The 283,083-nt window shown below is 48.3% G+C and overlaps 10 protein-coding genes, 2 non-coding genes and 1 pseudogene across 22 annotated transcripts; 3 read left to right on the plus strand and 10 right to left on the minus strand.

Annotated features, from left to right (window-relative positions):
- Positions 1 to 502: 502 nt before the first annotated feature.
- On the minus strand, positions 503 to 576 carry Trnaa-cgc (transfer RNA alanine (anticodon CGC)). The gene has a single exon. It is a non-coding gene; the product is annotated as a tRNA-Ala (tRNA).
- Positions 577 to 10,185: 9,609 nt separating this feature from the next.
- Positions 10,186 to 14,231, minus strand: Prss22 (serine protease 22). The gene is made up of 6 exons (XM_026385305.2): positions 14,150 to 14,231; positions 13,209 to 13,238; positions 12,680 to 12,851; positions 12,190 to 12,467; positions 10,952 to 11,109; positions 10,186 to 10,422 (listed from the first exon to the last, which is right to left on the minus strand). The coding sequence occupies exons 1-6, from the start codon at positions 14,229 to 14,231 to the stop codon at positions 10,186 to 10,188; spliced, it is 957 nt and encodes a 318-aa protein (XP_026241090.2).
- Positions 14,232 to 37,334: 23,103 nt separating this feature from the next.
- Prss27 (serine protease 27) lies at positions 37,335 to 43,646 on the plus strand. Its single transcript, XM_026385304.2, has 6 exons — positions 37,335 to 37,383; positions 40,283 to 40,309; positions 41,225 to 41,387; positions 42,182 to 42,453; positions 42,882 to 43,051; positions 43,353 to 43,646. Exons 1-6 carry the CDS (start codon positions 37,335 to 37,337, stop codon positions 43,644 to 43,646), a joined length of 975 nt encoding a protein of 324 aa, XP_026241089.1.
- A 3,383-nt stretch (positions 43,647 to 47,029) lies between these two features.
- On the minus strand, positions 47,030 to 72,810 carry Kctd5 (potassium channel tetramerization domain containing 5). Its single transcript, XM_026385399.2, has 6 exons — positions 72,519 to 72,810; positions 60,051 to 60,159; positions 58,104 to 58,195; positions 56,307 to 56,402; positions 54,402 to 54,527; positions 47,030 to 48,752 (listed from the first exon to the last, which is right to left on the minus strand). Exons 1-6 carry the CDS (start codon positions 72,768 to 72,770, stop codon positions 48,723 to 48,725), a joined length of 705 nt encoding a protein of 234 aa, XP_026241184.1. The 5' UTR covers positions 72,771 to 72,810; the 3' UTR covers positions 47,030 to 48,722.
- A 208-nt stretch (positions 72,811 to 73,018) lies between these two features.
- Pdpk1 (3-phosphoinositide dependent protein kinase 1) lies at positions 73,019 to 144,683 on the minus strand. The gene is made up of 14 exons (XM_026385221.2): positions 144,551 to 144,683; positions 115,520 to 115,783; positions 111,070 to 111,112; positions 110,675 to 110,812; positions 104,595 to 104,739; positions 103,877 to 103,974; positions 99,701 to 99,776; positions 94,954 to 95,022; positions 94,600 to 94,696; positions 93,424 to 93,597; positions 89,253 to 89,470; positions 79,707 to 79,764; positions 78,808 to 78,960; positions 73,019 to 78,453 (listed from the first exon to the last, which is right to left on the minus strand). The coding sequence occupies exons 1-14, from the start codon at positions 144,572 to 144,574 to the stop codon at positions 78,337 to 78,339; spliced, it is 1,674 nt and encodes a 557-aa protein (XP_026241006.1). The 5' UTR covers positions 144,575 to 144,683; the 3' UTR covers positions 73,019 to 78,336.
- Positions 144,684 to 149,145: 4,462 nt separating this feature from the next.
- On the plus strand, positions 149,146 to 149,218 carry Trnaa-cgc (transfer RNA alanine (anticodon CGC)). Its single transcript has one exon. It is a non-coding gene; the product is annotated as a tRNA-Ala (tRNA).
- A 6,202-nt stretch (positions 149,219 to 155,420) lies between these two features.
- Positions 155,421 to 165,004, minus strand: Amdhd2 (amidohydrolase domain containing 2). Of its 4 annotated transcripts, none has more exons than XM_026385600.2 (13): positions 164,890 to 165,004; positions 164,656 to 164,792; positions 164,439 to 164,578; positions 164,115 to 164,209; positions 162,888 to 162,954; positions 159,325 to 159,379; positions 158,958 to 159,170; positions 158,801 to 158,889; positions 158,574 to 158,718; positions 158,333 to 158,440; positions 158,134 to 158,202; positions 157,079 to 157,180; positions 155,421 to 156,698 (listed from the first exon to the last, which is right to left on the minus strand). In XM_026385600.2, the coding sequence occupies exons 1-13, from the start codon at positions 164,970 to 164,972 to the stop codon at positions 156,610 to 156,612; spliced, it is 1,392 nt and encodes a 463-aa protein (XP_026241385.2). In that variant the 5' UTR covers positions 164,973 to 165,004; the 3' UTR covers positions 155,421 to 156,609. The 4 variants fall into 4 exon arrangements, with proteins under 4 accessions (XP_026241385.2, XP_026241383.2, XP_026241387.2 ...); XM_026385598.2 differs by having other exon boundaries at positions 164,091 to 164,209; XM_026385602.2 differs by lacking the exons at positions 162,888 to 162,954; positions 164,115 to 164,209.
- A 357-nt stretch (positions 165,005 to 165,361) lies between these two features.
- Positions 165,362 to 171,038, minus strand: Atp6v0c (ATPase H+ transporting V0 subunit c). Its single transcript, XM_026385467.2, has 3 exons — positions 170,612 to 171,038; positions 165,947 to 166,130; positions 165,362 to 165,862 (listed from the first exon to the last, which is right to left on the minus strand). Exons 1-3 carry the CDS (start codon positions 170,688 to 170,690, stop codon positions 165,658 to 165,660), a joined length of 468 nt encoding a protein of 155 aa, XP_026241252.1. The 5' UTR covers positions 170,691 to 171,038; the 3' UTR covers positions 165,362 to 165,657.
- Positions 171,039 to 185,200: 14,162 nt separating this feature from the next.
- Positions 185,201 to 209,826, minus strand: Tbc1d24 (TBC1 domain family member 24). 6 transcript variants are annotated; one of them, XM_026385550.2, is made up of 10 exons: positions 209,785 to 209,826; positions 193,681 to 193,790; positions 193,299 to 193,507; positions 191,194 to 192,274; positions 190,519 to 190,536; positions 189,899 to 190,057; positions 189,029 to 189,092; positions 188,569 to 188,664; positions 187,586 to 187,787; positions 185,201 to 186,317 (listed from the first exon to the last, which is right to left on the minus strand). In XM_026385550.2, the coding sequence occupies exons 4-10, from the start codon at positions 192,156 to 192,158 to the stop codon at positions 185,785 to 185,787; spliced, it is 2,037 nt and encodes a 678-aa protein (XP_026241335.1). In that variant the 5' UTR covers positions 192,159 to 192,274; positions 193,299 to 193,507; positions 193,681 to 193,790; positions 209,785 to 209,826; the 3' UTR covers positions 185,201 to 185,784. The 6 variants fall into 6 exon arrangements, with proteins under 6 accessions (XP_026241335.1, XP_026241333.1, XP_026241334.1 ...); XM_026385553.2 differs by lacking the exon at positions 193,299 to 193,507 and adding an exon at positions 187,066 to 187,236 and having other exon boundaries at positions 186,228 to 186,317; XM_026385548.2 differs by lacking the exon at positions 193,299 to 193,507.
- Positions 209,827 to 210,869: 1,043 nt separating this feature from the next.
- Positions 210,870 to 213,222, minus strand: Ntn3 (netrin 3). Its single transcript, XM_026385638.2, has 6 exons — positions 212,295 to 213,222; positions 212,035 to 212,223; positions 211,796 to 211,945; positions 211,647 to 211,697; positions 211,456 to 211,530; positions 210,870 to 211,210 (listed from the first exon to the last, which is right to left on the minus strand). The coding sequence occupies exons 1-6, from the start codon at positions 213,220 to 213,222 to the stop codon at positions 210,870 to 210,872; spliced, it is 1,734 nt and encodes a 577-aa protein (XP_026241423.1).
- Positions 213,223 to 218,941: 5,719 nt separating this feature from the next.
- On the minus strand, positions 218,942 to 223,846 carry Tedc2 (tubulin epsilon and delta complex 2). The gene is made up of 10 exons (XM_026385486.2): positions 223,783 to 223,846; positions 223,599 to 223,697; positions 223,340 to 223,410; positions 222,811 to 223,219; positions 222,238 to 222,291; positions 221,537 to 221,630; positions 221,279 to 221,390; positions 221,083 to 221,184; positions 220,258 to 220,448; positions 218,942 to 219,930 (listed from the first exon to the last, which is right to left on the minus strand). The coding sequence occupies exons 1-10, from the start codon at positions 223,806 to 223,808 to the stop codon at positions 219,784 to 219,786; spliced, it is 1,305 nt and encodes a 434-aa protein (XP_026241271.2). The 5' UTR covers positions 223,809 to 223,846; the 3' UTR covers positions 218,942 to 219,783.
- Positions 223,847 to 226,673: 2,827 nt separating this feature from the next.
- Ccnf (cyclin F) lies at positions 226,674 to 248,516 on the minus strand. 3 transcript variants are annotated; one of them, XM_077802692.1, is made up of 17 exons: positions 248,504 to 248,516; positions 247,088 to 247,242; positions 245,798 to 245,904; positions 244,528 to 244,595; positions 242,149 to 242,342; positions 241,711 to 241,764; positions 240,878 to 240,982; positions 240,495 to 240,572; positions 238,411 to 238,562; positions 235,881 to 236,045; positions 233,276 to 233,399; positions 232,928 to 233,108; positions 232,568 to 232,655; positions 229,614 to 229,713; positions 229,373 to 229,500; positions 227,746 to 227,915; positions 226,674 to 227,131 (listed from the first exon to the last, which is right to left on the minus strand). In XM_077802692.1, the coding sequence occupies exons 1-17, from the start codon at positions 248,514 to 248,516 to the stop codon at positions 226,674 to 226,676; spliced, it is 2,340 nt and encodes a 779-aa protein (XP_077658818.1). The 3 variants fall into 3 exon arrangements, with proteins under 3 accessions (XP_077658818.1, XP_026241347.2, XP_077658817.1); XM_026385562.2 differs by having other exon boundaries at positions 248,501 to 248,516; XM_077802691.1 differs by having other exon boundaries at positions 248,480 to 248,516.
- A 9,192-nt stretch (positions 248,517 to 257,708) lies between these two features.
- On the plus strand, positions 257,709 to 263,881 carry LOC113180562 (E3 ubiquitin-protein ligase ARIH2 pseudogene; annotated as a pseudogene).
- The last annotated feature ends 19,202 nt before the right edge of the window (positions 263,882 to 283,083 follow it).

The following is a 283,083-nucleotide window of genomic DNA, read 5'->3' on the forward strand; positions in this document are numbered from 1 at the left end:
TGGTATGTGGTGCTGAGGATCGAACCCGGGCCGCACGCATGCCAGGCGAGCGCGCTACCGCTTGAGCCACATCCCCAGCCCTCTCACTCTCTCTTTAAAAAAAAAAAAAAATGTAGACATCTCTGTGAAGCCCAGCTCAAGGCCAGAGGCCTGGTTTGCACATTTCTACAAACTACTATACTGTATAGTTTGTGAGAAACTAGGAAGGGGGTGTCCAGCTCCTGGAGAGCTGGTATCTTCCCAGCCAGTGGCCAAGTAAGATAGGGTGACGTGAAAATAGGAAGTTTATCTACACTGAACTCTTTTGCAGAGACTCTTTTGCTGTTAGTCCTAAAATCAGCCATGGTGAAGATTTCTGGAGAAGCTCAGTTAAGACTCTTCTGTGGAGAAAGGGGGTGCCACTTCAGAGGAATTCCAGGTAACAAATGAAGGACTGTTGTCATGTTGCACTCTAGTAAATTTCTTGCTCTTGGCAGTGCTTTTATTTTTATTTTTATTTTTTTTGTGGTGCTGGGGATTGAACCCAGGGCCTTGTGCATGCGAGGCAAGCACTCTACCAACTGAGCTACATCCCCAGCCCCCTTGGCAGTGCTTTTAATAACTGCTTTCCTTAACAGAAGACAATCAACCAGGAGATTCGGGGAGGCAGTTTGGAGAGGGGAACATATAAATGAAAAGTTAGTAGGATTGGGGGCATAGCTCAGTGATAGAATACTTGCCGGCAGAAAGGGAGAAAGGTATCAATTAACTTTGATAAACTTTATTTTGTAAGGGAAACTTGTGAGACTTTAAAGTGGACCAAAGAGTACTGGGAATCTTCAATATTTATCTGATATCTCACACACCCTTCCAGGTTTTCTGATTCTATAGGAATCCCTGTCTTTGACCTATTTTGTACTCTGTAAATTGCCGATAACTGACAGAAATGCAAATTATTCTTGTCCACAGACATGCAAATGAATTCTGTTTTTAGAATGTAGTGTATTTCCCTTCCTCTGTGTAAAGAAGCTACTTTTGCTTTTATTAAGCAAATTAATTTAAACTTTCCTGATGGTGTCTCTATTATGTATTCTGAATTCTCTGAGCCAGTGGTCATGTCTTTCCGGTTCCCTCACTGACTTAAGAAAAACATTGATATGCAAATCTGAGTGATGTCTTGAGCAAATTAGGGCCAGAGAGCAACTCTAAAGGAATCTGTCATCAAGGCTTTGTGAGTTCCCCATGAGATGGCCACAACAACTTCCTGGTATGTACAGTAAGCTGCTATCTCAAGACTATTTGTCCTGATGTGGACTCCAAGCCTGCACAAGAAAACAGCAGCAATTTCCTGGAACCCATGTCACCAGGGGATTTGAATGCTGTATGTACTCACTCATGCAAAACCCACAGCAACTGAGAGAACTGAATGCAAATCCACCAACAGGAGAAAACAAGAAATGGGAGTAAACCCAAATGGTAAATAGAACTTCAATAGAGGTAGGAGGTCAGTCATCGAAGTAGAGTTTGGTGAGGTTTGATGTCACTAGAATTGCTCTTCTGACTTAGAATAGTCCTAACAGGATGTGTTAACCCTAAGCAAACCCAAAGACCGAGGCCACAAGGTTTTGTGCTCTGGAAAACGGTAATTGGGCCTGTGAGGGAGAACTTGAGGACCTCTAACATGAAAGTAAAAGGGAATTATGATGAAAGCGACATTGAAAGAGCTTCTCAAAGTGGAGTCGGAGGACTGAGGCACCCTCTGCTGTGGCCTGGGTGTGAGCCTTGCTCCCCTCCACCCTTGGGCTGCAGGCATCTGGAGACCCAACTGGACAACTCCATTGTACCCATGAGACAGACACCCACAAGCAGCCAGGAGAAGGGTCTCGGAGAAGGCAAGGAGAAAGAGAGGATGGGGAAATCAAGTTTCTGACCCCAGCTGGTCCCTGCCACAAAACGGTTCTCGAGCAGGCCCTAGACTGGACAACCGCAAGGGGCACTTTCTCTTGTGCCAGCAGACTCTCACCACCCCCACCTCTTGTGCTAATAGAGCCGTATAAGTCACTTTCCTCTGGATTTGCTGAAGAAGACAGAACAAAGAGAGTTGATTGGCCCCCTTTCTGAATCCCATGTTTACATGTCATTCCACTATAATCACCTGCAGGGACAAATCAAGCCCATAAAAAACCCCTCCCTCGTCAGGAGCCCTGCTTTCTTTTTATTACTCTAATAAAGATTTTCACTTTGCTCTCACCTGTACCTGTGGATTTCATTCTTGGAACTCAAGATAAAGAACCCACCTGACAGGGCTGGGGATGTGGTTCAAGTGGTACTGCGCTCGCCTGGCACGCGCGGGGCACTGGGTTCGATCCTCAGCACCACATAAAAAATAAAATAAAGATGTTGTGTCCACTGATAATATTAAAAAGTTCTCTCTCTCTCTCTCTCTCTCTCTCTCTCTCTCTCAAAAAAAAAAAAAAAAAGAAGAAGAAGAAGAAGAAGAAGAATCTATCTGACATCCACACTCCCAGTTACACTTATGATGCAGGGACCTGAAGACTGCTTTGGTAAAGCACTGACTCTTCCCTTGGGCCTGCAGATGGTAACTAAGAGAGCTTGGCATCTCTGCCTTCATATCCCACCTGGCTCCTTTGACCAGATTCCTGCTCGACTCTGCACATAGACATATTGAGTGTCTGTCTAAACGCTGGCAATACAAGGCTGATTAGCCCTGAATTTACCAACCCTCTGTCCTCCCGCTGCAAGACTGAGGACACCATGATAAAGTAAGGAAGATATTTTCAAGATTCCAGGACACCAAGGCTTGCAGGCAGATCACCTGGTGATTGGAACCACTGTGGCCCCCAGGTGGGAGCAACCATCTCTCCATCACAGGCAGGACCTCCCTGATCTAGGCATGAGGCCATCATCAGCCAGACCACAGTGGAGCAAGACTCCTTGACTGTCCCCTCCTTGCTCCGGCTTCTGTCCTTCTCCTCTGTAACCCTGAGGCTCTCCTCAGTACAGGGCTTAGAACGCTGGTCCCTCTGTTTCTCCCCAGCTTGGCCACACTGAATGAATTCCTTTCTTGCTTCACCACCACTCATGTCTGTGAGTGGACTCTCTAGGTGGCTGGTGGCCAAATCTGGTCTTTGGGGACATCCAGATTCAGGCCCCTGGTAACACCCAAAAGCACCAGGTACATATTAAGAGGTTCCTGGGCTCCTGCTTTGCGGATGAGTCTGTCTGCTCATACATTCTTTCCTTTATCTTCCGTGGGTCCCTAGCCCCTGTTTCTTCTCAATATTCAATAGCCCAGATGAACTTCCTTCCTTCCTTGGAACATGATTCAGAGCTCTCTGAGTCCCTGTCCCCTAAAGGGCAATTCCTAAGACCCCAAGTCAAACCCCTTTTTCTTTAACAGTTTCTCTATTTGATTGACCGACAAGCCTCAGGTTCCACATGAAAGACAGCAGGCAGGACTGGCCATAAGCTAGATGAACAAGGGCATCACCAGGTCACTGGGATGGTCCGTTAGAGCACAGGGACCAGTGGTCATCAGCTTGATGCTGACCAGAGCAACACAACTACCTGAAGTAGTGATGGGAGTCTCCTATTCTCTAGAATGATGGAAACCTGGATACTTGGATAATTCACGGATGGAGTGGGAAGGTCTTAGGAAAGAATGGATTTCCCCTAATGAAAGATTCATCCAAGCCAGGCATGGTGGGATATGCCTGTGATCCCAGCAGCTTGAGAGGCTGAGGCAGGAGGATTGCGAGTTCAAACACAGCCTCAGCAATTTAGCAAGGCCATAAGCAACTCAGCAAGACCCTGTTTCTAAATAAAATATTAAAAAGGGCTGGGGATGTGGCTCAGTAGTTAAGTGTCCCTGGGTTCAATTCCTGGTACAAAAAAAAAAAGTTTAATCCAGTGATCAATTAGAAAAACCATAGACGTGCATCTAATTATCCATTAGATTGATGAGACATATCATAGTTATTACCATTAACTAGTGAAACGTTGAGTAACATTTGCTACTGTGCTCGGCCCTCTTCCCAGACAGTGACAGTACCAAGGTGAATAAGATAAAGGTCTGACCCCTAATAAACTCAGAATATTTTTTGCATGTTACATTGCAGAGTGTGGGGTTGCTTCTCCTTGTCCTTGCAGGGCTTCTGCTGTCACCACCCACGGATGGTACATGAAGTTACTAAGTTTTGACTTAGTAGATCAAAATTCTGCTGGATATGTGTCATTTTCTCACTATTCAAGTCAGATCATCATAAATCACAGACCATCTACTGTGGGGCAAAAACAGAAGTAAGGAGCCCAGTCTGGAGACCATTCCAGAAACCCAGGTGTTATGGTTTAGATGTGAGGTGTCCCTTAAAAGCTCACGTGTGAGACAACGCAAGAAGGTTTAGAGGTGAAATGATTGGGTTATGAGAGCTTAAACCCAATCAGTGTATTAATCCTTTGATATGGATTACCTGGGTGGTGACTGCAGGCCAGTGGGGTGTGGCTGGAGGAGCTTGGGTCCCTGGGGACGTGCCCCTGGGTTTGACGTCTTGTATCTCGCAGTGGAGTCTCTGTCTCTGCTTCCTGGTACCATGATTCCAGCTTCTTTCCTCCACCACACACTTCCACCATGATGTTCTGCCTCATTCCAGGCCCTGAGGAATGGGGTCGGCCATCTATGGACTGAGAACTCAGAAACTGTGAACACCAAAACAAATATTTCCTCTATAAAATTGTTCTTGTGGGTCTTTTGATCACAACAGCAAAAAAAAAAAAATGACTAAAATATCAGATAGGGAGGAGGGGGGCCAAGGAAGGGAGACATGGATAGATTTGGACACATTTTGAAAGCAAAATAAAAGCAACGAGATGTGCTGATGACTTCGGACTTAGAGAAAGAGAGATGTCCATCACGACCCCTCGTGGTGTGTGCGTGCGCATGCATGTGTCGTGGGTTACAGAGGTAAGTTTACATCCAGTAAAATTCTCCTTTGTAGTGTATAGTACTCTGAGTTTTGATAGAAGCCTCCAGTACTTAACACCATCACAGTCAAGATCTAGAGCCCGTTCTGTCACTATAACAAGTAACCCCTATAGCCAACAGATTATTTTTGTGTTTTGCTTTTAATTTTTATTTTACTTTATTTTATTTATGTGTTGGGGATTGAACCTAGAGACTGAACCATTGAGCCATATTCCCAGCCCTTTCAACATTGAGACAGGGTCTTGATAAGTTGCTGAGGCTAGCCTTGAACTTGCAATCTTCCTGCCTAAGCCTCCCAAGCTGCTGGGATTACAGGCTTGCACCACAGCACCCAGCTCAACTCTTCCAACACCTTAAAAAGGGCTGGGGATGTAGCTCAGTAGCACAGAGCTAGCATGCTCCAGCCCTGAGTTCAATCCCTAGGGCTGCCTATAAACAAATCAAGCCCCTTCCCTTTTGGGTTCTATCCTCCCACTCCTAGGCTCTGGGAACCACTGATCGGTGCTCCGCCCTGGTAGTTTTGGCTTCTCCATGCCCCGTGGAACTGTGTGGCGTCCTCAGCTTAGCAGAACCCATATGATATTCGTCATGAACCCATATCAGGTCGTCATGCGCAGTGTGCTCCTGTTTCCTCTGAGTGGAATTCTGAATGGGTTTACTGTGGTCTGATCAGCCACTCAGCAGCTGGAGGATGTGATGCTTCAAGGTTTGTTCATTGGGAATAGGCTGCTGTAAATATCTGCATATGGGTTTTTGGGTGAATGTGCTTTCTCTTCTCTTGAAGGAATTGTAGGCGTAGGACTGCTGCCCTATGTTAAACTCAAGGAAAGACCACCTGTGTCCAGGGGCTTCCCCACCTGTGTCCAGGGGCTTCCCCACCTGTGTCCAGGGGCTCCCCTCCCCACCAGCCGGAGCCCCTTGGCTCCTTTCCATCATCTCATGGGGCTGTGGCTTTGAGCCTGGGAAGGGAGGACTGTCTCTTTTGCTGGTGGCAGTCCTGAGATTCCCTCTGGATCACGTTAAGGATCAGCTTTGTATCATCTGCATGGAGGCCCTGAGCAGTGTTTGGACAGACTGGGAGACTGAGTGTGCTCCCTCCATGGCCACCTGCCCAGGGATGGTACCTGAAGCTATGAACCCAGACGGCCACTCCAGGGAATGAGTGTAAGTCCGAGACATGGGAGAGACGCAGCCATGCACTGATGGGGCCCACGGCTGGAGGCTGGGAAGCAGAGGAACAAGCAAAGTAGGTTTGTCCCAAGAAAACACTGCCCCCCCCCCCCCGTGTGGACTGAGACAGCCATGCCTCAAAGCTGATGCTTGCCCCACTGTCTGTGCATGGTGGCTTGCAGCTGCTCACAGGAAGTCGGACTCTACAATACTGCAAGTCCCACATCCTGGGCACAAGTGACCAAATGTGTGGCTTGGAGCCATGAAATGCCATTGCCTCCACCACCGTGTGAAACCCATGCAGTCCAGCCAGGACTAGCAGTGTCAGTCCAGGGAAACCTGGGGACATAGCACCCTTGGCAAGGACACTGGTGGGCTCATAAGAAGACCACCACCAGGTTACCAGTAAGACTCCTCTGGGTGCCATTCTTGGCAGCCACATTGACGTGCACCAGGACAGGAAGAAAAGACATGTTCTTTGAAAAATGTGGAATAAAACCTTGGGACACCTGGAACTGACTGTAGGATCTCAAAGCCTTCATCATTCAGGTAACTTATTTATTATTTGCGCAGATGAAATAAAATATACTGCATCTATGATAACAAGAAGAGCATTCTGGAAAAAAGTAAGAAAAAACACTTCTGCAAATCTAAAACTATTCTAAAATAGAGGGTTTGAGGCAGGTATGTCAATTATGAATGCATTTAGCTACAAGTAAAAGAAAGCCAATCAACAATGGCTTAAAGCAGACAAGAAACCTGATGGAAGCAGACTGTGGCTTCAGAATCTTTGTCCACCACCACTAACCTGTCAACTTGAGGTTTAAGCATTGAAACTGCATCCGAGGCTAAAGGAAGGAGGAAGGTGGGGAACATGTCCTTTTTATCAGGAGAATATAAAGCCTTCCTGTCGCCATCTATCCTAGCTAGTGATCTAATGCTGGTTTCACAAAGTCTGACCATTCCAATAACTCAAGAAAATGACAAAGAAAGCAGGCAACCACACAGAATTACCTTTTCAATAATCCAGAGAGGGCTCTGCGACCTTAAGAGTGCTTGGAAAGAGAGAGCCACTGTAATTCTTTATTCTTATATAGGGAACACACAAGAGGAGGTTCCATGGAACATTCTATCCTAAAAAGGGCAAAGGGGTGGGATTATAAAGGAAGAGGTGAGTGTAGCTCAACCCCCACGGGCGATGTCTACACCTGGAGCCACGCCTTGCTATCCCAAGTTACTCCCAAGACCTGGCACTATTGTGCCAGTCTGAAGGCAATAATTGGTCAGTGCCCCGGGTATCAGAACTTGAAGGTCTGCATCCAGGGCAGCTCTCTACACCTTCCTAAGAAACCACCCACGGCCCTGTGGCTACACGGGCAGATAGGCAGCTGTTGTAGTGAGCATTTAGCTATCCCGATCTCCAAGATGGAGGAAGCGAGAAGGGTTGGAATGGGTGTTGTCCTAGCCTGCCACTGGGGAGGTCGTGTGGTTAAACATGTGTTTAAACTTGTGTTTTTAAACCCTTGTTCTGGATACAGAGTGGAGAAGAGTTAGGAGGTCCCAGGCCTAGGGGGAAAGATGGGTGAGGAAGAGTAGTCAGACCTCACAGCCTGCAGCCAAGGCAGTCCCTACTATAATGACATTTGTCACCAAGGCCAGAAGTCCCCACCTGCCCTTGAGGAGGCCAGGAGAGCCCTGCAGGGCTGGGAGTAAAGACCAGTCCCACCCCTGCCCAGGAGCCCAGGGTGAGTGTATTGGCCCACCAGGGACCCACAGCCAACTGGACACGTGGAATTTCCTCTGGAGAAGACTGCCAGGCCCAAAGGTCTCTGTCTGCAACCCCAGAGGCAGGTGGTGTTGGTGGGCCAAGTGGGCCATGTTTGGGCCATGTTTCTCTGGGGCTAGGCTCCAGCCAAGGAGCACAGGGCTAGTATGCAATGTTGAGCCAGTACGACCAGCCACCCTGGGACAAGGTTGACCCTCTGAGCAGGTGTATATGCTGTGCTCTGGCAGAGTCCCCCATAGAAAGCTCCCTCAACAACAGGAGCTGCAGGAACTGGTCAGACCCTGCAGGGCCTAGGGCCACTCTTGGACAACCCCATGTTGAGAGAAGTCACGGGAAGTCCTGGTGCCCTTGGGAGCCAAGAGCTGCTCCAACTCCACACCCCAGCCTGCTCCTCAGGCCCTGAGCCCCCGAGAACCAGCAAGGAGGGCACACAAGTTCCCCTCAGGCTGAAGGGCCACCTGGAAGCTCACCTCCCAACCCAGAGAAATCCCCAACTTATCAGAGCATCCTGCCACCCAGTGGCAGGCAGCTCAGTGGGGCCTTCTGGACCCCACTGGGAGAAGTAGGTGTAGGGGGTGGAGAGGAGGCAGGCAGGCCTGGGAGAAACAGAGGCTCAGAGGGAGAGGGGAGAAGCAAGAGACACAGGAGGACAGAAGAGGATGCAGGGTGAGAGGACGAGAGCCAGGACAGAGCAGTAGAGGGGAGGGAATTAGAGAAGAGGGGCAATGAGGGAGGGTACGCAGGGCCTGGCAAAGGGGGCAGCAACAGCAGAGGGAGGCAGTCGGGGCAACAGAAGGTGGCCCAGAAGGGAGGCCGGAGGCTAGAGGGGAGGGTAAGGGGCAGGTATGGGCAAAGAACGCTCTAGGTCACCTAGGGGAGGGGCTGTGCCAGGACCAGCTCTGTGACCTGGAGCACCTGTGTCACCAGGCTGCTTCCCAGATGATGGAGGCCGATTCTGTTTGTTTGTTTAATGAAAACAACCCCACAGCACTTATTGTTTTTGATAATAACATAAAGGCAATCAAAACAATATGAACAAATATTTTAGAACTGTACTCTGGACAAAGGCCACACACACACCTGATACACCTGTCACACACCTGCACTGCCTCCTCAAAGACTTGTCACTCCTGGGTCATCCTGGATGGAAACACTCTGTATCATCGTCACAGCATGTTGGAGCTGGTTGCTTTCTGGGCTTGGTTTGGGGTGAATCTCTGGCACGCAACTACTAGGAGCTCACATGCTCCGGGAAACCTACCTGCAACCCCCTGGGGCATCATCACTTCACTGCATGGTCACCATTATAGGAACTGGCCCAAGGCAGGGAGTGGCACCTCTGTAGGGCTGAGAGAGAAGCCAGGCAGGGCCGCACAGCCTGGCTCACCATCAACCCCAGCCCTCTGCAGGGACAGGTGAGGTGATCCAGCCATGGTGCCCACAGAGCTTAGAGGCCAGCTTCCTCCTGTTTTGCTCCGTGCTTGGCAGGGAGGGTCTGTACAATCAGCAGTGAGTCACTGTAGGAGTTGGCTCCTGGCAGGGAGGAGCGGCCGGCCCATCCCTGTGCGTCCCAGGAGACCGAGCCCTGATGCTGGCTGACCTGGACACTGCTCCAAGCCCAGTCCTGGCAGCCAGGGGCTCCCTGAGCCCTGAGGTGGAGAGATGGGAGGGAAGTTGGCCTGGAGCGGGAGGGAACACGACTTCAGGTACGGAGGGTTTGTCACACAGGATGGTTCTGGAAATCCAGCCGGTGCAGACCAGAGCCCACCCTCACCTCCCCCAGCACAGCCAGGTCTTCCCGCCGCAACCTCCCACCTCCTTCCTCCGCTCCCGGTGAAAGGGCGATGGTCGAAGGTCAGGGGTCAGATGTTGAGCCCTAGTGGGAAACCAGGGGTCATCTTAAGCCCGGGGTGGCCAAGCCAAGTACAAATTCCACCGGCCTCCCCTCTTTTTAACCTCACCGGACCCTTGTTTCCCAGTGTCCTCATACAAGGCGAAAAACAGGAACTGGACAATAAATAATTTATTGAAACTGGAAGAATAAATATGTGGGCAGAGTTACAAACAACCGTAAAAACCATTAACAGTATATACAGAGGACGCCCGGGGGCGGAGCCTGGCGCGGTGGGCGTGGCTAGCCCTCCCGCGCCGTCCGCGAGCGCCCCCCAGAGGTAGATGGCTTATTTACAACGCAGGAAGCCGCCGGCGGCCGCGGGTCTCCAGACCCCACCCGACTTGTGCCAGCGCCCTAGGAGCGCCCAGCGGCTGGGAAATCCGCGCTCGGCTCCCTGCGGGCCCCGCTACCCGGCGAGCGCCCGCGGAACTGCACCCCTTGCACTACCCTCTCCACCCAGGAGCTGTGGGCAGGGAGACTGGTGTAGACGCCCGGCCGGTTGCGCTCCGCGCAGCCCTCGCCCCAGCTGATGATTCCCGCCAGCAGCCAGGAGCCGTCCACCTGGCACATCAGGGGGCCGCCAGAGTCGCCCTGTGGGGAGAAGAAAGGTTAGGGACCCACAAAGGGCAGGCGAGGGGCAGACCCAGGCGGGACACGCCTTCCAGACCCACTCGAAGGGAGAAGCACTGTGTGCAGCGCCTTCTAAAGCACAGATGGTGAGGGTCGGGGCGTCGTTATTTCTGTTTTGCAGGTGAGAAAACTGAGGATCAGAAGGAGGAAGTGAGTCGCCCCACGGGCAACGTGGGCGGCAGGAGAGGTGCCGAAAGAGGGCCTCAAGCCGGCCAAGCTCCGGGCCATTGCACACCCTGCCATCCTCCATGCCACCGCGGAGCTGGAGCTGGAGCTGGCCCTGGGGTCCCCCTCAGAAAGCAAGTTCCTAAGAGTGAGGGGGCCCAATTGTGTGCACAGTCCATGCATAGCCTGGCCAGGCTGAGCGGCTGCATAGGGTCTGGGGAGGGGGCCTAGGCAGAGGTGTGGGGCTGGAAGCGCACGGACACTGAATCCTGCCCTGGGTGGGCACTCGCCCCTCCTAGCCAGGGCCGCAGGGGTGGGCACTCACCAGACAGGCATCCCGCTCCCCTTCCAGGTAACCAGCGCACAGCATGTCCTCGGTGATTGCCTCCTGCCCCGCGCCGCGCCAGTACAGGCGGCTGCAGATGTCCGAATGAATGATGGGCACCTTCAGCTTCTGCAGGATCTGAGGGCGTGGCAGGGGCACTGGGGACAGGAGGATAGAGTCGGCCAGGTTCCACTCCCATTTGTCTCCTCAAGGGGCAGGTTCCCACTATTCCCTTCTCAAGGGCCCACAGATCAGCTCTACTGATGGGGATTCACCTCAGGGCCTCGAACATGCTACCACTGAGCTACATCCCCAGCCTTTTTTTGTATTTGGAGACAGGGTCTCACTGAGTTGCTTAGCCCCTCAATAAGTTGTTGAGGCTGGCTTTGAACTCATGATCCTCCTGCTTCTGCCCCAAGCTGCTGGGATTACAGGCATGCACCACTGCCCCCCAGTCAGATTCTTCATCTTTAATAAGTCCTCTGATGCTCACAGGGCAGCCCTGCTGGTTTCCGTCTCTGGCACTACTTGGTGCTGTGTGACTACTAGAGTAAGGCTCAGAGGTGCCCCATCCACGCTTACTGTCATCAGCCTCTCAGGGAGCCCCACACTCTGCCTAGAATTGGTTTACAGACCCATGGGGAGGCTGCAACCTCAGAGTTGGGGGAGTCCCCAAGTGCACGAGCTGATGTCATTTCTCCTCATTTTTCTGGACTCTGGTAGGGTCCCACTTTCCTCCCGCTTTGTCCTGGTGGTCTCTGTCTGTCTTCCAGCCCTCCCCACATCTCTCATCTCTCATTTCTGCCTGGGTTCCTTTTTCTTGGCCTGGGCTCTGTCTATCTGTCATCTGTCTTTCTCTTGCTTACCTCTGCCTCTTGCTCTAGTTCGTCTGCTTTGTGACTTTCTAAACCTGCAGACTTAGTGGAGACTGCATCTCCTCCTGGAATTTGCCTGCACTTGTGGCATGCTGCCACCAGGGTGTCTGCTCTGGCTTTGCAAGCTCAGGGTGGTTTTCATTTCACCCTGAATCCAGCCTGGCCCCCTACGCCCCCTTCCTGCCGTTTCTGTGTCAGTGAATCGCTTTTCTGATCTGGCTGTTGTCTTGAAACACAGCTCTTGTCTCTGTGATGCTGTGCCCTGGCCTCCACCCCTACTCCTCCTGGTAGTGTGTCTCTGAGTGCCTGCCACCCACTGTCCCCAATGCTCTGGGCCTCCCCATGGGTGGGGAGGAGCCACACCTCCTTCGTGGATGCTCCCCCAGCCTGCAATCCAGCAGTCGGTGTTCGGAGGGAAATGGACAGAAGAATCAGGTAGGCAGATGGGCAGGATTCGCTCAGAGAACTGGATGGAGTGTTCAAGGCGCACCAGGGCAATATCTGCACGGGTCCCATCCTTCCAGGAGTACCCAGGGTGGGGCAGCACCCAGGCGATACCCACATCCTGGGACCGAGGGCCAGGGTTCTCCAACTGCCAGGCCCCCAGCAGCACTGAGAACAGGGATGGCTTGTTCAGATTGCTGCAAAGAAAGGGGGGAGGGGATCAGCCAGGAAGGGTCCAGGAGGGGACGCCTGGGAAGAGGGCAGGGGTAGAAGGCCCCGAGAGGCATCTGGGCAGAAGGAGGGTTTCTATTGAAGGGCAGCAGATCAGACAGAAGCCTGGGGACAGGGTAGGATGGGGAGCCTTGGGTCTGAACCCAGCGTGGGTTCTGGATGAGCTGGCCATACATACCCCTTGAAACAGTGGGCTGCAGTGACCACCCAGCGGTTGGTGAGCAGGGAGCCTGCACAGTGGTGGGTGCCGTTCTTCTGGATGCTCACAACCCAGGGCCACTCAGCATCCACACTGTCCTGGCCACCCACGATTCGGTTCAGCTGTTGGGGCTTCCCGCAGTCTGGGGACACTGGTAAAGGAGGGTCGAGTTTTCCGCCATCTCTAGTTGTCTTCCCTGCCCACAGTCTGCCACCGCATCCTCGGCCTGTGCCAGCAAGCTGTGCCCTCCCCCTGCCCTCTGAGGCTACTTCTGCTACTTGCCTCCCTCCCGCCCACTCAGCTGTGCCCCTGGGCCCCTCTGTCCCCTTGGACTCTGCCCCTTTCCCCACTGCTCAGGCTCCTTCTCCTCCACCTCCCACTCTTGTCCCTGCCTGCCTTCTCCTCTAGCTCCGTCCCCCTCTTACCCCAGGCTGCCTTCTGACCTGCCCCACACAGACGGACACACAGACACCCATTCCTCCCCTTCAGCACGTCAGCTCACACTCACCAGGAATCTTGGTGGCATTGAGGGTGGTGGCTGAGGGTAAGAAAAGGAGGGAGTCAGGGCAGTGCCAGGGGAGCCCCCATCCTCTCGGGCAGGCTCATTCCCAGGGGCCCTCCAGCCCCCAAGGGGTACTTTCTGGGACTGGGGCAGAGCTCAGGCCCCACTGTACAGGGGTGGCCTCATCCTCCCTCCTGCTCTGTCCACTGCCAGGGAAGGAAGGGTAAGAGAGGAAAGGGAGGCTCAGGACTCAGAACCATGGGTGCCCAGGCTTCTTCCCTGAGCCCCACGGAGCCTGGATGGGCTGTCCTCAGGGCCCTCCCCTCTGACATCCTACCCCAGGAACATGAGGAGCTGACCCCAAATGTAAGCCACGGAGGAGTAATGGGGAGATGAGAAAGACAAGGGGAAGGAGATGAAGACGGTGAAGATGAAGAGGGGGAGATAATCACCCACAAGAGGGAAGCACACTGAGTGCCCGCCGCCCTGCACCTTCAGGTAATCCTCACAGCTGCTGAGGAAAGTGAGGTTCAGAGCAGTTACATAGATGCCAGAGCTGGGCAGAGAGGTGCATGCCTGTAATCCCAGCCACTTGGGAGGCTAAGGCAGGAGGCTTGCAAATGTGAGGCCAGCCTCAGCAACTTAGTGAGGCCCTAAGCAACTTCGAGAGATCCTGTCTCAAAATAAAAAAATAAAAAGGGCTGGGATGTGGCTCGGTGGTGAAGCATCCCTGGATTCAACCCCTGGTATCAAAAATGATGACATGTCAGAGAGAGGGAGGAGAGGGGAAGGGGTAGAAAGAGGAAGACAGGAGAGGAGGAACAAGAGAGAGAAAAGTAGGGGCCAGATTCCAGGCAAGTCTGGCAGGAAGCTGCTGAGTCCCAGGGAGGCAGGAGGGGAGCCTGGCACAGAGAGGAGGGGGAGGAGCAGCAGCCCTCGGGACTCACCTGTGGAAACCAGAAGCAACAGAGTGGTCAGGGTCCTGAGACAGCCCCCTCCCAGGGCTGGGGAAGGTCTGGAAACCTCCATGGCCAGTAGGGGTGGAGGCCCAGCCAGATGGTGGCGTCAAGGGACGTGAAGGCTGTGCTGGTTGGGACAGGCAGGGTGGGTGGCTGTAGTGTGTTGGGTCCCCTGCAGGTTGCCCAGGTTTTATCCTGGGAGGTGGAATGCTGTTGGACCAGTCCCCGTGGCTTAGTCTGTGGGTCACAGAGGAGGCGGTGCTGCGGGGAGGAAACAGCCGTTACCCGGGGCTGGGGGCTCTACCTCAGGCCTCGATGGGTGGGCTGGGGCCCAGGCTCCTAGATGTCAGTGATGAAGTCTGGAGGGGCAGGTGAAGGGACCTGGGCCCAGAGGTCCAGGCTGTGGTCTTGACATTGACTGTCCAGGTGAGGAAGTGTCCTCACAGCATTGAACATGGGTCCAGCATGGGGAAGGGCTGGGTCCAGCATGGCAAAAGTCTGGGTGCAGGGTGTTGGGGAGCCCCAGGGCATGGTGGCCTTGGCCTGGGCTGTCAAGGGGAGGGCCCAGCTCACTAACGGCTCCCGCCTCCAGGGGCCCCAGCTGCTGTGACTCAGCCCAGAGACCTGGTCCTACCCAGGGCTCTGGAATCCCGTTAGCCCACTTCCCGGAAAGCTGTGACTCAGGTCAGAGTGGCGGAACACAGTGGCCTCTTGGCTGCTGTCCGAGAGATCCCCGAGGCTGCCTTCCTGTTGTCCCTGCTGGAGGGGTTCAGCCCTGTCACTGGGTTGCCAGGAAGAACTCACTTCTCACCAGGACTCCCAGGAAGGGGAAGAGCCAGTGGCCACCTGGGGAAGCCCAAGAGGGAAGGACTGGGACTACTGGAGTCTGCTACCCCCATGTCCTGGGACCCCTGCAGGGTTCAAAAGGCTGTGGGGCTGGTCTGTGGGAAGCCCTGGTTGGGGTGGACTTGATCTACTTCTACCTGGTGGCAGCCACCTGGGACAAGATTGGGGCAGTGAATCCTCCCAATCAACACCCTGCACTTGTGACACCCTCTACCCCAAGCAGGGACAGATGTCCTGTCCTCCCCTAGAGAGATGAGTATGTCTCTATCCTTCCCTGCCCTTCAAGGTTGGGCCCTCGCCATGGCAGGAGAGAGGGATGGCACTGATGCCACCATGTCTCATGCACCGCGGGCAGCCTCATGCCACCTCGAATTCCTTCTCCATCCCCATCCTGCAGACAGAAACTGAGGCAGCCTGGGGAGTTGCGTGATCTGCCCCAGGTCCCAGCTGGTGGGTAAGTGGTGGAAACAGGCTGTTGGGACTGGACTTGGGGCCTGGGTCCCATGGGCAGAGTGTTATTATTATTGCACAGGGTCCTACGGCTGGGCAGGGGGATGTTGGGAGCCCAGAGGAGGTGCCTGGCCCGACTGTGGTCAGCAAAGCCTTCCCAGAAGAGAGGCTGCTGACACGGGAGCCTGCAGAACAGACATTATTGCCCCACAGAGCATGGGGACAGGGAGAGGACATCACTCTAAGAGAAGGGGAGATTGGACAGAGGTTCTGGAGAGCCTTGGCTGGTGAGGGAAGGCAAGATAACCCAGGTCAGAGAACCTGGGGCAAGCCAGGCTCCCTCAGAAGCTGCACAGCCTGCCCTGGTAGAGCCCCTGTGCTACCCACCTTCCCAGTCTCTTAGGGGTCAGGGTGGCAGCAAAACCCAGCTGGCACGGTGGGTCTGGTGGGGCCTGCCTGCAGGCATTGGGTAGCAAGAGGACGGTCACCCTGTTCTCTCCATGCTCACTGCATGTCAGGAGGGCCGAGGCAGTTCATGGCCGATCTGCAGACAGACATGGCGGAGAGAGGGCCCTGCCCTGGCCCACCAAAGAATTGCCTGGGACTGGGGCCACAGGAGCCCCTGGGGGTACATGACTCTGCCCCAGGATTCAGGGGTCACTATAGGAGAATGACCATGTGGAGTGGCAGAGGGGAGGCCGTTTCTCTGGGCACCCTCCCCAGCAGAACAGAAATGCTATGGGGGCACTTGCTTCCTCTCTGCCCTACCCTGGCCCCCTGGGCCCTGCACTCCTCCAGCTGCTCCCCCTGAAACAAGCTCACTTGACAGACATTTGGGCACCTGCTGTCTGCCAGGCCTTAGCCGGGCACCAGGACGGGGGATGGGAAGAAGACACAGGTGCTGCCACAGGAAGCTCACGTCTTCCCAGGTGGGAGGAGGCAATGAGTAATGAAGGGAGGTGTCTCAGGTGGGCACGGCCGTGGGACAGAGGGGCCCTGGAGCCACACTCTACACTGTGCTATGGCTCCCTGTGGGAGGGTGCTGGGGGAATGAGAGGCTCCTCAAGCTGGTCCCTGTGCACATTGGGTCTCACTGGGGTGTTCATTGAGTGAATAAATGAGCATGAAAGGTGTGACTCTAGGGGTATCTGGGCACTGATGGCTCTAGCCTCCTGCCTCTCCACCTCTTTTCCCCTTGACCCTCCCCATTTCTTCTCCATTCCAGTTCTTCCTGCCTTTCCAAAGACCTGGCTTACTGCCCTGGAGACCCCAAGGGCAGGACAAGCCCAAGTGTTGCTATCCTTGGGGTGGTCAGGAAGAGGCCCAAGGAGAAGGCCCTGTGGAAGCCAGAAGATGCTAATGAAGACTTCATGGCACACGTCCTGGGAAAGAGCCCCAGAGACCGGTTCCCGATTCCCAGGGTGTGGACAGCAGAGTCCCTGAAGGCCTGGGGGTGGGGACTCTGGCATGATTCAACCTCCATTCAACAAAATATTTACTGAGTGCCACCGTGTGCTAGACCCACGCAGGCATCCTGGCTGGGCATTGATTTGCCTGTGCAAGAGATGGATGAGCTGCCCACTCATGCCACCCACACCCCATGTCCCTACCAGTCTGGTCTCAGGGCCGCTGATCAGCTTGCACTGAGGTGTTGATGACTGATACAGCTGCAGGGACATTTACATGCTAGCACAGCTGGTGCTGGTGATGCACAGACCAGAGAGGTGACTCACCAGTGGAGGCGGTTCAGATGTATGCCTAGGAGTCAGGGGACACATTCTGAACAGGGGTATCTATTCATTATCCAACCAAAAGCAACCAGGCATCACCTACTCCTGCCAGAGATCTTGCTAAGCCCTGGGCAATAAGAAATCAGGGCAGTGTCCCTGCCTTCATTGAGTCAATCAACAAGCATTGCTGAGCACCTAATGCATACTGGACTCTAAGTGCTACAGACACCACAGTGAACAAACCCCCATGATGTGGATTTTGAATAAAATTGAGAATTTAAAAAGTATGTAAATTGGTCTGAGTTGTGGCTCAGTGGTAGAGTAGTTACCTAGCACATGTGAGGCATTGGGTTCAATTCTCAGCACCATATAAAATAATAAATAAATAAAGCTAGTTTTAAAAGTATGTAAATCATTTAGTCCTAATAGACAATAAGATCTATGGGGAAAACCAAAACAGAGAAAGGGATGTGGCAGGGTGGGGAGCCCCTAGGGGACTGGGAGTAAGTGGCAGGTGAGGTGTAGAGGGGAAAGCCAGCTGGAGGCTAAAGGCCTTTGACGTCCTGAGAGACCTGGGGCAACCACAGCTCTGAGCAGAGACTAAGATCCCTGCAGCTGGCAGCGGCAGAGCCCAGGATGAAGCCAGAATCGTCAGGCCCAGGAGAGGTGGTGCATGGGAAGGGGAGGGGAGTAGTGGGGGTCATGGCAGGGGTCAATTCTAGATCTTCTCTAGGGCCCTGTACATCTTTCCGTGGGCTTGAGGGCAGCAGCGCTTTTCCAAGGGCTTTGACCTGAGCCCTGGTCTGAGGTGCTGCCCAAGGAGGGGCCGCTGCCAGTCAGACAGGGTGGAGGTGGGATGGGAGAGACGCACCAGATCTCTTGGCCTGGGGTGGAGGCCATAGGTAGGGAAGTTCCAGGGAGAGGTCGGCTGGCGGGAACCCTGGAGTCCAGAGCATGCGGGGCGGGCAGTGCCTGGATCTGCTGAGGTGGACAGAAAGATGCTGTTTGCAGTTGGAGGCCAAAGAACCCCATGCTCCTCACCTGCCCATCCAGGCTTCAAGGACACATCCAACCCAATCAGGATGAGAACTGTGACAAGAGACAGGAACAGGTGACCCAGGAGTCTGACTGCAGGGAGTGTTCAGAGGACAGACAGCCACCCAGGCAGGGAGCCCCTGGCAGGGAGCTGGGCGCAGGGTGCAGGGATGGGGCACTCAGTTGAAGCCAGCAGCCCACAAAGGCCCTAGGAAGGAGGCTTTGCTCGATGATGGGAAGGGACTGAGGCTCAGAGCACATGGGCACTACAACATGCACCTTGAGAACATCATCCAAACGAAAGAAGCCAGTCACCAGATACAGTGATGCAGGCCTGTCATCTCAGCCACTCAAGAGGCTGAGGCAAGAGGCTGAAAGTTTAAGGCCAGCCTCAGCAACTTAGAGAGGCCCTGGGTCAAAATAAAAGATAAAAATGGCTGGGGATACAGCTTGGTGGTAGCACATTCAATCCCCAGTGCCCAAAACAAGTAAGTCAGACATACCCTGTGTGAGGCCCTGGAGAGTCAGACCTACGGAAAGGAGCATGGTGCATGCCAAGGGCCTGGGGAGAAGGGGTGGGGACACAGCTTCAGCCTGGGGTGATGAGAATGTCTGGAGTGGACGTGGTGATGGCTGCTCACTGCCACTGAGCTGTCACTTAAAGAGGTTCAAATGGTGAACCGGATGTTACATACATTTTACCACAACTGAAAAAGTGAAAGAATCTGGATTCCCAGTTTTCCCTGATACATTGGCACCTCTGGACCCCCTCCCCTGGGTCTCTGTTGCCCTTGACTGTGGTGGCGTCCCCACCCTCTCTGCTCTGTGACTCAGGCCACTGCCCTGGGTCCACACTGGCCCCCGGGGGTGCTGGGTTTTTGACCCTGCTTTTCGAGGCAGGGCGTGGGCAGGAGCAGACGCTCACCCTTCCTCGGGTCATTCTACTTCGATCCTTCCTCCAACCTGGGCCTCAGTTTACCTGTTTGTGAACAGGACTGGTCAGCACAACTGCGCTGCCATGCTTGGGTGAGGGGCTGATGATGTGCAGCTGAAAGCAGGCCCAGCAGGGGCTGGCTTGTCTGCACGCAGGGTGTCCTGGAGCAGGCGTGGTTTCCAGGAGCCTGGCCTGGGTGGCTCCAGAGACTCTGAATCACCCAGTGAGGTGACACTACTCACCAGCTGCCACCTTCCCCTGGGATGGCACTCCTCCCACCTAATCACACTCTGCAGTGTCTTGGGAAGCTGCATGTCACTCGGCTTCCCTGCCTCTTAGAGACTTGGATCCAGCTGGGCTCCAGCCCAGTCCTGGGTAGGGGTCCCATTCGGGGATGCTCCTGGATCTCACGCTGTCCCTTGCCTCCCCCAGGCCCCCCAAAGCCTTTCCAGTTCTGCTCCAAAGCTCTTATCCTCCTCGATTTCCATGAGAACCTGGGCCATGTCCTGGAGTCTGTGTGGCTCGGTGGCTCTCCAGAAGTCCCCAGAGAGGTGGGGGGGAGGCCTCATGTCACACAGCCGCGGTATCCTTTCCTTCACCCTCCCCACCTCCAATGCTGTACTGTGTGCTCTTGGTGTCCCCCCCCAGGTTCCTCTACAGGAAGTAGCCCCCCCTCAGGACAGTCTACCATCAAAATTCTGTGGAGTCAGGTTTTCCCCCGTCTTATAATGGCCTCGCTTTCTTTCCCAGCATTTCCTTCAGATGGAGGTTGAGCATCTCCCTCCCTGCCCAACCTTCCTTTCTCTCCACTCAAGGACCCCTCTGCAGAGCCCTCCCTCAACACCGACAGCTACCAGTCCACACTTTCTAAACGCAGGGCTCATCTGAAAGCTGGACCTCCAGGAGCCAGGTGATAATTCCTGACTCTGAATTATCAGATCTGCAGGTGACTTCTGTGACAAAGAAAGAGTGAGTTTGTGTGGCTCTCCGTTGTTCTTACCTCCACTACCCCATACAGTTCCCTCTCTTTTGCTTTTTTTTTTTTTTTTTTTTTTTTTTTTTGCAGAACTGGGGATAGAACCTAGGTGTCTATCACTGAGCTCCATCCCCAGCCCTTTTAATTCTTTATTTTGAAAACAGGGTCTCTCCAAGTTGTTGAAGATAGCCTCCAACTTGCAGTTCTCCTGCCTCAGCCTCCTGAGAGGCTGGGGTCACAGGCAGGTGCCCCAGTTCCCAGCTTGCTCCATCTCTTTTCTATGGCAGCTTCCCCCAGAGTTTCTCTTCTTTTCTTAGAGTGCTCTTCTAGGTTGTTTAAAATGTTCTCTTTCAGAAAAGTTGGCTGTACCCTGGATTTCTATAAAGTTAATCACCTTTCCATGTTATCTTTTGTTGTTCTCATGGGAAAACACCCATTGGCCTAGGCTGGCAATCTGGAGAAAAGGGTGGCCAGCCCTCCCGTAGAAACATCGTGTACCATCCATTCTGCCCCAGAACCCTCACCTGCAACCCAGCTTGGGTCTTTCTAGGGTTCCCCTTTCTAGGGGTACCATTTCTTGCTGGGAATCTCCTCCTAGTGGCTGGCTAACTTACTTGTTGAAGTGTGCTTGGAGACCCCTTTGCTTGTCTAATCCCCTTTAGAATGACATGTTTGCAAAACAGGATTTTAACACTGGCTTTACTGGCTAGTAAGAGCTGAGTTAAGTTTTCAAATATTTTGCAGATTGTGAGTTGTCAACACCACCCTAGCACCTTGACCTCAGTCATGTGGGACAGAAATCAGCAAAAGCTACACAAAAGGCTAAGCCCTACCGCCTGCCCCCCAAGCCCATTGTTAACCACACACCAGCTCAGCCCTGAGTCCTAACCAGCCATCTCCAGCATGTGCTGGCACTGGTCTATCAGCCAAGCACTCCTCTCTCCCTTCTACCTAAGATCTGAGAACCTCCCCTCCACATAACACTGAGAACTTCACCTGCAAGGAGCTAGCTTCCTTGGCCACCAGGAAGCAGAGTTTCCTCTAGGTTGGGAATGACAGGGGCAGAGCCAGGATGGCCTAAAGGGATCTTGGGGTAGCTGGGGAATTGGCCCAGAGGGAATGGGCTTGCAGGAGGCACTGCCTCATGGGTGCACTTGGCCAGCTTGAGCAGCAACTCATGCTCCTGGAGACTCATTCTGACTCAGAGGAAAGGGGGCAGGACCTTCAAGTTCTGAGATCAGAGGTCATGTCCCAGGGCTGTCTCCCCACTTCAGAGTGTCTGACATGTGCAAAGAAGTGGCTGACTACGCAGGGTTAGCCATGGCCGAGGGGTTGGTAGAGAGTGAGGGGCCCCAATCTAATTCCAGAGGTGAATTGTGTATAGAGCTGAGATCTGCAGGTCCCTGTCTTTGGGGATGCCGTGACCTAGCCCTTGGTGACCTGGGCTGCCACATCATGCCTCCCGAAGAGGAAGCTTGGAGAAACCAGCTCAGGCCACCCCCACAGGGTGGGGATTCACTTCCCACCACGTTCCTCCTCCCCCTCTTCCCTCCAGGGAAATGGGTGACTCTGCTAATTGCTGCTAATGAGCAGCTCTGGGCCAGAGTGTGGCTCGTTCCTCCAACCAGGAGCCGGTTCTGGGGTGGAGAGATGCAGGTGTGTGGGGAAGCTGTTTTGCAGTTGGGTCATTCACCCCTGTGTGCACAGGAGGGAGCACAGCCCCCACTTCTACTCCCACAGCTGTTCCTCAAGCCATGATCTGGGCACTGGGGACTTTAACTTTCAAGAGGTCTCTAAAATAGTGATCTAGAAAGTTCTCAACGCAGTCATTCTCTTGGACTTCCACGGCTCTCCCAATCGCTCAAGTCTTAGTGAGGGGTCATCCTTGATCCTCTCCTTCCCATCCACATTCATCCAACCACAACATGGTGTTTTGGGCTCTAAACAAGCTAGAGGATCAGGCACTTTTCTTTTTTAAAAAATATTTATTTTTTAGCTATAGTTGGACACATATATACCTTTATTTTATTTATTTTTATATGGTGCTGAGGATCAAACCCAGGGCCTCGCTCATGCTAGGTGAGTGCTCTACCACTGAGCCACAGCCCCAGTCCAGATCAGGCACTTTCAATGTGCACAGACCCATCAACAATTTCACACACGGCAGCCAGGTGGGAATGGTGGCACACACCTGTAATCCCAGCTCAGGAGGCTGAGGCAGGAGTATTGTGAGTCCAAGCCAGCCATAGCAATTTAGTGGTTCAATCCCCAGTACCAAAAAAAAAGGAAAAAGAAAAGAAAATATTTCCCACAGTGCAACAGGGTCCTGACTGCCTGCCTGTCCCCTTGCTCCCCTGCCCCTCCCCAACAGCACTGAAAGATGCTTAACAGTATAAATGAGATTCAGCACTTCTTAACTGAAAACTCACATCTCTCGCTGCTCTTGTGTAGCGTTCCTCACTAAAACACTCAGGGTCACTCCAGAGGAACTGGGCTGCACAAAATAACCACACAAGAGACAAAGATACCTTCATCTTTGGGGTCCTGTGATGGCTTTTCTGACCTTAAGGGTCTGCAGAAAAAGAGAGCACATGCTGAATCCTTTTATTGAGGAGAAGCCATTCAAATGAGGCAAAGGGTCAAGTTTCAGGGGGCTGAATCTAGCTTTGTGATGTCTGCTGTCAGCAGGTTGACTGACATCTAGGAAGGCCACACCCAAAGGCAGAGCAAGAGAAGGGGACACACAAAGGACGTTTCCATGGAACATCCTATCCCAAACAGAGCAAAAGGGTAATATCACAAAGGAACAGATGAGCGTCGCTGAATCCATGGGGCTACATGCCTACATCTGAAGACACATTCTGCTACTTTGAGGATCGGGGCAATATCCAAGTCACTAAAAAAGTGACCGACAGAGCTTCCCTGATCATGGGAAGTATGCGAATTCTTTCGGACTGGCTGCCCACACTCTTAGAAGGAGAGTCAAACTCAGCTGTATGTCCTTGGCACAAGGCAGGCTCTGAGCCATCTGCACTGTGGAGGGCTCTGCTTTCAAAATACCACTGCTCCCGGCTCATCCTCTGCAGCTACACTGGCCCTCTGTTTTCTCTAAGCCCCTTTCCACCCAAGGCCTTTGCCACACTGGGCCATCTCATCTATCTGGAAGGCTCTTGTTCAGAACTGGCAAAGTCTCCTCAGGACTTAAAGTGACATCCTTTCTTTCATTCTTTTACTTGTCCCTGTAGGGAAATTACTGAAATTACTCTACGAAATTACTGGAAATCCTCTCAGGAGGTTGCTGATCCTCCAGGGAAGCTGTGAGTGCTTTTCTCTGATGAGAGGTGTTAGACACAAACAAGGAGCACAGAGACACAAGTGAACTGCAAAAAACAGCAGAGCAAACAACTCTTGTTCACATAAATGAAAACTGTCCATAGTGGTGTTAAACCACGACACAAAGAAAAGACCACCGTCTCCAATTTTAAAACAAATTAAAGCAAGCTTGAAATTCTGACTGGCTGGGATGTCTCTCCCGAAATCCTTGGGTTAGAGGACAGTGCTCCAGCTCTCTAGAAACGCAATTTTATAGCACAAAAATTTGTAAAAAGGGGGGTGTCTTGAGAACTTACAGATAACAGGATTTTGAGAAGCATAACACAAAGGTAGGTAGTAGGTTAATGGTCTAAATGGTTCAGCACTTAGGGAGTAAATTTAGATCCTGACATAAGAATTTATGAAGTGCGGGCTGGAGTTGTGGCTCAGTGGTAGAGCACTTGCCTAGCATGTGTGAGGCACTGGGTTCGATTCTCAGCACCACATATAAATGAATGAAATAAAAAGGTCCATCAATATCTTAAAAAAAAAAAAGAATTTATGAAGTGCCATTAAGGTTTCAGAGAGGGTTGTTTGGTCAGAGAAAGCCAGGCATGGGTGAGTTCAAGGCACAGGCAGGGATTTCAAGCAAGTTGAAAATATCAAAATACAGCCAGGCCAAATAGAAATCCTAATATTTTACAGAAAACAGAAATGAATCTTTTATAACTTTTTATAAGATGGCTCCTGATCTTAGGAGGGAATTAATTAGGCTGGGTTTATCAGTGGGTGACATTAGTTTTGTATCTGTTGGCAAGTTCATCTGTCATCTGTGTCTGACAATAAGTAGGTACTGCTTGAGTCCCATTTTTTTTTTCAAACATGGTACTGAGGATAGAATCCAAGGGTGTTCTCCACTGAGCCATACCACCACTCTTTTTTTAATTTTGAGAGTGTCTTCCTGAGTTGCCAAGTCTGGCCTCAAACTTGTGATCCTTCTGTTTCAGCCTCCCAAGTAACTGAGATTACAGGTGTGTGCCACTGTACCCAGCTTAAGCCCTCCTCTGAAGATGCTGCAATACCTTAACTGGTTTTCTCATTAATTGATAAAGTCATAATTTTGCCTTTCTGGAAAAGAAATTGTCCTTTAACTGTAGCCTCTTCATTTATTTATTTATTTATTTATTTTGAAAGAGGCGGGGGAGGAGAGAGAGGGGATATCTTTTTTTGTAGATGGACACAACACAATGCCTTTATTTTATTATTTTTTAAGAGACAGAGAGAGAATTTTTTAATATTTATTTTTTGGCGGACACAACATCTTTGTTTGTATGTGGTGCTGAGATCGAACCCGGGTCCCACCCGTGCTAGGCAAATGCTCTACCACTGAGCCACAATCCCAGCCCCAACCTCTTCATTTATTATTAAAGGTTTTTTTTTGAGAGAGAATTTTAATATTTATTTTTTAGTTTTCGGCGGACACAACATCTTTGTTTTGTATGTGGTGCTAAGGATCGAACCCGGGCCACACGAATGACAGGCGAACACACTACTGCTTGAGCCACATCCCCAGTCCTATTATTAAAGTTTTTATAATGTGCTTTTTTATTGGACTGGCTTAGTAGACCATAGGCTTCATTAGGATTTTGTGTCTTAGGAAATATTGTGAACAATTTTGAAGTGGGCAAAGGAGGAGTTAGGTGTCCTTTCAAAGAAATACCAAGCATCATCTGGCAGATCCTTTGGTGTTATCTGATATATGGGGTCCTTTGTGCCTTTGTCTTTGACTGGGCTATTTTACAAACAGATTTTCCCCTCCATCTTGTAGTAAAGGTGATCCCAAACAAATATTTTGTTGCTCTTACTTCGAACCAATTTTGCATCCATTAATAAATTGATTTCAGCATTACCAGTTTCCCCTATGGGTGTTATATTTCTATAGATTATCTTTTAGACCAGTCTCAACATCTTACTAATTTCCTCACTCATCATTAATGAATTAATTGTTTTGTACTGAGGATTGAATCCAGGGGTACTTTACCACTGAGTCACATCCCTAGCCCTTTCTATATTTTAATTTAGAGACAGGGTCTGAGTTGCTCAGGGTCTTATTAAATTGCTGGAGCTGGCCTTGAACTTGTGGGAGACATACTAAGTCTGGTGGTCTATCTTCAGAAGAAAGTATTCAGTCTTAATTGGATCAAATTATAATATTTTAATTATAGCCCTTCTCTTTGCCAGCTCCAGTTTTAAAATTATCCAATCCTTGGGGCTGGGGTTGTGGCTCAGTGGTAGAGCACTTGCACAGCATGCGTAAGGCACTGGGTTCGATTCTCAGCACCACATACAAATAAATAAAATAAAGGTCCACCAATAACTAAAAAAATATTAAAAAAAAATTATCCAATCCTGTAGATTGGCTAATCAGGGTGAATGGCAGCGCTGAATTAGGTGTGTAAATAGGTGGACTGCCTGTCCAGGCAGCTTGACAGCCAGGTTCTCTAGCACACCTTCTGGTAGAAGTAAAAGTTTGCTTTGCCCACCCACTTTTGAATACATTTGATTTCTTGAAGCACCTAGGTATTTCTAACACTTGCAATCCTCTTGTCTCAAGACTCCTAAATTGCAGGGAATACAGGCAGAATTAAAATATTTGGCTCATGTTTATTTTTTTTATTATTTATTTTTTTTTTTTTTAAAGAGAGAGTGAGAGAGGAGAGAGAGAATTTTTAATACTTATTTTTTTTTTAGTTCTCGGCGGACACAACATCTTTGTTGGTATGTGGTGCTGAGGATCGAACCCGGGCCGCACGCATGCCAGGCGAGCGTGCTACCGCTTGAGCCACATCCCCAGCCCTCATGTTTATTTTATTCCTACTTGAAAGTAATACTTTTATCTTTTTGAAAACTATACTTTTAACAGCTTACTTTTATATCCTAGTTTCTGGCACATTATGGTTCCCTAATTGTGTTAATTCAATTAAACAGTTTATAAATTTTTACTTAATTAATAAAACAAGTTATAGATTATATATTTTTTCTTTTTGTGTTAAGATCACATTGTGAGTGGGCCTGGGATTGTGGCTCAGTGGTAGAGCACTTGCCTAGTATGTATGAGGCACTGGGTTCAATTCTCAGCACCATGTATAAATAAATAAATGGCTATTGACAACTAAAAAAAAATACTTAAAAAAAAGAGATCCCACTGCATTAGGCACCATGGAACACACTTGTAATCCCAGTGACTCAGGAGGTGAGGCAGGAGGATTCCAAATTTGAGGTCAATCTCTGCAATTTAGCAAGGCCCTAAGCAATTTAGTCTCAAAATAAAAAATAAAAAGGTCTGCGGGTGTAGCTCAGTGGTAAAATGCCCCTGCATTCAATCTCCAGCACCAAAAAAATAAAAAATCATATTGTTTCTTTTCTAAAATTTGCTTTTGAAATTTAACATATTTTGGCATATTCCCATGTCAACAAACTATTCATTCATAACATGATTGATTGTTAATGTTTATATAAAATTTCATCACATAATGTATCATATGTGATACTCAAACCCATTTACTCTGAAACTGGACATTCATTCCTTTTACTGTTGTATATAAAGCAACGAAACCATCTTCTTCCAAAATCTTTGAAAGCAGCTCTAATTACTTCCTCAAGTTAGATTCCTAGAAGGGAAACAGGTCAAAGGTTATGAATTTATTTGCAGCCTTTGATGACATCTATATCTATCTATCTATCTATCTACATCTAATTATGTAATTGAATTATGCTCAGGATTGGGTGATTTTTCTTCCTTCTTTTATCATAGAAAAAAATAGCAAGCATGCAAATATTTCTCCTTACATACTGGTGGAGTTTGAAGTTTCAGAGTTTCTTGCCCTTGAGGCAACATGAAGTAATTTTTCAGTTGCTAATTATGTGGTCTCAACATCTGGTGTGAAAAAGAAGAGAACTGGTTTAAGGATGAGAGGAAACAGGAAGTACCTCTGCCAGAAATGGTAAGGAGAAGGATTTCCCCAAGTGCAAAAGATAGGAGGTCTTGAAACCCTAGCAAAGTTCCACAAGAGGGCACAGTTCCAACTTTCCACTGGTATACATCAGACTTCACCTGTAGACACCAGACTTCACCTGTAGATGCCAGACTTCAGGTACCAGAGCCAGGAGTACTTAGAGAGGTACCCTGATCAGAATGGATCCCTCACTCATGCCTTATCTACATGGAGCTGTCTGCCAACGTACATTTGCCCCACTCCTGGTAGCCCCATGCTCCTCACCAAGCACAGCAGATTTTCAGTCATTGATCTAATGGGGCCTAAGAGTATTTCAACCATGAGTTGGTTAAAAGTTACTTCCCCAGCCCCCTAGATGCCCCTTACTGCCCAGTTATTTCAGTCCCTCCACTAGACTTCCCCCAAAACAGTAATTACAGTAATGCCAGTTGAGACGGATGGCTTCCAGGGTTGTTGTCATTGCTTTATGCCTATAAAGAACTGACTGCTAAATATTCAGCTGCGTGCAGGAACTGAGTTCCAGACTCCCTGGGTTGGGATAGTGGCTAACATCATCCTTATTTCTCTTGTTTCTTCCCATCTGACAACCCTCTGAGTCCTTTCAAAGTTGCTTCCTATGGATACATGTCTCTTGCAGGGTTTCTTGTCCCAGATCCAGTTTGCAGGGCTGAAACTACACCCAGGATCATTTGGGCTTCTGTTCAAACAACTGCTGACTGCTGTATTCAACACACCACCTCACTTCATCATAATCCTTGCTGTACATATGAAGACATGAGTTCATAGAGGGAGGAGTTGGCCCCAGTTCACATGATTGGTGCGCAGGAAGGCCAGGATTCAAACTTCATAGGGCCATATTAAAGATCTCAAAAAGCCTGAAGTGTTTTTAGTTTTACCAACACAAAGTTGCCTGTATTCTCCGCAGTTTAGGAGAAAACACAATGCACTTGTATGTTTTGTGTTGCAGTTGACTAGCAGACATAGCTGTTTGTAAGAAACTTAATAAACACCTAGTCATTCCCATTTGACAGCTCCTTTTCCTATTTGAGAGTAGTTTGGGGGACTCAGAACTTTTTGTAAGCCCTACTTTGCTGTAGTACCAAAAGACTACAAACAACATGCTCTCGTTGTATATCCAGCTCCTCCCCATCTCCCTTCAATACGATCCTCATTTTACACAAGAGAAACCATAATAGGATGCCTCTGGATGCAAATAACAGAGAACTCCAACTCACGCTGGTTGAAGCAAAATAATGACTGTATCGTCTGACTTTGTCATTCCAGGAAACACTTGTCCAGGAAGACAAAAACTGCAAATAAGCTTACTTACTAAGTTTTGGAAAATCCACCTAAACATACGACTTTCCAACAGGCAACAGCAAACAAAGCTCCAAGACTCTTCCAGGTCCTTTCCTCAATATGACCACCAATATTAAAGAACTAGTGACCAACAACTCTAAACTACTAGAGGTGTTTAATACTAAACTAACACCATCCTAACCCTAACTGGGACTTGTAACAAAGGACCAGACTCCCAGGCCTCAGTACCCCAATTTTGTTCTCCACACTTCCATTCTGAGACTTTTCCAGTAAAGTGCCATCTCTCGGGAGGAAAAAAAAAAATCATCTTTCTTATCGCTGGTTGTTTTGATGGCGTTTCCAGGGAGCCAGCATTTGACAAGGGTACAGACACAGTCAGCCAACAAGAAACAGAAATGGGCGGTCAGGGAAGAAGCAGTCTCCGAAGGCACAAGGCCCAGGGATCAAATACTCTGCCCGAGGTCACGCACAGAGTTGGAGGAAGATGGGGTGGAGAAGCCAGGCTTCCTCCTGCAAACCCCAGCTTTTCTCCCTCAGGCCAACTCCACCAGAAGCCTGGGGACCTTCCCCTACATCTCCCCTGGAGTTGCCGCCTCGGGGTGACTCAGGTGATCACTCCTGCCTCATTAATCCGGCTGGGCTCGGTATGGGGTAAAAACATAAACTAAATAACTTCAACCAATTCATGTATGGTCTTGCTCTGCTTCCCCAGCCAGCGGAAGTGCGATCCCTGCGCTAGGAATGCCGGGAAGGCTGGCCAACTTCCGGCCGCAGAGGCTGCCGGTTAGAGGCTGTTACCGCAGCCCGGGTGCGCCTGCGCGGGCTGGGGGTGAGCGCAGCCAGGAAACATCCGGTTCTGAACGCGGGTTGAGCTCGTGCGGACTGCTGACGCACGACGCCCTAGGACCCTACCCCGCGCGGCGCCAGGACTCTCCTAAAACCCAGGGAGAGGCCGGGCGGCTGGGTTCCGCGGTCTTCCCTCGGCCGCGGGCACGTCTGTCTCTCCAGCCTCAGCCTCGTCCTCCAGCTCTGGTGCCCATTGGGATAGGGAGGTGAGCGCCATCGGGAACCGAGTGACAGCGGTGCCTGAGCTGGTGCACGGAGGCGCTGGAGCTGATGGTTCATTTCTCAGGCATCTTGCAAGATGCATGTTCCAAACATTATTTGCCGGGACTGGAGATGTGATAGAGCGCTTGCCTAGCATGCACGAGGCCCCGGGTTCATCCCCAGCGCTACAAAAAAAATAAAAATAAAAAATAAAAATCCACACTTATATGTTGCCATTAAAAATTAAATTAGATAAACCTACAATTTAATAAGTTGCATTAAAAACAAAATATTCAAAGTTCATTACTAATTATTTTGCTACGTTTTACTACTAAGTTCTTGGAATTATTTATGTCTATTGTATCTGTACAGTAGGGGGTAACTTACAATGGTGTGCTACACCACATTTTTTTTCTAAACTATGAATTATTTATTTCTGAAACTTTAAAATTTTCAGATCTTGACTGACCCTGAGTAATTGCAAATACAGAAAACAAAATATGAGTAAGTGGGGACCTACTCTGCTGAATGCTCCCTCTCCCCCTCTTTCTCCCATTCCTTTAATGGCTTACTTGCTCTTCTTCCTTACCTACTGTCCACAAATGGCTTACTTGCCCTTCTTCCTTACCTTTGTCCACAAAGCTGCTACACCACATTTTCAGTGAGTATTGGTGGCTTGAAATCAACCATGATGGGAATATATACATCATGGAAGCTGGCAAACTCCAGAACTCAAGACTGACTGATTTCCTTCTTTCCTTCCACCCTTCCCCACCGACCCCTGCTTCCTCTTCTAGGAAGTCAGTTGCTAAATTTTCAGCTGCACACTACTGGAATCAGAGAATACAGGAGAACATGGCCAGAGCCTGTGGCCAGAGAAAGAATCTAGGCAATTTCCTTTTACTGAAGGCCCAGCACAGGTCTGACACATGGTGCTCAGTGTTTAGGGGAGGAAGGATATTACCTGCTAAACTGGGCTCCACCAATTTCCTTAAGAGCAGCTTGCTTAACTTTGATGCTGACTACAGCAACTGAAGTTTTTCTAATTGTCCTAATAGCCCTCATTGCACACAAGGCCTTGAGGGCTGCTAACTGAAGTTGCAAAGGTGAAAGTTGGTCAGCTAGGGAAGCACTTTGAGTTGGGTGATGTAATCCAAATTTGCTTTGGGATGAGAACCAGGCATCTGTAGGCTGTTTTGTGAAGACCTAGACCTGGACCAGTGCATACGGGTGTGGGACCTACATATGTGGGACCTGCGTAGTAGGAAAGGGGCGATAGAGGTGAGTGTGAGCCACAACACATGGACCTTGAGGCAAGAGACAGCAAATAGACAGTTACTATGAGTGTGATGAGTGCATTGGTTAAAATAAGGAGGTCTAAGGACTAAAGAGTGTCTCATTCTGCCAAGGAAGCTGCCACTTGACCCTACAGTCAGAGGGTAGCAGTCAAAAGAAGGATGACAGGACTTGGGGTACAGCTCAGTGGTAGAGCACCTGCTTAACACATACAAGGCCCTGGGTTCCATCCACAGGGGATGGCAAACACAGGTATGGTAGCATATGCCTGCAATCCTACCAGCTTGTAAGGCTGAGATGGGAGGTTCAAGGCCAGCCTGGGCAACTTAGTGAGAATTGTCTCAAAACTTTCAAAAAGGGCTGAGGATATAATTTGGTGGTACGCTGCCTTTGTGTCAATCCCCATTACAGGAAAAACAAAAACAAAGAACACAACAAGTGGAGACCCCAGGCTGAGAAGGCCTGGAAAGGCCCGGGTTTGTGGAGGCCCTGTAACAGAAAAGGCATGCAGACGCAGATGGGAGATGGAGCTGAAAGAGATAGCATTTCTCCTGGCCCAGGCTTAGCAATAATGGCCAGCTGTGGGGCAGAGTTCTTGACCAAGCAGGGGTCTGTTATTCTCCAAGCTTGACCTCCCTGTCTCTCCCAGCTTTTAGTTGTATCTCCCACTTTCCTCCCAATCCAGCCAGGAAGGGATACTGAGTCCAAAGATTACTGGCTCTACACCCAGCCCATGATGCTGTGTTTAAACACACGGTTCTGTCTCTCTGTGTCTTTCTTGCACACCCACACACATGCGTGCATGTACAGCACCAGGAAAATTTTGCCCAACTTCAGCATGTAGCTGGATGTCATGACTCAAATTCAATTCTCTGAGGTTTTTGTTTTTAACAATATGCCAGGCATGGTGGTGCACCTACAGTTCCAGTGTTAGATATACCAAGGTGCCCAAGAAATCAAACACCTGTGCTGGAAAGTAAGCAGTCAAGGCATTTACTTCTGACACAAGGGCATGCTACAGAACCTGGCTAGCAAGCACACCTGGGCGGCAGTCCCCTGGTTTATATACCTAACAGCACTGCCCTTCACCCTTATTGGCAGACTCAAAGGTACAATCTCTGCGATTGGCTAATTTTAAAATTAGGGCAGGCAAAAGGGAAGGGCTATAATTAAAATGGCTACAATTGGATCCAATTAAGGCTGAATTCTATATTCTGAAAGTGGACCACCAGACTTTGTATTTCTCATACCAGCTACTCAGGAAGCTGAAGCAGGGGGATCTCTCTCTTGAGCCAAGGAGTTCAAGGCCAGACTAGGCAATATAGTGAGAATTTGCCTAAAAAAAAAGGCTATGCCAAACCTGAAAAACGAAGCTGCCTCTGAAAATTTTTTAATCTTGATACATTTAGATGTTTCAGTCTTTATGTGTGTACTTTGTATTCCAGGATTATAAACATATCTTTTTTTTTTTTTTTTTAAGAGAGAGTGAGAGAGGAGAGAGAGAGAGAGAGAGAGAGAGAGAGAGAGAGAGAGAGAGAGAGAGAAATTTTTTAATATTTATTTTTTAGTTCTCGGCGGACACAACATCTTTGTTTATATGTGGTGCTGAGGATCGAACCCGGGCCGCACGCATGCCAGGCGAGCGTGCTACCGCCTGAGCCACATTCCCAGCCCCCACATATCTTTTCGATATTCCTATAGTTTTGGATTTTAAAAATAAGTTTTTGAATGACATGAAGATAAACTATTTTCCAATTTTATTTGCTAATTTTTTCAGTGATGTTTATTGAATCAATGGTCTTTTGATTTCCACTATTGAAATGGCATCGATGCAAAATACGTTCATGTATTCCCGTTAGTTTTGGTGGGGAAGCAGAACCCCCAGGAGTGATGTGGAGTCAGGCATTAAGCGTAGGGTTCACTTTTATGTGCAGCATATTGAGAGCAAGGGAGGCGGAGAGGGCACTGTGCCCAGGGACTTGCTGCTACGAGGGCTGATGGAGAAAATGTCAAGCCAGAGCAGGGAGAACCAGAACCAACTGGGACCACATCTGTGACTAAGCCCCTGACTGGATGCCTCATGTGACCTGCAGGCGGAGCTGACTCCCTTGGCCTCCAGCCTACACGAGGCCTGGCCAGGGACTCCAGCAGTGGAGAAGACCTGATGGGGGCTGGGAAGACCACCTCATCTGGAAAACAGTAAAGAAAGAAAAGAAAGGGTGGAAAAAGTTATTCCAGGCCAATAGTGGGAGCAAGTGGGCCAGTGACATTAATGTTGTGAACACAGAACTTCAGGTGGCTGAGGAACTTGGTTGCTTTTGCATCTTCCTGTGCTGTGTCCCCTTTGCCTTCCCTCTGGACTGCGGCTCTCTAGAGACTACTGTCTTCCTTGGGTGCACTTGCCTTTCTCCTGATTTGGATGCCCTGTGTCTTGGATCTCACGTCTTTCTCTGCTGATCTCGTTCTGATGGAGCACATCCTGCAGTGGCCTCATCAGGTTAAAGATGATGCTGTGTGTGTGTGTGGGGGGGATGCTGATGGCAGTAGCAGCAACCCCATCTCTGGAGTCTCAAGGCTGATGAGCAGCCGGCCTAAACTGGAGCACTATCCTCATACTATGGTAAGGGTTCCTTCACTGCTCTTCTCTGACCACTCTCTGTTTCCTACAGCCTACATCTTCTGCTTCCTTGATTTACTCCTCTGGGAGAACATCTTTTCTTTAGCGGCTTCCCAGGAGTAGGGTGTGTGGGGAAAGCTTTTGAGAGCTTTCATGATGCATGAAAATGTCTTTTTTTCTTGCACTCTTGCCTGGGAGCAAAGTGACACTGCATCTGACTGACCTAGCTCTTCCCTCCTTTCTTCTACCACACCCTTCCTGAGGCCATTATGGGTCAACCATGGGGCCAGAAGTCAGGCTCCCATTAACGTCCTGCCCTGGGATTGTCTGCAGGGAGTGGGAGAGCAAGAAGCTCTAATCTTTTAGCTGGAATTCCTTGGAGAGGAAACTCCAGCTGCAGTGCATCCTGGCTCTGGGAGCCCTCTCAGAACGCAGCAGGCAGGCTCCAGGGAGAGGCTGACTTCAGCACCACTCAATCCTGCAGTTCACCTTCAACTGGAACCCCTGCGGGGAGTCCAGGAACCCCCAACTGTGGGCATCTGTTGAGTTCCACCAGACCTGATCAAAAGAAATTCCCATGAGTTCAGGACAACTGGTCATGGCAGTACCTTGGGCAAGCCTTTTCTTTAAAATGTTGCTGTTATTAAGTTTTAAAATTTTTTCATTGTTATTACCCTTCCTACAAATCTTTATACCCCCCTTTTTCTAATTTCCTACAAATCACAAGCATTGTCCATATTTACCCTGAAAATGTCATTTTTATAAATTCTGTTCAGAGGATGTATTTGCTGTTGCCCTACAAGTTTTTGTTTTTGTTTGTTTTTCCAAATATAAATAAACTAGGCATGAATATCTTTGGTCAAAATGCCTTTTCTGTACTTAAGACTGGATGGACTTCCAGGGATGAAGAAGTCACACATCAAAGAAAATAACTCCTTTAACACAGAGGCACTGATTGACAAAAGGCCAGTTCCATGCCCACCTGCTGACCCACTTCCCCCTGGCCATAACTAATGTCATTCCTCCAACCTCCAACTCTGTGCTAACCCCTTACGGACAACTGGCAGCTCCTTCTGTGGCTTTGATTTGCATTTATTTAATTACTGAGGCTGGACATTTCTCAGCAAGTCCATTAGCCAAATTGGTTTCCTCCTGGTGACTCCTCTGGGTCCTTCACCCATTTCACCTTTTGCATCCAGTGTTTCCCTCCTCCTCCTCCTCCTCCTCCTCCTCTTCCTCTTCTCCTTCTCTTTTCTTCTTCTTCTTCCTGTACTGGGGGCTTATGCATGGCAAGCACTCTAAACCTTGAGCTATATCCCCAGCCCTTGTATTCAATGTTTCACTGAACAGTTTCTTTTATATAATATATATTAATATGTATTATATATGTGTGTGTATGTATATGTATGTATAAATAAAACTTGTTGATGGGCCTTTATTTACTTATATGTGGTGCTGAGAATTGAACCCAGTGCCTCACACATGCTAGGCAAGTACTCCACACTGAGCCACAACCCCAGCTCCCCCAGTTCCAATTTTTAGGAGAAATTTGAAATCATTCTGGATTCTTCTTCATTTGTTCGGTGGATGGTGTGCAGAAGACACCTAGCTTCTCGCTCACTGCAGCCCTGCCCTGCTGCCTGATATCAGTTTTGGGTTTCACAGGCCCACGAGTGAGCCAGCTGGTGTGTGTGCTGCAGGGGGAACCAGGGTGCTGGTTGTCTGATTGCAGACCCCTATTTTATTCCTCCGGAGTCCAGCCTTTCCCGGTGTCCTTGCTTTCTAATTGCATACAGACTTCTTTTGCAAGACTTCAGAGGAACTGGCTTTGGGGAACTGGCTGAAGTCTATGGCCAAACCATCCTGAATCGCCAGATCTCATTTAAAAGAGGAGGGGATGAAGAAAGGCATCCAAGAGAAAGCAGTTAGCCTCAAAGGGTCCCAAACTGTTTCTTTTTTTTTTCTTTTTTTAAATTATTTTTTAGTTTTCGGTGGACACAACATCTTTATTTTTTATTTTTTTTAAAGAGAGAGTGAGAGAGGGAGAGAATTTTTTAATATTTATTTTTTAGTTCTCGGCGGACACAACATCTTTTTGTTGGTATGTGGTGCTGAGGATCGAACCCGGGCCGCACGCATGCCAGGCGAGCGCGCTACCGCTTGAGCCACATCCCCAGCCCCACAACATCTTTATTGTTTATTTTATGTGGTGCTGAGGATCGAACCCAGCGCCCCGCGTACGCCAGGTGAGCGTTACCGCTTGGGACACATCTCCAGCCCTACTGTTTCTTGAGTGCCTGGAGAAGTGTGGTCACCCAGAGGTTTTGAAACACTTTCCAGTTGATAATTAGACCCTTTTCTCCAGTAAATGACGCCTGCCATCTCCTCCCCGCTGCAGGGCGTGTCTTTTGTTCACCTCTGTTCCCCATACCTAGAAGCGCTGGGCACCCAAAGTGTTGAATGAGTGAATAAACGAACGACTCTGGAGTCTTCCCTCTTCCTCCCTCCAGCTACCGGAGGCAGCCCCGCGTCTCACACACCGGACTCCAGGGACAGAGGAGGGTCGGAGGAAAGGCGTTCCGCGCCTCGGGACGACCCAGGGGTCGCGGGGGACAGGGAAACAATGGGCGGCCCCGGCGGCGGGACAGCTCCGTGCCTGGCGGCCACCAGGGGGCGGACCGGGCCGACGGCACCGCGACACGCCCACCGCCCGCGCGGGCCACCGAGGCAGGGCGGCGTCCCGGGCCCTCCCCGCACCTGGACGCCGACCCGCGGACGCGGAGGGCATGTCCGCCCCGGCCCCGACTCCTGCTCTGACGTCAGTCCAGTGTCCCAAATAACTTCCCCTCGGACGTCTTCCGCCGCGGCCGAGCGTCCTGGACCTGGCGGGCGCGCCCAAGGCAGGCGCGGGACAGCCACCCGGCCCGCCACCCGCCGCCTTCCCGGAATGGCTTCCGCCCCGCCCGCCCGGGCTCCATCGGGGCTGCGCGCCGGTGGGGCTCTGCGGCCCGTGGTCCCACTTCCCCCCGCGCTTCTTTGCTGCACAAGCGCCCGGCGCCTGACTCTTCAGTGCCCGTCCTCAGATCCCGCCTCCGTGAGAGCGTTAAGGCCGCCCTCTTGGAAGCTGGGCACGCAGAAGGTGCTCATGAATATTGAATGAACGAATGAATGAACCGAGGGTCTTATGGGGGAGCTGCCCCAACACAGATGAGGACTGTGATCAGTTGTGGGGGGGTCTGGGCCTGCTGGGGAGTGGCCGATCAGCTCATGGTGGGGGGACTCCAGGGCACAAGTCCCCAGGTCACATAAAAAAACAGGCACATCTTGGCACCAGCACCCGAGGGTGTGTGGGGTGAGGGGTCTGGCCTGCGGGGTTCAAGGGGTTCAGGACCAGGTCAGTGAGGAGCCAGGGTTCTGGGGCGCCTCCTTCTTGATGGAGCAGAGCTGGATGGGCTGGGCTGACAGGTTGGGTGGCATAGCAGGAACAACACTCACCTACAGCATAAAACCCCACTTCATGGAGCCCTGCACCTCGCTAGTGCCAGGAGCTCCTGCCACCTCTGACCCCCCACTCAGCTGGACCAGGCTGAGAACATGAGGCAGCCCCTACCCCCTGCACTGCTGCTGTTGCTGCTGTGGCTTGGTGAGTCCTGGGTCAGGTCAGATCTGTCTGCCCCTCCCACCCCCCAACCCCAGGAGCCCTCTGCCCTGCCTGGAGCTCCAACTGAGCCCCCTGCTCCCAAGGCCTGCCTAAAGCTACAGGATGGGCCTCCTCTTCCCCACCCAATGGTTGGGCCCCCAGGGCAGGTAGGAAGATTCCAGATGTTCCACCTGGGTGGGTATGAAGTGGGGAAGGCAAGATGGGGGCTGTGGGTGCAGATCTGAGAGGACCCCAAAGCTGCAGTCTGGCAAGGGCACCTCTCTACCTTCCTCAGGCACTCACAGTGTGCCAGGCACTGGGCATGGGCTCCCCTGCTTCCTCTCACAGTGGACTCTCCCCACTTCCCCAGAGAAAGACTTCATTTGTGCAGGAGTTGAAGTTAGGTCAGGTGGGCTCCAAATCCCTGGGCCATTGTCAACTAGGTTGGGGAAAAGGACTAAGCTGGAGTTGCCACCTGAGCCTGGAGCCCACGGAGGCTGATTGGGGGCTGAGCAGAGAGCTGGGGGATGAGGACAGGTTGCAGAGGGTCCCACCCTCATGCCCACAGAGGATCAGGCAGTGCATTGCCAATCCTAGGCTGTGGTCAGCAGGCTGGCTCCAGCCAGGGCCCCCATCTGCCAGGCCTCTCCCTGCAGGGCGGGCCGCTCTCTACCAGGGAAACTCTCCCACATTCTTGGGCCAGCTGGGCCAGCCCAGCAGCCACCATACTTCCCTGTCCTCAGATCACCTCCCAGGGCAGGCCAGGTCACTCAGACCATAGCCTAGCCAGGGCTTTAGGATTCCTGTCCCCAGGGGTAGGAGGGCACCAGGTGGACACCTCTACAGGGCTGTGCTAACCTCCCCCAGCCTCACTGGCTGGCCTCCCACTCCTGGCCTTAGGTAACAGCAGGATAACACCATTCTTTGAGAGTTCATTTCCTCAGAGGTGTGACGCTGTGGTTGCTCCAGCCTGTTGGGCAATCAAGGTCACTGCCAAAGTGGAAACAGCAGCCTGCAGTTTGGAGGCTGGGTCAAGGGGGTCCCTCCTAGTAGCTTAGGCCTCATCTGGTTCCACCAGCTACAGGAGCTTCAGAAGCCCTGGGCCTGGGGGCTGATCCGTGGCCATGCTGCTGGCCCAACAGGATGCCTGCCCTGAAGAGCTCAGCTCTCTGGGTCAGCAACTCCCACCACCATTCTGTCCCTCCACACATTCCCTGAGCTCAGGCCCCTAGGCATGGCTTTGTCTTGAGCTCCTAGGTCTGTGTGTAAGATGAGTTTCCAGGTGGGACAGAGAGCTTGGGAACCAGCAAGGCTTCTGAGACTGACAGTGCAAGGGAGGAGGGCTCCCAGAGGAGGCAGTGCTGGCGCCTCCATCTGGACTGGGGCCCACTGGGAGCAGCAGAGCTGCAGCAGGGAGGGTGGGTCTGATGGTGAGGAGGGCCTGTTGTGGGAACTCAGGCAGAGAACTGGGAGAGAAGAGGCTCTTCCAAGTTCCTGGAGGGAGAGAAAGGGTCATCCAGTATGTTCATGCCAATGTGGACAGAGGGTGGTTGGCTGGAGCAGCATTTGAAAAATGAATCCTCAGGCCTCAGGAAGGGCAGAGGGTTAGGTGCTGGAAATCTAATCATAAGATATTACACTAAGATGGAAGACAACCCTCCCTGGAGCATTCACACTTTAACTGTGAACACAAGTTACTCAGAGGACAGTCCAGGGCACCCTTCCTGTTTCCAACTGCCTATCTGGGTTGACACCACACTTGTCCCCCACTTCTGCTTGGCACCCCCACTTTGAGAAGTGAATAGTCCTACCCTGAGCCTTAGCTTCCTGTCACCTGGTCCACAGCTGCCCCTCCCTTCACCATCCAACCCTGCCCAGGGAAACTTGCCCTGCTGTGCACTGAGGACTGTGTGGAACGGGAGCCTGGCAGGAAAAATGAGGACCTCTGAAATCCTTAGGGTCCTTGGGCACCCCAGGCCATGCATGGCTCAGCAAGTCCCTGGGTTGGGTAAGGTTGACAAGAGCAGCCCCCACCTCTGGGTTCTTAAAGTGGCTGGGGTTTAGTGAACATGTGGAGCCCCACAGGGAGAGATGGCTCTCTTGGATCCAGCTCTGACATGCCTGCCCCAGGGACAGACAACTGGGAGGGTGGAGCTAAAAGGTCTCTCTCCAGGGGGCCTGGACCAGGACTGGGTTAAACACAGCAATGGGTGTGGGGGTGAGAGGCCTTGGGAAATGGAATTTCAGGCGTCGCCACCTCACCCAGAGTGGTGCTTGCTGTCTTCCACTTTTCTGTCAGTCCCTTGAAGCAAGGGTTCTTGGCCTGGGAGCAGGCTCAGCCCCTGGGAATCTGGAGTCTCAGGAGGCTGCCCCCTGTGGCTGCAGGGCTGGTATTCTATTCAAGAACACAGAGCATGAAGCAGACCTGGACAAGACTTGGAAACCAGGCTTTACAAAGCCCCAGGCTGCCCACATGCAGAGGTGGCTCGGGGCATCCTCACTCCCCAGCTCCTTGCGGCTCCAAGGGAAAGGCAGACCCCACGCACCAGGGCTGGAGTTTTCTATTCCCTAACCTCAAAGCTTCCAGACCTGGACAGAGATGGGCCATGGAGGGAGAGAATCCTGAAGGGACAAGAAAGGAGTCATCCTGCTCCAAGCAGGGGAAGTCGAGTCACAGGGTCACCACACTGGCCTCTCCTGGTTGGCCTGCCATGTGGCCAGTAGTTTGCTGCCCTTGCAGATAAGCTCTGCCCACAGGCCAGACCTGGAGCGGCTGAAGATTCCTGCTCTCTCCTTCTGGATCTCTATGGCTATCCTGAGGGGAGGGAGTGCAGGTGAGTGAAGGGAGGACAGACCTGGGCATAGGAAAAGTTGGCTGACAATCCCTTTTGTTCACTTTCAGGAACTCAGGGGGCCAAGGCTCTAAGAGGTAAGCAGGCGTGACTGAGAGCTGCAGGATGGGCCAGAACACCCACCCACCATTCACACACACACACACACACACACACACACACACACACCACCACCACCACCACCACCACCATCCCCCACATCACACGCAAGGAGCCGCAGAAGGAAGCTGGGTAGGGAGGCACATGCCTGTAATTCCAGCAACTCGGGAGGCTAAGGCAGGAGGATCCTAGGTCCAATGCAAGCCTTGGCAACTGAAAATAAAGAATGAAAAAGTAAAATGGCTAGAGATGTAACTCTGCAGTAGAGAGCCCCTGGGTTCAATCCTCACTACTAAATACATAAATAAATAAGAAAGACCCAGAGGAATGCGCAGGGCATCTGGCAGTGGCTTATCAGAACTGGAGCCCAGAAAGGAGTGAAGGAAGAAGGTCCACCACACACCCAGCAAGTCAAGACATGGTAGGAACAGCAGGCACGAAGCACTGCACAGGGTCAGGAAAAGGGCCAGCATAGACCTGAGGCTTGTCTCACTGCACCAAGCCTGTCCCTCAGGGCCACCTACCTGTGAAGGATAATCAATGCCTGGCTTCCATACTTCCATGAGCTGCATCAGGCCTTGGATAGCTCAACCCTCATGACCATTCAAGAACACAGAGCATGAAGCAGACCTGGACAAGACTTGGAAACCAGGTTTTACAAAGTCCCAGGGCAGGTTGTAGTGAGGGCCTGAGAATAATGGTGGGCAGGGCTGGGGGAATCTCCCTATATCAAACTCCAATCAATGCTCTGGGCTTCTGACTTCCCAAGGTCCCCGAGCAGGTCAGGGGCCAGGAAGACCAGGAATTGAGCAGAGCAGAAGTTGGTGTGTGGTACTGGGGCTGGAATCAGAGCCATGGAACCAGCCCCCAGGGAGCATCCCCTGTTCCCCCAGCCTGTGGGCACCCCAGGATGCTGAACCGGATGGTGGGCGGGCAGGATGCCATGGATGGCGAGTGGCCTTGGCAGGTCAGTATCCAGCGCAATGGGAGCCACTTCTGTGGAGGCAGCCTCATCACAGAACGGTGGGTCCTCACCGCAGCACACTGCTTCTCCAAGTGAGTGAGCCCCCACCTGCCCTGTCCCCCCAAATGACCAGAGTAAGCCAGTTCAGCACCAGGGACAGCGCTGGGCCACTGCAGGCCTGTGGGCTGCTGCCTTGCTGCCTGTCCAGCAATCCCCTCCCAGCTAGGAGTTTCCTTTAGGTCAAGCCAGACCTAACTCCCAGCTGCGATCCCTGACCCCAGCCCTTGCTCCCATCAGCTGGCTTTCCACCAAGGCCCTACGCACCTGGGGTCCTGACCCACCTCAATCCACCTCTCTCTGGTATCAGACAAGCCAGAGTTCTGAAGAGCATACCCTATCTTCTTCATCCTTCTATGGCCACCTATGTAGTACCTGGGTAGGGGGCCAGATCCCCACCCCACCCGGTCCCAGCCCCTGGGGCTTCCCAAGTGCCTCACCCCCACCTCACCAAAGCCCTATGGTTCTTCTGAAAGTCCATATCCTACACTCAGAAACTCAGCCTCAGAGACCACACAGCCTGCCCAAGGCACACAGGCAGGGCTGGGCCCTGCGTTACCTGGGGATTGTCATCTCCTTCAAACAACAGGCCTTTCAGTCCCCACCTTACAAATGAGGAAACTGAGTTAGAGAATTTGTTAAGTCACCTGGTACCAGGGACAGAACTTCAGCTTCTGTGCCCCCTCATTTGCTGGGCAGCTCTCTAGTGATGACACTTTGGGAGACAATGTGTAGAGATGTCAGGCAGTGTGGTGAGCCAGATGCCCTCCCCCAGTTCCCTGCTGCCTGGCAGGGAGGCTCACACCAGCTCTATGCTCTTTTCCACCAGCACCTCAGAAACATCTCTGTACCGAGTCCTGCTGGGGGCACGCCAGCTGCTGCAGCCAGGGCCACATGCCGTGTACGCCCACGTGAGGCGGGTGGAGAGCAACCCCCTGTACCAGGGCATGGCCTCCAGTGCTGATGTGGCCCTGGTGGAGCTAGAGGCACCCGTGGCCTTCACCAACTACATCCTCCCTGTGTGTGTGCCTGATCCCTCAGTTGTCTTTGAGAAGGACATGAACTGCTGGGTCACTGGCTGGGGCAGTCCCAGCGAGCAAGGTAAGGGGCAGAGCCAGGGGATAAAGGGGGATGTGTTGGAGAAGGTCCAGAACCAACAACCATTTTCTGTTGATATTGGTATGTATATGTGTGTGTGTGTGTGTGTGTGTGTGTGTGTGTGTGTGTGTGTGTGTATATATATATATATATATATATATATATATATATATATATATATATATCCTGTGCTGAAACAAATGGGGTGGGGCTAGGAATGGAGCAGCCACAGAGACAGGGACAGGAAGCCCAGTCTGGTGTGGGGAAGAAAGGAAGAGGAATGCAGTTTTACAAAGCCCTGTAGCAGAAAAGAAAGTCTAAACACAAAGGAAACTTGGGGAGGGACAGGCAGCTGTGGTTCTCAAGAACCCAGGACCACGAGGTTCTGGCTGGACTGCCCACTGACCACAGACTGCCATGACCCTCCCCAGACCGCCTGCCCAATCCGAGGATCCTTCAGAAGCTTGCAGTGCCCATTATTGACACGCCCAAGTGCAACCTGCTCTACAGCAAAGATGCTGAGTCTGGCTTCCAGCCCAGAACCATCCAGGATGACATGCTCTGTGCAGGCTTCGCAGAGGGCAAGAAGGATGCCTGTAAGGTAGGGGCAGTGTGGCGAGCTGGTGACTCAGCCCTGACCTGTACCCCGGCTAAGGTGGGCTGTGTGCCCATCATCCCTAGCCTGGGAGTGGTCCTAGGATCTGGGCGGGCCCAGGAAGCTGCATTTCTAACTCCCCCCACCAGGGGTGAACATGCCGTTGACTGGAACACCCTTGTCCACAGAGGTGGGACCAGCAGATGGGGGCGAGGCAGGAGGCTCCCGGGAAGGGACTAACAATAAGTGCAAGTTTACCCCCCGAGGCTGGCCCTGGGCTCTAATGGGGCTTATGTTTCCCTTGTAGGGTGATTCAGGGGGCCCCCTGGTGTGCCTTGTGGACCAGTCATGGGTGCAGGCTGGGGTGATCAGCTGGGGCGAGGGCTGTGCACGCCGGAACCGCCCAGGTGTCTACATCCGGGTCACTTCCCACCACAACTGGATCCAGGGGATCATCCCTGAGCTGCAGTTCCAGTCAGGGAGGGAGGGTGGCCAGCAGCGAGACACCCAAGGCCAGCAACGCCTTGGTCAGAACTCAGCACCCTGCCTGGCTGCCCACATGGTGCTGCTGGCCTTCCTGATGCTGCCTGCCTTCCTCTGAGCCCTCCCAGGCTGGGACCAGGTGAAGCCCCACCCAGGGTGTACATTTGTAAATAGGCTTCCATCCTCCCCTCCCTCAAACACCTGTCACTTTTATTTATATTCACTTCCAATAAAAATAGTGCCCCTCAGGTTGGGACCTTTGGGGGTCTGGGGCTGAGTTGGGGGGAAGATTTGGAGGGTTTGGTCCCTGGCAGGTGGAACCATGGGAGGCATACCAGGCTAGGATGCCACTGGGTCCCAGGACTGTTCTGTCCTGTGATGCTGTCCCAGACCTCCTCACAGGAGGCTGCTTTGCTGTCACCACGTGCCCCAGTTTCCCCACCTGAGTATCTGCCAAGAGCTGCCCCATGCTGGGAACATGGACAGCGACCAACACACGTAGAAAGTTGGGTTACAAGCCAGCCAGTGCCTCTGCAGGAACCCTGCCCAGGGTGGGGTGGGGGGCTGAGGAGGCAGGACCACACTGGGGAACTACAGCCTCCTTCCCCAGGCACCTTCCCCGCTCCACCGGAGGCTTCTCTAAGCAGTGTTAGCTGTTGCCTTGGGGAGTGCCCAGGCCCTGCACAGTCCAGCCCCACAGCTTCCTCCAGGGACATTCACCCCATGTCCTCCCTTTTCTACACTGGGGAGTCTGAAGCAGAGGGGTTGGACACACCCACGTATGTGCATTGATGGCCACACACAGCTGCCTGCCCCACGTGGTGCTAGCTGCAGGCACTGCTATCTGTGGAAGTGGCTGCTTGGCACAGGTGCTGTAGACCACAGGAGCATAGTAGGGACCACCACCAGGAGTCCCCTGGGCCACTTGGTGGCCTCTGTGGATAGATCATGTGCTGAGCTCCTGCTTCAGACCAGGGTGGGTGTCTGGTCCAGGAGGGGCTGCTCTTCTGTCCTATGAGGGGAGTAGTTGCCCTGGAGCCCAGGTTGGGGGGCAGTTCCTGAGATAGCTCAGGAATAAGCTCTGGGCATCCTGGCTGACAGGTGTTGGCTTGGGGCCCACCTTGAAGTGCGCCTGCAACCATTGTGGGTTTTAAGGAGCCTACCCTGGGGTGGGGTTATGGGAGACTGGAGGAGGTGCGGTGACATGTCCCACCTATACACCTGAAGCCTCTGTCCCAGCTTCCCCAGGACATGTGGCTGGGCTGGGCCAAGCCTAGGGAAGACACTACACAGGCAGACATCATGGAACACAAGAGACCCTGGAGCCCAGGGCTTGAAAAGGGAAATAGGTTTATTTTATGCAAGTCACAGCTCACACTAAGCTCAGTGTGTAAGGACGGAGGAGAAACACCCCAGGTTGCTGCAAGCTCTTCTGCATGCTGGGTGTGAGGGGGCTCAGATGGAATTTTCCACATAGCCACCAGGCAGTCTCCAGTGATCTGCCAGGTGGGTGGCACCAGGGCACCAGCTGCAGGGAGCAGCTGGCACAGCCAGGCAGAGGGCCAGGGAGGGAACCTTCCCCACTGGTGCTCAGAGCAGGTGACACTAGAGCATCCGCTGCCATAAACACAGTACCATCCATGAAGACACACATGTGCAGGCACCACGATCGGCCTGTGGAAACCCAGGAGAAAAAGTGCTGGGAGGGGACCCTTCTTGCCCCATCAACCTGGGGCCCAGGAACATGTGTGGGAGCAGAAGACCTGAGGGCCAAGTGGCCCTGCCCAATGCCACCATCCAACTTAGGTGCTCAGAATGTAGGACAGGTAGGGGTGTGGCAGAGGGAGAGCCCCAAAGCCAGGGATACCCCTGCTCCCAGTATCAACACTACTTTCCTCAGAAAGCTCAGTCTGTCCAAAGGGATCAAGGCGGTGCTGTTCCCACTCATGGATGGATGGTGCCAAGACTGAAGGGCTTTCACCCCCAGTGCCAGCACTGGGGGGATCAGCTCTCCATCTCCTGGGCTGGGCTCGGGCACCAGCCAACCAGAGGTGTGGCCCCTGCCCCCATGTGGTACCCTGGACAGTAAAGGCATGGCCTCTGCAGAATGCCCAGCAGCTGGGGACCTACTTGGGGGTCCAATAAAATAATATTTAAAAAACAAAAACAACAACAACAAAAAACTTGGAGGAGGACAGGTTTATTCTGGCTCAGTTTCAGAGGTTCCAGTAGGTGGTCACTTGGGTCTGTGGCAAGGTGGGATGTGGAGGGGAGGGTGTGGTGGAGCGGAGCTGCTGACCTCGTGGCAGCCCCAAGCCTCTTCTGTCCCCCACCTGCTTCCTGGAGCCACCAGGGCTGACAACCCTCACAATGCCGAGTGGTGCTCCAGGGACCCCCTCCATGGTGGGGGGCTGTGCCTACCACTGTATTTCAGATCTGGGACACCCCAGAGGTCCATGTGCTTGGCGCCCAGTGTTCAGAGGTGGGGATCTAGGGAAGTGACTGGATCATGAGGGGGCTGATCAATGGATTAATCCATTGATGGGCTCATAACTGAATGGACTGCAGGAGAGGTACTCATCACCAGCTCCTTCCTGGCTGCCACGAGGTCAGCAGGTCCACTCCACCATATCCTCCCCTCCACATCCTGCCTTGCCAAAGACCCAAGCCCACAGAGCCAGGCGACTACCTACTGGAACCTCAGAAACTAAGTCAGAATAAATAAACCTGTCCTCCTCCAAGTTTTTTTTTTTTTAATATTATTTTAGTTGATGATGGACCTTTATTTTATTCACTTGTTTATATGAGGTGCTGAGAATCGAACTCAGTGCCTTACACATGCTCAGCAAGCATTCTACCACTGAGCCACAACTCCAGCCCCTCCAAGTTGTTTTGTCTCGGTGACAAGAAAGCTCACACTGAGCAGGGTGGGGCTCCCTCCCTGCCCAGCTGACCCAGTAGACTGTAAAGCTGTCTCCTACTTAGTCTTCTGTTCAGAAGGAACACCTACCATGCTGAAGCCCCTCCCAAGTGCTCTTGGCCTTGCCCAGCTGAAGTGCCTCAGCACGTCCAGGTCCTGGCTGCCATCAGAAAGACCTCGAGCTACACCTGGACTCCTTTCCATGTGCCCCAGGCTGTATCCAGACACCTGAAAGCCTGAACTCTTGGCCCCACATGGGTGACCCCCACCCTCCATCCTAACTTGGATAAACACAACAGCCCCCAACAGAGCCCTGGGTTGGGTTAGACCACCAGTTGAAAGAGGAGCTGCACACCTGGAAACAGGAGGGACAAGGCAGGAATTCAGGTGGCAGAGAGTCTGATCAATAGCAGGGAGTCACACCTCTAGGGGACACTGGGGGTGGGGCCCTTGCTCAAGTGGGAGCTATATGTCTGAGAGGGCGGGGCCCTTGGGTGAGCAGTGTGGCGCTCCCGGCAGTAGCTTTGCATGCATTTGAAGACACTAGAGTTGCTGGGCTCATTCATAAATACACAATTTTATTTGCTATTTTCAGGGGAAACTTAGGCATTAAATGGTAAGCTGATAAAATACGGATACCTAAAAAAGTACAAAAGTATAAATATCCCCTTAGAATAAATTTTAGTGAATTAAGTCTTAATATTTTTAAATTAAAAAACAAAAACAAAACAACCCACAAGCCTATCTATTATGTCAATGTCAAAATCAAAAAATGCTAAGCACCCAGCAGTTCCCCAGGGCCAACACAGGGACACCTTCCCTTGGAGCTCTGCTGGGAGGACCGGGTCAGCCAGTGGCTAAATCTGCCCTATAGAAAGGTTTTTATAAATTGTTTAAGCTGAACCTTTAACAACATACAAGAGGCCTTATGAAAGGAGGATGTAAATCCTAGATGCTGGAGAACTTAGTTAATCAGGTTATTGGCAAAGAAGAAAAAAAAGAGGACCTAGGCAAGAAGTTTCTGGAAGCATTGACATTAGACAGTGTCAGAGCCTCTGACCTCACACAGGCAACTCCAATGGTCAGTCTGCACAGCTCTCCTGGCAAGCAGAGATCAAGAGGCAGAGCTTGCTCACTGGGGCCAGGCCCCCAGCCCCCACTGAAGAGTCTCAGAGCCTGCAGGGGGCAGCCTCTACAGCAACCCCAGCAGCCTCGATGGCACACTGGCTGGGTCATGTAGGTTGTGTCAAGTCTCAAATGCTCCAGGAGTATTAGAAAGAAGAACTGCATAGTTATACAGAGATAACAGAGCCGGAGAGGAAGAGACACATGATGCACTGTAAACATCCCGAATCTTCAACGTGACTCGGAGTGTCAGTTCCAGAAGCCAGGGGACAGGGCCTCCACCCAGCCTCCATCCCAGATGCGACAAAGGCACTGGTGGGCACCAGCTCCCTGATGAGTCCGCAGGTGGAACCCATGAGGCAAACCTTCTACCTCCCTTTAAACTATTTGACAGATCCATCTAAAACATAGCAACATTTTTAGGCATTTCTAAAGAGTATAAACATTGGGTAATCTATCCATACTTAAAAAAAGGGATACAAAGTTCTCTTGCCTGGAAAATACAAATCAAGAAGCCTTGACTGTGGAGGCTGGAATAAGAGCCTGGCTCTGAAGGAGGCGGTCCTCAGGGTAGGCGCCCAGAAAGTAGTGATGATGCGGAGGCCACCATTGTCAGGGGTCTTCGCCGAGGTTGAGAAACTGTCAACTGATCACACTGGAGGCAGAGCAGCTTCCCTGACCCAAGGATGATGTTCAGGTGCTCAAGCAATGACCACCAGGCATCTGGACCTGAGCCACAGTGCGCTGGACAATCCACATGGCTGCTGTCCCTTCCTCCTGGTGAGGCCTGAGCTGCTATCGCAGACTATGAATGTAGCACCAAGGGCCCTGCCCTTCAAATGGTCTTCAGGACTGCGCAGGCTAGTTGGGAGCACCCTGCCTCAGTCCCACGCAGCACTCGGAAAGAACAGAGCAGGCTCCCAGAGAGAGCCCACTTGGCCCCTGTGCCTCCTCCCTGTGGGGATGCCTGGCCTTAGACAGCTGGGCCGTCTCTCACCACCCACCTCTGAGGCAAAAAAGGATGCACACCCAGATCTCTAGAGAAATGATCAAAAGCAGGTTTCTTCTCACAGACGTACTTCCTGGACATGGCGGTTCACTGAATCTTGGGAAAAAGTATATCATTTCTTCGGCTGTCAGTACTGTATCTCACATCCTTGAGCCTCGTTCTTGCAAAATCTGAAAAATAACACATGCAGAGTGAGGACTCAAGCCTGACCAGTCCTGCTCTGCAGAGCAGAGCCACAGACCTGCAGTCCACCCCAGGCAATTGGCTCAAAGCCTGAGGACCCTGTACCACAGGCTAAGGTCTCAGCTGGCAGGCTTAGGGACCTTCAGTGTGGGGAGCCAGCTCCTCAAACTCTCCATTCCCCCCCCCAAATCAAATAGATCAGCCCCCAGACCCTTCCCCCCATGAAACAGCAGACCCATCACCACTCATGCAGCCCTGGCTCTCCTCTGAGACACCTGCCTGACCACAGAAAACCTTCAAGTATGGGTCATGCTGGGGAGATGCCCTCAGTGTCTTGACCCCACCTGCCCAGCACATCCCTCTGCTCCCTGGCAGCTATGCTCACACCACTGGCTCCATCTCAGAGCCTGACCTCAGGGGACCCTCCCCTTATGGCTTCTCTCACTGGCACAATCCAGTCCACTGTGCACCCAACTAAATAGGAGTGGGAGCTCCTGGAGGCCTGGGGACAGGCTAGGGCCCTGGCAAATGTTACTGAGTCAAGTCCTGGGCAGGGAAGAAGACCTCGTCTTGAGGCAGGGTGTGCTAGAGCTGGCCAATCCCACCAGGAGCCACTCAGCTGCTCCTGGCCACTGCTGCAAGTAAAGAGGCACTGCCAGAGCCCTAGCAGCAGAGAGCTGGCCCTTGGGAGGCTATCAAGGGCTTAAAAGAAGGCCAGGGTCTCTCGAGCTACTCCAGCCTGTCTGCCAGCACCCCAAACACCCTTGCCTGTCTCCACAGACAGCTCTGGGGGCCAACTGCTGCCAATGACTCCCACTCATGTCAGTACCTTGAGGGGCACTTCCTACAGGACTGGGGAGCAGCAATTCTCCTCAGGCCTAACAAAAGCAAGCCCCATGAAGTATGATTCCGAGTCTGCCAAGACTCGGGAGGTGACTCGAAGACAGTTCCACCCTCCTGCTAAGGGACCAAGCCCCAGCCACCACTAGCCCCAGTGCAGAGCTGGAGCCCAGTACACCCAAGAGAGGGTCTGCATTGGCAGAACTAGAGTGAGTGACTTCCCTGGGACAGTGTGACTCCCTTGAGGGGCCAGACCTGACAATCCCCAGGGCTTGTGACAGCATGCTGTCACCATTAGCCCTCCCAAGACCAGCTGACACCATCTGCCCGGAGAGAGTACAGTGTAAAAACTCCCAGGCATGCTTCCGGCAGGGCTGTCTTCCACAGGAGGTCCAAGTCCCAACAGAGACCCTGTGGTGTGCTTGAGGCTGCGCCCAAAGCAGTGCCACACTGATAGGTCTGGCCACTTACATAGCCTCACACTGGTATGTCCTGGGGCAGAGACCACCTCCTGTAGCCTAGATCTCCTAGAGATGGGGGCCACCAAAGCATGTTCTCTGATAGCACAGACTTGGGAGGTAACTGTCGGGTGGGGAGGGGACACTGAAAGAAGTCCCCCTCCCTCTAGGATGTTGGACCAGGCTCTGAGTCTCAAGCACCTTCAGATAATCCTCTCCTCTGCCCAACCTGGTGGTAGGTGTGGCTCCCCTGTGTTCCTGTGGACCCCACAATTCCCCAAGTCAGGCACCTATCATAGCTTAGCCCCATGGCAGGTACATCTGAGGTCCTGCTACCCACATGGCTGTTGAGCCCTACAATGGATGATGCTGACAGAGGCTGTGACACAACCCCGAGTCTCACTTCAGAGACTCAGAGCAAAAAAAGGAGAAGAGGAACAGATTACTACTTTTTATGTTAAATAACAATACTCTTAACTCAATATGGTGGCATACCCCTGCAGTCCCAGCTCCTTGGAAGAGTCTGAGGCAGGAGGATCACTTGAGCCCAGGAATTCAGGGCCAGCCTGGATAGCAAAGCAAAACTCCATCTTTGTGGGGGAAACACACACACACACACACAACTGAACCCACCCAGGGCCTGTACGTGGCAGGCAAGTACTCTATCAGACATCTCAAGCCCCCTTATTTTATTTTGAGACAGTCTCGCTAAGTTGCCTGGGCTGGCCTAGAACTTGATTCTCTGACCTTAGCCTCCTGAGTGGCTGGAGTTATAGGCATGCGCCACCAGGCCTGGTTTCTTTTATTTATTTAAGAAGGTTACCAGAAGATTTTAAAAGACCACATGGAGCTCATGACAAATTCTCTTAAAGGGCCAGATGATAAATACTTGAAGCTTTGAGCGTCAAGAGGCACTTATATAATCACCTAAAAGCACTATTCAAACAAAGAGTGAGCTCGAGGACTGTACACAGGCAGACCAGGTCCCTGGGCTGCAGTTTACAAGGCCTGCTCTAGATTTTTTTGGTTAGTTGTTCACCTTGAGAGGCTCAGCTGGCCAGGTATATTTCCTTATGTTCCCTTGTACACTGAGCTGCTCATGGGGTGGTGGTAAAGGCTCCTAGCCTGTAGGGCTGGGCCTACAAGATGAAGGCCTCCCAGGGGATGGGGGAGGAGCTGGCCTTGCTGCCCATCACCACCCATGTACTCTCCTGTGTGTAAGGGAGAGACCAGGCAACCCTGCTGAGTGATGCTATAGTTGGGTTCTAACAAAGGTCCAGCCTTGCAGACATGAAAGGTGAGACTGGGCTAAAGCAGAGACTGGAGGAGAAGCTGGATGCTATGGGCACTGCCCAACCTCAGGCAAATGGTAGAAGTTCAAACACAATTGCTGCCCTGTGGTGACATGACAGAAGCACTCCTAGCCTGAAAGGCTTGAGTATGAGCGAGAATCTGGGCTTTGGCCTCTGAGATCAGAGCCACCGACTCCTGTTCACCCAAGATCCTGGCCCATGACCAGCAGGAAGGCCACCCCTCAGGGGCTGGCAGGCTGGAGTGAGTGTTCCCTGCCGGGCCCTGGAGTGCTCCTGGGTCCATACCCACTGATGCCATGGTCTTTCCTGACACAAATGGCTTGGTAAGTGCCCCAATTCTTCTGCCCATGGTAACCATGGAGGGGTACTATGGCAGAGCAGTGCCCAGTGTCTGTATGCAGACCTTGGCTCCACCTGCAGCTCTACTGTGCATCTACAGGTACATCTATTGGAGGTTCTGTGCATCTACAGGTGCATCTATTGGAGGTTCTGCACAGGACAGGTGTGTGGGAGGGGCTGGGACAAGGGTCCAGTGGGGCCACAGGTTCAAGGACACTAGGTGCTGGGTCAATCTGAAGGGCTGCAGAGCTCACCATGACATTACACTTAATCTGAGTCACTGCTTTGGTACCCCGTCTCCTCGTCGTCACTCTGGTGCGGCAACGTGCAGCAAGGGAGAAGAAGACACGGGTGTCAGCCAAGTGCAAACCAGGCAAGGCAAGAGAGCTGTCCACTGGATCACCCTGAAGGAATCCCCAGGCTCAGAGTGCCACAGTTGCTTCCTGGAGGTGGACCCACCTGCAGCAGGTGCTCATCCTCTATGGTTGCTGGGCAGTTTGGCCCCGTGACCTCAGCTACCTGGAGGTGACTTTCAGGCCCACAGAACCTCCTGCTGGATAGGATGGCCTTTATCTGCCAGAGGCCAGGAACCACGCTGCTGCATGATGGAGGGTGGGGCCCTGGGTCTGAGACTAAGCCACATGCGCAGTTAACTGATCAATCTCAAAGGGAGGGGAAGGGTTCTCCTGGCCTCTGCCACATGTCACCTCCTGCAGCTGCATGCCTCTGTAACAAATGGTGACTACTCCTGAGACTAACCTGGAAAGTTCTCAAGCCTGAGTAGTTTGGGAACCTCCTGCACTTGTGGTTGGCAGTGGAAGCAAGGGTGCTCACATGGGGTCTGTCCCTCTTGTAGTGGGCCCAACTCCTCATACTGGCCATAGCCTTGATATCTCTCATTCTCATCATTCCCAGCCTGAAACAGAAAAGGCTGCCTAGCATTGCCAGGAGGGCACCAAATGCTCAAGGACCCTAAAAGGCAAGGCTCAGTATAAAGAGGGACACTAAAAGGCAAGCCACAAGGTGACTCGCTGCCCTCTGAAGTGTGGCCCTGTTCCATTCAGGCTGTGTGCAGGTGTCCCCAAACAACTCTCTTCCAGATCTGGCCCATGATTTTCCACTGCTCCCAGGGGGCCTGGGTTCTGCCCTACCCTCTGGGGAGCTACTGCTGCCCCCATTTTGAAGCTGCTGTAGCTGCTCTACTTCAGAGCCAGGTATTTTTGGAGACAGAAATAAGGTCCTGCTTTCAACAGCACTAGGACTTGGGTCATTCCTGGAGCTTCCTCACAACACATAATGTATCCTTCCTGCAAATGAAAAGCCACCAGAGGGAAATGAGCCCTGGTGAGCTTCGGATGAAAACTGCAAGTTCAGAAAGAAAAGCTTCTAAAAATAAAACCATCTATAAAAGAGTCCTACTGTTGCTCAGAGACAGAGAGGGGTGTCCCCCTAGGACAAGGCTGGGGTCTGGTGTAATAATGGTCATCATCTAGACCTTGGACACAATGGGAGCTCATCCCAAGCCTGGAACCAGGACCCTGGCTTCACCTCAACTGCTAAAGGACACTGTGGGCCTGTCTGGCTTACATGGTCTTACGTCTTGAGGTGGCAGTGGTGGCAAGGTCTGGCCTCCTGCAGGTGTAGGAGGTGCAAGGGAGGCCAGCATCAGACGCACCCACAGCACTGGGTGGGAATGCATGGCCTCCTGGAGACCCCTGGGCTGACTGAGTCTATCAGTTCCCAAGCCCTCACCCCAAAGAAGACCAGGGAAGATCCAAAGGGATAGCCCTGGATAGGTGGCTGCTGTCCATGGTAGACACTGCTGGCAGCCAGCCAGGGGACACTGGCCCAGAGTCAGATTGTCACAGAGCCCCTGGTTCAGTGTTCTCACTTAAAAGCCTCCCAGACTGGCCTCTTCCTGCACCCACACGATGCCCTCTTAGGCCCCTCATCAGGATCACGTGGGGGCCCCTGGAGCTGATGTAGAGCTCTCTGTCTACTGTTTGGCTCTCAGGCCAGGGGCCAAGCCAGCTCAGGCTGTGCTGGGTGCTTGCTGTAGGGGCAAGTACGCCTGTGTGCCCTAGAGCCCAGCTCTGAGAACATGCCTGGAGGATATGCCACTATGACTGGTCACTTGTGGGCAGGCCACAGGACTAATCTAAAACTAACAAGGCAGACAACTCTCTGTACTTTTACCCTAGCCGCCACCACATCCTGGAGGAGACAGAAGAGCGTGGACTGCTGCAGGGCAGACTCACAGGACTGTAGAACCTCCTTTACACACTAAACCCAACTCAGAGACCTGTGGCCATGGGTGAGGCCACTGCTGATGCTGAGAACCAACCCGCAGCTTAAAGGCCTAAACCCTCCCCCAACACTGGAGGTTGTCCCGGGAATGGAGGATTCCTGGATTCCACAAGAAACAACCAACAGTGGCGATCCTGAAACACAAAGAGTCCCTGACAGCAGGTCCAGTGGATGCTTCCAGAAGCAGCTCTGCACATGGGTTGAGAAAACAAGGATCAGTACTCATTCCAGGAGGGTCTACTGATAAGCCAGGCAGTCCTCATGAGGACTTCAAGCCATCAGGAAGAAAGCCTTTCAAAATTCAACCTTCAGAGTCTCCCACCAGGAGGGCTGGCAAGTCCACAGCTGCTAGGGCACCAGAATGTTCCTGCACACTCACCTTGGCCTTCTCGCTGGGCTCACTGGTTGTGCCATATGGGGTGTTGTGCAGCTCCTTGGAAACCACACAGAGGAACTCGGCCTGGTCTTCGTTCCCATAGTTGTAAGAGGAGCCGATGCTGACCAGCTGGAAGAGAGACACAGGCTGTGTGGAACATCTCAGGCTTTGGCCAAGAGGTTCTGGTGAACTGAAGGGAAATTCACCCAGAAACCCTTGCAGGAGCATGCACCTGCACCATGACATTATGCAACATGCTGGGACAGGATGCTGTTTCTGTTTCTGGGCCCACCGGAGATGCTGACTGGCTTCCCTGGAGAGAGGGTGCATGGAGTGAGACTAGTGGGAGACAGGGCCAGAGCTTGTACAAGTGCTGCACAACCTGTTTGTCCTTGCTGGCCACCACCTGGCCCTCTGCAAGACTGAGCTGGGGTGGGGTGGGGAAGGCAGAGGCCAGGCAGCTGAGAGCCTGGAAAGCTGAGCCTGTCTCTGAAAGTGGGACTCTAGAGAAGCTGTGGTTTGCCACATCTCAGTATGCATGGGTCTAACTGTGCCTGACCTGCTGGGCATACCCTTGGACATTTTAACTTGCCTAGAATACTCCAGGACATTCCATGCTATGTGGGGATGGGGCAGAGGACCAAACTGGCTGCTGCAGACATGCATAGGGGACTAAGTTACAACACTGCCAACAAATGTTTTTGTAATTTAAAACACAAAACTAATCAAAACAAAGATAGCAACGGTATAGTAAAGGCATTAACATAATATCTACTGAGCCAAAGAACAGCTGAAAGGCTGCCAGCAGTGGCACAGTCCATCTGGCAAGCCGTGACCAATGCAACAACAGGGACAAGATGGTGGGAGGTGGTGGGTCCTGCCAGGTGAGATAGACTGTAGGGATGCTGGCCTTGAGTCAGAAAGTTGGGAACCCCACAGAGGAGGACACAGAAACCCAGTCTTCCAGAGGTCCTAAGCAACTTGGTGACACTTCATCTCAAAATACAAAATAAAAAAGGGCTGTGGATGTTGCTCAGCAATTAAGCACCCCTGGTTCAATCCCTGGTACCATTAAAAAAAAAAAAAAAGGATCAAATAAGGACTCCAGATCCTGCCCCAGTGTTGCAACAGCTTGCCAACCCACAGTCCTCGCCCTGCTTTGGGGTAGCAGAGCATCCTTATCAGGTGCAGAGGAGTGCTGCAAGGTACTCAGCTCTAAATGAGGATGACCCAGCCCATGGATCCAGAGCTGGCAACGACAGCTTTCCAGCACCTAGCTCTGTAGGGCCAAGACATGTTCCTGCTTGAGTCTCTGGCATGATTCTTTTATTTCTTTAGAGTACTGGGAATTGAACCAGGACCTTATGCATGCTAGGCAAGTGCTCTACCCAGAGCTATATTCCAGCCCTTGTTTCTAAAATTAATCTGAGATAGGGTCTCACTAAATTGACAAGGATGGCCTTGAACTTGTGATCCTCCTGCCTCAGACTGAGTAGCTGGGATTACAGGCATGTGATGCTGTGCTGAGTTCTAGCATGATTCTGATGGGACCTGGGCGGGAAAGACTGGCAAACTTGACCCGATGGAACCCCCAGGAGGGCAGGGACAGCCTCTGCCTGTATGCTGCAGAGACAGCAAATGCACACCCATAGTCAGGATGTGCTAGGGAGGCCAGCTCCACACATGGAGGTGTGAGGGAGGTGGCAAAGAGTTCTTGACAGCTGCACCTTCCTCAACCTCCCACAGCCACTGTGTCAGGAAGGGTGGGGCATGGCCGAAGGCTCCAAGACTTGATGATATCACGGAATTCTGTCTCTGGAGACTTCTGAAGCAGAGGTCTCCTCACTGTACTTGTAATCAGATTTTAGCTGCAGTGTAGGCTACTGCAGCTAGCCAACAGCCTCTCACCTGCTCAAATTTCCAGCCATCGGACATGGTGGACACCATCTGTGTGAGCTCCTCCTCCTGACACTGCAACACACGATATACATGCTTCACAGGCACCTGCAAGGACAAGGGTTGCCGTGAGGCCAAGACAAGCCCATACCCAGCAACCCTGCCCATGTGCCCCTGCAGGAGAGAACTCCACAGGGATCCACAGGTCCTAGAGCCCAGAGCAACCCTGAATACATCCACACAGCCGCCCACAGCCTGAACAGCAGTGTGTGCCACTTCCTTGCTTGCCTCCAAAAATATTTCTACTTCTATATTCCAAAATAAAATGAGTCATGCTCCTCAAATCTTGAGAGCACCTGTAGCTAGATGTGAATACAAAAGAATGCCCACTTTGGCCACAGGCAGTCTCTGGATTGACCAGCTGGGAAAAGGGACTAACTGGAAGAGCCTGAGAGAGAGCCAGACACACACATGCAGGTCCTCTCCCAGTATTAACTGGCTTCCCATGCCCACATCTACCTCCTAATCCTCAACCAGCCCAAAAGGGATCCCTGTGCTGGGCTCCAGGCAGGCTTCTATCCTGGAGACTTGGGCCCACAGGACCCTGCTAGAAACAAAGACGAGCTAAGTCTGGGCTCCACCCTCCTGGAGCAGCTCTAGCAGAGGCCACAGCACAGGGAAGATGAGGGCCCAGGTGGCTGGCACTCAGGCAGTATCTCATATGCCAGTGACACGTGGCTGACAAAGTCACACAATGAACCTGCTGTTGCCCAAGTCTATTAGACAGCATATGATACTGGCTACCACTACTACTGGAGGGCCAGCTCCTGGGAGTGGGTCTTTCTCACCTCTGCCTCAAAAGTAGTTGCACTGTTGTGAGTGGGGCTGGGATGGAGGAGAAGAGGCAAACAGTACAAATGAAAGAACCAGGGAGCATCTGGGATACATTTCCTACTTGCTGGAAGAGGAATGTCTCCCTAGACCCAGTCCTGGCACCAAGTGGGCTCCCGCAGAAGAGGGAAAGCCAGAGGCAGGTTACATCCATGACCCTGGCCTGACCTGGCTGTTATTGTTCCTGGGTCCACTGGGTGTGCAGGAAGAAAGCAAGCAAGACCACCACAGTGGGAAAGCCCATCATGGGGTGGGGATATTGAGAGGGTTTAAGCATACTGGCCATAGTGCTGATATCACCCCACAGCATCTTTCTGGAGCAGAACCAGCTTGATGAGGGCTCAGCTGTTCTGAAGCACAGAGCTGGCATGGTGACAAGATCAGCTGGTACCTCCTTCACAGAAGGTGCTGGATACAACCCTCCTCCAGCAACACCAGCCTAATGGGTGAAAGACAGCTTCTGACTGTGGCCATGCACCATGGTCCCTAGGAGGATCCGCAGCAAGCATGCACACCATTCAGAGCCTGACCTCTCCTCTTTCCCAGGAAAACCCAGCATTCTCTGTGCCTGTGCAGACCCCTTGCCTTTATCCGGTGCCCCTCACAGTTTATCACTGTTTTTCCATTACACTGACCACTGGAGGCCTCCCTGTTTCCCCAGAACCCATTCGTTTCACTGGACCTTCCTCTCCTCCATTGTGTTCACCACATCCAACCTCTGTCTGTTGTCCCACTGGAGGAGGCTCCCTGAGGTGGGGCCAGGAAAGGCTGGATGGATCCTGTATGGGACACTGCAGGAGCTGAGCTGGAGGGTGAGGCTACTAGGCTCTGTTCCAAAGGCCTCATGTGAGAGGGCAGGTGAGCTGTGCCTACAGGCCAGGCCTCCAAAGCTTCCAGTGCATTAGTCACTTGTCTCACCTGTGATGTTTTGCTATCTCGTTCTCTAATTTTGTCCTTTACAAGTTTTATTAGTGAGGTGATGTTGTAAAATTCTGCTTCTTCCAACACTCCTGGAATAGAGGAAAATAACAGACTTTCACCAGACTGGACCAAACAAAAATAGTATTTCATACCTGCCTCTCTCCCCAGGCCCAGCCTGTCCTAAGTTGTCACAGACCTGCTGCTCATAGCACTCAGCAGAAGTGAGGGTTCAAAATGAGAGATGGGCCACATATGGTAACACATACATGTAATCCCAGTGACCCAGTGACTTGGGAGGCTGACACAGGAAGGCTATAAACTTGAGACCAGCCTTGGCAACTTAGCAAGATCATGTCTCAAAATAAAAATGAAAAGGGCTAGGGATGAGGCTCAGTGGCAAAGAGTCCCTGGGCTCAATCCCCAATACTAAAAAATAAAATAAAAGAGGAAGGGTGATGTTTATTAAACATTCCCTTGCAGCCTCCCTCCAGTGACATACAGGGGCGGAACAGCTGCCCTGGGCCCACAGATGCTGGGAGAATGACTGGCATTTTCCCTCTGCACCCTGGCCACTTGTTCTGAGCCCTAGTTCTTCCTGCTGGGAGCCTGCAGGTGTCACAGGTGCAGGCCATGGGGTGGTAAGCCACAGCTTCCTGTGTATCAGTCACTCACTCCTATCAACTCTCTTGAATAGGCTCCCCAATTCCACAAAGACCAGATGGCTGAGGGCTGCTCCTGGTTCCAGTGCTCTTTCCAAAGCCTGCCATCCACAGCGCGCCATACTCGGAGACACGAAACCTCCCAGTTAGCAGCAGATTCCCAGGGTCCCGTTTCAAGGATTCCTTGTGGGCATGGGTCACTACCTCATTTTTTCAGCCCAACTGCATGACAACTAGGAACAACACACAGCAATGTGGGAAGGACATGGGGCAGGTGAAGCACAGGGCAGCCTGAAGCCAGAGACACACACACACAGGAGGCTGTCCCAAGTAGTCAGTGTGTACATGTGAAAAAGCCTGGGCTGATGCAGACACTGCACATGGGCAGGAAGTATGTATCCTCTGGCCTCAGGGCACAGCAACCTGGGGCTTCTCAAGCTCAGGAGGAAGGAGAACACCAAGGTTCAGAGAAAAGAAATGGAGATGCAGCAGGGGTTAGAGAAATCAAGCAGTCTAGTCTAGACAGACTGCCACAGAATCTCCCTGGCCCTTCCTGAAAGAAACCCCTGGCTTTTCTGAGCCAACACCAGAGCATAGAGTCTACCCTAGGGCCTGGTGCTGGGCAGCCTGCAGATGGGCAAGTGTCCCACACTCTGATCAGGCAGGATGCAGTGGCCAGTAAGGTAGGCAGTACTCAGATGATAGTGTGGAATGTCACTACCTTGAGCTGTCCTTGGAAAGCAGGCAGAGGATCCTAAGACACTCCACAGGTGTGCTAGGGTGTCTATGACACATGGCTTCAGAAACATGATAGATAAAAACAGCTACACCCCCCCCCGCCCGCCCAACACACACACCAGATCCTTGAAAGAGCAGAGTAGCCTTGGCCACTTGGCCCACATCTCAGGCTCTTCTTCCACAGCAGTCCTGACAGGCCACTGGGTAGCCTCTCATTCTCAAGAGGCCTGTGAATGGCAGTGCAGCAGCCCCCAGGGCCACATCTGCAGAGAAATGTGGGGTTGCAGCTTGAGGTGTCTGGTTCTTCAATGGATTGACCAGCACCTTCACCAGGGGCTTGCCTTTGAAAATAAGGTCTCTGGGGGCTGGGGTTGTGGCTCAGTGGTAAAGTATTTGCTTAGCATGTGCGAGGCCCTGGGTTCGATCCTTAGCACCACTTAAAAATAAATAAATAAATAAAGGTATGGCATCCAACCACAACTAAAATAAATAAATAAATATTTTAAAAACAGAAAATAAGGTCTCTGTGCAAAAAAGGATAGCCTACCTTCCTCAGCGAGGTCTTTGTTAATGACCAGCTTCCCATGTCTCAAGTAGTTCAACACAGGTCCAAAGTACGTGGGATCTCTGTCAATTAAATAGGCACCAGTTTCATCCTATGAAACAGAAATGTCATCAGTCATGGATGAGAAACTAGTGGCTTCTGCAGTTAGAGTAAGACTTGAGTGCATCTGGTTGGCACACACTCACCCACCCAGCACCAGGCCTGTGTTCACAGTACCTCAAGGCTCTCCCAGGCCTCCTCTAAGCCGATATGTCTGGCTCCCAGCTAGAAGACAAGTTTCAGCTGTTTCCTGAGTTTGCTCCAGAGTGAGGTGATGTGGCTGCAAGTAATTTGGGATGCTGTGGCTGGCAGGGTCTGGTGCTACAGAGACACAGATGTCCTTGTGCCGATGAGGGTGGGCCTCTCCCAGGCATAGCCTGGCATCTGCTCTGGCAGATGCCCAGGGAGAACAGCAAAGTCAAGGCTCCACTGGGGTGAGGCCACAGTCCTGGCTTCCTGGCAGCTTTCCTAGCCCTTTCCTCACAGCTCCGGAGAATTCTGAGAAACCACGTGGCATGACCAATCACACAGTCTCCTTCATTGTCATAGGCAGGGCCTTCCTGAACAGAAGTCAAGGACTGGACTGGTCTGGATGGCAGTGGGGGCCTTCTGATTGCCAGCATGGAAGAAGGTAGCCTCTGATTGCTGATCTCTGATCCCATTGTCAAGAGCCTCCTTAGGTGAGCAGCACATCAACAGCCCACACAGGAAGCCCTATTTTCTGTTGAATGGTAGTCCCTGAGCTTTCCCAGAGACTGTGACCACTATGGGAGCCCTCACCTCACAGCCAGTGGTTTGCAGTCCATGGGAGCTCAGCTATGCACGACACAGCCCACTCACTCAGCAGGCACTCAAACTGACCTAGCTTCTCCAGGGGGCAGTGGGATTTCTGAGGCTGTGGTGGCCAGCCAAGTTCCCCTTGAGAGCTGATTCCTGTCACATGTATCAGCCTGGAGGTAGACACACCTCCCCAAGGCATGAAGTAGCACAGCTTCTGCATGACCTGTTACACCACATAGCCCTAGGGCCCCCAGAAGCAGGTGATACACAGATGCCCCAAGGATAGATCTGGAGGGGTGGGTAGTAAATTCCTGTCACCCCCACCCCAGACTCAGGCCCACAAATTGGCTGCAAGTAATTTGGGCTGCTGAGTCTGGCAGGGCCTTTTACTACAGAGACACAGGTGTCCTTGTGCTGATGAGGGTGGGCCTCTCCTAGGCATAGCCTGGCATCTGCTCTGACAGACGCCCAGGGAGGACATCAAAGTCCACAGCCAAATGCTGGGAAGAATGAGGACTCTACAAATCAATAGGATGGACTCAATTTCCCTCTTTAGAGGCTTCTGAGCTCCTGTGGGGCCTCTGCAGGTACAGGGCATGGACAGTGCTGTATGTGACCCTCAGTGGGAGCTGTTGGCCAGCTCCAGTCCCAGGGAACAGCATCAGTACCTCTGCAGAAGGAGATTGCTAAACCTCTAGGACACAGCATGCCCATAGGCACCAGAATCCCGAGAGGAGGTGGTGTCTTGGCTACAAAGCAATGTGCCATTAGGACCCTTTTTTCTTCATGAACATCAATTCCTATAGTTGGGCAGTAAAACCTGGTGATTTCAGGGTTCTCTCCCCGAAACCGACAGGCACAAAACTATAAAAACCTGTTTTTCTTAGACCAAAGGGATAAAGTTGAATTCTGTGGTTTAGATAAAATCAGAGAGCTCCTGGGGTGTGGGGGTGCTGGAACCCAGAAACCACTTGCTCCAATCAACTCTTTTCTCTCCCTGTGGGCCTGCCATTTCACCCCACAGCAGCATCCTAACCCCATACAGACCTCCTGACTCCATGCTTGACTCCTACCTAAGGCTATACCAGCTGGACTGACCAGGCTTCCCCACCCTGTGGCCCTGGCCTTTATTTCTAGAAGTTACCCCAGGGACCATCCCCCTCCCAGCCTGGTCCTCCAGCTGCGCTCCCAAGGACCAGGGAGACCAGAGTCTAGAAGCAGTCCTGCCCGCCTGCTGAGGACAGCCACCATTTCCCAGTGCCAACCATGTGGCATGTGCATATCACCAAACTCAGGACTTAGGAAGCTACCAAGAAGGAAAGGTCCAAGACTGGGGCACTGTGAGGCACTGAGATTGATCCTCAGCACCACATAAAAATAAACAAATAAAATCATGGTGTCAATCTACAATTACAAAAAAAAAAAAAAAAAGGTCAGAAGGGGGATTGGGCTCATCTCTGCCTGGACACCCTCCTACAGGGCCTCCCTTATAATGCCAGCTATGATGTGAGTCAGACCGTGGGTTCAATGCCACACTACCCCAAACCTCAGTTTTTTTCTTAAGTAGAACAGGAACAAGAGCAGTTCATTGGCCTCATGGGCAGCTCAGAGTACCAGGAAGCTGGGGATGGCCCTGGCCTGTGTGCCACAACTGCCAACAGATGTCACACATGCTGCAGAGCCTGGGCTGTAAGACTTCCTGGCAAGGACAAGCTGGGCACCCCTCTGGGTACTGGGACTGGCAGAGGAGAAAGAGGAAGTTTTCTGAGCACCACAAGCCACACAACTGCAGCCCAGACCTCCTAAGCCTGGAAGGCAAGGGCATGAGAGAAGGAGAAGGGACTGTGGGTGAGCAACAGAGGAAAACATGGCAGCAGGATGTTGTGGTGGGCCACAGGGAACTGGTCCAACTGGCACTGGTGCTTGGCTCTGAAACCCCAGAGAAGGGGAGATGAGCCTCAGCTGCATTTGAGCCCTGGCAGGCCTTCCAGATTCAGCCTTACTGGGGCTGGCTTGTCACCACACATGCCCATCAGGAGACAGCTTTTTCCTCTTGGCATTGGGGAGCACTCACCACTGAGCTACATCTCTAGCACTTTTTAGAGACAGGGTCTTGCTAAGTTGCCCTGGCTGACCTTGAACTTGGAAGACCTCCTGTCTCTGCCTTCTGAGTGACTAGGATCACAGGTATGGCCACCGTACCTGCCAAGAGACAGCTTTCTGGTGGACACTTTCAAGGAACTCCTGCCCTAGGTCTGACCTCTCAGCCTGGAGCACTCCTGGCTCAGGGCAGAGACAGGACACATCCAAGTAATGGACATGGGGCTTTTCAAGGCAAGTCTGCCAACTGGGCTGACGGCACCTTCTCAAGGTGCTCATCCATCCCCAAGGCTGCAGACTTCACAAGTGGTAGGGCAGGGAAATCGAGACCCAATTAGCCTTCCTATGGCTTTAGCCACAGCCTCTTCTTCCAGCCCACACCCTGTGTTCTCATGCTGAAGGCCTGTGTGCCTATGCAGCAAGTAAAAGGGCAAGCTAAGATCTATGTGCAGACCCCACTTGCACTAAGCTAAGAAGCAACTTTAAAGCAGCAGCCTCCTGGTGACTTCAGAAAAACAAAATCAAAGGAACCCAAGACATCTGCTTTAACCTTGCTGCAACCAAGACTGGAAGACAGGAAGAGCATGAGGACCCTGAGCACACTGACCAACACAGGCCTGTGATACCTGTGGGCCCCAGGCTACTTGGCCTAGGGAGATGCCAGCAGCACATCAGGCAGAGCTGCCAAGGACATAGGGAGAAGCCAGGCTCAACAAGGGCCCCCATGCAAAGAGCCCATACACTATCAGCAGAGGGCCACAAGCAGGCACAGAATGTGGCAGTGGGCAGCAGGAGACTGGGCAGCAGAGCTTGTAGAGAGTGAAACAGCCCAGGGCCAAGTTCACATCTAGACTCCCTTGCCAGGTCTCAGCTGCCCCATTGGTTAAATAAGACATTTAGCCAAGATAACCCTTAAGCTTTTTCTGGCTTCAGCTGTGTTCTAGTCTGACTCCCTTTCCTCTAACAGGTGGGCATTTGGCTCTGTCTTGGGGTATGTGTATGACAAATTATAAGAGAAAGAAAGCCACATATCTGGTCACTGAGATGAATGAGTGGGAACTAAAACCCAGAAGTGAGGTGCACCTGGCCAGGCTGGTCCTTTTGAGGCCCTGCCTATATACATCTTTATACAAGAAGGGGTCAGTTAAAGCTGAGGCCCAGATACAAGGGAATGAGTGTACCTCAGGTGAACCTCCACTAGCTTATGACTTGTCTCAAAAATTCATATGAATTTTACACTTAAATCCTTATTCTTGGGGCTGGGGTTGTGACTCACCGGTAGAGTGCTTGCCTAGCACGTGTGAGGCCCTGGGTTCGATCCTCAGCACCACATAAAAATAAATAAATAAAAATATATTTTTTAAAATCCCTATTCTTTTTTGACTATAAGATATGTTTTCCTAAAACTCAAAAAGTCATCAGAGGCAGTTGGCCAAATTCACCAAATGAAAGCCAGCCGAGAGGACCCATGGAGATAGTGCCTCTGAGGCATAAACCCTGGTGCCCAGTCAGTGCCTCCTGTCCTCTGGAGTATAGTCTGGTTTGATAGAGCATTTCAGAACCTGCTCACCACTCCTGACACCCCTATACAGGTTGGCCTATACAAAAGAGGGATTCAGACAGGGACCTTGTCATGACACTTTCTTCCCACCATGGCACAAGCCTGAGCCCAAATACCTCCAGGTCTGCCCAGAGTCCCTCCAGGCCCCATGGAATGTTTGGCTATAGTCATTTCACATGGCCCCCTTTTGAAGTGAGGCCTGAGCCCATGCCTAGGCCTGCCAAAGTAACCTGGACTGATGATCCAAGCAGAGCAAAGGCCAACAGAAGCTGAAGAAAGAACAAATGACCCTATACAGGCTACACCTCCCACAGAAACCTGGATTGTCCTATGGCATCCCTCAGAGCACTCTGGTGCTTTTCTTTTGGTGAGCACCTTTCAATCAGGTGGACTTCCTTAATAAAGGAGGCACCACTTGGACAAAGGTCAAGGTCAGAGCCAGCAGGGCCAGGAAAGGGAGGGAGCAGGGTGCAGCATGGCTCTCACACTGGGATTCATGGGAGATCTCAATTTCCATAGGAAGGTCTGGGTCCTAAAACAAGACTCTACAACCCACCAACTCCCACTTGGATACACATGGGCAAGACAGCTCAGAGTCCCACTGTAGAGGCACGCTTCTCTTGAGTTAACAAGATCAAGGTGAGCAGTGCAGCTCAGGTGGGGGCCAACAAGAGTGCGGCTTCAGCACCATACATCCTAGTATTGGTAATGCAGCTTGGGGCCTCTGTCCTCAACAGAGATAAAGAAAACAGAAAAGCAGGAAACATAAAACACTCAATTTCAGAATGAGTCTTTGGCTCATTCATGCAAAAGCTGTGACAGGATCATTCTGGGATATATGGAACAGTAACTGGAGCTGACTGAGGAACAGCCATTATTGTCACCTGCTCCCAGATCCTGTGACACGCGGAAGGAAGCCCTCATGGTACACACTCAGGTGGTTATACTTCTAAAACCAAACAGACTGAGAGGTCACAGCCAGGACTGAGTCAGGGTGCAGTAGTGGGCTGGCTGGCCAGACACCTCGGTTCTTTCTTCTTCCTTCTTTTCTGTCCTTTCCATAATTCATGTAGCAAGCAATGTGCTACATCTGTATGGTGGGAAGGTTTGTTTTGTTTTTTTGAAAAAGAGTCAGACTTAAGTCTGCTTTCTCAGCAAATCATTTTTCTCTACTGACATTCTTTCCCCACTTCTCACTGAATTAGTGTTTGACCTACTTGAGGCAGTGCTGGCTTGAAAAATACGCATCTCCCTTCAAAGGCATAAGAAAGGGATCACTGGACTTAGCTTTAAACATTTAATGAGGGCCAGCCCCCCACCCCCATACTATGGGTCCATATGCTGGCAGGGCAGGCTGGTGATACCCAAGTTGACATTGAGTGAGCCCAACATGGAGGCTGAGCCCCTAGTCTCAAGGAGAAGCAACCCTGAGCCTGAGCCACTGGCCATGCCATGGCAGGTGTCCACAGACATCTTTCTAAGAGGAGCAGATAGTTGCAAAGACAACGTCAGGCCTAAGTCACATATGCTCCCAGGAGACCCCTGACCATCAGCCCCAAAACGGGGGTGGGGAGACATGACCTGACCGACAAACCTGACTGGGCAGCACCAAGTGAGCCTCCTGACCCTGTGTTTTGGATTAGAAGAGAGTCCTCAGAGAGGCCCAGGGGGAGGTGGGCCACTCTATTCACCCACAGTCAGACCTCCACCCACCTCACTGCTGTCATCTACCCAGGGCTCACCCTTTCATTCAACCAGGTAACCCTGGAAAGAGCAGGAAGAGGAGTTGAAAGCTCCAGGTTCTCAGGTAGTGTGGAGGCTCCTGCAGTCATGCTGAGAACTCTACAGAATGTTCACACCCAGCCCCATTCTCTTACCCCACAGAAAGGGACAGAAAAAGTACCCACCTGACTGAGAGGGACAAGGCATGGCCACTGGAGGGGAATCCAGAGGGTAAAGTACTGTGAACAAAACTTGTGAGGTTTCTCAGCTGAAATCTAAATACATGCAATTTTCTGAGCATCAACATTTGTCAACATTAGAAATACCATTTTTGGGGGCTGGGGTTGTGGCTCAGTGGTAGAGCGCTCACCTCACATATGTGAGACCCTGGGTTCGATCCTTTTAGCACCACATAAAAATAAATAAGTAAAATAAAGGTATATTAAAAAAAAAATACCATTTTCACTTTGCATGTGCTACCATGCCTGGCTTTGTTTTGTTTTATGCAGACTTGTCATATCCTTGACCCAAAAGAGACCCTAGACATCACCAATTACAAGTGAGGAAACTGAGGCCAAGAAATCAGGGAGGCTTATAAGAAGCCTCTGAATTCACAGAACAGGGCCAGGACTCCAGCACCCTGGTACCCAGGCCTACTGCCTCCAAACGATCACTTCATGTAGCAAGGGAGCACCTCACTTCATGTAGCAAGGGAGCGAGAGTCTAAGAGAGCTGGCGTGCACACTGCACCTTTCCTCCATGAGACCCTGTGCTGGAGACTGGAAACAGCTACAGACAGGGAAGGCAGGTGCAGCAAGAGCTCCAGGTGAGACAGGGAAGGCAGGTGCAGCAAGAGCTCCAGGTGAGATGGGGAGGGGGTGAAAGGTATGTCAGGGCTGAGTCACTGAAACTCTGTATAACCCCAGCCAACTGCCCAGGGAGAGTGTCCCTCAAGACCCTAGGGCCTGACTCTCAGGATGCCTCCTCACTGACACACCTGGGGACTAGAATTAGGATGTCAGCAATTACAGACTCAAATGAAGCCCTGCAAAAGCAGATATGAGTGGAGTTGTGAGGGGGAGCCCACATGTGAGGCTCCTAGGGCTTTTTGTGGAACAAATGTGCTTCGAATTCAACAAATATGGGTCCCTAAGCTGTGTGAAGAAGCCTGAGATTTGCTTCATAGTGCCCTCCTAGCTCAGCAGGACAGAAGCCCACCTATAGCACAGGAAAAGGCAGGCAGATGCTGTGTCAATCTGCCTCTGTGGGGGTGAGTTGTGGGCAGGTGCAGTGTGCCACCTCTCCAGGACATCTATATAGCTCCAGCTGCTGTGAACACTTAGCCAGCAACAAGGGGTCATCCATTTGCTAGGTTTCTTGGGTGGTTTCTCCCCAGAGAAACCCTTGAGCTACAGCAAACTCCCAAACAAATCCCCAGCAGGTATCATCTCCTTACTGCTGGTTTACAGAATAACAAAAAACTGCCAGCACAGACAGGTGGAAATGTGGTCATGCTGCCAACCCCACCTCTACCCCTATAATCTGGAGGTGACACTCCCCACTCCCTCAGAGTCTCTAAGCCACATGCTTCAGTCCCCTCAGTGCTGGCAGTAGGGTCAGCATTCAAGGACACTGCGGCCAGGACAGCCCAGCCAGAGACTCTCCCCCAGCTCCTGTGGTGCCCAAGCCTGCCCTGTAGATGTCCCCAGGATCACCACTGTCACCTTCAAGGTGGCCTCTGCTCTCCTCACTCGTGGCCATGCAGGCAGACTGAGGACAGAGTTCTTTCTTCCTCACTGGGGCCAAAGGGCAGGCCCTCAGCTCCTCCTCCTCACAGGGTACTTCCTGCACCCAGAGGATCCTGCCTCTCCTTATTTGTTTTAGAAAACATATCTCAGCCTACTGGCAGCAAGAAACAGGCCACCCAAGCCTGATTTTCAAAAACCAGGCCAAAGTGTGGAGACCCAGAACCAAGGAGGACAACTGAAGATGCTGGGGGAACACCCTGCACTCAAAAGCCTACGTACCAGAGCCCTGGAGCTATATATTTTAGGCTGTAAGGCATCAGGTGTCTTGCTCAGACAGCCCTGCCAGCCCTTCAGAGCACAAGCTCTGCTATCCAGAGCTGGGGACCCACCCTCTAGGGGCCTGTTCACCTGCAAACAGCCAGGAGCTTTGGGCAGTGTGAAAGGGCAGAAGGGGGAGCAAGGGAGACAAGCAAGGTGGGGACCCCCAGCCACACACAAGCCTTGGAGGTGCTTAAGGGGAGCTGTCCACCCTGGCACAAAGAGGATTATAATAATGAGTGTGAGAAAAACAGGAACAAGAATAAATTCTGAGGGGGGAAAAGAGCATTCTCAGTGTATCCTTTCTAAAACCAAAGTACAAAAACGTAATTAACAACAACTTCTGCTGACTGCATTGGCTGGTGCCAGGTAGGGCAGCTCTCTCCTCATCCTGAATCTTCATAGCTACCCCCTGGAGAGGCATCACCTCCACTTCACAGAGGACAAACATAAGGGTCAGAGAGTTGCACCCCGAGTCACACAACAGGGTCAAACCAGGCTCTCAGAGACTGGAGTCTCTTTACACCAAGGAAATGACCATCATGCCTACACCAGCCTGAAATATTCTTTCTTTTTTTAATTTAAATTTAAATTTTATTTATTTATTCTAATTTGTACAGCCTGGAATTTTCTATGAGTGAAGGGAGAAGCTGCTCAAGTACGGTCTGATCAGAGCCAGTGTGCACCTGAAGACTGGGTCAGGCACACTGGGATATGCTCTCCTTGGAAAGGCCCAACTTATGAAATGGCAAGACCTCCTGGGCACCAATTGTGGCCTGCTCAGGGTTGAGGGGTTTTCACATGAGGCACCTTTCAGAGGTGACCACAAACTCAGAGAAGACAAGTACCCACTGAAGAGGGGTAGGGCAGCCTTAGCACCTAATTTATGGTCAAGGGTCAAGGACACTCTCAGAGCCACATTCTCAACTTGAGTGCAAAGTGAGACATGCATGCCTCAGACACCCACTCATGGCCTCTACAGCCAACGCAACTCTGCCTAGTGCACGAGATGCTTGTGGGGATTCTGCCAGTTAGTTTCTCACTTCTGATTTAGTTACATGGAACATAATCTGCCATTTCTACTCTAAGCAATCCCCACTTCTCTTGCCAAGCAGCTGATTCAAAGATGGTTCTCCCGCCCACATCCCATTCCCTGGCCGCCTGTAAAATTCCTTTCATATCTTTTCAACCCTAAAATTTGCCAGCACCAAGTGCAACCAGGGTGGACATAAGAAGTGCTGTGATTGCCCCCAAAGACCCATCTGATGCCACCATATCTACAAGCCCAAAGTGAAAAAGTGGCTCTCTTGTAAGGGGAGACGCTCCTTTGCAACCAGCAGTTTTCTCCAGGTCTGGCTCAGTTGCAGAGACAGAACCCTCCTTGATCCTCATCCATCCAGATGGCTTCCAACCAAATAGTATTTGCTATGTCCCTTTACTTCCTAAAGTATATCCACAATAAAGCAGGCCTGGTTCAGACACAACAACAAACTCTACTGTGTTTCCAACAATACCTCTGGAATACAACAATACTACAGATCACCACTGAGACGTGGCCAAAATGAATTAAATACTAACTTTTTACACAGCATTCTGATGGGCAACTCAGAAAGGAGTACCAAGTCTGGTCTGCCTTAAGGACAACATGGGAAAGAAAAGTGACACAGGAGAGCTGATGAGCAGATGCTGAAATGCACAACACAGCCACAGTCCCACTGGAGGAAGTCCCAGGAGGAAGTGAGAATTCATCAGGCTGTCTAGAAACAGAACCTCATAGCAGCAGTGGGCCCCAAGACAACCCCTGAGACAAGAGGGTTATGGCCCGGGGCACAAGGCATGAAAGGCAGTGGGTCCTAAGCTATGCCTGGAGTATTGGGGGTGAGGGGCAGTCACAGCCTAGAGGCTTAGATATGGGGCTGCGAAGCAGTCAGCCAGCCCCTGGACATGCCTGTGTTGCCCACCCTCCCCAACAACCTGCCCATGTCTTTAGAAAGCATCCTCCAGAAGACGTGCAGTAACCATTCCCGTAGCACCTCACTGACAGCTGCCACCACACTCTCCTGTGAACTTGAAACCCAGCAGGTTCCCAAAAGATTTCTTGAGAGCCTCTTTCTCTAAAATCTCCTCACCCAACTCTCATCCCAGTGTCATATTCTGCAAGCCCAGTGCTCAATAAACACTAGTAAAGTGCCAGGCAGGGATATTACACCAGGTCCTTACTGAAGTTCAGTTCTAGAGGTATCTGTCAGGTATCCTTTCCTTAATCTTGATGAACTATGGAGTCAGGACTTGGAGATACCTACACATGAATCAACATCCTGTTTATCTTCGACCATGTAATTAGTGGCCTCCCACTGCTAGCACCCCTTTCCCCTCCACCCCGTCCTTAAGACACCTCACTCAGGATTTAATTATCATGGTGGAATCTCCTGGGACATTCTTTCATCAGAACCTGGGGGATGAGGGAAAAGAGAAGATAGAGCATTTTATACACTTTCTTATTTGAAGTAGAACACTCTAGTAATATGACTAATGTGAATTAACATTATTCTTTCTAGCAACTTATCTGTGACTAAAACTAAACCTTATTTACTCTCAACTATATTATGAGACAGGGATTGTATCTGCCATATTACAGTCATGCTTGGAATCTTGGCTTTGCAATTTAGAAATCAAGCCTAATTAAGTGATGATTAAAAAGAAAAACAATTACGATAGACTTAATAGATTATCCCCTACCAAGAATCCTTATTACAGTATGGCATAATTTTTAAAATGGTCTTAAGAGAAGTAAAATCAAGGGTTGAATAAATTTAACTGCACTAAAGTCAATCGGTTCTGAATCTACTGTTCGGGTGCTGAAAAAGCAGTCACTGGAAAGAACCCAGTAGAAAAGAATATTAAAAACAGATTTAATATATAAAGCAGGGATTCTTGGGTAGAAAAGCAAGTGAATAGTCACTATGACCCACTGTTTAAAAAGAAAAACCAACAGTAAAACATACACCCACACCATAAATGGAAAATGACAGCTGACAAAGACCTATTTCCATACTGGAGATGACAGTCATTTTCTTCCAGGTCAATCTAAGAGTAGAGAGCTTGGTCAAATGAGCAGCAGGAACGGCTGGCTGGGGGTAGGGAGGGCACACTGGCATGGATAGAAAACCCTGATTTCTGCTTAGGATGGATGATTTTGCTATAACTCAAAAATTTTCATTTTCTGGTCATAAGGTCAGGCCATGCTGACACTGGTCTCTGTCAGAGTTCTCAAAGTAAAGAACCTTTCTGGATTCTAGAGAATATATAATCCTTCCAGAGATTCTCCAGCAAGGCAATGTCAGGCTGGTAAAATATACAGCCAAGCGCAATCATGTCAACTGGAAGACCCAGCAAAGTCAGCATAAGGTTTAGGAGTTGCCTAGAAAAAAATCAAGACAACTCTTCTTCAATCAGACTTTTTTTTTTTTCTTTCTCTCCTGTCGGGTGATGCACACCCTCATCTAACTCTTGTAAAGGTAATAATAAAAATAGCTCCGATTACCACCCGAAAAGTATAAATGTTTACTTTGATCAAAGACAAACTGTAAAACTAACCTGGAAATTCCTATCCTTTTGCAAGGATGGTGGGGAAACTAAGTTTAATAGAAAAGCAGATCAGAAGAGAAATAGGAAATCAGAATAGAAAAGCCTCTCCTTGAACCACTAAGCCACCCACTAATGTGAGCAACACTCCCTGTGAAAAGTCTTACTATGGGTGGCACCTTCTAAGAGCTGCGGAGCCGGTGCGTGTCGCGGATGAAAAGGATGGAGCGTCAACTCTGTAAATGCAAGTCACCGGGGAAAGAAGGCCACCGTGTCAACCTCCATGCCTACGTTAATTCAAACGTCTGAAAACACGAGATGAACTCAAAGAGTTCTCCATTTCCAGAGCCAGCAAGTACGCTGGGGCGGAGAAGTGTTCACACACCCAGGGCAAGAGTCTACGGAGAAAAAGTAGGTCTGCAGCCAAGTCAGGGGTCTGGGGAACCTCCTCCTCCGCCACCGAAGGCGGGAGCTCGAGGGCGAGGGGCGCCCGCGGGGCAGCGACGGGGGTCCCTGAGGCAGCGGGCGCCAGGGCGCCGTGCTGTCTTCTGACCCAGGCGCGGGGCCGGGCCCCCGGCTGGCCTGCGCGGCCCTCACCTTGTCAGAGTCCAGGTCGGGGTCGGCCTGGCACAAGCGGTACAGGAAGGACTTCGGGTCCCGGCACAGCGTCTGCCGGGTGGTGAGGAAGTAGGTGCCGCCGACGTTGAGTCGGACCCACTTGGACACGCCGCCGGGGCGCTGAGCCAGGGCACCGAGCCCTGCGCTGCAGCGGCGGCATAGGCTGCCCCCCAGTCCCGCCCCGAGGCCGCCTGGGGCCGGCGGCAGCAGCTCGAAGAGATTCTCCGCCATGATCTCAGCAAGCCCCGCCACAGCGCCCCTCCGCCGGAAGTGTCCGGCCTTTAATAGTGTTCTCCGCGCTCTGTCCCGCCCACAGGTCCGCCCTAGTAAAGCGCCCGCCCCGGAGTCATGCGGGAAGCGGAAGTTCCGGTCCAAAAAGGCTGCCGGCCGTGTTCCCTTCCGGCCCGTGCAGGCCCTGGTTTCCCGCGGGGATCCCGGGTCCCGCCCCGATCAAAGGAAGAGTCAGGCTCGCAAAAGGGTGCACTCTACATGCTTTTATTTCAAGACTACGGAGCATACGAGGGAAATTCATCATCCGGAACTATATCTAAAGCACAGATATTTGAAAAAAGAATAAACAGATTCATTAAATTATGATATGATTAAACCATGACCAAATAGAAAATTTATATAATAAAGCCAGAAAAAAAGTTGTAAAATATAATAGTTTACAATAATTATTCACATTCAAGGCTGTACATCAATACATACAACAACGTGGCCCCGAACATGAATTCAATCCAAATAATTCATATATTAGAATTTAAATAACACAGAATGAACTAGAGGCCGACAATAGCCAGCAAATAACCTTATATAAGAATAAAAATACAAAAGTGTATATCCTAGTATCATTGCATTATTTGTTTCCATAAGTTTGTTTTTTTTTTTTTTTTTTAATTTTTGCTTTGCCTGTACATCACAGTTACTGCTACAGACCAGGTAGAGGACATTACACACGGTGCAACTGACTGCCACCAACCTGAAGGACAGCAACATACTATCCATTCAACTTATGGTATGTGGTTGGAACTGCTGCTGCAGCTCCAAACACTGCAGCAGTTAAATTTGTCAACATCCAATCAAACTATGGTCAAAAGAGAGGCTTTCAGCCAGATGTTAGACTATAGTGGGCTACAAGTGTTTAAAAAAAAAAAATTTTTTTTTTTTTTTTTTTTTTTTTTGCCTTTTGTAAAAAGTTCTCTATACAGTTTGGTGTTTCTTCACATTGAAGAAAAGAATTACAGGGAAAATTCAGGTATTCACACTGGCTCATTCATTTACCTGCCATGGCCATCTCTGCAACAAATAAAAATGCTCTTTGCTGGAAAACAGTTTCCTTCCCAGAACGGTTCTCCACAGGCAGCCTAATTTACAACCTTGCAGTTTTGGGCTAGAAGCCAATGCCTCTCAGAGGCTCTGAAAATGGCTACAGCCCTGATTCAGGGGTTCTTGCCATACACTCTGCCCAAGAAGAAAGAGTCACACCCACTTGAGTCACCATCAGTTCATGCTGGGTTTTCAGTGAAACAAAATGGAAAAAAGCAAAAAAACATCTGTCAGGACACAGTACCTTCACCATATTCTCACAGAAGTGGTGGCCTCTCAAGTCACAGCAGTGAGCACCCTGCGTCTGTAATTCAGCCAGAGGAGGAACTGTGGTGCACCAGAGGTGGGCAGGAGACCCAATTCTGTACAATTCAGCCCTGAGCTCTGGTAGTCAAGTGGCACTGAGCATGGTGGTCAGAAAACCCTCTTGTACATGTTTCTCCTCAGAATCAATGGAACTCAGTAAATGTGGAGAAATAAAAACACAAACAAATTTGAATGGTCTGGACTTGAAGACCACTGGGCAACCTGCAGCACTGTGGGCAGGGAGAACACCTCACACTCATACCACCTCAGATCCACACTGCACAACGAAAGGCCTAGACATTGTGTTGTCCTGAACTGCTAAGAACTTCTGTTGAGGAGTGGAGGGACACACAAATGCACTCTTGTAAAACACAATCGTCTATACGGTTTCTTCTACAAATAGAGCCTTGCTCTGCTAGTGATCCCAAATGGTGTAATCTATAAACTTAAGTACAAATCACCCACTAAGCACGTGGCAAGGTCAGTTCAACTTTTTTTTTTTTTTATCTCTGCTGACTATGCAGAAGCAGATTCAGTACCATTGTGGACACAAAGTAAAAGATTTCTTAAAACATCACCAAGCACTTGGAAGCCATAGCAGCAGGAATGGAAGAGAACTAACATGCAAGCATGACCAGATTATTGCAATGAAAATAAGGAAATTAGCTCCTGGAAAAATCAGTCTCAAATGGATCTGCAGGAATGACATCATTTTAGCATTAACAAAAGAAAAGAGAGCAGTCATATTCATCATTCTTTGGAACACACAGCTTAGCAAAAACTGATTTGCTCAGAATCTGTAGAACACCAGGAAGGAGCCTGTTACTGAAACTCTGAGCATCTGAGCAACAAGACCAAGAGAGAGGAATATCTGAGTGAAATGATCAAACTCTTTAACCCTAAAATACCATTTGCTGGTATCTAAGGGGAAAAGATCAGAGTCAAATATAGAAAGATTTATAAGGACATTCATCACAGCATTATTTAAACAGTGAAAAACCAGAAATCACCTAAGTCTTTTACAATAGGGAAATAGATAAAACTATCATAAAAATTTATGACCATTAGACTCTACAATCATTAAAACATGCTTTTGAAGAACTGCTCATGACATGGGAAAGTACTTCAGATAAAATATCAAATGAAAAAGATGGATACAAAATAATGTACACTGTATGTTCCCAATTTAGTTTGAAAAGCAAATCAATGGAAGAGGGGACAGAATCTAGATCAAAATGCTCACAGTGGACTCTGGGTGGAGAGCCTAGTTGATTTTTTTCAGAAAGAAACCACTACTTTTAAGAAAGCACAGAATCACCTGGAGCTCTCTGGCTGGTGTGTGTGGATGTATGCCACAGGGCTGAGTCCTTCCAGCATGGACCACAAATACCAGAGCAGACTGAGAGCACTGGAGCAGGTGAAGTCCCTGTTTACTTTGGACTGACAACATAAGCCAACTTCTTAAAGCAAATTTCTAACAAGCCTCTAGGAAGTTAAGGTTGAGAATGGTAGACACACCACAGTGCCACTCCCTAGGGTAGAGAGGCTTAAGCTCTACACAGGGATGCCTGCTGCCCTGGCTGGCATCAGAGGAAAAAGGGTGCAAACAACCCATCTATACCTAGCACCTTCTGCATCCCCAGGGAGGCAGGGCACAGTGGGCTATCTGAGCCATGGCCACCAGTCTGCTACCCTCTGGGCTGGGAGAAGCCATAGAAAGGCATTTACATTTGTCCTTACTGGTCCTTAGTGGGACCCATGGCTCCTGGATCTATTAAACAGGAGGGCACTACTTTCTAACCTGGGCTAGAACCAACTTCTGTCTCCACAAACGCATGTCTACATGTACCCTGAAACCCACAGTACCTGCATGCTAGGTGACAGCTTGAGGGTGACTGGAAAAGCTAGACTAACATAAGTCAGGGCTAAAGAAGAATGTGCACGGCCCTTAAACAAAAAAGCAGCAAGGAAAAAAAGGGACAGCAAGTGAGGACCAAGGGGAACAGGGAACGGTATGGCATTTGTCTTGGCCCTCAGCCATGTGGTGGAGGAGGTTGGGATGGTGTTTATTGGTGAAGCCCAGGAGGTAGTGGTGCTCTCCAGAGGGCGCAGATAAAAGAAGACTTCTATTCTACTTCTTTATTCTAATTGGCCAGGTTCTCTTATTCAGCCGAGTCTTAGCCCTACTTGTTCCACTGTACCAGATTGCCCCAAGAGACCCCTTCTCTGCATGTGTGTGCACAGGCAGGAGAGTCAGGGAGCTACCCCTGCAGACACAGGACATTCTGAAGAGGTCAAAATAGCAACAAGGGGAGTGAGTCTGTACGGGATTTCAAGAAAAAAAAGCCAAGTGAGACTCACCTAACACAAGCAAGCCTTCTAAAGGCTGAGAGGAGACCTGGTCTGTTCCCCGCTCTCTGAGGATCCCCAAGGACAGGTGAGAACCTGACACATGCTCACTCACACACAGCTCTCACAGAAATGACTGTCAAGGCCTGGGGAATACCTCTGTGTTCCAGTCTAGCACTAGCGCAGCCCCACATTTGCACTTCCTCAGTTTAAAAAGAACCACTCTTATCATTAAAACAGTTTGGGAAAGAAAACTTTCTTCTCAGTTTGGACTGGCCTGGCATACCAGGTGATAGGTGTAAAGAGTATATTTTCTGTGGGCCTTTTGCTGGTGCCTTTATGAAGGTCTACAGAAATGGCAAAGTTGTTCCTGCCTTGGGGACATGGGAGTCAGATGGTGTCTGTGAGCAGACTGCAAAGGCAGATGCCTGCTCTTCTTCCTCAGGGACTGAAAGCCACCCTTCAGGGACAATCAAGGCAAGGACAGGCACATTTGAGACCTTTTGGAGCACTCTGCCTGGAAGCAGCAAAGCAAAGCAAGGAACTGGTACATTCTGGTCTCTAACACAAAGCAAAGCACTGCTATGGAAGCGAAAAAGGAAAGTCGCCTTAAAACTGGCAGAAGACACCAGATCAAACAGACTCAGGCTTCAGTGGGCTATTCTAATGTCCCAGGCAACAGTAAATAACACTTTTTTCTAAACTCCACCCTCATTGGCCAAGTGACCAGGCAGTGCGGGAAGAAGGCTTTTAGATTTCCAACACAGAAATGTAAAAACTGAGCTATCTTTGAGAAGTGTTTAGCCACAACATGAACAAGGGCACGTAAGGCTGGGCAGGAGACTGAAGCACCCTGGGACTGCTGACACTAGGATTCTCTCAAGCCTGACCTTACTAGTAGCCTGTACATTTAAAACTTTCCAGAGATTCGCAGGAAGGCCTGAGGATTCTGTGGTACCTCCTGACCTTGCCAAGTACAGGACAGGGTTCTGTGTATCTGGCAAAAACTCAGCTGGGTGCTAACCTGGTTTCTATCTGACAATGCCCCTCCCAAGCATGTGCTTGGCTTGGCATCCAGCCCCACTGAAGGACACTGCTAGGAGGTGGGACTTGGGAGCTGAGACCCAGGAGGGCTCCTTGTAACTGCAGCAGCCTGCTCTGCATGTCATCTCCACAGTCTTGCCTACTCTTCACCTCTCAATCTGCCTGCCAGACAGTAGGAACCACAGAAATCCTGTCACCAGAGCCACAACAGGAGACACAAAGGGCCAGGCCACACCTCCAGGGCCATGCATGAGGAACATAAGGTAGGGAGCACACTCACAAAGCTAAGAACCCTGTCTGTAGTACACGCAGTACGGTGCACAGAGGTTCCCTGGTGAAGGGCTCCGTGACAGTGGGGTTGGGCAGAAAGAGCCAGTCCCTGGGCCACAGTAGGAGTGGTGCGTGGCAGGCACATGGTTCTGATGGATGCTAGGAGGGGCTGGTGACACCAAGTCTAGCCACTGGTCTGGGCAGGAGCTGGGCTGCCGTGCAAGGGGCTGGGTCTTCACGGCCCCAAGAGCACATGGAAGCCTCCACAAAGCACAGAGAGCAAGCAAAGCGACCCTGAATTCCTGTTTGTTACTGGTTTTGTTCTTTGTGTGGTTGGGTATTTTTTTTCTTTTCTTTTAAATAAAAAAGCTGGAAGGTTTCCGCTGTCCGCATTCTCCTTGAGATGGCTGGCAGGTGGTCTGGAAGTGTCCCGGGTGGCGGCCGAGCCGCGCTGGGGCAGGTATCCTGGCAGCGAAGGGCAGCTCGGCCGCAGGCTACGTCACTGCACAGCAGCATCTGGGTGGCTCTGGTATCGCTGCCTCCAAACCTCCTGGATCTTTCTGCACCACTTGTGAGCATTCCCACTTGGATCCATCAGGTAATATGTCCTGTTAGGCTGCAAAGACAGAGTACCTGATGTTCTCCAGGGAGTCCCACCCAGCCTCCATCCCGTCCTGTGTCCTGCTGCTAGTGCTACAAGTGCCTTGGAGAAGCCTGTGAGCACAGGAGGCTTCTTCTTTCCACATATGCAGAAATTAAATATGCAGGCAAGTGACCACCCCAAGTTGAAAAAAAAGCCCTGGGTGTCTCCCAGCCCAATTCAGGGCTGAGCAGCTAATGCAGATTCTCAGGGAGATGGGAAAGTGCCATGGTCCCAGCTGCTCCCTTGACCAAAACGAGGGATGCTGTCAGCGGAAGCACTGAGGTCTATGACAATACTGCCAGTAAGAGTTCTTAGGAACAGACTCACCGTGTGAACAAAGAAAGTTTTAAAATTCTTGGCTTCTGGTCGGAGTTCTTGTGACCATGGAATTTCACCTTTTAGAACTTTGTTGACAGGATCAACATAATATAGATGTGGCCCTTCTGTAAGCAGCAGCTGTCGTCGTCGTGCAAATAAACCCTGATACAAACAAACAAACAACCCTATCATCAAGATTCACAGGTGAGTGTGGACAACATGCACTGCTACCTCAGAGGGAACTCACCTAAAGTAGCTCAGTGCACAGGGATCATGCCAGCTACCTCTCCACTGAGCTAGGACACCTTGTACCCCACCTAGACCCTGCTGCTGAGCTCACACAGATGGGCCATTGACCACCATCCCACTGTCCCCTGGCCTGTCTAAGTCACAGAAGCCCACTCTGGGCAGGCCAGGTCAAATACAGCCCACCTGCATGGAGAATTTCACTGGGTGGAAGCTGCACAGGTAGGAAGGGCAGTTAAGAGTCATGCTTAGAATGGTTGAAGAGTCTGGTATTTTCTGACACAATCTGCTTAATCCATAAAACATAATACTGATGAAATATTAGACCACCTGCTAGGGTACTAGACATGGACTCCACAGGACAGACACCTTGAAATGGGAAGCCAGGTTCCAGAGCCAGAGCTGAAGCTGGCTTTCCACCTGCCCTTTGCTGACTCCCTGTGGGAGTTCCAACTTTTTGGAACTCAGCAGGGTTCCAACTGTTTCCCTGAGGGCTTAAATCTTCCTGGACTATTAAATCTAGAGATTTCTTTATAGAGTGCCAGGATGAAGAACACTATGTCAACACATCATGGCAGGAGCCCAAGAAAGGAGAGCTAAGCCAAACTAGCAGTGGGAGGAAGTCACCTATGAAGACAAAAATCAGCAGGAGTCTGACTCACCTTTCGCTTATCCACTGGACCCATTTTTAGTATTAGATTATTTTCTACAAATTGGTGCCTATAAAAAAAAAAAAGAAGAAGAAAACAAGAATAAGACACTCACAGAAACTCCCCAGACTCCTTCTTTCAGACAAACCCCACAGGACCTCTGGGATTCTGCACTATCAAGACTGTCACCTGCAGATCCAGCCAGGCTTCAGATACAGGAGACAACTCCTAATGCGACACATGGGACATTTCACCTATGTCTGGACCAAAGTCCTATAGTCACTTCTTGGCTGGGGTATCTACGCAGCAGAGAACAGGTAGAGGGGATGGTACCCTGAACCCAGAGGCAACACATAGCAAATGCAGGAGGCCCTGGGTTCAATCCCTAGTACACATGTGCACCCACCCCCCAACACAAACCTATGGTGAGAGAAGAGGTAAATAATCCATTCAGGATGAGATTGTGATAATTAAGCTACTTCCCATGCCAGGATTCCCCAGTTCAGGGTGTACAATCTAGAGTGCTTTAAGATCACAAATTCTTGAAAGACCCAACTTGGACCTGGTTTAAGAATGTCTTGACATAAGCACAGACATGGTGTGTCCTTGGACTAGAGAGTGGGACATCTGGCTTCTGAGTGGGAACCTACTTTTTGGTAGCAATGAAAGAATGAATTAAAAATGAGTGATGTTGGGGCTCAGGCTATTTAGCTCAGTGGTAGAGCCTGTGTCTAGCACATGAGGCCCCGAGTTTGATCCTGAACACCACGTAAAAATAAATAAAGGTATTGTGCCCATCTACAACTGAAAATTTTAAAAAGAGTGATGCTGAGAAAGGCAAAGAGTTTTGTTCACAAGTATGCCCCCATGCCACACCATGGAAAAGGGAGGCAAGCACACAACTGGGCCAAATCTCCATGGACTGTTTGGGCGGAAGACAGGTCAGGCTGCTGGATTCTCTCACACACATGCCAACAAGAACAAAGGCAGCACCTGGGGAGAGAATACACTGATGCGGAGTATTTGGAGAATCCCCCCAAATACATCCCTGAAACAAAAAATGATCTTCCCTGGCATTAAGAAGGGAGAAAGGGTAGGCTTAATAGCTTATCTCAAAAAAGGTACTAATGAATAATAGCCACTGCCTTATTTATTACCAAAAATAAATGTCTTGTGGCTTTTTTATGTGCACCATAATTTAATTGATGTGACACACCAGATTCTTATCAGGAATGACTGACAAAATTATTTTTCTTGATTTAAGTAAAAATAACTTGTAGTTAAATCAATATTTTGGCTATAATCCCACTTCAGTAAATTGTATCATTGTTTCCCCTTTTTAAAGTTATGCCTGGACTTAATAAGTAATATTCAGTATTATGCAAAAATGGTGAATTCCATCTCGAAACTTGTTTTATATTTGGATTTATATAAGTGATTATGTGAATATGCTTAAATATAGGGGGAAATCTCCTTTCACTCTCTCAGAACCAAGCATGATTCACATGTGTTTCAATTTGTGTTCATTAGCTTATTAAAGGCAATGGCTAAAGATAAGGTAGCAGTGTCTACTTTATATTTTTGTTGATCATGTCAATTTAATTAGAATCCCAGGTATCTAAAATGCTGTTTTTTCTTTATGGAAAGGCCTTTTAGTATGGTTCATGTATTATATTAAATAAAGAATATTTAACACTTCTTTAAAAAAAAAAAAAAAGAATGTCTTTTCTGGGATAGGGCAGAGTATAAACTCAGCAGGCACTAGCCCCGGGTCTGACCCCAGCACCTGGAGGGGGGATATCTTTTCTGGAATCCCTATCATACTAATATAATACATCCCTTTAAATGTGGCAAATCTGGAAAACAAAGTTTCAAGTACAGGCTTTGTTATAATACCCATCAGCAGCAAGTACAACACTTCACTTTGCCTCCTAAAAGCATAAGAGATCATTTAAAAAATATTTTTTTAGTTGTCAATGAACCTTTATATCGCTTATTTATATGCAGTGCTAAGAATTGAACCCAGTGCCTCACACATGCTAGGCAAGTGCTCTACCACTAAGTTATAACCCCAGCCCAAGAGGTCATCTTAATGTCTATAGGTTACCTCACTTGTTAAAGCTAATAGCTACTGATTTATATATTACACCACCCCCCTACCCCCATGCAGTGATGGGGATGGAACCCAGGGCCTGTGCATGCCAGGCAAGTGATCAACCATTGAACTATTCCCCCAGCCCTATATCTAGCTGATTCCACTGAAATCCCTAATCTGAGGTTCTCCTGTAGAATACTGTTTTTATATTTGAAAAAGGCCTAAGACAACCATGTAAGTACCTGGGCAACTTACCAAGGGGCCAGAGCACTTGTAAGAAGAAGAGCTGAACTGGAAAAACCCAATTCTCCCATCAAACTCTACTATCCCCACAGCCTGATCCATTCTGGCCTGTCTAGGCCAAGTCTTGGCCAAAGGCACTCTGTAGGCTTTGAGAACCAGAGGCAATACAAGGAAATGGAGGTGGTCCTGGGTTCAATCCTTAGTGCACCTGTGCATGTGTGCGTGCGCATGCATGTATGTACACACACACACACACACACACACACACACACACACACACACACGGTGAGAGAAGAGGCAAAGAATCCCCTAAAAGGCCTGATGCATAAGCAAGGAAAAAGGAGGCCTCATGGTGCCATCTTGTCCTTGGCTCTCACAGTGCATGAGAAAGTAAGTCTGAAAGATTAAACCAGACAAGGGGAGTACCAGAAGATGATGAGGGAAATTCTTCAAGCTATGCGGGAGGAGTTGCCTTCCAAGCCCAAAGTAAGAGTCACCAAACACAAAACCACAGCCTGGACTACATGAGAACAAAAACAACTCTAACCACAAAACAACCAGGATAACAGGCTGTGGAAGGGACAACACCTGTGCTCCACAGAGCCAACACCAAGCGCCGCAAGAGGCCACCAGTCTCAGCAGAAAAGTGAACAAAGCACCCAAATTGGAAGCTCCCCAAAAGAACGAGGTAATACAAAAACATTTTCAGTAGTCTTTAATAAAGAAATGGGATTGAGCATCCTTTGTACCATTCTTCTGGGACCACTGGGGTTGCAGGGGGATACAATTGTACTCATGCAGCACTAATGGCCTGAAATGAGGCCATGCTGGAAAAGCAATTTAGAAATGCATATCAGGAAGTAATCCCACTTTAGAAATCTAGCCTTAGAAGGAAAAGGAAAAGGAAAAGGAGGACAGAGAGGTCCAGAGCATTATCATTCAGAGAGAAAGTGAAGCCTGTGATAACTTAGCAGCAGAACATGTAGGCACCACAGGAAGTAGTGCCACTCACTCCTGTGCAAATGTGGAACCCCTACCTTGCTGAGGCCCACGAGTCAGAGAGTACAGGGGGCAAACAGAGGCCAAGAAAACTCCATTATTAGCAGTTATATCACAGTGTACTAGCTTAGTTAGCCAATGAGCTTACAAGTAACTTATTTATCTACTTTGAAAGTTTAAGTACTTTAGCCAGGTGTAGTGGTGCATGCCTGTAATCCCAGCAACTCAGGAAGGCTAAGGCAGGAGGATCAAAATTTTGAGGTCAGAACCAGCGACTTAAAAAAAAAGAACTGGGAAAGTAGCTTGGTAGTAAAGTGCCCCTAGATTCAATCCCCAGTACCCCAAAAGAAAGGAAAAAATACTTCCAAGGAAGAAATATATATATATATTTTTAAGTTGCAGATAGACACAATATCTTTATTTATTTATTTTTATGTGGTGCTGAGGACCGAACCCAGGGCCTCACGTGTGTGAGCAAGCGCTCTACCACTGAGCTACAATCCCAGCCCAGAAGGAATCATTTTGATTTTTTACTTCAGAGTCAATTTCCACTCCTGAAGAAACCTCCTGCTCCTCCAAGTGTACTTCTTCTCCCTGGCAGGTTGTAGAAGCCATTTGAAGACTTCGAGCCAAAACCAAACCTCAATCAGAGATACAGCTAACTATTCAGTGGACAACCTTTCTTACACACACAGCATTTGGCTCCCCAAAACAGATGACATCTCTCAGCATCACTATATAGTGGCTGAGTATCTGATGACATCTACTTTCAACCCACAAGAGATGACAATGTAAAATCCTGCTCTTCCCCAACTCCAAAGCCTAGATTCTCTCCTCTTCCTCCCCTGTACCCCACACAGACCCCAAAGAGACCCATCTTGAAAGATCTGAGCATGAAACACCCAGAAAAACTCCATCTGGAGAGCACAGTGAGGCTGTGGGACTGGGAGTGGCTGCCCTGAATTCCAGGAAGGCTCTCTAGACCTCGATTCACTTGGGTGGGGGACCAGTGTCAATGGCTGATGGGACATCGTTTGCTCTGGAAGGTCCACCCTCTACTCTTTAGGTCTTGGACTTCAACTTGATGGAGACCCAAAAGATCTGTCTCCAGATTCTATCCACCAAACGGACTGAGAAACAAACGAAGACATTTTCAAATATTTATTTGAGTCATTAAAACAATAAATCCGTTGCATAAATAATATTTAAAAGTGACCCCCTCTGTCCCCAGAATGGTGGCACACTCCTGTGAGCCATCTACTTGGGAGGCTGACATAGAAGGATTGAAGTCTAAGGGCAGTGTGGGCAACTCAGTGAGACACTGTGCCAAAATAAAAATAATAAAGTGCTGAGGATAGGCCCCGTGTTCCATATCTAGGACTGTAGCAAAAATAGTTAATGGAATGAGAAGCATGGTTATGCATTTTAAAAATCTAATTTAGAAGGATGGAGCTGGACTCTCACATCTGTCCTTCAGGCTCCAGTATGTAAAGATGCAGCCTCATTCTGATGTACTGCTAGAAAAAGGAAGGTTTTAAGAGCCTCTTAGATAATTGTGGATACTCTTCTTTGATATTTTACTAAAACTCAAAAAGTAGTAGTTTCTTAAAGATGAACAGCATTAAGGAGCTTTCCATGCTCTGTGACTTTAACATCACCAATCTACCTCACACTTGAAATGGACCTTCTGCCATTACATGATTCTACAATAGCACACTGTGGAGTCATCTGGGAAATACTGGAGAGCTTCCAAATGGCAACAAGTATCACTCTACAATATCAATGAATTAATTCATTAGCATCACCACTAATCTCCTCAAAAGTCTTCAAGTACTGAGAAGATGTCAAACTACAATAACAACTTTCCAAAATCCTAATTTTCACTTGAACATTTCAATTTTATCATCGGTACAGATACTAGCAATTGTTTTCTTTGAAAAACAAATTATCAAGAAAAATGTCATCCAAGTGCTCACACCTGCACAACTGCAGTTGGCCAATCAATCAGACTCTAGTGGTGATGGTGTTACCTGGAGAGTGTGCAAATAAGTGCTTTCCTTGAAACAGCTATCACACCTGTGTTCTAAGCAGAAGTGCCAAGGCATACTTTCCATGTCTTCACGTGGAACATCAACCAAACTCATTATTTCTAGGAATACTTGAAAGTGAGACCAGCTTCTTTTCTTTCTATGAGCATGTGGCTATGAAGAACTAATATGGCCCTGCACTGCTTGATGCCTAGGCCTCAATTGATGCCAGCAGTTGTATCCACCACAGCTTCTGCACCTCAGCACAAAGGAGCACATATTGTTCCACAACAACTATTTGAACAGGGACTCTTGCACATTTCGACTATGTCAGCACTGTCTGTGCTTACCGCCAAGAACTTCAAAACAACAGAACATCTTTGGTGAGAAGCTGAGTGGTACCAGATGAATACAAGCAAAGCAACAAGTCCTGTCCTGTGTGCACATTCATTCACAACTTGCCTTACAGGAGAAAGCAGGGATATGAATTCCCTCTTCTATGGTGCATTTCCACTGTCTTGTGGACAGTGGCAGTGTTGGCTTCCATGCAGGAAGCACAGTTGCAGCCAGGAGCCTCTGTCTCCCAGGGACTGTGTAGCCTCTGTATCCTCAGCCTAACTTTTCTGTGTGCTTCAAAGGCTTTTTAATTTCTAGTCTGGGACACTGTAAAAGTGCTTAGCTATTAAAGAGCTCAGCACATACACATTTAAAATGTTCCTTTTAAGTAGAAAATATTACCTTTAAAAATTTCTCTATCTTTAAAACTCTGAACTGTTGGTCTCAAAAAGATGTTGCAGGGCTAGGGAGATAGCCAGTGATAGAGCACTTGCCCAGTATGTACAAGGTCCCCAGTTCAATCCCCATCACCCTCCCCCCCAAAAAGTTGTAATTAATTTATATTCAGAACTATAATATTGTGCAAAGTTCTGTTCAGACAGGAAAAAAAGCAAAGCATTAAGATCTATAAAGTCATAGGAAAGCTAGCTTTTATCCCATTTTTGTTTTGTATTTACAATTTTGCCTAGTTTCACTGGTGTAGATTCCTCCTGCCACATATAAAGCTCTCTGACATGTCAGTTTCTTTTGTTTGAAGAAGTTGCAATTGAATCCAGGGTCTTGTTCGTGCTAAGCAAGTGCTCTATCACTGAGGTACATCCCCGGCCTTTCTCCTTCTTTTTTAATAACTGACAATCAATTTATTAAAATAATTGATTTAGGCATCTGCAATGGTGATGACAACTTGGCTCCTGGCTTGAAGTTGACAGAAAAAACTTGCTTAACATTCTGGGAAGGGCTGGAAAGTCAGTGTGTTGCTGTGGATTCTCTTTTGTAAACGACTCTGTGTCTAAGAACCTTCACCATAAGGCACTTTCTAGATGATCTCAGGGTCTTAGTAGGTTTCCGAATGGCTCCTTTCACTTTGTTTTTGTTTTTTTAAAGAGAGAGACAGAGAGAGAGAGAGCGAGCGAGAGCGAGCTTTTTTTTTTAATATTTATTTTTTAGTTTTCGGTGGACACAACATCCTTGTTTGTATGTGGTGCTGAGGATCAAACCCGGGCCGCACGCATGCCAGGCAAGCGCGCTACCAGTTGAGCCACATCCACAGCCCTGCTCCTTTCACTTTGAAGGATCCTTTTCCTTTGACCTCTCAAGTCAGCATGCACCTTCTCCAGGGACTTCCTGCTGCAGCTGGTGAAGGTAACCCTAACACAATGGAGTACCACCTCTGGTTCTATGAGGTCCTTCCAGTATTTTTAAAAGCCATGGATGCCAGGTATGGTGGCACATGCCAGGAGTGGGAGGCTGAGACAGGAGGAGCCAAGGTTTGAGGACAGCCGGGGCAACTTAATGAGACCAAAATAAAATTAAGCTAGGCTTCTTTTCAGCATCTTTAGACTTGAGCAATGCTGCAGCAGTTGAGAAGGCAGGCTTCTCCTCTGTTAAGCCAATGGCTCGTACTCACATACGAAAAATACACATTTTACTTCTGGAGAAAAACATTAATATCTGAAGTAGGTTTTAGTACAATTTACAAAATCTCTTGATAAATTTGTTAATAATAGTACAAAACAAGTCAATGAAGTATACTTACTTCTTCTTGTGCTTCCATGTAGGCTCAAGGAAAACATCAGGATTTCAAAGTGATTTATTGAATGATATAAAATTACAAAGATTATAGCAGGTATAACTGAAGATTGCTAGTAAGGGTTCAGTGGAAATATTGAGAACCTATTACTCTCCAAAACTACACATATTTAAACCATAAACCTACTAACTTCAGAAAATTCTAGAAATAACAATACACATTCCATTAATTGTCAAAATAATGTCCACCCTACAGCATGGAGCCACTAAAAAAACCTCTCCTGCACACTACCAGAGACTAAGAATGAATAATTTTAATAGCATCATACACCCAAGTCCCGGCCTTGAGCTTAGGGACTCCCCAGTCTCACTGTTCACAAGAACAAGATGCTTGAAGGATTGACCACTGTCAAATTCGAGATCCTCCAAGCTCTCTGTAGTTATCACCTTTCACAATGAGCCTGAAATCTGGAGGAAAAGGAAAGAGAACCCTAAATCCAAAGGACACAAGCAGGAGGATGCAAGCTCCCCTGTCCAGCCTGCCACTGAATCACCTAGGGTGACCCTGCCCCTGGGCAGAGATACAGACCTTTTAGGGGTCATCAGAGGAGCCAAGATGCACACACACCTGGAGAGGAGCCAGTGAAGAGCAGGTTGGCTGGAGGCCCAACATGCAAGAGCCCAGTAAGCCACCATACAGCCCAGCACACACACTTGTTCAGAGCTGTGTCCAGCACTGCTGAAGCTGTTTTTCATCAAACATTCTTTGCTCCTATCCCTAGCAATACCACTTAAGGAAAAAGTGAGTTAAAGGACAAACTTACACTCCCTAGAATTGTAGGTTATTTCTGGGGAGTCAACATTTATACTCTTTTTCCAGAGATAATTTCTGATGATACAATATCCCATTCTTAGCTACGTGCAGCTTTTCCCTCTGCATCTCATTGGGGAAGCTTCTGAGGGCTCATCTCCTCTCTCCTCACAAGTCCCCAGTCTCATGCATCCTCTCTCCTTCTTTGCCAAAGCTTCAACTCTCCCCTTCCTATCTTCTATTTTCACCCCACCTCAACATGCCTTCCCAAGAGATGCCACCACCTTGGGTGTGTCTGCCTACATGAAAGGTAAAAGCATAAACACACTTGAGGCTGGGGTTATAGCTCAGTTGGTAGAGTACTTGCCTTGCATGCACAAGACTGTGGGTTCGATCCCCAGCACCAAAAAAAAAAAAAAAAAAAAGCATAAAAACACTTGAAGAAAATGCAGTTAAAAATACTGATGCCCTTTTCAAGAGACTATGTTAGAAAACAATAAAAACATGGACAGGATGGACTTTGTGAGAATTTGCAACTTCTATACAAAACAACAGCATGGATAGACTAAAGAGATAAACTGTAGAAAAATGTTGGCTAAGTATACAACAGAGAATATCTTTCATTATGGCTCTTAAAAGTCAATTTTAAAAAGATGCAAAATATACAAGAAAAAGCAGAGGATACAAGGCACCTCAAAAAATTTAAAAAAAAAGAAAGAAAGAAAAAGAAAAAAAGAAAAAACACAATGGCCAATGAACATGGAAAACATCTGCTTCAATACAAACAAAAATCAGGACCTTAGAAACACCCAAATGTCTCTCTATGGGCAGCATCTATTTTAGTCATAGGGACTCCACACCTACACCTGGGCCATCCAAATGCCTGGCAGAGCAAGGGAACTGTCTCCAGCCTTGCCCACTAGAACCAAGGCTCTGAGGGTCCCAACCCACTTAATAACTGACCCTGCAGCATGCTTCAGGCATGGGGAGGTGTTACCAGGCAAGATCTCCCTCCAGCCCTGCCAGCCACTCTCTGGGCTCATTGCATTTCTAGTGTTGGTTATACCTGTATTTCTTTTTTTTAGAGGTAGAGGGGAAACGAGGATTTAATGAGGTGCTTTACCCCCAGCCCTTTTTTTTTTTTTTTTAAATTTTGAAGCAGGGTCTCACTAAGTTGCTTAGGGTCTTGATAAGTTGCTGAGGCTGCCTTGAACTTGCAATCCTCCTGCCTCAGCCTCCCAAGTCTCTAGGATTATAGGCATGCGCCACTGGCTCAGCCACTATACTATACTTCTTACCAAGGATTTCCACCAGCTTGCTTCTCCAATAATAACCTCTTCTCATCTTCAGAAAACTGCAAGTCCAGTTCAAAAGAGTTAGTGTCCAAATCGTGGATGTACTGCTCTATGTTGCTGCCTGACCTGTGGGGCAGGCCCGCATCTGCCGTAGACAGGGAGTGGGAGGAGGAAGATGAGGACACCTGCATGCAGCCAAACTGGCTCAGGAGATTGTCATACTGTGGGGAAGAAGAACAAAAGAGAAAGATGCCTTAATTTTCCTCTAGGGTCAAAGACAAAGACACATACACACACACACAGCCCACCTCTATGACCTTCTCATATCTGGTGAGCTTACACACACCACAAAGGCAGGTAGTCCATTGATCCCTTCTGGAAAGCATGTACAGATCCAATTCTCCTTCACTGGCCATTTGGCCATCTAGCCAAGGCAGGACCAAACCTCCAGGATTTCTCTTCCAATAGGAGCAAGGGACAGAGAGAGAAGCTGTGTATGCCTCAGCCTTTTATTACCAGGGAGATCGAGATCTGGGACCCTCATCTAGCCCAGCAAAAGGGTAGCAGCAACCTAAGGCCTCTTGGACCCACAAGAGAAAGAGACCAGAGGCTGTACCCTCCGGGCAAAGAACTTAATACCCAGGCGTACTCCTCTTTTGGCCCTGTGTTCTTGAGTCGGTACTACATATTTTGATTTGACTTACCATGTCTTCAATTAAAAAAAAAAAAAAACATATTCTTTTTATCTCAGTGAAGAGTAATTAACTTGGTATAAACAACGTTATCGGTTACTCTAAGAAACATATAAACCAGTATAGACAGAAAACAGCTATTCACAAATGATCCACATGGGCAGAGCTGTGCATCAGCTTACTCCTGAAGCCACCCCAGCTTTAGGCCCCACACCTGACTCCTGCCTTCTACCCCATAGAGGATACCTCCTGCCCTCTGCAGGCCCTACACCCAGCCTCCTCACATGCTACCCAGTGGACTTTCCTGAAAGCACCTGCTCACACAGCCCTGCAGCAGTCACAGCCTCTCCTTGCTGTCTCCATAATTGATGTAGTCTCGGTTTCTTTCTTTTTTTTTTTTTTAATAAATCTTTTCTCTTCATTTTTTTGGGGGGAGGGAGGTGTTACTGGGGATTGAACTCAGGGGTACTCAACCACTGAGCCACACATCCCCTGCCCTATTTTTTTGTATTTTATTTAGAGACAGGTCTCATTGAGTTGTTTAGCACCTCACCTTTGCTGAGGCTGGCTTTGAACTTTTTTTTTTTTAAAGAGAGAAGGGGGGGAGAGAGAGAGAGAGAGAGAGAGAGAGAGAGAATTTTAATATTTATTTTTTAGTTTTCGGCGGACACAACATCTTTGTTGGTATGTGGTGCTGAGGATCGAACCCGGGCCGCACGCATGCCAGGCGAGCACGCTACCGCTTGAGCCACATCCCCAGCCCCAGTCTCGGTTTCTTAAGAACTCCCTAACTCAAGGATGCCTATGCATGAAGTTTACAGAGATAACCACAAATCCCCCATCTGGGGGGCATAAGAGCCTTTGGAGCCAGCAAAGTGGCTACTACCATTTTCTCCTTTTCTGACAGAGAAACCAAGGCTCAGAAACTGGCCCTAGGATGCTGCTGGCAAAAACTGAATTTAGTACCAATGTAGCACTGACTCTCCTGTGTCTCAGAGATGACATGACCACAACACACTGGGTCATTCTTGCTTTGGAGCTCCCACACATTATCCCATGGCCAGCTCCAGAAGCACTATGCTAGTCTCCACGCCTCCTCTCAGTAGCCCAGCTTAGAGCCAGGGCCAGGGCCAAGGTGAGTCCCAGGCAGAACACACGGGAAAGGGGATTCCTGGGTGGGAGTAAGGTGCTGCCAATGGGCACCATGGAACATCCAACTCTGCTGACCCATGTGGATCCTTCTTCGCAAGAGCCCAGCCTTGGCTAGGTTCACTCCGATGTTACAGAGACCAGCAAAAAATGTCACCATCAGCAGGCTGCAGGGGATCAGTATGCCTGCTGTCCTTGTACCAACTCCAGAGTGGACACTGGACTCTTAGGTGAAGGAGTTCTATCCACAGGGAGAGAGCATCTCCAGAGTGGACTTCCCTATGCCAACACTCCCTCTGCCAAGCCTTTTCCTAGGCTCACTAGTTGTCCAAAGGTGAGCTTTGGCATGGGGAGCTCTCGCCCAGGTGCTTCCCAAGGACTTAGTGGGACAGCTAAGCAGTGGTCGCCTAAAAAAAGAGGCTTATGACGCTCAGAGCTAGAGTTTATAGTGGCAGCCAAAGCTTGTGATCAAAAATTCAGTATCTACAGCATCACAGATACAGATCTGCAGAGATACTCAGGGTGTGAAGTGCACTCATGCATGATGCTCATCACACCCTGCATGAAGAGAAGCTCCTGGGTATTCAGACTAGAGACACAAGAGCCTATATGATTCCTTCAGAGTGTGGCTGGTCCCTGGGAATAACAGGAAAGGGGCACAGAGCCCATGGGCTGAAAATTGCCTATCAGTCCCAAGTGAGACTTCTAAAGGTATGAAAGGCTCAGCTGGGAAAGCTCCTGCTGACCCTGACCCTAGGGGGCAGCATCTGGCCAGCATGTAGGGAAGCAGGTAAGAGACTCTGAACTCCTGGGGCTGAGGTTTCTGGAGCTTATACAGTGGAGGCTATGGATGGCTGTGGGAAGCAGATACATAGATGCTCTTGAGTCTTGCTAAAGTCTGGGTACAAAGGGTATTTTAGGACAAAAGGGTGGATGTGCTTTACAGGAAGGGGACATAGGGAACCCTTGATGTGTTGCCAGGCAAGGTGGCACACAACCTGTAATCCCAGTGACTTGGAAGGCAGAGGCAGGAGGATCACAAGTTCGAGGCCAGTCTCAGCAACTTAGTGGGATCCTCAGCAAGTTAGGGAGACTCTATCTCAAAAATTAAAAGAACTGGGTAGATGTAGCTCAGTGGTATAGCACTCTTGGGATCAAGCCACAGTACTGGCAACATGTGATCTCTACGAGATGAAACCAGTAGTGATTGTAATTTAGCTTTGGAAGACTTTTAGACATGAGCTAGAACTCCTCAGTCAACTGAAGTGGAACTCTATGAACTTATTCTAACTGGTTAGAATAAGCCATGATGATAGAATCATACCAGAAAAATGAACGGTCAATGATAATAAACTTTTATAATACTAATTTTTATTTATTTATTTATTTATTTTTGTGTGGTGGTACTAGAGATTGAACCCAGGGGTGTTTTACCACTGAGCTACATCCCCCAGCCCTTTTTATTTTTTGAGATGGAGTCTCTCTAAGTTCCTCAGACTAGCCTTGAACTTGTCGTCCTCCTGCCTCAGCCCCCAGAATAGCTGGGATTACAGACATGTGCCACCACACCTAGGAGATAGTGAATTTTTAAATCATACTTAAATGTTGGGGGGTAACAATGGAAGATGATAAGAGGAGCTTGGATAAAAAAGACTGAAGGCTGGAGGTGGGCATACGATAGCTCCTTATAACTTTCTGCCCTTTTTTGCATGTTTCCCATTTTCTAGGATAAAAAGTTTTAAGAATAAGTGTACTTAAGATCTGATGTGTGTGGTTAAGCCTTGGGAGACAAGGAGCTTCAAAACCAGTGACAGAGATGTTCATAGAGCCAGGTGTTGTACCCTCATAACTGGCTCCAGTTCCTGCTGAGCATCAAGCTGCAGTGACCAGAGTCCACCCTCCATGTACATTCCTGCGAGTTCAAAGAGCAGCACTTTAAGCTTTTTTTGGAAAAATAAGCAATATTCCTGAACATCTTAGACACAATTATAATGGCACCAGGAGACCCAGTGCCAGGAGCTCAGGGATGCCTCCAGGGCACTGCTTCCCAACCCAGGGCTGGGTTCCAGTCTCACTCCTGAGGGAAAACTCCCCAGACTTTTCACAGCTGAAGATATGAGAGAAAGGAATTAGCCCACCCAGGCCTCATGGTAGCGAAGCATTTTACCACGGATAGGTTTACAACACTGGCTCATACTTCAGCCACTAATCACACAAATCAATGTCCTATAGCATGTGGGCACGGACCCTGAGTGCACAGAGGAACCATGTTCACATAGCATGACAAGCACAACTCTTCTCTGCCCAGGCTATCCCAACAGGGGTCAGCTTACATTGCCATAGCAGTCCTCGTCGTCCTCTGACATGGCTGGCAAGTAAGCTGTAAGCTTCGGAGGTGTCTGCTGGTGCAGATTCTCCCATGTGATGGACTCAAAGAATGGATGAGCTTTGAGAGGTTCGTACCCTTCCATCTCTTCACAGCCTAATCGCTTTGTGGCATCTAAAACCTTAAATGATAGTCAAGACAAGTTACTGCCTGAGTCAAAATGTAATTTTTGACCATTTTTTTTTTTTTTTTGAGCAATTCTTTCTGATTCTCAGTTACTCCTGGAAAGAGCAGAGGCAACACAGTCGACCTCCAGGCCTGCCCACTCCTTCTGTGGGGCTGTAAGGGTGGTTGAGGCCTCTCTGGGTTCCTGCCTCACTTGAGGGGCTCTGCCCAAAGACTCCCACAGATGAAAATGAATCTCCATTTCAAAACACAGTGGGCAGCAGCAAAGTACCTTTTTCAAGTTTGCAGTTAAAAGTCTTAAAATAAGAAAAAAAAAATGACCCAATTGGCTCTAATAACAGAGCAATCGGCCTGGATAACAAGTGCCGACAGATATGACCAGTGTCCTGTGCCTCTCAAAGGGCTGCAACATGAACTCCCCACTAGGGAGGGGATGTGCCCCCAGGACCTCAAGGGGTGCTAGGAAAGGAGACAGAGCAGACAGCAAAGAAGAGCTGATCCTGCTCCCCTAAAATCAAGAGAGGGAGGAAGCTCAGAGTCCAAAGCAACCAGGGCCAGGTCACTTTCAGTTTCTGGAATATAAATTGATTTACCTTTCCTAATTAAATCTGTATCTCTGTTTCATCACCTGGGTTTATCTTTAAAATCTTCATGTAGTTTACTCTAAAGTTGACATCAGCAGATGACACTTAAGTAGGATTTACAACCATCTGCCACCATAATAACTCTAGTTGCTCTAAGAGCAGTAACTTAAAATGCTATGTGATATTGAGCACATTCAAAATGATAACAGTAATTTCCTGACTTATTAAAGTCAGGGATCAGACATTTGGAAATTGAAGGGGGCTTATAATGAGATGAGATAAAGACACAACTCTATTTAGAATCCATCAACCCTGGATGTATCTTTCCAATGACACAGGATTACAGGGTCAGAGGATGCAGTGGGTGGTAGTGTAATGGGATCCCCCACCAAGAGAACATTCAGAATACTTACCAAGAGTTTTTCCACAAGGTCTCTTGCCTTAGGGAAGAATTTTTCTGGGAAGTCATATTCCAACTTAATGATCTTCTGAAATATAAGATATTCATTTCTGTTGGGGGGAAAAAAAAGCAGTCATTTGGGCAGGATTTTTGTTCACACCTCCAGTGCTGAATGACCTTTCCTAGAATGATTCAGGGTTGCCCTTATCTCAACAGACCACCCACAAGCCACCAAGCCCTGTGCACTTATAAGTCATGGTGGAAATTCCTTCCCAGCTCGGTATGGCCCCTGTTACTGCACCCCTTCCACTCTGTCAGACAGTTGGGTGTTACTGTGATGGGTTCAGAAGCCTGGGAGTCTCCTTACCCGGCTCGGAATGGTGGGAGTCCTGCCACAAGCTGGTATATTATGCATCCAAGAGCCCAAAGATCTGAACTTTAAGGTAGGGAGAAGACAAAGAAAAATGGCATTGGTATAATTTAAATGATGAGCACAGTCACTTTCCACTTCTTCCATGCCACACCAGTTTTGGGCTCCAAGGTACTCCTGTCTCTTGGGACCAGGTATGTGTGAGATATGAATTGCCCTTCTGGGGAGCTTCCCCAGGGCCATGGGCCCCAAGGCTAGCAAGTGCCACCAGCTGGGTTCAGCTGCCCTTGAAGCTTTGCCACCTCCACCAGGGGTTAACAATTTCTCCATCCACCCTAAGAGACAGCAGAGTTCACTGCCAACATCACACCATGCCAGGCTACTGCAATCAGGCTGCAGCAGTGAGAGAGTGAAGATGGATGGTCACATGGCTTCCAGGGATGATGCCAGGAACAGTCTGACAGAAGCAAACTCCTTTCAGTGCTAAGGAGCAGGCTGAAGGAGCTGGCCTCACCACTGCAGGTGGTACACTTGAGACTAACCCATTTGAGCTCACATCAGAACAGGTGTGAATGTCACATGCCACAGGGTCAAGAGGCTCATCCACAGGATACTCATAAAGGAGGCTCTGCCCTTCCTTTCTCGTACTCTGCTGTAAAAAGCCCTGCCGTTCCTTTATAAACATTTGGATTACCCATTTTCAGGGGAAAACAGCACAGTTCTAAATGTCTCTAAATTGTTTCCAGAATGTCCCCAGCTGTCAAAGATCTTAAGACTGCTGTTCATCTGCCCTCACAGCATTCCAAGTCTGTCTGGCTCTCCCACCCACTCTCAGTGTACTGTGATGACTTTACAGTATTTATTCCAAGTCCTGCCTTCCATTCCCAGCTCCCTGCAAGACTGGGTATGCACAGGGCTCACAGGCTGCTGACAGTGGCCTGGCATTCTGAAAGATGACATCATAGGACATGGGTGAAAACCACTGCTCTAGACAGTAGGCCAGCCAGAGTGACCAAGCCTGGGTGAAGGCTCTGTTCTCACCCCAGCATCACCAGCACAGCAGGCCAGGACACTTAGGTTGGTTTTAAAAATTAGAAATGTGAGTCATAACAGGATAAAGAGCATTTAAAATATTAATTTACATTAAACTTAGTAACTAGTTTACACTTGGTCTTCTTTAGTGTTTAGTTAAAATAGAGAGGGACATAAGAAAAACCAGGGAGTCAAGCACATGCCCTTCAGTGTGCAAACAGAGGGGCAGGGCAGTCAAACCTGTAGCCTCTCTGAGTCCTCTCTGGATTATGGGAATTCATACAAAAGGGGCTCTGGGGCAGCTTCTTCCTCCTCTGTGAATTATCTCAATGTTTTGCTTTTTGTTCTGTTTTCTTTTTCTTTTTTTCCTCTTTCTTTACCTATTTCAATGTTTTATCATGAGCTTGTATTTTAGAAATTTATATGTCTTTTTAAGACAATAATAGAAGGGAACCAGTAGAAGTGGTGCATGCCTGTAATCCTAGCTGCACAGGAGGCTAAAGCAAGAGGATGGCAAGTTCAAGGCCAGCCTGGGCAACTTATCAAGACCCTATTTGAAAATTTTAAAAAATGTTAAAAGGGCGTGGATGTAGCTTAGTGACAGAGCACCCCAGAATTCAATCCCCAGCACCCCTCCATACAAAATAATAAAAGGAGGGACCCAGTATATTGGTTGTGGAAAGCGTTATATACCAAGAAGTCTTTAAACGTTCACTGTGGCTTTGTCTTTCCCACCAGATGAATGACAGGGCACCTCCCTGAATCAGAGCCCTGGTACCTTCCTCATATCCAGAGGAGGCCCAGCAGCACATAGCAGACACACCAGCACCACCTCAAGCATCCAGCAACAAAGGGACAGTTTGATGAACTACGATAAACTCATGCAACAGAAAATTACACAACTAGTAAAGAGGCTGGCAGACAATCGTAATGACATGGGAACTGTTCATCACAGAATGATGAGGATCAGGATTTGACTATGCAATGACTCCATTTGTATCAAACTACATAAACACATTTAATGTAGACACGAAAAATATACCAAGTTATTATCTGCAAGTGGGCTTGGAGACGACTTCTTCTTCTTCTTTTTTTTTTTTTTTTGCAATACTGTGGCTTGAACCCAGGGCCTCCCACATGCAAGGCAAGTGCTCTGACACTGAGCTACTAACCCTAACCCTAACCTTTCTACTTTGAGACAGGGTCTCACTAATTTGTCTTGATTGGTCTCAAACTTACAATCTCCCTACCTCAGCTTCTTGAGTAGCTGGGATGATAGGAAAGTGCCACCACACTCAGCTGGAGAATCATTTTCTGAGAATTTTTAACAATTAGTAGGACCTTCCCCCTTTATTGGTATTGGCAATTGAACCCAGGGTGCTCTACCATTGAGCTACATCCCCAGTGCTTTCTACTTTTTATTACAAGACAGGATCTCACTAAATTGCTGAGACTGGCCTCAAACTTGCAATATTCTTGCTTCAGCCTCCTGAGTTTCTGGGATTATAGGCATGCACCATTGTACATGGCTAGGAATCTCCTTTCAAATATGAAAAGAATTCTCAATTATTTTTAACCCATTTATCCCACTGTCCCAGATGTTAACACCTATAAAAACAAATACAGGCCGGGCATGGTGATGCACACCTATAATCTCAGTGGCTGAGAGGCTGAGGCAGGAGGATCCCAAGTTCAAGGCCAACCTCAGCAATATAGCAAGAGGGTCAGCACCTTATAAGACCTGGTCTCAAAATAAAAGAATTAAGGGCTGGGATTGTAGCTCAGTGGTAGAGCACTTGCCTAGCATGTGTGAGGCACTGGGTTCAATTCTTAGGACTACATATAAATAAATAAAATAAAGGTCTGTCGGGGGGAGGGGGTAAAAATAAAAAATAAATAAAGGTCTGTCAACCACTAAAAAATATTTTAAAATAAATTAAAAAATAAAAAGGATTGGGGGATGTAGCTTTGTAATAAAGTGCTCCTGGGTTCAATGCCTAATACCAAAAAAAAAAAAAAAAACCACACCCAAAACTTAAATATAGTACATAACAAAAATTTATATAACAGTATAATTATATAACACAACAATGATAGTAATATTAATGGACATCAGCTCATATTAATGTAATAATATATACACTCTAGATTATAATTTCCAACCAATCTATTTTAATACAACTGTCAATTTCATTAAAATACACAGAGAATTGAGATTTAACAGGTAAAGGAATATCCTAAGATTTAGAAAGTTAAAAGCAAAAGAAATACACAGTGATGTCTCCCTTAAAACCCTATTCCATGCCCCAGTCATTTCTTGTCTATCCCATACAGGGAACATGAGCTACATACACAAACATGCATGTATGTCCCTTCTTCACGCAGAGTGGTCTAGATGCTTGCACCCATCAGTGCTGACGAGCTTGCCACCCAGAGCAGAACTGATAGCAAGGAAAGCCAATTCTCAGACAATGATATAACACACTTGGAAGTCAGGAGGCCACGCCTACTACCTCACACTGTGCACCCTGGCTGACGCATCCTCTGCACTATAAGAGGCTGAGCAGCATCCCTGGCCTTCACCTATTACAGGTCAAAAGCACTCTACACCCCTGTTTTGACAACCCAAACTGTCTTCAGACATGGCCAAATGTCCCCAGGGGCAGAATCACTCCCACTGGGCAGCTCTGTCTGGCCCTTGTTCAGAATTCAAAATCTCATGACTGAATGAGAAAAACCAAAATAGAGAAGCCCATTACAACTGAGATGCTCAAGTTTAATTTTTCAGAGCACCTTCAATGCAGCCATTACGTGTGTGCCATGGCACTACCCTTGAGTTTTCAAAGCTTCCAAGCTTAGAAACCAAGGGGCTTAATCAGAATCACTCATTCTCACAGGGGCAGCCCCTTGTTACCTGTCAGAGTAGGACACTGACTGTCCGTAGGAGACTGTGTGACAATGGACCCAGTAGCTGAGCCAAATCAGACACTAAAGCAGAGCTTGACTGGTCCAGGGAGGGGAGAGCCCAGCTACACCTTCATTCCACAGATCTGTTGCCTAGAACTGCTCTCCAAACCTGAGCACAGAATCTAGTGCTACCTCTCTCAGTCTTCCAAGACAGCACTTCAACTCTTCCCTATTCCAGGCCATCAGCTGCTGCTCAACTGCTCTGCAGACTGATCCTCCTACACTCTTACAAACAGAACCCTTTCCTGGACCAGCGAAAGCTCTTCTAGTATTCATGACTGAGAGCACTCACCAAGGCCCAGCTGCATCCTGCAAAAACCCTCACTGCTGTGACCACTGTGCCTGTACCAGGACTGGTAGTTCCTAGCTACAAACCTCCACTCCCCATGCCTCCTGGGCCTCTGCCCACCTCTGCAGACTCTGTGACACTAAACAGTGCACAGCTGCCACAGCTTTGTAGCACAGCAACAGTACTTTGCCACTGAGCAGTTTCCTAAAGGAACAAGAGCAAATAACTAACCAAAGATCAACAACTAACCCTGAAATATGAAATATAATGATAAAGGAGCATACATGTGTATCAAAGAAAAGCAAAATGTTAAGATTTTTTTCAAAGTATGCTTGACTTTATACTATATATAAAGGCCACCAAAGTTCCTCTTTCAAATATTAATTTCTCATGAAGAAACCTAGTAGCTAGCTACCATAGAGAGAAGAGAAACATGATTAGATAAAAGCAGATTACCTCTTACAAGCCGACTTCTCTGTGAGCAGCTCTGGAGAAACATACTGCGCTGTTCCTACAAATGAGTTGGCCCTGGCTGAGGAGAGAGAAAGAAAAGATTATATCTGGAGCTGTAATCCCCTGCCCACCAACAACTACACAGCTGGTGCATTCCCCAAGATATCATAGTACAAACACAGCAGAGAGGAGCTTGCTGCAGCTCAGTGAGGGTCACCTGGAGCAAACTGAGCTCTCTCAGGAGCCAGACTCTTTAAGCCCCACCCAAAAATGCCTGCAGGACCCCAGAACACTGTGCAATCCTCCCTGGCAACTCCCACCTGACATGATGTATGACTGTAAAAAGCATTCATGACGCACACTCATCATCCTGTCACTGCAGCAGGGCAGCATGAGAACGGGCCCTGTCTGTTGTGTTCACCGTTGGACGTGCAGCACCTAAACATATACCAATGCACAGTAGCCACAACAAACGGCTGTAGGCCAGAGACCACCCTCTTCTCAGTCACCAACAGCTCAGGCATACAGGGACTCCAAGGCCAGTAAGACTGAAAGCCTCCATTCCAGAAACTCTCCACATTTGGCTACCTTCAGTTCTAGATTACTTGAGGTTCATCCATAGTCACAGGGTTGGTACGCAGGCCCTCTGGACCCATTCATCATCAGAGACCCCAGGGTTTTAGGACCATGGGGACTCATCAGTCACAGTACAGACAGACAAAGCAGCACCACAGTTGGCCCAGCTGCCTATACACAAGGAACTGGCAGGTCTGGTCCACTCACTGCAGTTGCTACCACCTGTCCTGCTTGCAAACCAGTTCTAAGCCATCCCTCCCACCCTATGCGGCCAGGCTGAGGAAGGCCCACAGCCTCTCTGTAGGAACCCAGCTTAGTTCGTCCTTCAGTCATATAAATGGTCCTTTCAGTAAATGGTTTTCTGAAAAGACTTCTTGGCTGCATTTGTGTCCTGCCAGGACCCTGAAAGATACTATTCAAAGACACCAAGGAGGCCCAAGAGGAAAGAAAACCAAACCAAGAGTCAAAAACAAAAGAGTCCACTCAACCATGTAATGAACCCAAGAAATGTAAATTAAAACACAATAGTTTTTTTAATATTTATTTTTTAGTTGTAGTGGACACAATACCTTTGTTTTAATTATTTATTTTATGTGGTGCCGAGGATTGAACCCATGGCCTCGAACTGCTACGTGAGCACTCTACTGCTGAGCCACAACCACAGCCCCAAATTAAAACACAATAGTTTAGACCAAAAGGAAGTTTAGCAGCGTACAGGAAGGAGAATGGGAAAGAGGGAGGACAGGAGGGAAAAGGTGGGGGGGATCATGAACTGAAACTGAATTTCACGCTGTATGAGTTTGTCAGGATAAACCCAACTACTATAAAGCTCTAAAAAAAAAAAAAAGTGTTGGGCACAGTGGTGCACACCTGGAATCCCAGCAGCTCTGGAGGCTGAGGCAGGTGGATCACAAGTTCAAAAGCCAGCCTTAGCAAAATGGAGGCACAAAGCAACTCAGTGAGACCCTATCTCTAAAAAAAAAAAAACCAAAAAAATAGGGCTGGTGATGTGACTCATTGCCCCTGAGTTCAGTACCTCCCTCCCAAAACAAACAAACAAACAAAAAGCAAAACAAAACAAAACAAAAACACCACAATAGCATATCAAGTTGGCAAACAGGAAAAAAAAAAAAAAAGAATGAAATGTATGGCATTAACAAGGATCTGAGGGAACATGCAGGACTGTTGGTGGGGCTCCAATGGTACAACTTACAAGGGGCCATTTTTCAGTAAGCATCAATCCATAAAGGAACAGGCCCATACTGAAAGACCAAAGCAAACCCTACTAAGAACAGATAGAGCTATGCTGGGTGGGAGGATGGGCATACTTTGGTAATGCTGGGAAATCCATTTGAAGGCAACCATTTCTGTCCCTAGGCAGGCAGTCCTGCCCATGCTAGAATAACAACAAGACCAAGGCAGTCATGTGAGGTCCACAGCATAGCATAAAGACAAATGGCAGCTGGCCAGGGGATCTGAAGGATGGCCAACCACAGGTGGGGATGTGGGGCCACTGCAGTGATTAAAGCCTCCCTATCCATCCCCTCTAGCTTCCCTGCCCACAATCGCTGACCCCCTCTCCTTCCTATTTGCTGAATGCAGCCTTTGCACCTGGCTGAATACAGAAAGACCTTAATAGGTCAGAACTTGGGTTTCCAGAAACAAACTCCCAGTCTGAACTTCCAAGACACCCAAACTCTTCCAAGGCTTTTGTAAAGAGGGCAAAGTCCAGGAACAGATGAGCTGCTTACTCCAAGTGGATTAAGCTGTCTTCACCAGGATGTATCTAAAGGATCCTCATGTAAGGGCAAAACCAGAATCCCTTATCAATCCCACATGCCCTTTTCAATTGCCCTGCTCCACTGCCCATCATCTGCCCTCACAAACACAGGGCATAGCCTCTGTCTAGGAGGAGAGTGCAAGATGCCCACAGCTAGGGAACCTGGGTAACCCTGCTCCCACCAACACCTTATTCTAGAAGATTTCAAGATGTTTTAGGGGAACTAACTATGCATGAAAGTAAAGAAGCCAGCACAGGAATAAATTCTGATTGTGAACTACTCCAAACAGAAGTTACTAAAATGAATCGGATATTTGTCCCTTTTCCTCTAAGAAGGAAACAACCCTGCCACCTCCTCTGCATATACAAGCAACTGTCCTGGGTTATACAACACCATAAGGACTTCTAGCAGAAATCCTTTCTAGAATAAAAGGTTTATTTCACTAATTCACAAATGCACTTAAATTTTTATATATTTTTAAGTGGCTGTAGGGCACAAGCCCTGGCAACACTATCAGATTCTGAAGAAAATCTACAAAAAGGAAGATGCACAGAGCACAGCCCAGGTACGGCTCCCATAGCTGATGGGGGACCAAAGATGTCCCAGTCCTGCTGCCCAAGATATACCATGGGCTCGTGTCATGCAGGAAGAGTCAGCACAGGCAGGACAAGGAGCTGACAGATCCCTGAACAAAAACCTGGCAGACATTTGGTTCAACTTTGTAGTGGACAATGTGTTTGTTTTTTTGTTTTGTTTTGTTTTTTGGTACTGAACCCAGGGACGCTTAACCACTGAGCCATATCCCTAGCCCTTTTTTATATTAGGGACGGTCTCGTTGAGTTGCTTAGGGCCTTGCTAAATTGCTGAGGCTGGCTTTGAATTTGCAATCCTCTTGAGCTGCTGGGATTATAGATATGCGCCACTGCGCCCAGCTAGACAATGCTTGTAGCTATGAGGTTAAATCAAGTACATGAAAACAGAATTACCAGCCAGTAATATGATTACTATTTACAAGGAACAAGTCCAACAGATCCAGGTTTAGGAGCTTTCAGAAGCACCAGGGGAATAGACTATCCTCTAAGACACTGGAGTCAGTAAGCATCTCTTCCTTGACTGGTAGGTTTGCTTTTATCCCCCCAGGGCAGTGCTTTAGGACTGACAGAGATATTCCCAATCCAGGAGGAGGCCAAACACCTCAAAAACTACAAAGCGGTTAAAGAGCACACAGAACCTGGACAAGAACCCTCCATATAAACAGCACCCAGAAAGACACAGACTCTAGCACGGGAAGCCTGCGCTGCATGGGGGAACAGGCTGGCTCCTCCTAGTAGCACCCTGCAGACAGAACTGGTCAGGAAGCTGGGTGTAATCCCCTCTAGCTCCCATGAACTAGCTGGCTGCTGGTGGAGAGGCCAGAACCACCACCATTCCCTTTTCCACCAAGAGTAGCCACAGCACTGGAGATGCTTATGTTGGAGTCTTACTTCCACCAGCACACTGGTGCTCTAAGCCTGTGGCCACCACATTCATCCCCCAGCACTTTCCTCCAATGTCTTTCTCTCACAGGGAACCCAAGCACAGAAGGAGAGGCCAGGCAGCTCTGCAAAAACTCATGGGAGGATGGGCCACAGGACACTCACAAGAACACAGCCTCCTTCCCTACACCTGGACATGCTGCCTGGTGCCCTACAGTGGGACCCCAAGAAAGGCACCATGAGTCTCTGCAGTAATGCTAAAGACCACACAATGCTACACATTTCTCAGAAGTTGTTTTCAGTTTTAAGCACAGAGCTAAGCTCTGCTGGAAACCAAACTCACACACCTTGTTTGCTCTCTGGGGTTAAAACTTTTGCTGTTCCAAAATCTGTGATCTGGATGTGCATGTCTTCATTTAACAAAATGTTTTCTGGTTTAAGGTCCCTGTAAAAGTAGATATTTATGTTTGAGATGAAATCCAACAGCAGCATTATTACATATTCTATCTTTTGATGACAACAACGCAGTGATGATGTGATGAATACTTACCATCTTTACGGATTAAAGCAAAAATACAAGCCCCAAAGTCCACACCAAATAAATATCAACTGCATACAATAAGGTCATTGTAATTATATCACTTCATAATACCATCTATCATTTTAATAAATGTTTTACTACAGCATAATCTATCATTTTTAACTCAGAAAGAGCTTATGGATACTTCCAATTTGGGAAAAGAGATCAGAAATAAGTATACACAAAAGCTACAACTGATCAAATAAAAGCACTAGTCAAGATGGTACAAGTTACTGCCTAGGCAGGAAGACACCTGGCCACTGTGATCTGGTAACTGAAGGGAGACACTCAACATGCATATTCCTCTGATTTCAACCTCTTCTCACCTGGCACCTACATCCCACCCACCACAACATAAACCCACTCTGATCTTAGAGGCCTGGGATGGTCTGGGCATCAGCAGTAGCTTGTAGGCCAAATGGCTGCTGGCCCAATCATTACACTGACCATCCCACACATATCACCCTAGGTGGCCATCAGGTTACCTGTGAATGATGCCCTTGCCGTGCAAATACTCTAGAGCAGACACGATCTCAGCTGTGTAAAATCGGGTACAAGTCTCATCAAATGAACCGATTTTGCGGATATATTTAAGCAGTTCTCCATTTTTGGCATAACTAAGGCCAAAATCTGAATATTGTACAGTTAAGGAAGAATGGTAGAAAATTTGTTGTTTTAAAACTAACCTTAACAGCCCCATAGGAACATGTTTTATTAAATGCAAACTGAAGCTACCTGGGACCCAAGACAGTCACCCTTTTTTGAGTCAGATCCAGGCCAGCTCCAAGACCAGGCACCAGCCTTGGGGCTTCTAAGAACACAATGACACAGTTCCTGGAAAAACAGACAACACGACTCAGCCCAGACTGCCCTTCTGGACATGGTCCCCAGAAGTGTCTGTAGACATATGAAAGGGAACCACTACAGATGGCTGTCATACCTACAGACCCTGGCCAGGGCACCAATGCATGTGTGGCTTCAGGTAAAAACAGAACAGCTCTGGAAGACAGGTCCTGACCAAGAACCCTGCTTAAACACACAGAGCTCTGAGTGTCATGCAAATTGTCCTGCATGTGGTTCTACTTCCATGCACAAGTGACATGCATTGTAAAAGAAGAGCCATTGGGATTACAGGCATGTACCACCATGCCCAGCACTGTATAAATTTCTCAATTCATTTGATTTATTTGTGAGACACCCACTGGGGAGACACAAGGGATAGTCTCAGCACCCCGCACCGAGACATGTTCCATCTGAATTCTCCTTCTGAGGGAAAGGAAGGCTGACAAGAACAGCTCCCATATAACTGTTTCCCCTGGAAGCACTGGACATTTGTGCCTCATACTAGAAATCTCTAGGTGTTCACCTCCCTGGCAGTCCAGAACAGAGAGACCCAACATTTACTACCTTAAGCAGTGGCTACTGGAGACCCAATGTTTACTACTGTAAGGGTGGCTTGAGTTCATGGTGCCAGGCCAGCCTTCTTGGTCTGGTTTCTGTCTGCCAAGGCATGGTCAACTCCCATCAATGAAGGAGGGAAAACACCACAACCAATGCCACCCCTGTCAGGCCCATCTCTGATCACTCACACCTCCCCAATGGGACAAGTTTTCAAAAAACCTAAAACAAAAAGCAAGTATACCTCATTACACTGGAGAATGCAGAGGGTCTCCACCAGGGCCCCCTCACCTCACCCTGCCTACTCCCAACAAGGGAGGCTGGGGCCATGGAACTGCTAGTTCTGACTCCACCTGGGCTGCCCATAAGACTACTAGTTAGAAGCCCAGGTGTGAGACAGCCTCAGTCACATCCTGAGGAAGCAATTTGTTGCCTCTTCCAGCTTCATAGCTTAGACTTTTATCCAACCTCTCACTGGTTCCTATTTTCTGCATGAAGGACACCTCTGGTTCTCTGCTAAGCATGGGGGGAGAGGTGATCAGCAGGTCTGAACACAGCAGGTGCCCAGGATTACTGCTCAGGTTGCTAGTTCTCCATAATCACATGCCTTCCTCATCCCAAGGTGCTCTATCAGAATCCTAAGCACATTCTCCACCCTCTAGGCCAGGGCAGTTACAGGTAGGCAGAGGTGGCAGATCTCTCTCAAACACACCCTGTAAGCCCAACACAGGAACCTGGATTAGAGATCAAGCAACTGACTCAAGATCACAAAGCAAAAGGAGAGGAACCAAAGTTCAGCCCTGAGTTCTTGACTCCTCTCTGCAAGTGGGGCATCACAAGGGCAAACAGGTGTTAATCAGCCTTCACAGGAACTGGAGGAAGATAAGACTCCTCCAGCCTTCAACTATGCATGAAGAGGAAGGCCCCTCGCTGCTCAGACTTGAGTCAAGGCAGAAATGCTCTGGGTGTGGAGGGCTTTCTGCTTGGCCAGGCGATTATGCTTGCTCTCCTGGTGGCCTACACTGCATCTGGTAAAGAACCACAGTGGGCCCTGAATGGACCCACTTGCCTGTTTCCAGGCTGTAGCAAGGCGTCCACAGGCTCTGTCTACCCTCATACTGTCCTGAGGATAGGTGGACTCACTCTGAAGTCACTGCAGGTAGTGACAAGAAAATGCACTTAATCAACCACTCCCCTCTCCCACTGGAGATTATAGTTAAAGAGAGATGGTGTCACATCTGGGCACTATTTCATGCAGACAAAGTTTCATTTTCTTTTCAACACAATGTATACCAGGGATGCTGAGTGAAGCAGAAGTCCCTGAGTCTTATCCTTGTGGGAGGTGAGTGAGACCTCATGACCTTCTGGGGTTTTGGAATTTGTATTTATTTTATTTTTGTGGTCCTGGGTCTAAAGGAATTTATCTTAATCGTAAAGAATAATATGTGCAGGGCTGGAATTGTGGCTCAGTGGTAGATTATTTGCCTTGCAAGTGTGAGGCACTGGGTTCATAAAAACAAATAAAAGCATTGAGTCCATATACAACTAAAAAAAAAATTAAAAAAAAAAAAAGAATACTATGTGCATAAGCTCATGCCCATAATCCCAGCAGCTCAGGAGACTGAGGCAAGAGAATTGTAAGTTTAAGGCCAGCCTTAGAAACTTAGCAGGCCCTAAACAGCTTAGTGAGAGCCTGTCTCAAAAAATAAAAAGGAATGGGGATGTGGCTCAATGGTAAAGTGACCTGGAGTCCTCTCCACCTGCACTGCTCTAGCCAGACCCATCTGAAAACCAGACAACAAAAGCATTCTCATTTGGATTCAGAGCTGGTCCTATCACCCATGACACTAGGAGGAGACGAAGTCAAGTGATTATCGTTCTGTTCAAGCTGTCTATGGTTTGGATATGGTTTTGATGTCCCTCAAGGGTACCTGTAATTGAGACTTGGTTGCTACAGTAGCAATCCTGGAAGGTAGTGAAAATAGAGCTGTGTTAGGGACTTAGGTTACTGAACGTGAAGCAATTCCTGGGAAGTTCTCAAGAGAGGGTTTTCATAAAGGAGCAAACCCTGCTACATCCACTGTCTCTACTTTCTGGCTTGAGATTTGCTCCTTTCTCTGTACATACTCTGCCATTCACCATTCACCACATGGCTACAGCATGCACTAGGACTTTCTCCAAACAAGCTAAACAAACTGCTTTTCTTCAAAAAGCTGGCCGCCCCAGGCATTTCGTGGTGGTAATGCAAAGCTGACAGAACAAAGACTCCCAGCCAATAGGACACATCGTCCAGCAGGCTTGCAGGAAGCCAAGGCCTTAGATCTCTGGTTATATGGTAGCTAGAAACCCTCAAAAAGGGGTGCATTCTCACTGGGTCCCAGGGGACACGAGGGAGGGACCAAGGCAGCCTCAGAGGTGATAGAGACATGAACAACGTGATGATGCGGCTAATGAATGTCACATAAGCAGCAGAGGTGGGGACCATAAATGATACTGGGAGACAGCAGGCTCTACCCTACATGCCACTATTCAATCAGAGCTAAAACAACCACCAAAAAAGGCCTCTCCAGGCCACAGGTCTGCCACTACCAGACCACTAAAGTGATACTAAGGGAAAACCACCAGGAAGAGCCAAGTATTTCATCTCCACTTGCCTCACGGCTAAGTCTTGAACATTGCCCTAAGAAGCGCCTACCCAATAGCCAATAACTTGTATAAATGCAAATCCTGGTCAGGCCCAGGCCCAGGCCCATGTATTTGACTGCTGGGCAGCAGCTGGCTGAGCAACTATCACCCTACTGGAACAAATCTGATCCTGTACCCTCCAGGTCTCCAGGCTCCTTATTAACTGGCAATAACTTATCACAGTCTCCTCCTTCTTTGGGTGCCAGCTAGCCCACTCTGGATCTGCACATCATCCTGAGTGGGCCTCCAGAGCTCTGATGGCAGCCACCCAATAGCCCACTCAGTCCTTGAAGAGCAAGCACCAGCATATGTGTCATATGCCAACACAGTATCTGCCCCCAGCCTAGTCTCTCCTGGCTAAGTAACAGCACTATATACTCTGAGGGCAAATACCAGAAATCACCTGACTCCACTTTCTCCTGCCCAGCCCCCAACTGCCTCTAGCTCCCATTCCTCAGTATGGACTATGAGGGGTCAGAGTTGGGGCAAACCCTGTGTTCCCCAGTACAAATAGGAGAAAATCCAAAATTGGTGCCAGGTCATCATGGTTCACAGAACTGACCCACTTCCACCCACAGACTGCCTATTCCTCAGATTCACATTCTCTCCTGCCCTTGCAAGTCCACTGAACTTAGAGAGGCCCATATTTCCAGATACCTGCACATTGTGGCCTTTCTACTTTCTGTAGCTCATCCTGCTACCTGGACATCTGTGACAGCATGATACTCTGCATCTCTCCAACTCCTTCCCTGAAAGGGAGACCACCAGGACAGAGCCTTTTCCTTGTTTACCAGCACATCCCCATCTCCCTAAGCACAACAAACACTTCTAAAAGAACAAGCAAATTCAGGTAGCAGTAGAAGGAGCCAAAAGATGGTATTAAAAGTGGGAACAGAGCCAAAGCATGGTGACACACACCTATAATCCCAGGAAGCCTCCTTAGGGAGGTTTAAGGAAGGAACATCAGAAGTCCAACCCAGACAACTTAGTGAAACCCTGCCTCAAAACAAATTTTAAAGGGGCTGGCTCTGAGCTCCCCTCTGTTCAGTTCCCAGTATGACAAAAAATAATTTTTTTTTTTTTAAATGGAGCAGGGGGGCTGGAGTTGTGGCTCAAATAGTAGAGTACTCACCTAGCACACGCGAGGCACTGGGTTTGATCCTTAGCACCGCATAAAAATAAAATAAAGATATTGTATCCACCTAAAAAACTAAAAAATAAATATTAAAAAAAAGTGGAGCAGGGGTTTAGGAGTGTGGCTTAATGTAGAACATGTCTTTTTTTTATATTTATTTTTTAGTTGTAGTTGGACACAATACCTTTATTTGTTTTTATGTGGTGCTGAGGGGATCGAACCCAGGGCCTCGCACTTGCTAGGTGAGCGCACTACCACTAAGCTACAACGCTAGCCCTAGAGCATGTCTTAATATGCATGAGGCTCTGGATAGGATCTCTAGCACTACACCAAAAAATAAAGTAAGAACAGAATAGAGCAAAGTTTTAACAGAAGAATTGGTGTTCAGGGTACAGAAAGAGATGGAATAGAGAGAAACCAGGTATCTCACTCAGGTAAAATAGGGAGGCCAAGCCCTCAGAGGCTTGGACCAGCTTTGAGGGTGGCAAGGAGAGGGGTGGGGCCCAATAAAAAGAGAAGAGTACCTTTAGGGAGCAAGGAAAACCCACCTGCCTGGCTCACAAGTGTAGCCTGCCCCAAGATCCATACACCTGCCTCCCTGATTCCTAAATGAAAGTTTGAAAAGAGTAAAGAAAGGGCTCCCAAAGTTCAGGGAATTAAGGACAAGAGAAAATGGACAAAATGAAGACCTACTGGAGAAGTAGGTCTATTCTAGAGAGCAAAGGCACTAAAGAAAGCTGAGGGACTGAAAGCCCAAGGGAGAACTACACTCAGGACATGAGGAAGATGATTCAAGATCCTGTGGGTCACTCTCCCTGCACTTCTCAAATACCCAGAAAAGATGTCCTTTCCAAACAAATTCCACAGCCCAGGAGTCAAGGAGGCAGGCAGACACCAACAGACACTCCAGGAGCCCAAGGATACCCAAGATCACTCCTCCTCTCTTATCCTCTGCTTTATTTGAGCACGGGATTTGATATCTAACAGATACTCCACAGATGCTTGTTAGAAGGGAATACCTTTGCATTGATATCTAGCAACCCAGCAGCCAGGATTAAAATAACTAACAATCTATTAGGTAGAATGTTTACCAATAAAACCCTCAAAACTCTTTGATGGCTTCCTCAGCAGACAACCCAGCAGGGAGCCTCAGCCATGTCTGGCACTACCTACTGCCTCCAGGAATATTGGCCACCCAAGAGGTCCCATAGCAACAGGAGTGGGGAGCCACACTGTACCCTTTCCTTTTGGGGGAAGGGGTTACTCATGAGAAAAATGGGGCTGTGATTCCACAATGAGAGGGATAACTGGTATCATTTCAGATAGTGCTAACCACAAAAAGGATACACAGCTTTTCATCATCCTGAAATGTGAAGTAAAGCTTAACGAAGAAGGGGTGATCCAGGCGTGACATCACATCTCGCTCTCTGGTTACATATGGGACCTTGTTCTCTTTTATAATATGACGCTTCTCCAGAATTTTAACTTAAGGTAAGAGAGAAGTAAGTTACTACAATTAGAAAAGGTGAAAATAGTAAATACACAATTCATAAAGATAACTGGTACAAATTATACTTTTCCCAAAATTACCCACACCAGCTTCATGGTCTCTAAGACCAACAATGTTCTAGATCCTGAAATCAGCAGAAAAACCTCGGGCCCTGCCACCCAGACTGCCATGTGCATGGATGCTGCACTGTCCCCAAGTCCCAAACACATAGCTCACTGGAATTAGTACTTACTAGCATATTCTCTGGAAGTAGCCAGTTCTCGGGCCAAGACAACCTGGTTTGGGGAAAAAAAGGGGAAAAGAGAAGGAAAAGAACACACACTGTAATAACCAGGAGACAGTCTGAAGAGATACGGACTTACTCATCCCACTCGAGGTTTGAAATTACATAAATCCTTTGGGTTCTGTACTAACAAACAAAAGTACAAAGCCACTGCTAATGTAAATGTGTTTTAACAGTTAAGAAAAAACATATCTCTCCACTGTTTTCAGAAGGCTCAGCTGCTACTGGTCCTCATAGTGCCGTGAAAGTATATATTCAAGAACCTTATAGGAAAGTACAGTGGCACAAGCCTATATCCCAGCAGCTCAAAAGGCTGAGGCAGGAGGATCACAAATCCAAAACCAGTCTCAGCAACTCAGTGAGGCCCTAAGACACTTAGTGAGACCCTGTCTCTAAATAAAATACAAGAAAGAACTGGGGATGTGGCTTGTTGCTTAAATGCCCCTAGGGTTCAATCCCAGGTATCAAAAAAAAAAAAAAGAACCTTGTAGCTGGGCACATCAGTGCACACCTGTAATCTCTAGCTACTAAGGAGGCTGAGGCAAGAGAATCACAAGCAAGTTAACTTAGTGAAACCCTATCACAAAATAAATTTTTAAAAAATTTCAGTGGTAGAGCCCTTGTCTAGCAAGCACCAGACCCAGACCCTGGATTCAATCCCCAATACTGATAGCAGTTGGGGGGGACAACCTCATAGACTAACATATCCAAATACCACAAGTGGGTCCTTGGAATTTCTTCAAAAAATAACTTTAAGAACATGCCCTTAAAAAAAAAAAAAAAAAAGACGACACCCTTCCAGGGCTGGGGCTGTAGTTCAGTAGCAAAGTGCTTCCCTAGCATGTGTGAGGCATTGGGTTCAATCCTCAGCACCACATAAAATATTATGTGTCCATCTAAAACTAAAAAAAAAAAAAAAATTAAAAAAAGAACATATCCTTCTGGTATATGCACAATGCAAAAAGATGCCCTAAACTTAGATTTTAAAATAATTGCTAATAATTTCTACCACACATTTCATCAGATGATGCAAATATGACTACAGCTATAAGGGCACAGGGAAGTAAACCAGCACAGGAGTAAGCTACCTTCTCAGGACACTGCCACCTCAGAAGCACAACTGACCCTGTGGTTCAAACTCCACTTCAGGGGCAAAGTGCCCAGTGTGGCATCCCCAAGTGTGGATGTGGAAAGACTGAATAAACCCTGGCCACACTTGAGGCACCAAAGTGGAAGTAGCTGATGGGCCCAAGGTTTGGCCAGAGTTTGCCAAGACAGCTTTGCCACAGTAGATCCCACCACAGCCTATGGGTGCAAATGTGCCTAAGACCTCTGAAGAGGAACAGCCTGAGGAACAGAGAGCAGATGAAACTAGTCCCTGCAAAATTCCTGGGCCTGATGGGAGGATGAGGTCCACTCAATCCCTCATTGTGAGTCAAATCCCATGACAGGATGCCTGACAGAACTCCTCAGGAGTGGTCCTGGAAAAGCACTTTGAGACGCCTGGCCATTATTGTGAACAAGGTCGGGTTATATGCACTCAGGTGGAAAGATCTCAAAAATCTTTCCTAAGGAATGTGCTGTGTATGGATGATTTTCAGTCACTGAAGCTGAAGGAAGCGGCCAAGGCAGAACATTCTTCTCTGGGTTATGCATTTATACAATGTCACATTCCTTCACAAAAGCATGTGCTAGATTCATAAATAGGAAAAGGAAAGAACTATTAGAGAGTACTGCTATTTAGTAGACTCCTAAGACCATATTTATGTAATCTTTCTGGTTGTCTAAAGTTAGTAATTTATTAACCGGTTTCCACAGGAAAGGAGGGGGTCCTTTTCCAGAGATTCAGGTGCAACATATCCCTTCACATTACCCAGGGTGATGGCAGGCTGCCCCAGATGTTGTAGTATCCTCAGGACCTCTTCCCTCTCTTGCACTAACACCAGGTTCTGCCAACTCAAGATCCTGGTTCAACCTTGTAATTGTGCCTCTCCCCTAGAAATCTAAATTTAAGTGTCTCTATTTCAGGAATGGTGAGAAAGAAGGGAGGGTAACACCAATTTGAGACTCAGGGCTATAGATTCTAAACAGTGGGAGAAGGAGCCCCTGGCTCACAGCACTTTCCCAGGCACCTTGTGGCCAGGTCCAAAACTGCACAGGGTAAGGGGAATGATGATTGCATTACCCAGAAAGGGTGACACCTACTCTGCAATCCCTAATCCAGGGACACAAGCAATGCCACAAGTAAATCCTCCCTTCCAGTTGAGATAAATGTAAAAATATCAAACAGAGGAGAATTTTGGATACCCTAGTGAGAACAAAAAATTAGGGTTGTGGGGCTGGAGATGTGGCTCAGCGGTAGCGCGCTCGCCTGGCATGCGTGCGGCCCGGGTTCGATCCTCAGCACCACATACCAACAAAAATGTTGTGTCCGCCGAGAACTAAAAAAAAAAAATAAATATTAAAAATTCTCTCTCTCTCTCTCTCTCTCTCTCTCTCTCTCTCCCCCCTCTCTCACTCTCTCTTTAAAAAAAAAAAAAAAAATTAGGGTTGTACTACTGCCCAGGGTTATCCAGGCAGTTTCCGCTCTCTTAAACGGTAGTTAAGTATAGAACAACTGGAACTATCTTCATAGTTGAGGGCTTTTTCACAAAGGCACAATCCTTTTATAAACAATATTATTCATAAAAGTTGCTATTAGAAATCTAAGTTACAAGTGTAAGGGGAAAACAGGGCACAGTGACGCACATCTGCCATCCCAGTGACTCAGGAGATGTAGTCAGGAGGATCACAAGTTCAAGTCTAGCCTGGGCAACTTAGTGAGACCCAGTCTCAAGAAAAAAAAAAAATAAAAAGGGCTGGGGATAGAACTCAGTGGTAAAGCACCCCCAGGTTCAATATCCAGTATCGTAAAAATACACAAATAGTTAATTTTTTTTTTAAAGGGCTGGGAATATAGCTCAATGGTAAAGCTCCCCAGTACCAAAAAAAAAAAAAAAGTAGAAGGGCAGCAAAAGTTAACATTAAGTAAAACAAAATGACAAGTTATTAAGAATGCAGTGAGCTATATTCCATGTTCTTTGTATTTTAGAATCATTCATAAATGTAAAACAGAGGAGGAAAAAACAACAAATTCCACAATTCCACATATGGTTTCTTCACAAGGCTGGCAAGAAAGACTGGTTATTCAGAACTCTCTCAGGGTGAGGTGCCTCCAGGGTCATCCTGAAGCATCCATCTGAAACTGAAGGCCAGTGTAGAGGTTGCAATGTGTGGAGGCACTTTTGAACTGAGATTGATTGTATACCCACAGCCAGGACTTCTTCTGAGCTGTCACAACCCTGCACAGCCCCCGCCCACTGCCTCCTGGGTCCCACCTCAGTAACCTGGTTGCTACCATCAGCCTTTGTTTCTTTGCTTTCTCTTAAAGCAAAGAGAAAAACCCAAGTCAGGTAAATCTGTGACAATGTTACTGTGGTTCTATAACAATATTACTGTTTATTAAAAAAAAAAAAAAGAACAAAAATCTAATTTATATATTAAAACAAACAAAAATCAAGAGACTTTTTTTTTTTTTAAAGGATTAATTGTTGGGCTGGGGCTGTAGCTCAGTGGCAAAGTGCTTGCCTAGCATGCATGAGGCACTGGGTTCAATCCTCAGCACCACATAAAAATTAACAAATAAAGGCATTCTGTCCATCTACAACTACAAAAAATTTTTTAAAAAAGCATTAATTGTTAACAAAAAATGTCTGAAAAGATACTAACTTTCAATCTCAGGAACACAAAAACTTCCTTGGGACAGGAGAATAAAGAATGTAACCTGCTAAGGCCAGGTTAGAATGAAATTAACTTGTATTTAAAAAAAACAACCACAAATCATTAGTTGTAGATGGACACAATACCTTTGTTTTATTTATCTATTTATTTGTTTGTTTGTTTGAGGTGCTGAGGATCCAGCCTAGTGCCTCACATGTGCTAGGCAAGGGCTCTACCACTGAGCTACAATCCCAGCAAGAGATGTTTTGAGATGGGTCTCACTATGCTGCCTAGGCTGGTCTCAAACTCTGAGGCTCCAGCAATCCTCCTGTCTCACATCTCCTAGGTGCTGGAACTACATAAGTATGCCATCACGCCCACTAAGAGATGCTTTATAAAGTTTTCATCTACAAAATCAGGTTTAGACATTCTAGACACACTCCTGGTGGTCTGCTGCGGAAGCCAGTCTAGAAGACTCCAGTGGCCTTTATAGCAGGAGACAGACACTAGGAAGAAGCCTGGGAGCACTTCCCAGGAAGAATGCTACCTGCATTCAGGTGGCCTAGCTCTTAGTTCCACAACAGTTGGCCTTCCCAAGAGAAACATGGTAATTTAACAAGCAACAGCAGAACATACTCACTGTTGAAAAAGAGCCCTCGCCAAGAATTTTCCCAAACTTGAAGTCTTCGGGCCGTTTCTTGCGAGGCTGTGGTGGCTGGGCAGTGTGCTGCAGGGGGTTGGTGCTTGGCCGGGACTCAGCTGTAGTACTGTCCATGGTGGGGCCCTGCCTACCGCCACTGCTAGGAATGCCAGGAGCAGAGCCGGACTCAGTCTGGGTCCTCACCATTGATGGAGACGGGCAGGCACATAATACCACACTGGACTGAATGGGAACAGCGTCATACTGTGGACACAGAGGAGAAAGGTAAGACAAATGGTTCACTGTCCAGCACACATGGACTGAAGTCTGACCTTCTTCAGTCCTCTGGGGCTGCCACCCTCTCCCCTGCTCACACCAGCCACCACTCCTCAATTCTCTCTCAGTGCTGCATGAGTCTCCAACCAACTCTCTAAGGCCAAACTAAGGCAACCAAAGACAGCACTGTGAATTTTAATTATGGGGGATGAGCAGATAAGAGCAGTGATTAACTGTGTTTACAATACACAGAGACACCCAATGCTGGCAAGACTATGATAGAGCAAGCACATTCATATCCGTACTGCAGCTGGCACCAAAAACCGGTGTGGCTTTTAAAATTATTTTGGAAAGCAATTAGACAAATGTCAACAAAACAACAACAGAACAGTTGTCAATGAGACACTGAAACATGAAAGCCTCAGGGGGAACACAGTTAAAAATGGAAGTGGGCACTGAGAAAATCAGATAAGTGTTTGAAGTTAAATCTGCAGTATGTGAAAATTGCACTCATGCTCAGAAAAACTCCTTCCCCCGCTCTGCCCCTCATGTTCTCACAATGATGACACAGGCCCACTTATTACTAGACTGTGATATAAAATACAAAATGAACTTGGAGTACCCAGGTGCAGGTCTCCATACTCCTGCCCACTAAAGAACCTAGGAGGGCACCTGACTTGTTTCAATGTGCTTCTAAAAAATCAAATGTGCTGCATCTGAAAATCAAAGTCTCCCCAACTGTCCCCATAGGATAGAAGGACAGGACAGCAGCCTGCCAGGTTGTAACTGGCCAACACATGGCCCTTTCAAACACTAAAAACAAACTGATCAGAATAACCTGAAACTGACCATGGGTAGTGGACCATACCTATAATCCAAGCAACTGGGGAGGCTGAGGCAGGAAGATTACAAATTCAAGGCCAGGCTCAGCAACTTATTGAGATCCTATCTTAAAATAAAAATAAAAATTAAAAAGGATGTAGCTCAGTGGTAGAGCAGTCATATGCAAGGCCCTAGGTCAGTACCCAGCACCAGCCCCCTGAAAAAGGCTGAAGACAACTGAATGCTAAATTTTCATAATTCAAATAAAAAAGGGAGTGTGGACACACAGCTATTTCTTAAACTGTTTGCACATCTGTTTATAAGGACAGACAAGGATTTTTCTCTTTCCATATAAACAGGGAATGATATACAGAGAAGAAGCAGCCAGGGCTCCAGAAAGGTAGTAAACATTCCAAACACAGGAAAGAAAAGTGGGGGAGAGGGATTGGGGAGATTGAAGTGCAATCAAATTCCATGCCTGTATGAGTTTGTCAGGATGAACCCAATTACTAATGTGTAACTAATTTTTAAAAAACAAACAAAAAAGACAAGAAACACAGGTGGACCCACGATAATCAAGAGTGAGCCACAAGACAACAGTTCAGCCACCAAAAGCAAGAAAAGGTGGTCAGTCAACCCACACCTATAATCCTAGCCACTCAGGAGGCTGAGACAAGAGGATCAGGAGTTCAAAGTCAGCTTCAGCAACAGTGAGGTGCTAAGCAACTCAGTGAGACCCTGTCTCTAAATAAAATACAAAATAGGGCTGGGGATGTGGCTCAGTGTTGAATGCCCTTGAGTTCAATCCCTGATACCTAACCCCCAACCAAAAAAAAGAGAAGAGGTACACATCTTGATAACCATGAAATGCACAAAAAAGACAAACAAATTTATTAATACAACTAATAAAAGTAGCCTCAATTTAGATGTCCAAGAGGATGCATTGTTTCCTTAAAACCCCAAAAATGTGCTGGGCACAGTGGCTCATGCCTGTAATATCACCAGCTTGGAAGGCTGAGGCAGAATTGCAAGTTCAAAGTCAGCCTCAGCAACTTAGCAAGATCCTGTTTTATAATAAAAAATAAAAAGCCTAGGGGTTTGTCTCAGTGGTTAAGAGCCCATGGGTTCAATCCCTGGTACTAAAAAAAAAAAAAAAAAATTCATCTATAATTCCAGCCACTCAGGAGACCGAGGCAGGAAGATCACAAGGTAAATGCCAATTCTGGCAACTTAGTGAGATCCTGTCTCAATATAAAAAATAAATAATATATAAAGGCCGTTAGAACAGATGCTCACAAGAAAGCACTGCCCTCAAAGGGGGAAGTGTGTACCTAACCTGGGTTCAGCAAGCCCCTCGTCCAGGCACCAAAACTAGGTGGTATGACCCCACAACTCCCATACTCCATGACAGTTGCCAGCCAGACCGGTGGAGGGTGTTACTAGAAACCACAGGGATGAATTGACAGCATGACTTGTCCCAACAGACTCCAAGACATCAGGTAGGACTGACATGAGAGGAAGTAGAGCATCACTGCCACATTGCTAACATCTGTCCACAAAGGAGAGTAAGCACCATGGAAAACACATGTGTGAAAAGACTAGAGGTGCCATCAGAGCTGAGATTCAAAGGACAGGAAGTGTGTTTTGCTATTACTGGTGTTGGGGGATAGCTGAGTAAGACTCAACTGAGTCAAAAAGACAACCATGGTGGCATTTCAGAGCAGCTGTTTTCACTATGGGTGTGCCACTCCATGTTGACCAGTTTTGATGCAGAGGACTTCAAACCCTGGGCCCAAAACCACTTGATTAGGCTAGATGTGCCGCCAAAACTCCTTCCTTCCAGAGGACTGCATGTGCTCAGTACATAAGCAATGGGTGTGAGAGCAGGCAACTGCCTGGCTAGTCATGGGCACAGTCCTAGGGCTGCCTCTCCTGTGGCTCATGTTGGGAACTGCTGGGCACAGGGCCATGCTAAAGCCAGGAGAGATGCAGTGCTACTCACATCACCAGGAGGGCTCAGTCCAAAGAACTTAGGTGTCCTGGCACATATTCTATTGCAGAATCTCTCAATCAGAGCAGTTTTGCACCCCCTGGTGAGACTTGGCAAAAACTAGAGACATTTTGGGTTGTCATACTTGGGGGAGGAAATAAGTATTATTAGCATCTAGTGGGCAGAGGAAGGGACTCTGCTAAACATCCTAGAATGAAGATAACGCCCCCACAACAAAAAATTATCAGACCCAGGGGTTGACAGTTCCTACTGAGAACCCTGCTCCAGACTCACAGACTCTGCCCGACCCTAGGAGATCTTCAGCAGCCCCTCCAGAGCTCAGCTACGCCCAGGGACAGGATCACCAGGATCCTCAGAGAGGATAAGGTGTGTCTTCAGTCTGAGAAGAGCCTTAAAAATCCCAATACAATGTTTTGGGAATGACAAAACTTAGTTTTGTGATACAAACAGCATAAAATGGTAGTGAGATTCCCATCAAGGGCTGTAACTTCAAGGTGAGAGACACTGAACAGGGGAAGAACAAGCATAACACCAAGCACACTTAAGGAACCCAAGAGCCTACAAGCCCATAGGAGGGAGGGTAGGAGTGGCTCAAGAGGGTGCAAAAGCAGTGGGAGGAAAGCCTCAGGAACTGAGCCCACATAGAGGCTGAGGTGACCTAGCTGCTTCCTCAGCAGCAGAGGATGAGGCACACCAAACCAGCAAAGATGCCATGAACCTGAAGGTGTGGGTAGAAGCTGTCCTCCTTATGAGAGTTGGCATGCCATCCCCTCCCCACCAAGTGGAAAGGCACCCAGGGCCGTGTCTGAGGAAACGCCACCCAGGCGCCAGTATTTGTCTGGTCCAATTTCTCTTGGACTCCTGGCTTAGCTGGTCACAACACAGGTTTTGGCTGGAACTCTGCTTGACAATGCTGTTTCCAAATGCCAGCCTTTGACATTTCACTTGCTGTAAGATTATACCCAATAATTTCTGATTTTTTTTTTAAAAAAACTAACAAAGCAAACTCTCAGCATGAAATAGGGATGAAAAGAACACCAAGGAACCCAAGTCCGGCTACTATGAAGAACACACTGTTTATTCCATGGTACAGCAAGCTGCTACAGAACAGGAACACAACCAGCCAGACAACTAGAACAGGAGAAACACTAAGTCCATGTGACCTGTAGCCATCAGAGCCCACCCTGAGCAGCTGTTTCCTGCAGGGGGGAGTCACCTTCCACAGACAGAGCCATTACCCACCCAGTAGACACAGCAGCAGGTAAAGGAGCTTTTCCCATGAGTCTTTGATGAGCACTGCACCCTGAGGGTGATCCATATACCATGACAGTCAGTGGCTAGACAAAGAGTACATTCCATACACTTCCCAGAGCCTGTTTCAAGAGAGCGGTTTCAGCCCAGGTCTTTCTCAACTATAAACATCCATGTACCCAATACTAACTCTTTCCTTTAAAATACTTGACATAAAATACTTGACAATGTCACTCAGCTAAAGTACAATTTTTTTTCAGTTGTAGATGAACACACAGTATCTTTATAATTTTTTTTTAATGTGGTGCTGAGGATCGAACCCAGTGCCTCACATATGCTAGGCAAGTGCTTTACTACCACTGAGTTACAACTGCAGCCCCCCCCCCAAAGTACATTTCCAATGAAAAGTCTTAAGGCGTCAATAAGCCTCTCCTTGAAGGCAAACATGGCACCTTAATATAAATCAATATAAACTAGTTAGTTGTCTGTCTTTGCTGTGGACTTCTGTCTGAAACCATCAACAGGTCATGGGAAGGTGCAGAATGCTCTAGAGCCTGAACTAAGTCAAGCTGCTTCTGTTTCATGGGCATGAAGTAAAAGGCAACAACCAGGTTAACGAGATGCAGGAGTGAGGTAGAATGGCAGGGCAGGAATGGGGAGTGGGGAGCACCTACAGCCATCGTCTTCCTCCACCTAGGATTTCTGTACTCATCCTCAGGAACCTACCCCCCAGGCCCTTCAACCACCCTCAGCAGGCACATTTATGTTCTTTGTACAGCTCATAGCTCATAGCAACTTCACATTCACAGCCCTAGAAGGCTTAAGAAGAGATCCAGGACCTTTAGCACACCCAGCTATATCTAGCCCAGGATATGGAATGACTTCTGAAGGTACACCACACTCTTCAAAGACACAGTTTTTGTTATTTCATGAGAATATAGTCACTCACTTTGCTTATCAAAGCTGCTGCTCTGCTTTTTTTTTTTTTTTAAAGACTTCCCAGTTGAAGAACTTATTTTCTTTCTTCCTTTCTTCCTTAATTTTTTGTGGTGCTGGGGATTGAACTCAAGACCTCACACATGCCAGGCAAGAACTTTACCCCAAGCCTCATTTCCAGCTCTGTTTCTTTTCTTTTTTTTTTTTTTATTGATTTTTTATTATTTTTTAAAATACACGACAACAGTGGAATGCATTACAATCCTTATTACACATATAGAGTACAATCTTTCGTATCTCTCTATATAAAGTATGTTCACGTCAATTTATGCCATTACACATGAAACTTTTTTGCATTACAACTCTTAATACACATATGTACCACAATTTTTCATATCTATATCTCTGTTTGTATATAAGGTATGTTGACACCCAATTCAAGTCTTCAATAATTTTTTTTTTTTTTTGGTGGTACTGGGGATTGAACCCAGGGACTTGTGCATGCTAGGCAAGTACTCTACAAACTGAGTCATATCCCAGCTCAGTTTCTTAAAGGAGGTAAATGAACTATACTATTCATCCAATTACTCAGCAAACATGGCCACTGTGCTAGCAAGGCATGGGGAAATGGCCAGAAGACAAACATGGTCCCTACCCATAGAAGCTGACCTCCTGCTCCAGAACCATCCTGTTACAATGGTGAGGTAGCTATGTAAACATGTATAGGTGCTGGGAGGGCCCAGGGCAGATCCCTTGCTGCAATGGAGATACAGCACAGGCTGGCCAGGGATTTGGGCAGAGTGGCCATGGGCTCAGGAATGGTTCAGCTGCTGACACAACACTGCAATGGCAGGGGGGACATAGTTACATTAAGAACCTGAAGTTGGGCTGGGGATGTGGCTCAAGCGGTAGCGTGCTTGCCTGGCATGCGTGCGGCCCGGGTTCGATCCTCAGCACCACATACCAACAAAGATGTTGTGTCCACCGAGAACTAAAAAATAATAAATATTAAAAAAAAAAAAAGAACCTGAAGCATAACAATAGCTAAACAGGCATCATACATTACTGACTGCTCTAATTGACTGCAGTACTGGGGACTGGACTCAGGGGTGCTCTATCACTGAGCCACATGCCCAGCCCCTTTTTTACTTTAAGACAAAGTTTCACTAAAGTTGCAGATCTCACTAAATTACTGAGGCTGGCCTTGAACTTGTGATCCTCCTTCCTCAGCCTTCTATGTCACTGGGATTACCGGCATGTGCCACTGCACCTGGCTACATTTAAAAATAAATTTTTTTTTTAAGTTGCTGATGTACACATGCCTTTATTTTATTTATTTATTTTTATGTGCTGCTGAGGATCAAACCCAGTGCCTCACATGTGCTAGGCAAGTACTCTACCACTGAGCCACAACCCCAGGCCCTAAAAGTTTTTATTTATTATTTTTTTGCAGCACCGGGGATTGAACCTAAGGCCTTATGCATGCAATGCAAAGCTCTACCACTGAGCCACATCCACAGCCCTGCCTCACACATATAAGTTTCACTTTCCCCTAAGGTTTCAAATTCAAAATGCAGCAGCCTTCACAAATTAGAAAGAAAACTCAGCCAGGCATGGTGGTGCATGCCTTAATCCAACTGCTCAGGAGGCTGGAGCAGGAGGATTGGCAAGTAGAGGCCAACACAGCCAACTTAGCAAGACCCGTGTCTAAATAAAAACAATAAAATATTTTATATTTTGACCATGAATGGTAAAATGCTTGCCAATGAGGCCATGGTTTCAATTCCTAGAACCACAAAAAGAGACCAGTCATTTTGAAATCAACATCCAAGTGATGTCTGGAAAGAACTCTGGATTTTTGAAGTGGCAATAACACAACACATGATGTAATACAGACTCACACCCCCCCCTTGTCCATCACATGGTCTATGTGAAATGGCAAGGCCTTCCCAACACCTCCAACCATGTGGTACCACCAGTCCCTCAGATCTACAATGTCCACTGAACACCTGCCACAGGGCCTGCACTGCCAGATCACTGGAGATACGAAGAAAAAAAAAAAAAAGCAAGTCCAGGCACTCAAGAAGCCACACTGGGAAGGAGGATGGGATTATGTGGGTGGGGGTAGTACACATTCAACCAAAGAAGCCTTTACTGGGCAGGTGACATCTGAGCAAACACTCAAGGAGGAGGGGAAAGCCCCAAAGACATCTAAAGAGAGACTTTCAGCAGAGGACTAGTCAGTGCAAATGGCTGGAAGTAGGGACAGCTCTCAAGTCACGTAAATGTGGCTGGGCCATGGCACGGCCACCTCCAGACAGTGCCCCTGGTACCAGCCAGATACCTCAGTACCTCTAAACACCCCATAGGGTCATTCTGACACCCACTGGATACTTCAAACCAGAAAAGAGTAGCATGAGGCACAAGGCCACCCATAAGGGCCTGTGCCTCCTGAGGCTAAAGCCCACAGTCACATACCACTCCTGGGCTCCCAGACACTGGTCACCTCACCGTGACACTCTTATGGATATAATGATAGAGACCCTGTCCATGGCAACCTTCTGCCTGTGTGGAATTCTGCAATTTCTTTCCTGCCATGGTCACAGCATGGCAGCTAAGCACCTCTCAGGGCCACTCCCAGGCAGCAATCTTTACAGGGTCAATAGAATGCACTTGCCATCTCTCAAGGTAGTCCTAACTTGCTGCCATAGCTATGTTTTTTGTTGACTTGTTTTTGGTTTTTGGTTTGGCTTTAACAAGGGGTGCTTTATTACCAAGCCACATCCCCATCCCTTTTTATTTTTTATTTTGAGACAAAGTCTAAGTTGCTGAGGCTGGCCTCAAACATGTGATCCTCTGCCTTGGCCTCCTGAGCCACTGGGATTATAGGCATGCACCATTGTGCCTGGCTATGGCTATGAATGATTTTAAATTTGCAATAAAAGGAAAAGATGAAATATTATCTTTTTAAAGCATTTCGAAGCATCAGTTGTGAAATGAAAAGCTTGAGAATCTCACTTTTTTTTTTTTTGGACACAATACCTTTATTTTCTTTATTTATTTTTATGTGGTGCTTAGGATGGAACCCAGTGCCTCACACATGCGAGGCAAGTGCTCTCCCACTGAGCCACAACCCCAGCCCAAAATCTAAATGCTTATTTGAAGCCAGGTACAGTGATGCATGCCTGTAATCTTAACAACTTGTGAGCCTGAAGCAGGAGAATCCCAATTTCAAAGCCAGCCTCAGCAATTTAGCAAGGCGCTAAGCAAGACCCAGTCTTGAAATAAAAAAAATAAAAAGGGCAGGGGATGTGGCTCTGTGATTTAAGGCCTCTAGGTTCAATACCCAATACCAACATAAATACATAAATCAGTATTTAGAAAAATAAAAGCTTATTTGACTATAGCTGCTTTTGAAAGAGCAAATTCTATAGCATTTTTAAGCAGGAAGCAAGTGGCATATACAGCTGATACTGCCCCCCTCCCCCGCCCCTGCTCTGGAGGACATGCACTGCCCAGTGGCCTGTGTGCCAAAGAGGGTCCTGCCAGACTCCAAGCAGCCCTTCCAGCCCTCAGCCCTACAGAGGCCACGCAGCCTGAGAATCCAGCCAACTTCGGGCTTGGGGGTGAGTCATCACCTCCAAGCTCAGCCCAATCCATTTGCCACCCATTTGGTGACCCAAAATTATGGTAAGTAAATCCTTTTCATTACTCAATAGCTTCTGAAATTTACGTCTCTGAGGAAATTTAAAGTAACAAAATCCTTTGGTCCATCTACCATCCCTGTCCCTCTGCCCATCCCATATAATGAAGCACTTTGACAAAAGAGTTCACAAGAAGATGGCCCTCTATTCATTCCACAAGTGTTTCCTTAAGAACCCCCATTACCATCTGATATCTGGCCTTTCCTACACAAATGAAAATGCACAGCCAATCCAGATGAGACCTGTGCTTTGGCCTGCCTCACCAGCAGTCTTCCACCCTTGGCTGCCCACAGCCAAGGCCTTCCCAGACCACCCTTACAACACCCACTCCCCAATCCTGGCAGTCATCCAATGTCCCCTTCAGCAAGGGATCCCTCCTGTCCTCTCTCCTAGCTCCTGTGTCATTGCCAGGATAAGCTTCTGCAACTGGATTATCTCAGGGAAATGCGTTAGATCTATGGAGATCAAGGAAGGACAAACCCCTAAGTTTAATTCAGCTAGGACAGTCAGTGCCATTGACAAAGTTAAGACTGTTGAGCACCTCCTATGAAAAAGTGGGTCTGGCCACACCTGTAGTGCAGTCCACACACATCACTGGTGTCCATGAGCTCTCTGCATGGGCTCCCCAAGCTATTCCCACCACTCCTTTCCACCCAGGGTTCAAGGAGGACTACCAAGTGCCTGATAGAAAAACAGACAAGTTTTAAACAAATTAAAGTTTTTAAAGAACTTCAAATTGTCTCATGTAATTTGCACATAAGAACTTAAAGCGTTTCAATTTCTTTCACTTTTTGAGTATTAAGCTCAGCAGTCTCCCTTTCAGAAGTAGAAACCCTCAAGGGAAAATTAATTTGAGATCTAATTACATTTTCAAATCCACCAAAAACAGGCTTAAAAGTAGTACATAGTACACTGCTCAGTTGCTAGGGAATGTTTAGGAAAACATCAATACATCAACATACCCAGTGACCGGCATTCAAAACTGCTAAATGTAACAAATATGTGATTGACAAATAGATTGAAATGCAAATGGACTTGGAGACCAAGGAAAACAAATGATCCATGGATTTCTTCTCCACCTCTCTTCAAGCCTCACATACCAGACACCTCAAGTCTTCCAAGGCTGCAGACTGCAATTAGAAGACTAATTGTCAGGTACATGAAGCTTTACTTTTTAAAAATACAGAACTGTATATTTTGAAAGCACAACTCACAGTTCTTAATTATCTGATGGCACGTCAGTCTTGCAGGGGGCTAAGGAGAAAGTAGAAGCATGACAGACTCCTCCAGGTTTCAGTGAGGAGCCATGGCCTGGCCTACACCTGGCTAAAGAAGCACTCCCCCTACCCCCCTTCCAATCCAAGATGGCTCACAAGGATTGCATCAGGGTTGGAGAATCACAGGCAGTTCCTCCCTCTACTTTAAAATGCAATTTAGAACACTTTTACAGTAGTTCATTTACTCATACTCTTAACAGGTATTCAATGAGCATTTCCCAAAAGGCCCAGCACTATAAAAAGAGAAAACTCATGGGTCTGTTATCAGACAAGCAAGGGGATTGAAGTTGGGGAAGAGGGTAGACTGGATTTCCTCAGATCCCTCTTTAAGGACAAACTGCAAATGAAGCAAGGAGTTTATATAAAGGATGATTTTAGAAGCTGGAGGTTAAAGACACAAGAACTGGTGCCAGGAAAACAGTCCCAGCCTCAGGGGAGGCCACTGCTCTCTACACACCCAATATTTGAGCAATCACCGCTAGATTACCAAAACATGTCTTGGCTCCTAAAAGGTTTTTTTCCCCCTACAAACCTGATGAAGAAGAATCTAAGTCCTCGTTATCAGAATAAAGAAATCCGACAGCTGAATCATTCCTTATGAAACTATCTAAAACTTTTGCATATGAACCAGCCCCAGGCCTGGAATGGACAGATCCATTCATTACATAAATGTTAGGGCTCCTGTTCTGCATGGGCTGGGATGCCAACTCTGCCACTCACTAGCCATTGGTCTGTAGCTCAGATTCTTGTCTCCAAGTCAGAGGGGAAAGCCAAAGCTTGTTGTGAGGATTTGATTAGTTAATTTACAAGGAGATTGAGCAGGCCAAGCTCAGAGGGAAAGGTTATGGGCACTTACACCATTAAATGGCACCAAAAACACATACACAAAGTTTTCCCAGCCAAAGATCTCAGACCACATAAGCCTCTCAGGGCCAAATGAAGCCCACCCCCTTTCCAAATGCTGTTAATTTACCTGTGAATAAAACTTCACTAATACCTAGTGCATTAGGAGGCCCAACTTTGAGAACAAAATCATACATAAAGGCTGAGCTCCCAAACACACAGGACAGTAATCAAGATTGAAACAAGGGCCTTCTATGGTCAAGACACTGTCATGCAGCTTAACACTTCAGCCAGCAAGAGAAAGAATCCCACACTCAAAATGCCATGCTGTCTTTAAATACCAGCAAATGCTCTGGAGCCCTGGAAAGCACTGCAACAGGTGCAGTCAAAACACAGCCAACACACATACACACACACACAAGCACACGCACACGCATACTCCAGTATGCATGTGCCTAGCACTAGATTCAATATGTGGCATGGGAGCAGGAGTTGTGGGAGGTGCTAATCAGCCGACTCCAAAGGGGTTCTGCACACAAGTAGGCTCTGCACACTGGCTAAGAACATTCTGGAAAGAAGCTCCTTTCATCCCAGGAAATGCCACAAAGCTAGTCCCAGCATGAAGAACAAGAGGAGGTAGGGTGTTGATAGAATGTCATCACTGCCTTCTCCTACCTCACAGGTTTCCACATAGAATGAACAACTACAGTGGAATAGCAAAATCAAGAACCAGGGTCCAACTCTACATTTGCAACTTACTCTTGGCCAACCCATCCTCTTTCTGTGTCATAATTTACTCTTCCATAAAATGGGCTTGAGCCAGGACAGTAATCTCAGTGACTCAGGAAGCTGAGGCAGGAGGATCACAAGTTCAAGGCCAGCCTCAGCAACTGTCCCAAATTGAAAAATAAAAACGGCTAGGGATATAGTTTAGTGATAAAGTGCCCCTGAGTTCAAAACCCACACCCTCTCCCCAAATACTATTAGTTTCATCAACATGAAAATCAGGATAGGAGCAGCCTTTGGACTGGGGATAGGATTCCCATCTGGAGGGCCACTCAGGGCTTCTCAGAAACTGGTAAAATCCTATTTTTTTTTTTTTTAAAGAGAGAGAGAGAGAGAGAGAGATTTTTTAATATTTATATTTTAGTTCTCGGCGGACACAACATCTTTGTTTGTATGTGGTGCTGAGGATTGAACCCGGGCCGCACGCATGCCAGGTGAGTGCGATACCGCTTGAGCCACATCCCCAGCCCGTAAAATCCTATTTTTTAAGCAGGGTGGTAGATACATATGAGTTCATTCATTTTTATTCTTAAAACTCTGCATATATAGAATATATACTTTTGTAAGTACAACTTTACTATTGCTTAAATAAAATTAACAAAATGCCATTTTTCTCACCTTCTGACAAGAACATTATTTGCCATTCATAATACACTCTTCTGAGCATTTTACACATATTATTACAGTTCTCAAAACCACCTTGGTGGGTAGATACAACTCTCATCCTTTTCACAGAAAGCGACAAAGAGGCAAAGAGCAGGTCCTTGTCACAAGTCATGCCATATTCATGCCACAGTAAAGCCATATTCAATTCTGAAGCAGAATTCAACTATAGTCCATGCTCTGAACCCTCCCAGTTAATGGAAGGTCAGTTCAACTGACGCTGACCCTGTGCTAATCAGGGAATCAGGAGGCAGGCTAAACACCTGTTAGACCTTAGATTCTACCCTTCTGACCTCATCAACTCCCCTACCTGGAATCTAGCCAATACAGTCAGAAATTCAGATCAAGATTTACATTATTAAAATAGCCACCTGTTTAAAAAATATACCTATACACACACACACACACACACACACACACACACACACACATACACACACACCTGTAATCCCAGCAACTTGAGAATGTGAGGCAGGAGAATCACAAGTTTAAGGACAACTTGGTGAGACCCAATTTCAAAATAAAAATTTAAAAAGGGCTAGAGGGTGTAGCATGGTGGTAGAGCACTCCTGGGTTAAATCCTCAGTAGCACAACAAATAAAATCTCCAGGACTGGAGATGTGGTTCAGTAGTAAGAGCACTTGCCTGGCATGCATGAGGCTCTGGGTTCAATCCCCAGCACAGCAAAAAATATATGAGTATGTGAGTGTGTATCCCCATTAAAATGGGGCACAGTGGCACATGTGTATAATCTGAGTTATTGGGGAGGCTGAGGCAGAAGATCGTAAATTCGAAGTAAGCCTGGGCAATTTGGTGAGGCCATTTCAAAATAAAATTAAGGTGACAGCATATAGCTCGTGTGAGAGCATTTGCCTAGCATACCCAAAGTCCTAGGTTCAATCTCTAGTACTATGCCTTCCAAAGAATTGCATGTGTATGTTCACATACACTATATTTGTCTGTGCATAAACATGTTATGTATGTATATACATGTTTATACACACATATAACATATAAACATATATACTGCCGTTAAGCTGAATGAAATGGTGCATATCTATAGTCCCAACTATCAAGGTAGGAAGATAACTTGAACACAGGAGTTTGAGGCCACCCTGAGCAACACAGCAAGACCTAGTGTTAAAAAAAAAATGCATTTAGAAAATAATCCTGGGCTGGGGTAGTTCAATGGTAGAGTGTGGAATTATCATGCACAAGGCCCTGGGCTCAATCCCAGAACCAAGGAAACAACCTATGCAATTGTCCAAAGCCAGGACAATGGTTCACTCATAGAAAAGTATTATGCAACTGCTGCAAAAGGAGTTTTAAAGAAACTTACATGCAAAATGTTATGTGAAAACAAGAGACAAAACAACGTCTGACACGGAGCAAGGATCCCAATTTGATTAAAAACAGACCAGAGAGCTGGGGATGTGGCTCAAGCGGTAGCGAGCTCACCTGGCATGCGTGTGGCCAGGGTTCAATCCTCAGCACCACATACAAGCAAAGATGTTGTGTCCGCCGAAAACCAAAAAATAAATATTAAAAGAAAATTCTCTCTCTCTCTCTCTCTCTCAAAAAAAAAAAAAACAGACCAGAGCTGGGCATAGGCATGGTGGTACACACCAATAACTATAGTGACTCAGGAGGCTGAGGAAGGAGGATCACAAGTTCAAGAACAACCTTAGCAACCTAGCGAGACCCTGTCTCAAAATAAAAAATAAACCCAAAAGAGTTTAGGATATAGCTAAGTGGTCAAGTGCTCTGGGTTCAATCCCCAGTATAGGGATGTGTGGGAAGCCATCCTCGCACCTGATTTGAGTTGCCTCCCTGGCTGGGTGAGAGACGCTTAGACACAGCGGTGTTAAAGCCATCCCACACCCTTTCCCAGGTCTGAGGGCTTGTCCGTGCAGAGGCGTGCCTGACCACTGACCTGAAGACCCAATTGCTGGCCCTGACTTTGGGATACTGCCCCCCTTAACCTTCATTGGATGGGATTTTCCCTTGAATTTTTTGTTTCCCAATAAAAGCTCACTCTCTGGCGTGCTCTCCCTCTCTCGCTAGTCTCTTCTGTAAACCTTGCCACCGCTTTAGGTGGCTGGAGGCGGGAGCTAGAAGAAGCCATATTTAAAAGCTTTACTCAGAAGGGTGCAACGATACATGCCTATAATCCCAGCAATTCAGGATGCTGAGGCAGGAGGACACAATGAGCAACTTAATGAGACTCCATTGCAAAATTAAAAAATTAAAAGGGCTGGGTATGCAGCTAGGTGGAAAAGCACTTCTGGATTGAATCATCAGTATAAAAAATAAAAATAAAAAACAAAAAATTTAGTCAATGAAATTGGTTCTTAGAAAAGAATATCAATAGGCTCTTGCCTTTCATTTTGCTACAATCAATAATTTGACATGCTAAAGTTGACAACAAAGAAAAATTAAGTTTCTAATCGGAAGTCACATTACTTACACACCACTTAAATATGAATCTTTCCTTCGGAATTAAATTCATTCAGTAAATGTTTTTCCTTATAATCTAGTCTGCAAATAAGAGTGATAGCTCAGAGCCAGCAAGAACATAATAAGGATCCCCCTTCCCCCCGTTTCTTTTTAATTTTTAGTTGTAGATGGACACAATACCTTTATTTTTTATTTTTTATATGGTCCTGAGAATCAAACCCAGTGCCTCACACATACTAGGCATGCAATCTACCACTGAGCTACAACCCCAGAGCCCTACCAGGCACCTAATCCACACTCTTTGAGTTTCTGACCTAGCTCCTTAAAGGAACCTCCTCAGCCTCCAAGACTCACAAGTCAACAGTGAGATGAAATCTAGCACACACAGGCAAGCACAAGGGCATCTCTGGTTCATAGAGAATTTCCCTCTCTGGGGTTCTAGCCCTACCAACCCCTTCCAGTCCCCTAGCTGGTCTACCCTTTCAAGGACAGTCTGTGCTCTGCTGGGTTGAAGACCTCAGTGCCTTCACCCCTGCCACTGATGTGGCTGCTCTGGTCACCTTCCCCTTGCTTACATTGGCTTACCAGTTCTGCCCTCTCCTTCTCCATTGTCCTTCAACTCTGTTCCTACAGTCCATAGCTTTGTCCATGTGAATAGAATCTCCCCAGGAGCAGTGAAGGGGCCTGTTGGAAAGTCCCAGAGTCCTGAAGATGACCAGGATTTTGTTTACCCAGTGTATTCCATGTGTAAATGCATAACCATAGTGTGAGAAACTGCTCTGAATGAACACACCTTCAAGTCCTGTCACAGGGGGCTCTGACCAATTACTACATTTCCATTTCATAATGATGTGGGCGTTGTCCCAACTCAGATAGCAAGGCGTGGCTTCAGGTGTAGGTGTACCTGCTGGCGTTGAGTTACACTCACCTGTTCCCATGTAATCCTACCCTTCCTGTCTTTTTTAGATAGAAGTTTCTAAGAACAGCATCCCCCCAAATAAAAGCTCACTTCTGAACATGCTTGACAACCCCTCCCTCCCTCTCTCTCATCAGCCTCTCGTGACTCTCTCTTGTATTCCCTTTTGGGGAGCTTGAGGCCAGGAGGCAGGGAAAGCCATCCTGAAGCTTGCGTAAAGGTATTTCGTGTCTGTGTTTTATTTTGCATCACCCCGAATTCACACGGTGACCTTAGTTCAGCCACCCGCGCTGGATGGGGGAGCGGCACCACAGTAATAAGGATGGTTGTTCTAGTCAGGTGATCCTAAAAGAAAATGCTGGATTCATGGGGTCAGACCTTGGTTTTTAATCCTGAGAAGCTATTCCCTTACTGAAATAGGAAAAAAACCTAAACCAGCCAAGACAGGAACTCCCTCCAGCAGATTCACAAGCACGAAAAGGCACCAGAAATACATGGTCTCCCTCTTGACTGCCTTACCTGCAAATTCTAAACAAAGAGTTTCTTCTGGGGTCAATAATTACCAAGTTAGACACAGTAACTGTGTCACACTATTCACAACCAAGTACACAGGAACATCTCACAACATCCTCAACATGCACAGGAAGATCTATTTAGTCAAGCACAACATTCATCTAGAGTTTAGCTACCAGAAACAAGGGAAGGGGGCTGGGGATGTGGCTCAAGCGGTAGCGCGCTCGCCTGGCATGCGTGCAGCCCGGGTTCGATCCTCAGCACCACATACAAACAAAGATGTTGTGTCTGCTGAGAACTAAAAAAAATAAATAAATAAATAAAATCTTAAAAAAAAAAAAAAGAAACAAGGGAAGGAGGGAGGGCAATAGGTCAGTCTGGGATTCCACTGTCTCAAAGCTAACTATGAGCACCTAACCACAGACTTTGATGGGCCTAGCCACTGCTCCTACATGCCCCAATTATCACTGCCAGGAGACAATGCCACCACTTTCCTTAAAGTACTTTCCTGTCTTATTGGTGCCCTGGTCTGTCTTCCTGCCAATCTATGTCCTGACTATGCTATCACAGTGTGGAGAGAAAAATGGAGGAATTCGGCAGACGGATGAGAAATAAATCAAAGCCCTGGCTTTCCCAAATGCATTCTTCCAAGATCTGTGCTAAAAGAATATCTGCTCTTGGTTCAATTTAAAAACTTCAAACAAAGTAGGAGTGCTAGAGTTCATTTGTGATTCAAGGCAAAGGTCGATGGACAATAAACAATACTGCAGCTTCACCTGAAAGAAAAAATGCTCGAAAAGGCATCAAAGCTGACAATCTTGCCAGGAACTGTGGCACATGTCCATGACCCCAGCTTAGGAGGCTGAGGCAGAAAGATCTCAAGTTCAGGCACCCTTGTCTCCAGATAAACATTTTAAAGAGCTGGGATGCAGTTCAGTGGTAAAGCACTTGCCCAACATGTGCAAGGACCTGGGCTCAATCTCTAGTATAGAAATATGGGGAAAAAATGTCAAAGCCATAAAAAAAAAGGAAGGTCAGAGATCAGAGGAGATGTGACAATAAATAGAATGTGACATGCTGGGCAAGATCTAGAATAGAAAAAGGACATTGAGGTGGGGCAGTGGGGGATTACTGCTAAAATCCCAAATAGGTCTGTAGTTCATTCCATAGTGTGGTCCACGGTCTGGGGTTGTAACTCAGTATTCGAGGCAGTGGGCTGGATCCTCAGCACCACATAAAAGTAAATAAATAAAATAAAGGTATTGTATCCATCTACAACTAAAAAAAAAAAAAAAAATTTAACCAGATGTGATGGTCCACACTTGTAATCCCAGAGGCTTGGAAGGCTGAGGCAAGAGGATTGCAAGTTTGATGCCCACCTCAGAAACAGTAAGGTGCTAAGCAACTCAGTGAGACCCTGTCTCTGAATAAAATACAAAATAGGGTAGGAGATGTGGCTCAGTGGTCAAGTGCCCCTTAAATTCAATCCCCACTACCCCCACCAAAAAAATTTTTTTTTAAAAAGTATGGTCTTCAGGCATAGTGATGCACACACGTAATCCCAGTGGCTCAGGAGTCTGAGGTAGGGTAAACACAAATTCAGAACCAGTCTCAGCAATTCAGCAAGACCCCTCTCAAAATAAAAAATGAAAATGGGGGCTGGGGATGTGGCTCAAGCGGTAGCGCGCTCGTCTGGCATGCGTGCAGCCCGGGTTCGATCCTCAGCACCACATACCAACAAAGATGTTGTGTCCACCGAGAACTAAAAACTAAATATTAAAAATTCTCTCTCTCTCTCTCTCCTCTCTCACTCTCTCTTAAAATAAATAAATAAATAAATAAATAAATAAATAAAATTAAAGAAAATAAAAAATGAAAATGGCCGTGGATATGGATGTGGTTTAGTGGTACTCCTGAGTTCAATCCCTAGTTAAAAAAAAAAAATTGTGCAGTCCTGTGTTAGCATCTTACTATTGAGAGATGTGCTATGGTTTTGTAAGGTGTTAACTCTAGGAGAATCTGGGTAGGGTTATTATGGGAACTCTTAAGTATTCCAAAATAAAGTTTATTTTAAAACTGATTTCGTGAGGCTGGGGATGTGGCTCAAGCGGTGGTGCACTCCCCTGGCATGGGTGCGACCCGGGTTCGATCCTCAGCACCACATACAAACAAAGATGTTGTGTCTGCTGAAAACTAAAATGTAAATAAAATATTAAAAAAATAAATAAATAATAAATAAAACTTATTTCATTTGGCTAGGCATGGTGGCACCCACCTGTAATCCTACTGACTTGGGAGGCTGAGGTAGAAGGATGGAAAGTTCAAAGCCAGCCTCAGCAATTTAGCAAGACCCTAATTAACTTAGTGATACCCTTCTCAAAATAAAATATTAAAAGGGCTGGGGATGTGGCTCAATGGTTAAGCATCCCTGGATTCAATCCCTGGTACCAAATAAATAAATAAAAATTTAAAAAAAAAAACCACTTCATTTAGAAGCTATCTTGATAGCTTCACACAAACTTACAGGATCTGAAAACATCCCAGATCATTAAAAACTTAACTCAGCATCAATATTCAATAACAATTTGAAGAATGTAGGGCTTTTAAAGGAAAAGAAAATGCTCAAAAGGAAAAAAATCTAATATAAAATTTCTTAATACCAGCAACTTCTTTGGCTTGTATTGTCCAAAGGTCCCAGAGTTTGGAAACAAACCCAATCTCCATGCAAAAATCAGATGTAGCAGGCAAGTAGAGCCTGCCTGGTCATCCTAGCAGGTGCAAAATAGCATTTTCTATTGGGAATTTCCTCCATTCTTGGCTATTTCCCTGCTTAGGCAACTAGACCTTGCCCTCCCTCCTTCCTGGCCTCCCTGTCTACCTCCTGGGTTTACCGTAGGGCCCAGGTCCTTCCTGTACATGCCTTTGGAGAAGACACATGAAGACTGGCCACCTCTCCTGGCAGGACACCACCCCTGCCCCTTGGAAACCACCTGGAATGACCAGGTTCTTGACTGCTTCCCTTCTGGTTGGCAAGGCTCACAGAGGGACAGAAATGCCATGCAGGCTATCCCCCAAGCTGCAAGGCATAGGCTTTGCCCTTTGCAGTACTGGGTATTGAGCCCAGGGGGGCTTTACCACTGAGCTATATTCCCCAATTTTTTTTTTTTTTTTAAAGACAGAGTCTCATTAAGTTGCCCAGGATGATATCAAACCTGTGATCCTTCTGCTGCATCCTCCTGAGTAGACACAGACTTTTTTACCCAAGAATTTCTTCAGGTTAGTCTGGCATGGTGGCACATACCTGTAATCCCAGTGATCTGGGAGGCTGGTGAAGGAGGATTCCAAGTTCAAGGCTAGTCTCAACAATTTAGTGAGGCCCTAAGCAATTTAGCAAGACCCTGTCTCAAAATAAACAATAAAAAGGGTTGGGAATGTGGCTCCATGGTTCAATGCCCTGGGTGCAATCCCTGGTACTGCCCCCCAGCCCCCCCAAAAACTATTTCTTTAGGCCTGGAACACTGAGCACATTCTGTTCATAACTGCTTCTCCTAAACTACCCACCAGTCTTCCTCAACCTTCTGCCCCAGACACAGTGTTCAGTGCCAGCAGCATCTGCACAGGAGAGTCTGCTAATGCTTAAAACCAAAAACAGCACCATTTACATCATATTTTGTTTTTTTGGAATGAGAATAAAATGCATTCACAAAATCTATATTTAGACGCATATTTTAAAATTGTATATCTGATAATAACCAGCATGTATATACAATCAGTAGAAGACTATAATTTTGAACAATAAAAAACTCATGAAAGCCAGGTGCAGTGGCGCATACCTATAATCCCAGCAGCTCAGGATGTTAAGGCTGGAGGATCGCAAGTTCAAAGCCAGCCTCAGCAACAGCAAGGCACTAAGCAACTCAATGAGACCCTGTCTCTAAATAAAATACAAAATAGGGCTAGGGATGTGGCTCAGTGGTTAAGTGCCCTTAAATTCAATCCCCGGTACAAAAGAAAGAAAAAAAAAAAAACCCACAACCTCATGAAAGAAAAATACCAAACAGCAAGAAGAAAAAAATGAGTTGACAATGGAAAAAGTGCTCAGTAAATGCTGTGCGCTTTGGAGATGGTGCAACAGAGGGAACAGCATCTCCTCTCAGCCTGGGCCCCAAATTAGTCATAGCCCATTGGCAGCAGATGTAGGACGAGTAAGTGCTCACCTCAAAGAAGGAAGTCAGCACCAACAGCTGCCTAGGAATGAGCATTTATCATACTTTATTAGTTTCTAAGGTACCAGCTTCCCCAGGATCTGGCTGCTGTGGTTCTGCAAAGCAAGCCTTCCTAAGAAATGCTGAGCAAAGCTAGTGCTCAGACAATCCTCCCAAAGACTGGTTTGTCTTTGGACAAACCTCATCATTTGCCAGAGAAGGTCCATGGGACACTAGTTGTGTCAGCTAGTATCAACACATGCTGGCTCTGATGTCCAATGTAGCCCGTCCCCATCTTTTTTTTTTTTTTTGGTACCAGGGACTGAATCCAGGGGTGCTTAACCACTGAGTCACATCTGCAGCCCCTTATTTACTTATTTATTTTGAGACAGGGTCTCACTAGGTTGCTTCTTATAGTCTCACTAAATTGCTGAGGCTGGCTTTGAATCTGCAAACCTCTTACCTCAGCCTCCCAAACTGGGATTATAGGCGTGCATCACTGTGCCCAGCTGCCTGTTCCCACTTATGATGGTGGAGTGTCTGTCACTAAGTACCCGCTCACTGAACATCAGCATGGGTGCAAACCCAGAAACCCTGAAACAAGTAGGACTACTTCGGGTGCTGAGTTCTAGGATACCCCCACTACCCAGGATCACAAACTGCACAACCATCTTGGGGGGAACAGCTGTGACTCTGAAGGTGTCTACACCTACCCATGAAGCACATGCCCCTTGTCACCACAGACCATCTTAGAAATAAGAGCAAAGTCAAGGCCCGGTGACAGCCCTCTCAGACATTGCCCAAAGTAGCAGAGACCACCAGAAGTAGCCCTTCTACCAAAAAAGAAAAACAGCTTCAGATAAGAAGGTCTTCCAGGTTTCCCATCCTTAGGATCTTCAGGGAAAACAGTCCTCCTGTGGGTGGGTAGCTGCCTTAGAATGGTACCTCTGAGACAAGCCTTTTTTCTTTTTCTTTTCTTTCTTTTTTTTTTTTTGGGGGGGGGGGTACTTGGGTTCAAACCCAGGGGTGCTTTACCACTGTGCTACATCCCTAGCCCTTTTTATTTTTTTGAGACAGGGTCTAGCTAAATTTTTAAAACTGTCCTTGAACTTGAGTTCCTCCTGCCTCAGACTCCTGAGTCAATAGGATTACAGACCATGTTCCAATGCACCAGGAGGGATAAGGCTCTTCTACAGGTTTGGAACTTAGGGTATGGCCATGTGAAGACAATGGTCCACACAGGCCTCATCTGCCACCACATCTATCCAAGCTCACAACATTGAGTGTTCAATACAAAATTTTAATCCAGCATTTGGTGTTCAAAGGCTTTGAAAGGTAACATTTTATGTTCAGGTAGGTCTTGATGAATAGAAATTTAAAAATACAGATGATGGAGAGGTGCTAGTCATCTAGTGTAGACTCAGGATTGAGTTATCAGCCTCAGTTCCCCCAAGCTGCAGCTTTCAAATTACAGGCCCAGGCTACCAAGTCACTCTTCACTTTTGCAAAAGAAGCTACAAAGACTTGTGTAGACACTCCTCAGGCAAGCATCATTTGCCTGTGTGTTGATGTTCAGGGCAGAAAATACATCCCTCTCAATCCCAAAAGTCATACTGGAAGCACTGCTCACAAAGGGCACACAGCCTAATGTCAGAACAGCCACACTAGACAGGCTCATAGGGAACAAGTTGGGTACAACTGGCTCATTGCCAACCTTCCCCACACAAGAGATCCATCCTCAGTCAGAGAGCCAAGAACTAAACCCCTCTCATTGCAAAGACAGTTGGAAGGTATCATCCTGAAATTGAGATTTAGGTTACTTTTAATTGTGAATTTCAATATTCTATCACTCAGTTGTGCAAAAAAAAAAAAAAAAAATAGCTAGTTATCTCAGCTGGGTGTGATGACACATGCCTGTATCCCCAGCAACTCAGGAGACTGAGGCAGAAGGATCATAAATTCAAGGCCAACCTGGGTAATTCAGCAAAACCCTGTCTCAAATTAAAAAGTATAGCCAGGGGCAGTGGTGCAGGCCTGTAATCCCAGCAACTCAGGAGGCTGAGTCAGGAGGATGTTGAGTTCAAAGCCAGCCTCAGTAAAAGCAATGTGCTCAGCAACCCAATGAGACCCTGTCTCTAAATAAAAAATACAAAATAGGGCTGGGGATGTGGCTCAGTGGTCAAGTACCCCTGAGTTCAATCCCCAGTACCCCCCAAAAAAGTAAAAGAAAATGACTCTTAACGTTTTTGCCCCTCCTCTCAAAAACCCACACCCCAACTTATGAGAAAAATACTGTCAAATCCCAATAGGGGAACATTCTATAGTAGCTGATCAGTATCTTCAGAACTATCAATTATGCCAGATATGGTGGCACAAGCTTGTAACCTTAGTGACCCAAGAGGCTGAGACGGGAGGATTTAAAGTTCAAGGCCAACCTAAGCAACTTATAAAACCCTGTCTCAAATTTTTTAAAATTTGAAAAAGGACTAGGGGGGCTGGGGATGTGGCTCAAGCGGTAGCGCGCTCGCCTGGCATGCGTGCGGCCCGGGTTCGACCCTCAGCACCACATACCAACAAAGATGTTGTGTCCGCCGAGAACTAAAAAATAAATATTAAAAAAAAAAAATCTCTCTCTCTCTCTCTCTCTCTCTCTCTCCCCCCTCTCTCACTCTCTCTTTAAAAAAAAAAAAAAAAGAAAAGAAAAAAAGAAAAAGGACTAGGGATGAAACTCAAGTGGAACATGCCCCTGGATTCAAAACACACACACACACACACACACACACACACACACACACAGAGTCAAGGTCATCAAAAAACAAATGAATGTCTGAAAAACTGTCACAGCAAGAAGGGCCTAAGAAGGCATAAGGACTAAAAGCAGTGTGTTCTGGATGAACTCCTGGAACAGTAAAAGGACATTATGTTAAAAACTAGAGGGTTTTGAATAAATTATAGACTTTGGCTTATGTATTAACATTTATTCTTTACACCAAGGGTGGTGACACTTGCCTGTAATCTCAGTGACTCAGGAGGTTTTGAATTTTGAGGCCAGCCTAGGCAACTTAGAGAGACCCTGTCTCCAAATGAATATAGTGCGGGAAGTGTGTGTTGGGGATGTGGCTCAATGGTTGAGCACCCTGGGTTCAATCCCCAGTACTGCAAGAAAAAACAACCAAAAGCAAAAACAGTGAGACAAGCTGGCACGAGAATAATACACCACAGGATGCACAGGTATATCCATAAGAATGCCAGCAAAGGAGCAAAGAGGCCAGGCTCCAAAAGCCAAGGCCACAACAAGTCCAAAGCCTGTTTTAGAAGAGCAGATATGAAACTCAAAACAGAATCTAGTACAGACCCAAGGCCTGAAGAAGGGGTGGCCACCACAAAGCAGACTGCTCAGACAAAGCTTATAACCATGAGGTGGGGAGGTTCCACAGAGGGGAATTTCTTTAGGCAAAGAGGAAGAGCCTGAAGAAGACAAAAGCCACCAAGAATGAGGCAGCTACAAACGTCCTAGACATTATCCTGGGCATGCAGGCTGGAAAAAGGACCACAACTAGGCTTCTGAAGCAAGGCCCTTTCTAGGAGGAAGGTGACAGGTCAGGAGAGGAGGGGATGGGGCAGGAGTGGGGTAAGGAGTGCTGGCACCTGGGGACCCAACCAGCAAGTCCTTGGAGTGTTCCCTCACCAGGAAAAGGGGAAATAAGAAGGAAAGGGAAATGCCAGAACGTGGGGGGAAAAGGCTACATGTATCATGCCTTCCCTGGAGGAACAGCAGCCCTGGCTGCACTAAAACCAAGCCTGCAGCACTAAGGACCCCTTTTGACTCAGTGAAGGGCACCACACCTAAGACTTGGGCTCCAGAACAAGGTCCTAAACGTCCAATGGCCATGAAGGCCCTCTCCTCCCAAGCCCAGCCTCCTGAAAATAAGAAAGGAGAATTGAAGAGACAGCACAATCCCCTTTCCCCACAAAATTTCCACTGTAGGTCAAGCACTTGGTGAGAATGTCAGGTAGTTTCAAGTCTCTGAAAATCTTACTAGCTTTCTCTAACAAGAAACTGTCCCTTGGAGCCACAACTCCTTCCTACTGAAGTAAAGTCAGTTCCCAAAGAGAAGAATGAGCCAAAGAACATGATTTTCACAACAAATTCACTATATAAAAATTACACCTTGAGGCTGAGGTTGTGGTTCAGCAGTAGAGCACTCACCTAGCCCCCCATGCGAGATAATGGGTTCAATCCTCAGCACCACAATAAAATAAAGGTATTGTGTCCAACTACAACTAAAAAATTTATTTAAATTATTTTTAAAATTGTTTTTTAAAAATTACACCTTTAACTGAATGAATTCTGAACAAAGCCCCACTGAGATACCAGCCTTCTCTGAGTGGGCAGACCTACCACAGGTTGCCCCCAAGTCCGTGCAAAAGACCTGCACCTCCAGAACCAAGATCCTTGAGGCCAGCTTAGGCAACTTAGAGAGACCTTCAAACCACTCTTCACATACTTCGATTTCCTGCAGGCAGCAAGCTGACTTGAAACAGACTAGGTCCGTCCCCCAGCCCAGAGGGCACCAATCTGGTCTGTGAAATGAAGTCAGCAGGCCATCCAGAACCACACACCCACCTTCATCAGGCCCCTTGGCAAATCTCCAGGTGGAAACCACACACTCACTCTCAGTTGTGGGCTGTGACAGGCTTGCCCATGTTCTCCATACACAGAATCTGCAGCACCAGCAACCAGCTTTTGTCAGTCCCTAAGTAATCCCACTATTTAAACATAACCCTGAATAGATGCTCTGATAAAGATTTGAAGTTCCTTTATAAGGAACTGAATATCTCTCTTAGCACATTCAAAGCTTGGAAATCTCTTGGAATAAACTTTCAGTTTAAATGCCAGGAAAATTTTCAGACTAAAACAGTGAAAACAAGATTTTAAACAACTATATAAATGCAATCAAGGTCAGGTAGAGAAATAGAACCCTCAGCCATCAAGGACCCAAACAGGCCTCTCTCCTCTCAAAAAGAACACATTCCTCATGACCCTAAGAAAATGCACTCTACCTGTGATCTAACTAGAGACTGAATACTGAACCTGTTGGCAGTATTCAAGTAAAAGAGCCTGCCGTCACACTGAACATGTGAAGAGTGTGATCTGGTCACATAAGAATGCACAAGTGAGAAGACCTCAATGATACATGTCCAAAACTTACTTTCCACACCAGCACTTCCTCCCCTATGCACCGTCCTTTGAACCTGCCTTCAAAACAACTGCACTAAATACCCCATAACCACCTGTCATCAACGGGTGGGTCTGGAGCATACCCACGTGGCCTTGGCCTCACACCTGCTGCACCCAGTGCTCCTTGGAAGCAACTTGCTCTCCTCACAGAATTAAAAACCATACAGGATTCTGCCCAAGGGCATTCCACAGAACGGGGGAAGTACACAACAGGACCATTCTTCTCCAAACATATCATCACAGACAGGGCCCTTCCTTTCTGCAGCACTTTCCAGCTCATCACTGGAGTCAGTCAGCTGTCCAGGAGCACCCCAACCCTGAACCAAAGGACAAGGACACACTGAAAAGGCTGACACGTGTCTAGAAGTCACCTGTTCCTCCTCCCTAAAACCATGCTGCAGGCAGCCCAAAGGCCAAGACCTGACTAGAAGCCTGAAGCTTCTTTCAGGCCCCATCACTGCAGGAGGCTGCTATGATCTTTATCTTAAACTGGCACATCAGAGATCAGACCAAGTAATTACTTCCACCCCTTATTAGTAATGGGGACCCCACATTACCAACTTGGTAACTGCTATTGGGGAGTCACTGGAGACAAAAATACATCATGCTCCACACCAGATGGGCCATGTGAGGAGAAGCTACCCACCCACAAAGGAGTGTGACAATCAGAAGCCACTTCTTTCAATGCTCTCTGCCTTTCCCACCACCTTCCCCCACAGATGCAACACCCTTGCAAAAGACAGAGCACCCAGAGCATGCAGGAAGTTGCTCTGCTCAAACCCCAACTCTCCCTTTAACAACACTGTTGCACGTTTCTTTTTTCCAACAGGAGGGTTCTAAGCCTCACCCCAGCAGAGCCTCACCCCTCAATGAGGATGAAGCACAGCTTCCTTCCAAACAGCTGCTTTCTGACAGCACACAGCTGAAACAGGCCCCAGGGGTCACAGAGTACAGCCATCTGCCCAAAGAAATATGTGTGTTCTCCTCCATATGAAGACATTCCTCCTGCCACAGCACAGCAAGACACTCAGGTTTAACCCTCAGGGAAGACACCCTGGGCAGCAGCACCAAGGACTTCCTTACAACCAGGTGCTAGGTTGAGGTGCCTGGCAGACCCTCACTTAGGGGCTCCTCATGTGGGGCAAGGTGACAGTGGAGTCTCTGCCAAATTGCACTTGACTATTTATGAGGCAAGTACTTAACCTCTCTCACTTCAGTTCCACCATACTTAAAATAGGAACAATATCTACCTCACAACATGATATGAATGAAGTACACAGCAAAGTGTCTGCCTTCAAGTAAGGGCTCAATAAAGACTTACATCCTTTGACCCACAATAGTGCCAGACTCGGGTAAGCCATTTTCCATCTTCACAGCTCATACTGTTTCTCCCTCTGTTGGGAAAGTTAGGTTGGACCTGGGTCTTCTCATACAGAACCTGCCCTGCCACCCTAACATAGAGATGCAAAACTCACTCTAACTATTCACCTCTATCTGTCCTTGGATATAAATGCAATATCGGGGCCATTTCTGCCATTACTTAAAGGAAATTTGGCATATTCTCACACACGTGCATGTGGGGGACTCTAGCTGACAAAGGTGCAAAGCCTAGATTCTCTCAATTCCTTATTACAGAAGTCTATCCAATATTCTGTAATTGTTTTTCTGCTCCCTGGGTTTCCAGTGTTTTGCACTAAAAAAGCTGCCTGAAGAAAAGCAAATGGTGAACTCCAATTCCATCAAGTGGAAGTGTCAAGGCCATGAGAAAATATACTCTTTTCTTTTTCCCACAGACATCATCAAATACACACCTTTCACACAGCATGACTGAGTGAAAGTTCACTTTATAAATGTCCAGGATGAATGTCGCCAGAGCCTCCACTGAGGCATGCCAGCAGCCTAAATGTTTTTTGCCCCCTAGCCCAGGCACCTCAGGGTATAACATGTGTTGCAAAGTCAAAGACATTCTTTTTTCCTTTCATCAATTCCCTCCACCAGACAGGTCCCCCTTTTCTAGACTTCGTCTCTACAACAGAAGATTGTAACCTGAAGTTCTCCCAACTCAGCGCAGGGAGAGCTCTCTGTCTCAGAGACCCCATACCTTCCCTCAAATTGTCAAAAGGGCCCATGATCCTCCCAAAACATTAAGATCCGTTATTACAAAGCTTCATTCTGGAAGATAAGAGGCCAAGTAAACTTCTTAGGTCTTCATTCAATTAAGGGATTTTTTTTTTCCTTTTATTCTGTCAAACTGGGAATCGAACCCAGGGCCTCGTGAGCAGGCTAGAAAGCGCTCTACCACTGAGCCATAAATTTGCCTTTGAACCAAGTTTTGCTAGCTCTCTGACATTCTCCCATGACCCACTTCACATCGCATACAAGGTATACATACTTAATCACAGTCTCAACACTCCAAGACTGAACAGAGGGAAAATACAAAAACACTAAGGATACTTTTAGCAACATAGTAAAAACACAGAAACATTTCTCCACATTTCACCCAACAAGTGGTTGTTTTTTTTCCCCCTAAAATTCCTCCTCCCTGTCAAGCTCACACTCCCCCTTGGCGGTGCCTCTGAGCCCGGCCTCCCGGGGCTTCCCACCTTAGTGAGTAAAGCCATGAGCAGAATGAGCACCCAAATGCCACAGCTGAGAGCAGAGCGTCCCAGACCACCCCAATCAGGATTTGGGAATACAACCGCGAGCATCAGGCGTTTAGGGCAGGATCCCGCACCCTCTGCTTCCTGGAACCCCGTCCCAGGTGAAGGCCCACAACCGCTCCTCCGCGGACAGGACCGCAAGGTAAGCCCAGAGGCTCGGCTTCAGACTGCGAGGAGGCGAAAACAAACTTTCCAGGCACTTCCACCCCGCCCGGTTGGGTGACACCTCCCGGCCTCCCCCGCCCTCCGCGCCTGTCAGCGCCCCTGGCCGCCCGGCGCCTACCGCAGCAGAGGCCCGCGCTCCCCGCGGCGGCCGAGAGGCGCCCGGCCGGAGTCCGCGGCCCGGCCCGTCGCCTGGCCGCAGGTGAGGCGCCGCCCGGCCGCGAAACCGGGCCGCCTCGTCAGACCCGGAGGCAGCCGAGTTCGCGGATAACGGGCCGGCGCATCCCGTCTCCCGCAGCGCGCTCACCAGCTGGCTGGTGGTCCTGGCCATGGGCCCCGCGTCGGCGCGGGCACCTCCCCCGCAGTGCTGCGCGGCTCGGCGCCTGCTCAGCGTCCTCCTCCCCGCGACGGAGCCCCAGCAATGGCCGCCCTCATCCTGCGCCCGCCCCGCCGCCCGCCGCCCCCGGCGCCACCCCGCCCCCGCGCGACGCCGAGCAGGACTTCCGCCGCGCCGCCGCCACCGCCCGCACCCATTGGCCGCGTCCGCCGTCGCTCGCCGCGTCCCACGGGGGCCCCGCCCGCGTCCCGGGCCGCATTTCCGGGTTGGGGCCTGGTCCCGCCTCCGGAGGGAATCCTGCGCGAGCCAATCCCGGACCGCTGGGCGGGATCGGCCGAGCTGTCATTGCCGCTCCGGGTCCGGGAAACTGAGGCTCCGAACCCGGTCCCGTCAAGGTCACGCCCGTAGCAAGCTGCCGGGCTGTGCTAGAACCCGCGGCTCAGACTCGGGCCGGCCCTGCGTGAATGCCAGGAGGCAACCTATGAGAGTTTACAGCTCACGAGCGACAACGGAGGAAAGGGGCCATCGAAGCATTTAACAGGCGCACTAACAGTCCCGCAACACCCTCGGAACTGTGTCTTTGCCTAATGTTCTTGTGGTTCCTTCTTCTTTTTGGTGGTGGTAATTGTTTTGATGATGATGGTGGTGGTGGTAATGGGTTTTTTATATTGCAGTGAAATACGCATAAAATTTAGCATTTTAACCTATTTTATTAGGGCCCCGCATATGCTAGGCAAGTGCTCTACTATTGAGCTACACCCCCTGGCTTTAACTTGATACTGGGTATTGATCCTAGAGGCAGTTTAGCACTGAACCACATCCCCAGACCTTTATTTAACTTTTATTTTGAGACAGAATCTCACTAAGTTGCTTAGAACCTCACTAATTTGCTGAAGCCGGCCGGCCTCCCTCAAACTTTCCAACCTCCTGCATCGCTGGGCTTAGAAACATGGGCTACCACGCCTGGCACCTTTAACCATTTTTAAGTGAACAATTCAGCAATATTCAGTACTTCTCATTTTTGTGATGCGATAGTGTCTTAAAACTAGGATCACCCTTATTACCTGAAGGTATTTTTTTATTTTATATTTTTTTGGTACTGGGGATAGAACCCAGGGCCTCATATATGCTAAACACGCAGACTACCATGGAGCCACACCACAGCCTCTGAAGTTTTAAACAATCTGTTTTCAAATTTTCCAACAGCAATAAATCTTTATTTAAAAAATTAAAATTCAAAACCAGGTACAAAACCCAGCATGGTAGTGCAATCCTGTAATCCTAACAGCTTGGGAGGCTGAGGCAGGAGGATTGCAAGTTCAAAGCCAACTTACTGAAGCCCTAAGCAACTTAGCTAGACACTGTCTCAAAATAAAATAATAGGGGCTCAGTTTGTTGCTCAGTGGTAAAACACTTGCCTAGCACATGTGAGGCACTGGGTTTGATCCTCAGTACCACATAAAAATAAATAAATAAAGCAAAGGTATTGATTGTGTCCATCTACAACTAAATAAAATAAAAATAATAATAATAAGGCTGGGGATATGGCTCAGTGGTTAAGCACTCCTCCCCAGGGCAATCCCTTGTAACAAAAAGGGGGAGGAGGCACAAAGGCATATGCTGACAGTCTCAACTACTCAGGAGGCTGAAGCAAGAGGATCTCTCTCTTTTTTTAAATTTTTATTAGTTTTTTAGGTGGACACAATATCTATATTTTATTTTTATGGGGTGCTGAGAATCGAACCCAGTACCTCAAACATGCTAGGTAAGCACACTACTACTTGAGCCACATCCCCAGCCCTGCAAGAGGATCTCTTGAGCCCAGAATTTCAAGTCCAGCCTGGGCAACATAGTGCAACTTTGTCTGAAAACCCTAATCCAGCACCTCTGATATTGTTGCTCCACTTTTTAGATGAGGAAACTGAGGCACTGGGAGGCAGTTCTGCAACTTGCTCAGGGTCGTGCAGTGTCAGGATCCAAATATCCATGTGGCCAAAGCCTGTACATCAACCCCTGTTAGCTCTGACTGACTGTCCTTGCCCTCTGTACATTTATAGACCTTTAAAAAACAACATCATAAAAAAAAAAAAAGGTATGGTGGTATATGCCTGAAGTCCCAGCTACTGAGGTTAAGGAGGTGGCTGACACAGGGGAATCACAAGTTCAAGGACATCCTGGGCAGCTTGACAGACACAGTCTCAATAAAATTTTAAAAAGAGCTGGGTATATAGCTCAGTGGTAGAACACTTGCCTAACATGCTCCAGGCCTTAAATTCAATCCCCAGTAACCCACTTCAAACAAAAAACAAACAAACAAACAAAAAAACTGGCAACTATAACCCCTAACCCCATGCTATTCTTGCTGTTTTGATACTTGTTTCTTTCACTTAACAATGTATCATCTGTATCCTGTATGGCTCTCCTGACCTCTTTTCCTCAGTTGTATAAGTCCAGAGGAGGCCACTAGAGGAACATAACATTTAAAGATGAAATAAATGTTTATACATTCAGGTATTGATTTCCTAATAGACATGAAAATGATTCCCAGGGCTGGGGATGTGGCTCAAGCGGTAGCGCGCTCGCCTGGCATGCGTGCGACCCGGGTTCGATCCTCAGCACCACATACCAACAAAGATGTTGTGTCCGCCGAGAACTAAAAAATAAATATTAAAAAACTCTCTCTCTCTCTCTCTCTCTCTCTCTCTCTCTCTCTCTCTCTCTCTCCCCTCTCTCACTCTCTTTAAAAAAAAAAAAAAGAAAATGATTCCCAGATTTTTTGTTTTGTTTTATTTTTCCCTCATGAACAAGGACTACACTGAAATCCAGCACGCCCTTCCTTATCTCTTTAGGATAAATTCTTAGCCTATGGAATTACTGGACCAAAATATAATTCATGCTGCCAAACTACCTGCCCCACTTCAGAAAGGGTAGTCTAGTTTACACTCTCACCCTGAGTGCACAGAGAGAAGCTCAAAGTGGACACAAGCTCTCATATCTCAAAACATACATAACCACTGGAGACACCAACCCCAGCACCCCCTCAAGTCACCACAAGCAGTGTCTGCTTGTTCCACACAACAGCCCATGAGCATCAGCTGCTATGATGGTTCCCACTTTTCATTTGAGGAGACAGGCTTCTGTGGCTTGTCTACTGTGCTGTAGAACAGAGTTCAAGGTCACCGAGCACAGGTCTTAAAACCAGACCTGACCAACTCTGCTCTTAGTCAACAGCCATTCTATTTATTTTGGTCCTCACAAAGCAATAAAAACTTTTCCTGAGCCCAGAATGGTGGCACACACCTGTAATTCTTATGACTCAGGAAGCTAAGGCAGGAGGATCACAAGTTCAAGGCCAATCTCAGCAATTTAGCAAGGTCCTAAGCAACTTAGTGAAACCCTGTCTCAAAAAATAAAGAGGGCTGGGGGTATAGCTTGGTGGTGAAGCCCCTGGGTTCAATACCCACCCCACCCTACCCCCCCAATAAAGAAAATCAGGTAACTAGGTCACAGTTTTGGTAATTTTGGGCGGGTAGGAGGGCAATGGAGATTGAACCCTGGGGACACTCTACCACAGAGGTTATAGCCCTAGCTTTTTAAAATTTTTTATCTTGAGACAGGGTCTAAGTTGCCTAGGCAGGCCTTGAACTTTTTTTTTTTTTTTTTTGTAGGTGAACACAATACCTTTATTTTGTTTATTTTATGTGGTACTGAGGATCAAACCCAACCCTGGCCTTGAACTTATAGTTCTCCTGCCTCAGCCATATCCATGTGGCCAAAGCCTGTACATTAACCCCTAAGAGATTATAGACATGCTGCCCCAGTTAAAAGGTAGAATTTAAGTGAATAGGATGGGAAAATGCCAGGATAAGAGCTGTCAGCAAGGAATACCCAGACTGAAGTGGAGTAGACTTCTAGAGGACATTATAGATTCTTGCCACAAATAAACTTGAATTCAGGTTGGGCATGATGGCCACACCTAGAACCCAGTGACTAAGGAGCTTAAGGTAGGAGGATCACAAGTTCAAGGCCAGCTTCAGCAATGTAGTGAGACCCTATCTCAAAAAATAAGCCAGGCAAGATGGTGCAACCACTAGCAGCTTGGGAGGCTAAGGTAGAAGGATCTCGAGTTCAAAGCCAGCCCCAGCAAAAGCAATGTGCTAGCAACTCAGTGAGACCCTGTCTCTAAATAAAATACATAATAAGACTGGGGACATGGCTCAGTGGTCGAGTGCCCCTGAGTTCAATCACTGGTACCCAAAAATTAAAAAAAAAAAAAAAAGGGCTGGGGGTATAGCTAAGTGGTAGAACACACCTGGGTTCAATCCCTAGTATCAGGGGGAAAATTTGAGTTAAATTGAGGAACTCACAGGGAAATGAGAAAAAAAAATCCAGAATAGCTCTACCAAAAAGGAATCACAATCACAGCCCATACCTCTTCTCAATCCTCTCTACTGTGACTGATATTTACAGTCATGGTCAGTTACACTGATTCTGTCTGTAGTCATCATATTCTACCTGGACAGGAGGCAGAAGACATGGCAGGTATAAAAACTGAATCCTTGGGCTGGGGTTGTGGCTCAGTGGTAGAGCGCTTGCCTCGCATGCATGAGGTCCTGGGTTCAATCCTCAGCACCACATAAAAATAAACAAACAAATAAAAACTGAATCCTTACCATTTCAACAGAAAGGCAAGAAATAATGACCAAAAATGATGAATCATAAAAAGTATAAAGATATTTCTAGAAAAGCAGACAGACATCTGGGCATGGAGGTGCATGCCTATAATCCCAATGACTTGGGAGGGTCTCAAGATTAAGGCCAGCCTCAGCAATTTAGCAAGAACTTGTCTCAAAAAAGTTCAAAAGGTCCTTAGTACAAAACAAACAACAAAAAAATCACACATGGCCAGATACAGTGACACATGACTGTAATCCCAGAGACTGAAGAAAGAGGGTCTCAAGTTTGAGGCCAGCCTCAGCAATTTAGTGAGACCTTGTCTCAAAAAATAAAAAAAAGACTGGGACATAGCTCAGTGGTAAAGCACCCCTGGGTTCAATCACTGGTACCACTCACACACATACACAATCCAATGAATGTTTTCAAATAACCCTTATAAATCTAAGCATGTATGTAAAAGGATTTTTGTTTTATTTTTGTACTACTAAGGATCAAACCCAGGACTTCACACATGCTAGGCAAGCAGTCTACCTCTGAGTTATACCCCCAGCTCCCAATAAGTAAAGTAAATGCAAAGAAAAAAGCCTGGAAGGAAATATAGGCAACGCTGATTTCCACTGGGGTGCAGACTGGGTTCTCTTAACGTTTTTCCTGTTCAAGTCCATTGTACCAACACACAGCCCTGTGGTTCTTAAGTAGTTCACAGAGAAACTGGGAAGGAAGTGGGTGGGGTACTTGAGTAAAAATGACTGGTGAAAGATGGAGCCCACCTGTGCTGTGGGCGTGATGCAGCCAGGCAGCCTTGGGGAAGGAGTGAGGGGAGAGGAGGAGGCTGCTGCCCTGAAGAAAGCAGCTGAGCAGGCAGGGAGGGCAGCAGGAGGCTGAGGAAGAGCAGTCCTCACTCCTGCCAGGACCTTGACAGCAGAGAGCAGGAGAGGCCCAGGCCAAGCCCAGCCAGGCAGGCTTCTATTCTCACCTCTAGAGAGGCAGAGCACCTGTGTCAGGTCTGGCCACCCATCTTGGGGACAATGAACACTGGGGGAGATAGTCTCACCTGGTCCAGCACAGTTCATGGGCACCTCAGCTGGAGGAAAGAGACAGACTGTTCTCCAGCTCTTATCTGTCCCTTTCCTGCCCAATGCCTCTGTCCATAGCTGAAGGGTGTCTTGAGCCAAGCATCCAGGGGCTTGGTTTGACATTGAGAGGTCATGGATGTTGGGAGCCAACCATGAGGGGGCAGTGAGGATGCCCGATGTGCTGGCTGCACTTGGCCTGTGCTGCATCGTGTATTCCTCCTCACTTATTCCCATAACGTTTGCAGCACAAGGGGAGAAACGGGGTTCAGAAATTAGGAACCTAACCCAATGTCTCACAGCTAGGGTATTAGATACCTACTACTATGTAACAAATTTTCCCCAAACAATAGAGGTGCATTGTCTCATAGTTTCTGGGAGTCTGAAGCCGGGGAGGGAACCAGCAGCTGGGCGGTCTGGTTCAGGCATCTGAAGGCTTGAGCAAACCTGGAGGACCCACTTCCAAAAAGTCTCATTCCTACAGCAGTGGGCTGGAAGTCTCTGTATCATGTGAGCTGCTCTACAGAGCTGAATGTCTTCATGCTGTGGCAGCTGGCTCTCCCTAGAGTAAGTGGTTCAAGAGAAAACCATCAGACCCAAGCTGGAAGCTAAGGGTTTTTTAGTTTGTTTTCTTTGTTCTAGCAGGGAGAGGAGGTACTGGGGATTGAACGCAAGAGTACTCTCCCCCATTTTTGGAGTCTTGCTAAGTTGCTTACAGCCTCACTAAGTTGCCCAGGGTAGCCTGGAACTTGCAATTCCCCTGCCTAAGCCTCCCAAGTAGCTAGGATTACAGTTGTGCACCACTGGGGGCTGGAGATATGGCTCAGCGGTAGCGCGCTCGCCTGGCATGCGTGCGGCCCGGGTTCGATCCTCAGCACCACATACCAACAAAGATGTTGTGTCCGCCGAGAACTAAAAAATAAATATTAAAAATTCTCTCTCTCTCTCCTTTCTCACTCTCTCTTAAAAAAAAAAATTCTTTCTCTCTCTCTCCTCTCTCACTCTCTCTTTAAAAAAAAACAGTTGTGCACCACTGTGCCCAGCCATGGTGGTTTTTATAACCCATATCCATCATCAGGAAGGACATCATGTGGGGGGCCACCTTCAAAGCCAGCTACCACCAATAGCCAAGGGCAGGACAACTACTAGCATTCATGCAGACAAAGGAGAAAGGGGAAGGTAGGTCCACACCCCACAGATTTTGCAAGCACTTAAGTATCAAGCCAATGAAGAGCTGCACCAGGCAGAGCCCAGCTGATTTATATTTTAGACTCTCCTGCACCTGCTTGGCAGAGTCTGGGGAAAGGATCACAGGGGGCAAATAGGGAGGCAAAAAGACCAGTTAAGGTACAGGCAGGTGAGGGGAAAGGGCTTTTCAAACAGTAGCCTCTGCCCCTGGTCTCTGTTCACCATGCCCAAGGCTCCCAATATGCATTTGTTGATGGCTGCAGATGAATAGATGGATGAGAGATAACAAAGGGATTCAGTGGTTTCCAAGCTACCTAGGTGAATTCACATCTTCCCCTATTAACTGTGACAAAGAAGTGCAAAGAAGCTTGACTGGCAGCCAGGAAAGAGGCAGTTTTGTGAGATCTCAGTCTCCTAACTTGCCCTCCCAAACCTCAAATTTCCCAACTATAAAATGGGGCTCATTCAAAAACCGGTTAAACTCTCAAAACTTGAAAACATCCACCATTGGTAAGAACGTAGGGAAAAAGGAACCTTCATGCACTGATGACAGAAATATGGTACCTCGTTTTTTTGTGATGTTAGATGCTGAAACCTGGGATGGAACTAGTATCTCTTTTAGACCTGAGCAGGAACACTTCTGCCTGGGTCCTTCTCTCCAGAATAATGGTCTGTCCAAGGATGTTCAGTACCTGATCCACCACTGTGAGTATGTCATGATCTACAGAAAAGGGGGGATTAAGGCTGCTATTCTGCTGACCTTAAAAATGGGAGACTAGGGCTGGGGTTCTGGCTCAGTGGCAGAGTGCTTGCCTCCCACATGTGAGGCACTGGATTCAATCTTCAGCACCACAAGAAAATGAATAAACAAAATAAAGATATTGTATCCATGTATAACTAAAAAAAAAAAAAAAAAAAGGAGACTAGCCAGGGTTCTCCAGTGAGCCCAGTATAATCACAAGGGTCTCTAAACATAGAAAAGGAGGCTTGCTGGCCACTGCTGGCTTTGCAAAAGAAAATGAGTCAGCAGCCTCTAGGAAACAAAGCAGAACAGGAGCCTCTGCAGATTTGCACCTGCCTTGACTTCAGCCCATGAGACCTATTTCCTACGTGGGCCTCCAGAACCATAAAACCATAAGTTCCAATTGTTTTAAACAGATTTGAGGTGATTTGTTACAGCAGCAACAGGAAACTCATGCAGAAGGCCGTTCTCTGGTCTTCTTGGGATCACATGGGGACAAGAAGGTCACAGAGGGAAGAGGAATGCCCTGGAGTATCTGGATCCCCAGATACGCCCATTCCCACCCTCAGGCAATCCTTAGCAAGGGTGCGGTGAGAACTGGTCACGGAACACCCATGTTTACAGAAAGGACCCGGGCACCTTTTACAATAGACAGATCCATGCCCTCCTATCTGGGAAGCTCTCCACATGCTCACTTTAAAAATACAGAATTGCCAAGCAGTACCAAAAGTGCAATACCACTTAGTAATAAACTGTGACACTGTGGTAAAAGGCGCAGGATCAGGTTGGAAGGGGCACACCTGGCGGCTGACCACGGGACTGGCCAGGTCTGGAGTGGGCTGCGGGGAAAGGTGCCCTTGGTCCACCCATACTCCAGAATCACAGTCAGGGAAGAACAGGCTGGGGCGGGGCCCAGGGAATCCTCAAAGTGCTATGAGCAGGGTGCAGCAGTCTGCCCTGAGCAGAGCACACGTCCCTCTTGGTTGGCCACTGTGATTGGCCCCAGCAGAGACCACCAGAAGCAGCCCTCCTAAGGTGGGCGAGTCCATGTGCCCACCCCCTGCCCCCCCTCCAGCGCCCCCCCCAGGACAGAACAGGCCTCCTGGACTGCTAGGCGGGGCCCTCCGCTTTCTTCCGCCGCTGCTGCTGCTGCTGCTGCTGCCGCCGCTGCCGCTGCCGCTGCCTGGCTTGGTTAATATTTCACTCCCCAGCAGGGCTATCTGGCTCGGGGAGACCTGCGCATCACCCCACCATATGCCAATGGTCCTGGGAGCCTTGAGGCCTGGAGATAAAAGGGCTTGGCTGGGTCTCCAGCATGAGGACTTGAACCTGTGGTGGTTCAGTCCTGCGTGCCCTAGAGGGTGTTCTGGAAGGCCACCGGGTGGTGCCTGCAGGCTACACTCACCAAAGCACCTCTTCCAGCTGCACACAGCCAACAGACAGAGCAACAGGCCTGGTGTCTCACAAACACCAGCTCTGCCACCCACCAGGCTCCCCGCCCCCACTGTGACTCAGGGGGCACACCAGCCTCACTGTCCCCCAATCCACACCCACCATACAGCCTGTGGCAGCCCCGCTGGCACCCACGGCCAGGGCAGCCCGGCCCCCCAGCACCCCCAGGATGACCTAAGCGGCAACCCACCCTTCCGTTTACAACCCTCCAGCTCAGAGCTTCGGATGGGGCAAAAGTGATGTCACCCTTTGGGAAGATGGAGAAGTCCTGGAGAACAATGGTGTGATGGCTGCACACAATATGAATGTGCTTAGTGCCACTGAACTGTACATTTCCGAGTGATCAGAATGGTAAACTTGCCAGATGTGGTGGAACTCGCCTGTAATCCAAGTGACTCTGGAGCCTGAGGCAGGAGGATCACAAGTTCACCAGCCTCAGCAACTTAAATAAAGGGCTGGGGATGTAACTCAGTGGTAAAGCACCCCTGGGTTCAATCCCTGTTACCAAAAAAAGGGGAGCTAGGGGTGTCCCTCAGTGATAGAGCACTCCTGGGTTTAATCCCCAGTACTGAAAAAAAAAGTACATTTTACATTTTATCATAATTTTAAAAATTAAAAACCCAGTGGCATTTCCCCTTGCACCTCAAATAAAACCTAAACTCCTACGGCAGGTCCAGAGCCCTGCTTGCACCTCTCTCCATTGACTGCAGTGGCGGTCTTTGTTCCACCAACACACACACATCTGTGTCTCTGGCCTTGCTGGGACAGTTAGCTTTGCCTGAAACTCTTCTGCAAAGGTAGCTCCCATCATCTGAATGTTACACCCACTGTCCACCCCTCTAAGGAGCCCTTCCCTCCTCTTCATCCAGAGAGGCAGCTGGATGGAATGGAGCAGGGTGTGCCTGGGCTAAATTACCCTGTCCCCCATGCTGGGAATGAAACCCAGGGCCTGGCTAGAAAAGGACTCTACCATTGAGCTACATTTCCAGCCCCCAGCCACTCTGTAGCTCTAGGACTCAGTACTCCAGTTTCCCCAAGAGAGAAGCAAGAATGACAAATAGGCCTCCTCCTTGGATTTTTTTTTTTTCCCTCCAATACTGAGAAGTGAACCCAGGGGCACTGTACCACTGCGCTACATCCCCAACCCTTTATATTTTTTGAGACAGGGTCTCTCTAATTTGCCCTGGCTGGCCTTAAATTTGCAGTGCTGCTGCCTCACCACTGCCCCCACCCCCCAGTAGCTAGGATTATAGGTTATAGGATTATAGCCATCACACCCAGCTTCCTCATTGGTTTTCTGGCAGAAAGATGGAAATGACTCAACACTAGTAAAGTATTTAAGAGCAAAGCCTGAAACCAGGTGAGGGTCAAGCTCACCTGTCTCTCATGGCCATAATGAGCCCTGCTGGATAGGCCCAGCGTGACCCACATTCACAACTGTCTCCCAGCACTGGACACATTGCAGGGGGTAGCCAGCCACATATTGAAAGGCGTGTGGCTATGGGACAGACCTAAGCATCCCTGCACCTGCAGCTCTTGGAAGGTTGGGATCCCATAGACTCACATTCTTGGGCTGATGGTGTGTACCCAGGAACACACAGGCTGAGACCTGGCCTGATGTACCCCTATCCCACCAGCTGTTCTCCCCCGGATGTTTGCCCACAGTCCAGGTAAAAGCCCATGAGTGGTTTTGTTGCTGTGGCCTGGAGACATTTCTTTTATTGGAAGCAACATACAACAGCATCCTGGCACATTTTTCTCTTGCACCAAGGAATAATCTCATCACACAAAAGGGGGTGGAGCCACCTACTCCAGGACCCAAATAGGAAGAAAGTCAAGACACTACTCCCAGGCTTGACCCCCCTGTGTCACAGCCATCCTCAGAGCCAGGAGGGCCCCCAAAGCCTGCCCACCTTGAAGCTATCCAAAGAGCCTGATGGCCCATGGTACTTTAATGGAGGAAGACCAAGAATATGTTGGAGTAGAACACTGGAATGTGTTGCCCAAGCAACATTAAAGAAGCAAGCATAAGTTGAAGAGCCCCTGAACAGTGGTGAGACCCTGAGCTTCCCAACAGCACTGGCAGGTCTCCATAGCCACCAAACTATGGTGGGCAAGGGGAGGGCTTGTCAAACCCACCAGGGGCAGGTTGGGGAGGTGGGGCTGCTGAGCTATGATGTAAAAGAACATAGAACCATGACTATGCACAAGGGCGCTAGGTGATGGGACTGAGATCAGGGCAAGTCAACAGGCCAGGGATAAACAGCTAGCTGGGGTCCTGGCCTGGATTGGGACCCTTGGGTACTACCTCCTGCACTCAGTGCTGGGTGACCTGGAGTTCCAAGACCAGTGTGGACACCCTCATGAAGGTCTCAACAGAGGGCCTGGAACTGTGCCCACGTCCAGAACTGGGCCTTGGGTCTCCCCTCTGCCCACCCAGCTCAGGGAATGTGACTAAACATTAAAAACCACCCACCATCAGTGTCCCCAACTCCTTCCTGTAGTCTTCCAACCATGGCCATGATTCCATTCCACCCGCCATACTGAAGGACTCCCTGCTCACTTCCAACTCTATCTTCCTGTGGATTTATAGACCTCAGACAGGTCCAGCCTAATAGGGGGCCCACAAGGAATCCAACCATTTCTGCCCCAAGACACAAACACTTTCAATGAGGCCCCAGGACAGCAGCCCTGCTTCAAAAACAACACCCAGAGACAAGGCAAGTCCTGCTGGCCACACATTTATCCGAGCCACTGCCTCCAGGGCCACTTGAGGCTCTGGAAGGGCCAACCTGGAGGAGGGGTCCCAACTTGCTCTCTGGAGACCAGCTCCCTCGACTGTCCGCCATGTCAGTGTCCAGCTGGGGCTGGGCATCCTCTCCTGCTGAGGTCCTTGGTTATAGCCTGGCTTCCTCTGCTTGCCACACCAGCTCACCAGAGATGTAGGTGGCCTGGACACGGAGGGTGTCGTCGAGCACCACGAAGTCTGGGGCAGAGCCACAGGGTAAGAAGGGATGGGATGGGACCACCCCAACCCCCCATATGGAGTCATTCCCCCCACAATTGAACCCAGTGGGGAAGCTGAGGCCCAGGGACATGACTCATGCAGGATGTCCTGACCATCACAGACTGGCATAGGCCTAGAACCAAGAGTCCAACTCCTCACAGTCAGGGACAAGGGACAACTCCCTGCAGCCCTGGTCTGGCCTTATCTTGGATGCCAGAAAGCCTGGCCAAGAGGAATAGACAGCCAGAGAGAGACTATGGCAGGCAATGCCACCAGGGAGCCAGAAACCGGGAAGACTCACTCACTCACCTGGGCCCTGACCCAGCCCTTTACTGGGCCTCTCCTATGTGGAGCCTCACCTGCATCAGCACCAAAGTCCAGACTCCCCTTGCTCTTCTCCAGCCCCAGCAGTTGGGCGGGATGCAGGGATGCAGCCTCCAGGGCTGCCTCCACACTGCAGCCTGTTTGGGACACATCATGGTAATGTCCCACAGCCCCTCCCCTACTCACAGTTCCAAGCTCCCATTTTAGGGCCTGGAGACAAGGGGGGGACAGCCCAGGACTCTGCAACATGTTAACAGCCAGTCCCCACCCCAGCTCTAGGAACAGTACTTGCTCCTCTCTTCCTCAGCCCAGGCACCATCCCTGCCTGCAGGGTTTCTCTTCTCCTAACAAAGCACTCTCTGGTCCCACATGCCCACAGGATCCTCCACTTTCTCCTAAATCCTGGGGAGAGCCCCCAAATGCAAAGAAGTGATACCAGGGCCCACTATGTCACCAGCCTAGCAGGCACCCAGGGCTCTGCTCTCTGCTCCCCTAACCAAGAGGTCAAATGACCATATTCACTTCTCCACCACTCTGATCAGTCCTGGGGCTAGGACACAGCCATGTCCTGCCTCCTAGGCTGTCCCCTTGCTGTCCCTTGTCGTCAGCCCATCTGATTTAAACAGTACAATGGACTGTGATGCCTACCGCCTCCAGAATGGCATCTAGCCTCTCCTCATCTGCTGCTGTGCAAGGGCACCACACAACCTATCCCAGGGGCCCGCAGTGCCAATCCTGCCCCACCCCATCCCACCTGTCCATCTGTGCTGTCCCTGAGAAGCCCCCCATCCCATAGGGCTGGAGCCTTGGTCCTTCTGCAGGTAGGATAGGGGACCCTGCCCCTCCCAGGGTCTGTGGTTTCATTGCCCATCAACCTGTTGCTTGCTACCATGCAGCCATGCTACCATGCTTATGAGCTCTCTGCAGAGTCTTGGCCACATTCCAGTGTCCAGTCCATCCCCTGGAAACCACCACCCCAACATGGGCAGGTGAAGATTGTTGAAACAGGATTCCCATAATCCCACCCCACCCTAGTTCCTCCCAGAGGTGGCCTCTGTTCCTAGACACAGAGACACACTGGCCCACTAACCTGTGGCCTGCAGAAAATGCCGGACGCAGACATCCATTGGTGCTATGCTGCCACACAGCGTCTTGGTGCCTTGAGAGCAGAGAGGCCAGGGGAACTGTGGGCCTGGGAGCCCAGAAGGCAAGCAGGGGATACCCAAATTCCACACCCCCCCCCCAAGAGGCTGAGGGGCTGCTTTTCTGTGAGCATGGGAGTCACTCACCTGCCACATAGGCCGTCAACCCATCCACTTCCACATCCTGCTGTCCCAGTGTATGACGGCCATTGCCCAGGCCCAGGGCAGGGACAGCATCAGTGACTAGCACCAGCCCTGGAGGAGAAGTGCTTCAGGACCAGGACAACTGATTTCAATGCCCCTCCTCCCTGGAGACTCACCCTGGGGATGGGCCTGGTGGGCAAGCTGAACAACTAACTTCTACTGCCCCTCCTCCATGGAGGCTCACCGTGGGGATGGGCCCGGTAGGCAATGCGTAGGGCTGCAGGATTGGTGTGTATGCCATCGGCAATCATTCCATAGAAGATGCAGCGCCCAGGGGGCAGGCGGTCACTGGTCAGGAGCCCCACAATCCCAGGATCACGGTGGTGGAACTGAGCAGGACAGGAGGGACTGGCTGAGTGAGGACAGAGGCTGCCAAAAGCCCACCCCTCCAGGAGCCAGGGCAGCACTCACAGGCAACATGGCATTGAAGAGGTGGGTAATGAAGGTGGCCCCACTCTGTACTGCTTCCTCTGCAGCCTGTAGGTCAGCCACTGAGTGCCCTGCATAGGGGACCTGAGTTCAGACTCTGCTCCAGCTGCAGACCCCACCCCTGCTGACGGCCCCTCACCTAGGGAAACGCAGATGCCCTGGGCTGTCAGTGCCTGGATCACTTCATGGCTGCGGCCCAGCTCAGGGGCCAGTGTCACAATGCGAACGTTGTCCAAGGGACCATAGGTGGCCAGCACATCATGGAAGGCATGGGCCTCAAAAGAACGGAGGTGGGCCTCAGGGTGTGCACCCCGCTTCTCCTGGCTGATGAACGGGCCCTCTAGGTGCACCCCTAGAGGGAGGAAATGAGGGTGACTCCAGCAGGCACCCCCATCCTACAGCCCACATCGACCCCTTGTGCCTGCACACCCTCCCTCCCTCCCCATCTGGGCACCTGGTGGGTAGGGGTCTCCCAGGGTGGGGGCACGAGGGGATCAGCCACTCACCGAGGACCCCTGCCCCATGGGGACCACCACTCTTCACGGGGATCTGAGGAAGGACCTGGGGGGAACCAGCTGTTAAAGCCCTGCCCCCCCATAGCCCTGTACCCAGAGATCTCAGGTAGAGTTCAGGGCCCTGGCCCAGCCCAGCCCCATTGGCCGTCCCTCCCAGGAACTAGAAGATGGCCAAAGGCCCCACACAATGGTCAAGAGCAGGAAATTACAAATGGGGACACCAGACAGCCTGCCCAGAGGACCGAGGCAACAGAGCTTCCATGCCACGAGGACAGGAGCAGGGGCACCAAAGGTGGCGCCAACCTGCTCTGGCCCTCAGGGTGGCCTCCATCCAGCAGTAGCTAGAACGTAAGTGGAGTAGAGGCCCCAACAGAGTGACCATAACCTTCCTGAGCAGCAAGGCCAGGAGGCAGGAGCAGGTCCAAGCAGCAAGGCCAGAGTGCTCAGTGCAGGTAGAGTCAGGGCTCAGCACTCACAGCCCAGGCCACACTTGATCAGAAAGGTCATAGCACTGGGGAGGAATGACAAGGCTCACAATTGATCTCAGAGGCTGAAAGGCCAGGCAACTCAGCCCATGCCATGTTTCTCCCAGGTGGGCAAGGGCTTTCCAGAGCCTGCAGCTCTGCAAGGGTCCCTGGGCAAGGGTGGCAGGCTGCTTGCAACTCCCTCAGGACTCCCTGCTGAACAAAAGTGATAACTGCACCCTCCCCAGAACTCCCTGCCCCAAACAAAAGTGAAGGTTGATTGATTGATTGATTTTTTCTGATGCTGGACATCAAACTCAGGACCTTGAGCACCACTTAGAAAGATCCTGTCTCAAAATTTAAAAAGGGGGGGGGGGCTGGGGTTATAGCTTAGTGCTAGAGCTCCTCTAGGCTCAATTTCCAGTACTCCCACCTCCAAAAAAAGACCTCAAACCTTAAAGACCTTAAAGAGAAAGAGGGAGGGAGGGACTGGGATTGTGGCTCAGTGGTAGAGCTGCTCGCCTAGCACGGGCGGGACCCGGGTTCAATCCTCAGCACTACATAAAAATAAAATGCATTGTGTTGTGTCAGTCTACACCAAAAAATAAATATTTAAAAAAAAAAAAAGAGGAAGAGAGAAAGGCAGTCAGACTCTGAAAGTTAGACATGCAGATCCTGGACAGATATAGGTGGGCCACAGACTGAGAGAGGACCACGGGCTCAGGCCCTTCAGTGCCTGGTGTTTCAAGAAATGGGTTGGGGGCAGGCACTGACAAAGGAGTCTTGTTTGAGAGCAGCTGGGTCCCTAGAATACCTGCCCCAGGTGTCCCTGGCTGAGAGAGGGCCTCTGGGAAAGGGTAGGTCAAGGAGCAGCAGAGAAATCAGTAAGAAAGTAGAAGTTTACATCCTAAAGACTTTCGCCAAGTCACCAGGCAGGCCTGTTTCCTCTGAGCAGAACAAGGCTTCCTTGGCATTCTGACAAGCCTGAGGCAGGACCCTTGGGGACCCTGACCTGTGGGTATCCCCAGCCCTCAGAGCACCCTAAGACAACAAGGGGCAGCCAACAGTAGAACTGAGCCAGGCACTGTCACACCAAGGGACACAGGAAAGAGCTGTTGACACCCTCTGGACAATGAACGGTCATGTGTCCATGAAGCAAGAATACAATATTTAAGACAAGGAACATGGGGTGGGGGACAGAAGAAGCTCTTCAAAGCTTAAATTATGTGAGCACCAAAGCAAGAAATCCAAGAGAAGAACTGGAAGATAAAAGCTGAGGAAATACCTAGAAAATTGAGTCAATAAGAAAATACAAGAGAAAAAAATCAGAGAATGGGCCCAGGAGGCCCAACTGTGGACCAGTGAGACTCCCATAAAATGATGACATAGGACAGGCAAAAAGTCACCAAGGAAATAATCCAAAACAACTAAGTGGGCTCAGTGGTGCACACCTGTGATCCCAGCTACTTGGGAAGCTGAGGCAGGAGAATCCAAAGTTTGAGACCAGCCCAGGAAGTTTATTAGTCAAATTTAATTAATTCCCTCTCAGATTTTTTTTTTTTTTTAAGGGGTAGGGTGTAGCTCAGCAGTAGCGGACTTGCCTAGATGAATGAGGACTCAGGTTCAAGCCCCAGCACCACCAATAACAAAACAAAACAAAAAATCCTAGGGGAAGATTGCTTCTTACCTAGCTCTAGCCTAGTTAGGCCATGGATCAAGAGAATAAAGATATTTTCAGTCCTTTGAGGCTTCAAAAAACTTATTGTCCCATGACCCTTTTCTTCAGAAGCTATTGGAGGATGTATTCCACCAAAATGAAAAGTGTAAACCACCAAGATGAAAATACAAGAGGCTCTGGGACATGGAAGACTCAGCAGAAAGGTGGACAGACTCCCCAGATGGTGGGGAATGGTGATACCAGGACTGCTCAGCCCTAGTGAGACAACAGGAAGTGCTGGGGAAAGCAGGAAGCCAAAACTGATGGAGCCCATTCTGTGTCTAAATGGCCTAAGAGTAACAACTGTCAGCAGGAAACTACAGAACTTGAGTTACTAGCTATTAAAAAAAAAAAAAAAAAAAAAAAAAAAAAGTTACCTCCAGGAAAAGCAGAGTTTAGAAAAGAGAAAATAACTCAAACCCTGGAATTATACACAGCAGTCCCCATGTCTGAGTTATGTGGCTGATCTAATAAAAAATACTATTTAGTGAGAATGAGACATAGAAAAAGATGAAAGATGGGCTGGGTTGTGGCTCCACAGTAGAGCATTCACGTCACACGTGCGAGACCCTGGGCTCGATCCTCAGCACCACATAAAAATAAAGAAAAATAAAGGTATTTAAAAAAAAGAAAGAAAGAAAGAAAAAGATGAGAGAGAACTAGTCCTCATCTGTCCTGGTGGGAAGCAAGAAATATTGCCCCAAACTAGAAAACTGAATAGGAATACTAGCATATTTTCTAGTATGCAGGTGAATTCCTAAAGAACATGATGGCACCTAGGGAAGGAACAAGTTGGGGCAAAGAGCTGCTGTTGTTCCAACAAGCTGTGGATATACAAAGTTCATTAGAGATAAAAAAAAAAAAAAAGATAATGGCTGAGTTTTGCTAGTCTAAAGTCTGGAAGGAAAGCAGGAGGGGAGTAAAGAGAAAGGACAGGTTCAAGTCAAGCTAGAGGGAAAGAAAGCAGGGAACAACTGGAAAGGCCCAAGTGTGAAGGACAGTAGGGTCAAAGGCAAGGAGGTACTCTCCCTTGACTCAGCAGATAAGCCCTTGAAACTGAGAATAATGTGAACAGATCTGCTGCCTGGAAGGACAGTTTATAAAAGGCAGGGCTGAAGGAGGCCCAGGAAAGGAGCAGCTGGTGTCAGATCAGACTTTAACAACAAAAGACCTGGCTAACTTCTGGCAAAGCGCAATCCATTTCTACCCAGTGTGAAGGGGCCCGGAAGGAAGGCTGGGTGCTTGCTGAGGGAAAGGTCCTCCGGTTTCCATGATATTAGTATTAAGTTTACACATCCCAAACCCTCCACAATCTCCAACATTGGCAGATGGCCCAAGGCTTTCATTTTGGAAGAGTCTTGTTTGTAACACACCTGGACCCAGTGAGTGATGAGAAGAAAACACGCATTCTTCACCAGTCCTCCCTCTGGGGCAGAGTGCCTACATCATGCCAGAAAGACCTGCAGGTGATGCAAGGGCAAGGAAGCAACTGGGAAGCAAGAGAACAAGGCCTTCCAGGTAGAGCTTGGGGGGCAGGAGAGGGGAAACCTGGAATTACAGGAATGTGCCTGGGGAAAGAGAACAGGTTCAGCAGGTACAAAGGGAATGTTAGAGATATGTTAGAGTCCTGTTATCTTGGAAAGGACCAAAACCTAAGAAGGCAGCTGGGAAACCAGATGCCTAACTGCAGCAGGACAATTGAGTTTGGTTTTTGATATTTGTGTGGTTGGAGAGCTGTGGAAAATTTCCAGGAAGACATCCTTAATTGACATTTACCAAATGCTTCATATGCACCAAGCACAGCATCCAAAGACCCTGAGAGACGAAGATTATTTTCAGTTGAGGAAACTAAGGTTAATAAAGAAGGTTGTTCCAAATATTTTGGCTGATACAAGAGTCAGAAGGCCACCAGGTGCACACCTGTAATCCCAGTGACTCAGGAGGATCACAAGTTGGAAGCCAGCCTCCAAAACGTAGTGAAACCCTGTCTCACAAATTTGAAAAAAGATGGGGGTACAGTTCAGTGATAGAGTGCCCCTGAGTTCAATCCCCAATACCTAAATAAACACAGGAGGCCAGGACCAAGGCCCAGGAAGCCCAAACTCAGAGCCCCCCCACAACCTCCCACAGCTCCCTGCTCACACCCAGAAAGGGACCCACAGACAGTCATACATTTCTGCAGTGGATTCTGTAGTACAGGAAAAGTCAGATGGGGCAAATGACAAAACTGAAAGAACAAGATCAATTAACCATGGTTAAAAGTGTTCAGTTCCTAAATTTACCAGCCACGTTATGGTAGTGTAAGAGAACACCCATGTTTTTAAGGAAGAGTTAAGTATTAAAGGATACAGAGGCATGCATATGCAACCTACTCTCAAAGGGTTCTGGAAAGGACAGCAACACACTCAGGGAGAAACAGCTCAGAGGACAAAACTTCCAAGGAAAACTAGACAAGAACAATGGAATTTCTTCTAAGCAGCAAGAAAGGTAGAAGGGTGGGAAATGTAAGATAAATTAGGCTGGAAACACTGGGAGAGCAGCTCTTTCTGGAAGACATGTTCAAGTGAGGCACACACCAGAGACAGGAAATAGAGTCTGACCCCAGGCAATGGTTCTGTCTCCAGCAACCTTGCTTGCTCCAGGAGGATTGGAGGCCGGCAGTGGGGGTAGGGAGGGGCTGTGGCAGATGAGGACGCTGAAACAGCAAAAGTGGGGAGCACTGCAGAGGCAGTTAGAAGGCAGAGGGACAGCTGATAAATAAAGGCCAGGGGACCCCCACCCCAGGCCCAAGCGGAGGGAGAACAGATTCAGATTCATACGATGTGTTTGGAGAGAGAACAGCAACAGATTTAAAAGTTAAGGGGATGATTGCCTCCAGAGACCGCCCCCGCCCCTTTTGCTTGAAGCCTGGAGCCTGACCTCACCTTATGATAAATCTCTGGTGGGGAAGTGACCAGGGTAGGACAGAAAGAGGTGACACCGTGGGACAGAATCCTCTGGGCCACCAGCGCAACCCCCGATCCCACATTCTCTGTGATCTTGGAGAAGTCGACACCAAATCCACCTAGGACCAGAAAAAAAGGCAGTCGCGGAGTGCTCGGGGCTCCTCCCCTGCGTCCCTGGCCCTGGCTCAGGCCGCACCGTTGATCTGCACGTCGATGAAGCCTGGCGCCAAGATGTAGCCCCCGCAGTCCCGCTGCTCGTCGGCCACGCGCCGCTCGTCGAAGAACAGCTTCTCCGGGTCCAGGATGCGGCCCTCACGCACCCACAGGTCCTCCCTGCTCACACAGCGGCAGGCGTTCAGATTGCCCACCGGTCCCGGTCCCGTCGCCCAACCCACCCCACACCGCGCTGTCCCCACCCGGCCCCCCGCACCTGAGCAGTGCGCCACCGCGCAGGATGCGGCAGTTGGTGAACTGGAGCACCGGAGCCCGCGTCGCGCCCTGCCCGCCGCGCATCGTGAGCCGCGGCAACTCGGAGCCGGTAGGCCCCCGCGCCATGTGACCCTCAGCTGACTGGGGCGGGCACCACATGATCGCCCCACCCACGTGACCCGCGACGCATTGACGCGCGGCGCCAGCCTGCCCCGCCCCGCCCCGCCCACACAAGCGCTGGGACACAGGCCTAACACATCCGAGAACTTTATTGGACACAGCTGGGCGCCAGGGCCTAGTGGCTGGCGTTCTGCCCCCGACCGGGGCACCGGGCGCAAGGGGCGGTTCCATCCAAGGAGTCTCGGCAAGGGGGACCCCACAAGGCAACACTCTACCTAAAGGGTACTATATAGTTGGGTTGCTCCATAGACGCATGAACAGGTCAAATCTTTTATAAATAAACATCCAGTGAAGAGAAAAATGACAACTCTAATTCATCCTTATACACAGAGCACTCTAGGGCGGGGGCTGGAGGCTGGCATCCTCACTGGTCGGGGGCCTGGATGGGAGATGAGTGGGCCCAATGTCCACAGCACGGGGAGGAAGGGGCCAGGCGGGGAAACAGACAATGGGCACTAGGACACTGCGCATTTACAAGACCAACTACGGAGGAGGGGGTGGCTGCCCGTGCATGTGTCAGGCTGTTCATTCTGGAATGAGGAGGGGGGTGGTCTTTACATCGTGTTCTGTGGCTGGTGAGCTTGAGGGGCTACTTTGTGGAAAGTATGAGGGCCACGATGAGACCGTAGAGGCCAAGCACCTCAGCGAAGATAAGGATCAGGATCATGCCCACAAACAGCCGGGGCTGCTGGGCAGTGCCCCGAACACCGGCGTCCCCCACAATGCCAATGGCAAAGCCAGCTGCCAGGCCACTCAGGCCCACACTCAAGCCTGCACCAAGCTGGAGGAAACTCCTGGAGGAGAGAAAAGATACAGGGCCGTTAGCAGCCTGCCTACCAAGGCAAGACAGTACCAGGCATGGCACTCCCCACACTCACCTGTAGAGGCTAATACCATCATTCAGGGAGTTGGCGATGAGGACTGCCACCACCAGGCCGTAGATGGCGATGATCCCAGCCATGACCACTGGGATGATGGACTTCATGATCAGCTCTGGCCTCATGACTGACATGGCTGCGATGCCGGTGCCACTCTTGGCCGTGCCATAGGCGGCACCCAGGGCTGTAGGAGGGAGGTGAGGTGAGCCAGGAGCCACCTGCAGGCCTCTTTAGCACAGCTGAGGGCTCCCCAAGTTAGCACTCACATGGGGAGCCGAAAGCACCAGAGGGGCAGAAGGGCCTCCAGAAGCAACAGCCACAGTTAGAACCATTTCCCACTTTCCTCTGGCTAAGTGCCCACACCTCTCTCTCCTGCAATAGCCCTTGTGGCCCCGCTAGGGTTCCTACTCTGCTGTGACACCTAGCCCTGTTCCCTAGCACTCCTCAGCCTGCTGCCTGCTACCTTAGGCAGCCCTAGCTAGGGTCCCAAAAGCCTTGCTTGAGGTTCTAGGCATCTTTGTCCCACCTTAGGTCCCAGTATTTCCAGTCCCACTGATCAGTAGCCCAGATGCAGGTCCAGGGTAGCCAATCAGTCCTTAGCTAATACCCAGGGACAATACCCTGGAAGAGCCACCACAGTCTAGGCTGGGTGGTAGAGCGGAGTGGTAGAATGCTTGCCCTCCATGTGTGGGGCCCAGGGTTCAATGCTCATAATACTGCGCGCGCGCACGCGCGCACACACACACACACACACACACACACACAAAGGTCCCCTCCCCAGTACTAGCAGGCTAAAGCTTCTACTGATGGATGTGACCTCAGGGTCAGAAGTAGCTGATCATAAGCAAGTCTTTACCTCCAGGCCAGAGCTTTTGGACTCACCACCCAACTTCCCACTACTCCAGCCCCTAAACTGGAAGTCAGAGCTAAACTGGGGGCTGGGAGGGGCTGTGCTTTGCCAGGAAGGGCAGCTTTCAGCACCCCATGCCACACAGCAGGCCCTGTGACCTTGATAGACAGGACCCTCCCTAAATAACCAGGGAAAAGAAAGGGCAAGCAAAGAGGATGAGGCATAGGAAAGAGGTCAGGAGTCTGGGGTCATCACCCACCCTGACCATGAGAACTCAGGAAAGTTCTGCCCTCCCTGTGGTCTTCAGGCCTCCCACACATGGCAATAGGGGAGCTGGACTCTAGGGGTGGCCTGTCTCCTCTGGAGCAAGTGGCAATGGCATACTTTGCCCTGTCTTTACCCAGGGTGCCCATACTATATTCATTTTGAAGAGAGCAATGACTGGCTTGACCACAGAGACAACACAGGTCAGAGGCAGAAGAAACTAGGACAATTCCAGCCTTTGTAACATTTTATTGATTTCTTAGCGCCCTCACCCCCCCCCAAAAAAAAAAAAAGCCTACTCTTGTTTCAGCACTGAGAAGAGCTGAATTCCAAAGGGCTCTGTCTTTTCAGAGATGAGGAGACAGAACAGTGACCCAAACACAGCAACACCTCCAGGACAGCAAGGTGGGGTTAGGGGGTGGAAGGATGACAGACCAGGCGATTCTGAAGGAAACAGTGACAGTGAATAGGAAATCACAAGAAGATGGGACAGAGGGCAAGGATAATAGCACATGTGGAGATGACAAGGAGAAGACTGGAGGGAGCAGGCTAGGGCGGGGATACAATGGACCACATTGCTTCCTCTAATGGTATCCTGAGATGCCCAATACTACCATTAGCCTAGGGCTCTGGGACCATCTTCAAGAGGCCATTCCTGGAACTTTTCTGGTCACAGTGTTTTGTTTTGTTTTGTTTTGTTTTGGTGGGGAGGCACTGGAGGCTCCCTCTGCAGGCCCAGCCCCATGTCAGGCTGCATCACATATGTGCAACAGACCAGCACCTCCAGGGTTCACACCCCTGGGGACAAGTTACAAACAGCGAGCACAGGCTGACATGTGGCACTGGAGAGGAGTTTGAACAGAGGGAACTCAGCACCCTAGGTATTGAGACTCTTAAGAGGCAGGAAGTAAGCTGGGCCCTTCCCCAGAACAGCAGGGAAGTCATGTGGCTGGGGAGAGGGTAGGGCAAGAGGAACAAGGGAGAGAAAAAGGGATAGCCACTGTAAGTCAGAGCTACAGAAAATAAAACCTGTCTAGGCCTGGGTGGCAGCAGGTCCAAGAAGCCAAGCCTGATGGAGTTTTAAAAGGCAGGCCTGCCAACAATGCCAGACGCAGTGGGGCAGAGAGCAGGGTCAGGAGGCAGTTCCTGGAACACAAGCACCAAACCAGGGAGGAAGTCGCTGAAAATACAGAAAAGGAGCAACCAGCAGCTTCATGGAAGACATGATGAAGAAAGAATCAACAGGATATTTGTCACAAGAAAAAAGGAGAAGCTGGAATGTGAAATGGGGGAGGGGGGCCATATGCATGGATCTCATTTGGTTAAAAACCAATGAGTCGGGCTGGGGTTGTAGGTCAGTGGTAGAGTACCTGCCTAGCATGTGTGAGACACTGGGTTTGATTCTCAGCACCACACATAAATAATAAAATAAAGGTCCATTGACAACTAAAAAAAATTAAACAATCAATGAGTCAAGTGCAAAGCAGGCCAAGACCCAGACACTAGCAGAGAGCTTCATGCTGATCCAACAGCAACACCAAAGGCCATGGAAGGACAGAGAGGGCTTGTCCAGGCAGCAGAGAATATGAAGACAAACCTTGGAGAAAGACACATTTTAGAGTGCAGAAATGAATTCAAAAGGTAATGGCCAAGGAAGAGGCAAGCCATCATTGGGCTGTGTTAAGCTCCATGTGGGGAGGAGTGGAGCTAAGGACACAGAAGAGAATTCACAGGGGCCAACAGGTATGCAGGTACCAATCCCTAGGAGCCAGGGTCAGGCAGGAAAGGCCTAAGCCAGCAATACCCTGTTCTCAAAAAAGTACAGACACCTGCTGGTACTGCTCAGTAGAAAAGTACACTCAGGTTCTTGATGGAGAGGGAGAGAACTGGGTACAGAAAAACAGGTCAGTGGGAAAACTCACGAGTCACTGGAAGTCACCCTGAAAACTGAAAGGCAAGTTTCATTCAGGCAGAGATCTTGGTTGTTCACTGATGTCACCCCAATACCTGGCAGAGCTCAAGCAAGATTTGCTGAACAAGTGAGTGATAGCCACAGAGAGCTGCGGTGGAAGGTAGTAGAACTTCCTAAGGCATTCTGGGGACAAGGAGCTTAAGGGAGATGCATAGCATGCAGCTCAGGGAAGCTCTAAAGGTGTGGGAACAGCAGGCGTATCCTGGCAAAGGAGATGTCTAGACCACATCTCCCACCACAAATGACCCCTTACTGGAAGGGGATGGAAAGGGCAGGGCTCACTCAACAACATGTGACTGGCAGACAGGCCCAGGCAGGGGAAGGCCCCCAAGACAGCAGGGTCCCCAAGTCCCCACCCCACAAGTATTTACAGTCAGCAGAGACTGTTTAGAGTTCAAACCCTCCACATACATGTACTGGGAGCCTCCCCAGTCCACCAGGTAGGGTGGGGCAGGGCGGGCCACTCTAGCCAAGAACCAGACCTACCAGAGGAGCAAACCAGGCCAGACCAGTCCACTGTAGCTGTCTCTGACTTATTTCCCTAGGCCCCACATTCTCAGGTTTGGTCTAAGCTTCTGTCTCCCAGAAGGGCAAGTTTTCACCATATTTGACCCCCTAGTACTGTCAAGGCCCAACTTCAAAGCAGGGTGCCATCAAGAACTCTGCTGGATTCCTTCTCCATGACCAGGGCAGCCCCTCCCGATTCCTGGCCCTGAAAGAGGAAGGTCATTCATTCATCCCTCCATTCTTAAGAACCAAAACTGGAGAATTCCTCCTAAGGAACAAAGACCCAATCCTGTAAATGCTAGCACCCCATGCCACCTTCTCATCCAAGTCAAAGCACAGACCCTCAGCAAGCGTCCACACAAGCGCTGTCTCCCAGAAGCCCCCATTTGCAAATGCTCCCACCTCTACGTCTCTGCGGGCTCTCAGGACCAACTCCTTTTCCAGCTTTCCCAACCAACCCACATAGCTGACAGAGTAATTGGGAAACCGCGACAAGCCCTAACCGGAAGGACCTGCCTCAGGATACGGACCACCTGACCCCGGCCGCCTTTGTGGCGAGGGCTGTGGACCTTGGCGAGACGGAGTGTCCCGCCGGCCAGGAGGCCAGGGACTCTCCTCCCGGGCGCACTCGGGGCGGCAGCCGCCGCCCACAGACCGGAGCCTCCCGAGGTGTGATGTCACACCTGCCCGCTGAATGCGGGGTGCGGAGCAGTCGCAAGACCGCGCACCGCCCCCTGCGCCCCCACCCCAGCCCCCCTCCCGCCTCCCGGGGCTAAGATGGCAGCGGCGCCGGCGCTGCCCCACCCCCGCACCGCAGCTTGGCTGGTAGGGCCGTCAGCCGGAATCCGGGGACCCCCAAGACTCGCATCTAGACAAGCACGCACACCCTGCGCCCCAGACACCCCATGGCCCCCGCCGCCCTCGGACCCGACCCCAGCCCGCAGTCGCGTGAGGCCGGGCACCCCAGACAGCCCGGACTGCGTCAGAGTGAAATCACGCGCCGGCCCCCCGTGCGCTGCGGGCAGGAGTCCCGCGGCGCCCCCCGCCCGACCCCGCCTGCCGCGGGGCTCACCGCTGAAGATCATGGCGGACGAAGCGCCCATGACCGCGAAGAACGAAGCATACTCGGGGCTGTTCTTGGTCTCGGACATGTCTGCGGGCGGGGCGGGGGGCGAGCTCAGCGGGCCGCGGCGAGGTGAAAACAGCAGACCGACGAGCGGGCGCAGAGGCGAGCGAAGGCGACCTGGCCCGTCAGCCGCTGCGCTCTAAATACCAGCACCGCAGAGCAAAATGGCGGCCGCAGCTTGGTCACATGATCCTGTCCCCGCCCCCTCAGGGCCGTACCACTTCGCGCCTGTGAAGGAGCCGTGGCTTCGGACGCCTGGGAGGCCGCTGACCGCCCCAAGGCTGTGCCGCTAGCCCACTGGTCCCAGCCCCGACTCCACGCCCCGCATCAGCCTTCGTGGGCGCACTGCCCGGCGCCGGCGCCCTCCAAACCCCACAGCGTTGGGTCCGTCCGACCCCCGGGCCGGGGCGGGGCTGGGTGCTTTCATTAGCATACAAGGCGGGGTCTCTCCGCCCCGCCTCCCTTGCGGCTGCGCACCGCCCGCAGGTGTTAGGTTTTTTTCTTCGTCGCTTTTCTTGGCATTCCAGTGGTGGAGCCCCACTCCAGGCTTCTCCCGCCAGGACCCCGTGGCAGGGCCAGGCTCCTTGGAGCGCCGCGCTGGCCCTCGGTCTCTTCGAACAAATGAATCAAAGAAATTTCGAGTGCCGGCGGCCGGCCTCCTATGCTCCAGGCCCCAGGAAAGCCCCCATCCCACCTGTGAAGTCCTGGCCTGTGGCTGAAGCCTCTCTCTCTTCGCGCACCACCCGTCCCCAGGCTCATCCAGACCCCATAATCATCTTATCCAGTAGTTGATGACTTCACTCCTAGATTCCTAGAAAAAAAATAAGTCCTATCTACCCTTCTTGCTTTAGCGACCCAGATATCAGTTGAGGGTGTCTCCACCCCTCAAGATATAGGCATGACGGGTTGAAAGCCCTTTTGGTGTCCTCCGAATTTCTGAACGTTCTGGTGTCCGGAGGAATCTTCATTTTGTGTTTCTACCTTCTGGCGTCCAGGTCCTTTGCATGTCCACTCAAAGCCCAACCATGCAAAGCCTCTCTTCTTTCTGGAGCAAGTCCTGGAGGACGAGGGTTCCTCCATCAGAGCAGGCTGGCCCTGCCCTGCTGATGCCCTGTGACAGCCGGAGCACCTCAACTAGTGCTTCTTCTCCACCAGCCAGATCTGGCTGCCCTGTGCCTTTTTAGTTCCTTTCCTTTAAGGATCCTGAAGCAGCTGCCACCTGGCCAGTTCTCCCTTTAGCCACAGCCCACAAGCCCACATCCTGAGATCAGAGCTCTGTAAGTGGCCTGGTGCCACCTGCAAACTTCTCCATGTAGGCAGTGGAGTCACCTTCCCATCCTGGCCTTCCTGCTGAATTCTCAGCCCCACCTTCCACAACAGGAACCTCCCTGGGGCTCCTTTCCTCCTGGCTGGACTGGGTCTATCACCCTCTGGACTTGGTGCCCATTAAAGTACCGAAGTATATGTGTGTGTGTGTGTGTGTGTGTGTGTGTGTGTGTGTGTGTGTGTATTTTTTAAAAATATTTTTTAGGGCTGGGGATATAGCTCAGCGGCAGAGTGCTTGCCTCGCATATGTGAGGCACTGGGTTCCATCCTCAGCACCACATAATAAATAAATAAAATAAATAAATATATTTTTTTAAAAAAGATGTACTTAAAAAATATTTTTTAGTTGTAGGTGGACACAATACCTTTATTTTTATGTGGTGCTGAGGATCGAACCCAGTGCCTTCCACATGCAAGGCAAGCACTCTACCATTGAGCCACAAACCCAGCCCCTTAAGTATATTTTGTTTCAGAGAAGAAACTACAGAGAACAACTAGAAGCCCTTCCTCTACCTCCCCATTTCTCAAATGACTCTGATTTCTCAAAAGAGGAATTTTCACTGTGTGTTTCCACCTCTTCACATCCCCTTCCCTCTACAGCTTCTCACTCTGGCCAAGGTCATAGTGACCACCATTTCTCTTAAATAGGAAAACAGTGGTCAGGCCAACCAAGTGGGCCTCTGTGTTATTCTCCCAACTGCCCACTTCTCTGCCCCCTCCCTTCTCTCTCTTCACTTCCTACAGGTTTGCAGCCCTAATTCTTCCTGGAGTCAGAAGCTGGAGGAAAGACAGGTCCAGGCCGTTTAGCCTCAGTGTCACTGCAAGGCCCAGGTGTTCCCAAGACCCTTACAGGCTCTGCCCTTTCCCTAGGTGATCTCATCTTCCCTGTGGTTTTATCCCCCAACATGCCATTTTGCCCTCACCAGCAGCTTTCCAGTCCTGACAGCTCTCAATGTGAGCATTGCATCTCCAAGCAGACTAGGTACAGCCAGACAGTCTAGGCCAGGGAGATAACCCTGACTAGGGGCTGAAGAAGCAGCATGTGAGGGTTGAGTCCAGTCCAAGGAAAGACAATACTGTCCATCTTCAGGGAAGTCAAACACAGAGACACTGATAAAGTGTGCATAACCCCAGTACGGTGGAAATAACAAGGCTGGGAAGTTGGAGAGATTGTTTTCTCTGCAGGATCAGTGGGGCAGCTTTGCTCACTGGCTTCTCACTGTCCTGTTTTGTGCTTAATTCTGGTATAAGAGGTCACTCTATGTCTTCAGGGGGAGCTGCTGACATTGCAGACCAGTGGATCTCAGACTGAGCTCACCCCTTCACCATCACCTCCTTCTGGTTATCTTCTCTCCAGATAAAAGGCACAGCCATCCTCAAAGCAGCTCACACCAGCCCCTCCAGTCATACTGCCCGTTCCTTCCACCTCACTAGTAACTGCTCACCAGTCTGAGATTGGAGGCCATTCCAGCTCTCAGCCCTGTCCCCACCCCGGAGGTGGCAGCTGCCCCTTGTTTGTAACCTACATCTTCTCACCATCTCTAGCCTGGCCTGTCTGCCCAGTATCACCCCCACCCCCAACCAACCCATTCTTCATCCTAAAACCACAGGACCTTTGTATCCTGGAATCCTTCAACACCCCCAACATTGATGGGGCCCTTCCTGATCTTCTCCCATTTGTTATTTCCAGCCCATTGCTAGTGTCCTTGAGCCTGTGGCTCCATCTCCACCAACTCATTTCCCCTTACTTAGATGCCCCATCATCTTCCAGGAAGCCCCCCTAACCCCCTCCTTTCTTTCCTCTTCCTTGGGTGCCCCCCTTGCATCTCATTCTTTTTTTTCACTCTCTGCCACTACCACTGGGGGTTGCTTGTCTCTTTTTCTGTATCCTCAACCCTAGTAGGGTGCCCAGCCATTCAGCTGTCCTCGCTGAGAGCCTTGAAGTGATTCTCATACCAATTTCTTTTTTTTAATTTCTTTTTTATTTTTTTATTATTTATTTTTTAGTTTTCGGCGGACACAGCATCTTTGTTGGTATGTGGTGCTGAGGATCGAACCGGGCCGCACGCATGCCAGGCGAGCGTGCTACTGCTTGAGCCACATCCCCAGCCCCTCATACAATTTCTTGTCCTGGCCCTCATTTTGCTGACAAGGAAACAGGCCTATGAATGTTAAGAGCCTTGCCCAGGCATTGCCTAGAAAGAAGTGGAATGAAACTCAATTCTGGTCACCAGATGAGAGCTCCCTGTCTCTGCAGGGAGCTCTCATCTGGTGACCATGAGGGACCTTGGTGTCCAGGGCTGGGCAGGGCCCCAGGGTGAAGTGGACTCTGGGGTGGGAACAGAATCACCAGGAACACATCCCTGCCTTCTCCTTCACCACTACTTCCCCCCTTGCATGAAATCACAGATCAGGAGCCTAGTCAGTCACCCTCACTGCTGGAAGAAGGTGGGGATTTCCAGGCTCCATGAGGGAGAGACTTGGGGGGGGCGGGGCGGGGAAAGTCAGAGATCTCATGGGGAGAGGAATGCAGAGGCAAAGGGGAGTGCTGAAAGGATCAATAGCACTTTACAGAGACCCCAGGAAGGAGGGAGAGGAAGAAGTAAAGAGACCAGGAATAGGGCTGGGGATGTGGCTCAAGCGGTAGGGCGCTCACCTGGCATGCCTGTGGCCCGGTGCGGCCAGGTGCGAATCAGGTTCGATCCTCAGCACCACATACAAACAAAGATGTTGTGTCTGAGAACTAAAAAATAAATATTAAAAAAAATTCAAAAAAAAAAAAAAAGAGACCAGGAATAAAATCCCAAACAGCTTCAAACAATTGGAGAGATGGACTTAAGGAAGCTATTGTAAAGAAGGGAAAAGGGGGTTGGGGTTGTAGCTCAGTGGTGGAGTACTTGCTTTACACGCTTGACGTTCAATCCTCAGAACCACATAAAAGTAAATAAATAAATAATAAAGGTATTGTGGGCTGGGGTGGCTCAGTGGCAGAGCACTTGCCTCGCACATGTGAGGCCCTGAGTTCGATCCTCAGCACCACATAAAAATAAATAAACAAAATAAAGATGTTGTGTCCATCAACAATTTAAAAATAATAAAAAAGGTATTGTATCCATTTACAAGGCTGATAGGCTGACTGCTCTATCAGCCTTGTAAGAAAGAACAGGAACTGCAGATGACAGAATATCCCAGCGAAATCTGAGGACAGCTCTGTCACTGGAATGGAGGTCTTGAGGTGGTCCCCAAAGGAGATGAACCCAGACTCTGGCTATGAGGTTTTTGTTTTGCTTTTTTAATTTGTTTATTTGTTTTGGTATTTGGGATTGAACCCAGGGGCACTGTACCACCAAGCCACATCCCCAGCCCTATTTATTTTTTGTTTAATATTTTTGTTTATTTTTGTTTAATATTTTTTGTAGTTGTAGTTGGACACAACACCTTTATTTTATTTATTTTTATTCCTTTATTTATTTATTTTTATATGGTGCTGAAGATCAAACCCAGTGCCTCCTACGTGATAGGAAAGCACTTTACCGCTGAGCCAAGACCCCAGTCCCTTTATTTTTTGAGACAGGGTCTTACTAAGTTGCTTAGGGACTCACTAAGTTGTTGAGGCTCGTCCCTCAGCCTCCTGAACCACTGGGATTACAAATGTGCACCACCATACCCAGCCATGAGGGTTCTTTATGATGCTGCAGAAAGGAATTTAAGAACAGGCAAAATGAGACAGATGATTTTATTAAGAGAAATCAAGGAGCACACACTCTGGGAGACAGAACAAAGTGCAGGCATTAAAGGAGTAACATGCGTTATCTTAGCATGGAATGTGTATATGTGAGTGTGTGTGTGTGTGTGTGTGTGTAAAATCTACTGTTTAGAGACATAACCTAGGAAGGTATTTTTAGATCTCCTTTGTGCTAGTCACTTGTTACTCATTTTCTTGATTAACAAGTTGGGTTTTCTTTTTTTTTTTTTTTTAGTTGTAGATGGACACAATGCCTTTATTTATTTACTTACTTATTTATTTAAACATAGTGCTGAAGATTGAACCCAGTGCTTCACACATTTGAGGCAAGCGCTCCACCACTGAGCTACAACCCAAGCCCAATATGTTGGGTTTTCTTTTCTTTCTTTCTTTTTTTTTTTTTTTTGGTGAAAAATCATGATTAACTTCCTCATCTTTGAATTTTGCCTTTCTGTTTTGTGTGTCACACTGAGGGTTATTATGGGTACTATTAGGAGTATGACATATGTGGTGACTGGATCCTAAAAAACAGATTACAGAAAAATCCATTTGTTGAATGAAGCATTTCTCATTCTTTTTTTTTTTTTGGGGGGGGGTAGTAGTTCTTGCAGATTGAACCCAGAAGCTCTTTACGACTGAGCTATGCTCCCAGACATAATCTTGCTAAATTGCTGAGGCTGGCCTTAAACTTGTGATCTTCCTGCTTCCGTCCCAAGCAGCTGGGACTAAAGGTGTGCACATTCCTGGCCAGATACAAGGATTTTGTAAAAAGTAAAAATGTCCTTCCAGGAATAGTGGTGCAAACTTGTAATCTCAGCTCCTTGGGAGGCTGATACAGGAGGATCACAAGTTTGAGGTCAATCTTGGCAACTGGTGAAAACCCTGGGGTGGGAACAGAATCACCAGGAACACATCCCTGCCTTTTCCCTCACCACTACTTCCCCCCTTGCATGAAATCAAGGGTTGAGGGTATAATTCAGTGTAGTAGAGTGCTTGCCTAGTGCTTGCATGCACAAGGCCCTGATTTTGATCCCCATTATCTCAAAAAGTCTATAAATGCAGCTGTATATGCATAGGATGCATCACCTTCCCTTGATGCAAGGGAGCTCAGTGGGTACAGTTGTGGGCAGCAAGGAAATTGCAAATCCTGGAGCTGCTCCAGCCCATGTCAGGTATCAAGACCAGTAGGAAAGCAGAGGCAGATAACTGGGATGATCCCAAGTCTGGGGCAATTCACCTTTCTCACTGACCCCAATCTACCACCGTTGACACAAAAATGTCTGATAGATTCTTACTCTTTGAGGACTGGTGGGCAGGGAGCCTAGAGTTATTCATGGCCACGAGGGGGCAGTGTGCACCTCTCTCTCAAACCTGCTGGGCTACATTAAACCAATGCCTTGCACAGAGCTTGGCCCTTTGAGCAGGTTCTCAGAAAGCGGTGGGTAAGTCCTTAGCTCTGGATGATCAGAAGGTGTCCCGTTGGGCTGGAGCTGTAGCTCAGTTGCAGAGCGCTTGCCTAGCATGTGTGAGGCACTGGGTTTAATCCTTAGCACCACATTAAAATAAACAAATAAAATAAAGATATTCTGTCCATTTATAACTACAAAAAAAAAAGAAGAAGAAGAAGAAGGTGCCTTGTCTACCTCTGACCCATCCACCCCTGGGGTCACACTAAGAAGTCTAGTATGGCCTCCTCACATTCTAGCAATCAGGATTCACAACCCCAAGCCCGGACTTAAACCCTGATCCATTCACTGGCCTTTTACTTAGCATCTATTACATGCTAGAGAGGAGTTCCTGCCCTCGTAGCTCTGGGAGCCTACCAGAGAAGTGAACACTAAGCCCAAAATGTGGGTGCTGGATGCAGGGGTGGTATAAAGGAAGGAGTGGCCAGTCTCCCAAAGAGATGATCTGATGTAGGGTTTTTGTTTTGTTGTTGTTGCTGTTTTCTTTTTTGTACTGGGGATTGAACCCAGAGGTGCTTAACCACTGAGCCACATCCCCAACTCACTGAGTTGCTTAGCACTCACCTTTGCTAAGGCTGGCTTTGAACTTGCAATCCTCCTGCCTCAGCCTCCTGAGCCTCTGGGATTACAGGCATGCACACTGTGCCCAGCTCCCCAACCCTTTTTAATTTTTTGGGACAGGGTCTCAATAAGTCTAAATTGCTGAGGTTGGCCTCAAACTTACAATCCTCCCAAGTTGCTGGGATTACAGGAATAAGCCACTGTGCCTGGCTTGAATTAGGTTTTAAATGACAGTTTGGAGTAGGGGCAAGATGTGAATCAGTTAGTATTTAAATAAATCACAGATCATTCCTACCAGGGAGAACTGGGAAGCTGTAATGTGAAGCAGGCAAACACGTTCCGCTGAGGAATGGCTCCTAAGGCCTGAAATGCACATACGCTACCTGAAAATGTGCAGGCCAACACAGACAGTAGCAGTTGCCTATGTGGAGGGTATGGCTGGTTGAGGGATAAGAAATGGAAGGAGATATCCTGCTACAAGCATTCCCACACTGCAAGAATTTTCAAGTAGGTGCACATTCTGTCTTTTCAAGAATCCAAGATGGGGGCTGAGGCTGTAGCTCAGTGGTAAAGTGCTTGCCTCGCATATGTGAAGCACTGGATTCAATCCTCAGCACCACATAAAACTACATAAAGATACTGTGTGTTCATCTACAACTAAATAAATATTTTAAAAACAAAGAACCCCAAGATGGGAGGAATGGGGAGCAACTTCTTACAGACCAAGATTTCCTTTTGAGATGAAAAGACTGGGAAACTAAATAGAGGTGGGGGTTATGAAACACTGACTGCAGTAAATGACACTGAATCATTCACTTTAAAATCACAAAGTGGGCAGGGGTGTGGCTCAGTAGCAGAGCACTTCTTGCCTGGCATGTTAGAGGCCCTGGGTTCAATCCCCAGCACCATAAAAACAACAACAACAACAACAACAAAGTTCAATTCATCTCATGCAAAATTCACTTTGGTTAAAAAAAAAAAAAAAAAAAGACAATAAAAAGAAGGAAGCAGTTTTATGGCAGGCTGGAGGGATATGGCTGGAACACTTGCCACAGACCAGGCTCTGAGAAGGGCCTGCATAAAGGCAAGTGACTGGGACAGCAGGAAGGGAGGGGTGTCCTGCCTGATCAAGCTCCAGAGGATACTGGCCACCCACTGAGCCTCCCAAATGTAGAGGACACAGCTCTGTGCCCCACCTTCTGGGCTAGGGCATTTGCTGCTCCATGCAGGAACAGGTTTTGCTCAATTCTGGCTACTGCAAGATACATATGAGCATTTACAATGAGAGGAAGTGAGAGCAGGATGTTATTGAGAGGAAGGCTGGGGACCTAGGACTGCACCCAGAGAAGCCCTCTAGCACCCCAGCAGTACAGGCAGGCTCACAGCACATGGGCTGTCTGCACTGGGGCCTGACCCTCTCCAGTGGGACAGCAGCACAGTTGTCTATAGTGCTACAAAGCTCTCAGGGAAGTCTCCCAGGAAGGGGCAGGAGGAAAGGTCAATAGCACGAGGAAAGGTCAACAACACATGTAAAGGCCTAGGAGCAGAGGCTCTCAGCTCATTGGAGGAATTGAAAAATAAAAATGCTGGTGCCACAGCTTGTAGGTTGTACCAAGTAGTGTTGTGTGCCATGTCCAGGCCAGCCTACCAAATCAGGCAGCCCAGTAACCACCTGAGGTAAACTAGGAAAACTTTTGCATTAGGAGGCAATGAAGGAAGACAGCACAAGATGTGTTCATGCTTATGGCTAGTCTGAGGAAAAGGAACCAGGGAAGGAGTGGGCAGCAACAATGTCATGGAAAGGTAAGCAGAGTCCCCACAGCAGCTGCAGAAGGGAGAGGAGGTGGAGAGAAGTGCCAGGTGGCCTCACTGGGAGGGGAAACTAGATGGGGCATGGGCATCTATACAGCACTTAAACAAGAGATGTTCTATATATTAATAATCTCAATATAAGGCATTAGGAAAGACATAAATATTGACTTACATAAACTTACAAATAAAATATTCTCATTTTGATTGACAAATGTGAATACAAACACACACACACACACACACACACACACACACACACACACAGAGGATTGAATATCCTGGGCCTCATGCATCCTAGGAAAAACACTTTACCACTGAGTGCTCAGCCCATTTTATTATTTTATTATTTATTATTTTGAGATAAGGTCTCACTATGTTGCCCAGGCTGACCTTGAACTTGTTGAGGTTGGCCTTGAATTTGGAATCCTCCTGCTTTAGTCTCCTAACTTTTAAGAATTAAGTTTTGGGCTGGGGATGTGGCTCAAGCGGTAGCGCGCTCGCCTGGCATGCGTGCAGCCCGGGTTCGATCCTCAGCACCACATACAAACAAAGATGTTGTGTCCGCCGAAAACTAAAAATAAATATTAAAATTCATTCTTTCTCTCTCTCTCTCTCTAAAAAAAAAAGAAAGAAAAGAAAAGAAAAGAAAAATAATTAAGTTTTGTTTACTTTTTTTTTTGGTACTGGGGATTGGACTCAGGGGCACTTGACCACTGAGCCACATCCCCAGCCTTATTTTGTATTTTATTTAGAGACAGGGTCTCATTGAGTTGCTTAGCACCTCGCCATTGCTGAGGCTGCCTTTGATCTCAAGATTCTCCTGTCTCAGCCTCCTGAATGAGCCGCTGGGATTACAGGTTTGCATCACCGTGCCCAGTGGGGATTTGTTTTTTGACATTGAGTTTTACACAAGACAGGGACCCAGGCAATTCTTTTTCCCCCCTTTTTTGAGTACTGGAGATTGAATCCAGGACATTATACATGCTAGTCAAGTGTTCTACCCATGAGCTACATTCTCAGCCCACTTTTGTAAATTTTTATTTTGAGATAGGGTCCTGCTAAATTGCCCAGGCTGGCCTCGAATTTGTTGTCTTCTGCCTCAGTCTCCCAAGTTGCTGTGATTAGAGGAATGTGCTGCCACATCTAGCTCCCAGGTGACTCTTGGTGGTATTCAATGATTCCTGATGGGCAGCTCCTCTCCCTTTCTCAAATACTGAGTGAATCCTCAAGACAGGCCCTCAGACCCCAAAGAATAAAATCAGGAAGCATGTGATTTCTCTGGTCAGTGGCAGCAAATGCACAGAATGTGATGTCTCTAAAGAGAGGCCAGTCTCACCAAGGACCACAATCAGCTAGTGCAATCTCTTCATTCCACTTGAAGCAATCAGTCCTCAGTCCACTGCCTTCCTCTGCTCTGTGACAGATAGGTGGAGTTGCTCCAGGAGATGAGGCACTGGAGATTTGCCACCCCACTGAACTCACTCATAGCAAGTATTGCACAATTACATTGTTCCATCAGTTTTCACTCTTTGGGACTCAAATTAACACCAACCAAAAATCACTAAATCACTTATTTTCACAAAGTTGGATTTTGCTATAAATCCACATATTTACTCACTAAGCAATAGTATATTTTCATTACAGCAGTTCAGATACACCACAGGATTGGCCTGGTGACCAATTTAAAGCCAATAACCATCCTTCACAAGAACTAGAAGATAAAATCACACAGGAAACTTCTTCTCCTTCCATCTTTAGCTCACAAGCTCTGACCACATCTTTTGACAGTCAACATGCTTCAGTATGACAGCGTAGAGGTGCTCCAGATTCTTTACATAGAGCAGTGAGGGCCAGAGAGCCTGGGTCGCATTCGCATCCCTGTTGAGCACAGTATTGCTGGATGAACTCAGACCAACAGATCCCTTTGGCCTGGTGCACCGCACTGTGGACAAAACAGCCTTAACTCATGGAACTGCCAGAATTTCAGGTAACACACCTGTGGTCCAGCAGTGTGCAGAGCAAAGTTCTGTTGTTTCTGTCATGTCACAGGTCAATTTGTCCATCTGACAATATGTCCACCAACTGCTTTCTTAGGCCCAAGCACAATGTCCACAGATTCAGTACAGTTCTGCAAAAGGAGTCAGCCTGCAAACATGTGAGACCTTTTGGCTGCAACAATGAATCACACAATGTTGCAACTACCCTTGGGAGCACAATCACATACTGATACAATGGAGATCAGGAGAAACTCTTCACAACAGATTATTGTTTAAAACCACACTCTTCTGCCTGAGGTGAATGCTGTAGGAGAGGAACCTGTGAGGATTGCTTGGCATTCCTGCTTCAAGTGATAATTCTCCATGCAAACAAGACATTTAGGCTGAGGTGGAGAACCATTGAGAATCCAAGTTGGAGATATTTGCTATACATAATTAGTGCCAATTTTATTTTTGGACCAGCATTAGTCTTGATAATATTCTAGATCTGGTAAAAATGTGAGAAAGTATCTCTAAAAATTAAACATATATCTGTACAGTGGGAAAATGAGCAATCTGAATAAGGTCTGCTCTTGTCTTATTAATAGCAGTGTACAGGTGCTATTTTTTGTTTTGTTTTTCAAGTAATAGTTATCGAATGGATAGTCTTGTGCATTTTTTGTTTTGTTTTTCAGGTAATAGTTATCGGATGGATAGTCTTGTGCAAGTGTTCTATAACTAAGCTACATTCCCAAACCTTTAAAAAAAATTTTTTTAAAAATATTTTTTAGTGGGGCTGGGGATGTGGCACAAGTGGTAGCGCACTCGCCTGGCATGCATGTGGCCCGGGTTCAATCCTCAGCACCACATACAAACAAAGAATTTGTGTCCGCCAAAAACTAAAAAATAAATATTGAAATCTCTCTCTCTCTCTCTTAAAAAAAAGAAAAATAAATAAATATTTTTTAGTTGTTGATGGACCTTTATTTATTTGTATGTGGTGCTAAGAATCGAACCCAGTGCTTCATGCATGCTAGGCAAGTGCATTACCACTGAACCACAACCCCAGTCCCAATTTTCTTTTTTTTTTTTTTAATTTTGAAATAGGGTCTAAGTTGTCCAGGATGGACTTGAACTTGTGATTTTCCTGCCTCAGGCTCCTCAGTATCTGGGATTACAGGCATGATCCACCATATCCAGCCTAATTTCTATTTTGATGTTAAAATTTGGAAAGTGGGTAAGGGATTGTGGAGATCACCATTGGGCTGGCTGGGGGTGTAGCTCAGATAGAACACTTGTCTAACATGCTTGAGGCCCTGGATTCAACCCCCAATATATATATATATTTTAAAAAGCCCTAAGGAATTCAGCAAAATAAAAAATAAAAAGGGTTGAGAATATGATTCAGTGGTAAAGTATCCCTGGGTTCAACACCGGTACAAAAAAAAATTAAATAAAAGTAAAAAAAAACTAAATTAATATAAAATACCTAAGGAGATCATAAAGAGGAGGATGAAAACTGTGCCAACTAAGCCACTCTTCTAAAAATAGACAAAAAAGCACAAAAATTAGCTAGGCATGGTGGTTCATGCAGGTAATTCCAGAAACTTGGGAGTCAGAGGCAGGAGGATTGCAAGTTCAAGGTCAGCCTCAGCAACTTGGTGAAGCCCTAAGCAATTCAGCAAAATAAAAAAATAAAAAGGGCTGGAAATATGATTCAGTGGTAAAGTACCCCTGGGTACAATCACCAGTTCAAAAAAAAGTACAAAAACTAAATTAATATAAAATACCTAAGGAGACCATAAAGGTTCTCTGGCTTCAGGAAATGGGTAAGAGTACTTCAGAAATCAAAAATGTTCTAAAATAAGTTGCACTGGGCTGGGAATGTGGCTCAGGCGGTAGCGCGCTCGTCTGGCATGCGTGCGGCCCGGGTTCGATCCTCAGCACCACATACCAACAAAGATGTTGTGTCCGCCGAGAACTAAAAAATAAATATTAAAAAAATAAATAAATAAAAAATAAAAAATAAAAAAATAAAATAAGTTGCACTAAAAAACTCAATTAAAGCATGTCAGCTTACAAAAATAGGAAAAACAGAAACTGATTTTACTTCAATAATACTGAGAAATTGACAAAATACAAATCACTTACTGTTATAAATAATTTTTCAAAAAACTTATTTCTGGGCTGGGGCTGGGGCTCAGTGGTAGAGCACTAGTCTGGCATGCATGAGGCACTGGGTTTGATCCTCAGCACCATATAAAAATAAAATAGAGGAATTGTGTCTACTATAACTAAAAAAAAAAAATACACATTAAAAAAAATTTAGTTCCCCCGCTTTTTTTTTGTACTGGGGATGGAACTGTGAGGGTGCTTAATCACAGAGCCACATATTTCTTTTGGGATTGGGCTGGTACCAGGGATTGAACTCAGGGGCACTGACCACTGAGCCATGTCCTCAGCCCTATCTTGTATTTTATTTAGACAGAGTCTCACTGAATTGCTTAGCACCTTGCTTTTGCAGAGGCTAGCTTTGAACTCACAATCCTTATGCCTCAGCCTCTGAGGCCCTGGGATTATAGGCGTGGCCATCGAGCCTGGTCTGAACCACCTATTTTGAGACAGGGTTCACTAAGTTGCTTAGGACCTCAATAAATTGCTAATGCTGGTCTTAAACTTGAGATTCTCCTGCCTCAGCCTCCCAAATTGCTGGGATTACAGGTGTGCACTACCATGTCTGCCTTAAAAAACTTTTTCCTTAAGCATTAAAGTCATTTGCTTGGCATTAATGAATGCATTTAATTTAATGAACTAGCTGAGATTAGGTTTAATATTTGTTTTTATTTTTAGTTTTTATGTTCATTTTTTCAGTTTTGGGAATTGAACCCGGAGCACTCTACCACCAATATATGTCTCCTTTATATTTTTTATTTTGAGACAGGGTCTCACTAAGTTGCCTAGGTTGGCCTTAAACTTATTTAAATCCTCCTGCCTTAGCCTCCTCTGGAGTTACTAGGATTATAGGTGTATACCACTACATCTGGCTTGAAATTTGTTTTTAAAATAAGTGTTTAAATATTTCTTAAAAAATTAAAATTGTGTAATTCTATTCAATTTTGATTTTTGCAATATCAAAAGTTAATAATCAAGAATAAATAATAGAAAACATCAATAAAGTAAATTATGTTCTATTTAGGAATTTTAGTATCAGATAATAATAAGAATAAAAAATAATAACCACATGTATCTTTTGGAAGAAATTTTTTGGTAGAGAAGTCAGGAAAAAGGCAGCACTAAATTCAAGGAAAATAAATATTTTGCAATGTACACACAAAGCAAAGAACATATATTATAATGTAGAAATCATGATTAAGTGTTATTTGGTCATCTTGGGCTGGATCTCAGCAAGGCCAAAGCAAGCTGGCCTCTTGGGGAGCCACATAGAACCAGTTGTTTTTCAGTAAAGCCACCACCACCCACCACCCTGTCAGGAAGTTTGCAAAGACACCTACAAAAAATGCTCAGGTTTAGCTTCATCTGTGTTTTTAAAAGCCAGTGACAGTGCCTGGGTGAGGATCCCAAGGTGGCACAGCCCAGGGACTCCCCAGAGACTCATTTAGCTGAAGAAACCAGGCTCAGACCCCTGGAGTTAATGAAACAAAACTGTATTTAATGAACAACAACATAGTAGGTTACAGGTCTGGACAGTGGGGGGCTCAAAAAAAAAGGGGGCGGACAGTAAGGGCTGTGGCACCCTGGGGGAGCAATGTCACTACCTCTTAGCACCTCTCCCCTGAAGAGGGATTCATGTGATTCCCCTGTCCAAGAGGACAGCATGGCAGGAGAACTGCCCCATCTCAAGGTGGGAAACTTGAACTCCAGGTAGTTTATCAGCTTACCCAAAGCCACATAAGGTTCCTGTACTGCTCCTGTACACCATTACCCAGCTCAGAGGCGACATGACTAGACAGGCAAAAGGGGATGAACCCCTCACAGGAAGGGTAAGCATGGTGTTGGAAGAGGCATTAGTGCAGTGCACAGTGACAATGAGAGGTGCTGGCTGCAGCCAGGTGGGACTAGGCATCTGTCCTATTTCCCAGGTCTCAATGGCCCAACATCCACTTGGGTCACTGCTTCTCCCCTCTTCTCTCTGGTGTCCAGACCCTCAGGACTGGCTGAGGGAGTTCACAGGGCAGAATGGGAGGGTACAGGGAGGTATACTCCCTGCAGTGCTCAGAGAGAAGTATTCCCTTGGCACCTGCCATGCACAAGGTCAGCACAGGGCTCAGGCAGTACAGATGCCCAGGGGCCTGAAGGATCTAAGGGGAGGGGGCAGCACACAGAAAACCATGACATGTGGCCAGCCACAGTGCTGGAGAGGCATATAGAGAACGGATGTAGTAGGCAGAGAAGACCAGGAGGTGTTATGTGGGCAGGACCTAGGGAAGTGCAGGGCCCAATGAAGAGAAGTAGGAAGGGCAGGACTGAGGCAAGCATCCATGCTGAGGGGTCCGAGTTTGAACCTGGCCTGGTGGCCATTGTGTCAAGAGGGGAAAACAGGATGACTGTAGAGACTGTGGGAGGCTCAAGGAGGCCACGGAGATGGAAAGAGGAGGGCTGAGAAGCCACAGCGAGTCCAGGCATCTCTGGGCAGGCCTCTGGGAATGGCACTGGCTGTTTGGGAGGTTGATCAAAGAAAATCCCTCCTGGGGCCACCTCTTCAGGTGGACTTGCAGCAAGGAAAGGCCCACCAAGAGCTTCAGGCTCTGCAGAAACACAAGGACATGTCACATTCCCTCCAGCCCCCACCCCACCGGCCTTTTACCCTCTCTAGGGGAATAGGGGAGCAATGGGTCTCAGCACAAATCCTGCCCTCCGCTTTCCCACTCTACAGTAGCAAATGCAGCCCAGCAAAGTCTCAGAGTGGAGTTACTGCTGGAGAGGAGACCCCCAGGGAAGGAGGGACTTGACCAGAGGCCTGGGGAGATGCTCTTGGGGAGGGAAGTGGGATCCTACCGGGGAACAGTGCCAAGGGCACCTATTCTCAGGACCAATCCTTGGGGGAGATCAGGTCCCCTCCAGAGGGGAGTGACACCTTGCAGCACCAGTAGGGGGCACCACAGTCACACACTTGGTGGAAGGTTCCTCTGTCTTTCCATCCCCCTCATCAGGGCCTGAAGCCCCAGTGGCAGCAAGATGTAGAACCCCAACCTATATAGCCTTGGGAAGATTCCTCCACAGAGAGCCATGGCCTTCAATTGGGAAGGAGTGTGCCTTCTATACAGGCACTGTGCTGGCCTGAGCCCCCTGAGCTCTAACCCAGAGGCAGGTGGGATCAGGGGGCCTCTTCCAAGTAGAAGGAGCAGCTAGTCCAAGCAGGCTTGGCCAGGCTTGGCCATGGTAATCCAGCTGCAGGCCAATACTGCTCACCACATAGGGGCGGGTTTCACTCCCTGCTCCTGGAAGAGGTGACCCAGCCTCTACCCCACCACCCCACAGAGGCAGCTCAGTCACCATCAGCGCAGGCCCATCACTGGGTATCAGGGTCTTGGAAGCCCCAGGCCTCCACAGCAGCGATGAGGAAGTTCTCTGAGCAGAGGGGCTGGTTGTTGAAAGTGTCGCAGTGTCCCGTGCGGCCCCGGTTCAGGTCCCCGTCGATGTAGAGCGCCTGGCCACCCCCTCCCCCTACAGGGTGCTCATGTCAGTAGCAGCCTCTCTGTCCCCACCCACAACCCATCAGCACTGCCCTTGAGGTGTCTCTGCCTAGACTGGGCAACCTCAGAAGTCCTTGCCAGAGGCCTCTCTAAAGCCTCTGGCAAGTGGTCCCTTTAGGCCTTGCCTAGCATGTGCAAGGCCCAGCATCACAAAAATAAATGCATAGGTACATAAAACCATAGGCTGACCTTTGAACCTCCACAGTACCCTGGGCCTGGCTGTCCAGGTAGACCCCTGCTTCCTAGTCTATTTATCCCAATCCTCACTCACAATCCTCCATGCCCTCCCCCCAGGGTAGGTAGAGGAAGTGGGTTCCTACCGATGATGAGGCAGTCAGTGCCCCCAGCCATGAACATGGACTCAGTCTTGGAGGGCAGGTTGAAGTGCCGAGCAGCCAGGAATGGTGAGAGTCGGTCAGCTGGGTCTGAACAGCTGGAGTGGGAGGATGTGCAGGGTACGGGCTTGGTAAGCTCTGGGTGCTTGATGACTACCCACTCGTAACGCTGTACCTCTGGCTGCAGCTGAGGGTGAATGGGCATGAGTTACTGGCATGCAGTGCCCCAGTGAGCCCCTTCTGTCCTCCAAAACCAAGGCCCATCTCCATTCCATAGATTGGCTGTGAGCCAGGGGCTGAAGAAATGACAACACACAAGCAGATGAGGTCCCACTTGCTCACAGGCACTTGATAGTGTGATCAAAACCCAGAAGTTGTGCTGGGCAGTAGCACACACCTCTAATCCCAGTGATCTATGAGGCTCACAGGAAGATCACAAGTTTAAGGCCAGCATCAGCAATTTAATGAGGCCCTAATTAACTTACTGAGACCCTGTCTAAAAATAAAAAATAAAAAAGGGCTGGGGATGTAGCTCAATGTAACTCTGGGCTCAATCCCTAGTACTGGGAAAAAGATAAAAATCATTTATAGCTAGGTGTAGTGGCACTTGCTTATAATCTCAGTGACTCAGGAGGCTGAGGCAAGAGAGTTGCAAGTTCAAAGCAAGGATTTGCATCTTAGTGAGATTCTGACTCAAAATATAAAATAGAAAGGGCAGGGATCTGGCTCAGTGGTAGAGCACTTTGGGTTCAATCCCCAGTACCAAAAAAAAAAAAAAAAAAAAAAAAGCAGAAGGAAAATATCCTGTAGGGTAACTGCTGATCATGTGAGCTGGGGTACCAGGGCAAGGGCCTGCCAACTCCTGAGCTCCCCCTGGGAGCTTTGGAGAGGTTCAGGGACTGGGAACAACCCTGGCCCAGGGTGACTGCTGGGCCTACACGGGGGGCCCTGGGCTCAGCCCCACTCACCCTAAACACAAAGCACTCTCCAGTTCCGAAGAAGGACAGTTTGCCTCCATACTTGTTTCTCTCACTCCAGTCTGTTGATAGATAAGCTCCACACACCTGAGGAAGAAGGTCAGGCTACCCCAGGAAGGTTCCCTTGTTCAGGCCTACTGAGGTACCAAGTCACAGGCCCCAGCAGGGCATGCAGTGTGTCACAGTCCCCCCACCCACCCACACACACCAAGTGCAAAAGGGATGTGGAGAGGGCTAAGTTTTGAAAAGTGCACCCTTCCACACCACAGGTTGAAGCTGGCCATGGGGTGGATGCCTCTGGGACATTTCCATCTCCCTTAGTGGTCCTCAAGCACAGGATGAGCTCCATGCATAGGACACATCCACATTTGGATTTTGGCATCCCTGGGAGATGCAGCCTCTCCCAGGTTCATCAGAGTCCAGGTCCCAGACTCCCTTGGGTCCTCCTCACCTCCTTCTGTGTGGTCTTGATGAGCAGGAGGGTAGGTTCGTGTCCCTCACACTGGAAATAGAACCTGGGGGCAGAGACCACAGATGCTACTCTGCTGCCCTCCCCACTGTCTCCTGCCAGCCTCTGCTGACTCTTAGCCCAGGCTGTCAGGGGTGCTAAGGATCTGGCAATGTCCTCATCAGGTGCTCTTCTCACCTGGCTTTTCTCGGACATTGTGGGCTGTCTACTCCAGTTGGATGGAAGAGAAGCCTCATAGCAGATGGCCCCCTGAGGGCAGAGCCCAGAGCCAGGTGCTACAGGGAAGCAAGAACCAGAGGAACAGGTCCTCACTGTAGGAAAGCTGGGCACATCCTCAGGGGCTGGGCATGTGGGGCGACCCACAGCTTCCAGTGTGGTGCACAGTGCTCGGCTGATGTGCTTAGTGGGGGTTGGGCAAAGTAGCTCCAGCTATGCCAAAATGCTTATATGGCTGCAGACAGGGCCTGGGGTGAAAGCTAGGCCAGCTCTGCCCAAATCACCCAGCCAGGTCACTTGTGACACCAGCTAGAGTTTCTGAGGCTACCTGCCATCTGAGACTTGAGGTGCTGAATACCAGCCAAACCTGGCTGAGCTTTTTTGGTGGCAGTGTGCCTGGGGAAACCCCCTATCAGAGCAATGCACAGGACCCTAAGCTATGGCCTAGGAGGCAGATCTCCAAAGTGTGGGTAGCCTGGAAATGACAAAAGTTCAGACAAGGGGCTTCTGATTCTTGGAGCCCACAGGAAGAGGTAGGGCCTCACCAGGGGCCCAGGTACAAAGGCTTTTCCAACCACCCCTATGAACTCCTGGAAGTCATGGCAGGACATACCTGGGGCACCAAGTGGGCCTCACCTGCTTAGACTGTACCCATGCTGCAATGAGGAGAAAAGTAGAAGGGGCTGGCAAAGGGCAAACCGCTCAGGGACCCAAGACCAGATATCTCTCATCTCCTTCACGCTGACAATCTCGGAGCGGAAGTTCTCTGCATGGACGGCCAGGTGCACAAACTGCCTGGGGAGAGCAGAAAATGTCAGAGCCTGCAGTGACCTGACTGTATTCCCACCCAGGTCTCAGAGCTACTCTTTGTAACCAAGCCCAGAGGGGACATCTCATCTACTCAACCAGGTGTACTGCCTGATTCTAGGGCCTGGATACAAAGAATGGGGCACAGCTGTTCCCAAAAGCCCCACCTCCCACCTTCTAAAAGGGCAGAGTGCCCAGACTGGGGGTGTCAAAAGCACCTTTTCTCTAAGAAATCAGGACAGAAGGACAAAGTTGCAGGGCCAGCCAAGTACCAGCAGATGGCACAACTGAGGAAGACAGACAGACAGATTGTGCCTGAGTGTCAGGCTGAGGAAGTGGAAGCTGGTTCATAAGAACCAGCCAGGCCCTGGGAAATAGCAAGAGTTGGTTCAGAGCTGGCTGCCAAAAAGGTGGAGAAGTCAGGCACTGAGGTGTGCTTTTAGACCTACCTTTTAGAAAGTGAGACACTGAAAAACAGGAGGAAGCAATGGACATGGAGAAGAAAAAAGAAAATAAAACAGACAAGAAGAGGTTAGTGGTAGATACCAATCTCAGGGTGTGCCTTCCTCTGGCCCAGGAGAAAGAGAACTACATGCCAACAATCACCCATGGCATAATCCCAGTGTCAGCTGCTGAACACGGTGACCCTTCCCAACCCTGTTCCCCAGGAGCTGCGCTCAGGGCAGGGAGACCACATCAGCAGCCATAAGAACAACCAGCCATGAAGCCCAGAGTTGGAGGGATGGAGCAGGAGCTGCTCTTACATGACCTCTGAGAGGCCAGCCTGGCCCCTATGGACTTTCTGACCCTCTGTTGCTGTCTAGCTTCCATCTCAGCCATTGACTTTAGTCCCTGAGGACAGGCCCTGGCATGTCTTGCTGTGACAGTAACTAGGAAGGCTCTTCCTGCTTTTTAGTGTCTTTCTACCCATATGTATACACATGGACAGACCGAGACTGATAGAATAAGCTCAGGCTCAGACTTCCAGGATGTAATCCACCAGAACCCCCACTCTTGCCTGGGTCCCTTGCAGCCTGCCAGAGGCGCGCGCGTGGGCGCGCGCGCGCGCGCACACACACACACACACACACACACACACACACACACAGCCTGGGGCTGCTTACCTCTTCTGCTTGACCGTGATACCTTTCTGCTTCAGTGCTTTCTCATTGGCCATCTGCAGGAGTTGGATCTCCTTGCGGGAGAAGAGACGGATGGCAAATGCTTTCTCTAGCAGCTTCTCAGGGGACACCGTCTTAGCAATATCCTTGACAAACATGCGGATGTCCTGCTTTACATTGTCTGACTCAAGAGGCTGACCAGCTCTCACCTTGTGAAAGAACTTGAGAATGGCCAGAGCGACACGGTATAACACCTTGTAGCCTTCCACCAGGAAGACATCAAAGACACGGGCAAAGTAGTTGAGGGGCAGCTCTCCAAACAGCCAGCGCTGCCAGTCAGAGTAGACCTGCAGGACATCCTCTGACACAGCCACCATCAGCTTGTGGGCCGCCTGGCAGTACTTGTTTACCAGGTCCCCAAATGTCATACAGGATGACTCAAAGGCCAGGAAACTCTGGTCAATTAGCTTCTTGCTGGGGTCATTGCAAGCCAGGATGCGGCAGGCTTTCTCGAAGCATTCAGCCTCATCAATGCTGTAGTGAAGTAGCAGGGCCACAACAGCTGGCAGGGCTGGGCAGAAGGAGATGTCAGGGAACTGGTTGGCAATGCACAGGAGGATTTTGCGCACGGCACCCTCGCCCCGAGCATTCAGGCAATAGATGGGCACCTGGGTGTTGTCCACAAACTCTGGCAGGGGCAGGCTACTGCTGCTGTGCTTGCCCACAATTTTGCCCACAATGTCACTGTACACACTGGCGTCAGGTGTGACTGTGCGGCAGGGGATGTCCCGGATCAGACGCTGGTACACCTTTCCCCTCAGGGCGTGGCTCTGAGCCCAGTATCCCTGGCGTGCCAGCTGCTTTAGCTCCTGCAGTTCAGTGCAGCTTAGTTCCTTTGGCCCCAGGTCCTGAATTGCAGCATCCATTTTGTCTCTGTCCACAAAGCAGTTGTACCCTGGGGAATCCATGGTGTTGGTATGCCAGGGAGAAGGGCCCCAGGCTGCCAGGATGGGCGTAAAGAGTAGCTAGATCCTCCAGTCCCCTCTACAGAGTTTGCTTGCTAACCTGTCTGCCATCCCACACCCTGTAGAATTAAAAAATATTTTTAGTACATGTGTTTGAAAAAATTTGAAAAATTTTTAAAATAACTTTTTTGTCTGCTACACTTTTTGCCTAGCTACTCAGGAAGCTGAAGCAGGAGGATGGCAAATTTGAGGCAAGCCTGGGCAACTTAATAAGACCCTGTCTCAAAACAAGCTGGGAGGGGTGGTGGGATATAGCTCAGTTGGTAGAGTGCTTGCCTTGCATGTACAAGGCCCTGGGTTCTATCCCCAGAACGTACCAAAACAAACAAACAAACAAAAAAACAAAACAAAACCAAACAAACAAACAAAAGAAAAAACTCAATAGGCTGGGCTTGTAGCTCAGTGGCAGAATGCTTATCTAGCATGTGCAAGGATCTGGGCTCAATCCCCAATACTGAAAAAAACATTGTTTTTCTGTTTTAATGTTTCTACAAAGTACTAGAAGGGCCTCCATTTAAGATAAATAGCTGTTCTGGATGTGGTGGCACATGCTTATAATCCCAGCAACTCAGGAGGCTGAGGCAGGAGGATTCTAAGTTCAAGACCAGCCTCAGCAACTTAGCAAGGCCCTAAGAAGCTTAGTTAAACCTTATCTCAAACTAAAAAAAAAAAAGGGGCTTGGGATGTGGTTCAGTGGTTAAGCGCCCCTGGGTTCATTCCTAGTACCAAAAAAAAAAAAGAAAGAAAGAAAAAGAGAGATAAAGGACTCTTCTGAGAAATCATTATGAACTTTGGAATATATCTTATTTTCACAGAGCTCAGGTGTTACTGGAATGGGCGACACAGGTTTGGAGTAATGAGAAGCTAGGGACAGGGTCCCTCGAAGGGGTTTAGAGACCAAGTGTGCTAAAAACAGCTGGACCTCTCCTCAGGAGGTCCATTCAGGCTCTCAAACACCCTGTCCTGAGGCCTGGGATCTTCCAAAAAGGAGCCAAGGGCCAGGAGGAGTCTGTGAGCAACTCCTTCTTTCAGCCCTTGGAGGCAAAGGCTGTGCACTGAGGACCTGCGTCTGCTCCGCCTTACCTGGCCTGGGATGGAATTCTGAAGCCAGCTCTTAACTTTGACATTGTCAGCTTGGAAGGTACATTCTGCAGGCAACTCCAGACAGAATCACTGGGGATGGGGGGTGTGCTGAGTAATAAATGGAAGGTGACCCAGCTTCAAAATCAGACTTCTGGGGACAAAGGATGGACTCTCAGAAGCTTCAGTGCCATCTCTCCATGATGCTGCTGCTGTTCTTCATACACACATAAGAAACAGGGGAGCTGAGCCTCAACAGGAGGTTCTAAATAGGCACCTACAACAGCCAGTCTTCTGCTTCAGGTCCCACACTCACCAAACCTCTGCCAAAGCTACTCTCCTGGACACAAAGGCATAATATCTGCCAACATAAAATCAGACTAACCTGTCTGCCTGGGACAGCACAAGTGTCTGAAGATGTCAAAGGGATAAGCTTCAGTGAGATTTGGCAAATGACTACATCACTCCAGGTTCTTTTGCATCTAGAAGATTCATCTAAAAACAGGAAAAGCAAATACTATTTTATTGAAACACCGAATGAAAATTAAGAACTATAATACAAAACCAAAGGGGCAATACTGTTTTGAGAAAGTGCCTGGGTGAGGCTTTCATTTTTGTGTGTGGTAAACACACACAAAAAATGCCGTTTTAACCACTGGTGAGTGTACAGTTCAGTGGTATTAACTACCACATTCAACTCCAGAAACTCCCCTGATTAAACACAGACTCCCTCCCCCATGCCCTGACATCCCCCATTCTACTTTTTGTCTCCAAGAATTCAGTTGCTCTAGGTGCCTCACAGGAATGAATCATCCAATATTTATACTTTTACGACTAGCTTGTTTTACTTAGCTAGATGTCCTCAAGGTTCATCTCTGTTTTAGTACATACCAGAATAAAGACTCAATAATATTTTGTCATATGGACAGACCACTTTGTTTACTCATTCATCTGTGGATAGACACTTACCTTTTGGCTGTTGTGACTACTACTACCATGGACTTGGGTGTACAAATATCTGCTGAGTCCCTGCTTTTAGTCTTTAAGGTCTATACCCATTGATATATTTTTAGAGGGGCTTCCCCATAGAAAAAATTAATTAAAACAAGTTTTTCTGACAAAACACTAAAATATAAAAGTGATTTTTAATATGTCCCATTGGAAAACCATGCTCACAGTAAGATTAGGCTTGTGTCACAACCTGTACCCTCTTCTTAATAAGGACACCCCTTAAAAATAGTTGTGGAGTTCGCTCTGTCTTGGGAGTAGCAGCAGCAAGGGTCCCTTCTTCCTCTGCTCAGAAGGCTATGCCCCAGGCCACCTGCACACCCACAGCCACAGTCAGGCCACACTCCACAATCTCCCATGTCTGAGTTATCTGTGTACTCTAGAGCCTAAGCTCACAAACACTGGAATAACCCCAGGCCTATCCTGTCTGGGTGAAAAGAACCAGGTCCTTCTGACAGCAATAAACATGTTTATGAAGAGAGGAGCAAAACAGCGCCTTCAATTGCCTGGCCCCAGACCCAGGTTGAATATTAAACTGAAAACTCCAGAAGTGATCTCTATACTTGGCAGAGAGTTCTTTTAGCAAGTTGCAGATGCAGAGTGGTGAGCTGCAGCAAGAAGTCCAGGATCACACTGGATCAGAGGGACACAGAGGCAATGAGCCCCCACTCCATGTCCCTTCCTTCTTCCCACATCTCAAAAGGAAAGCATGATGCTTCTAGGCCCCAGCAACCAGGTTCCCAATGACCTCCTCAAGGCAGCTATTTTTTTTTTTTTTTAGTTGTTGATAGACCTTTATTTTATTTATTTATATGTGGTGCTGAGAATTGAACCCAGTGCCTCACACATGCCAGGCAAGTATGCTACCGCTGAGCCACAACCCAAGCCCCCTCAAGGCAACTATTAAAGACAAGTATTTTCCTTTGGTTTCAAACAAAATGAAACATTTTATTAGGTAAGTGATATATGAAAGCAGAATCACAATCACAAAAGTTATGTAAGACCAGATTATAGAGTTCTGTTTAAATTACCTCTCTAGTTCTATCCTCCTTCTATGGAAAGAGAACAACCAACACTTTGGTATACAGCTTTCAAAACTAACTTCCTTCCTTCCTTTTTTTTTTGTACTGGGGATTAAACGCAGGAGTATTTCACCACTGAGCTACATCTTCAGCCTTTTTTAAAAAAGACAGGGGGCTGGGGTTGTAGCTCAGTGGCAGAGTATTTTCCTCACACATGTGAGGCACTGGGCTCTATTCTCAGCACCACATTAAAAAATTTAAAAAAAAAATAAAGTTATTGTGTTCACCTACAACTAAAAATATTTTTTAAAAAGTTTTTTTGAGACAGGCTTTTGCTAAGTTGCCCAGGCTGGCATTGATCCTTGGGGCTGGGGACATAGCTCAGTTGGTACAGTGCTTGCCTCACATGCACAAGGCTCTGGATTCAATCCCTAGCAACACACACACACACACACACACACACACACACACACACGCACCAAAAAAAAAAAAAAGAAAAGGAACAAACTTGTGATTCTCTCACCTCAGCCTTCCAAGTAGCTAGGATTACAGGTATAAGCCACCATATCCACCATGGCAAAACCTTTTTCTTATATTCACATACATACAATTAAAACTGGGTTAGCCAGGTACAGCAGCACAAGGCTGTAATCCCAGCAACTCACAAGGCTGAGGCAGGAGGATCACAGGTTCCAGGTCAGCTTCAACAACTTAGCAAGACACTGTCTCAAAATAAAAAAATAAAAATGGCTGGAGATGGAGTTCAGTAGTCAAGTGCCCCTGGATTCAATCACCAGCATCACAAAAACAAAAACATACACACACAAAAACCAGAGTAAAAATTCCTGCTGCCCTCCTCCCCCCTCCCCCCAGTACTGAGGATTGAACCCAGGAACTTTTTCTCCCCTCAGCCTCCTGAGTAGCAAGGATTACAGGTGTGTGCCATCTTGCTTGGTTTTCTTAAACTGGTCACTGGGACAGGGAAATAAGGGGAGGTAGGAAACTCATCAACAACCTAAAATGAGCCTGGCTTGCACACCCACACTTTGTGGAGCTTTTTTGTTTGCTTGTTTGTTTAGTGGTGCTGGAATTGAACTCAGGACTTACACATGCTAATCATATGCTCTACCACTGAACTACACCCCCCAGCCCAATAAGGTGAATCTTTATAGCTACAGTGACTCTTTCCTTGTTGGTCCACCAGCTGGACTGCTGCTGTTACACAACATTACATGCTTATTTCCCTAGCTCCTGACAAAGGTGCCATACCCAGCATTCACCCTGGTGGCCAGGGAGAGAGAAGGGAAGCAGAAGCTAAAGAATGGGCCATCTGTGCAGGTAAACAGGTCTGGTTGCAAAGTTCACCTCTGACATTTATTTGCTTAAGCCCTGCATCTTCCTTATATTGCAGTGGCCTAATATGTAAAATAGAGCTAATAAATAACATTGACCCCACAAAAGTTTTTGTTTCTAGGCAAAACCTGTGGGTTGAGTTTTGTCTCTGGGCTCACTAAGGTACAGGTGATGTTGGAGTGACACAGCAAAAACAATGCATCCTCCTATGCCCCCATGCTTGGGCAGCCCAGGATAGACAGCCAGGCTGTTGGACACACAGTAGTGCAGGGCTCTGCATAGGCACCACTGGCTATTATATGATTTTCTTGGCCACCATAGGGCAGAGAGTAGTTTCTCACCTGAAACACCCCTCCTCAAGTTCACAGCAGGGGTCTCCCAGGGCTGGGTCTCCAGGTAGCAGCTCCGGCCAGCCCCAGCTGCCTGCAGCTTCCTGAGCTTGGAATGGTAGAAGCACTGTCTTTTGTCCTTAGCTTTGGGCCTCACTGGCAGTTCCAGGAAAGTAAGAAAAGTTCCACTTGACACCCTGTGAGACTGGGAGCTAGAGTTGTGTCAGTTTCTGACTGTGGGGGCTCCCCACAGAGTATCTGCGTGGCAATGGCAACTTTACAGAGGGTCTGCAGTTTGGATACCTCCTGAGAAATGACATATGAGCCACAGAGATAAGAAGGAGGTAGCCAGGAAAAAAGCCATGGAAAGGGTTCTGGGGATAGCTAAAAAGGCTTCTGTCAAGGCCCAAAGGCAGGAAGGAGCTCCAGGGAGAGAACAATGCAGCTGGCAGGGCAGCCAAGAGCAGGGAGACTGTGCTCAGGGACTGGGCATGCAGAGGAGGAGTCCGGGTTTTACTCTAAGCCCAATGGGAAGCAGAGAAGGGTATGATCCATCTGATGTTTTTGTTGTGAGGATTAACTAGGACTGTTTATAAAAAGCACTCTGCCAGCGTGGCACACCAGGGCCGCTCTGATGTTTCCAGGGCTTTCCCACTGTGACTGCTCCTCAGGGTCCAGGCCTAGAACTCAGCAGATGCTCAGGAGTGTCCAGGAGTGATGCCCCAGTGGGTCAATGCTGGGGTCAATCCTGTAGAGGGTGCAGCATGGGAGTCAGGTGGGCAGCTCTCCCACAGGCCAGGTACAGATCCCAAGCTTGAGTCTGATGATGGTTCCCCCCAGGTACCTCTTTCAATTGCTACACTTTCCTTTCCTGCCATGCACTTCCTCTTTCCCCACCCTGTAAGCCTCCTCAGTGACACTCATGGCCTTTTCCTCATCAACATGGTGCCTATTTGATAGTTCAGGATACCTGAAGATGGGAAGCAAGTGTTCGTGTGTTTGTGTGTGTGTGTGTGTGTGTGTGTGTGTGTGTGTGTGTGTGTGTTACTGGGGATAAAACCAAGGGCCTTGCACATGCAAGGAAAGCACTTTGCCACTGAGCTAAATCCTCAGCCCTTCAAGTGTTTCTTAAAAAGGAAAAAAAAGGTAGGTGGAAACAAAGTGCTTTTCATTTCCACAAAATGTTATATCGCTACATCAGTGATTTTTCCAGGTGATGCTCCCAACCAGTGATCCCACTGTGTCCTTTGGGTCCGCCAAGGGTGAGGCCAAAGGCTTAAGGGCCCCTTAAGTATCTCCAGGCTCACAGCCACATGGCTAGGCTTCTCTAGAGAGGAGCATTCCTATGAGATACTTCTGCCACGAACCCCCCACAGCAGCCTCAAATAATCCCCAGATCTTTCCTCCACAACAAACCCCCTACAGTATGCCCACAGAAAAAGAAGGCAGCCTAGGCTGGATGGGGATGGGCAGAGCCCAGGCTCCACAGACATCTGTTGGTTCCACTCTATCAGATGCAAGGTGCTCAAGTAGATTTCTGGTCAAAACTTAGGGCAGGAAGGAGGAAAAATGGATGCGGGAGGAAGGACAAGCCTTATTACCAACAGTGGTGCGGAAGAGTCCCAGGACCAAGGCTGGTGCCTCTGTGCAAGTAGACTACCCCCCATCTCTGGAAGCTGCAGAACAAATTTCACCGATGCTGGCCATACAGTCACTTGGCTTCATGGTCCACCTCTAACTGTGAGTTCAGCTGGGTGGTTCAGGTATTTGCTCTAATTCACAGATGAGGAAAGTGAGATTCAGACAAGTACTGGAAGATCCTCTTGCACAGGAAGGATGACCCTAGTCTGCTGAACCCTCTAGGGTCCAGGAGCCCTCCCCACAATTGCCAATTCCCTCTGAGGTACAGGTCACCTTATATGATCAGTGTTCTCCCAGTGTTCTCCTTGGCAAATTCAGGATCCATTTCTCAATACCATAAAGCTGTCCCAAAACACTGCTTCAGAACCTAGGGAGTCATGAGAACTCTGCGTTTCTCACCTCTTACGTAGAGATCATGACTTTCCCAGACAGTTAGATTTGAAAACAAACTCTCATGTGACAAAAAGAGAACCACAGAGTTAGCCTTGGTGACTACATCTTAATACTCATCAACACTGGGAGCTAAACCTCCCTTCCTGGCTCTCTCTCCCAGTTCTGGTCACTGGACAGAGGGGTCAGCAACAATCATGGCTCTCTTTGCCCCAAACTTATTCATTCCACAAACATTAAGTGAGCTACCTCTTTCATGATGGGCCCTGGGGGGAAGTGAAGGTGCTCTAGAGGACACACACAATCACAACTGATGCAGGAAATGCTGGAAGTGGCCAGGCAGGGTACTGGGGAACATCCAGAATGGATGCTGACTAGCACTTGAGCTATAGAAGAGTGATAGTACCCAAGTTCATAAAGATGGAAGGGTGATTCTGGAATGGGTTGCATGGAGCACCAAGGGACAGCACTGTAGGAGAAGTGGGAGAGGCAAGGGCAAGCTGAAGGCCTGGGTGGGTGGTACTGAGTGGCTGAAGGTGGGAGAGGAAGGAGGCAGTATCCTCACACAAGGGGCACAAAGAAAGGAGAAGCAGAACATGACACCTCAGAAAAATTCAGAAATACCCTCCTGGAGGCTGTGGAGAAGTGGGATTGGAGAAAGGTGGACAGGATCCAGCTAAGACATAGGGGGCTGACATATCTGGGCAGGCATATATATGGTGGGCCCTAGAGTCTGGATAGGAGTAGATTCAGGCAGACAGAACAGCCTGATGGTGGGGGCAGAAACCAAGTCACTCAAGGGCTCTAGGCTAAGGGGCAAGCAGTAAACACAGAACTCCAGCCCAGGGAAACTACTTTGGCGTATTAAGTACCAGCATTTTTTTGTTTTAACAATAATAGGGATTGAGCCTAGGGGTGCTCTGCCACTAAGCTACATCTCCAGCCCCCCAGGCCCTGGTATAGGAAAATCAAATCAGGATCTTAAGCATGTTAGACAAGTCCTCTACCACTGAGCTACATCCTAGCTCCTATTTTATTTTTTTTAATTTTGAGACAGGGTCTTGCAAAGTTGCTCAAGCTGACCCTCAACTTGTGATCCTCTTGCCTCAGCCTCCTGAGTAGTTGGGATGTACCACTGGGGCCTAGCTAAGTACCAGTTTCAATGAGACATTTTTTAAGCAAACACCAGAGCTGCTCAGTTGACCTCACAGCATTGGATCTCCTAGGGGACGTGCAGCTCACTGCAGTGGTCCTACACACACCCAGACGCTGAACCAGACAGGCACTCAGCTCACTAGAACTCCAGTTTGAGGAGTCAGCACCCTAGGCCTGGGTCCCTACCCAACACTTTGACCTCAGGAACAAGCTGACCAGGACCCAGCATCTGGCCCTGCTGAATCTTAGTCACTGTGTCACCGAGCACAGAGGGGGTATTAGCTGCCACTCTGTTCAGTGCTTCCTCTATAGCCTGAGCAATCCCCACGTGCATTCTGGGGAAGAAGAGGGACGACAGGATGAGAACAGGAGAGGAAGTGAGGCTGGGGGTCTAGCCTAAGCATGTGGGGAATCTGTATGCCCAGAAGATGCCATGGGAACAACAGAAATTAGGGGCACCCTTGCCAGTGGAGACTCCACATAAGAAATGCACGCTCCTCTCAGGCAGGTTCCCCTAATGGAATTCAAAGCATGTACTTGTTCCACACAGCCCCTCAACCTTGTTGAACATTGTTGGCAGGAAAAAAAAAAAAAAAAAAGAGCCCATGGAGGGTAGTCTCTGGACAGCTAAGGAGATGCAGAGGAACCCACCAGTGCCTCACATCCTGTCTGGTACCGATCACACCTCCTAGGCCAGAGAACCACAGAGCTGACAAGCCTCATTCCAGCCCTGGGGTGTGCCCTATGGAGATGAGGAAGACACACCTTTAAGTGTTTGCTGTCTGAAAAGGAGATGCTCAGGCTGCCAGGAATGCCACCAGCAGTGGGCCAGGTGAGAAATGGTGGAGGAGGGCATGTTTGATGGCTGAAAGGAGAGGTACCAGGCAGGTGGGAAAGCTTGGAAGGGTGTCTGGGGAGGCAGCAGGTGGGAAAGAAGGTGGTGGTGAGGAATATCCCATCCACCCTGAGGCAGGGAAGAAGAGGGCTGGAGGAACATATTGGATTGCCAGAAGGGGCCATGGCAGGGGTATAGGTGTGAAAGCAGACCTGGAGCAGGACACAGAACAAATGGCAGGGAAGAGGAAGAGGGCAGAGGTGGCTGCTAGCACTCAAGGGCAGGTAGGGAGTGGCCCCCTTTCCCCCCCACAGTGCTGGAGATTGAACCCAGGGCTTCTCACTTACTTGCCTTGAGCTACATCTCCAGCCCAGGAGTATCCCTCTTGATGCAGGGATGAACCCAGTCCCATTTCATCACAAGGTCCCCTTCCTCCCACCCACCCACCCAGGAGAGACCAGGGATAAACCTCCAGAAGCACAGACCACCTCAAGACACTGTCAGTAATCCTAGACAGAGCCTCAGGGTAGGGTGGACACTAGTCCTTCCCCCAGGCCTCATCTCTGGGACAGGCCAGGACAGGGCAGAGCAAAGTGGGCCTAGAAAGGGGCCACTGGCTTAATCCATCCACCCTACCACACCCATTCTTTCCAGACCTTCCCTCTTTTTTTTTTTTTTTTTTTGATACCAGAGATTAAACCCAGGGATACTTTACCACTGACCTATATCTCCAACCTTTATAATATTTATTTTTTTAAATATTTTTTTAGTTGTAGATGGACACAATATTTTTATGTATTTATTTTTATGTGGTTCTGAGGATCGAACCCAGTGCCTCACATGTGCAAGGCAGGCATTCTACCACTGAGCTGCAGCCCCAGCCCTTAATTTTTTTTAAATAAATATATATTTTTTTAGTTGTTGATAGACCTTTGTTTTATTTATTTATATGTGATGCTGAGAATCGAACCCATGCCTCACACATGCCAGGCAAGTGTGCAACTGCTAAGCTCCAGCCCCAGCCCTAATTTTTAATTTTTGAGATAGGATCTCATAGAGTTGCCAAGGCTGGCCTTGAACTTATGATCCTCCTGTCTCAGTCTCCAAGTCACTAGGATTATAGCCATCACCAGAACCTTTTCTTGAGTGCCTATTGGGTCTCTGGCACTGCGCTATGAACAGCAGATACAGAAACAAGACACCTGGTTGGACAGGCAGAAAACAGATTTGTAGACCCACTGACACAGAGAGGTAACAAGGGATGATTAGGCCACATCTAGGGAGCTGGTGAAGGTTCTGGAAATCCTTCTTAGAAGGTAGATAATGTGGCACTGGATATTCCAGGTATAGGACCAGCATTCACAATGGCAGGGAAGACTTACTGTGCCCAGGTGACCACAGCAACTAACTTCCCTTGGGGTGTCTCTAAAAGAGTGTGAGTAAACCACTGAGGTCCTTATCCCACTGGAGCCCCAGACTCATCCTGCTGGGGATAAGGAACCATTAGGGCACTGGGACAAGGAGGCACAGTCAAACTTGTGTTGCAGAAAGATTGATAGGCGGCAGCCTGGAGGGTGGATACAGAGGTAGCAGCCTTCAGAATCACTCAACTAAGGGGCGGTGTCTGGGGCAGGTTGATCAATAGGGTCTGTTGCATGTGGGTGGGGAGAGGCCCCACCACAGGTACATTTAGCAAACAGCTGCCTGGAGATTCCCCAACCCACCGACTGCCCAGTGAGAACCTAGGCTACACCTGGGCAGGTAGTGACACTAACCAGACTGAAGACAGCTCCTGGTCTTCCCCAAACTTCCTTGCCTCGCTGCTCCACTTTTTGCCCCCCCTTCACTCCCACCTTCCTTTTTGCTCTGAAACCTGTCTAGGGCAAATTTTACCCCATGCCACATTATCATTCTCTCCCTTTCCCCTTCACATCTCTTATCTCTTCATTCACACCCAGGAACCACTTGACCCAGAGGTTGAATATTCATAAATACTCTCTCAACAGGGCACCACCCTCCTCTCACCCTTGAGCTCTAACCTTTATCTTCCAGCCCCCTTCCTTTACTCCCTATAGCTCAGTCTAGACATCACACCAAGCCCCAGCTTAACCCCATCCTGTCCTCCTGCTTCAGCTGCCTGAGGTGAGGAAGCCAAGCTAACACACACACTTCTCCATGCCTACACAGGAGCCACAGAGTGGGGGAAAAAAAAAAAAAAATCAAGCTTCCTGCTCAGTGTGTCCAGTCTTTGGGGCTTCTTGGCAGGCCCTTCCTAGCTCACCTCTGGCACCCTCTCCTGTTCCCAGGTGCTGCTCACAACTTTATCCTACTACTCTTCCTTGAGAAAGTGAGGCTGCCAAGCAGAAGTTCCCTTTCTCTCTGGCCCTGTCCTTTAAATGCATGGGTCCAAGCCCAGGCCCTTCCTCAGTCCAATCTTACTTCCTGGGGACCCTGACTCCCTGTACTCTCAACATTCCCTCTCTGTTTAGGCAGGCCTGAGACTGTACTCCAGCTCTGTCTCTCTTTTCTCTTCCTTCAGAGTAGAACTGCCGGCAACAGCAGGCTGCATTCCCACCCCTCCTGTCTTGAGGACTCCATACTTGATTGCCAGGTCTAATGGACACTTTGGTTCCTTATCTTGCTTGCTTCCATATCCTGGGCTCTCCTCACCTTTCGGGCTTCTGTCTCCCTCAATGTCATTTCTGCAGAAGTACAGCTTCTTCTCAGCCTAGAAGCCCCATGTGAGCTCCAGTCCTATACCTGAAGCTGCTTCCCAGGCATCTGCTAAACATTTCCTGACCTTCCTGCTCCACATGCCTTCAACACAACTCAGCTCTGACTCCCAGCATTTCTGCCCAGCCTGGGACTTGACTAGTCCCAACCCTTCAACGGAGATCTTTCCTGTCCCTGGCCCTTTATGTCCTGGCCCCTTCCTGCTTCTCCACGGCAGTTACAGAAGCCATAGCCACAAAGCACCAACCACAGTACCATGCTACACTCAAAAAGAATATTCCTGAGTGGAGGAAAGACAGGACACATCTGCCCCTCTTCTCCTTTCCCTGCTGACTCTGGTCATACCTTCTTCATGTCCCTTCAGTGACTTCTCTGACAGGGTTAAGATCTCCTTGTCCAAATCTGTTTCAAATCCTTATCCACACCTCCTTGCCCAAATCTTTTTCCACTCTCAGCACACTGAGGTGTTACAGTAACTTGCTTATACATCCTGTTCTACTATACTGTGACTTCTGTGTTCAGTGTCACACTATACCCAGTGTGCCCTGGAAAGGGGGAAACCAGAGAAGAAAAAAGAGAAGCAAGAAAAATCTGCAAATTATTTAGTCCTAGGATGAAATTTAAATTTCAAAGGCTGAATAACAACAGGGAGCCTCAGTCAACTTGTCCTAGGCAGTGACCTCCCTGGAAGGCATCTTCACGTGACAGGAAGGCAAGGTGTGCACAGCTTCTACTCCGCAGCAGAGCACAGGAAGTTCTCCTATGTTAATGGGGAATGGCACCCCAGAGTGACTACCAAGTAGCTGATTACAGGGAACTTGATAGTGGGCCCTTTGCTGGTGGCACACAATGGCAGGCACGTGCCAGGTACAACAAGGATATAACCATTAATGAGGTGTTAGTCACAGCATACTGGGCCAGCTGGCCTGCCTGCTGGCTAGAAGTTCAAATGCAAGTCTTAGGCTACATGGGGGATCCTGAATAGGTGAATCTCCAGCTTGGTTAGCCACTCCAAAAAGGTTCCCTGTGTCCCTTTCCTGGGCAGAAGACATTTCTTGGTCTAATCTGGCCTACCCATAGGAAGGGAGGAGCTGCGCTGGGGCTGGAACAAGACTCAACTAATTCAGCATCTTTATCTTTTGAGCTCTAAGGGTCTGCCAAAAAGTCAGTCATGGAAAAATACTCCCCCATCAGGGCACATGGAAAAGAACTCATTCAAAAGTTAGTAGCACATAATTTTGACAGGTCTGAGTTCCCAGCAAGGTGCCCGAGTAAGGTATGCCCTGAAGGCCAGGAGCCCTGAAGGCCAGGAGCTCAGGTTCTCCACAAACACCTTCAGACCTAATAAGACAGCAAGACAGCTAGCCAAGATGGAACTGTGTGAACTTAATCATTTTAATAGGCATTCAAGATACACTTCCTGCATGCCAGGGTCCCAAGTGCTGGAGGACAAAGAGGTGGTACCGGTTCTAGCTCTCAGGGAGCCCAACACAGGGTATCTGGGTCCCTATCCACAAGGAAAGAAGGCTCAGGGAAGGTATCCTGGAGCCAACACCTGCATTATCTGGGTTTTGACAGGTAAGGAGGACTTAGCTCCAGGAAGTGACACAGACAGCATGGGCAAAGGACAGAGCCACAAAAGACAGATCTAATTCAGAGTCCGGGAGCTGTTCAGGAGGAAGGCACAAGTCTGTGGGCATCTTTTGTAGCTTAGGTGAAAAGACAGTTCTATAATCGAGTTTACAGGCTTCAAGAAGCCAAAGAGTCTGAATTTACTGGGCTGCCAATTAAGGACAGTTCCCTTTCATGCTGGAAGCAAGGTGGGGACAGTCTAAAAAGACAGGTAAAGATACCAGGACAGGAGTTAATGTCCACATCTTGATCCTTCTAAAGTCTACAGGTTTCCAAGATACAAAGACTATAAGGATACCTTCCAGGAAAGAAACACAGAGGGTGATTAGGAGAAAAGAGCAAAATTATTTAAGAAAAGGCCTAAGGGACAGAAGTGAACTTTTGGTGGGACCGAGATAATGAACAACCCTTAGAAGAGTGGACAGGCTTTTACTATTAATAGAATCACCCATCAGTAAACAATTTCTGAGAGTGTGTAGCACCCCATTAAAACTATGTAACAATCAGGAAGACACAGTTTCAGATTATGGGAAACAGTCCAAGTGGTGTGCTGTATATTCTCAGTCACCTCTGAAGGGAGGTTACCACTGCTTACACATGATCCGTGAACAAAAGCTCTAAGACTGAGCAGCCACACGCCCCAACATGAGGAACAAAGATAACTGCTCACAAACTCATAAGACATGTGGCCATCCCAATGGGGCCCACATGCCAGAGGCGGGCAGATAGGGACTCATTTTGCAATATCAGCTTTTCCCTACCCTTCTCATATGGCCCTACCATGTGAGACAGAGTGGGGAAGGGACACCACATGCTTGGCCTCTGTACCCTTGGTCATTTTTTTCCAAAGTCCTATCTGATACTAAGGCTGCTATATCACACAGAAACCAGGGTCCTGGAGGGAAAGCAGCACAACCTGGAGAATTCTGCAATAATGGATTTCCAGGTCTAAGAAGATCCCCGCCCCCTGAGTTCTAACTATAGAATGTTCTGACAGGAACCCTCAGTCTAGAGCCAAATGGGGTCTCTTGAGATGAGTGCTCCCCAATCTGGAGGTTCCCCAAAAGGCAAACAAACATTTGAGATAGAAAGACCCTTGGAAAGACAACAGAAATGTGTGTTTGTACCTTTAGTATCTGACATCCTATCTTACACTCTAACAAGCAAAACTGGCTCTCTGACAGAAACAAAAAGCCCACTACCCTACCCCCATCTGCCAACAAAGCAATTGGTTACAAAGCAGCCTTATGTTCCTAAGAATATAAGATTAGCGGTTCATAGGTACAGCCTTTTTTTCTCACTGAGAAGACCCAACTCACTCCCCAACTTTAACACCACACAGGAATGCCCCCTAAATGCTCTGTAGCCTCATGGCTCCAGACCAGTAGATACCTACCTGCTGCCTGGATGATGATTTTCCAAACTCAAAGTCCTGAGCTTTCCCCAGGCCTGCTCCACTCTGTGTGCATCATGGCACTGAACAGCCTGTCATCCAGTCCTGGAGCGTCCCCAGCATCCTCTTTTCTCCCTGGCTCTTCCTATTCCAGCAGCTACTTGTCTCTTAGTTTTGCCCTCCTTTCCATTCTTTTTTTTTTTTTTTTAGTTATCGATTGACCTTTATTTTCTTTATTTATTTATATACAGTGCTGAGAATAGAACCCAGTGCCTCACACATACTAGACATGCACTGTATCACTGAACTTCAACCCCAGCCCCTCCTTTCCATTTTTTGTCTCAGGGTGTGCCTCGAAGATACCTTACCAACCTGTCTTTATTACCACTGGCTAAGGTTGGGTAAGTCCTTAGAAAACATAAAGCTCATCAGGTCACTCACAAGCTATGCTCCTCTGATGGCTTCCACTGCTCTCAGGGTAAAATTAAAATTCTTGAGCCTGGCACTCAAGGCCTTTCCCAGTATGCTACCAGCCCAGCTCCCTTCCATTTTTCCATCTTCCCCCACATACTCAGAGCTACCCATTGCCCTTCTCCCAATAGCTGAGGGTAGGAACCATTCCCCTTTCACTTTCTATGTACTATCCTATTGCCCCTCTGGCTGGTAGGTTCTTTCATTACATGTTCTAACCATCCTTCAAAATGAAGCTCATGGCCTTCTCTGAGCTCCTATCCCCCACCACAGTCCAACTGGATGTTGGTCCCCTGGGCCCACAGAAAGATCTACCCACCCCTGTGGGAGTGTCTACCACTATGCATTTATTTGCCTGTCTCCTTACTACACAGTGAGCTCAAGGGCAGAGACCGAACCTCACTCAACAATGTTACAGCATACACAGCACAGTGCCTCATCACATGAAGTATAAATTAAATAAACCCATGTTAAAGGATAGAGAAACTGCATAGCAAATTCAAGGTGGTTCTCAGTAGAAAGCCTGAGGTTTTGTTTCTTTGATATTATCTCCATTTGGAAGGTGACGCTGCAAACAGCCACTGAAATTGCTGCTTCAAGTGGGAAAGGGCTTTTTTCTTCCATTTACAGAGTTGCCATAACAGAAAAGGTATGCTCAAACAGGTAAAACATTGAACAGAGCAAATGTTAAGTGCTTTTTTTTTTTTCTTTTTACCAACTACACCATTGTCTTATGTAAGTTAAACCAAAAACCACCCAAAGGCAAATACTTAAAGAAGTCTTCTGCAATTGGCAGAAGGAGGTTTAGGAGCAACACTGTGTGCCCAAGGTCACTCAGAACTGCTAGAAAGTTCTGGCAGGTGTGGTTAGAAAGAGTTAGCCAGGCCCACCAGCCAGCGAATTAGAATTAGCAGACCCAGGGGGGTGAATATCATTGTTATGAAAACCCTGCTTAGATCATTTCAACATCCCAGAAGGTCACCCTTAATACAGCTGAAAGCTACTGCACTAGCTTACATCTATCAGTCTGACAATGCTCTGATTCTTTTCAACAACCACTTAGAACCTCAAGCCAGCCCACCCATGTCAGGCAATGGGGGAACAAAGATGAAGGTGATGTAGCTCCAGCCCTGTTCACAGGGAGAGACAGGATTCTAAACAGAGCATTCACTACCCATTAAGCACTTCCCACAGAGGCTTAATCTGAGTGCTGAGGAGATTAGATGAAGATCAACCTCAGAATAAAGGGAAGCACATGTGGGGGTCAGACCATTGTCTATCAACAATAACTGTAAATTCTTTGAAATTTGTTGCTTGTTTCCTCATCTAGGTTTGGTTTCAACCTTAAAATGAAAGAATCTGCTCATTTCAGCCAGGCACGGTGGAACAGGCCAGTGATTGCATTGACTACGAGGTTGAGGCAGGAAGACAATTTAGCAACACTCTAAAATGAAAATAAGAGCTGGGGACGAAGCTCTGTCATAGAGTGCACCTGGATTCAACCCTTAGTACCACAAAAAAGAAAAAAAATCTGTTCACTTCAAAGTAATTAAGTAAACATTTACAGTGCCTCTTAAATGCTTCAGAAGTAGAGTAAAAATGGACGAAATGCACAAAATGGCAATGCATGCCAAATTATGGGGTGGTTCTGCAAGCTGCTTGGGAGGCACCTGCTGACTCTGAAGCAAACACACAGTGAAAAGAGGAAAATCACCTTCTAGGGTTTCCATTCATCTTGGAAAAGCAGGCCGACTTCCCTGCCCAGGAATAACTGATGAGTAAAGACAGCATCCCGGGGTCACTAATAGCCAATCTATACCTACACAAAACGTTTAGACAATCTTTGGCCTTTAAAGTCAGCACAGGGAGGCCCACAGCGCAATTGTTTCCACACTGCTCTGGTCACCAAAGAAAACCTGTGGCCAGGCCACCAGCACCCTGTTCACAGGAGATCCTAAAAGGCGTAGCCCATTCCCCCAGTGCCAGCGCTGCCCTCCAGCTGTGCTGCCGCAGAAAGCAGGGGGTCAAGCTCCTAGCTTCCACTTCCCAGGGGCATGTATGGAGAACTGCTGCCCCCATTCCCCCGGCACAGCAGCAAGGGGTACCCAAGACTCCGAGGTTGGGAAAATACCCAGGCGCCAAGTGGACAGGTGTGTCGTCCTGAGCAAGTGAAGGGCGCGGAGGAGCTGCAGCTCTCGGAGAGCGGTAGGTATCGGGGAACCTGCTGCAATTCCACCAACCCAGAAGAGGATTTCCTACCCGGCAGAGACGGAAAGTGCCGCGAGGCAGCGTGACACTCAGCTCTTTCCGACGACACCTCGCCCCGGGCCGGGCCGGCGGGTGGGGGACCCGGCCTGCCCCAGGGGTCCGTCTTCTGGGCCCGCGTAGCAACTGCAGCTGCAGCGCCAGGCTCCTCAGCAACCCCGAGCCGCGCGGCGCCGAGGCCCGGGTCACCACCCCCGGAGCGGTGACAGCGTAGCCCACTGGGCCCCGCACCGCCACGCCCCCACCACCGCCGCGCACCCACCTCGGCTCCGCTTTCCTCAGCTCTCTGCGCGACGGCGACGGCCCTTCTGCGCACGCGCGCACGCGGCCCCGCCCCCGCCGAGCACACGCCGCCTGCCGCCCACCCCAGCGCCCCGCGTTCAGGCCCCGCTGGCTCTGGGCATGCGCGCAGGCGCCAGACAGCCGCCGCATGCGCCGGTCAGGCAGCGGTTCCCACTGCACGGAGGCCCCGGCGAGCCCTAGGTGGCGGGGGCTGCCGTGCCGCGTCGACAGCCGTGGGGCAGGCACCCTGAGCTCGTGCCGCTGCCGCCCGGCCCGGTCACGCGTGGTTGGGGCTGCGCTCTGCGACATCAGATCCCTGAGAGAGTTAAGGACGCAGGGGGGTTGGGGGGCGGGACCCGAGCCGAGGAGTCCTGAGGTCAAGGCTCAGAGACGCAGCAGAGAGGACAGCGGGACAGATTCGGGGTCACAGCAGTCCAAGAAAGAGGCAGGACAAAGGAGAGACGCGATTGGGGAAAGAGATACGGACCCACGGCCCGCCAGGACCCACGCGAGAACACAGACCCGCGGAGGTGAACAGAGGCAGCCTTCCGGCGCGGGCGGAGCTCAGCGTCCTCTGCGGGTCCTAGCAGAAGGCGGGGGACTTGCTGTTCAGGCAGCGGAATTGGGTCACCAACCCCATAGCGGTCCAGGACGTCTAGGGTGGCCACAGTGCCTTTGGGGAGGTCGCAGCGCTCTCTGGCGGATCATGGCATCTAGGGGTTGAATCGCAGTGGCCCTAGGGATGATGTCAGACCCTGAGGGTTCTTAAGCTACGTGAGGGGGTTTGCAGCCTTATGGGGATATCGGACATCGCTCTGCCCCTCGGGGAGGGCAGAGTGAGGATGGGCGCACCAAGGAGCATCCAAGTCTCCGGGGGAGGGCGGGGTGTCATTGCGGCTTCCGCATCCCTCTGCCGCACAAGCGTGAGGCATCGGGGGAGGCGAAGGACGGGGACCAGACCCAGCAGGCGACGCGAGCAAAGACTCGTCCGAAGGCTAAGGCACTGAAAACGTGCGCCGTGATGTCCCAGTAGCGCCCAGTCCCCGCCCCGCCCCGCCCGCAGGTTCAGGCTGCCCCGCAGCGTCCCCGCCGCTCGCGCCGCTGTAGCCTCCGCAGGCGCCGCGTCCACGCGTCCCTCCAGGGCAGCACGAGACTTCCGCGGGCGGCGCTGAGTCCGGGTCCCCGGCTCCCCGCCGCGGCCCCCGACCCGCTCCCCAGCAGCAGGTAGCGGCGGCCGGGTAATAGGCGCGGGCAGCCGCAGGCCGCGTCGCGGGCGGGCACCCACAACGCACTGCTCCCGCGCCGTGCGCGCTCCTCGCCGCTCCGGAACACGGCGAGTACAGCCACTGGAAAGCGTGTCCATGCGCCTCGCGCCTCGCCGCGCGCGCCCACCGCCACCTGCACGGCTGCGAGGAGGGAAAGAAGGCGGGCTTAGGCGGGGCGGCGCCGGAAGCGGGCGGGCGCGCGAAGCACAGGGCGCCCACCCGGAGTGGTGAGGACACAAAGAGGTCACCCGCAGGAGGGAAGCATATCACTTTGAGGACACTAAGGGCTGGAAAGGTGGGGCCAGCTGTACTGGGGGGCCCTCGAGGGACGAAGGGGAGAGGTGGGGTTGGAGGCGAGGTGGGGACTGAGGGCTGAGGCATCCTACCGTAGTCCTTCCGGCAGAACTTCTTCAAGCTGATGCGGTAGCTGCCACGGGCAGGGCTGCAGTGTGACTCACAGTCTAGGGGGAAGGCGGAGGCTGGCTGATTTTCCCCCTCCTTTCCGCTCTTGCCCCCTGCCCCATAGCCCCCTGCCCCAAGGTCAGGCCAATCCGGACCCTGTTCTGTGTCCACTCACCCTGTGACTCCACAGGGCTGCTCTCCTCAGTGGGTCCTGGGATAGGAGTCTCTGCAGAGAGGGTGGGAAAAAGACTTTTGATGAGGTGAATTGGACAAATAGGCAACATCCAGGAGCAGAGGTGTCTGGGGCAGAGCAGAGTCACTCACTAACACAGGGTGCCACAGGAGAGCGGCTCTGCTGGAAGCCTGGGGCGCAGCGGTTGCAGGTGAGGCCTGTGACACCATCCTTGCAGGGACATTGGCCTGTGGTCTGGTTACAGGTTTTGCCAGCCGCACCAACAGGGTGACAATCACAAGCTGAGGGCAGATATGGAAAGGTCCTTGTCAGAAGCTCATCTGGGGTTCTGGGAAACCAGAGTTTGAAAACATGCAGGTGGCAGGCTCACCTCTGCAAGCACGACGGTCACTCAGGGCACGGCCTGGGTCACGGTAGAAGCCCTCTCGGCAGTAATGGCAGTGGCGACCCGCAGTATTATGCCTGCAGTTGAGGCAGACGCCCCCACTGCGGCGCCCAGATAGTCGGTACAACTCCATGTTGAATCGGCAGCGGCGGGCATGGCCATTACAGGAGCAAGCTGCAAGGAGAGGTGGGTCAGGGGCAGGCCCACCTGATCTAAGGTCCCCAGGCCACCCTCCAAGGCCTCACCAAGGCAGGCATGTGCTTCCTGAGCCGTAGCCCTTTGCCATGGCCTGTCGCAGTAGAAGGGCTTGCAGCGGCCACAGTCAGGGCCCTCAGTGCCATGCCGGCAGTCGCAGATCAGGTGGCCTTGGGTGTCGAGCAGGCACCGTGAGGCATGCCCATTGCACTTGCAACGTCCACCCACTTGGAGCTCGGTAGCTGAGTAGGAGTAAGGGACCATGGCCTCTGAGTCCCTAGTGTCTCCCACATTGGCAGGCCTTGTGAGTAATATGCGGATATCTGTGGCGGTCACCCAGTCTTGGAGCACTGGGCTGCTGTCCAGATCCAGACCTAGTGGGCTGCCGTCCTGCACACTGAAGGCCAGAAGGCCACCACCATCAGGTTGGGCCTGAGGTGCTGGGAAGCAGAGGGCCTCAGGCCCTGGGCCAGCAGGACCATCAGCAGGGGCAGGTGGTCTGCCATAGTCCAGGCCACAGTGGGAGGAGAAGTAGCCAAGCGGAGCCCAGCTTCGGCCATGGTCCTGGGATTTTAGCAGAGCCACTGAGGCAGGCGGGGCTGAGCAGAAGCGCAGGCTCACGAAGACCAGTTCAAAAGCCTTGCCCAAGGGTACTGTGAGGGTCACGTTGAGGGGTACCCGATGCAGTAAGTCAGAGCGCCAGCATAGCGGGCTTGCTGTGCCCCCTGCAGAGGTCAGAAGGGCAGAGGGATGTGCCCGCCGCGGGTCCGAGGAGTCACAGGCCCGAGTGGCAGGCCGCCCACATGTGCTGGACGCAAGCACCTCACGGCCCAGGGCTGCATTCACCAGGCCAGGCACGCAGCCACGGGGCGCGCCCCCCTCATCATGGCAGGGGTCGACGAACGCTGGTGGCCCGGGGTTCAGCGCGGCACAGAGCGTCCCCGCGGTCAGCAACAGCCCCCAAGGCCAGTTGGGCATGGCCGGAGCCGCAGTGGGTCAACCAGCCAGTCGGAGACCCACGACTCGGCCTTTGGGGAGAGAGAGCCCGCTCCTAGACTGCCCTCCGGGCTCACAGTACGGAGCAAGCAGAGCCCCTGGGCGGCCCCAGCCCCGGCCCAGAGGTGGCAGCAGCCGGCAGCACGCCCCGGGCCGAGCGCAGCAGCGGGGATGTTGGCGTGTCCTCCCGCTGGGCCTGGAGCGATGACAGGCGTCGCCGCCGCTGCCGGTGCCTCTGCCAGCGGAGGCCCCACCCGCCGCCCGCCGCTCGATGCTCGCACTCACCCACCGAGGGTCGGGCAGAGCAGGTCTCCGGGCCTCGGGAAGGGCCGTGGGCGGGCGGGGCCTGGGGCGCCCTGGCCGCCTCCTCCCGACTGCAGCGAGGGCGGGCGAGTTGTGCCAGAAGGGGGTGGGGGGCTCAGCAGGAGCGAGCTTGGGCCCAGCCGGGGGCGGGGCTGCTCCGGCTGGGAAAGGAGGGGAGAGGAGGGGGGCTCATCGGCACAGCCAGAATCAGAAGCAGATTCAGACGTAGGCTGGGCCAAGAGGGGAGGGGGTTGGGGTCGGAGGGAGGGGCTGGGGAGCCAGGAATGCGCCAGTGGGAGGGGTCTGGAAGGGACAGCTCAGCCCTGCAGCTCAGGGAGGACCACCCAGTAGGGTCCCAGGCTTTGGCTGCTCCTTGAGTTGTGCCACGTGCTGGGCTGGGGTCTGGGCCATCTCCTCCCTTAAGTCCATCGTGCAGGCATGGACCTGGGTATTCCCCATGGTAGGGAAATCAAGTGTGGCTAGCTGGTTGTTGGGTGTCCCCAAAACAGCAGTCTGCTATAGTAGAAGGAACCCATGGTTGAGTTCAGGTCTGATTTCAATCCAAGCTGCTCCAATTTCTGGTTGTGTGAATAAGGACTCCCAGTTTCCTCATCAGCCAAATGCCTGTTATTCATCTTGCTTTGTGGAGCTGCTGGAAGGATTTAACAAGCACACAGATATCAGGCCTAAGCCAGGAGCTCAATCAGGGACCACCTGAGCTGAGCTAAGGGATGGCACCAAACTCGTGCCCAAACGTTCCTGGGCCTATGAATATCTAGTGGCCTCATCAGGATGGATACATAAGCTGGAGCTGGCAGGAAGAAAATGGGAGCTTCAGGTACAGGGGTGTTACAGAATTTGGTCAGTTGTTGAGGACCATGTAGAGTGGGATTTGACCAATGGGGGAAAATGGTCAAAAATGAATGTGAGCCTGCTGGCCTACATCATAGTAGGTTTTGGCAGGGTAACAAGCCCAGCTGGGTGGCCTGGATACCAGTTGGGGATATATAGCTACGGCTGAGTGGCCCCAGTCAAGAGGGACCAGGGTTCACTCTGGACAGAGAGACCCCCTTCCCTACTACCTTTAAGTCCTTGACAGAAGGGGCCAAACATTCCAGGGAAGGTTGGAGGTTTTCCCCAATGCAGTAGACGTAGGAGCAACCCCAAGATCTGAATGCCCAGTTTCAGAAGGGACGCTGACCCAAGACCAGACCTGCAGCTGGTGGAAGAGGCCACCTGGGCACGTTTGTATAGGCAGAGTTGCCACTCCTACTAGTCAGAGAATAAGAAAGAAGAGAATCAGAAACCCTGTGCTGTTTGGGAGAGAAGGAGCTAAAGGACACTGAAGTCTCCCAGGGCAAGCCAAAGGAGCAGAGGGAGCAGGAGGCCTGACTTGGAGAAGCAGGAAGACAGAGTGATGGGCACCTGGCTTGACTCCTGGAGTAAATGATTCCCTGGTTCAGGCTCTTTCCTAAGCCTGATACAGAGATAGTGGGCAGGGAATGAGGGGTGGATGGACTGGGCTTGGAGGGGCTGGAGGTACTGCTGGCTTCTCCCTTAGGTCCTGCCCTTTAGCTTCCCAATAAGAATGTGTCCTTTACAACAAGTAGTCATGGGCTTACACTCAAGTTCAGAACCAGCACCTGTATAGACACACTCTTTTAAGACTCTTCTAGTCCCAAGCCCCAACCCCTTTGGGATGGAAGGCACCCTGGTGGGAGTATGGGAGCTGATATCCATCATTCCAAGACAGGGGAAAGGAAGACCCAGGCCTAGCACAGGGATCCCACTGGGCCTGAAACAAGTCTCCTAAGAAATCCTGCTGTCTTTGGACCTACAGAGCCCCCAGGCTATCAGAATTTAGGAGGCAACAGCCTTTCACGCTTAAGAGTAGAGCCAGCTTTGTCTCCAGCTCAGCCTCCCTGTAAGCTGGGACTGGGGTCTGTAGACATCTGGTGGCTTCTGGTGTAGGCAGAAGTAAGTTCCTGGGGGACAGCCCTGATCAGACAGCAGCAGGGTAGACTTGGAGCCCAGAAGACTATTGCATTACCTACCAGGTCTCCAGGGAGGAGGCTGCTGGCTACAGAACGCTTCCCTGAAATTGCCTTCCGAACATATTCTCCTCTGCCTTCTAGGGCTGCCCTGGCAGATGATGTGATAGAGTTGGGGAAAGCTTTCCCCTCAACCCCCAAGGTAGGCCTGGCTCATTGCTCTTCATGGATGCAGCCACCTGTCCCAGTCCCTGACGGTGGGGCCTTTCATACCCTCCACTTCTGTGGTCCTCAGGCCATCTTTAGCAATAAAGAGGCTCTCTGCCTTGTCTCCCTTCCCCCCACCTGCAACTCCTCTGGTTGTTACATCAGCTTCAGCAACTTAGAATGACAGCCCCTGGCTTCAAGCCACAGGTTGAGAAGAAAGGATAGAGGAGGTTGACAGTCCCAGGGAACTGACAACTAATCACAATCTAGGAACTACTGTCCCTTCCAGACGCTTGCAAACCACTTGTTCTAGTCTTGTGCGTTTATTGAACGCCTACTATGCCTGGCGGGGCTCCAACCAGGCGCAGAAAGCAGATGGCTCCCTGGAGAGGATTTAGCACGCTGGGCCTACCCCTAATGGAGATTGGTCACGCCAAGCCGAGTACACGTTCTGACGCCCCGCACCCTGTATGTCAGGTTCTGGCCCTGTGCGCCCAGGCTCCGGCCCATCCCGCTCTCAATAAGGCCTGCTCTGCGTTTGCGACCAGCTCTGCGCGCCAAGCGAAACGCTGAGAAGCAGCATTGACTGGATGGAGACTGGACAGGGAGCGGGGAGGGAAATGACCCGTAGCCCCCTCCGCTCAGGCTTTCTAAGGGTCCAGAAAGACAGGGTGTGGGGAAGGGGTTTCTGCGACCTGGAGGGAGGAGACAGCCGGTTCGCTTTGACCTTGGTGGGGGGCGGGTGGGCTCAGGGCATCCACGGCTCCCTCCCGCTCCCGATGCCCAGCCCGCTGCCGCCGCCGAGCACGCCAGCATAGGAAGGCAGCGGTCAGGAGCCCGAGGCCCACGCCGAGAGCAGCCAGCGACGCGCCCTGGGCCAGGTCCAGGCGGGGTCCACGCAGCGAGAAGGTGATGGTCGTGGCGGCTGCACCGGCCAGCACCGCTACCGCGCCAAAGGGCAGGACGCAACGTGGCCACGAGACCCCCGCGCCGCCAGTGGCCAAGAGTAGCGCGCGCAGGGCCCGGGGCATCTCCGGATGTGCAAGGCCCAGGGGGGTGGGATCCGGCTCAGGCGCGCTCATGTCGCCGACGCTGTGGTCACACTGGTGGGTAGTGCCGGCACTCCTCGGAGGGTGGCTCGTGTCCCGGCCCGCCATGTCAGAGCCGATTGGGCCGGGATGCGGTGACGCCACCAGGGAAACCGGTGAGTTCTGCCTCCTCCTGGCTTTGGGTGGGTGGGGGGGAATGGAGTGGGCAGGAGTGAATCCAGAGGGGGTGCCTCTTACTTGCCGAGTATCCTTTGTGTTGAGGCTTACTCAAACACCCCTCCCCCTAATGATCCAAAACCACCAGTGTCTAGGATTGGCCCCAGGACAGGTGGCTCATTGAATCCAGGTTCACTGGGCTACCGACAGAGCCTGGTTAGGTGCCTTCCTCTGGTTGGAAAGACAGATAACAAACCAAGTGAACTAGCAGAAGCCTGTAATCCCAGTGAAGAGGAGAGGTGTGGGGATTACAAATTGTAGTTAGCCTCAGAAATTTAGGGAGAACCTGTCTCAAAAACTTAAAAAAGCTCAGTGGTCAAGCACTCCTGGATTCAATCCCCAGCACTTAAAAAAAAAAAAAAAAAAAAAAGACAATTAAATGAACCCATTGATTAAATAATTCTGGGTAGACTACCATTATGGAAACTGATGTTGGAGTGGACAGCAGCTGTGGTGGTGGGTTCATCCTGGGGATTGAGGGGTGCTCCAGGTCAGAAACTGGACATAAACTCTGCAGGCTGCAACAGAAGGGATAGGCTCGCTAAGGGGTGGTGGTAAGATAGAGGTGCTCCCTGGGCCTCAGCACCAGCCTACAGGGGGCAGGCAGTCCCTCAGCTCTCCTCCTTTCTTGGCTCACCCTCCCCTGGGGTTCTGTCCCTGGAGGGACCCCTCAATGCAATAAAGCTCTTGGTTTCTCATTTTCTACTTTGGTCTCTTGCCTATCAGAGCATGTTTCTGGCCCACTGGGTCTGTTACAAGAAAGGCCTTTTGCAGGAGGTCAAGGAGCCACCGGAAGCTGTCACCGTGGTATTGTAGGTCCAGTCTCATCCCTGCACATTTCATCCAGCTTGCCACAGTCCTAGTTTTCGCCAGGTGTCATGTGCCACCTCTCCTGCTGCATGCAGGGGCCTGAGTCTCTTGGGGAAGAGGCTGGTATTTTCCTGTTGCAGGGCCTCATCCTTGGCCCAGAGTAGTGAAGCTCCAGAGCTGTCTACACCAGGGGCCTAGGCCTGAGTTCCAAGGGACATGGTCAGGGCTCAGTGAAGGTCCACCTATGTACACTGGCCCTGGGTGACCTGCACAGCGTCTGCCCAGTGTTGCAGACAAGCTCAGCTCGCTGATCTTCATGCCAGTCCACGGGGCAGTGGAATGACCACTACCCACTAGGAAAGTAGGAACAGCCTGGGGAGTTGAGGCTCAGAGTCTAAGAATCAGACTAAATGTTCCACAGCCTTAGACCCAAGTCTGTGGCTGCAGAGGCTTCCCCTCTGACCCCTACCCTTTACTCCCTTCCTGGGGAGGTGATGATTCCTTCCACAGGGGATGGAGAAGCCTCAGAGGACATGACAGTTGAGGGAGGGAGGGAAAAAGGTCCTCTTCCCTGATGGAGCCTAAGTGGAAGACAGGAGATCCCATACCTAATACAGCATTGGCACCAGGAGGTGCTTGGCATGGGGCATCATAAGACAGTGGGGATGGAGCTGGGGTAGCAATGGGCAGAGTGGCTGGCCTGTTCTGTAATGGTAGCTGAAGGTTTTTTTGTATCTTCCAATAAGTTGAGGGGGCAGGCACGTTCAGGCATGCTGGGGCAAAAACACCTTGAATGGTCCTGCCCCTTCCCTTATGCAGAAGGAATATTTGCATTCTTTTTTTTTTTTAATATTTATTTTTTAGTTCTCGGCGGACACAACATCTTTGTTGGTATGTGGTGCTGAGGATCGAACCCGGGTCGCACGCATGCCAGGCGAGCGCTCTACCGCTTGAGCCACATCCCCAGCCCCAATATTTGCATTCTTGATATAAATTCACTTGATAAATTATTTTCTTTTTTTTTTTTGCAGGGGGGCGGATACTGGGGCTGAAACCCAGGCGTGCTTTACTGCTGAGCTACATCCCAGTCCTTCTGGTTTTTTTTTTTTTTTTTTTTTAGAGAGAATTTTTTTTATTATTATTATTTATTAGTTTTCGGCAGACACAACATCTTTGTTTATATGTGGTGCTGAGGATCGAACCCGGGCCGCACGCATGCCAGGCCAGCGCGCTACCGCTTGAGCCACATCCCCAGCCCAGTCCTTCTGTTTTTGAGACAGGGTCTCACTAAGTTGCCAAGGCTGGCCTCATATTTGTGATCTTCCTGCCTCTGTCTCTCAAGGCCATGGGATTACATGTGTGCACCACCTTGCCCAGCTTCACTTGATACTACATTCTCTTTTTTCTTTTTTTGGTACAAGGGATTGAACCCAGGAGCACTTAACCACTGAGCCACATCCCCAACTCTTATTTTTATTTTGAGACAGGGTCTCACTAAGTTGCTTAGGGCCTTGCTAAATTGCTGTGGCTGGCTTCGAACTTGTGATTCTCCTGCCTCAGCCTCCCCAGCCGCTGGGGTTGTAAATGTGCTCCATCACACCTGGGTTTGATAACATTCATATTAATAAAACCACAAACAAACAAACAAAAACAAAAGACACCCCCAGCAAGTCCCACCTCGGATTAAGTATATGAACTTCCTAAAGTAGGTTTAATATCACATAGGAGATGCTTAGAGCTACAGCAAGAGAAAAGAGCTAGCTAAGAAAGGCTCTACCAGGCCCCTGGCAACATCTGATTTCCTGACAAGGCATAGGTATCTCTGGTCCCCCAGATCCACCAAACCAGGAAAATTATCTTCAATCCCCGTTCATTTCACCCCTTCAGGAGAAGAAGACTCCCTAAGAGGCCTGCCTGCTCAAGGGTCCTGAGGCCTTGGTGGGGCTCCAGATGGCCCAGCGAATGAGTCAGTAAGCAGGGTCATCTTGCAGGATGGTGAGGAAGCACTCGCCTCCCTCGCAGAGCAGGCTATGCACAGCTCGGCACATCGCCAGCCAAGATGGCCCCTGTGGCTCCTGAGTGTTCACCAGGGGAAGGAGCTCAGCCATTAGGACCTGGGGGCAATACAAGGCCAAGGTCTCAGTGGGGCCTTGCCCCAGCTGGCAGCCCCAGGACAGGCTTCAGCATTCTAGCCTCTCTCCCTGTGCAGCTCATCCGGCACATCAATGTACCTGGTGGTCTACACATGGGCCTGAGGCTTACCCCCACCCCACCCCACCCCTGTCCTCCAAGGGGATCTTGGAAAAGGAACATCATACCCTAATCCCAGGCCTCCGTTCTTATAAACTGAGCCTCCAGGTGGCTCCAGAGTCAGCCCTCCATATGGTAACTGGCTCCACGGGTGCCCAATTGCACACTGCCAACTCACGCTCTGAAAGTACCTTTTCCAGGTGAATCTGCTGCTCCAGCATGGCCACCCGCAGCTTCAAGGTTGCCAGGGTCTGCAGTTCCTGGGTACTGGAGTAAAGGAGGAGCTGGGGGCTCCAGGCAGGGTCCACTCCACCTCCACAGGGTGATGAAACCTGGGGGAGCCTCTCCACAAGACATGGTACTGGCAGCTGTTCCCTCACAGCTGCGAGGACAGGAGATATGTGGTCTCTTGGTATGGCACCCATGCCCAAGGGCCAGGGTTCACTCAAGTGTCAGTACCTGACTCCCCAGGCACTTCCCTTGCCTTTAAGGAGCGCAAAACAACAGTGTGTGGCAGAGCATGGGGGTGGCCTGGGATTCACAGCAGCCAGAGACCTTTGTGAAGTCTCCTTTTGCCTCTGGGTTTTCCTTACTGGTGTTTACATAACTTTCTTGAGACTGACTTTGTATTTGAAGATAGAACTTTCCCTCTTAAAAATTTCAATCAATTAAAAAATGTAAAGGATAAAGAAGCCCCATGACTCACCTCCCAGTATCTAATTCTCAAATGCTTCTTTCTCAGTAACTGAGTAAATGAGCAAACTGCTTAGGCTGATTGATAGGTTGTTGGTGGAGAGGAGTAGGATAGAGGACCTGGTCTGAGCAGTTGAGGACAGCTGGCTGGTCCCACAGGACAACTGGTAAGAACCCAGAATACTGTGTGTGGGTGGAAAGGGTCTACCTGTCTCTGGTGCCAGGACTGGTCATCCTTCCTTAAGGCATGGGCAAGATGGGCTAATGTGCCCCGACCTTGGTTAAGACCTCAGCACAGGTGGCAGCAGGGGGCAGGGTCTCACCTGTACGCAGCACCTGCAGCCTCTGAAGATACTGCCCAACGATGGCTTGCAGCCCCTCCAGAGTGAGCAGACAGCGGTACTCCTGCATCCAGTCAGCAGGGGCTACTCAACAGTCAGGGAGGGCAGGCTTGGTCCATGCCAGTTCTGAGACCCTTCCTGTGACTGCCCTCCACACACCCTCCGCAACCCCACTGACCTGAGGAGAGCTCCTCCTGCAGGCGTAGTCTCACCATCACACAGGCCTTCCGCAAGCGCTGAGCCTCCAGCTCTATTTCCACAGCACTGAGCCTGGGGCCAGGCCAGCCTGACTGACTATGGGTCAGGGAAACTCCCCTGTGTCCAGGACCCACCCATGTCCTGCCAGGTTAGAGTCAGAAGCACCCCCCTCACCTCCACTCCTGCAAGTCCAGTAAGCATCCCCTCACCTCCACTCCTGCAAGTCCAGCAAGGATACAGTTGCCTGCAGTTTCTGCAGAAACTGGGCTTTGGCAATGCTGGTGGCATCTGTGGAGTTGCTGGTTTGTGTAGAGTTGAGCTGGGCCCATAGGCTGAGATGTGCATAAGAGCACCCAGGAACCAGAGAAGGATGTATTATTCCAGCCAGCTGGGCTGAACCGCCCAGGGAGGGGCCAGAGGCTGGGTGTCTATTTCTGCTGAAAATCAGCAGGAGTCTCTGGGGGAACCTAGAGGACACTGACCAGGACAAGGAAAGTGCTGACCCACTCTAGGAAGTGCTAAAGAGAATTCAAGGAAGGAGAGAGAAACCAGCAGTGACTGGTAACTATAACTGAAAAGAGACCTAGGTGCTTGCTCTGTACTAATTACAGCACAAACATCTGAAAGGCACCATTTGCCTAACCCTCCCAGCAGCTCTGTGAGTTTAGGTCTGGTCACTGTTGCCTCTAGCTCTAAACTTGGCGGAGGGAAGACAGACTGAGACTTGGAGACACCAAGTGTCAAGTTCAAGCCTTGCAGCTGTGAGTGGCTGAGCTGAGGGTGTCAAAGCCACTGAGCCTGAGGCCACTGCAGCAGTGCTAGCTAGTCAGGCTCTGAAGATGGACAGTGCCACCCAGTTACAAAAGCTGAGGGACCTACTGGAATGTCTTGCCTACATATTCCCAAGCTTTCGATGTTTTCTGCCCCACCCAGCCTTACCGGGAGTTCTGGGAAACCACCTTCCTAAAGTTCGCGGGCAGCTGCAGCAGGGTCCTGTCAGAGAAGCCAGCGTGAGCATTGGTGGTTCAGTGGTAGAATTCTCGCCTCCCAGAGAAGCCAGTGTTCAAAATAGTCTCATCTCACTCTCAGGGCTGCTAGTCCTGCTCAGAGTCTATCAGTGGTGAGGTCTCTTACCCCTTCTCCCTCTCCAGTCATTATCAGACAAGACCCCCTTGGAAGGGGCTTCCTGAGTGACATGGAAGCCAACCTAGTCCAGTACTACCCTTGCAGAGAGAAGAGAGGGCACCGTGAACAGAGGGCCTGAGACCTCTAGTGGTTCCCATCTGGGTAGATAAGTGAATAGCCAGGAAGAAGAGGGCAGGTAAGGCTCCAGAATGTAAAACCTGTACAATCCCAGACAGCTGCAAAGCATGAGCCTCATGAGGTGGTATTCCAGGGCTCCCAAATGTAGCTCTGTGCCCTGCCCTACACCGAACCCCAGATTCCTACAGATGGCCAAGGTCTGAGCGAATAAAGATGGCAGATTTTCCAGTGAGGGTCTGGGAAACCTACCCCTTCTCCTTGAGTGTGAAAGTTTCTGCTGCCTGAGGAGCAGCTGATTGGGCCATCTGTTCATGTCTGAGGCCTGGTCCACAGCTAGTGGCCCTGGCTTCTATTGCCACATGGGAATTATCTCCCATTGACAGAAGCCTACGCTCAGGGTGGTCCTTGACAGGCTTTCTAGGCTGGTGGATGCCCTTGGTAGCTTTTGCTCCAGAGGTACGGCTGCCAGCCCCACTCGAGGCCTGGGGTGGTGCTGACGCAGTGGTGTCAGGAGATGCAGGAATCGGTCCAGATTTCAGACGCAGAGTTCTGTCTTTTTCTCCAGCCTTAGAGATGCGTTTCCGCACCCGTACTGCCTTCTCCAGTGCCTGGGTTAGAAGCTCCAGCTCTTTGAAGTCCTGGGTGCTTGGTGTGTATGCTGTGAAAACCAAAAATCATGCAGAAGTCCTCTCCACTATTCCAGGGTGGGTCCCTCATCACTGCATGCCAGAGCTGGGCCAGTGGCTGCACGGGGAAAGGGTGGGTGGCCGAGATTTACCTGAAGTCAGGTCCTCTTCCTTATTTTCTGGCCTTGGAGGTGACTCCGGAGCCTGAGTCCTGGCTGGTTCCCTGTAAAGACAGGGTATCTGTGGCCCGAACAAACTCCACCCCAGCCCCTCCTCCGCCTCAGAACCTGCAGGATAAACTGGGTGGCACTGACAACCGAAACCTCTGAAGTGGGAGGCTGGGCCCGACCTCTCAGCCTCTGAGATTCTGCATGATTCCGAAGGGCTGAGGGGCTCCCGGGGTCCACGTACCAGGCCCGCAGCAGCCTTCGGGAGATGCTCAGGCTCCGATCTAGCTGCCGCTGTCGGTCTGCGCAGACGTCAAGGGCGCCCTGCAGCTCGGCCACAAGCCTGGGGGGACGCACGGTGAACTCAGCACCCCGACAGGCTTGGGGTCCCGCGCCAGCCCGCCCCGCTCCCGCCTCGCCAGACCCACCGGCGTGCGCAGTCGGCCGGCAGCATGGACTCCAGCTTGGACTTCCAGGGTTTTGCCGCCGCCTCCTGGCCCCGCCCCTTCCACGTAAAGATCCGCCCCTTCCTGCCGGCTACCCAATGCTGAGCCTAGGACTCAGACCCGCCTCAAGTTCCGCCCCAAAATGCAGGTTCCGCTCCCAGAGGCCTGCTTGGGACTCTGCTCCTGCTGGGCTCCCGGCTGCGGCCCATCGGACTCCAGAAGTATCTTCTGGGCAGATGTAGGCGCTATTTCCGTGTTCTTCTTGTTAGGTACAGAACAGGCTGAACAAATGTTAGCTGCAGGATGGCCCACGCACTCAAACCCCCCTCTGTCTGGTCCTTTATCACCTGTTTGCATCAAAGCTGAACACTCAACCCCCCTTTTGCCAACAAGGCAGCTTGCAGACCCAGAGGCCCCTTAGATTTGGGCTATAAAAACTCCCTCCTGCTGGGCCCCCCTCTCTCTTTTCTCCTCTGATGCACTGCTGCAAAAAGATCTCTTGGTCGCTCCAAGTGTTGTGGTCACTTTCCTTTCACTTCTTGCAGGGAACCATAGTTTAACGGTTGGTTTTATTTTTTTTTTCTTTTGGTACCAGGAATTTAACCCAGGGGTGCTTTACCTCTGAACTACATCCTCAATCATGTTGCTTAGGGCCTCGCTAAATTACTAAGGCTGGCCTTCAACTTGGAATCCTCCCGGAATCAGTGGGATTACGGACATGCCCCACCGCGCCAGGCTTGTTGACTTTGTCTCAACCAGCCCTCATTGAAGGCAACTCTAAGGCAGGCACGAACTGTCTTGCTGACCCCAGGACCATCTACCACAGGGTCAGGAACATGGACTAGGTGAGAATGACTTGTTAAGATCAAGGAAGGGACAGAGGAATTGTTCATTTTTGGACATGGGGATGAAGTGATGACATCCAGGGAGGTATCAGACAGAAATCTGGATATAGGGAATGAAGCACAGGAGATCTGGAGCATGGCACACTTGGGCCTGGCAAGATGGCCCAAGGTTGGAGGAAGCGGGTGGCAAGGAGGGTAAGCTTCTCACGAGAATGGCCAGCAGTCAGTGTCCAGGAGGCAGCCATGGGCAGGCGCTGCTGCTAAGTCCTGGGCAGTACTGGTCTTGGGAGAGTGTTGGACAGGGAGTGGACAAGGCATTCAGTGACCCAGGGAACATTTGGGTCAGTGGGAGGACTGTGGGCACAGATATTGCTGAGGACGAAGTGTGCAGTCAGGAGATACCAAGGTGACTATCAGGCCCTGGGGGTAGACAGGGAGACCCATACCACAGTCAGGTGGTTCCAGGCATTGCCTAGAGTGTTTCTTACAGGTGCAGGCTGGGAGAAGACAGAGAACTGAGTCCATCCAGAGTTGGGATTCTCATCAGAGATTATGAAGGGTCAAGGCAGTTCAGGGATGCTTCACTCCTGTGCCACTGTCCCCATCACATTTAATCCTCACAACACCCCTGTGAGGTAGGTTATCATCTTACAGATGAGGAAACTGAGGCTCACACATGCCCAGGGGCACATGGTGGAAAGGACAAGTTTACAATTCCAACTCCTGGACTTTCCTCAACCCAACCATGCACCACCCAGGGTGGTCAGAATTCTTGTACAGTAGCAAAAAAGACAGCCGCCACGGTGAAAACACAAACACACACACACACACACACACACACACACACACACACACAGAGAGCAAAGCCACTACCAAGCCAATATCCCCCTTCCCTATACTTTTGGTTCAAGAGCTTTGGGGAAACTGGCCAAGTGGTTCTTACCTTTGAAAGGTAATAAAAGTACTCCAGCAGGGTCAGAGTTAGGATCAGTGATCAGCCTTTGGCGGGCTCACATGCATCCAGGCAAGTGCTCTACCACTGAGCTCCATCCAAGCCCTGTCATTTTCAAAGTAGGAAGCCACATCTCTGGCCAGCTTGGAATCCACAGATCTGCAGTTATCAGTCATGGGCAAGCCTTCTGATATTCTTCCTCTTGATTACCTCAGATATTATGACTTTTAAATTTTTTTCCGGCTAACCTCTCTGGGAAAATTCTGTTTGCACAGTGTGCCAGGATAGCACCAAAGGGCTAGGGTCACATGTTCTTTTTTTATTTCAGCCTAAATAAAGTTGGGAACATCCTCTCCAGTTCCCACTTTTATTTATCCTCTATTTTAACTTTTTAAAAAATTTTCATTTTAAAGAAATATAGAAATAAAAAAAAACAGGAAAAGAATGGCCCATAAATTCAGTGCAAAGAGAGATATTCATATGGACACCATGAGACACAGACCACTCTGGGAGGAGGGACATATTTCTAAAATAAGTTCAAAGTGCTGGAGGGAGGGAGCCTATGGCCCCAGCTTCAGGGTCCCCATACCTGGTGGTCACACTGCAATCCACATCTATATACAGGGTCATAGGTTGCCTTACCATGGGACTTATCACCCAGAAGGGAGTGGCTATCCCAGCCTGGTGAGGTGGGTGAGGGGACAGTGGTGTGCTCAGAGGTGCGAGCTGTGCCAGGATACCTGGGTCACATGAATTTGGAGCTTGAAAGCTACTGTTTCTGGGCATGGGGCTCAGTGGGCCAATGCTGGGAAGAGGAAGACACACATGGCTTAAGCTCTCAAAGACAGCAGGAAACATGAGGGTACAAGGACAGGTCTCACATGGTGTGGCATGATTGTTTTAAGGCTATATTTCCAGAGAGGAGCTGAGTGAAACTCGGTGCCCAGGAGTTACCCCTGTTCTCTGTGTGACACCTACCCAGGGTCTGCATAGCACCTATCCACAATGCTTGCTCCCCCGCTCCCCGTCCCCCCCTCCCCCAGTAAACATTCACTATGGCAAACACACACACACACTCACAGCTTCAGGAAGCCCAAGTTCACGTCCTTGCCACTGTGCATGGATAGGTTTTGCCGCTTCACCTGCTGCTGGGGAGCACTGCTCCCTGGGGGGGTTGGGGGACGACACTGTAAACATGATTTCTTGGCCTGATGGTGGCAAGGCTGTGTATCTGAGTTGCTGCCCAGAGACAGCACTGAGGTAGAAAGGGGAGGGCCCCCTGAGCCACTGTCCACTGAGTTTGTGGGACTCGCGCTGCTCACGGAGGAGTACCCTGAGGTTGTGACGTCCTTGCCAGGACCCCTCCTGCTATGGAGAAGAGGCCTGGGCCCTAGGGCTGGAGGTGTCTGAGTGCCAGGCCCCTGGTGTCCCTTGTCCTCCTGGCAGGTCTCCTCATCACTTGATTCCTGGCAGCAGTGCTGTTCTGGGTTCAAGTACACCACGGTGACATCGAGGACACCACTAGGAGCTGTTACTGTGGAAAATGTCGGGGAGGGGGAGAGAGGTCACACCTTAGCCTGAGCATCAGGGGTAACCCAGCAGCCCAGGCTTCAGCTCCTTGCCAAGACAGTTTAAAACATTGTGTTCCAGGACAAATGTCCCCTACCTGGCTATAGTTCCTTATATGGCTTAGGTGAGAGCTGAGGGTGACATGCTTCTCTTAAGCTGGGAGGGCAGTGGAAAGTGACAAATTGGCCAACTAACCACTAAGTCCACCAATAGACATAGATGCAATAGAAACCCTTCCAGGCTGGGCTGGGTACAGGACCTTCTGTGGCCTGCTGAGGGGGCTTGCATACACCACATGGACACATCTCAGTGTGCAAGAAAGAGCTTACCAGGACTCCAGAGAGGGTATCTATTTGCCCCTGCCCTAGCAAGGTCCTGGAACAGCACAGACCCTGTTGGAGCTGGACACAGAACTTGTCTAAATCATCTCCAGGCCTGTGGGCAAGGCCCAACCCCATCCCTGACTCTACTCTCAGGCTTTTCTGTAGTCAGAAATATGGTAGGAGGTGGTACTAGAGGCTCTCAGTGTGGGTGGCCTCCCACCTGACGACCCTCTGCACAGCATGGCCACACACTCACCATCACCCTCCTTCTCTCCTTCACTCTCCTGATCGCCCTCATAACCAGAGCAGCAGTCCAGGCTCCAGTCGAGGAAACTGCCCAGCAGCGTCTCTTCCTGGCTGGACAGCTCTGCAGTAGGGGTGGTGACAAAGCTGCCTCTGTCCTCCTGGAGGCTGTTCTCTCGCTTCCTGCAAAGTGGGAAAAATCCAGAAGGCTCTGGTCACAGGCAGCCCATCTGGAGGTCCCGCCTGATCCTCAGCCCCTGCCTCAATTACCTGCATGTCCCTGGGCCCTCACCTTGTGCTCTGAAAGAGCAGGTGTAAGCCCTGGGGGAAGGATGATTGGACCAAACTGGGCCCAAGTCTCGGTGTGAGCCCAGATTCATCCGGGCTGGCTACGGGGACCTGGGCCAACTACTTGGCCCCTCTGGAGACTGGCAGGATGATGCAACCCTCCAGGGTGCTAGTTATATAAGACATGGGTAGTGCCTGGCCTGGCACTGGGCAAAAGACAACATGGACAGCCTGTCTTTGGGCAGTGCCAGCATGTTGCCCACCTAGGGTCAGGACTCGAAGCTGGAATGTAGGCCTGTCCCTGGGAGATGCTGCCACACTGCTGAGCCTTTCTACTTCCTGACCTTGGGCTGCCTGTGGAGGGTCTCTCCCATTAGACTGAGGGGGCTCCAGGGAGCCTCTGGGAAGCAGCTTTGACACAGTGTGGTTGGGCACATGGCAGGGGCCAGGGACCCCATCCATCAAGGCACAGATGCACGTGTCTGTTGGGCTTTCCCCTTGGTGACCCCATCCCTGGACAGTCAGGGTGCCATCAGCAGAGTAAAATGTAATTGGCAGCCCTCTCAGGAGGACCCAGGTCTCCTGTACTCAGCATAGTAGAAGGTGATCTGGTGCATTTCACAGAGGAAGCACCAGGACCAGGGGCTTAGCCTGTTTCTAGATCAACTATTTCCTTAGGGTTCCCTAAAGATTAGGGCTCTATAACCAGGGACCCACTTTCTATAGAACTGTCATGGAGGTGGCCCAACCTGGCCCTGTGTTGTGACAGGGATAACCCAGCTACCCAGTGCCTGCCTTCAGGAAGCTCAGGGGGCACAGGGAACGGAGGAGTTATAAAGGTAGGGCTGACAGAGAGGGTCACACTTATCTGGGCTTTGCGGGACCAACAGGAGTTCTTCAGGTGGGCAAGGTAGGGAGAGGAGGTACAACTACAGCATTAGAAGAGAAACAGGAATAAATACGAATATACACAAAGAGGGAGGGGACAAAGGGAGGAAGGCTAGCGATAAGATATAACAATTAGATTATGACCCTAATGTAGGGATAACATCATAAAGCAGAGAAGCCCAGGCTGGCACAAGACATATAGGCAGGGCCTGGACCCAGGCTGGATCAAGCATGCTCAGGACCATCTGCCCCCAAGGGAGCCAGGAGAGAGAGGCAGCCAAGCTCAGGAGCAGGCCCAAGGGCAGACTTCCTGGGTTCAAGGCAGGTTCTTTCTACATGAGATCTGTTGCTGCTCCACAAGTCTCAGAAGCCCCTCGGACAGCTGCATCATCAGTGAGGGAATTCAGAGCTGGTGTGCAAGGGCCAGCCTTTTATCATAAGACCTGAACCAGGGCCAGACTCACCGTTTGGTTCTCCTTCCGGAGGGAGAACTGAGGAAGGCATGGATTTCTCCTGTGCTAAGGAAAGACGGGGGCTCTGGACTCTCCTGCTTCACTCCTAAGGCCACACACAACTGACTGTGGCTCAGCACCTGAGGGGAGGCCAGAGTCAGTGAGGGAAGCCACCTAAGGCGAGACTGAGGCAGGGCAGATAAGCCCACCCACCCGGCACCCTGTAGACACCCAGGCCGGGGTGAGGCAGCACCTCTTCCTGGCTGACTTCTTCATAGCGCTTGTCCTCAAATCGCTGCTTCACAGCAGTCAGAGAGACTTGTCTGTAGTCCTTGGGGGCATCATCATGGAAGCTAGAAACAGGGACATGGAGGAGGACCCATGAGGACCTAGCCCAGTTTTAGTCTAACTTTCTGAACTGGAGGGGACAACAAGCTTTTGATACCAGCCCAGTGGTACCAGTGCAGTCACCTTGGAAAAGCTCTTGGTAACACCTCAAATGGTTAAGCATAGTTTCCACAAGTCCCCATGTTTCACCCAAGAGAATCGAGCACCGCCATACAAGAACTTGCAAAATGTGTTCACAGCAGCACTGTTCACAATGGGCAGGGGTAGAAATAACAAAAGTACCATCAGTGTATGAATGGGTAGACAAAAAGCGGTCCATCCATACAGTGGAATTTTATTTAGCCACAAAAAGAAATGGAAGCACTGGGGAGTGGTTGTGTGTGCCTGCTACAGTATCAGAGGCTTGGGAGGCAGGAGGATTGCAAGTTTGAGGCCGCTTCAGCAATTTAGTGACATCCTGTCTCAAAATTTCAAAAACTAATAATAAAAGGAGGGATGGGGATGTGGCTCAGTGGTAGAGCACTTGCTTAGCATGGATGAAGCCCTGGGTTCACTCCCCAGTACTGAAAAAAAAAAAAAAAAGAAAGAAGATTAAGAAAAGAAAAAACAAATAAATCACCAACACACCAACACAAGCCTGGAAAACAGCATGGTCACTGTGAGGAGCCAGATAGAAGAGGCTGCCTGTGCACAGGGCAGGGTTGCATCACACAGAACATCCAGAACAGGCAGATCCATAGAGGGAGGGAACAGACAGTACGGCCAGGGCCTGAGGGAGTTGGCAGAATTGAAGGGTTAGAGGTAAAGGGTCAGAGTGTTTTCTTGGTGCAGGGGTGGGGCGGGGCTGATGAAAATGTTCTAAAATTGGTAGAGGTGATGGTTGTGTGGACTCTGTGAGTATACTTCAGATTAAGTTGTCCAGTAAAAAAAAATTTAGGGGCTGAGGCTGTAGCTCTTGCCTAGCATGTATGAGACATTGGGTTCAATCCTCTCTACCACATAAAAAAAATAAGTCAAATAAAGGTGGGGTATCCATCTATAACTACAAAAAAAATTTTCAGCTGGGTAGAGTGGCATACACCTGTGATCCCAGTGGCTCAGAAGGCTGAGGCAGGAGGATTGCAAGTTCAAGGCCAGCTTCAAGAACTTAGTGAGATTCTGAGCAACTTAGCAAGACCCTTTCTCAAAACAGTCTGAGGTTATGGCTCAGTGGTCAAGCACCTGGGTTCAATCCCTGGTACCAAAAAAAAAAAAAATAAAAAAAAAAATTAAATTAAATTTATAAATAAATGTTTCCAATTGAACCAGTTTGAAAAACAAAACAGACTTGAGGGTATAGCTCAGTGTTTGGTTATGTGCTTAACATGTGTGAGGCACTGGGTTCAATCACCAAAAAAACAAACAACATCAACAAAAGCTCCTGTGTGGGGAAAAGAACCAACAGCCCAGCAACACCTTCTGGGCCACTGCTGGGTAATGATCTGTGCTCCCAGTAGAGCAAGGGGAGGTCGGAGAGTCAGCCTGGCTCCTCATCCATCAGTTGTGGGGTCTGGCAAAAGAGGGTGGGCCAAAGCACATGCCAAACCCTGAGAAATGCCCCTGAGAATGGAGTACAGTGGGGAGGGAGGAGAAAGGGCAGGTGGGCAGAAAATGGCTGGTCAGAGAGACTGGGAGCTGCTCTGCAGAGTTCTGATCTCATCCTGGAAGTGTGCAGGTGAGGCTCTGGGTTGGTACAGCAGAGAGGACATGCTATTGAGAGATGGCTAGGGGAGTAACCAAGGTTCCCAAGGTGCTTGAGTGTATGTGGAAAATGTGCCAGACCACAGAGCTCCTAGGCGACAGGGAGGAAGGAGACACAAAAGCAGGCTGATCCTGGTCTCAGCTAGGAGACTGGGCTTGGTCCACTAAGCACAAATGCAAACTACAGGAAGAACACATCCAGAGAGGAGACCAGCCAGCTCAGACACACTGGCAGTCGGGGGCCCAGGGTCGAGTTTAGGTAAGGTCTGAATCTGGTTAAGTCTCCCAGAGGAGAAAATCTGAGGAATAGGTGAAAGACAAAGGACTCCAAGGAAGGGCAGCACAAGGAACAAGGGGACCTACAGAGTGGGAGGACAAAGTCCCAAAGTGCTGATGAGAAGGGGTGGGGGGAGTCCCAGGCGGCGCACACTCAATGCTCAGGTCTGCAACTCTCCACTCAAGCCAGCAGAACCACTGGTCAGCACAAGCCCTAACATGGCTCCCCTCTGCCTAAGACCTGGATGCCCACAGGTCCCAGGACGCTTACTTTAGGGGAAGCCTAGCCCTTGTCTAAACATCACCCTGCCCCAGCCCCTGCCTGTTTGCTTTCTCTCCAGGGTCCATTACCATCAGATATCCTGTATAGCCCATGCTGCTCTAGCCTCTCCCCCAGCACCTGGCCTGCCAGGGGGCGCCATGGACTGCATGGAGCTGACCGTCAGTGGACCACTGAGGCTGAGGGAAGTGCCCAGAGAAGATGCAGGTGCACAGATGGGGAGGCAGCAGGGCAGTGGGTCTGAAGTGCAGGTGGGGGCAATAGGTCAGAGCAGAGACAGGCACAGATGGGATTGGTGGTCAGGAGCCCTTGTCTGCTGGCTCCCTGTTCCTCCATAAGACAGAGGATTTATCTAATGAAGAATGTGTGAAATAAGCAGCACAGGGCTTGGATTTTAAAACATTAACTCTGAGAAAGACTTTTCTTGCAAGAAACTCATTGTAGGAAGCTCTGTGGGTTGACTGATAGCTGTCACATGAAGAAGCAAAGGCCTTGATAGTACATGAGCGCCACCCCTGCTCTGGCAAAGTCTGGATGGAGGCCTTGTTTCCTCACAGACTCACCATTTTTTATGAAGGCTCAGGACACAGGGAATGAGGTCTTCAAAGGAGAACCCAGTGAGGTCACACAACTGACTGGTCCAGGGTTGTGCTGGGGGAGGAGAGCAGGCTGGGAATGAGACTGACATCTGCCACTCCCACCCCACACCCTGCCATTATATTGTAGCGATTCCTGGAGCTCAGAATTGCAGTCCCTTTAAAATAACTTTGATAAGACCCCATATAGACCATCAACTGTCAAAAATCTGAGAAATACTTAAGCTAAAACAATGCTTCCCTTCCCACCCTGAGCTGCCTCTGGTCCTTCTCCAGGATGGACAGGTAATACTTTTTTCTCTTTGGTCCCTCCACCCCAATTCTTACTCTGCCTGTGCATTAGTCTGGCCAGGAGCAGGGCTGCAGAGGCCAGGCAGGCTGGGGCGAAGGCGGACAGGCTGGTGTGTAACAGAGAGAGTTCACAGAGGAAGCTGCACAGGTGTTGGGTTCTGGGTGCCACAGGAACCAGCGTCAGCAAGACCTCTTTGTAATCAACCACGGTGGGGATCTAGACAGAAATGAGGTAGGTGTGGGACCCGGGGTAACAAGTCACCTTCTGGGCCCACGAGGACTTTCCAGAGCAGGAAAGCCGATGGATGACCTCCACCTGCCCACTCCCAGGACCTCAAGCATGGTTGCAACTTTGATTCAACAGGAAAAAGAAACCCCACTTACCCTAATCTTCCCTTCCAGGGTGGAGATGATTTCTCCCATCATCCTCACCAAGTCCTCATACTTGTACGTGTTGTCTGTGAGCCACACGGCCTCACGGATAGTCAGGATCTCCTTACTGATGAACCTGGGATGTGGAGATGGGGTCACAGCCCTAAGCCCACTTCCCAAGGCAGGGGTGTGGCTGGGCTGAGGAGGGCCGAAGGCTCTAGGAGATCTCAAGGTAGGGAAAACATGATGGCTTTGGGTTTTGAAGACAAAAGGAGGCTCACAATGGATCCAGCTGCCTATAGCTGAGAAGGAGCCTTAAGGAGGGGATAGTCAGAAGGTGCTAGAAAGAGGGATTTGGGCACAAATATCTCTACAGATGGCCTCCATGAGTGATGTCATCATCCACCTGTCTTAACAACCTTAGCAGGGAGGATTTGCCCTACTTTTCTTTCCTTTGCAGTTTGGAACTGAACCCAGGGCCTCATGCATGCTAGGCAAGCACACTACCACTGAACAATACCCTCTGCCTCATCTTTTGTCAGTGTCTATCAAGTGACTATAAAGAATTTAAACCTATGGGGCTGAGGTTGTGGCTCAGTGGTAGCGTGCTTGCCTAGCATGCATGAGGCACTGGGTTCGATTCTCAGGACCATATACAAATAAACAAAGTAAAGGTCCATCAACAACTAAAAAATATTTAAAAAATAAAAAAGAATTTAAACCTAGGAGGTTGGGGAGCCACAGAACCAGAAGTTGGAGGCAAAGGGCCAGAAGTAGCATCCAGCCATAGAATGCCGACTGTCCCTGAGGCAGGCGGGCACCCCATTCTTTATGGTCCACCAGCACTGGCTCTCAGGAATCACACTGCTCCAATAGCTCTGAAGGCACTGTCCTGAGAGAGTCGACATGGCCCAGCCTTTGCGCTGCTCCATCCAGAGACGGCAGTTTGCACATTTGTCACTGGCTTGACAGGGAGGATGAGGGTATATGCTGCCAGTGTGAAGGGCATAGATGCCAAAAGGAGGGATGCAAGTGGGCTGATGAGAGCCCTGCACTGGGGTCATGCTGGAGACAGCTGGGGACAGCAGGTGCCACGCAGAGCAGAGCTGGTGCATCTTGGCCCTCAGAACCTTTTTAAGCAGATATTACTGCTTGTCTATCATCCAACAACTTTTATTTTAGATTTCAATGAGATGACTGTGTCATTAGATCCAGGGAGGCAGTGGCTCCACCAGTTCAGCATCTCTGGTCAGAAGACCCAGGAAGTTGGAGTCAGGTCCAACAGAACATTTGTAGAGGGCCCTGGATGGGATATACTAGTGTCTGCTCACTAATCCTGAAGCCTATGTTCCCTCCTTCTGTGGCAATATGACCCTGCTCCAAGCTGACAGTTCCCATCATGAATAGATGTGGCTATGTGACTAAGCTGGATAGAAAGATAGACAAAGAAGCTATGGGGATCATGGGGACAAAGGCAGCCCTTGGAAGTAGTGACAGAGAATAAAATAGGAGCTAGGGTTCCTCAATAACCTCATGAAACCAACCCACCCCAGAGACCCTGGACCCTCTGAGGTTACCATGCAAAAGAGGAATGAGCTATGCGCAGTGGCGCACGCCTGTAATCCCAGAAACTTGGGAGGCTGAGAAAGGAGGATTGCAAATTCAAACCCAGCTTCAGCAACTTAGTGAGGTGCTAGGCAACTCAGGGATATCCTGTCTCTAATAAAATATAAAAAAGGGCAGGGGATGCAGCTCGGTGGTTAAACATCCCTAGGTGCAATCCCTGGTACCAAAAAAAAAAAAAAGAGAGAGAGAGAGAAATGAATCTCTGCTCTTAACATTTTGCTAAGTGCAGCCAAACCTGTCCCTTAACTACCAGGCCTGACTCACAAGGACAGTGGCCCTGGAATGTACTTCTAGTGGCTGGAGGAAATGCCAGGGATGGTGAATTTAGGAAAACAAGAAAATGCAAAATGCATTGTGAGACTGGCCTCCTACATTGCTTCCAGTGACAAAACCAGGGTGATCAGGCATCAGTTAAAGACAGATAGGTCTGGGTGAAATGTAAAGTGGTCCATTTAAAAAGCTGGAGCTGCCAGTGGGTAGGCTGCTGTGTTTGGATGCCCCTAATACTGAATAATGTCCACAAGGTGGAACTGGGTTTTACCAAGGTGTCATTGGGGAACTTAAAACCCTCTCACCTCAGGACTGTGGAAAACTCTGACCATACAGACTTAAGAACTAGATCTCAGAGTTGTGGTTCTTCCCATGAACTCTGAAGCTGTGAGGGTAAAGACAGTCAACTATACCTTCCCTGACACCACTGCCTTCAGAAGCTGGGGAAGCCTCCTGGTCCAGCCTGTGCCTGCTGGAGTCCACACTCTGGGTCCCGAGACCATGTGCTGGGATGCTCATGCCCTGCACAGTGGCAACCACATGCCAAGGGTCAATTCCATTGTCCCTGCATGTGGAGGACACCTAGCCTGGATGCCCAATTTTGGGACTCATTTCCTTTAAGAACCAGCCATCAGCACAGAAATGATAGGCACTCCCTGAATCTAGTAAGGGCCAACACATAAACATACCAGCTCTGCCACGGAATGAATGGGCTTCTTACCGGGTACAGATGACCATGCAGGCAATGCCCAGCAGCTGGAGTTTGTACCGGGGTACTAGCCTCCTCCGCAGGTAGCGGTCCACACACTCTACTGCCAGGTGGAGGCAAAGACTCGTGAAGTCCTTCATGGTGGCAACTTCTACCAGCCAGTCAATCAGAATGTACCTGTGGAGAGAGAGCCACCCTTGAAAACTAGGACAAGCTTCCCTACATGTCCCAACTCCAATTTCTGCATAAGCAATTGAGTTGGCAATTTGTAGAATCACTGGTATACCCAGGAACCCAGGCTAGAGACACCATGTCCCAGGGGAGACTCCATGGGTACCAGTTCCACAGCCATTCCTAAAGGCTGGCGAGCTTCAACATCTGTGCAACCTGCCCCCACCTCCAGGCATGCACATTCCTGGTGCTCATAAATACAAGTGTTTGGGAGTCAGCCCTCACATGTTTGTGGTACTGGAGGAGCCTGACCCTTGCAGGTAAGGGGGCCAAGTAGGGTAGTCTAGGGCTGGGGTTGGATCACTGCTCTCAGAACCAGAGAAAAGTTACTCAAAGGTGGAAGAACTTTGGCTCTTCTACGCATCCAAACTCGGCCAACCAGTTTATTTATAATAATGCTCTGCAAGGGATGGAAGAGCCAGGAATGCCCCTAAAGCAAGAGCCACTGGTATCTTCATGAATCATCTGGAAACCCTGATGGATGCCCAAGGGATGACAGACACTGTTCCTCTCCACCAGGGGAGTAAACCCAGGGACCAGGGTCACAATCATGAGAATCCTGCAAGGATATCTGAACAAGGTCAATTCCTTTCTGAATGAAGGAGACACTGTCTTAAGCAGAGTGAGCCAAACCAACAGAAAGCAAAAGAGAATGATGAACACCAGTGGAGACAGAAGGGGCAGGGTTCCAAGGTCAGCCCTGAAGCATCTTCAGATGTTGAAGGAAGGAGGAGGAGATGGGCTGAGGTACCAAAAGGTTTGGTTAGGAGACAGGATAAGCCTCTATTTCCTCCCAGAAGGAAGAGCACGCAAGGGTCAGGTGTCCTGGTTTAAGCCAGACAGGCCTGAATAGGACTAGGAAGCCCCCTGAGCAGATGGACTTGAGGAACTTAACAGCCTGACTTCTAAGCCTGGCACAGTGGCATACGCTGGTCATTGTAGCTACCCTGGAGGCAGAGACACGAAGACTTCAAGTTTGAGGTTAACTGGGGCAACTTAAGAAGGCACTGCCTCAAAATAAAAAATAAAAGTGGTAAACAGTCCCCTGGGTTCAATCCCCAGTACTGGGGAAAGGGGAGAATCTGATTTCTAAAACAGATCACTGGATTATACACTTTAAAATGATTAATTAATAGCTGGGTTTGCTGGTGTATAGCTGTAATCCTAGCAATTCTGGAGGCTGAGGCAGGAAGATCACAAGTCTGAGGCCAGCCTGGGCAACTTAGGAGACCCTGTCCAAAATTTTTAAAAGGGCTGGGGATGTAGCTCAGTGGTAAAGTGCCCCTGGTTTCTATCCCCAGTACTGCAAATAGAGTGAGTTAAATTCATATCAATCTCCCACCCCACGTACACATAAAACGAGTATCAACAGCTTAAAAAAAAGACAAAGAAACAGACTGGGATTAGAAGGTATTAGCCACACATTTTTCCTAACAGGAGGAGAAATGAGCTGAGAGAGAAGTGGGTGGAGGGTGGTGGGGCAACCATGGCCCCAGAAAGCAAAGGCATCCAGTTGGATGCCATTAATGGGGGAGAGGAGTGCGCTGCATCTCTGAGGCTGTGTGTTTGTGCACAGATGAGTGTGCATGTGTGTGAGACATCAAGCCTCTCCAGGGAAGGGATGATCATTTTAAAAATAAATGTTTGTTGAACACTTACTATATGGGCAGTGTCTCCAAGACGGAGCCAGAAGCTGCCCATTATAAATTCAAAATGTATTTGAAATCTTATGCACAAACTTAAAAAATCATTCATTTTTCATTTGACCCTCTAACACATTCTGTGATTCAGTACACAAGAGTGTCATTGCCCTCCTGGGAGGCCCGCTAGAGGTAAGCTATGCTGGGTGTTGTGGCCACTCTCCTAGGGGCACAGCTCCCTGGGTCCAGGCTGGCTTGGTCAGCCACCAAGTTTCACATAACATAATAATGCTTAGAAAGATGAGCTATGACAAAAAGTTTGTAGGGGCTGGGGCTATGGGTCAGCAGTAACTTGTCATACACAAGGAATGGGAGCCAATGGGAGTTTTGGTTTTAGAAACTCCTATCATTTTTGAGAGATGTTTAAAGTGGTTGGACATATTCTGTGGCTTACAAAAGATAAATGGAAAGAGTGGAGTAGGATATTTTCTCAAAGTGGAGTAGGACTCTTTCTCCAAGACCCAGAGAGCTGAAGCATTACTGCTTTTAGAGCATGGACACATGCACACGAATGTGGGGAGGGGTTCCTGGTTGGCTGGTAACTGAACATCATGCTGCCCTGTGACAGGTGACTTGGTTATTTCTCTGCCACTGGATCATGCATGCCTCACCTCATTGTGTCGTTGAGTCCCTTCTGCACGGAGAAGACCTGCTGCTTACTGATGGCTTGAGAGGCCTGGAACAGCTGGCTGACGATCTCACTACAGGTTTTAGCTTCTAGTCCAAGTTGGCTTCCATTGGCACAGGCTTTGGCTAACGCTAGCTGAGGACCAGAAGACAAGTCCAACGTGAGCAGGAGGTGCTCCACATCCAGGCTCACGCTTTTTTGGTAGAAAACATAGGTATGAGTGCTGCCTACTTAAGACTGCTCACCCTGGGACAGTATGATAAGATCTTTAGTGTCGCTCTTTTAGGGACAGGTGATACAGCACATGATGAGAACTTTAAGCGGAAGAGAGGATGGACGTGCGAGTCTCCTTCCCTCTCCAGGGCAGGGCCTCGCCAGCTAGTCTCCTGCCTGCATTCTTTGTGAGAAGCTTCTGTTCACAGGTATGAAAATCAGCATACCAGGGGAGGCTGTACTGCAAGATGACAAGACCCAACTGGGGTCTCAAACAATCTGGCTCTATAACCTGGGTCTGTGTGTGACCTTAGATAAACTGGGAGACCCCCTGCACCTTGGTTTCTTCTTTCATGAAATGGTACATTAACAGTCTGGGTCAGCACCTCAGCATGTAACCACCCAACACCCACGAAGACCTCAGATAGTCACCATCAACTATTTTTATACATTTCCTTCTAGATTTTTCTAGGCATTTTTAACAGTATGTAAGTAAGTGCAACTGTGACCAGGGCAAACATACATACATTTTATTTTTTCTTGGCCCACTAATAATGACATGCTTCCTTGTGTTATTCAACTCCAGGCATATCCACTTCTTTCATTTAGAGTATTTTAACATATTTCTTTGAGGAACTCGTGGTTCCTCACTGGTGAATCCACAGGAGCAGCTGTAACATTTTGCTCCACCTGTTCTCTGATGAAAGGCCTGTGCTGATTTCATACCACTCATAGGAGCACTTACTTTATCTCATCTTCATGAAAAGTGATATTGCTAAAAGTATCTATTTCCGGGAGTTACTAGCTAGCCACTCAAAAACACACAGAAAAATAAATACAATTTGCTAATACAATCAGCACAAGTTCTTTCAGTTAAAGATGCACTCATTTGACTAGCAGCAAGTTTAACATTTGTTCCACTTTTTATCTGGTTGTGTTTGTCTCCTCTCAAAAATCCACTGAGCCCTCAGAATATCCACTAGAGTCTTACTACTCTTATTGATTACCCTGAGCTTCTGTAGAATTACATTTTTTATAAATCTTTTGACTACCTCTTTGGACATGAACACTGCAACATTCTATGATACATCAGCCTGGGCCATCTATGGATTTGTGACTTTTTTCCCAGGGTTTGAATGTAGATGAAAGTACCATCCAGCTGATGGAGTGATAGGAAAAAGCTTCTACCTGCTTGGCAAGGGGAAACTTAGAGGATAGTATGTTTGAGACCACCCTAGGCAAGACTTTGCCTCAAAAAAAAAAAAAATATATATATATATATATTTATTTTTTTTTAAATCTTATTTTAATTGTTAATGGACCTTTATTTTATTTTACCTTTTAAATTTATTTGTATCTGGTGCTGAGAATTGAACCCCGTGTGTCATGCATGCTAGGCAAGCGCGCTACCACTGAGCCACAGCTCCAGCCCCATATACATACATTTTTTGTACCAGGGATTGAACACTGAGTCCCATCCCTGGCCCTTTGTATTTTGAGACAGGATCTCACTAAGTTGCTTAAGGCCACACTAAGTTGCTGAAGCTGATCCTTCTGCCTCAGTCTCCCAAATCACAGGGATTACAGGGTGTGCCACCATGTCCAGTTTTAAAATAAATTTTTTTTTAAGAAGGTGGAGGGTAGTTCAGTGATAGAGTGCTTAGCCTGAGAGACAAGGGTGGAGACAGCAGAGATGAATGAAGCATTTCTGAGCTCTCTCCCTGTGTGCACAAGAGCTAACCTCCTGAAACACTAGGCTTCAGGACCAATCTTACTGTATCCCTCAGTCTCCATGTAAAGCCCAGGCAGTCCTGCCCTAAACACGTAAAGGGAAAGGCCAGCACTCCATGTCACCTGCGCTTCCCAGCAACCTTTGGCAGCATAGTCTCTGAGTTTCCGGAAGCTGTGGAGGCATCGTCCAGGATCTGACATCTGTCAACAGGAAAAAGTTGCCTTTATACAGTTGTGTCTTGGGAGCTGACCCATGGGTTCTTAGATGTCTCCTCCCTCACCCCTGGTCCCCACTGTGCTGGCTTCCCAGCCTTTTATCCCCAAATGAAGGTGGTTGTCTTTGGAGGTACTGAGAGCAGATTGCTACTTAGCAGCTCCTGGTGGCCAAGAGGCCAGAAGCTGTTAAAGCAACTTCTTTTGTTCATTAGAACCAAGTCCAAGGGACAGTTTGGGGAATGCCTCTGGCCAACAGGACTCTTCCTTTTCTCAGACGTGGGTCCACTCACATCCATCCTTCTGTCACTCTCCCAGAGGAGGTATGAGCTGGCCAAACACCCCTGATGAGCAGACTCTTCAAACAGGTGACGGGCCTGCTTCTTTTTCTCTTCATCCTGGAGTAAGCCAAGCACAACTAGTTCTTTTCTCATCAATCTACCAGCCACCTTCTTCCCCTCCATGCACCTAAGCTATCACACTCTGAGATAACTCAAGGGTTGACTAAATCAGGGTAGAAATGATTCTCTGAAGATATACCACTTGACAACCAAGAAGCACAGACTTGGAGCTCTGGCCTTGCTTTTCCTGAAGGAGGTTTCTGTGTGGGTTTGGCCTGCAGGCTCCCTGACTCAGCTCTGAGACACCCAAGGCCTGCCCTTCACACTGTTGCCAAAGAAAATGTTCTGTACCGCCTGGATAGTAGTGTTGGTGGCTCCTCACTTACTCTCAGCATCCCTCCCAGATGCTTTACTAGAAGCAACACCTTCTCTAAATCTGATGCAAAGGGGGCTAATGAGCACAAAGCCTGTTAAACTTTAAGAGTATAGAGGTCTGGGTGAGCACTGAGGCTCACCAGTGGAAGAACTCCACCTGCTCAAGTCCTGCCTATGTCTGCTCACCTGTGCCACTTACCCACCATAGGCATTTGATTCTCACAGCCCCCCAGGAGCCCGATCACACAACAGGATCCACTGCCCAGCCCCATGTAGCCTTTCAGGGCCAGGCTTGGCTTTTGCAATGACCTTGGATGCCCCCTTCTGCTACTTTTCATGTACTTCCTGGATCCTGGACAGGGATTTGACAAACAAAGCAAAGTCCAAGGGCAGCAAACAAATGGACTAACCTCGAAAAGATTTAGCACTCTTCCCAAGCAATGCAGTATGGACGCTCTGTGAGTCTTGAAAGTAAAAAAAGGAGGAGAAAGAAGTATAATTCCTCACAAAGAGAACTGTCAGGGGGCTATCCTTCCCAGCCCTGCCACAGCCCCCTCTTCATACAGAGGACCACGCCCCAGTTCTAATCTTTAGCTCTGGCTGCTTCAGGCAGTCTTGATCCCATGTTTCCAGCTGCCAACACTTCCACCAAGGCAGACCCTGCTGTCCACCCCTGGCCTTCACACCTCCTCTCCCATGGTCAGTTCAAGTCACAGCCCCCATACCTGCACTGAATTTTCTATACCTCTACTTCCTTTAGGTCCCGACTTTACATGGCCTACAGTATCTACCTCTGGGATTTCCTGTGTCCTAGGACCCTGCAGGTGGAGCCCCTTGCCAGAACTTACTCTCTGCAGCTGGCACTCTGCCCTGAGACTCTCATGGACCACAGCCTTGCAGCAGCTTCCAGACACCGACCATGGCGGGCGGATGAAGAGCCAGATAAAGGGCATAGCGCTCACGTTCAGTCGCTCTGCCAGGCTGAAGAAGCGAGAGGCCTTCAGGCCATTCACTTCTGCACGGGCCTCATCAGACACAGACACTGTCAAACAGAGAAGAGCCCAGGCTGTCACTGAGAGGAATGGAATAAGGAAAGTTCTCCAATCCTTCTGGAAAGTCTAAAAGCTCAAGCCCACTGCAGTGCAAAGTAGCTGGTGTTTTAGGAGAGATGAGGCCTCTAGGAAGGGGGCTCCATCCTCTTTTTCCCCTGCTTTGTTCAGTTCTAGGATGGGTCAGGTGGTCTTGGCGATCTCAGGACCTTACTGGAATCCTTCCGGAAGCCTGGACTCTAATGACGAGGGAAGGTGTGCCCCAGAGGTTTCAGCCCCATGCTCCCTCCCTAACCTCTTGCTTAAGGGTTGTGGGGATGGGTTCTTTTCAGGGTGAGAATATTCTAACATTACAGTAGCAATGTTTGCAAAACTCTGTGAATATACTTAAAAAACAAAATAACACACTGAATTATATGCTGTAGGTGCACAATTCTGGGAACTGCTCTATGACAGGAAGGTGGGGGCAGGACTTTGCCTCTCCTGAGCCTGGAGGAGGGCAATGCTCTTGGGCTCCATCAGTCACCACAGCCCTGTCAGCTGGCCAAGGACAGGGATTATCTTCGCAAAACACCATGTCTTTTAGAAGCAGGAGAATGTTGGGCTATGTCTCAATCATTATGTCTTTTCGAAGCTGGGATAGCCGACTGGGATCCCTCCTGGGGGCATATGAGTTCCAGTAGATTAGCAAGAAGTGGCATAAGAGAAGCCTCACCAAGGCCTTTTTTTTTTTTTTTTAAAGCCAAGGTCTTTTAAGAAGCACTGGGCCTTCAGAGGCAAAGGAATCCTAGCACAAGGCTAGGCAGGTCTGAGCTGCCTCCAGCATGGAACCATTGCTGCCCATGTTACTGAGACCCTATGGAAGCAGGCACACTGATCTCTCCCTGATGTTTTGCAAAGGATGGCCAAGGAGAGAAACTATATCCACATATGGACTGGTGGAGTGGAGGAAGCCCAGGAAAGGCTAATTTCTCCAAGCAGCTTCCATCCTAAAGTTCTACTCGAAATCATTCTTTTTTGGTATGGGGGATTGAACTCAAGGACACTTGACCCTGGGCCATATTTCCAGACCTTTTTTACATTTTATTTAGAGACAGGGTCTCACTGAGTTGCTTAGGGCCTCGCTGAATTGCTGAGACTGGCTTTGAACTAGTAATCCTCTTGCCACCTGAGCCACTGGGATTATAGGCATGTGTGGTATGTGGTTCAAAGTCATGTTTAAAAAATATTTACTTTTTAGTTGTAGTTGGACAATACCTTTATTTTATTTATTCTTATGTGGTGCTGAGGATTAAACCCAGGGCCTCGCATGTGCTAGGCGAGCACTCTACTGCTAAGCTATACCCCCAGCCCTCAAAGTCATTTTTTTAAAAAAATTTTTTTAATATTTATTTTTTAGTTATCGGCAGACACAACATCTTTGTTTGTATGTGGTGCTAAGGATCGAACCCGGGCCGTACTCATGCCAGGCGAGCGCACTACTGCTTGAGCCACATCCCCAGACCCTCAAAGTCATTTTTTAAAAAAATTTTTCTTAGTTGTAGATGAACACAATGACTTTATTTTTATTTGTTTATTTTTATGCAGTGCTGAGGATCAAACCTGGTGCCTCATACATGCTAGGCAAGTGCTCTACCACTGAGCGACAACCCCAGCCCTCAAAGTCATTATTTGTTGACAAAAATTCAACGGTTTTGGGCTGGGGTTGTGGCTCAGTGGCAGAGTGCTTGCCTTGCACATATGAGGCACTGAGTTCAATCCTCGGCACCATATAAAAATGAATAAACAAAATAAAGATATTAAAAAAAAATTCATGCTAAAACAAGAGATTCTTGGGGCTGGGGTTGTGACTCAATGGTAGAGCATGTGTGAGGCACTGGGTTTGATTCTCAGCATTGCATATAAAATAAAATAAATAAAATAAAGGTCCATCAACCCTAAAAAAAATCAATAAATAAATTAAAAAAAAAAAAAAAAAGAGAAAAAATTCTTAGAACCTAAGTTAAAGTATCAATGGTTCCTTTCAGGGCAGCTCTGGGCACAAGCTACTAAGAAGAGATAGTAAGGCAGACCATCAGATACAGCAAGAAGAGCGACTAAACAACTTCACTAAGAATGTCTCTTAACCGAAGGCTCGTGTTTATCTAAGTGCCAACACTGGGTGGGGGCAGGACTTACAGCCTTCATTGTAGAGGTAAGCTATGCCCAACTTCACAGCAGCTTCAAAGTTTCCCTTTTCAGCAGCCCTAGAACATTAAGAACAAAGAACACAAGACTTTAAAACCACAAAGGTGATATACTATCACAGCATTTGAAGCTGGGATACTTGCTTTCCGAATTGAATTTCTAATGTAATATAGTCAAATAGCAATTACCATTACATGCCATAATGTGGATAAATGTTAAACATCGTGCTCAGTGAAAAGTTAGTCACAAAAGACCACATATTTTATGGTTCCATTTGTATGAAATGTCCTGAATAGGCAAATCCATAGATGGAAAATAGATTAGGGGTTGTCTAGGATTTGAGGGGTTGTCAGAAAAGGGCGAATGACTGCTAATGAGTATATCTGGGGAGGTACTGGGTGCTTAATCACTGAGCTACATCCTCAGCCCCTTTGTATTTTGAGACAGGGTCTTGCTGCGTTGCTTAGAACCTAACTAAATTGCTGAGGCTGGCCTTGGACTCTCCTGCCTAAGCCTCCTAAGTGCTTGAGATTAAAGGTGTGTACCACTGCACCTGGCTTCTGGGTTTGTTCTTTTTCTGCAGTATAGGGAATCACACACACTAGGCAAGTGCTCTACAAATGAACCACACCACCAACCCTTTTTAAGTTTTGAGGCAGACTCTCACTAAATTATCCAGGCTGTCTTTGAATTTGTCATCCTCTTGCCTCAGACCCCTGGGGTTGCTAGGATTATAGATATGCACCATTATGCCTAGCTTTCAGTTTATTAATTGAGGAGGATCAAGCTGAGCCATCTGGTTCCAAGGGCAACCTCTGACACCATTATAATGTTCTTGGATGGTGGGCCTGGTTGCTAGTTCCTGGGCTCACAACTCTAGCAGATGGGATGGATCAACTAGTGAGTGAAATTCAATAGGACTGAAATCACATGGTTCTGAACAAAGGCAAAGGCTGAGTATTACTTCCATAAACAGGTGATTCATGTCTGAGTAACATGGGAAGTGGTCCCTGCCCCAGGGGGACCCTCTGGAAGCACAGCAGACATGAAGGATGAGCAATGAAGTGGCCTGCTGGAAGTGGTGTGGCTCAATGGGTGAGATCAGCAGCTCTGTGTCATTCCTCGGGACATGAGGCAATAGTCAGGGGAAGACAGCAACAGGAAAATAGTTTCTGAATCAGGTCTTGGGACACAGGTGGCAAATCAAGAGGAGCAAAAGCAGGAGGAGATTAAGCCATCCATTTTCAGGGTGCAGAGATACCTTTCAAAGAGCTTCAGGTTCTTTGGAGAAGGCCATAGCTCCTGGAAGCTGGCACATGCCCATACGCTGGCGTGGTTATCCACCAAGTACTTGAGGTGGGAGTGTACCTGCAGAGTAACAGAAGCAGGGGGAATTACCAAGTGGCTCCCCAACAACTCTGCTCCTGAAGACTCTTGAAGACAGGACACAGACATAAGGTGTCCTGTCTCTTTCCTGTCCCAAGCAGTAAGGGATCCAGTCTCTATGTAAAAATTATGTTGCTTTGCATGGAAAATAAAGCCCTAAATTAGTTTCTTTGAAGTTCTAAGGGGAGAGGTACAATGGCCAGGAAGGGAAGACCAAACACTTAGCTTAAGAAAGAAGGAATGACACTTTTGCAAGGGTCTATACCTGAAAGTGACTAAAGGGCCGCAAGCAAGAGCCCCCCCCCCCCCAAAAAAAAATCTGTTTTACATGGCTTAAAGATTGGCCGCAGAATCTCAAGGAAAAGACTCACAACCTCAGGTAGAACCCAGAGCTTTCAGGCAGGAAATACCGAGGCCAAGCACCTGAGCACAGGTGAGCAAATTAAATGCTAAAGTCTCCACTACTGTTGAGAATACAGTACACATATTATAACCACAGTAGAGATGGTTTTGGGAATCAGAAAATGGGTTATTGGCATTTTCCTGCCAATTTGTTGTATACTCTAGGACAAGTCATACAAAGTGAGATTACAGTTGAAAAATAACTTCTAGAGTTTACTTCAGCATTACATGTTAGGATATATCTTCAAGAACATATTTTTATCCTTATTTTTTGGGGAGTGGGGATACCAGGGATTTAATCCAGGGGTGCTTTACCACTTAGCTACATAGGTAGCCCTTTTTATTTTTTATTTTGAGACAGGATCTTGCTAAGTTGCTTAGAGCCTCATTAAATTGCTGAGAGACTGGCCTTGAACTTGCAATCCTCCAGTCTCAGCCTTCCAGGTCACTGTGATTATAGGCATTGCCACAATACTCAGTTTATTTTTATCCTTTTTAATACAATCTTATTTCTTAAGAGACCTAAATTTTACTGCCAAAGAGCGGTACTTTCTCAGTTGAAATATACATTGCAATAAATGGAGTCAAACTTAGTGTACTATTTCTCCAAATGGAATGTCCTCAAACATCTATTAGTGCTATCACTCTTGTTTCCTTTGCTCCCTTTTGTAGCCAGAGTTTTATTCTGACATTTAAGAACACGAGGCATTGATGTTGTAATCAGATGTGGTATGATTGGTATTGCTTTAATTTGGTGACTTACAGCTCGGACTGCAAGGATGTCCCCAACAGAAAGCCATTTCAGGATGTGAAAGAGCACATCTTCCGGGAGATTCAAGATGGTTAGATTTTGGGGTCGTCTTCTTATTCTTCTTTTAGTAGGATAACAAAAACACTTGGCACACCTACAGTGGATCACTTAAGGAAAAAAAAATATATATATAAGTCTTGATGAGTGAAAAGTTATATCTGAAGATGATTTAATAGTTTCTGTACCACAAAATAAGGAACTGACTAGTCCTAAACTTAGATTAAATAGTTGTATATCTTTGCTTTTATCAGTTCATGTGATTAAAAAATATAACATTCAATAAGGATTTGTGGGTTTGGGCACTCTGGTTTTGGACCCTAAATTAGGAGGGTCAGCCCTGCAAGGAAGCAAAGGACTTGTAAACCAGGCAGGTCCCTGTCCAAGCCTCAGTTTTGCAGATGTCAGAGCTGCCCTATCAAAGCCCTAGTGTCCACCTCTGGGAAATGGGGAGTTGACAGCTATTCAATGAGGTTGTGCAAATCCAACACAAGACCTTGATTGGCACATATGCAAACATTAAAGATGAGATATGCAGTCTGCCAGATGAGTTCTTTTCTCCCTCTTCCTACAGTGGGTCATTCCAACTCCTACTCCAGCAACCCCTTCCTCATTCTAGGTAGATGGCTTTACTCCTTCTTTTGGAGGAAAATGTAAGCCCTTAGGAACCTCAACATCCTACTTCCCCATGTACAGATTTACCTATCTTTCCACCCATCCCTCCTCCATCCCCCAAGGAAAGTAACTGCTCCTGCCTCCGTGAATCAGAACTTTTCTTATGAATGCCCACTCCATCTTTTGACCTGGATCTTCCAGTAAGCAAACGGTACTGCAAAAGCCAATTGTACACCCAAGGAGACTAGTTCCCAAAGATTACTCAGATTTTACCATTAAAGTCTCCTCATTCATTTGTTCTAGAACTTATTAGAAATGTTTAATCACCACTATAAAAACAACTGAGACCGCGGCTCGGCTTGACCGAACTCTTCATGCGCACCAGGAGCCGTGGCGCCGGGGGCCCAGAAGAGCGGTCCGCAGGTGCGCGGACAGAGCCTTAGGCGGGCGTGGGCTGCAGGGATCGCAGTGTCCCCGTTACTCCCTCCACAGGTTTGGGACTCTACAGAGATGCAACCGCAGTTTACTCTGCGAAAAACCCAAATAGTCGCCCAGGAGGAACAGAGCCGGGAAACGCCGCCTCGAGAAGCGCGGGCGCCGAGTGGGTATTTAAACCGCGCGTCCAAGTACGCGGTCGGGCTCAGGCTGGGGGCTCCCGCCTGCCTCGCTGCGGTGGATCACGCGCCCGCCTCCGGTGACATGCGCCCGAGCACCCAGCCGCCTGCTCCGCGCCAGCCAGCCGCCCGCACTTACCACCGCCGCTCCCCATCGCCGAGCTCGAGCCGATACCGCCCGAGCCCGCCCGCGAGCGCGCCAGCGCCCGGGTAGCGCCCCGCCGCCGCGCGCAAGCGCAGGCCCCGCCCTTCACTTGCCCCCGCCCCGTTTTCAAATGCACCCGGAGCTCCCATTGGTCATCCCAGGAACCACGCCCTCTATCCCGCCCGCCCCGCCAGCTCGTACAGCCAGCTATAGGCCCCGCCAGGACGCGAATTCGAACGCTGGCCGCCTATTGGCTGAGCTAGTGAGGACGCCCCGCCTTCCCAACCTGGCGGGGCTCCAGGAGGAGCGCGGCTGGGGTCCGCGGGCGGGGTAGCCTAGCTGCTTGCTGGCGGCTGTCCCTGGAGTCGGGGGTGCTGCGGAGCGCCCTCCTTTGCGTCCTCGTGTACGCTGCTGAACCCCATCCTGGCTCCTCCGGCCCAGTGCTGACGGGAGCAGGACTCGACCCTGACCCCGCCCGCACCGTCTGTCCCTCCCACCGTCTGTCTAGAGACGCGCGAGCGGAGGGTGATGCTGAGGAGTTGGGAAGCCGAGGCTCCAGTCTTGGTGGGCTTACCTAGTGTTACTGGCAGCCTAGCCCAGGGACCCTGCCCGGATCTAGGTTCGCCAAATGTACACCCAAGGAGACTAGTTCCCAAAGTTCCCCGCCTGCATAAGAAATAGGCAGATGATGGGAAAATATATTTTATGCAGGGGTCTGGGCTAGGCTGCCCACTAACACTAGCACGCTGGATTTCCGCGGGCAAGCCCTCAGACCACAGGTTGTCCCTTTTGTTTCCAATCTCCCATCTTTACCGCTGGCACTTTCGGGTTTTTTTTGCCTGCCGCCCGCCACCTGGAATACCTGTTTACGCATGTATACGGCAGTGTGTATCATGTCTCAGCTCTTTATGGGATATGCTGTGGAGGGAAGATATTCTCCTGGGGAAGTCAGAAAATCTAGGCCTGGCTCTCCTCCTTCTCCCATGGCTTAGATCAGCCTTCATCCTCCCACTGTTCCCAGCTCACAGCTCACTAAACACTTGGAGTATCTGTCCTGAGCTGGACAAATAGAAGCCAGTGTCAAAATCCCTTGCCAGGGCTGGGGATGTGGCTCAAGCGGTAGCGCGCTCACCTGGCATTCGTGCGGCCCGGGTTCGATCCTTAGCACCACATACAAACAAAGATGTTGTGTCTGCCGAAAACTAAAAAAATAAATATTAAAAAAAATCCCTTGCCAGACTGGGTCAGAAGACAGGGAGATAAGCAGGTGATCACAACAGGAACATAGGAGAGCCCTAGGGTTCCTAAAGAAATGAGTTAACTCAAGTGGGGCACAGTGGTGCACTCCTGTGATCCCAGGGGCTCTGGAAGCCAAGACAGGAGGATCATGAGTTCAAAGCCAGCCGCAGCAGTTTAGCGAAGCCCTAAGCAACTCAGTGAGATCCTGTCTCTAAATAAAATATTAAAAGGCCTGGGGATGTGGCTCAGTGGTTAAGCGCCCCTGGAGTTCAATCCCTAGTACCGGAAGAAGGGGGGGGAAAAGTGATGAGAGATGGGACTATTTCCTGCCCCAGACTGAGGAAGAGTAGATAAGAGCAAGCTTGGGATCTGCTCTCCCATGCTCCTCTTCCCACACAGAAGGAGGAGGAGGATCCACTGGGAACCTCAGATTTCTCATTTCTTTGTCACTCCTTTGTTTTGTGGGTTACTGTTTCCCAGTTTGTTACTTTGTCCTCCTCACTGCTTTTACTTTGTTACCTGGTCCCTGAAGGCAAAGGTTCACTTTCAGTGTTTGTTTTTGGTAGTACTTGAAGAGATTAATAAGCTATATCTAGTAATGAGCAAGTCAGTTGCTACTGGTGTCCCAGAATCTATAACAGCATCATTGGTTACTCAAGGCCCCAGTGTCCTAATCACTCTTATTCAGAAGAAAAGTGTTCTTTTTAAGGATCAGGAGTTCTTTTGGCTGCAGCCACAGGTCATGCTGCAGAAATCACTCCCTGATACATGCTCTGCACTGTGTTGGGCACCTAGGAACAAACTAAGGTAATGGGTCACTCCTAAGCCATATGAGGTGCCACATTTCCTGTTGGGCTTCTAGAAGGTGAGAGAACTCCAGAAAGTCTCAATTCTTGGAAGCACAGGGAAATTCCTAGCAGAATAAGGTGGCAGTTGAAGACCTGAGGGTCAATGTAAGGGGGGATTCATGGGTAGTAGGATACAAAGTTGAGAGTAAGGAATAGTGAAGAAGGTTGGGAGCTCAAAAGATCCCACATTCAGAGAGAGGAAGAGGACCTTCAGAGAAGACTGAAAGGAAACCAGAGGCAGTGAGCAAGGCCCAGGGATACTTCTATGACAAAGAAGTAGGGGAAACTTAAATGCCTTAAAGCAGCCACTTGAAAACAAGGACAAAGAAGCTGGACATGGTGGCACACACCTGTAATCTAAGCTGCTCTGCAGACTGAGGTAGGAGGATTGCAAGTTCAAAGCCAGTCTTAGCAACTTAGACCCTTTCTTGAAATAAAAAATTAAAAGGGTTGGGGATATGACTCAGTGTTTAAGTGCTCCTGTGTGGGTAGCCACTCCAAATGTACACACCTTTAAGTCCTGATGCACCACAAGGATCCTGAAAGATCACTGTAGTCTGGCATGCAGTAGTGTCATGATTTGTGACTTGGGCTTTACCCTCACTCTGATAATAAGGTGTGGCCCTGGGAGTGGCCCTAGGAGTAGGGCACCCAGAGGGGTTGAGTTACACTCACCTGTTCCCTTGTTTTTTTTTTTTTTTTTTTTTTTTAAGAGAGAGTGAGAGAGGAGAGAGAGAGAGAGAGAGAGAGAGAGAGAGAGAGAATTTTTTTTTTAATATTTATTTTTTAGTTCTCGGCGGACACAACATCTTTGTTGGTATGTGGTGCTGAGGATCGAACCCGGGCCGCACGCATGCCAGGCGAGCGCGCTACCGCTTGAGCCACATCCCCAGCCCTCACCTGTTCCCTTGTAATCTTACCCCTTTGCCCAGTTTGGGGATAGAATGTTCCATGGAAACTCTGTGTGTGTCCCCTTCTCTGGCTCTGCCTTTGGGTGTGGACTTCCTAGATGTCAGTCAACCTGATGACAGCAGACATCATGAAGCTAGACTCAACCTCCTGAAACCTGACCCCCTGCCTCATTTGAATGGCTTCTCCTCAATAAAAGGGTTCAGCCCATGCTTGAGAAGGGACAGAGAACACACCTCTCTTTCCAAGGACCCCTAAGGTCAGAGGAGCCATCACAAGATCCAAAGAAAAAGGTATTTCTCTGTGTGATTATTTCGTGCAGCCCAGTAGCCCAGTTCACCTGGAGTCACCCTGAGTGTTTTAGTCATGAGACGCCACAATTGGTGGCAGCTGAACTAAGATTGCTTGTGTGAATTTGCAGGGACACAAAATAAAACACAGACACAATTTACCTTTACATAAGCCTCCAGCTCTCTACCCCAGACTCCCCAAAAGGGAGAGTAAGAGAGGCTGACAAGAGGTCGGGAGAAAGAGAGAGAGAGAAGGGGGGAGGGGGGAACACATTGGGAAGTCAACTTTTATTGGGTGGACTCTTGTTCTTAGAAAGTTCTATCCATAAAAGGGTGGTAGGGGCAGGACAACAAGGGAACAGGTGAGTGTAAATCAACCCTGGGGGCACGGCCCACAAGAAGACCTCCTTGCTACCCGAACAAGTCTCAGACCTGGCTACAACAAATGCAGTGGTTGGCCAGAGCCTGAGGCATCAGGACTGGAAGGTGTGGTAATTTAATGTGGGTCCCCACACTCCTGGGTTTAATCCCCTGGTAGCAAAAAATAAAGAAAAAAAAAGGACAAAGAAACCAATGGATGTGGTGACCAGGGGTTTGTTGATGCTGGGTTTTTTTTTTTTTGTTTGTTTTGTTTTGTTTTTAAGTTGTACATGACACAGTACCTTTAATTAATTAATTAATTAATTAATGTGATGCTGAGGATCAAACCCAGTGTCTCACGCATACAAGGCAAGCACTGTACCACTGAGCCCAGCCAGATACTGCTGTTATGAGTGAGGGGGTGCAGGGAGTGTGGGCAAGACTTGTAGACAATACTTTTATGAAGTTTGGTTGAGAAGGGACAGAGAACACATCTGTATTATTAGGGGACATCTGGTTGACCGAACCATTAGGCAGCAAGAGGGGCAGGGTGACCTCAACAGAGAGGCAGGCTATTTGATGGAGTACTTCTCAGAGAAGACAACAGTCTCCATGTGACAAGGACACACACCACATCTGTCCACATGCAAAGCTGGAGCAAAGGCCTTAGCATCTGTTACAGGACTAGAGACAACAAAACCTGCTGAGCCCTGACCCACCAATTTCTAATTCAGTGGGTCTGGGGTGGGGCCCAATACCATTGAACTACTTCCCCATCCCCAAGAATCTACATTTCAAGTAAGCTTTCAGATGCTGCTACTGTTGCTAGTTGGGAATCCCACATGGAAAATTCTGCTGGAGTTGAATCTTGGCATGAGGTGCTAGAAAGTTATTGAAAATCTTTTTTTTTTTTAACATTTACTTATTTATTTATTTATTTATTTTTTTAGGGGTAGACGGACACAACACAATGCCTTTATTTTTATGTGGTGCTGAGGATCCAACCTGGGTCCCGCCCATGCTAGGCGAGCGCTCTACCGCTGAGGCACAATCCCAGCCCCAATTGAAAATCTTTAGGTCTGTTTCACATTTGAGAAAGGGGGTAATAAGCACATGCACTTCACAGGTTGATATAGGATCACATGCAAACTTACTGCAAACATTTGCAGAAGCAGGGAAGAGAATAAATGCCCATACATTCAAATATTTATTGAAAAATTGTGACTTAGACTAGGCAAAAGTGTTGCCTCCTATCTTAAGAAAAATAGCATCATCAAAACCTGGAAGGGCGGTTTTAAATTTAGAATACATGGACTCTCCAAGTTCTACCCTGGAGGTAGCATCACGTGGGAAGCCAGGCCCAGCAAGGTCAGTGTTCAACTCCTCTCTCCCTTTTCTGGCCCTATCCTGCTGGCCAAGTGGTCTGTGTACACCTGAGTGGACTATCCATGCATCCATTCAAACCTTGCCCATGATCAGCAGATAGCAGCCATCCTAACTGCACCTGAGGCCTTGGGATGTACGCAGGTGATATGGTATACCTGTGAAGAAGTGTGCTGCAGAGGCCACCTATCTGGGAAGGGGATTCTGGAGAAGGGAGGGTGAAGACTTGGGTGAGCTGTTCCTTCAGTCCTGCAGACTTCTTACCCATGAGCAAGGGCATTGTACCTGGGCCTACAGGGGACACAGTCAAATGACAGGGCACAGAAGATAGACCTAGTATCAAGCAGAGCCATGGTTGCTACTGTGTAACTCCTGGGGCCACTGCCTTTTCGAAAGGATACACAAGGTGTTCCTCAGGGGCTGGGGACATAGCTCAGTGGTAGAATGCTTGCCTAGCATGTGCAAGACCCTGGGTTTAATCCCCAGTACTACAGTAAGTAAATAATAACAAAGTGTTCATCTGAAGTTGCTTCCATGGCTAGGTCCCTAGGAGACCACAGGTCACGCACGTGGGACTCAGGTAGTCCTTGCCACTGAGATGTTCCTGGGATTTCCATCATGCTTCTGAAGCTATGGCCCCACTCTGCTCTATGTACCGCATTCTAGGGGAGGGCATTGCGCCGAACTCACTGGGCAAGGCTGCCTTTGCAGCTCCTTGTGACCACGGGAGGCAATGTACACTCTGGCTAACCTGAACCAGGATCTTTATTACCATAGGACTGGTTCTGAGGAAGGCAGTGAGGGCGACTGATAAAGAGATGAGGGAGATTGAAGGGGAGGCTGAGAAGGAGGTGATGAAGAAGGCAAGAGAGGCTGAGAGGGAGGTGAGTGAGGCTGAAGGCGAGGCAGTGAGGGTGATGAAGACCTGTCTGGCTCTGCTTGCTCTTGTTGGATTGTTCCTTGAGTAGGGGGCACAGAACTGGCGAAGTTCAGGAAGATGTCCTCCAAGGAGATCTGGTTAACGGAGTAGTCCTCCAACAGGTACTTCTTCTTGGCTTGCTCCAGAATGCCAAACACCTGTGGAAGGGGAAGGCAGCCGCTGTGGACAGGCTCACCCCTAGGTGGTGTGATGCACACAGTGGGGATGGGGTTAGGGAGAATGCAGAGAGAATGGATAAAGCCTCTGGGCTTGCCATGGGGAGCAAATTTCTGCTCTAGGGTGTGCTTACCTTCCCCCAGCTGAGGTCATTGCCAGGCAGGTGGTAGTGGACCATGTCTTGGTGCTCATCTTCTAGGACACTGCCTGCACAAAGAAGAGACTATTCCTACAAAGGAAGACAGCCTAGGCACACAGGACTGTGGTCTTCATCCTCAGGGTCAGGGATGTGGGTTTGGCAGGGGTCAGGCACGGACACTGTGCATCAACTGACAAAGGTCCAGCAGGGGCCTGCCTCCCACCCGCAGTGGGGGCTGCCAGGGTCAGCACAAACCTGGAAAGGTCAGGTCTACAAATGCCTTGAACTCCTCCAGTGCTTCTTGCTGCCCTTCCCTTCGGACTTTGGCCGGCAGGGAGTAGCTGTTGCCAAACTTGCTCTTGAGGTGCTGTGGGCTTCCCAGGCACTTGAACTGACCCTGCACCATGATGGCCAGCCAGGTGCACAAAGCCTCACACTCCTCCATGCTGAGGACAGGGAGTAGAGGCCTGAGACAGGGCTGGGGGAAGCGGAAGCCCACCCTAGGTGTAAAAGCCTTGTGTATACAGAAGGTGTCAATGCCCAGATCAGGCTGTTCCTGATTCCCACGCTGAGTGTGACCACATGCAAAGCCTGGGAAACTCTATGCCAGCTGCTCACAGGTGGTCTGCCCCCCTGGCCCCTCCCCAGCCACCCATTTCAGCTCCTCCATTGACCCACAGAGACCCAGGCTCTACCTGTGGGAGGTGATGACAATGGCCTTGCCAGACTCGCGGGCCTTTCCCACAGTGCCCCAGAGCAGGCGCCGGGCCACAGGGTCCATGCCAGTGGACGGCTCATCCAGGAAGATGACGGCAGGATCTCCAATGAGGGCAACAGCCATGCTCAATTTGCGCTTGTTACCACCGCTGGGGGTGGAGGGGTGATGGTGGGCAGATGGAGAATGCTGCTGTTTCAGCACCCACCCCTTTCTTCTCTGGGAGGGCTCTACATCCCAGGTGGGACTTTCAGAAAAACAGTCAAGTGGAGCTGTGGCTTGGGCTGTCCATGGAGGATCTAAACCATTCCCTGTACACAAGGATCAGTCCTGGGGGAGCACATGGTCAGTGAATCTTTAATGAACCCTATGGGTGTTAGGGGGCACCTTCTTCATCTGAGAGGAAGAGTTTTATTTAACTCAAACCATTTACTATATGCAAGGCACCATTCTAAACTTTGCAAATGTAAATTAATTTGATTATCAAAAGATGCAAGAAAACATGAAAAGCTGCTTGAAACTCAAACCAACAGAAGGAAGAGCCAAGGACATCATCATCTGACCCCTGGGTCCATGTGACCAGAGGTAGTGTCTTCCTGGACTCGTCCTGGACCGGGTGTGCAGTACTGCCATGTGCCTTCAGGCGTGCTGAACACCATGAGATGGGAGTGGTGTTCTTGGCTTGGACAGTGAGTGTCTGGCTTTGTTTAAGCTACCCTGCTCCTCAGCAGAACCACACACACCAGGATGATGTAACTGTGCACTTAAAATGTCAATCTACCAAACACAGGAAGCCTATTATGAAGTGGAACGGAAGAAAGATCAGTTTAACCTTTTGGGACAACATATGCGGTGCCATCTGCCCTCAGCTACAGGAACTGCCTTTGGCCTGGGTTGGCCTTATAATTTCTGGAGCCCAGAACCAAAAGGGTGTGGTGCTTTTTTTCCTTTTATTTTTAATTTATTTTTGGTATGGTGGAGCACCCGGTGTGGTGCCTTGAGTAGCCCAGGACATTGACCCTTTCGTACAGGGGACAAAAGCTACCTCCAGCCACCCCTCCACAACATACCCACTATAGCATGGACTGTACAGCAACCCATGCCTGAGCTGATAGGCTTGGCCCTACATTCTAGTACTGAGAAGACCAGAGCTCAAATTGTAACTGGAGATGGAGAGGTGGAAGGAAGCTCCAGATCTCACCTGTAGGTCTTTACCAGCTTGTCTGCATACACGAACATGACTAAATCCTCAAGAATCTGGTCCACACAGGAACTGATGTGGCGCTCCGGGATGCCCCGGATCCGGGCATACATGACCAGTGTCTCTCGGCCTGTCATGAAGCTCAGCAAGGCATCAAACTGAGGACAGTAACCAATCCACTGCCGGACCTGAGTTAGAACCACAGCCCCAAGAGGAAGGCATGTCAGAGCTACATGCCCAGTCTTTTTTACTTTGTTAAATATATATATATATATATATATATATATATATATATATATATATACATTTGTAGATGGATACAATGCCTTTATTTTGTTTATTTAGTTTTTTATGGTGCTGGGGATTGAACCCAGGGCCTCGAACATGCTAGGCAAGTGCTCTACCACTGATCTACAACCTCAGCCCCATTACTTTTTATTTTGAGACAGGGTCTGGCTAAGTTACTCAGGCTGGACTTGAATTTGTGCTCCTCCTACCTCAACCTCCCCAGTAGCTGGGATTACAAGCATGCACACAATATGCTTTTCTAACTCAATATCATGTCTTAAGATTTTCCTAGATCATCACATACAGACCTTTCCCACTCAGTTTAACTGCTGCTTAGTGATTCAGGGAAGGTTTCTAAATTTTATTTAGCTGTTCAGAAAATTGAGGCACATGTATTTCTACCTTTCACCACTATAAACTTGTAGTTCACAATCCTGATTTGTGCTCCCCTTGGTAGATTTTGGAGAGTGTGGGAAATAATTTTTGAAAATAGCCAACGTTTTTCCCTTCTCTTTCCTCCTTTCCATTCAAGCACTTGTGTGACCCTGGGCAGCCTGGACCTATTGATGGAGTGACGAATTCAGGGTATGAATAGGAAATCACGTGGGGGGTCAGCTTAGGGAAGAGAGGGACAGGAGAAGGCTGTCTTGGAGGAAGAATGTCTATAAGGATCTCACGACTAAGGGTCCGGTTTTGGTTCCCAGGGTGGGGCTTCCCCTAAGACAGATGTCCCCATGCCTGAGATAACTGCTGAAAAGAAAGGCTCTAATGATTCTAATGAGGATGCTTCTGTAATTTCATGATTAAGTGTAAGGATTTATGGGAAACCACCTTTATCAAGTTATTTTAACTTAATGTTTCTTCTATTTTTTTTAAAGAGAGAGAGAGAGAGAGAGAGAGAGAGAGAGAGAGAGAGAGAGAGAGAGAGAGAGAATTTTTTTAATATTTATTTTTTTTGGTTTTCAGCGGACACAACATCTTTGTATGTGGTGCTGAGGATCGAACCCGGGCCGCAGGCATGCCAGGAGAGTGCGCTACCACCTGAGCCACATCCCCAGCCCCTGTTTCTTCTATTTTTCTAGTTAAGAATTTTTTTGAGGGCTGGGGATGTGGCTCAAGTGGTAGCGCGCTCCCCTGGCATGCGTGCAGCCCAGGTTCGATCCTCAGCACCACATATAAATAAATATGTTGTGCCCGCCGAAAACTAAAAAATAAATAAATATTAAAAAATTCTCTCTCCCTCTCTCTCTTAAAAAAAAAAGAATTTTTTTCAAATCATGAACAAGTATTGAGGTTTTTTTTTTTTCAAATTCTCTTTTTAACATCAACTGAACTATTTTTCTCTTCTAAAGGCAATGATTTATGTTGGTGGATTTTGTACTATTAGACCTTAATATAAATATAAATATAATATAAATATAATTATTTCTGGGATAAACCTAACTCAATCATCCTGCTGCATTTTCACTGTTAATATCTCAGGATTTTATGTTTCTAACAGAAACTGGCCTAGGGCTCATTCCAGCTGCCGTCACTGGTTGCTCTACTTCGCTCCTAGCTGGGTGCATCCCAACTTCTTCCATGCTTTGGGATGGTTATACAAGAAGGAAATTATCTGTTCTGTGATAGTTAATTGGGCTTATTTATTGGTACCCTTTATCCTAGGCCTTTATTTCAATTTTAGTCTATATAAGTTTTAGTCTATATAAGTTTTCCTTTTCTCCTTCTCTTTCTTCTTCCTTTTGTTTGTAGATAGACACAATACCTTTCTTTCTTTATTTATTTTACGTGGTGCTGAGGATCAAACCCAAGGCTTCACACATTCTAGGCAAGTGCTCTACCACTGAGCCACAACCCCAGCCCCTTTTCTCTTTTCTTTTCTTTTTTAAAATATTGTTTTTAGTTGTTTATGGACCTTTAGTTTATTCATTTATTTATATGCAGTGCTGAGAATTGAACCCAATGCCTCACACATGCTAGGTAAGCACTCTTCCACTGAGCCACAAACCCAGCCTTCTTTTCTTTTTAAAGACAACTTATTGAGGTACAGTCCACATACCATACAATTCATTCAAGTGTACAATTCAACAGATTTTTTTAGCATATTCAGATATACACATGCATCATCACAATTCACTTAGAACATTTTATCATACCTAGGAGAAATCCTGTACCTATGAGCAGTTACTTCCCATCCCCCTCAACACCCTCAACCCCTGGCAACCACTACTTGACTTCCTATCTCTATGGCTTTGCCTATTCTGGATATCTCATATGAATGGAATCATACATATGTGGTCTTTTATATGTGACTTCTTGCACTGAGCATTTCTTAAGTTTGTCCAGATTGTAGCATATGTCAGAGTTTCATTCTTTTTTTAAAAACTTTATTGAATTTATTTATTTTTATGCGGTGCTGAGGATCGAACCCAGTACCTTATGCATGCAAGGCAAGCACTCTACCGCTGAGTCATACCTCCAGCCCCTCATTCTTTTTTTGTGTGTATAAATAATATCCTATTATATGGATAGGCCCCAGGTTGTTTATCCATTTATCTGTTGATCAACATTTGGGTTGTTTCCACATTGGCTACTTTGACTAATGCTACTCTGAACATTCTTGTACAAGTTTTTTATGTGGATGTGGGTTTTCAGTCATTTAGGGTATATTTTTAGGAGTCATATGATAACTTTATATTTAACATTTTGTGTATCCTCTCTGATAATTTCAATCTTATAATTAAAATATTTAGTTCATTTAATGTAATTACCGAAATACTTGGATTTAAATCTACCATCTTATTCAAAGCAATCTATTTATCCTATATGTTCTACCTTCCCTTTTCTTGCTTTATTCTTACATATTATTTACTCATTTTTCTATTTTTCCCTCCACTGGTATCTTAAAAAGTACATACTTATTTCCTTTCATCTGTTGCATGTTTCTTTAGAGATAAAACATGCATCCTTGGCTTAGCTATGGATAATATGATTTGGAACTTTATTCAAAAGCAAGGAAAGGACCTTAAAATGCTTTAATTTGATTTACCTCCTTCTGACTTAAAATGTTCATGTATTTAATTTTATATGCATTTTATTTGGTTATGATAAAAATTCTGGTGTATAACTTTTATTTATTCACACACACACATACACACAAAACAATAAAAAGTATATTCACTTAGAAAAGTTGACTTCATGGGGCTGGGGTTGTGGCTCAGTGTAGAGTGCTTGCCTGGCACACATGAGGCACTGGGTTTGATTCTCAGTACCACATATAAATACATAATAAATAAAGGTATTGTGTCCATCTGCAACTAAAAATATTTTAAGAAAAGAAAGAAAAGTTGACTCCAACCAAAAATGCAAAACAGGTTTCAATGAGCTTAGATTTCCTGGTATACTATTTCTAACCCTAAAGTAGAAGTAATGCATTTTCAACTTACATGCCTATATTTCTGACACAAGTTAAGTGGATGGAAGAAAACTCAGAATAGTTCCAAGTAAATATGGGAAGCCACAGCAGAAACCTAAGATTTCTTGGAAAGAGTGTTAAGTGGGAAGCCTTTAATCCTACCTGGATATTGTTTTTCTGTGTGACTCTCACAAATCACCTTCAAAGATTGGACTACCCAGTAACAGGTTTGGCAGTAAGTCCAGTAGGGTGGATGTAAGGACCATGTGAATAATAGTAAAAGAAAATCAAGGACCAGATGCTGTATTTTAAATCTCATAAAACATCATTATTATTATTATTTTAGCCTTGTCTCGTCAAAAGCCACACATTTACCCTTTTCATTTGTTTGAATCACTCTTCATTTTTTTCTGTTCTTTGAGCTCCTTCCAGGATCATTTTCTTTCTTTCTGAAATTTACTCTTTATTACTTCCTTTTGCCTACATCTATTGGTGACAAACTCTCAGATTTAATTTACCTGAAAGTCTTCCTAGAAAATCTTTATCTTTTTTAGTGCTGGGGATTGAACCCAGAGTCTCACACACGTTAAGCAAGCATTCTACCACTGAGTTACATTCCCAAGCCAAAATATATTTTGTTTTTGGGTGGGTCAGGGTACTGGAGATTGAACCCAGCAGTGCTTTACTATTGAGTCACATCCCCAGCCTTTTTTATTTTTCATTTTAAGACAAGGTCTCAAGTTGCTTAGGGCCTCGCTATGTTGCTGAGTTTGGCCCCAAATTTGGCAATCCTCCTGCCGTGGCCCCCTGTGTTGCTGGGATTATAGATGTGTGCCACTGCACCTGGCTATATTTTCTTTTACAGTATAGTTTTATTGTGTATATTATTTCAGGTAGGTTATTTCCTATACCACTGCTGTCTTTTGGTCTCTTGTTTCATTCAGAAATAAGCTGCCAGTCTAAATGTTGTGCTTGTGAATGTGATCCATCTTTTACCTCTGGATCCTTTCCCCCCCACCCTTGTTTGTTAAGTCAAGTTTTATTGATTAAATGGAATTCAGAATATATTACTAGAAACAGCAGCAAGCCCAGCCAATCCTGCTAATAAAAATGTGGCAGTCTTCTATTATAATTAAACAGACTTAGTGGAGGCAATGCAGAATAAATTAAAATTCATGTTATGTGTATATATACACAACAGGGAACTTCACCATTATATATAGGTAGAAAGAACCAAGCAAATATAAATTAATAAATGAGCCAAAAGGAAATCTAGTAGAGGAAGATCAATGGGAAAGGGGAAGGAGGATGGGAGGTAAAAGGGGGAAGGAAAAGAGTGGGATAATGAACTGAAATCAAATTTCATGCATGTATGAGTTGGTCAGGATGAACCCAACTACTAGGTATAACTATAAAGCTCTAATAAAAAAAAATAAAAAAAACAGGGCTGGGGTTGTGGTTCAGTGGTAGAGTGCTTGCCTGGCACATGTGAGGTACTAGATTCAATCCTCAGCACCATTACAACTAAAAAATATTAAATAAATAAATAAATAAATAAATGTAAGGAATTACAAAAGAGATGTGGAGATTCGAGGCATTTTGGCTCTGAATTGATGTTCTTATGAATATTACCTACAATGTTCATGGCAACAGAGAGAACATCCTGAAATACAGTTAATGACAGGAGTGGCTTTATCAACAATGCCAATCCCTTACCAAAAACGTTAAGATAGTTTTCCATAACTCCTTGGATGTTCAGGTTGGTAAGATTTTGAAATTATTCTCCATATTCATGTGCAAGTTTGAGCACTTAGCTGACACAGCTGCTGCTCTCCCTGTCCCAGCCCCAAATCCAAATATAACATGACTTGAAAGGGCTTTCTATCCATTGCATTGTACAATAAGCCAAGTAGTTCTCATATCTTCAATTGTGATTTTAAAGCAGTTTGTAATTAAATATGAGCATTTTGTACAAGGACAATTGTGCTTTACAAAAGAGCAAAATCATACAACAAAAATTGCTGAAGTCTGATTTACATGAATTATGGTGCGAAATCACATTTACATTAAGTCTCAAATTTACAAAAAAAAAAAAATCAGTTCTGTTGTACTGTGGAAGTTCCCTGGTGTAATCACTCCCACTTGTGTCATATCCTCTTCCTTAGAGTTGAGACTGGTCTCTGGGTCCTTTGAAGATTTTCTTTTTGTGTATGGTTTTCAGCAGTTTTACCATAATGTTCCTAGGGATTGATTAATTTATCCTGCTTAGGGTTAATAGGGCTTCATTTATTTGTAATGTGATATCTTTCAAAATGTTTAGATAGTTTTAGCCATTAACTTTTCTGTCTTATTGGTTCTTTTTTGGTTTTGGTACTGAGAATTGTACCCAGTAGCATTCTACCATTGAGCTTCATTCCCAGTTCGATAAGTTGCCAAGGCTGACCTCGAACTTGTGATCTGTTCAGAGGAAGCAGGGCAGGCCCTGCTCTGCCACTACTACACCTCAATCCAATTCTTGTGGCCTGGCCTGACCTGATCTGTCCTGCTCAGACTCTGACTGCAGGTTTGTGACTCCTGATGGAAATCATATGACACAATATTTGGATCACAGCTGCTTGAAAGGTCTTCAGAATTATAGAAGACAAAAATACTAATGGATATGAGAAAGCAGTAAGTTTGGGGAGAGGGAGAAAAAGCAACTTATTTCCTGATTTACAACTTGATTGGATGCTAAGATATTGGTGGACATGAATAGTTAGGGGCCTGAAAGCAATGAAGAGGGCTATGACCCAAATTGTGTGGAGGAGAAGGAAGAAGAGATCAAGAACCCTGAGAACATAGAGGACTATTATGTGTGGGAGTAGCCAGCAACTTGGAGAGCAGAGGGCTGATGGCTTTAATCTTGAGGAGTTTAATCTTGAGGCTTTAATCTTGAGACCTTAGCCATGTGCTTTAAGACAGTTTAGCCTCTGTCTTAAAGTTACCTCATTCAGTTGCCAAACTAATACTAGTTATTTGCACAGGCCAGTCTCAGAGATCTTAGACAGAAATGAGTCCAGTTCTTCTCAACTACTCATTGAAGTGCAAGTTCAGCCTAATCCATCAAAACACATCCCACAGCCCATTCCCCTAACCACTGCACAGTATGCATGAAGTTTATGTGGAAAGGGAATCTTTGGCTTGTTGGCTCAATTTTGCTGTAGCTGCTAGGAGCAGCACTGCTCAATACTTGTCAAGGACAGTTGGATGTGGGAGTCTCTCATGTGGCTCAGAACTGTCCATTCTGTACACTCCCCACTTTGTGTTTCATTGTTTCCCAATGGAGAATTGAAAGACAACTACAGGTGCTACCTCTTCAGGGAGTGTGTGGAGCATCATTACCAGCTCCAACAGTGCCCTGCTGCAAACTGCCCCATGGTTATTCTGGTATAGGAGCCCAGAGTTCACCAAGTGCAGTGCAATAAGGTCTTCTGTTTCAAGTACCATGAGTGAAATTGGTATAGGAGAATCCCGATACTGTCGGCCAGAATGAGCAAGCCCAGGCCAGGGAGGCCTTCAACAATATTTGTTCTAGCCTATAATTGCAGCAGTTCAGGATGCAGAAGCAGGAGGATTGCAAGTTTGAAGCCACCCTCACAACTTAGTTAGGCCCTGTCTCAAAATTAAAAAAAAAAAATTAAAAAGGGCTGGGGAGGGGCTGGGGATGTGGCTCAAGTGGTAGCATGCGTGCAGCCCGGGTTCGATCCTCAGCACCACATACAAACGAAGATGTTGTGTCCGCCAAGAACTAAGAAAAAATAAATAAATGTTAAAATTCTCTCTCTCTCTCTCTCTCTCTGTCCCCCCCCCTCTCTCACTCTCTCTTTAAAAAAAAAAAAAAAAAAAAAGGGCTGGGGATGTGGCTCAGTGATTAAGCTTCCCTGGATTCAATCTCCAGTACAAAAAAAGAAAAAAAGTGTGGGCTGGGGTTGTGGCTCAGTGGTAGAGCACTTGCCTAGAATATATGAGGCACTGGGTTCTATCCTCAGCACCACATAAAAACATCTTTCTTTGGTGTGGCGGGGTGGGGGTGCTAGGGATTGAACTAAGGGACACTCGACCACTGGGCCACATCCCCAGCCCTATTTTGTGTTTTATTTAGAGACAAGGTTTCACTGAGTTACTTAGCACCTCGCTTTTTGCTGAGACTGGCTTTCAGCTTTCAGTCCTCCTGACTCAGCCTCCTGAGCCGCTGGGATCACCCAGCTACCACATATAAATAGATAAATAAAATAACAGTATTGTGTTCATCTACAACTAAATTTTTTTTTAAATAGAAGTACTTTTCTATTTTGAGACCTGCAAAAACCAAAAAAAAAAAAAAAAAAAACAACTTAGTTAGAGGCACAAACATACCAGTGGATTCATGGGAAGATTCAGGAAAGGGTCATGAACAATCTGGGGACTTGAATTGACAGGCAGTACCTACAGAATGCTTCCAAGCTCTTAGCCAAGTGTTGATGTATTCTGTAATACACCTACATATATGCGTACTATATGGAGTCTGGCCCCAGGAAGAAGCTATTTCAATACTAGCAGGCGGGGCTGGGGATGTGGCTCAAGCGGTAGCGCATGCTCGTCTGGCATGCGTGCGGCCTGGGTTCGATCCTCAGCACCACATACAAACAAAGATGTTGTGTCTGCTGATAACTAAAAAATAAATATTAAAAAAATTCTCTCTCTCTCTCTCTCTCTCTCCCTCTATCACTCTCTCTTTAAAAAAAAATACTAGCAGGCTCAGAGATTGAAAACCTCTAGAAGAAAGTGAAATATATAGACAGTATGACACAATGGACTTGGCAAACCAGATGCATATAGCAGAACAGCAGAGAAGAACCCTGCAAGAATTTCCATGACACTGAAGTCAAAACATGGACATGCTGTGGGGAAGAAGATGGGATTCTCAGGTCTCCAGCTGCCATACTGCATGCTGCAGACTGTCTTTCACAACCCCAGAGCCAGAGCCCTACTAATGAAAGACACTAGCAGCACACCTCTTAATTTCTGTTTCCTTCTCTCTCTCTCTTTCTCTTTCCCCTTCTTTTTTTTCTTTTTGTTTCTTCCAGGTTAGAAGTCATGTTAAATTAGCCTCTTTTCAGAAATTTTAATTCTCCCTGGATGATTGTTGAGGGGGAAAGGAATTTTTTGTTTGTTTTTTGAACAGCTATTAATAGTATTAGATCATTACAATTCATGTAAGACTGTACAATTATTTTATTTTTAAATTTTTTTTAGTTATTGTTAGACCTTTATTTTATTTATTTATGTGCGGTGCTAAGAATTGAACCCAGTGCTTCACACATTCCAGGCAAGTGTACTACTGCTGAGCCCCAGCCCCAGACTCTATAAAATTATTTTTAAAAAAGGTAAACCATAAAACACAGAGCTCTTTTAAAAAATAAACTGGCATTGGAATATTTAAAAAAAAAAACCTTGTGATCTTCCAGCCTCAGCCTTCCCAGTAGCTGGGATTACAGGTATGTGCAATAGCTCATACTTCATATATAGGGTTTATGTGAATATACGGATATACAGAAAGGATATAAGAATTGGCTCACACAACTATGGAAGCTGAGAAATTCCACTGGAGTAGGGCTGGAGACATGGCTATTTGGGAGACATGAGCAAACAGAGAATAACAGGAGGCAGACCAATAAAAAGGACTAGGCACGGACAGTGTGTCTAGAACAAGGACAGTGGGCTACAGGTGTAGCTCCCGGAACACTGCAACTGATGGGCCAGATAAAGATGAAGATCTACGATAGGAGTTTGAGACAGAACAGCAAGGAGAGAGGGCAGCTGTGGAACAAGCAAAGGAAGGCTTGAGTGCGAAGGAGAAGACCAGCAATACAAAATGCTGGTGCAGAGAGGTCAGGGAAGATACAGACTGAAAATTAGGTCATCTCAACTAGGATGAGTGTAGTAGGAACAGGTCCATGGAGAAGTTTCAAGGGTTATTTGGCTGAGAACATCCATGAACCAAGGCTGCCAATTGGACATCTTGAAGGATGCCTTGAATGGCAAGTGGATGTGTATCACTCACTGTCCAGAAAACAAGGGGAAGAAGGAAAGAAGGGGGGCCCTTTGAGTTTCCAGTGCCTAGAAGAACTCAAGAGATGTGTAGTACTTGGGTGCAGTGGTGTGTGCCTATAATCCTAGCTCCTTGAGAGGCTGAGACAGGAGGTTCACCAATTCAAGGCCAGCCTGGGCAATTTAGCAAGACCCTATTTCAAAATAAAAAGGGCTGGGTGTAGCTCAGTGGCAGAGGTCTTGCCTAATGTTCATAAATCCCAGGGTGTGGGGGAGCTTAAGTATGGGGCATGAGTATGCAGGGGTGGGGGAAGAGTGATGTTGAGTAAGCAGTGCAACATCTAGTCTGGAGCTCAGAGAAGTTTGCAGTATGCAGATAAGGATTTGGAAGTCACAGATGAAATTGATATGTGGACTTTTCAGAGATCTGGTCTTATTCCAGTTCCCTGACCCCAAATCTTGTGTCAACCCCCCAAGTTTGTTTCTAGGTGATACCCACCTTCCCTAGGTCAGAGCTGATGCTAAGACCCCTAATAAATGCATCCCCACAGGTGATGGGCTTCTGTCCTATCAGCATTTTGAAAATGGAAGTCTTTCCAGCTCCATTAATTCCAAGAAGACCAAAGCATTCTTTAGCTTGAACAGTGAAGGATACTTTGTTCACAGCCAGCAGGGGTACCTTCTTGATATAGACCTAAGATATGCAAGACAGGAGACAAGGGAGAAGGCTGGTAGTCAGCAACAGGTCTGAGCTGCCCTCAGGGGCCCAGGTGGCCTCTCACATCCCAGGCTCAGACTTGCATTTTCTCAGCCACTGCTCCCAGCAGGCTCAGTAAGGTTTTCTATCCTCCCACTCTCTTTGCATTTTGAGAACTCAATTCCCTTAAGATAAGCTTTTTCTCTTTTGTTCCTGAAGCCAACAAAATCCCTTGGCTTGTTGCCTGAAGGCTTATTGATGTTGTTTTAACCTCCAGAAACTATATGAAACAACAAGACTAATAAATTTTGGGGGGAAAATGCTAAACAGTACCTGGATATTTGAAGGTCTCTCAAAATTCTCCCTGGGGCTATCAGGAAGACTAGGGAGGATTGGTTTGAGTTTCTAGACCCCTTTTCAGGCCTTGGCCCATCTCTAGTTGTCTTCTACATTCCAGGAAATATTCCATAAGTTCATGTCCCACCTTCCAGCCTTCCTTCCTTCTCAGGGTTCATGGCTCAGGTCCCTTCCCATCCCAGGCCCTTCTATCTTCCAGAGGACCACAGAAAAGACAGAAAATTGGGCAGAGTCTGGGTGCACAAACAAACTCAGATGTGCTTCATTCTTAAACAGAGAAACCACATCTCCATCAGCAGCTCCTGAGTTACTGTAGACAGGCCTTGAGCCTGTCAATGGGCGGATTCCTCATGCAAAAGACCTGAGAAATCTCTGCTTTCTTTCTTTCTTTCTTTTTTCTTTTTGGTACTAGGATTGGACTCAGGGGAGCTTGATCACTGAGCCATATCCTCAGCCCTTTATATATTTTTAATTTTGAAACAGGGTCTCACTAAGTTGTGTAGACCTTCACTAAGTTGGTGAGGTTGGTCTCAAAATTGTAATCCTCCTGCCTCAGCCCCTCAAATTGCTGGGATTACAGGAGTGCGCCACCATGCCCAGCAAGATTTGGCTTTCTGAAGCCAAGTCTGACTTTACCTTTGACACTTCTTTAACAATTAGTGGATTTGTCTTTCGCAACGTTTCCAAATAAGTCCTGACAGTTTTTGCCTCCTCTTCTACATCTTGGTCTTCAGGCACTGATGCTGCTGCGAGCAATCTTGCCTACAGTTCCCAAGACAAGGATAGAGACATAAAATGTTTGCAAGGGTGGGAGATAGAGATTGAAGGGAACTGCAAAGACCACATCCTTCCTGGGAAGTCCCCAAGGTGCCCCAGCCGACCTCAGTTCTCATGCTCATACCACCATCCCTATCTCAGGAGCCACTGTGGGTGTCCAACAGAGAATTCATGTTGACATAAACATGATTAGCTGGACATTTAAACCTCACGTGGTGTGAACTTTTGAAGAAAACTAAAAGACTTTAAGCCCAGAATGTCAAGACACAACAGAAGTCATTTCCTATATTTTCCTTGGGGATCTTGGCCTCTGGAAGATAATCAGACCAAGAGCTGACAAAAGAGTCCTTTCTTCTGTCAGTTCATTGCTAAATGGGGAAGAGGTGTTCTACAAGGTGACTGGTTCTAGGAAGCCAATGTCTTGTTTATACTTAGCTGATGAGCTGGCTATTAAAGTACTTCAGGTGACCAGTATGTTGACCAGGGCCACAGGGGCTAACCAAACTCTTTCCCTTCTCTATAGGAATCCAGAGAATCAAGGCAGCTACAGAAAACAAGGACACTAAGGAGCCAGGCCCTTACCTGTCCTTGGAGGATTTAGAGTCCAACTCACCAACTTTTGCTTCAGGAAGAAGTTAGAAATCCTAGCTTTCAGTCTCCTGAACACTTTGGTTTCAACAAGAAAAAGCAGGATGATGTACCAAGGTCCTGAGATAGCCAAGGCTGCCAGATATTTCCCTATCCCAAGGGATTCCCAGGCATAGATGTTCTTTTGAACCACATGTCCTTCTGCTAACATGAGATAAAGAGATGTCATCACTTTGGGTAATTTTTAAAGCTATTCCTCCCCTGTACATACAGTAGGCAACTTCCCATTCTGGCAAATACCACCAAAAGAAGCATTATTGCCATTGATGCTATTACCACATCCCAGCAAATAGTAAACGTGAATATATTATTTTCCTTGTTATGACCAATGTTTTGTAAAAAATATGCAATAAAAGACTTTTCTCATGTTGTAAACCATAAATATATATAATTTTCATCAATAAAAAAGTAAAAGTGTTGGGGATGAATCTCAGTGATAGAGGATGCTTAGCATGTGTGATACCCTGGGTTCAATCCCCAACACCAAAAAAATCCAAAATGAAATAAAACAAAATAAATAAAAGACTTCTTATCTACATGGCAGCTTTGGTTCTTCTTTCAATCATTAATTCCCTGGCAACTTCAACTGACCATTCATGTAAAAAAATTTCAGGAGGCTCTATTCTCTCTTTTGATCTCATTTGCCTCAATTTTTTTCTTTTAAATGAATGTAGTTTAAAATTAGACAATAAATACATACTTATTAGAAAAATGAGGGGCTGGGGATGTGGCTCAAGCGGTAGCACGCTCGTCTCGCATGCGTGCGACCCGGGTTCGATCCTCAGCACCACATACCAACAAAGATGTTGTGTCCGCCGAGAACTAAAAAATAAATATTAAAAATTCTCTCTCTCTCTCTCTCTCTCTCCCCCCTCTCACTCTCTCTTAAAAAAAAAAAAAAAGAAAAATGAGAAAGAAGGTTGGGGTTGTGGCTCAGTGGTAGAGCGCTTGCCTAGCACTCGTGAGGCCCTGGGTTCAATCCTAGCACCACATAAAAATAAACAAATAGAAAAAAGATATTGTGTCCATCTAAAACTAAAATTGTTTTAAAAAAGAGAAAAATGAGAAAGGTATAAAGGTATATTGTTATAGTTTTGTGCATGATTCTTCTATATTTTCTAGATGTTGTTGTTGCGTTATTATTATTTTGGTACCAGGGATTGAACCCAAGAACACTTAACCACTGAGCCACATCCCCAACCTTTTTTTTTTTTAAGAGAGAGAGAGAGAGAGAGAGAGAGAGAGAGAGAGAGAATTTTTTAACATTTATTTTTTAGTTTTCGGTGGACACAACATCTTTATTTTATTTTTATGTGGTGCTGAGGATCGAACCCAGCACCCCGTGCATGCCAGGCAAGTGCATTACTCTTGAGCCACATCCCCAGCACCCCAACCCTTTTTTATTTTTTAAAATAACATCTTTTTATTTTCTTTTTTTGGTACCAGGAATTGAACTCAAAGGCATTCAGCCACTGAGCCATATCCCCAGCCCTATTTTGTGTTTTATTTATAGACAGGGTCTCACTGAGTTGCTTAGTGCCTCACTAAGTTGCTAAGGCTGGCTTTGAGCTTGAGATCCTCCTGTCTCAGCCTCCCTAGCTGCTGGGATTACAGGCGTGCACCACTGTACCTGGCTTATTTTTTTATTTTTGAGACAGGATCTTGCTAAGTTGCTTAGGGCCTCACTAAGTTGCTGAGGCTGACTTTGAACTTGTCACTTTCCCACCTCAGCATCCAGAGCCTCTGGGATTACAAGCATGAATCACTGTGCCCAGCCCTAGATATTATCTTTTAAAATAAATGTGGAATGACACTATGCATTTTCTCCCCCAATTTACTGTTTCATTTAATAATGCATAATGGACACTAACCACATGAGGACACACAGATCAAAATAATTCTTTTTGATGCCTGCATCATTTTATATTGTATGTATGTATATATACCATAGTTTATTAACCAATCTCTTTTTGGTGCACATGCAGGTTGGAGTCATTCCTCACTATCTGTATAGCATGGATTCCAAGACTCCTCCTGAACATAAATATCTACAAATGCTTAAGTACCTTTGTAAAATGACATAATAAAGCCAGCCTTCGGTATCTATAGGCTCTGCATTCACTCAAACAATCATGAGTTGAAAATATTCAGAAAAGAAAAATTGCATCTGTACTGAACAGATTTTTATGTCTTTATTCTCTAAGTGATACTGCATATCATCTATTTATATAACATTTATATTATATTCAGTATTATAAATGATCTAGTGATGATTTAAACTATTTAAGAGGCTGGGTATGGTGGCACACATCTATAATCCCAGTGATTTGGAGGCTGAGGCAAGATAATCACAAATTCAAGGCCAGCCTCAGTAACTTAGTGAGGCCCTGTCTCAAAACAAAAAAATAAAAAGGACTGGGAATGTAGCTCAGTGGCAAAGTGTCTCTGGGTTCAATCCCCAGTACCAAAAAATAAATACATCAGTACAGTACATGGGAGGATGTACACAGGTTATATGCAATTTTACATAAATCTTACATTACTATGCCATTTTACATAAAAGGAAGAACATTATCTGAATATATCTCAATAAAATGTAATTAACAAATTACATTTAAATACTCACAAACTTCTTTGCACTCAATCTGGCTCAGATTCTTGGAATTGCAAAACTTTTGTAGTTCAAAGTTGTAATACAAGTTGGAAAAAGCCATCCCCAGACAGTGTCCTGGAAGTATTAGAAAAGTATGATCCAAGGACTCTGAGATTTCTGTGTAGCCCAACTGTGTAAAGAGAATGAAAACACTGACTACTTTCAGGATGAAAAGGGCACATCTTCACCTCAGACCGTTGCACTCTAGGCCTCCAGACCAAAAGCCTGGCTTTCCCTGACTCCTGGTTTTCATGTTCCCTGTGTTGCCGTCTTTCAGTCTCCAAGCCATGAGTATTTTTCTCTGTTCCTTAAATCTATCACTTTGCTGCTTCCTCCTCCTCCTTCTTTTTTTTTTTTAAATACTTTTATTTTACTGAACTGAGAATTGAAGCCAGTGCTTCATACATGCTAGGCAAGCACTCTACCTAGCCACACTCTACTGAGCCACAACCTTAGCCCTCCTTCTTTTTCTTTGGTCCTGAAGATTGAATGCAGGGTCACTTTCACTACAGAGCTACATACTCAGTCCCTTTTATTTTACTTTTTATTTTGAGACAGGGTCTCACTAAGTTGCCTAGGCTGGTCTTGAACTTGTGAACCTCCTACCTCAGTCTCCCAAGTCTCTGGGATCACAGGCATGTGACACAGCCCCCAGCCTGCCATTTTACTTCTATTCTATCTGTTCATGCAGGACAATAAGAAAGAACATAGTGTGTCTGGGAAAGTCAGTGACTGTAAGGCTACCACACTGGCATAGTGGAGGGAAGAAGGCAATGAATGGGTTCGATGTCAACTGGGGCCACATAGAATGGGGTCTAGGGGTCAGCTTCACAGTTGTTGGAATGACATCCTAAAGACAGATAAGAATGATGTGGTTGTAGCCTCTACAGTTTGTGGAGATAAAACTCTTATTAAGAGTCCTTTATGAGACAGAATGACTCCTAAGATAAAAGCAGAAGGAAACTTTGTTGTTGTGGTGGTTGTTTTTTCTTCAGTATTGGGGTTTCAACCCAGGCCTCAAACATGGTAGGAAAGCTTTATGCCATTGCAGCCCTTTTAAAATTTTTATTTTGAAGCAGGATCTTAAGTTGCCCAGGCTGAACTTGAACTTGCAATCCTCCTGTCTCAGCCTCCTGAGGAGGCGGGATTATAGGCGTGAGCCAGTGTGCCTGACCTGTTACCTATTTTAAAGTAAAAATGCCCCCAAAGTCAATATGAAGGAGACTTTTGCATAAATACAAATGAAAGAGCATTTTAGATGTAATGTATCAGGTGGTTGTACAACCCTGACCCAAAGAGAGATGGCAACATAAACATGTAGATTCTGGTTCTAGGTGTACCTTGTGAATGATGCTCAGTTTAAGTTTTTTTTTAAACTCTGATTACACACTCACCAAACATCCTTCCCTCAACCTTGGCACATGTATATATTATATTTTTTCTTAAAGAATAATGCATTTTATTGAAATTCAAGGATTGTAGGTAGACAATTTGATGGATTTTTCACAAGTATATAAGCCCATGTAGTCAACCCCAATCAAGACAATGAACATCTCATCACTCCAGAAAGGTCCCTAGTGTCCACCCATTAGCCTGTCCTTCTCCCCTCAACCTAAGGCAATCACTTTCCTGATTCTGTCCCCAGGATTAGTTCTGTCTGCTCATGGTCTTCACAGTAGGTATGGCAGTCTGTGTACTCTTGTTCATTATATCTTTGGTATGGTATTCAGCTGCACTGCTGCATGCTCCTGTTTTATTGCTGAGCAGTGATCTACTGAACAGATGTGACAGAAGTGTTTTTCTATCCTCCTGGAGATGTGTGTTTGGGTTATTCCAGTTGGAACTCTTCAACCCAGAGCTGCTGTGAATACTTACAGATCTTCGGTGGACATGTACTTTCTTTTTCTTTTCTTTTTTAAATATTTGTTTTAGTTATACATGGGCACAATGTCTTTATTTTGTTTATTTATTTTTATGTGGTACTGAGGATCGAACCCAGGGTCTCACACGTGCGAGACAAGCACTCTATTGCTGAGCCACAACCTCATCCCTGGACATGTACTTTCAATGGGTACAAATTCTGCAGATGCTGGAGGAAAAATTAAAGCTTTATGTGATATGTGGAAGTGACCTTGCCCTCACCTTGTTCACCTGTGACTGAGACGAGCACAATGGGGCCGATGCTCAAGAAGGTGAGTATGATGACAAGCTTAACACAAGCATTACCAGCACTGTCAAAGGAGAAGCTGATCACATAGATGAAGGGGATAATAGCCCAGCTATACAGCATCAACATCAAGATCATGGCCAGTACATTCTCATGGTGTGTAAAAGTTTCTTCCTTGTAGTATAAAAACACCACCTAAGGCAAGGAGAAGGATTTGGGAAAAATCAGTAAGACTCCATCCTAAACACTGGAAAATAAATATGGTAACCTCAGTTTTTTTTTTTAAAGAGAGAGTGAGAGGAGAGAGAGAATTTTTAATATTTTATTTTTTAGTTCTTGGCAGACACAACATCTTTGTTGGTATGTGGTGCTGAGGATCGAACCCGGGCCGCACGCATGCCAGACGAGCGCGCTACCGCTTGAGCCACATCCCCAGCCCAGGTAACCTCAGTTTTAAAAGTAAGGTGTTAGCTATACTTCACCGGCACTTCCTTTCTTTCCCTCATCTATCTGTGCAGTGATGAATAAGTTCTGGGCTCTGCTTTTAGGTTGCTGCCCTAGAAATGTGCAGTGCAATAAGGCGTGCAGAGAACAAAGCAGGAAGGGATCCATTCTGCATCAAGTAACTAGGGAACCCTCAAAATACTCAATTCAATTACAGTCAAATATTTCAACCTGTCATTTCTCTGGAGATATATTTATGGACAATAAACACACATCCCCAGAGCATTGCTTCTCATTAGCTTGAGGCAGCAGCACAGTAGGTGCTGCATAAAGGCCCTAGAGCAGGGCCCACTGTTCCTAAGGATGTTTGCAGCTGTATCATCTTTTACTGAGGTCCTCTGAAGGAGCTTGACTCCTAGGACCCCTAGTCAGGGTTGGGCTGCCAGGCTGGATTTCTGAGCTGGTTCCAGTTCCACACAGGTGTCACCAAGGCAAGCATTTTGTAGGAAAGGGCCCAACACCACTCAGCACTCACTATCAGGAGCAGAGTGCAGACAAGGAAGGACAGGAGATCCCACAGCATAGCGGAGAACCAGAAAGCAGCCATGTAAACTCCACTTATGAACTGGATGTGCTTGGCCTTAATGCGTCTCTCTCTGACCGTCAACATGGAAAAAGAGCTAGATAGAAAAGCCATTCCAAAAAGCAAGTTGATAACAAGATAATGTCCTTTAGGGCCCCTGTAAAAGATAGGATAAGAGGAGAAAGGCAGCAGTTTAAGTAAAATTGGGCTCAGCAGCCCTCTCCAAAATAATAATTTTTAATTAAATAAGAAACAAAGAGGTGGCTGGGGTGTAGCTCAGCCAGCGGTAAAGTGCTTGCCTCCCTTGTGTGAGGCACTGGGTTTGATCCTCAGCACCACATAAAAATAAATAAACAAAATAAAGACACTACCTCCACGTACAACTAAAAATATTTTTAAAAAAGAAACAAAGAAAGAAATAGGTAACAAAGCAAGAAGCCCTACAGATGTGTAAGCTTGAACTTGAGAGAAGGAAAGTTATACATACTGGTATAAGAACATTCTCTGAGAACTCCATGGCTGTCTGAGGTTGAGGGTGGTTGGAAACGGTAATGGAAGCCCTGGCACCAGAAAGCAACTTGAAGAGATAATTGTCCACCAGAGTCAGAGCCAAGGCAGGGGAATGGTACGCCTGGTTGTTGAACAGCCCTCTCACTATGGTGTGGTTATCTATATCTTCAAAGGAAGCTGCTACCACATACAGCCTATTAAAGTCCTCGGGTTCTGCTTCTGCCTTTTTCAATAGAAACTCTTCTACAGGACCTAGAAGGGAGCAGAATACCAAGCAGACAGAAAGAATTATTGAGAGAACATAACAACAGTCCCTGCAGAACAGGGAAGACTGACCGAGCTCTCCCCAACTTACTGCTCCTTGTTGGTGTTTCCACCAAATGCCAACCCATATCCAAAAGCAAGCCTCCTCCTATCCCACCCTACTCTGAATTCCAGTGAGTCTCTCAATCTTGTTTTTTCATCTTTTATATCTCTTTCAATTCTGTTTACTTCTCCCCACTTCTTCAGTTGAGTTGAGCCCCATCATCTCTGCCTGGACTATGTGGCCTCTAATGAAACTCCTTGCCTTCTATGCAGTACCTCCAGTCTCTGCTTGAAAGGACACATCTGATCATATCTCACCCACCCACTAACCTACAGTGACCCTCCACTGCCTTCTTGATAAAGTCAAATTTCTGCATGAGATGTACAGAAGCCATTCACTGCTTGCCATGGTTTGGATGTCATTTGTCCCCTTCAAAACTGATGTAGAAAATTGGACCCCAAGGTAACAGTGTATGAGACCTTAGGAGGTGTTTGGGTCTTGGGGGCTCTACCCTTGTGGAGGGATTACTGGGAGTAAATTATGTCTTCTGGGAGTGGGTTAGTTATGTGAAAACAATTGTGAAAGTGAGTTCAGCTTCCTATCCCACCATGTGACCCTCCCACCTTTCCACCATGTCATGATGTAGTGCAGGGCCTTTCCTAGAAGCTGAACAGACGTCAGCACCATGCTCTTGAACTCTCCAGCCTCCAGAACCATTAGCCAGAATAAACCTTCATTTTCTTTCTTCTTATTCTGTGTGCGTGTGTGTGTGTGTGTGTGTGTGTGTGTGTTATTAGGAATTAAAGAGCCAGGGTGCTCTACCATTGGGCTACACTTGAGACAGGGTCTCACTAATTGGCCTTGAACTTGTGATCCTCCTGTTTCAGCCTCCTGAGTGGCTTGGATTAGAGGCATGGGCCACTGTACCTGGCTTCAGCCTCATGTCTTTAAATGCCTGCTATACCAAAGCACATATAGTTCCCCAAGCTTTTAGATGTTCTGCTTGTTGTTTGGAATGTTCTTTGGGTTACCTTCCCCTTCTACTGGCTGATACCTACTCATATGTCAGGCTCTGACTCTGGAGCCTATTCTGATCTTCCAAGGCTGGGATATATCCATCACTGCCAGTTTATATCATAAGTACCATCCCTTATCCATAAGACCTCTGGATTGGAAGTTCCTTGAGGACTGGTAGAAATGTTGTTCATCTTTGCATTTCCAGCACATAGTGGAATCAGGACCTTCAGTGACCATGACAACAATAATGAAAATAGTACTGCAGACTGAATGCTTACTAGGCACCAGCTATGCCAAATATGCAGTAGGCTCTCCTCTCCTCCATGGGATTGTACCAATGACACCATGAGGATGGATTTAGTATTGTGACCATTTGGTATATGAAGAGATGAATGCTTTGAGAGGTAAGATATGTTAATCAGTTTTCCATTACTATGACAAATATTTCAGATTATCAACTTATAAAGAGAAAAGGTTTATTTTGGCCCATAGTTTTAGAGGTTTCTGTCCATAGTAATTTAGCCCTATTGCTTTGGATCTGTGGTGGCACATCATGTTGTCAGTGCATGGCAGCTCAAATTGCTCACCTCATGACTGGGAAGTGAAAGAGTAAGAGACAGGGGCTGGGGTCCCACTCTCTACTTCAAGGTCACACCCCCAAGGACCCTAAGACCTCTTACTTGCTCCCTCTTAAAGGTTCCGCAACCTTCCAACTCCAGAGTACAAGACTTCCACACACAGGCCTTTGGGGGATATTTAAGATTCACATTAAGGCATGGGGTGTTCCAACTGACCCAAAGCATTTTGTTACATTATATTCTGCATTTGATCTCTTAATTTATTAAAAAAGTAATTACTTTATGATTTTATTTAATCAAAATAGTACAAGAATATAATTTTTTAAAAAATCAAATACTTCTATAAGACACATCGGGAAAGAATAGTACCTTGCCTTGTCGGCACCATCACTGGTACCTGCACATGAGAGGCGGGTATCTTAGCATATTTACCTGTTAATGTTTTATTATGGAAGCAGCTATTTTGTTATCTTACTATCATCACCAAGCCCTAAGAATTTCTCCTCCCTGTCCTCCCACCAGAGTTACATCATAATTTTGTTAAACTGATAGTCAGTTTCAACATTACTATTAATAAGTGAAAATATTCACAGCTGATCCAAATAGTATATTTCATTTTTTAAATATATATATATATATATTAGTTGTAGGTTGACACAATGCCTTTATTTATTTATTTTTAAAGTATTTATTTATTTTCGTTGTAGTTGGACACAATACCTTTATTTATTTATTTGTTTATTTATTTATTTATTTATTTATGTGGTGCTGGGTATTAAACCCAGGGCTTTGTGCATGTGAGGCAAGCACTCTACCAACTGAGCTATATCCCCAGCCCTATTTATTTATTTATTTATTTTTAGATATTTATTTTTTTAGTTGTAGTTGGACACCATACCTTTATTTTATTCATTTATTTTTATGTGTTGCTAAGGATCGAACCCAAGGTCTCACATGAGAGGCGAGTGCTTTACCGCTGAGCCACAACCCCAGCCACTTTATTTATTTTTTAAACTTCATTTTATTTATTTTAATATTTTTAGTTGTAGTTGGACACAATACCTTTATTTCATTTATTTATTTTTATGTGGTGCTGAGGATCAAACCCACTGCCTCACGCATGCTAGGCAAGCGCTGCACCCCTGAGCCACAACCCCAGCCCTATATTTCTTTTTGTACAACTTTTTCCCTGAAATTAATAATGTTCTCTTTTTTTCTTCATTTCCTTAGTTTTCTTTATATCTATCACCAATTTACCCACAAATTCCCTTGATAGAAGTGTAAGTCTTTCAGCATATTCAAACATAGTGAGTAATTCATCAGTTTCATTTTGGGGAATGCTTTAATACCATGGTCTCATTTCTAAGAACCCTGCCTTTGCTGTCATTTGGGGTTTGAATGATTTTTTCTGAGACTTCCAGTTATCAGTTAAGAACGTTGTCTTCCTACAAAGGACAACTGCCCTGCTTTGTGCCCCATTGCCCTGTGCCTGATAGTTACCTGGGATTTCCAGAGGAATCTGTCCCTGAGCCACAAGCATATTTGCAAAATGATCTGAAAGTTGAGGATCCAGTTTGAAATTCTGAGAAACAAAGAATGCAACAATAGTCTGACCGTATGTATTTAGAGCCAACTGTAAGGGAACACTTCCCATGCTCCTCATTTTAAAGTTGAAGAATGTGAGGCTTAATATAATGATCACCAGAGGCACCAAGATCTGTATAGATAACATCACCATCCAGTTGCGCCGAGAATATATGACCCTTTTCAGGAACATGGCGTAGAATTGTTGGCAGAGAAGACTGAACTACAATAAAAAAGGAGGTACTGCATCAACATGGTGACCAAAGCTAGAGGTACTCAGGTGGTCCCTGGCTCATAACCACTTATAGTCTCCTCAGATTATTCTAACTAATTTTTAAATTATGTTCAAAATTCACTTCAAATTAAAATGCTTTATGATTTATGCTTAGTGGCAAAAAGAGAGTGTAAATTAGAAAGGATCTGGAAGTGCAACCCAAGATACTAGAGATATCAAATGTAAATGATACCATTTTTTTTCACCACAGACTGGTAAAAATTTTAAGTTAAGAAGAATGTAGGGGGGCTGGGGTTATGGCTCAGAGGTAGAGTGCTCACCTGCCCTGTGTGAGGCACTGGGTTCGATCCTCAGCACCACATAAAAATAAAATAACAATATTGTGTCCACCTATAACTAAAAAATAAAAATTAAAAAAAAGAGAAGAATGTAGGGAAAATGCCAGTGTTGGATGGGTTTTCACTTGGCACAACTTCTCCAGAAAACAAGTTATCTGGATGAACACAAATACAAATATTAAATTATAAATTTAATTTTAATATTGAAAATTTAAATTAAAAATTTAATATTCATATAATCTTTAACCCAGAAATTCCTCTTCTGGTCATGTATCCTACAAGTAAATATGCAAAACTGGTGCACAAAGATATCCCTGGTGGCAATAATAGACAATGTTGAAGTGTGCAGTTATGTGCACTGAGATCCTAAGAGCTGGAGTCAGGCCTGGGGTGGGAGATCCTTGGTGGTAGTGCTGCATGCATCCATTTAGCTTCTGTGGGGTGCTGCATGGGTGGGTATGTGTGGGAGGGCTTTCAGGCCCAGGTGCCACTGCCTCTTAGCTTGGTGGTCAGGTCTGAGACAGGCATTCTGAATTAATGGCCAAAATACTGATTGATTTCTAAAAGATTTTATCTACCAGACACCACCAGGGGAAACTCTCAGTATGGTGGAGGCTACAATCACTTTCAGCATTTACCAAAGGCTTTGCTATGACTTATCTGAAGTCATACACAGTAATACTTCATGAGAAGACTTGGGACCATGATGGTCTTATTTTACATTAATACTTATAGACAGCTAAATCAGGACTACTTTGTAAAATGTATGTCAATATTCTTTTTTCAATATTAAGAGAATATTATAGGTTATCCATATCATAAGGATATGTTTAAAATTTTTTATATTCCAGATGGTACAATGTATAAATTAATCTGCTTCACAGTGAAGGAATGAATACATATTCTGGCCAGTAGTGTGTTTCTTTCATTCTCTTTTTTTCCCTGTGAGAGGAATGACCAGGAACCTACTAGAATGTCTTCTGATACTTTCCTTCCATTTGAATGGGTTAATCCCTCTCTAAAACATCACTCTTTTGCTTTCAAAATAAAGCAAAGAGTGTCATACTGCCAAAACCTGGCAGAGCCGGTCCTTAAAACTTAAAAATTGCACATTTATATACAGACCCTTCAAAAGTTAATGTGTACTTCTTGACAAAATGATTGTGTGATTCCACGAATTAAACCAAAATTTGCTTTCTAGTATGCACTTGGAATATGCTGCTTACTCCAGTGTTTAGTGTGATTGGTAGACCAGTCTGTAATGAGAAGATCCTTGAATGAAGATATTTAATTCTTTCAACAGGAACTCTGCTAATCAGGGAATAGGGATGAATAGAGGGTTGCTTCTTGGCTGAAATATCTGTACTGTAGTCTGCCATCATACAAACCCTAAACCAAATCAAAAACAAAAACAAATACAGACTCTCAAAATCACAATATATTTCATTTTGATTGGACTTAAACAATGAAAGTCATATAATATTTGAAAAATTAAGAAGTTAAGAATAATGAGCAGAATAGGAGCTATATCTAGATTATATCCTGGGTAGCAAGATTTTAAAAAAATCTTTAATTGCTTTTGCAGTGCTGGTGATTGAACCCAGAGGTACTTTACCACTAAGCCACATCCCCATCCCTTTATATTTTATTTTATTTTGATTCAAGATCTTACTACATTGCTGAGGCTGACCTGGAATTTGTGCTCCTGCATCAAGCAGCTGGGATTATAGGCAAGTACCACTGGAGTCCAGCTATAAATTCTTATATAAGCACTAAATATTGAGTTAACTAACCAATGGCTTTTCCAAAGAGCTGAGACGACACTAGCATAAACAGCTTTTGTTATTTTCTTTTAAAAGTACCACATGAGTCAGGTGCAGTGGCAGACACCTATAATCCCAGCAACTCAGGAGGCTGAGGCAGAAGGATTGCCCACCACACCAATAGTGAAGCCCTAAGAAACTTAAAGAGACCCTGTCTCAAAATAAAAGGGCCAGGGATGTAGGTCAGGGGTAAAGTGCCCCCAGTTTCAGTCCCAAGGACAAAATATGTGCACTGAGATCCTAAGAGCTGGGCCATAAAGCTTATAATAAATAAATAAATAAATAGGGCTGAGATTATGGCTCAGTGGCAGAGCACTTGCCTAGCATGTGTGAGGCACTGGGTTTGGTTCTCAGCACCGAATAGCAATAAATAAAATAAAGGTTCATTGACAACTAAAATGATAAATAAATAAATAAAAATACTGAATGAAAATTAGAATAAAATGACATATAATTTAATATCTATTTTATGAGAAAAATTGAAAATTATAAAATACAGCACTACTGAGACCATTGATCAGGGGATGGTAAACTATAATTATGGGCTAAATTCAGCCAAGGCCAATTTTTGACTGGCCCTGAGCTCAGAATGGATTTTACATTTTTAAAATGTTACCTGTTAGGTGGGACTGGGGCTGTGGCTTAGTGGTAGAGTGCTTGCTTAGCATGTGTGAGGCACTGGGTTTGATCCTTATCACCACATAAAAGTAAACAAATAAAGGCCCACTGTCCACTAACAACTACAAGAAAAATTTAAAAAGGTTACATGTTAGGTGGTTATGGAAGTACTGACATAACACTCTTGATTGTGCCATAAAGCCTATATAGCATAAAATACAATCAGGATCTTTAAGGAAAAGTTACTGATCCCTGCCCTAGGGAAAAAAAGGAAAGTTTGTCGTTAGCAAAGTGTTCATGTGCCAAGAAATGTATTTATGATCCTGGCCTTTGAGTTATTATTCTATTTCTGTGAATTTGTCACAGCAAAATACCCAGTAAGTTGTGATTAATTTCCCCTTCAGCACTGCTCTGTAAAAGGTGGTGTACTTGTTATTCATTGCTGTGACACAGGTGATCCCCAAAGTTGGCAGCTAAAACAACAGTAAATATTTATTATTTCACACAGTGTCTGTGGGTGAGGAATTTGGAAATGTATTAGCTGATGATTCTATCTCAAGGTTTCTCATGAGGCTGCAGTCCAGATATGGATGAGGGCTGCAGTTGTCTGAAGGCTTGACTGGGACTGTTAGACCCAATTCCAAAAGCAGGAAGTACAGAGAGGATCCCATAGGATCCCATCACCCCTTCCCCCTATTATTAGCATCTTATTTTAGTATGGTTCATCATCAGAACTAATGATATAGTATTCCAGCAGATTCTCCTTTTCCTCTTTCTTCCCTTTTCAGGGGTACTCTGCCACTGAGCTACATCCTCAGACCTTTTCATTTTATTTTGAGATGAGGTCTCATTAAGTTGTCCAAGCTGGCCTTGAATTTGCAATCCTCCTGCCTTAGCCTCCCAAACTACTGGGATTACAGGTATGCACCACAGTGCTTGGCTTCTCTCTCCTTTTTTTTCTTTCTTCCTTCTCTGGGGGTTGAAAACAGGGGGGCACTTTGACCCTGAGATATATCCCCAGCACTTTATTTATTTTTTTAATTTTGAGAGATGGTCTTGCTCAATTGCTGAGGCTGACTTTAAGTTTACCATCTTCCTGCCTCAGCGATCCAAAGTTGCTGGGATTACAGCTGTGTGCCACTACATAAGGCTTTTAAAAAAAATAGAAATGGGGCTGGGGTTGTGGCTCAGCAGCAGAACACTCACCTCTCACGTGTGAGACCCTGAGTTCGATCCTCAGCACCACATAAAAATAAGTAAACAAAATAAAGATATTGTGCCAATGTATA

Source organism: Urocitellus parryii, chromosome 9 (genome assembly GCF_045843805.1).
Source record: "Urocitellus parryii isolate mUroPar1 chromosome 9, mUroPar1.hap1, whole genome shotgun sequence".
Classification (NCBI taxonomy): Eukaryota; Metazoa; Chordata; class Mammalia; order Rodentia; family Sciuridae; genus Urocitellus; species Urocitellus parryii.

Excerpts from the sequence above, each read along its gene's own strand:
- Prss27 (XM_026385304.2), top strand. The coding sequence starts at position 37,335 with ATGAGGCAGCCCCTACCCCCTGCACTGCTGCTGTTGCTGCTGTGGCTT. Across the intron at positions 37,384-40,282 it reads GCTGTTGCTGCTGTGGCTTG|GAACTCAGGGGGCCAAGGCT; the intron begins GTGAGTCCTGGG and ends GTTCACTTTCAG. Across the intron at positions 42,454-42,881 it reads GGGCAGTCCCAGCGAGCAAG|ACCGCCTGCCCAATCCGAGG; the intron begins GTAAGGGGCAGA and ends GACCCTCCCCAG.
- Atp6v0c (XM_026385467.2), bottom strand. The coding sequence starts at position 170,690 with ATGTCCGAGACCAAGAACAGCCCCGAGTATGCTTCGTTCTTCGCGGTC. Across the intron at positions 166,131-170,611 it reads GTCCGCCATGATCTTCAGCG|CCCTGGGTGCCGCCTATGGC; the intron begins GTGAGCCCCGCG and ends TCCCTCCTACAG. Across the intron at positions 165,863-165,946 it reads GATGGTATTAGCCTCTACAG|GAGTTTCCTCCAGCTTGGTG; the intron begins GTGAGTGTGGGG and ends TCTCTCCTCCAG.
- Prss22 (XM_026385305.2), bottom strand. The coding sequence starts at position 14,231 with ATGGAGGTTTCCAGACCTTCCCCAGCCCTGGGAGGGGGCTGTCTCAGG. Across the intron at positions 13,239-14,149 it reads GTTGCTTCTGGTTTCCACAG|CCACCACCCTCAATGCCACC; the intron begins GTGAGTCCCGAG and ends TCTTACCCTCAG. Across the intron at positions 10,423-10,951 it reads GGGAGCGGGATGCCTGTCTG|GGCGACTCTGGCGGCCCCCT; the intron begins GTGAGTGCCCAC and ends TTCTCCCCACAG.
- Tedc2 (XM_026385486.2), bottom strand. The coding sequence starts at position 223,808 with ATGCTGCCGGCCGACTGCGCACGCCG. Across the intron at positions 223,698-223,782 it reads CCGGCCGACTGCGCACGCCG|GCTTGTGGCCGAGCTGCAGG; the intron begins GTGGGTCTGGCG and ends GCGTCCCCCCAG. Across the intron at positions 223,411-223,598 it reads CGAAGGCTGCTGCGGGCCTG|GGAACCAGCCAGGACTCAGG; the intron begins GTACGTGGACCC and ends CTGTCTTTACAG.
- Pdpk1 (XM_026385221.2), bottom strand. The coding sequence starts at position 144,574 with ATGGCCAGGACCACCAGCCAGCTG. Across the intron at positions 110,813-111,069 it reads TACTTCCAGAGAATATGCTA|TTAAAATTCTGGAGAAGCGT; the intron begins GTAAGTACTAAT and ends TCTTACCTTAAG. Across the intron at positions 79,765-89,252 it reads CAAGCTGGTGGAAATCCTTG|GCACCAATTTGTAGAAAATA; the intron begins GTAAGAAGTATA and ends TTTTTTTTATAG.
- Kctd5 (XM_026385399.2), bottom strand. The coding sequence starts at position 72,770 with ATGGCGGAGAATCTCTTCGAGCTGCTGCCGCCGGCCCCAGGCGGCCTC. Across the intron at positions 60,160-72,518 it reads CCGACCTGGACTCTGACAAG|GATGAAACTGGTGCCTATTT; the intron begins GTGAGGGCCGCG and ends TCTGTTTCATAG. Across the intron at positions 56,403-58,103 it reads GAGATAGCAAAACATCACAG|GTGCCTGTGAAGCATGTATA; the intron begins GTGAGACAAGTG and ends TTGTCCTTGCAG.
- Tbc1d24 (XM_026385548.2), bottom strand. The coding sequence starts at position 192,158 with ATGGATTCCCCAGGGTACAACTGCTTTGTGGACAGAGACAAAATGGAT. Across the intron at positions 187,788-188,568 it reads GAGAGTGCTTTGTGTTTAGG|CTGCAGCCAGAGGTACAGCG; the intron begins GTGAGTGGGGCT and ends ATTCACCCTCAG. Across the intron at positions 186,318-187,585 it reads CACTGACTGCCTCATCATCG|AGCCTGAAGCTCTTGGTGGG; the intron begins GTAGGAACCCAC and ends GTGTTTCTGCAG.
- Amdhd2 (XM_026385598.2), bottom strand. The coding sequence starts at position 164,972 with ATGCGCGGCGGGCAGGGCGCGACGCGGGCTCCGGTGCTCCAGTTCACC. Across the intron at positions 158,890-158,957 it reads GGGCATCTGCGTTTCCCTAG|GGCACTCAGTGGCTGACCTA; the intron begins GTGAGGGGCCGT and ends TCCCCTATGCAG. Across the intron at positions 157,181-158,133 it reads GCATTTTCTGCAGGCCACAG|GCTGCAGTGTGGAGGCAGCC; the intron begins GTTAGTGGGCCA and ends TGTCCCAAACAG.
- Ccnf (XM_077802691.1), bottom strand. The coding sequence starts at position 248,516 with ATGGGGAGCGGCGGTGGTAAGTGCGGGCGGCTGGCTG. Across the intron at positions 236,046-238,410 it reads GGACTCAACGACACAATGAG|GTACATTCTGATTGACTGGC; the intron begins GTGAGGCATGCA and ends CTCTCTCCACAG. Across the intron at positions 233,109-233,275 it reads CCCTGGAAGGGAAGATTAGG|ATCCCCACCGTGGTTGATTA; the intron begins GTAAGTGGGGTT and ends ATTTCTGTCTAG.
- Ntn3 (XM_026385638.2), bottom strand. The coding sequence starts at position 213,222 with ATGCCCAACTGGCCTTGGGGGCTGTTGCTGACCGCGGGGACGCTCTGT. Across the intron at positions 211,946-212,034 it reads TGACCGTCGTGCTTGCAGAG|CTTGTGATTGTCACCCTGTT; the intron begins GTGAGCCTGCCA and ends ATCTGCCCTCAG. Across the intron at positions 211,698-211,795 it reads TCCTGTGGCACCCTGTGTTA|AGACTCCTATCCCAGGACCC; the intron begins GTGAGTGACTCT and ends CCCTCTCTGCAG.